Source organism: Xenopus tropicalis, chromosome 7 (assembly GCF_000004195.4).
Source record: "Xenopus tropicalis strain Nigerian chromosome 7, UCB_Xtro_10.0, whole genome shotgun sequence".
NCBI lineage: Eukaryota > Metazoa > Chordata > Amphibia > Anura > Pipidae > Xenopus > Xenopus tropicalis.
This window is the reverse complement of record NC_030683.2, coordinates 107,747,120-108,035,477: the sequence shown is the minus strand read 5'-3', so window position 1 is coordinate 108,035,477 and position 288,358 is coordinate 107,747,120. Positions and strand designations below refer to the sequence as shown.

The following is a 288,358-nucleotide window of genomic DNA, read 5'->3' as shown; positions in this document are numbered from 1 at the left end:
ATACAGAGCAGTAGAAAGTAGATTACTAGTCAGCAAAGCTACCTAACCTGTCCCTCAAACCCCTGCACAGCTCTCTCCCTATGCTAACTCATCAAGCACACACAGGCAGAATGTAAAATGGCTGCTGGGCTTCGGTTTATATATGGAAGGGAGTGGTCCGGGGGTGGTCCAGGAGGGAGAGCTGCCTGATTGGCTGCCATGTATCTGCTGGCTCTGGGGTGAGAGGTCAAAATTTGGCAACAGCTAAGGCGAACCCAAAATTGCGAACATTGCTAAAAGTTCGCGAACTTGCGAACACCCGATTTTCGTGCGAATTAGTTCGCCGGCGAACAGTTCGCTACTCCCCAGTGAGTTGTGTCAATAGCTGCAATGTACTTTTGCCTGAAGAATCATGTGCTTTAGACACCATATGCTGGAAACTTTGTAATCCTTTACATTTTCAGTTGTACGTGATTCATCAAAATTGGCTGCATCTAATGCATCAGATTTAATTTCTTCAGGCGCAACTCCCCGCGCAACTGCACTTGAGCTAGAATTCTGGGATAAACTGTGGCTAAAAAAACACTGCATCCAGAATTGCACTTTGCACACTGCACTTCAGCTTGTAATTAACTCTTACTGATACTGTGGCTAGCTTCAGCCTAAAATTCGTTTTGTTCACAGCAGAGTGTTTTTCCCACAAAGCTTTAACAGCACCTAACATATTCAACAAACAACTCACAATTAATTTCTCTTTATCTAGAACAGACTGATTCCCTGAAAGTTTGCATATGTAGGTCCTGTTAACTGATAGCGTTTCACTATTATGGAATTTTATTTCATTAAAAATGACAGATTTTTACCAGTGGTCACCCCAAACTCCATTCCCCTACCTGCTTGTCTCCTCTGTTGGACTGAGGAGGAATGGGGATTGTTATATGAAAAATACTTTACAAGCAGTGATCTAGCTTAATCATGGGGAAATATGGAAAGATGCTTAAAGCCAGCTCAGCGGCTCTTTCCTTGCCTTTAGGATTTTACCATGACAGACAGCACCACAGGGGGGTTCAGCTGTAACCATAGCAGTGGGATATTTCTTTAACCTATTAGTTTACCATTGTCCACATCAGGGGTCCCCAACCTTTATTTTTTCGTGAGCCAAATGTAAAAAGACTTGAAGAGCGACACAAGCACCATAAAAGTTCATGGAGGTGCCAAATAAGGGCTAAGATTGGCCTCTATGCACACTATCAGCTTACAGGAGGGTTTATTTGGTACTAGATCTTGTTTTTATTCAACCAAAATTTGCCGGCAAGTCAGGAATTCAAAAATAACTACCTGGTTTGGGGGCACTGAGAGCAACATCCATGGGGTTGGTGAGCAACATGTTGCCCCCGATCCACTGGTTGGGGATCAGTGGTCCATGTGGTCGCCATGAACTAGACTGACCACATCTTCATTCTCTGCAGAACACACAGGCCTGAGCAAATAATGCAGTCTGGTTGCATCACACTCCACTGGTTCAGTAAAAAGGGGGACACCTATGTGTCCAAGAGCAGGGCATTGCCAAACCTGTATCTGATCCAGGTCCCAGGATGGGGGGTTTAGTTTATGTTTACCTGCCCCTTTGGGAAAGCATCAGCTTTCTGAACACCATCTATCAGGGACCCCTTTAATACAAGGAATAGTCCTACTTGGCATCATGTATGTAATATTCCTCAGGGTGGGGCATTCTGGAGGTGCATCTTGGAGTAACTCCTCTATAGCTTTGTAGAGAAAGCAGTGTTGTTTTTTTAGCAGTGTTTTACATTAATAAAAAGTATAAACATAGATTGTAAGCGCTACAGGGCAGTGACCTTGTTTCTATTGTCTCACACATGGCGCTTAATTTGTGTGTTGTGTTTATTGCCAAGTCCTGGAAAATATCATTCACAACTGAATCTGGTTTGACACTGGATGCAATTGCAGCAGATGATAAGTAGTAGCAGTAGATAAGCCTATTTTATTTATAGTAGTTTATGTAATAAATATGTTAAATATTACCTTTGTTTGCTCTCTTATTTAGGTTCACTTACCCCTCCAACTCTGAAAGTGAATGTACCTACCACTAATGGCAATGCTTATCCAGTTAATGACACCGTTGTGTCCCTCCATTGTGACGCTGGGGTTCAGAATGTGGTTAATTACACTTTTTACCGAGATGGAGTGCCTGCCTGCTCCCAGCCCCATGTGACCTGCAACAAAGACTTCCTGTACTTCCAGCCAATCACGATGAGTGACACCGGGAGATACACCTGTAAAATAGAGAACCCTGTCAGCAGTAACACCAGCCAGCCGCTCAGTCTAACAGTCATAGGTATGTTGTTTTATATAGACTTGTGTCTATAAGTGTGAAATAAGAGCTCACCACAGTAAAACTCACCAACTTTCTATTCATTCCTATGGGATTTTAAGAAGTGTAGAGTTCACAAAAACACGTCTAAAACTTGCATAGGCATTAATAGTAAGTGGTTGAGTTTTTCTGTACTGAGCTCTATATTCACTCTTTGATGAATCTGTCCCTTAGAGTTCATCATGTAAAGAGGATTAAAATTGCATGGGGGGGGGGGGGGGGATATGCTCAAATAAACTGAAGCCTAAAGGCATAGTGATGGGAAAAGCAGAGAAATGTTCAAAGGCATGGGGGCATATTTATAGGCATAAACGTGTTTTAATTAAACTCTCATTGAAATAAATAGCGATCTGCATAATTTTTGCAGACTGCGGCAAGCTTTAGTTTTACTCTTTGACAAATAAGCCCCATAGTATGAGCCAATATAAGTGTTATAACCTTATCAGTTGCAGGAATTCCATCCAATCCCTAAGGGCTCTTAAATACTTAAGCCACTCAAATTAGTGTAGGGTGACCAGATCACTTGAAAATTCAGGGACAATTCTAATAAATACATGTTGAAGGCAACATGTTAGAAAATAAACTGCAATCTGTTCAGCCCTGCTAGCTGGATTTATTAGACATATCACTGAATTTTCAAGTGATCTGGTTACCCTGACTTAGTATCCAGTTCTGGTGCCTACTATTTAGTGGTTGCCCCATATTTCAGTGGAATAAAGGAAAACTTTGCATTGTGGGTAAAAGCATAGAAATTGCCTGCATGTTATCCCCTGGGTGGAAGTGCTCAGTTACACCATTACTTTATAACACCCCCACTATAAGACTTCTCACAAGCTTCTGCCTGTCTCTGGAACTCCCCCCTCCCCTCCAAATCTTCAAATGCTCCCTAGTGACCCACCTGTTTAGAGAAACATTTTCATTGTATCTTGATTGTTCAGGAACCAACTTATCATCAGTCACCAATTGTTTCAAATGTACCCTAACCCTTTAGATTGTAAGCTCTTGTGAGCTATTTTTATTCTGTAACCACACTGGCTCTATATAAATAAATGAAGATGATGATAATAATTTTGTTCTCTGGTTGGCAGCACGTGTATCTGGGGTGGCACTGAGCAGTAATGCATCTGGGCTGCTGTGGGCAGGGAAGGATTCAGTGAGACTCACATGTTCAGCTCTTGGCACTAATGTCACCTTTTCCTGGCACCTGGATGGGGCACCATTACCCACAAACCCCAGGTATCACTTAATGAATTCCAACTCCAGCCTCATTATCAGCCCTGTGGAGAGAACAGACAATGGATCCTTTACCTGCACTGCCTCTAACAGTGTGAATAGTGAGACCAGCAGCCCCCTGACTCTCAGCCTTGGCTGTAAGTATTATGGGATGCTTATGACTAATGGAAGCATTGGAGTTTCCTATTTATCTGTGGATTATATTGAGGTGCCTGGTTCCAATTTGAGTCTGGTGAGTAGGCTAAAGAGGGCGGTGAAGGAGGACCTCGTCCACTTATATTGGGTGCTGCTTTGCACCATGCTTTTGGTATTTATGACTAATGGAATGCTGCGTGGGTTCACATCATTCTGTTATCTTTGGTTCTTCAGCTGCAGTGCCCCAACAGCTAGTAGGCAATAGGATAAGGATTGTCGATATCTGACAGTAATCTATCCTTGGCAGTAATACAAACTGTAAGTCAGTACGGCCACTATAGGAAATATGCCAATTTATCCCTATGTCCTGAACTACGGAAACCTGTTCTTTGTAAGTTTAAGATCTTTGTGAAAACTTTAAAGGTGATATTGTTGTTAATAAACAGTTGAATTATGAAACTGCAGGAGAAGTGTAGCCCTTCTTTCTAATGAAAAACTAAAGAGAATCTAATCTCTGCCCTGGTACCGATAAGAGCAGCTGCCCTTCATACACCCTTACAGTGACAAGTCGTATGTAGATCTGCTGTTTGTCTGAGAATTTAGTCCCATAAATATGAGAAGGAAACTGACACACAAGACTATGCAACAACACAGCCCCTGCCCCACATACATTTTAGTTCATACTAAGTGGTCAGGATGATACACTTACTTTTTTATTTAGTTCAGATGGATGTTGTATGGTTTCCAGGAATTTCTAATTTCTAATTATCAGCAGGCTTACACCAAAAGAAACACACAATAATGCAAAGTGACACCATCCACACTATAAATATTTAAGCCTTAATGTACTGCCAAGTCCTGGAAAAAATCATTCTCAACTGAATCTGGTTTGACACTGGATGCAATTGCAGCAGATTATAAGTAATAGTAGTAGTAGAAGTATGATAGCAGTAGATAAGCCTATTTTATTTATTGTAGTGTATGTAATAAATATGTTAAATATAATCTTTGTTTGCTCTCTTATTTAGGTCCACTTACCCTTCCAGCTCTGAAAGTGAATGTATCTACCACTAATGGCAATGCTTATCCAGTTAATGGCACCATCGTGTCCCTCCATTGTGACGCTGGGGGCCAGAATGTGGTTAATTACACTTTTTACCGAGATGGAGTGACTGCCTGCTCCCAGCCCCATGTGACCTGTGACAAAGACTTCCTGTACTTCCAGCCAATCATGATGAGAGACACCGGGACATACACCTGTAAAATAGAGAACCCTATCAGCAGTAACACCAGCCAGCCGCTCAGTCTAACAGTCACAGGTACGTTGTTTTATATAGACTTGTGTCTATAAGTGTGAAATAAGAGCTCAACACAGAAAAACTCACCCACTTTCTATTCATTCCTATGGGATTTTAAAAAGTGTAGAGTTCACAAAAACATGTCTACAAATTGCATAGGCATTAATAGTAAGTGGTTGAGTTTTTCTGTACTGAGCTCTATATTCACTCTTTGATAAATCTGTCCCTTAGAGCTCATCCTGTAAAGAGGATTAAAATTGCATGGGGGGGGGGGGGGGGGATATGCTCAAAAAAACTGAAGCCTAAAGGCATAGTGATGGGAAAAGCAGAGAAATGTTCAAGGCATGGGGGCATATTTATAGGCATAAACGTGTTTTAATTAAACTCTCATTGAAATAAATAGCGATCGGCATAATTTTTGCAGACTGCGGCAAGCTTTAGTTTTACTCTGTGATAAATATGCCCCATAGTATGAGCCAATATAAGTGTATATAATATATTACCCAACTCACTGGATCCACTGCAGTTTGCATACCGCTCGAACCGCTCTACGGATGATGCCATCTCTCATCTTCTCCATACAACGCTATCTCACCTGGACACTAGGGGGGGGAATTATGTGAAAATGCTCTTCATTGACTACAGCTCAGCATTTAATACCATAATTCCCTCCACACTCATCACTAAACTGGAGTACTTAGGTCTGAGCCCATCTCTGTGTCAGTGGATCTTCGATTTCCTAACTGGAAGACCACAGGCAGTAAGGATGGGGGGTCCAGTCTCAGCCTCCCTTACTCTCAACACTGGTGCCCCTCAAGGCTGTGTTCTAAGCCCCCTGTTGTACTCTCTGTACACCTTCGACTGTGTAGCCACCACATACTCCACATCCATCATTAAGTTCGCTGATGATACTGTTGTGGTGGGCCTGATCTCTGATAATGACGAGACGGCCTACCTGGAGGAGGTTGGAAATCTGGTGAACTGGTGCCAGAGGAATAATCTTCTTCTGAATGTCAGTAAGACAAAGGAGTTGATAGTGGATTTTAGTACTAAGCAGGTGAGGAATTACCAGACCCCCATCATCAACAAGAGCCCAGTGGAGAGAGTAGATAGCTTTCGATACCTCGGTGTTCACATCACACAGGACCTGTCATGGTCATGTCACATTAATACCGTGGTGAGTAAGGCGAGGCAGCGTCTCTACCATCTTAGACGCCTGAGAGGCTTCAGGCTGCCCTCTAGGGTGCTTAGGAACTTCTACTCCTGCACCATAGAGAGCATCCTGACGGGAAACATCTCAACCTGGTTCGGGAACAGTAACATGAAGGACAGACAAGCCCTACAGAGGGTAGTACGATTAGCTGAACGTATCATCTGTATCAAGCTCCCTGACCTTCAATCGATCTACAATAAACGTTGCTGGACCAAGGCCAGGAAAATAATGAAAGACCTCAGTCATCCTGACAATGGACTGTTCTGTCTATTGCGGTCAGGAAGGCGCTTCCGCTCACTGAAAGCCAATACAGAGAGATTGAAAAGGAGCTTCTTCCCGCAGGCCATACGAGCTCTCAATCATAACAACATCACATGGATCTAGGAACCATTGGGAGTTTCTGTCAAGGATTAAGCCTTTTTTTTTATTTTTTATTTTGCACACGTGGGACAATTGCACATTGCACTTTTCGCACACTGCGAAGTTGAACTGTAACTCTTGCACATTATCATGCCAACTATTTGGCCATGGTTCTACATTGCACTACATACATTTCAATTATTGCATTATTGTGTTCATTTATTTTATTCTTTTTATTCTTAACTTTTTATATTCTATATTATTCTAATTTGAGGTCATTAATAGTAGTCGTCTAAGCATTTCACTGCATATCATAATTGTATGACTGTGTATGTGACAAATAAAATTTGAATTTGAATTTGAATTTGAAGTGCTATAACCTTATCAGTTGCAGGAATTCCATCCAATCCCTAAGGGCTCTTAAATACTTCAGCCACACAAATTAGTGTAGGGTGACCAGATCACTTGAAAATTCAGGGACAGTTCTAATAAATATATGTTGTGGGGCACCATGTTAGAAAATAAACTGCAATCTGTTCAGCCCTGCCAGCTGGATTTTTTAGATGTTTCAACTGAATTTTCAAGTGATCTGGTCACCCTGACTTAGTATCCAGTTCTGGTGCCTACTATTTAGTGGTTGCCCCATATTTCAGTGGAATTAAGGAATAAAACTTTGCATTGTTGGTAAAAGCATAGAAATTGCCTGCATTTTATCACTTTTCTCTGGGGTTGAGGTGCTCAGTTACACCATTACTTTATAACAACCCCACTATAAGACTTCTCACAAGCTTCTGCCTGTCTCTGGAACTCTCCCCTCCCTCCAAATCTTCAAATGCTCCCTAGTGACCCACCTGTTTAGAGAAGCATTTTCATTGTATCTTGATTGTTCAGGAATCAACTTATCATCAGTCACCAATTGTTTCAAATGTACCCTAACCCTTTAGATTGTAAGGGCTCTGGCACACAGGGAGATTAGTCACCAGCGACAAATCTCCCTGTTCGCGGCGACTAATCTCCCCGAAATGCCATCCCACCAGCGAAAATGTAAATTGCTGGTGGGATGGCATACACGGCACCACGATTTCCCTGAAATCGCGGAAGTTTCCTCTCAAGGCGGGCAACTAATCGCCCCATGTGCCAGACCCCTAAACTCTTGTGAGCTATTTTTATTCTGTAACCACACTGACTCTATATAAATAAATGAAGATGATGATAATGATCTTGTTCTCTGGTTGGCAGAACCTGTACCTGGGGTGGCACTGAGCAGTAATGCATCTTCTGGGCTGCTGTGTCCTGGGAAGGATTCAGTGAGACTCACATGTTCTGCTCTTGGCACTAATGTCACCTTCTCCTGGCACCTGGATGGGGCACCATTACCCACAAACCCCAGGTATCACTTAATGAATTCCAACTCCAGCCTCATTATCAGCCCTGTGGAGAGAACAGACAATGGATCCTTTACCTGCACTGCCTCTAACAGTCTGAATAGTAAGACCAGCAGCCCCCTGACTCTCAGCCTTGGCTGTAAGTATTATGGGATGCTTATGACTAATGAAAACATTGAAGTTTCCTTTTTATCTGTGGATTATATTGAGGTGCCTGGTTCCAATTTGAGTCTGGTGAGTAGGCTAAGGAGGGGCAGTGAAGGTTCAGCTGCAGTGCCCCAACAGCTAGTAGGCCATAGGATAAAGATTGTCGATATCTGACAGTAATCTGTCCTTGAGTTGTTCTCCCACTGCATACAGTCTCCTCACAATAAAACTGCCTATGGTGTGTATGCCAATTTATCCCTATGTCCTGAACTACGGAAACCTGTTCTTTGTAAGTTTAAGATCTCTGTGAAAACTTTAAAGGTGATATTGTTGTTAATAAACAGTTGAATTATGAAACTGCAGGAGAAGTGTAGCCCTTCTTTCTAATGAATAATTAAAAAGAATCTAATCTCTGCCCTGGTACCGATAAGAGCAGCTGCCCTTCATACACCCTTACAGTGACAAGTCATACGTAGATTTACTGTTTGTCTGAGAATTTAGTCCCATAAATATGAGAAGGAAACTGACACACAAGACTATGCAACAACACAGCCCCTGCCCCACATACATTTCAGTTCATACTAAGTGGTCAGGATGATACACTTACTTTTTTATTTAGTTCAGATGGATATTGTATGGTTTCCTGGAAAATTAATTTCTAATTTCTAATTATCAGCAGGCTTACACCAAAAGAAACACACAATAATGCAAAGTGACACCATCCACACTATAAATATTTAAGCCTTAATGTACTGCCAAGTCCTGGAAAAAATCATTTTCAACTGAATCTGGTTTGACACTGGATGCAATTGCAGCAGATGATAAGTAATAGTAGTAGTAGAAGTATGATAGCAGTAGATAAGCCTATTTTATTTATTGTAGTGTATGTAATAAATATGTTAAATATAATCTTTGTTTGCTCTCTTATTTAGGTCCACTTACCCTTCCAGCTCTAAAAGTGAATGTGTCTACCACTAATGGCAATGCTTATCCAGTTAATGGCACCATCGTGTCCCTCCATTGTGACACTGGGGGCCAGAATGTGGTTAATTACACTTTTTACAAAGATGGAGCGACTGCCTGCTCCCAGCCCCATGTGACCTGCGACAAAGACTTCCTGTACTTCCAGCCAATCATGATGAGAGACACCGGGACATACACCTGTAAAATAGAGAACCGTGTCAGCAGTAACACCAGCCAGCCGCTCAGTCTAACAGTCATAGGTACGTTGTTTTATATAGACTTGTGTCTATAAGTGTGAAATAAAAGCTCACCACAGAAAAACTCACCCACTTTCTATTCATTCCTATGGGATTTTAAAAAGTGTAGAGTTCAAAAAAACACGTCTACAAATTGCATAGGCATTAATAGTAAGTGGTTGAGTTTTTCTGTACTGAGCTCTATATTCACTCCTTGATTAATCTGTCCATTAGAGTTCATCCTGTAAAGAGAATTAAAATTGCATGGGGGGGGGGGGGGGATATGCTCAAAAAAACTGAAGCCTAAAGGCATAGTGATGGGAAAAGCAGAGAAATGTTCAAAGGCATGGGGGCATATTTATAGGCAAAAACATGTTTTAATTAAACTCTCATTGAAATAAATAGCGATCTGCATAATTTTTGCAGACTGCGGCAAGCTTTAGTTTTACTGTTTGATAAATAAGCCCCATAGTATGAGCCAATATAAGTGTTATAACCTTATCAATTGCAAAAATTCCATCCAATCCCTAAGGGCTCTTAAATACTTAAGCCACACAAATTAGTGTAGGGTGACCAGATCACTTGAAAATTCAGGGACAGTTCTAATAAATACATGTTGCAGGGCAACATGTTAGAAAATAAACTGCAATCTGTTCAGCCCTGCTAGCTGGATTTTTTAGATGTGTCACTGAATTTTCAAGTGATCTGGTCACCCTGACTTAGTATCCAGTTCTGGTGCCTACTATTTAGTGGTTGCCCCATATTTCAGTGGAATTAAGGAATAAAACTTTGCATTGTTGGTAAAAGCATAGAAATTGCCTGCATTTTATCACTTTTCCCTGGGGTGGAAGTGCTCAGTTACACATTACTTTATAACACCCCCACTATAAGACTTCTCACAAGCTTCTGCCTGTCTCTGGAACTCTCCCCTCCCCTCCAAATCTTCAAATGCTCCCCAGTGACCCACCTGTTTAGAAAAGCATTTTCATTGTATCTTGATTGTTCAAGAACCAACTTATCATCAGTCACCAATTGTTTCAAATGTACCCTAACCCTTTAGATTGTAAGCTCTTGTGAGCTATTTTTATTCTGTAACCACACTGGCTCTATATAAATAAATGAAGATGATGCTAATCTTGTTCTCTGGTTGGCAGCACGTGTATCTGGGGTGGCACTGAGCAGTAATGCATCTGGGCTGCTGTGTCCTGGGAAGGATTCAGTGAGACTCACATGTTCAGCTCTTGGCACTAATGTCACCTTCTCCTGGCACCTGGATGGGGCACCATTACCCACAAACCCCAGGTATCACTTAATGAATTCCAACTCCAGCCTCATTATCAGCCCTGTGGAGAGAACAGACAGTGGATCCTTTACCTGCACTGCCTCTAACAGTGTGAATAGTGAGACCAGCAGCCCCCTGACTCTCAACCTTGGCTGTAAGTATTATGGGATGCGTATGATTTATAGAAGCATTGGAGTTTCCTTTTTTTCTGTGGATTATATTGAGGTGCCTGGTTCCCGTTAGATGTTGCTCTCAGTGCCCCCAAACCAGGGAGTTATTTTTGAATTCTTGACTTGGGGGCAAGTTTTGCTTGAATACAAACAAGATTTACTACCAAATAAAGCCCCCTGTAAGCTGATAGTGTGCATAGAGGCTGCCTAATAGCCAATCTTAGCCTTATTTGGCTCCTCCATGAACTTTTATGATGCTTGTGTTGCTCTCCAAGTCTTTTTACATTTGACTGTGGCTCACGAGTAAGAAAGGTTGGGGCCCCTGGTCTTAGATCTGAAATACTCTCTAACTTGTATGAAAATGAAATCTAACAAGACAGATAATTGCAGATATCAAATAAAGCAAAACTTGAAGTGTGCAATGTGATTCCTGTCACAGAGAGGGGAAATAAAGTCCCACCAACAACACAGACTGATAGACAGAAATGGGGTTAGTTTTAAGCAGCACCAGGGCAGTTACATTAGCAACCAATTCTGACCGGTCCTTTATAAGTTATATAATAAAAAGGAAAAAGTTGCTTGGTTGCCATGAATAAGTACATTGGTGCAATTTAGCCCCTATGTTAATAAGTCAACTTTTGTTTTTTTGTGTTTTCTATCAAACTACAAACATAAATGTAATAACATTGAAGTCCATAAGATACAAAACTAATGCTAGTGTGAATTCTCCATAACAAAAATATCCCATCTAATTTGCTTGTTTGCTCATTCCTTGTGCCAGAATGGTGCCTTTTAACAGCTGATTCCAAGTTCTGCTCTCAACATTTTAGGTTCCAACCATCTCTCCCCTGGTGCAATAGCCGGCATTGTGATCGCTGCCCTGTTTGTTGTAGCGCTGATACCTCTCACCGTAATCTTCATTCTCTGCAAGAAGAACAAGAACAGTGAGTGCTTAGTGATGGCACCTTCCCCAACATTGTCTTCTGAGCCCATAACTATAAACTTAAAGCTTTTCAAATGTATAGTTATAAATGTGTCTAAACATTGTTATTTTCTTATATTACTGAGCCAAGTTTAGATCTTACTGGATAGAACCACAGAATTGCCTTGTTAAATTAATATAATGGGGGGTTTATAGACTTTTCACACACACTACAGCACACAGGCACAGGGTAAAGTATTTGAAATGATGCAAATTGAGCAGCTAAAAGAGGTGACTAAAGGGTATAAATGAAGAACTGTGAAATATTATTACAGGTCATTTTCAACTATAAATGCAGTGTGCAAAGTGCAATTTTTGGATGCAAGTCACCATGCTTTTTTACCTTCAATGCAATGTATTTTCCCCATAAGAGGGAGTTGCATTTGACACAAGTGCTAAATAAATAAAGGGCAAGATAGAGCCCTAAATGATGCTGCGCAGAACACTGTAATGATCCCTTGTTGTTACTAAAGGAGGCTTTAAATAAACTGAATTTGGTGCTGTTTAGTATTGTGGCCAATGTCTCAAAATGCACAATAGCACTTGCATTTCAACGTCAATCAGATGTAATTTCTCAGAAAATTTATGTCGAGCTCATCATCATGTGGTGTCAAAATGATGCCTGTGCCCAATTCTTTAGGCCCAAGTCTGCAGGGTCTCTTGACCCCCAGTGTGAATAGGAGCACATTCGCTTGATTTGGAGGCAGGGGGGACACATTGTTGTCCAGTGCAACCACATGGAATAGCAATGAGTTTCTTTGGACTTAAGTTCCGTTAATGAATAACATCAATTTTCATAAGGACTGCATCCATGTTAGCACAACCCCAACTGTGTTAGGGGTCATAGATGTGCCCTAAGTACCTCTTTCATACATTCTAAATCTCACTTTTTTTTCTTCTTTACAGACACTTCAACTCCCACAAATCCTGTATATGATAATACCGGTGCCCAAGCACCAAACACTTATGACCGTATCATTACAGGATCAACGGTACAAACTGCTCTCTTGTGCTCATTTTAAAAAAAACTGGGAAAAGTCCATCTCTGGTGGTGCTCATTTTACATTTAATCAAGTTATATAATATTAGTGGTTTTTTAAGGATCCTCTTGTCAAATGTAATAGTGTTGGGAGTAATAACTAGATAGGGAGTTTAGTGAAATGTCAACTACAACTGTACTTTAAATAGAACCTAATAATTAGGAATTCTGTTTAAAATCTGTTTGATTCTGTGTCTTGTAATCTTGCCATTGGCTGTAACTATATTGTGAACTTCAGGTAATCATAAATTCATGCTCAGGTGAAGTGATATTCAGTTCACTGTTCCACAAACAGATTTACTGTAGGGTCTACATCTGAATATCACTGATACAGACAACTAGTTAATAGATACAACAATGGCAGCCAACAAATACCCGGCAGAAATACTGATGGGCATGTCACAGAGACCAACAAACAGCTGGGTAGTAGCAGAAGCTTTCACTCAAGGCTATTAGAATAGGCATATCTATACTGGGAAATGTATAACTGGGGAGCAGGGGGACATGAGGAGGCTACCAGGGCTTTCCATCAGAGGACTTCTCTTTATATATAGATATACAGCGGTGGGTCTAATTTTCGAGATTCTTTGACTCACTAAATTTTCATTATTCTCCATCTATATTTCTAAATGTATTTGACTAATAACTTTCTTTTTAACAGATTCCCAAATTAAATACATGATTTTTGAAAGCTCTATAAACCTTATCTAAAACTGAATCCCAACTAAAGCTGGTCCCTTGAGAACAAGTCAGCAGTGGTGATGAACTAATTTTTTCTTGGAGGCATGAAAACAACAGGTTACCTGAAAGCAGTTCTAATGTGTAGCGCTGGCTCCTTCTGAAAGCTCAGACTCAGGCACAATGCACTGAGATGGCGCCTACACACCAATATTACAGCTAAAAAATACATTTCTTGGTTCAAGAATAACATTTTAAATGGTTGAGTGAATTATTTGCTATGTAAACAGTGTCATTCAGAAATAAAAGGAACACAATAAAAATCATGACAAGATCCCTTTAAGGTGTATGGCCAGCTTAAGTGTAGATTTGTTTCACAGAACTTTATTTGTAACTGACTCCCAAAGATTTGTAAAATTCTTTTTTTTTTGTAAAAATAGGCCCCAGGAATCCAGCTATCAGGTACATTGATGTATTTTATGGCAATTAATATCATAATATATGTGTTTCCTCAACCTTTATAAATGTGAAAGGCAACCTTTATAAGCGCACTAAAGAAGGAAGTTCCAAAAGGGGAAAATTCCAGAGATAGTTGGATAAGGAGAGGCACAGGGCATACAGGGAACATACACATTTATTATATTGTAGAGGTCAGAGAATTGTATCAATGAGTAAACAAAGGCTGTGTACAGAATACAAGAGTGTAATAATATAAGCCCTTTCCTTTTAGATTGTAAGGTCTTGTGTGCGAGGCCCTTCCCTTGTTTAACACTACATGGTTACAACTCTGTAGGGGTCATTTACTCACTCCAGAAGTACAAGATGGGGGCAAGTGGGGGGCTTCCTACATGCCACGCTGTGCCTTCCTGTATTAGGGGCATTAGAATGCAGGATGCAAAGTGCAAAAAAATGCTTGATTGTGGCCTTTTTTACACTTTGCACACTGCTCCCTGAATTGTAAATGAGCCCTTGTGTATCTGCTTCAGTGAGTTGTTATTCCATGTATGTGTAATGTGTAATGTCTTTGGTACGTATCCCCTTACTCTATAAAGAACTGTGGGAAGTATATATACTTGTATATAAATAACAATAATGCCTCAAGAGTTCCATGACCTGTATACAAGCCTTATGCTTAACGGACATGTAAAATTAATTTCACTGAACAAAATGTTTTCGGCTTTTCTTTTATTAATAAACATACTTTTAAAACATTTGCTTGAAGCAAAGCACATGTGAATGTATATAGAGATATAAAATTTCTTATTTATATTTCTCACCTGAACAGGAACTTCAATTCCCACATACTGATTTGTATAATAACTTCAGGAAAACTCACAGATAATCCAGGTAATAATTTTTATTTGTGTTAATAGGAGTTTTCATATAATGTATTCTTGTTGTTTGCCCTGCAGATCTCATTAGGAGAGTTTTTGCTGATTGTCTATGTTCCGTGTTCTTTAATAATAAGTGAAACATGTGGATTTCTACAGATTAAAAATAGTGGTTCCTGTGCTTGAGCTCCGGCATTCAGTATGAAATAAATGTCTTAAAGGTGTACTTGTCCTTTAAATGTATAAAATAGATCTTGTTCTCTTATATTGTCACATATGTTTTGTTTTGTAGTTTATTCCCAGTGTTGGAGACATAAGATAAAGAGAGATAAATTCACTCCACTTGCTACTAATGGAGCACACAAGCTGTGGGTCAGAATAGAGACTTCTGTTTCTTGTCTTCTCAGCAGAACAAAACAAAAATTATTATTATTATTAACATTTATTTATAAAGCGCCAACATATTCCGCAGCGCTGTACAATAAGTGGGTTTCATACATTGGACATACAGAGTGTCATATAAAGCAATCAATAACCGATACAAGAGGTGAAGAGGGCCCTGCCCAAAAGAGCTTACAATCTACAAGGAGAAAGGATTGACACACAAGGTGTGGGATTTACAAAGAGACTTTAATTTCCTCAGACAGTACAGGAAGCAGTCTCATATGGAGACGTCAGTGGAATCTTTACCTAATCTGCCCTATAGAAGTGAGTTGGGACAGGTTTGGAACTGAAGCTTATTCAAATGGGACAGATTTGTTTAGTGCATGTTACTGTATGTAAAGCACGAGTGTCATGTAAAACACAATAAAACCTGTGTAACTGAAATTGTTACACAAACATCAGTGAGGCTTCTGCATATCACACACAATGAGGTTTTTACTCTTTGCATCCAGATATTGATAAAATCCTGACAACCTAGAGACGTTAACCCTTTTTGACTTGCACGGAAACTAATGAAATACTCATCCATGTTCCCATCATATCCAGGGAATATACACTGCTCTGTGGATTCCCCCTGTCTAAGTGAATTCCACTCCAGTCCATCATGCAGAGCCATGAGGAAGATAACAATACACACTTTTTGAGAGTTTATTTCATGTTATCATTTTGTGTGAAGAGGAATTCAGGCATAAAATTAACCAATAAACCAGGATTTGATCATTATCTCCCTCATGACATGGGGTTGGGCGACAGCTCTGCATCACAAACGCCACAGCCAGACTCGTGTACCTCTCTTTCTACTCCAAAACATGTCAGGAGTTTCTAGACCTTTAAAATAAACCCTACACTAAAACAACACTCCCTAATCCAAGTTTAGATTCTCAGCCCTCAAAAACCTTGCCACCTTTCCTGATGTTTAAAGGTAAGCACCCACATGGCCAACCTGCATGGTAGCCATCCTGTAAGCTGAATAGACAGTTACCAAACACGTGTATGGCCACCTTCAGAGGTTAGAAAAGGAAGCTCCTTTTCCTTTGAGCCAACAGACAGATATTTTCCATTTAGGCTGATAATCCTACAACTTGACCATGTTCAACCAGCTTAACTAATCTCTCGTGCACATATTAATTAGTGATTTACAATACAAACTTACCACCAGTATCTGGATAAACAAGAACTGTACCACCATCCAGGTCACCCGTATGTTTTACTCCCCTTCCCATTTAGATTGTAAGCTCTGTGAGCACAGCCCTTGCACTTATCTGTTTTAGTAAAATCTTATACTTGATATTGATTTTTGTAATGTGCTGCTGGAGACAATGATCCTATGTACATAATAATATAAAAGATCTTATAAACGTTGCACAGAACATAGTGAAGAAGGAAACTGTGAGTTATGTGCATATTGCTGTGATATGTAGTGTATCTTAAACAAATATTTGATGTATTGCTTACTTAGTTTAAGACGGACTTTTATTTGGCAGACATGCTTCTCATTCTGATCAGTATGAAGTTTGGCCAAACACCAACATATAATAACTGTACATAAGGAAGGCCACTGGTGCCAGGTTTGCCAGAGGCAAAGATATTCACTGCCATAAGCCTACTTAATTCCTAAGCTGGTACAGCAAAACCTTCCCATAGGGCTGTGCACATCAAATACTAATTGTTTCACACTGTTTACGTTTGGAAATCTTTGACATTTTGCTATAGGTTATAATGGCTTACACCAAACACATTTAGGGGCACATTTACTAAGCAAAGTTGGATTTTTTTCTTACTTCTAGATAATTTCGAGATTTATGAATGGGTTTTCGCCAGAACTCGATTTTTTCATGAAAAAAAATCGAGTATTTAAAAATAACTCCCATAATTTGTGATTTATTAATGTTTAGTTACCTTTTTTTTTTTTTGAAAAAAATTTCAACGGGTTTTATCTGTCAAGTACCATCAAGTCCTATGGGGGCTTAGAATAGTAGAGGAATAGAATAGTCAGTGACAGCCTGTCACTGCCAAATGCATTAAAGTCAGTGCCTGTTTTTTCTCGCTCCTACTGATTTTTTTGCCACAGTTTCATGAAAAAATTCACTGATGGCTAAATGTGGAATTTTGCTGCAAATCCATGTTGGAAAACATTCACTCAGCGCTACTTACAAACAAAAAAATCCCAAAAACCTGTAAAACCACAAATGAAATGAAAAAATTTCAAATGTTAATAAATGACCCCCTTAGGCATTAAAACCCTGAGTGAAATCTAAAAAATACTTTAATTAAAGGGAAAGTGCACTTTTTTTAGAACATCCCCTTTAAACAAATAACCCAAGAAAGGAAAGCCCTGGAGCTACTGTATAAGCACAGGGGCTGCGCTTATGACAAGGGATCCAAATGACCAGCAGCCAGATTACACTGGTTTACGTGAGATTAGGTGAGAAGGAAAGAGTTAAGGCAGGAGAAAGCTGGCCTGGGGGGTGAGAAAGAGAGGGATGTGATGTCAGAAAATAAAGCACTCACTTCCTTATCTTCTGAGCAGGTAGAAACATCCCACCCCCCCTCCCCCTTTTTGCATGTTTATCAAAATGTTACAAGTTTCTCTTCTTTTTGTTTTCTTATTATCTATTAATAACTGAATGTGGATGTTTTCCTGAATGCATTGTTATATTGTGCTTTCTGTATCTTTATATGGTATAAACTTGAGAGCATTGTATTTAATTCATGTTAACTACGATTGCTTGATCCAGGGAATGTTTCCGAACACCATGGGGGTCAGGAAGGAATTTTTTCCCTCTTGAAGCTAGTGCCAATTATGCCTCAGGTTGGGTTTTTTGCCTTCTTTTGAATCAAAACAGTGGATATATGATAATATATTTTAAGTTTTATTTGTCACAGCAGCGGTAGGACCATGCCAGCGTACTGCACAGGAAATTTTAGCAGAGGGAGAAAGGAGGTTCTCTTCTGTGACTGCACAGTGGATTGATAGATACAGACGCTACTACTGCTTGTGCTAGGTGACAGCCTGCTTGGATTTCCTATCATTGAGGCACTGCAGATCCAGGACCGGCAGTAGGGCTGCTGAACTTCTCTCATGATTGGTGATGCAGCTCCTGCTGGTAGCAGAGTTTTGGGTCTAATACTCAGTGAAGTCTTCAGTGAGGAATGGCAGAGGATAGTATCGACCTCTTATGGAATTATGCTTTAGAATATTGCCTTGGGTTAGGCTGGCAAGGTCCTATTTATTTGATAAAATGTGCATAAATGATTTGGCCATTTTCTCCACCTCTGTCTCCTGGTGTTTCATTAAGGTATGTAACAAGGGGGTTCAGTGGGGTGCCTAAAGGTGAAGGGTAAATTGAGGAGTCCCTTTGTCATGGATTAGAGTGCACTGAAAATGTATATTCCAAATGACATTTGTATTGTCATTTAAAATGAAAATGTACACATTGAAGATAAAACTACAGTCTATTAGAACATACAGTATCTGCTTTTTTCATTGAAGGCAAATGAAAAGCAGGTGATTGTCACCCACAAAACATGTACCAGTGAGGGGCGAGTGGTTAGCCAGTCATTTGTGGAGTAATAAGCAATAATAATCCAAAAATACCTGCATGTGCCCAGTAATTTACAGCTGCCAAACTGCAATAATAATAAATAACACATAATTACTTCTTGTTGGCCTCTCACTCAAAAGTCAAAATTGATAGCTGTCATACTTAAAAAACAAGCCAACATGAATTAAAAATAAATCTGCCACTAGCATGGCCCTGTCATTTTGCCTTTTTAACAGTATGTGCCAATTGGTGTCTTGATCTTGAATATAATGGGCTATGTTTTCATGGTAGCTGGGTGTAATGAAATATCACTTACCTCTCCTTGTGCCGGCTTCTTCCTAGTGTGCGCCGCGCGCACCGCAGTAACTTATAGGCGCAATGGTGCGAAGTTTAAATGTATTTAAAGGGCCTTTGTTTGCTTTTTCGTTGCCCGTGATAGGATTGATTCCTGGTGCCTTTCCTGATCCTTGTGCGTTTGTTTCCTGTATCCTGCTGGTGCTTTCCTGTGTTTTTGACCCGGCCTGTCCCCGACTATTCTGATATCCGTATCCTGACCCCGGCTTGTACTTTGACTCCGATTTTGCCTATCCCGCTGTTTGATTATCTGGTTGACCCTTGCCTGTCTGACGATCCTTGATTTCCGCCTGCCTCGACCCAGCCTGCCTGACTACGAACTTGCCTAATCCTATTTGTACCGTGATCTTCGGCCTAACTGACTTTATCTACAGTCGTGCCCCTTTGCTTGCCAGAACTCCTCGCTTTGTTCCTCTCGTTAAGTCCAGGTGGCATCTGAGTAGCTGAGGGCTCCTCCCGAAGCCAAAGGCGGTCACAATACTGGTGAAGCCGAGCCGAGACCAGGGAACTTGGCATCAGTTCTGGTTTAGGGTGCCGACCGTGACACTGGGTCATTGAGCAGGAAGCTAATCCAAACTCCCTTGTGCTTGCAGTATCACAAGGTGCACCCCTTAATGATGATCTTTTCTCTTTAAAAATAAATGTTGGTTTTGGAGAATCCCTCCTTGTTAAAAGAAAACAGGGGGAGAATAAATATTTAACACATCAAGAGTCATTAATGGTTAGAAAAGTGCAAATATGGGCACAATCTGCCATTTTTTTTGCACTTTGCTAATTGCCTTTATGTATAAGAATTGCTGTAAGTCTCTACGCTCCATTTTGGAGCTGTATTTATGAGGGGTGGGGGGAGTTGGGCAAGTAGACCCCCTACCCATCTTCTAAAGGTGGCCACACACGTGGCGATTTTCGATCTTTCGAAAATCTTTCCGTTGGTCGCACGAAAAAAATCTTTTAACCGGCCCGATCGGTGAGTCGACATCAGCAGCCTCCTGCGATATCGGTCGACTCACCGACTTGCCATACACGCACCGAATATCGTACGAAACGAGGTTTCGTACTATATTATCGGTGCGTGTATGGCCAGCTTTACTCTCCTATTATTGCACTGACAATGCAGGCTAAAATAGGGCTATGTACTGGCCTGTGTCTGCCGTTGCTGCGCTCTGAGCCTTGTGCCAAGTTCTTCTATGTGGTGTGAGGAGCCGGACCCCAGGCAGAACTGCTCTGTGCACGAGAACTAAGGGGAGAATTATTTGTCACGTTCTGGGTAAATTGCCACACTGCACACACTGTTTGTCAGACCTCAAAATGTAAAAGAGAGATTAGATTAGATGGATTAGCTGAATTTGCTGGTGTAAGGGCTCTGGCACACGGGGGAGATTAGTCGCCCGCGATTAACTCCCTGTTCGCGGGCGACTAATCTCCCCGAGTTGCCTACCCCTGCCATCCCACCGGCGAACATGTAAGTCGCCGGCGGGATGGCAGACGCAGCGGGGCGATTTGCGGAAATCGACGAAAAAGCCTCGCGAGACTTTTTCGACGATTTGCGCGAAATCGCGCCGCCGCGTCTGCCATCCCACCGGCGACTTACATGTTCGCCGGTGGGATGGCAGGGGTAGGCAACTTGGGGAGATTAGTCGCCTGCGAACAGGGAGTTAATCGCGGGCGACTAATCTCCCCCGTGTGCCAGAGCCCTAAAATAAAGCCCTGGTTTCCTCTAAGTTTATAAGGAAATCATGGATGATCACCACTAATGGAAACCGCATATTTAAATATTATTATGGGAAAACCCAGAGGTGTGATAAGGTGAATCATGTAAGTTACTCAGAGCCCAAAGCAAAGACAGGGGCTCCGGTGAGGCACATACAGCAGCCACACAACTGATAATGTAACAATTTAAAGTCAAGTTAAAGTCACTACATTTTATCTAAAAACGTAATCTCCAGATTATACTTTTCTATTGTGAACAACATATAAATTAACGTAAGAAAGGACTTCATTTGCCGACTGGGCTTTACTTCCTTAATATGACACATTAATCAGCAGGCAGGGGACATATTAAAGGGCAAATCCCGAGTAGGCGGCTCAGACTGCAGCACAAGAACTGGGACAGATGGAGCTCTCTCAGGGTCTATCCCTTTCTCTCATCCTCTCAGCTTTAGGTGAGGCTTGCTATAATATTTTGGAATACAAAAAATTATTTCCAGAATGATCTGTAACCAAAACTAGTCAGGATTTAAAAGAGGGTTTTCACTAATTAATAATTTATCCAAATAAAGCATGCAATTTTTTTTTATATAAACTTAATGAATTATAATAATGATATAGAGGAAACAGAAATACAGAGATTCCTGGAGGGAGATAAGAATGTTTCTGTTTGAGGACAAGCAGGGGCGGGCCAAGCCGACTGGGTGCCCTAGCCCACCTCGCCCTCGCCCCTGGGGGTTATGACAACTGGCGGGGGCAATGAGAAGGCTAGGGGTAGGAAAGAGAGGTTCCTGCCTCGTGCCTCCCAATCGTTGCCTCTTCTGCCTACCCCTAGTCCTGGCCCTGAGGAAAAGTAAGAATGAAAAATGATTTTCTGCTTTGGAGATGACAATTATTTGATATAATCTAGAGTTGGGCAAGTAGCTGGGCAAGTGAGTTAATCAGTTTTCCTTGATGTTCCATAGGACTCTATAGACTACATGTAGTCATTTATAGAGCTGTCATCTGATTTTCCAAATAAATTAGATTTCCAAAAGGTGGGGCTAGATACCAGAGGGGGGCCCAAATCAGCCACTGGGGGGGGGGGGGGGGGGGGGGCAGGGGTGTATCAACCCGGGGAGCGCTTAAATTTTAAGAAAGACTTTTTTTTACCTATCCTAGATTTATTTGACACAATAGCAAGATGGCTGCCAGGCCTGTCTAACTGCACTACAAAAGGGTCTAGAATCCTCTGTACTAATCTCATCTATTTCTTTCCCCAGGGGCTGTGGTTTCTGTAGAGAATGTGCAGGGCATTGAAGGCCAATCTGTGACTCTCAGTGTAAATCTGACACTGTTTGAAAATCAGATGATAACATGGTATTTTAATAAATACAGTTTGGTCAGTTCAGAAACAACGAACAACGCGCCAAGTTTTTTTGGGGGGTATGAAGGGAGATGCACCCTGTTTGAGAATGCAACCCTCCAGCTGGACAATCTGACACCTGCAGACCAGGGCAATTACACACTCACTGTACTGAACTTGGATACAGGATTGTCTGTGTCAGGATTGGTCTGTCTCACAGTACAGAGTAAGTACGGGCACTAGCCAAGTGACTCAGTCTTAACTCTTAGGGAGTCAAAGCCAAATGTCTTTAGAAAGATAAATTTGCATTATGTACATTAGTACTAAATTTCACACACACACATATATATATATATATATATATAGTATACAGGGAGGAGCACACCCTATACAAGTCCAAATGCCCTTGGTGCAGGTCAAAAACAAAAATATAATAGAAAGAGTGCTGCACACACAGGGACTTGATACAAAAGAAAAAGTGGTTTTATTGAAAAAATTCCAACGTTTCGAGCACATTCTGTGCTCTTCCTCAGGGACAAACCAACAGAGGGATAAGGGGTATTTACGTAATTTAGATCTCCATACCTTATGTCTACTAAACAATCATTAAATCATTAATTAAACCCAATAGGGGTATTTTGCCTCCAGTGAGGATGAATTATATCTTAGTTTGGTTTTAGTACAATTATCTGAATTATTTGTTTCAAATGTCTATGAGTCTATGGGAGATGGCCTTCCTGTAATTCGGAGCTTTCTGGACAACAGGTTTCCAGATGGCTGTAGACAGAGCCTGCAGGCTGCTGGCGGGTACTTCCAGACCAAATTCGGCAGCAGAGCTGAGGGGTAGAGTGGCCGGTGCCTGAAGTGTTTGAGATCAGAGCATGTGCAGTACAGCAGGTTCTTGTGCACATTCACCAATTGAGCAAGGGTCTAGGATGGCCCTGAACTAAATTACAGACCGGTGACAAATTCTGGGGTTTTCAGGAGGAAATCACTTAGGGACACACTCAGCATCTTCCATAATAGCTATTCAGAGCAATTGAAAGTGGGAAATGCAGCAGCCAAACATTAAAGTGTCCTTAGGGATTCAATAAGGCACAGTAATGCCATTGTTTGTACTAAATAAACCTACAGATTATATCAATTCTATTGCATTATCAAGAGAACCTCTATTTCTGAATGGCTGAGAGTAACATTTGTGTTTCTATCAGATGGAGCATCATCACTGTAACGCTCTGTACCAGATGCCAGGTAAAAAGTCCAACAGAAGAAAATACAGTAAAAAAGTTAACAGGAGAGAGGAACAGGGCAGTTTCTTCAGTTACATATTCATGATATTTGGTTTAATTTATGTGTTTGTCTGTAATGGCTTTGTCTGTGTCTGCTGAATGGCGTATGATTGTTATAAACTTGTCCCGCTAGATCATGTAACCATTATGTTGTTCTTTGGTTGGCAGCACGTGTATCTGGGGTGGCACTGAGCAGTTATTCATTTTCTAGGCTGCTGTGGGCAGGGAAGGATTCAGTGAGACTCACATGTTCAGCTCTTGGCACTAATGTCACCTTCTCCTGGCACCTGGATGGGGCACCATTACCCACAAACCCCAGGTATCACTTAATGAATTCCAACTCCAGCCTCATTATCAGCCCTGTGGAGAGAACAGACAATGGATCCTTTACCTGCACTGCCTCTAACAGTCTGAATAGTGAGACCAGCAGCCCCCTGACTCTCAACCTTGGCTGTAAGTATTATGGGATGCGTATGGTTAAAGGAACACTGCATGTTTTTTTCCTTGGTACTGTATATAATAAATCCAGACCTACCAAGTTGGCAAAAAAGCCTGTGGAATTATAAAAGTAGTAGGTGTAGCCTGAAACGGCAAAAGAATGGGTGTAGATTATTCTTCTGGGGGTGCCATTTATTAAATCATGGGAGTTTTTAAATCCATTTTTAAATCCAAATAACATAATTCTGTTACCTGTCCCAATAGCTAGTGAGCCACTGGATAGTTTGTGGATACACCACATTGCAAGCAGTACCTTGTAGGAACTTGTGCCTGTACCTGGCAACAATGCAACTGTAAGACTATAGGGAATTAACTCTTTCCTCATCCCTTCTGCACATTCCCTCTCCCTTCTGCTCCCCCTGCACAAAGACTTCTCACAATATAGTCCTGTAGCGGATAGGCCAGTGTAGCCCTATGTTAATAATCATTTAAGTTTTGAACTGCGTAGAAGTGCAACAATCCTTTTAATAAACAACTAAAGCTACAGGAAATGGCCACCGCCCATCATACAGTCCTTACAATGTTGAGTCTCTTGCTGATCTGTGGTTTGTCATTGAAATTAGTCTCATAAATATGTGATATCCAGCTGGATATTATAGGGTTTTGTGTAGGCCAGTGCAGTCTGGATCTGAGTTGATTTATTTCCATCCTTTCAGCTTCAGCATGCTTTGGGTTCCTATAAGTTCTGACTCTAGAGATGTATATTATACATGTGAGCATAGCTGGAAGCACCAAGATTTGCCAGTACATGTATGGGACCCATTATCCAGAATGCTCAGGACCAAGAGTTTTCCGGATATTGGGTCTTTCCATAATTTAGATCTTCATACTTTAAAGGAGAAGGAAAAGCTAAGTCACTTGGGGGTCTCAAAATGTTAGGCACCGCAAGTAACTTGAATCGCTTACCTTCTACCACGGGCTGGTGCCCCTGTTAGGAGAGAACAGCACCAGCCCGGGGTAGCAGCGTTCGCTTTCTCCTTCCTTCTTCGCTGCGCGCGCATGCACCGTAGAGTGAAAAGCCGAACTTTAACAGAGAAGTCGGCTTTTTCACTCTACTGTGCATGCGCCGAACTCAGAGTCGCAGCGAAATGAAGGCGGAAGGAGGAAGCGCATCGCCTTAGGTGCCCCGGGCTGGTGCGGTTTTCTCCTAACAGGGGCACCAGCCCGTGGTACAAGGTAAGCGATTCAAGTCACTCGGACTAACCATGATTATTTCTGATGTGCGTTAATTGCGCAAAAATTTGGTCGTACGAAAATATTGTGTGCGATCCGAAAGTTACAGAATTTTCATATCCGAACAATCGTATACAGCGCGAAAACCTTTCTGACTTTGAACCTTCAATGTATGATTTTGGAAGCTCCAACCTGTAGCTCCAACCTGGCCCAAGAAAAGTCACGATACCGAAACGTGAATGAATTCCGAAACTTTCTAAACTTTTGTCACACAAATTGATTAAAAGCACAAAAAAGTTGCATAATTTAAAGAAAATATGTGGAAAATACGCAAAGTTCTAAAATTTAGAAAAAATACAAATTTTTCTCATTCATACTCATTCGGACTTTCATGAAGTGATGGGTCTACTAAAAAAATCAATAAAACAATAATTAAACCCAATAGGGCTGTTCTGCCCCCAATAAGGGGTAATTATATCTTAGTTGGGATCAAGTACAGGTACTGTTTTATTATTACAGAGAAAAGGGAATCATTTAACCATTAAATAAACCCAATAGGGCTGTTCTGCCCCCAATAAGGGGTAATTATACCTTAGTTGGGATCAAGTACAGGTACTGTTTTATTATTACAGAGAAAAGGGAATCATTTAACCATGAAATAAACCCAATAGGGCTGTTCTGCCCCCAATAAGGGGTAATTATACCTTAGTTGGGATCAAGTACAGGTACTGTTTTATTATTACAGAGAAAAGGGAATCATTTAACCATGAAATAAACCCAATAGGGCTGTTCTGCCCCAATAAGGGGTAATTATATCTTAGTTGGGATCAAGTACAGGTACTGTTTTATTATTACAGAGAAAAGGGAATCATTTAACCATGAAATAAACCCAATAGGGCTGTTCTGCCCCAATAAGGGGTAATTATATCTTAGTTGGGATCAAGTACAGGTACTGTTTTATTATTACAGAGAAAAGGGACTCATTTAACCATGAAATAAACCCAATAGGGCTGTTCTGCCCCCAATAAGGGGTAATTATATCTTAGTTGGGATCAAATACAAGGTACTGTTTTATTTTTATAGAGAAAAGGAAATCAATTTTAAAAATCTGAATTATTTGATTAAAATGGAGTCTATGGGAGACGGGCTTTCTGCATAAAGAGTTTCCGGAGAACAGATCCCATACCTTTACCCAGTAAGCTGCTACTTACTACATTATGCCAGTACATTTATGTACCCTTTTTATTTTTAATTTTTGATCAAGCTGAATTATAACTATTACCATGGCATGGAGTGTTTCAGAAAAATAGCAAAGTACCCTGTGCATTTCTATTAGTTGCTGCACTGTCGCTTTATGCTTTTGTGATGGGGGTTAACCCTAAAAGACAGCAACAGCCGTGTTATTTCATTGGTGTGATAATAACATTATATGGATGATGCTATGCCATAAATATTACAGTTTTATAAGTATCTGCTCTATGTCTCTTTGTGCATCAACTGATGTGAAAGTTAAGTATCACCATATGGAGTTACAATGTGAATATGTCAGGCTGCAGGCTAGAACACAGAATATAAAACTAAGCCAAATCCTGATGTACCACCATTAACTGCAACTTACTGATTTGTCTGCCTAGAACTCACCAGAGCAGAAAGCTATGAAAGTAAAGTAAAGTTTAGAGCTCCCTTTGTTCTGTTGGGCCAGTGATTCCACAACCAGCCACTTTAGCATGCTGTATATGTGGTGAGCTGCCAATGAGACTTTGTACCCTGATATGTTCTCCACTAATTAATGTGCAACTCAAATTTTACTCTTTTTAACAGGGTCCCCTGATGGGAATGTTCAGTGTAATGCAGTCAGTTCTGGCCAGGCGGTGACACTGAGCTGTTCTTGGCCCGGAGGCAACCCTGCTGCAAATGTCACCCTGATATTTCAGAATCAGATATACACAGCACAGGATACACTGGCTCTGGATATACTCCTTGGTACTTTCTCATCTGGGGCAGAACTGGCCTGCTTGGGTACACAAGAGGGACAGATTACAGTCAGCACCATGATCTTAGGTGAGAGAGCAAGTGAATTCAATTAGTTATTGTACAATGTGGCATAACTTCTTCTGTGCAACCATCACACTGGTTACTGCCATTTCTCACTACAGGTATGGGATCCCTTATCCGGAAACCCCAATTTTCCCAAATTCAGTTCTCTCAATAGTGCCCTTAAGTCTCCCCATACTTCACCTGTTCAGAAGATCAGAAGCCAAACAGGGAAAAAAAATGATTCCCATAATACATCGCTCCTTCCCAGACTTGGCGACTTGCTATAGTAGGCGGCGCATGCGCACACAGCAGGAGTGTCTGGTTGCCATGGCGACGCAGCGAAGCTGAACTCTGTGACATGCAGGCGTGGGTCTGGTGCAGGGAGCGACAGAAGGTTTGTGGCAGGAGCGGGGAGCGGCGGGGAAGAGGTGTGTTTTTTAGTTTCTATCTGCCTTTAGAGATGCCGATGCAGATGCCAGTAGCTGCCGAGCCGCCGAGCTGAGAGCGGCAGCAGGGGGGGTGCTGCTCACACAGGATGTAGTTGGGAGTAGTTGGTGAGCCGCCGAGCTGCGAGCAGCAGTAGCAGCAGCGGCGGCGGGTGGGGGGAGGGTGCTGCCGGCAGATGGTGATCTGTAACATGCGGGGGGGGGCAGTTTGTGGCAGGTGAACAGAGCGGAGGACACTCTGTGACATGCTGTGGGGTAGGGGACACCCTGTGACATGCTGGACAAGATGGCGGCGCCGTTCACTGTAACAAGTATGTAAGTTCTAGTATGTGTATCTCTGTAAATCTTTCATTAGGCAAGCCAGGAATATAGCGTTTTTACACAGCAATAGTAGTACTATTTAATAGTGTGCTTAATAGATTTTGACTTTCCTTGTCCTTTAAGTTATGGAGAGCCAATATACGGAAAGATCCCTTATTCGGAAAACCCCAGGTCCCCGAGCATTCTGGATAACAGGTCCCATACCTGTACAATGAATGTGAAAATAGCATGAGCTTTATTGCAATATTCTGTACTTTATCTCCACATGAGAAAAAATGTGTATGTTGTATTTATGTATTTTTTTATGTTTAGAAACTCCAATAGGTGCAACCAGTAACTCTGTCTCTTCAGTTATGGAAGGAGAAAACATCACCATGTCTGTTAACTTAAACTGGAGCAGAACTGTTTCTCCTGGATTTCAAGTACTTCCTGCAACATTCTCCTGGTTCCATCTTAACCCTGACCCTTCTCTTTTAACCAATGGAGAAAAGAGCTCAGTCATTTCCAGTCATTATAAATCAGAGCTGGTGATATCTTCAGTGACTGCCAGTGAAAGTGGAATTTATAAATGTGTCGCGGAAAACTTTTTGGGAAACTCAACATTTTCCTTTGAACTCAGTGTGAATACAGGTACAAACTAGATTAATTAATAAATGATATGTATAGCTATAGAATATGGCCATAGAGTATGTAAGCTTAGCAGTGTCGTTGAGGCAAATCTTTTTGGTCCTGACCGCCTCGTACATGTCACTTGCAACTCTCTGCTTCTGTCTGTAGGGTGACCTCAAGGTAAAATACCCAAATATACAGATATTTGCAAACACAAAGAGGAGGAACATGCTGGAGTCCAGGGGTAACGGTTACTGGGTACCTGCAGGATAAGGCTATTGCCAAACAAATTGTACTTCAGTATTTATAATAATTTCCCAGATTCCCAGCATCCCATATATTCTCCACTGACTGTAGGGGGCATCTTCAAGGATAGAGCTGAGCTGGAGAGATGAATCTTCCTATCAACTTTAATTTGATAAATAATAGATCTCAAAAAGGACTTTAATCTCATGTATTTCAATTCATTTGGTGAAATTTAGCAATTTTTAAAAATTTTTGATGAAGCAAAACAGGCCAGTTTTACTCAACATTAGCGTAGATAAAAACAAAACAAAAAAGGTAGATGTTTTCTTCAAGCACTCCTAAAGGAAGTCCCACCTCCTAAAACACCAGATAACAGAGAATACACTGTAAAAGGGGAGAATTGTTAGAAATTTGGGCTGATTTATTAACATGTTGCTAAATTGCACCAGTTTGGTCACAAATAGCAGCCAATAAGCAGTGAGTTTTGTTCAGCCTATTACAATCTAGAAAATATAAGCAAACAGCTGATTGGTTGCTATGAGTATCTGCACTCGTACAGTTTAGCACCTATGTGTGTTTTACCAAACTTCATATACAGTATTAAGTCTTGTTAATGACTGTAGCCACAATTGTGGTCACACTAAAATGGCCGCATGTAGTTGCATCCAGACCTACTTCTTGCACTTCCATATAGTTACACTAAGTGCCAGTGTGCCCACCCTTCTCTGATCAATAGTGTGAAAAGGCAACTATTGATGCTCAGAAGTCTGGAATTCCTGATAACGTGGTGGTCATTTCCGAGTGTGTTGTATCCATCGGCACAAACGAGTTCAATGCAAATGAAGGTTATAATAAGCGTGCTGGAATTAGTAAATAGCACCCATTTCAGAGCAAGGTTCAAGGCGGGATACAACGATACAATGATATAAATTCTGGGGGAAAATGCTACATTGTGAGAATAAGAATTGGTGATTTGCTTTAGAAAATGTCACTTTGCACACTGCGCTTATACACACTAATGTGAGCTCTCTGTACCAGTAATATCACTTTTGATTTGCTTGCTTTCTCACATCTCCAAAATGGACATTGTTCTGTTTTAACATCTAATTCAGGTTCCAGCAGCAGCCAACTCTCCCCTGGTGCAATAGCCGGCATTGTGATCGCTGCCCTGTTTGTTGTAGCGCTGATACCTCTCACCGTAATCTTCATTCTCCACAAGACCAACAACAACAACTGTGCCCTTGTGAGCACCAAAACACTGTCTTTTGATAACACACCTACAGGTATAAACCAAAAATTAATTTTAAATTCCTCTCTAATTAAAACTATCCCTAATCCTTCTTGTATGTTATCTATTATCAATTTTTACCAAGATTTAAAGGCACAGAACCATAGCTTTGTCATGTCCTCTTGTTATACAGCAATGTATATGTATAAAGGGAGTTATGGTTCCACATATACTAGAACACATAGAAACAATATTTTAAATGATGCAATGGGAGCAGCTACAAGAGGTGACTGAAGGGTATGATATTGAGTAGGAGGGTTTCAAACAATAATTTAGTTTGCATTATAATTGAAAATGTACCTAATATTAAATTAAATTTAAAATTTTGAAGTTTGAAGAGGAGCAAAATATAGGCTATAGGGCAAATGTTCTAAAGAGAATTTTCTCCTTGTCTAATCCCGTTGAAGTTTGTATTAGTATGTCAGGTGTACATTCACAGCAACATTGCGTATTTACTTTGGAATTACATTGTTGTGAGAAGAGTTTATGCCAAAAAGTAGTGACATATGTGTTATTCAAATGGGGAGCATATGGTGTAGGGCAGGGATCCCCAACCTTTGTTACTCGTGAGCCACAGTGGTAAAAACGTGACAAGACTTGGAGAGCAACACAAGCATCATAAAAGTTCATGGAGGAGCCAAATAAGGGCTGTGATTGGCTATTAGGGGCCTCTATGCACACTATCAGCTTACAGGGGGCTTTATTTGGTAGGAAATCTTGTTTTTATTCAACCAAAACTTGCCCCCAAGTCAGGAATTGAAAAATAACTACCTGGTTTGGGGGCACTGAGAGCAACATCCAAGGGGTTGGGGAGCAACATGTTGCCCTGAAGCCACTGGTTGGGGATCACTGGTGTAGATAATGAGAGGCTAAAGTAGCTGCTTTATTATTATAATGGTAGTTGAACAGCCAACACCTGGTGAAATTATATTTGGTAAAGAAATATCCACTGGCATTTTAGCAGTGACACAATTACACCTGACAAAAATACACAAATGTTCACAAGTGTGAATTTAATGCGGAAAACTGTCCTTGTGTTTTGTATGTATGTATGTATGTATGTATGTATAACTTTATTTATAAAGCGCCACAAGGGTACGCAGCGCTGTACAGTCTTACAGAATACAAAATTACACACAGGGAGGACAAGTGATATAATAAATAAATACAATAAATACATATATGTAAACATATATATATAAGTGCCATGTGGTATGAGACACAGTAGGAAGGAGGTCCCTGCCCCGTAGAGCTTACAATCTAAGTGGTTGGGTAACACACAGGCACAAACTGGAAGGTAAGAGTGCATCAGGTATGGGCATTTGCCCTTAAGCGCAGGACTGGGCAAAATAATGTTTTAGTGCTCCAGAAGGTAACAGCTGAGTTTTTTCTTAAAGAGAGTGGGTGAGTGTTCCCTACGGAGGGATTCAGGGATAGAGTTCCAGAGGTAAGGAGCAGTGAGATAGAAAGGTTTAAGACGAGAGAGCGCAGTGGGTGTGGATGGTGTAAAGAGACGGAGGCTCTGAGAGGAGCGGAGGAGACGACCAGGAACATGCAGGGAGACCAGTGAGGAAATGTAGTGAGGAGCAGAGGAGTGAAGGGCTTTGAATGTCAGCAGAAGGATTTTGTAAGCTATCCTTTGCTTGACAGGCAGCCATGCTAGTGAGCTTAATTGAGGCTGAACAGGTTCCCTCTTAGGAGAGAGCAGGAGGATCCTGGCAGCAGAGTTTAAGATTGATTGCAGGGGAGAGAGGTGGGAGTCTGGGAGGCCGGTTAGTAGGAGATTGCAGTAATCTAAGCGGGAAAGGATAAGGGCATAGATTAGTGTTTTAGCTGTTGCTTGTGAAAGAAAGGGGCGTATCTTGGCAATATTGCGGAGGAAAAAGCGGCAGGTTTTGGCAGTGTTATTAATATGGTTAGAGAAGGAGAGGGACTGGTCAAAGATAACCCCAAGGCAGCATGCAGAATTAACAGGGTTGATGGTCATGCCATCAATAGTAATGGTGAAAGGAGGAGGAGGGCCAGGTTTGGGCGGGAAGACCGTGAGCTCTGTTTTAGCTAGGTTAAGTTTGAGCTGGCGTCGGTTCATCCAGGAGGAGATAGCCAGGAGGCAGTTACCAGTAACAGTTTTGTTACTCATATGCTGTACATGGTAGACACGAGTCATTTTCAGCATTAGTAGCTGTAATACTGTGGTGCTGTTTTGTGACTGCAGATCATTTGACAGTGAAGTATCATATACAGCAATTCTGTGATTCTTTGGCCTGTAATCATTAAGGAAATCCATTGACTGAATATAGCGCACTCACACCCAGTGGGTTTCACTGCACCCCCAGATTTGTATCCTATGTATCCATGACAAATTGGCACACAGCACTTGCAACTAGAGCACAAAAATGGGGTTCTGTATCTAATATACAGATAGAATGCAGAACCTTACATATAAATATAGGTTTCTTCTCTATGCATTACAAATCACACTTTTTTTCTTTACAGCTCCCACATATGAGAATGCAGAAACCCCAGCTGCAAACAACGCTACTTATGACTGTGTTATTATAACTTCAGAGGTACAATCGTCTCTCTCTTGCTTCTTTAAAAAAAACAACAAATATCATGTCTGTTTGTACTTTCTAGCTAATAGGGATGAACACATTTTTTCACTGGATACAGATTTGCAGAGAAATTCAGTTTTTAATGAGTGGTGAATGTTTTTGTGAGGAAGAAAAAAACGTGAGAAAAAACAGCCATAGGCTCCATTACATTTGGCACAAGAAAAAAAAAGCCAAAAAATACAAGAAAAAAAGGCCCATTGACACCAATGCATTAAGTGCAAGTAGAAAGTGAACGTAAATGCCCCTAGACTTCAATGCATTTGGTGAAAGAAAAAACATGACAAAACAAGTTTTGCAAATTCTTCTTCAGTCTCGAGAATTTTTCAGTGAAGGGAAACTGGGCAGCTCCGCTCATTACTACTAGGTAATGTTAAAATCAGTGGTTATTCAAAGATCCCTGCTAACTGCAAGACTGTATCCTGGGGATAGAGAATGGAAATATAACAATATTGGCAGTGATAACTAGACACAAAGTTTAGTGAATTGGCCAATGGGAGACATTTATCTATAGCAGTTGAAAATGCGTTGTGCCTAGCAAGCCTGTCATTGGCTGTAACTAGGTTTAGAATCTCAGTCAATCATAGATGAGAATCAAATGTAACTATAACAGCCAACAAGTATGAGGCAAAGATCCTGCACAGAATATAACAGATGTTATAGAGAGTTTCTCAGTAGGCAAAACATTTAATTCAAGTTTGTTATGGCAATCATACCTATAATGGGGAATTTCTACATCAATCTGCCTAAATGGAATGCCCTTCCTAGTGATGTGGTAATGGCAGATTCTGTTAATGCCTTTAAGAGGGGCCTGGATGAGTTCTTGATCAATCAGAATATCCAAGGCTATTGTGATACTAATATCTACAGTTAGTATTAGTGGTTGTATATATAGTGTATGTATGTGAGTGTATAGATTGGTAGGTGTGGGTTGGGTGTGCTGGGTTTATTTGGATGGGTTGAACTTGATGGACACTGGTCTTTTTTCAACCCTATGTAACTATGTAACTATGTAACTATGTAAAGACTTTCTTGATTAAAACTATGGAAAAAGATAGTATAATCTCATATCTACTTTACTGTTTCCCTTGTTTAACTTCATTTCATGGTCCTTAAGCACTGTTTCTCAGGAAATTCTGATAAACAAACCTCTTTCAGCTTTAGTACAATCCTTACAAGATCTTCTTACATGGGGACAACCGCTTGACTCAGTCTTATTTTCCCACTGGGAACCTTTAAAAAATTCTGTCTAGGTGCGCCCAAGTTATGAAAACATATATAGCTAGGACCTGTTATCCATAATACTCAGGAATTGGGGATTTCCGTTCTTTGGACCTACATACCTTATGTCTACAAAAAATAATTTAAACATTAAATAAACCCCATAGGATTTTTTTACCTCCAATAAGGATTACTTATATCTTAGTTTAAATCAAGTACCTTGTACTTGAGCAAAAGGGAAAAAAATTAAAAAATTAGAATTATTTGCTTATAATGGAGTCTATGGGAGGCGGCCTTCCCGTAATTTGGAAGTTTCTGGATAACAGGGGGTCATTAGTTTTCAAAATTTGGTCAAAGCTTAGGGCTTTCATATCAAAATGGGACATTTCAGTTTGCATTGTTTCATCACTACACTATCAAACCAGTTTTCTCCCGCAGTTCACATGAACACATTGGGGGTCGAATTGACCCTTTGTTGTAAATCTCCATAATGAATCAAACCAGATTCTTCTTTTTTCTTCAACTGTTTCTGTGCTTGTTCCAAAAGTGACATCTTATTTTTGCAATAACACTGAAATAACATTGTCTGCTTTAGGTTGCGAATAGTAAAGTAGAGTTTTAAGAAAAGCTCATTATTTTATATAATTCAGGGGTTCCCCTAAATAAATTTACTGTTCCTGTGTCTGTGATAAGAAAAACCAATCCATCATAAACATATTTACAAACAATGCAATATCATGTGTGTCTGACTGCATCCCAGATCTGTTTCTGTTTGTCACACAGAACATTACAGGTATGGCATCCATTACCCAGAAACCCATTATCCAAAAATCTCTAAATTATGGGAAGGCCATCTCCCACAGACTCCATTTTAATCAAATAATTCACATTTTTAAAAATGGTTTCCTTATTATGTGTAATAATAACACAGTACCCTGAAGGTGATCCCAACTAAGATTAATGAATCCATATTGGACGTAAAACAATTCTATTGGGTTTATTGAATGTTCAAATATTTTTTTTAGTAGACTTAAGTTATGGAGATCCGAACTACTGAAAGACCCCTTATCTAGAAAACCCCAGGTCTAGATTATAGGTCCCATACCTGTATTTGTAACTAATTGTTCTACAGATTTGCATGATTAATTGGATTGGATTGTTTCCTTTCAGGAGAACATGGCAGGAAATAATCCCCATGAATCAGCCTATCAGGTACATTGATTATATATTTTATTGCAAGTGAAATATCTTTGTAAATGTATTTTCATAAAGAGTAAAGTGCAGTAAAAAAGAACTAAAAAAATACCAGAAATGGTAGAGAACAATAATGTAAAGCCTAGGCATAGTCAGGGTGAGCAGCACATTTATTTAATTAAAGTTTGAGAAATATCCAGTCTGGAAAAGAAGAAAAGGATCAGGTTGGACAGCTGATAGCAAATAAAATGTTGAATATGTAGAATAAAATGGGTTTAGATTGCTGAGTAAGAACTATACCCACTGTATTCTACAGAGTTTGTTATCTGCTATGTAACAATAATGTGTGGAAGAACAATATTGTGTATTTATTGTGTAGAACAATATTCTGCAATTCATTTCAGCCCATAGGGCCGTGTGTTGGCGCATTGGGTACCATTGTGGCTTGTAGAATTCAGATCCTAGGCTTGAATTCAGCCAGGAGACTGTCTGCAAGTATTAATGAGCGAATCTGTCTCGTATAGCGGGTCCAAAAAATTAGCAAAACTCGAAAAATGACACCCATCAAACAATTGTTGCGTGCGACAATTACGTGTGCACCAATTTTTAACCACATTTCTGTTTAGTACCCGTTTCCTCTGGGTACTCTGACTTCCTCCCACACTCCAAAAACTGTAGTACAGGTATGGAATCCCTTATCCGGAAACCGGTTATCCAGAAAACTCCAAATTATGGAAAGGCTATCTCCCATAGACTCCATTTGAATCAAAATTTTAAAACTGATTTCCTTTTTCTCTGTAATAATAAAACAGTATCTTGTACTTGATCCCAACTAAGATATAATTACCCCTTATTGGGGGCAGAACAGTCCTATTGGGTTTATTTCATGTTTAAATGATTCCCTTTTCTCTGTAATAATAAAACAGTACCTGTACTTGATCCCAACTAAGATATAATTAATCCTTATTGGGGGCAGAACAGCCCTATTGGGTTTATTTAATGGTTAAATGATTCCCTTTTCTCTGTAATAATAAAACAGTACCTGTACTTGATCCCAACTAAGATATAATTACCCCTTATTGGGGGCAGAACAGCCCTATTGGGTTTATTTAATGGTTAAATGATTCCCTTTTCTCTGTAATAATAAAACAGTACCTGTACTTGATCCCAACTAAGATATAATTACCCCTTATTGGGGGCAGAACAGCCCTATTGGGTTTATTTAATGGTTAAATGATTCCCTTTTCTCTGTAATAATAAAACAGTATCTTGTACTTGATCCCAACTAAGATATAATTAATCCTTATTGGATGCAAAACAATCCTATTGGGTTTATTACTGTTTTATTGATTTTTTAGTAGACTTAAGGTATGGAGATCCACATTACAGAAAGACCCCTTATCCGGAATACCCTTGGTCCCGAGCATTCTGGGTCCTATACCTGTACTGTGTTAGGCAGTAGAAAACATAATAAATACATAACACAAATACAAAAGTATTGTAGAAATGATTGGCTAACAATACAAATACATTGCAAGCTTTCAGAGCTCTAAGGGGCCTTTTGTATTTGTGTTTTTTTATTTATTATTACTCTGACCCCAGTGTGTGTGAATGTGATAGGGGCTTAGATTGTAAGCTTTTTTGGGTCAGGGACTGATAAATATAAAAATATAACATAATAATTGTATATAGTATGTATTTAAATATTTATAAAATCAGTGTAATGCAATGTGTGTTTGCTTTAGTGCAAAGTACATACAGTGTAAATGTATATAAAGATATAATATGTATTTCTGTTTCTCACATAAATAGGATCTTCAGTTTCCCCATCATGATTTGTATAAGACTTTAAAGAAAATTTCCAGTTAATAATTAAGGTAATTTTGTTTCCTGCCTGCAGATCTCAATAGAAGGGGATTATCTATATCCCGTGTACTTCAACAATAAGGCTTTCCAGACGAGCACAGTAGAGGGAGGGAAGCTTTGACCAGGTACAGGCTAAAGGGACGAAAGGGTTAAGGAGTTTAGAAAGTAGCAAAAGGGGGAGGGGTTACAGGGCAGGGAGAAGGAAGTGCTCAACAGGAACTCCCCACTCTGTTCCTCAGGGTGTTGGAGCAGCATCCGCTCCTTGTCTTTTTTGCAGTGGTGAGCCTGGCAGGGTCTGGGTTTGGTAGTAGGGGAGTGTTGGTGCTGTCGCAGTTGAGTTGGCAGAGAAATGCTTGCTGGAGTGTGGAGTAGGGCAGTATTCCCTATTTGTAGAGTCGATTGGTACCTCTTTGGGTAAGGGTCCAAGGTTTGAGTGAGGCTATCTTCGCATCTACTTGCCCATCTAAGTGCAGCAGCATTTGGATTGTTGGCATGGCGGTGCCCTGTTCACTCGGTGGAGTTATAGGCAAGCATTACAGTTGGGGTAATGTTTGTGATTAAACTGTCATTTATAGTTATGTTTACATAATGTTAATCTTGTTAATACAGCTGCAGCCTTCTGGTGTCTTTATTATGTGATTATTAAGCGTAAATGAGGTACAGGTATGGTAAGTACGACCGGTGTCCTTGACGCTGCCCAGGTCAAATGTCTTAATTGCATCAAACTAATCATTCTCTTATATTTTCACATATGTACTGTATCTGTCACTTGTTTTCTCTTCTAGCTTATTCCCAATGCTGAAAATGAAATACAGGCTCATGAGCGAAAAGCAACCCTGTTCCTAAAAAAGAAGCAAATGAGTTTTGGGTCAGAACACCCAGTTTTTGGGTTGTCCCAGGAGAACAAAACTGGGGTCACACAGAGATGTCAATTTGCCCAGACCTTGGGTGAAGGTACATTGGGAAAAAGAAATCAGTGTGGCGACATCAGTGGACTCTTTACCTATTTTGCTTATTAGATGTGACTTGGGACAGGTCTGAAGCTGAACTGTTTGCAGAACTACATTGGAATGTATATGGGATAAACATGTAAGAGCATATTCTTCCAAAAGGAGAGAGGTGTGAAACACAGACTTGTGAAGCCACCAGCACACCCTGGCCTCTTTAATGTATACACGCTCGGTGCTTGGTCCAGTAGGGTTTGTCACCCTGTCAATTAAGCCAGTAGAAGAAAGGACCAACACAGCAGAGCTAATGCAATTATTCATTGTATTATATTATTCATGTTATATATAAAGCATAATGTAATGTTTTTGCTCACCTAAACTCGAGTGATTTCCTAAAACATGGGGTAAAAGTGGTGTTATAGTTTATTAAATATATTTCTAAAGATGTCAACTAGCAAGTCAGAAGCTTTACAAGAGACCTTTCAGATACCCAAATCATACTTTTCAAAAATTTTCAGCTACAAAATTCCTCTACAATACAACAATGTATTAGGAAAAATCTTTTTTTTTTTTTTTTTTGCAAGGAAAAGCTGTGAGCTGAAGGAAATCACGGAATGTGTCCATTTGTACTTGGAAATCAATGATCATTGATCTAATTAATTATTGCATGCTTGGAGGCCTCTTTTGAGGGGGTTGTTTTGTCATTTGGTTCAATTGCATTATATATTTGTATGTATTGTTTTTGTAAATAAACTGAAAATTAAAAAACAAGCTTAAAAAGAGAACATTCTGTTGGGAGCGCATATGTACTGGCTGCTTATTCATAGGATGTTCTTACACCTCAACACACATAACTTTTTCACATTAGCTTATTTATCATTGAATAAATAATGAAAAAGATGCACCTTTGGTGTGGGAGTGATGATGCTTGGCTATACTGGATACTTGATAAACCAGGGTTTATCCTCTATAGGGAAGCTGGCACTGGCAAAGGCACAGTATGATTGCTCTGGTACTAATGTGCTGGTTATAGGTCCTCCTTGTCCTGTTGCCAAAAAATCCCTTTTCCTAAATCCTTCTTGTTCCATTCCTGCTCTGTTTCCTCATCTGTGTCTTGAACTCTGCCTCCTATAGGTTCCAGCCTTGCCCATCCTGCTTGTACCAAGTAGCATAGAGATTCCTGTCCGACAGTACCTGTACTCAGTGAGTGTGTTCCTCAGTGCCTGCTTCTTCCTAAGCCCTTACTAAACCTCTCCTGGCAGCCATTAGCTCTGACATTATAATCAGGCCCCCTGAAGACTTGCATCAAGTAAAATCTGCTGTGTGTTTGTTTTAGGACTTGGTCAGGATTATGTGATTATAAATTTGCCCTGATATGTAAAGTCACAGATTTTAGGCTTTATCACATAATAAAAAAGGAGATGAGATGCTGCTGCCTCAAATAAATTGATTTATGTTATTCAGATTCTTTGAGCAAAACTAAAATATTGGTGATGCCCTCAGTATTGGTATATGAACCTGTTCATTGTTTTATTTCTGGAGATAAAGAGAAACAGCAGATTATAGAACATCTGAAGTGATAGGGTAGTATAGACCCAAAACTGGATCTAGTGATAGTCCAAGGAACCAATAGCATTATAATAAGAAAAGGTATCAAGCATCTCAATATGTCTCTCTCCACATGAATGTGTCCTCTTTTCTTCTCTAATCTCTTCACAGTGCTGTACTCTGTCTCTGCAACTTGCTGGACGGGTGCCTTTTTGGCAGGATTTGCATTCTTAAACCTGAGATCTGCGTACTTAATATATTCCTGAAAGAGTAAACCCATAGGTTATATAGAATCAGCTTATGACTGTACTTTTACTGTGGAAAGGGAGATTGGTCCAGTATCTATCTGTAACTGTAATACCTATTTCTAGTCATTTATGAGTTTCCTATCTTCAATGCTAGTGCATAGACTGAACAAAGATGGCTGCCTTGATTACAGCCAATCTTATGAGTAAAGGTCTATAATATACATTTATTACATAGGTCTATGTGAATCCAAATGCAGTTAATATGAATCCCAAGGATATGCAACCTGGAAATAAGGATATGTTGGCTAATTCCTTGCAATCTCCCATTGATTTAAGAGATATTAATCCACAAAATGATATAAGCCAATCCCTTACCTTATCCTCTTAGTTCTTGTCTGCTATCCCTGTTATAAATAAAAAATAAATCTATCATTTATCAACAACTTACATATATGTCAGTGGTTTTATACAGAGCATGAATTGCTAATATCTTCATTAAGATACAACAGTGGTAATATTATTCTTAACGAGTCATGTGACACATGTAACACTACTGAGTGTGGACTATAACTGATGACATCAGCACCATTTATGGGGTTATATATTTACAGGTTATTCAGGGCTCTAGGGTGGCATAAGGATATACTTCACTGTTTACTGTGCACTGGAGAGTATTATAAAGATATATTTTACAGGCTGTTACTGCCTTTTGTTTATTTAAAAAATTATTGCAAGCAACCAGTCCCTTAAAGATAATACCATGGTGAGGTGCGGTCGATTTTGACAATTGCTTAATGCCAGATACAGACTGCTAATACCAGAATCATTATGGAAAGACAGGTGACTGCACCTTGATACAAGTGATACCAGTAGCTTCATGCGAAACAGACACAGCATTGCCTGCTTGCTGCTTGTAATAAGTCGCAGTACTGGTCTAAATTCCTCACATGTATCCACCACTTTGCATTTTCCTAGGGATACACCAAAACCACTATTTTGGGATTCGGCCAAACCCAAAACCTTTGTGAAAGATTCGACCAAATACCAAACCGAATCTGAATCCTAATTTGCAAATGCAAATAAGGGCATGGAAGGGTTAAAGAGAAGTACGCTGTGAAAAATGTTTACCTTCTGTGTTTATGTGACAAAAAGTCACGTGATTTAACCCTTTTACTGCCAGCCATTTTGGTCAAAGCGGAACTTGTATTGCCAGACAGTTTTTGAACATTTTGCACTGTTTCACTTTAGGGGCCTTTCCTCGGGGGGACTTTTAGTTTACCAAGGAAAATAATATATCGTTTTTTTCAGAACAACCTAAGCTTTCAAAATATGGTAGAATTTTTGTGTAATTCCAATTCTGTAACAAGATATAGGCTTCTAAATGTCTAAAAATGCAAAAAAAATCAAATTTTCCATAATATAATCACACATACTAGAAACAAAAATTATTTTATGCACGAATATACAACTGATTTGGAAAGTCCCATGTCTCCTGAACGTGCCAATACCAAATATATATAGTTTTATGGAGATTTCTCACTTGTATAGGTCAAAAACTCCCAGCAGTACACTACCAAATTCCCAAAGCACTGCTCCAAAAAAACTGCATACTTTGGATTTCAAGGCCAAAATTCCACTAACAGAAGGTTTATCCCAGAAAATTGTACATTTTTGGAAAGAACAGATTCTGGGGAATACAGAATAGGCACAACTGTCTGTCTACTCCAAACTATCAAGTCGCAATGCTTTCCTAAAGTTATTGGTTTTTATCAAAATTTGTGATTTTTTTTAAAAATCGCTTCAAAGCTTCTAGTCTATAGTATCTTATCTCCTACAGGTCATAAAGTAACCAAATAAAACACCCTAAATATGAATGCCTGGGGTCCACTGAACAGTTTGATGCCCAATATGTATAGGTTTACCTAAGTATGTGGCATGTAGGGGCCCCAATGTGAACATACCCCATATGAACTGTCATTTCTGTCATTTCAGCTTCTGCAAAATCAACACATTTACATCATTATATGTGGGATGAAGCTAGTAAAAAGTACGCTCACCCCAGAAAGTCATATATTTTTGGAAAGTACACATTCCCCCGAATCTAAAATGGGTACCCATGTCTTTCTACTCCAAAGTACCAAGCCGCACAGCTTTTCTAAAGTTAGCAATTTTGATGACATTTCCAAAAATCCCCTCAAAGCTTCCACTTTGCAGCATCTTATCTCCCACATAGCATTAGGTACCAAGATAAAACACCCTGAATTTGAACACCAGGGGTCCACTGAACAGTTTGATGCCCAATATGTATAGGTTTACCCAAGTATGTGGCATGTAGGGGCCCGAATGTGAACATACCCCCATATATACTGTCATTTCTGTCATTTCAGCTCCTGCAAAATCAACACATTTACATCATTATATGTGAGATAAAGCTACAAAAAAGTACGCTCACCCCAGAAAGCCATATATTTTTGGAAAGTACACATTCCCCCGAATCTAAAATGGGTACCCATGTCTTTCTACTCCAAAGTACCAAGCCGCACAGCTTTTCTAAAGTTAGCAATTTTGATGACATTTCCAAAAATCCCCTCAAAGCTTCCATTTTGAAGCATCTTATCTCCCACATAGCATTAGGTACCAAGATAAAACACCCTGAATTTGAACGCCAGGGGTCCACTGAACAGTTTGATGCCCAATATGTATAGGTTTACCTAAGTATGTGGCATGTAGGGGCCCCAATGTGAACATACCCCCATATATACTGTCATTTCTGTCATTTCAGCTCCTGCAAAATCAACACATTTACATCATTATATGTGGGATAAAGCTACAAAAAAGTATGCTCACCCCAGAAAGTCATATATTTTTGGAAAGTACACATTCCCCCGAATCTAAAATGGGTACCCATGTCTTTCTACTCCAAAGTACCAAGCCGCACAGCTTTTCTAAAGTTAGCAATTTTGATGACATTTCCAAAAATCCCCTCAAAGCTTCCACTTTGCAGCATCTTATCTCCCACATAGCATTAGGTACCAAGATAAAACACCCTAAATTTGAACGCCAGGGGTCCACTGAACAGTTTGATGCCCAATATGTATAGGTTTACCTAAGTATGTGGCATGTAGGGGCCCCAATGGGAACATACCCCCATATGATCTATCATTTCAGCTCCTGCAAAATCAACACATTTACATCCTTTATGTGGGATAATGCTACAAAAAAAGTACATTCACCCCAGAAAGCCATATATTTTTGGAAAATACACATCCCCCCGAATCTATAATGGGTAAATATTTCTTATTGCTACAAAGTACCAAGCTGTAAAGCTTTCCTAAGTTTGCAGATTTATATGACATTTTCGAAAATCGCATAAAAATGTTGCAATTTGCCGCATTTATCTCTCACAATTTCTTGATAAAGATCAGATAAAGACAAATCACCCCAAAAAGGAACACCAGAGGTCTACTGAACAGTTTGATGCCCAATATGCATAGATATACCAAAGTCTGCGGTATGTACTGAACCCAAAATGAAAATAGCGCATAAGGATTTCTCGCCTGCCAGCTCAGCTTTTGCACACAGAGCCCCCTGTCAGTGTATTATGTGCCAAAACTTCCCCTAACCATACAGTGACCCCCACAAAACCATATATTTTTGGAAAGTACACATTCTGACAAATCCAACAAGGGTAAAGAGTCCTTTCTACACCAAAGTACCAATCTGCAGAGCTTTCCTAAAGTTATTGGTTTTTATGACATTTCAGAAAATCGCCTAAAAATGTTGCAATTTGTCGCATTTATCTCACACAATTTCTTGCGTACAAAGGCAAGTCACCCCAAATAGGAACACCAGAGGCCTACTGAACAGTTTGATGCCCAATATGCATAGATATACCAAAGTCTGCGGTATGTACTGAACCCTAAATGAAAATAGCGCATAAGGACTTCTCGCCTGCCAGCTCAGCTTTTGCACACAGAGCCCCCTGTCAGTGTATTATGTGCCAAAACTTCCCCTAACTATACAGATCCCCCACAAAACCATATATTTTTGGAAAGTACACATTCTGACAAATCCAACAAGGGTAAAGAGTCCTTTCTACACCAAAGTACCAATCTGCAGAGCTTTCCTAAAGTTATTGGTTTTTATGACATTTCAGAAAATCGCCTAAAAATGTTGCAATTTGTCGCATTTATCTCACACAATTTCTTGCGTACAAAGGCAAGTCACCCCAAATAGGAACACCAGAGGCCTACTGAACAGTTTGATGCCCAATATGCATAGATATACCAAAGTCTGCAGTATGTACTGAACCCTAAATGAAAATAGCGCATAAGGATTTCTCGCCTGCCAGCTCAGCTTTTGCACACAGAGCCCCCTGTCAGTGTATTATGTGCCAAAACTTCCCCTAACTATACAGAGACCCCCACAAAACCATATATTTTTGGAAAGTACACATTCTGACAAATCCAACAAAGGTAAAGAGTCCTTTCTACACCAAAGTACCAAGCCGCAAAGCTTTCCTAAAGTTATCGGTTTTTATGACATTTCAGAAAATCGCCTAAAAATGTTGCAATTTGCCGCATTTATCTCACACAATTTCTTGCATACAAAGGCAAGTCACCCCAAATAGGAACACCAGAGGCCTACTGAACAGTTTGATGCCCAATATGCATAGATATACCAAAGTCTGCGGTATGTACTGAACCCTAAATGAAAATAGCGCATAAGGATTTCTCGCCTGCCAGCTCAGCTTTTGCACACAGAGCCCCCTGTCAGTGTATTATGTGCCAAAACTTCCCCTAACTATACAGATCCCCCACAAAACCATATATTTTTGGAAAGTACACATTCTGACAAATCCAACAAGGGTAAAGAGTCCTTTCTACACCAAAGTACCAATCTGCAGAGCTTTCCTAAAGTTATTGGTTTTTATGACATTTCAGAAAATTGCCTAAAAATGTTGCAATTTGTCACATTTATCTCACACAATTTCTTGGGTACAAAGGCAAATCCCCCCCAATAGGAACACCAGAGGCCTACTGAACAGTTTGATGCCCAATATGCATAGATATACCAAAGTCTGCGGTATGTACTGAACCCTAAATGAAAATAGCGCATAAGGATTTCTCGCCTGCCAGCTCAGCTTTTGCACACAGAGCCCCCTGTCAGTGTATTATGTGCCAAAACTTCCCCTAACTATACAGATCCCCCACAAAACCATATATTTTTGGAAAGTTCACATTCTGACAAATCCAACAAGGGTAAAGAGTCCTTTCTACACCAAAGTACCAATCTGCAGAGCTTTCCTAAAGTTATTGGTTTTTATGACATTTCAGAAAATTGCCTAAAAATGTTGCAATTTGTCGCATTTATCTCACACAATTTCTTGCGTACAAAGGCAAGTCACCCCAAATAGGAACACCAGAGGCCTACTGAACAGATTGATGCCCAATATGCATAGATATACCAAAGTCTGCGGTATGTACTGAACCCAAAATGAAAATAGCGCATAAGGATTTCTCGCCTGCCAGCTCAGCTTTTGCACACAGAGCCCCCTGTCAGTGTATTATGTGCAGTAACCCCCCCCCTAACTATACAGTGACCCCCAGAAAACCATATATTTTTGGAAAGTACACATTCTGATGAATTCAAAATAGGTAAAGTTATTTTTGTACACCAAAGTTACACCTGGCAAAGCTACGCTAAAAACAGATCAGGAACACTTATATAGGGATAAAATGTGATAAAACCACAAAAATTGTGCAAATCAGTGAAACAACAAAATAAGTTACATGACAGTGTAATTAGTGGCCAGAATATCTGATCCAATAGTTACGCTGTCAAAATAAACAGTTTTTAGGTAAAAGAAAATAAAAACAAAGTGGTAAAATGAAAAAAAAAAAAAAAAAAAGCAAAACAAAAAAAAACCAAAGTGTTTGTGTATACATGTGTGTACATGTGTAAAAGTTGTGTGATAGTGTGTAAGTGTGTATATGAGTGTAAATAAGTGTATAAAAGTGTGAAAAATGAAAAAAATAAAATAAAATAAAATAAAAAAATGCTAAAATGTGTGCTGTAAGTGTGTGTAAATGTATGTAAGTGTGTATAAATGTATGTAAGTGTGTGTATAAGTGTGTAAAAGTGTGTAAATGCAATAAAAAAAAAAGTCCTTACCTGTTCCTGAAGACCGATCGCCTCCTTCCTCATTTGGGCCGGCGCTGGGGGAGAGGGAGGAAGCAGGAAGCAGCAGATGCGATTGCATCTGCTGCTTCCTGGAGGGTCCTGCGAGCAATCGGCTCGCAGGACCCTGATGACAGCCCCCCTGGCACATTGCCCAGGGGGGCTGTCATTGTTAGAAGCCCTCTGCAGCGGCGGCACATGCCGCCGCTGCAGAGGGCAGCGCTTAAACGCCAACGACGTATGAGACACGTCGTTGGCGTTTAAGCCCTTTTACTGCCAGCACGTATGCCATACGTGCTTGGCAGTAAAAGAGTTAAAGGATTTGGTTCGGCCAGGGACATGGATTTCCAGATCCTGCCAAAAAAGCTGAATCTTGCCCGAATCCTGGATTTGGCGCATCCCTACATTTTTTACATTGTCTTAAGATGTGTATGACCAAATGTTATTAGCATACACTGAGGATCTGCCCTAGACAGATATACTGATTTTGCAATGGCAAACATGCCATTTTCTCTGCCAACATATATATACTGTAGGGGCAAACATGTGTCCAATCCACCCCCTGTTGCAGCAGAAGCAATGACGGGCATAGAATCCATGCACACATCGGCCAGATTTTGGCACAAAAAAAACAGGAAAATGTTCATTTTTGCACCAAACTTTTGCCCTTCTGCAAAAGAGGGAAGATTGAAATTTTTGTACTACCACGGAAAGGAATATGGTAACATTTTAAGTGGCTCAGGGTACATTCATCACCAGATTCACGTATGGAACTGCACTAGGAAGCTCCAACCTCCCCCCTTCCTGATCAGCAAATATGCAGAAAACTCCTGCACCAACTGCCTAACACAGGGGTAACCCAGCTCCACCTCTGGATTTAGCCACAAGTGTCTGGTGGTGGGCAGAGGGTACTTACAGAAAAAGCTAGGGTTTTTTTCTATATTGGCACGTGCATGTGCTTAGGGTGGCTGCAGATGCCTGGATAAAAAATGATGACCCTGAATATTGTGTAGGAGGATGTTTATAGCAACATGTGAGGAGCAAAAACACTCAAAATTGTGCCAAATCTTTCGCACTTTCCGATAAATAGAGATGCAGGTGTTTTATGGCCATACAGTTTGGAGTTAAGCCAAATAATGTGAAAGTCACAAATTGTCTACAATAAATAAACAATATCTAAACTGACTGACTTACAATTACACATTCAATACACACTTGAAACTTCAGAACCCTCAGGTTTAAAGGGTAAATATAAACTGCACATTTAAAGATATTTATAGCCCCATATATATATATATATCTCCACATATATTGTAAAACATAGCAGGAGACGACATATTCACTATTCATCCCCATAGAGATCCTAATAGCTAATGTAAAGATCCATTTAGTTTCATGGTGCAGCTATTTTCTAGTTATATCGCCATCTCTCTGATTTAAAGTCACTCTCTCAATAGCACAAATTTAACTTTTTACCTTCAAAGGCATGGTACAAAATGTGCCCCCACATTTGCAAATCTGTATTTGGGTTGGTAGGAGGAGTCCACCATCCATCTGTTCTAATAATTATTCTGATAATTTTTTTATATATCCAATTTATGGCCGCTACATTGATGACTTGATCTTAATTTGATCATGTCAAGAGAAAGTTTTTAATGCCTTTTTTAATTATTTGAACAACAACAACTTAAAATTCAGTTGTAAACATCCAACATTTCCAGATGTGCCTCTAAGTATAAAAAGGCAAATAAATAGGTGTTATAAGAACATAAAACACGTAAGGCTGCTTCTTAGTGTGCCTGTGTGTATATTTTACAAGGGAATAAGTGTAGTCACAACCATGACACATATCTAGTGATGAGTGAATTTTTTCACCAGGTATGGATTTGCAGCAGAAAAATTTGTTGCACATCAGAAAAAGTTGCGGTAGCGTAAAAATGGACGCACATCAAAATGGGTGCGGTCGCATAATTATGGGCGCAGCCATAGAGAAATAGGCACGTTATGTCAAAAAAGTTGCGCAACAAATGCTTTTCATGGATTTTTTCCGCAAAGCGAAATGGGACAGATTTGCTCCTCAGTACACATATCCCATATGAGCCACTAAACATGACATATAAACACACTCAAATAAAAAATATAGCAGTGAGAAGATATTATACTCCCTTAGAGAACAATAGGAGATGAGGAAGCTTATATCAAGGTGCTGGCAAGACCTTTGTGCCCTGAAGCCTCTCTCCTCACTTGTGACACTGCATAACTCATCTTGCACTTGATTAATTTACATTTATCCCTTTATATACAGTACAGTTTACAGTTGATTTTCCAGTTTCCCTGTATATTTTCAGGCCTTACCTTGTTGGACTCTCAATTGAAAGGTGAATGTAGACTTTCCCATAAAATTTTCAGCTGCACACTGATAAGTTCCATTATCATTCACTGTCGGTGAAGGTATCATCAGTTCAGACCAAAAATCAGTCAAAATTACTGTATAATTGCTTCCACTGGTAATAATAGTTTTGTAGTATTAAAACAAATAGGTTTGTTCCGAGGGTTGATCCGTGTGAATGTTGCAGGGAGGCTCTGGGAAGAAACAGCTCTGGCACTATTAGATACTAATAGATACACTATTATTAGAAGATAAACTGACTGACATGACTGCTCGTTGTCCTTCTGCCACAGTAAAATCAACATGGTTTTGTTTCCCTTCTGGAGCAGCTAATTGGAATATTGGAATAGAACAGAAAATATAATTACTCATTTGCATTCCTTAAATTCTTTTAGTTAAATTCAAAGAACAAGACACTACTGAGATTAAAGGGCAACAGTCATAGGGCCTGATTCACTAAAGGGCGATAAAACATGCGCTATTCTTATTGTGCGCTAAAATTTTTACCGCCGCTTAATTTTGGCGATTTTTCGCACGATTCACTATAAGCATACTCGCGCTTTTTTACGCGCGATATTGCAAGCGTTATTTAACTCGCGAAAAACTATTTCAATGCGGTATTTGCCGGTACATGCGCTAAATTACGCGAATAATCGCCGGATATGAATGGTAGCATAGAAATAGTGTATAAAAATTGTCGAAGCATATAAATGGTGTATATAAATATTAGCCACATATAAATAGTAGATGCTTATAAATAGTAGCCACTAGTGATGAGCAAATGTGTTCTGGTTTCTTTAGTGAAAAATTAGCAAATCTTTCGAAAGATCCCCGAAACGGCAAAAATGTTGTGCGGGCAAAAAAATTGTTGCCCGTGACTATTATTTTTTGACACTTGTATCAATTTTTGGATGTGCGGTGAATTTTTGCGTGGCGAATTTTTTCATGCGTTTTGCCATTGGCAGATTGTTTTGAGAAATGCATGAAAAAATCCGCCGCGAAAAAAATTCAACGCACGTCCAAAAATTCGCTGCGAATCCATGCCTGGCGAAACATTTCATCACTTGTAGCCAAATAGAAATAGTCGCGCAAATGAACGCACGCCATGTTAGCCATACACGCCAATACTTGCAGAAAATTACTGTATTAAAAATGAACATTTCGCTGCAAACTGGCGGCTGCGTCACTCTAGGGGAAACACAGACTTGAATAAATAACACTGTATAATTTTTCGCCTGCCTGTAGTAGGTGTTAATTTTCGTATAGCCGAATGCGATATTTAGCGCGCAAAAGTTATAGTGAATCATGCGATCGTATTCTTTTCAGCGCGGAAATTAACGCAAAACGGTAAAACTAGTGCGAGAAATACCCCATGCGAAAATGGCGATTTTTCGCACGCGATAATACTATGGTGAATCGTGCGCAAGTTATTTTGCGTTTTTTAACGCGAAAAAGCGTGCTGTAATTTTTATCGCCCTTTAGTGAATCAGGCCCATAGTCACAAAAACACTAAGCACTAAGGATGTTTAGTAAATCTCTTTAATTAAGTGGAAATATAACTGGATATTGAATTGTCATATTTGCTGACATTCCCTTTACCCAGGTCCATTTTTCTTGGAGTGAAGCATTACCGGTGATGTTGCTCAGGGCAACCAATCAGCAATTACAAAGTAGATTTCGACAGTTAGAAAATCAAAGCAGAGCATCTGATTGGCTGCTATGAACAACATCATCGGTGATGTTTTACTCCACTTTTTACACAGCATGATAGATATACCCCTAAGTGATACCTGGGGTTTGTGGGTAATGGTGCCCCATCCAGGTGCCAGGAGAAGGTGACATTAGTGTTTATAATGGATTCTATGGGAGACAGACTTTTTGTAATTCGGAACTTTCTGGATAACAGGTTTCCAGATAAGGTATCCCATATCTGTACATTAAGAATGACTTGTTTGAAACTATGGCACTACGGATACACATATTTCTAATTAGAAAATAAATGTTTCCCATAGGCGGATTTTAATGAAGGCTTGGGGAGGCTAAGCCTCCCCAAAACCTAGTCCTTTGTAAATGTACTCTAACTTGCCAGTAGTACTGTGCTGTACACAAGCAAGGGCACTGATAGTCCTCGGAGGAAAGGATAAGGGTGTGATGGAGAAGTGAAGATATGCAAGTGTAAGACAGTAGTAATCAAGTGTTGCTGTCTCAAGAGATCAGTCTTCTTTGGCTTCTAGGCTTAGGCTCCACTGCTCTTCCCTAACCTACTCCAGAGTGTAAGTGCCCGCCCAGCAGGGGGTGGGGCCACACAGATCTAGAATCTCTGCGCAGGGAAACTGAAGCAAGAAGTAAAGGTGTGGAATGTCATTCAATTAATAATAATCACCCTGCTACTCAACGTAGCTGCATTGCTATGGACAGAATATTTGTTGTATATGGGAAGTGTTTGCTTTGCAAGCTTATGCATAGCTGTATGTACCAACTTTGTATTTCTATACCTAATAATGGAGAGACAAGCCAGGGGCCAAGACAATAAATCTTTTGTGGCTGTAAGAGTTAATCTTGCAAGGATATCATAGGAAAATAATATGAATTCTAATGGGACTTATAACTGGAGGGGTTAAAGTTTTGGAACTGCTGTAAATGAAGCTGTCATGAGGGCCGGAACTGCTGACAGTTGACAAAAAAATGAATACTGGGAGCTAAGTGTAAAGGTAGGTGTAAATATGGAATTAATTTAACGTTAAGTGCTCATACAAAGGGTAAGCTATGGGACTGAATGCAGTTGAAAAAGTTTAAATTTTAAGGGACCATTTTTTGTGTTGCACTGCTGCTACAAACTGTATTGCTTCAGTATTTGTAAAGTTATCAACAAACATGTGTCTGACAAAAATCCCCCAAAAAAGTTGTCTACTGTGTCAGCTGTCATTGCATATAGATATTTAGGCTGATGCCCCACGAGGCGTAGGGCTGATTTTTTCGGCAACCGGAAAAACGATTGCCAAAAATTCAGCCCTACGCCTGCTACTTGTGCCTGCACCCGAATGAATGGAATACGCTCAGGTGCAGGCACATGTAGCCGATATACGCATGAAAACGCGTGAGAATGCAAAGTCTCGCTACATGTGCCTGCACCCGAGCGTATTCCATTCATTCGGGTGCAGGCACAAGTAGCAGGCGTAGGGCTGAATTTTTGGCAATCGTTTTTCCGGTTGCCGAAAAAATCAGCCCTACGCCTCGTGGGGCATCAGCCTAAACATCATTAGCAAGTAGCGGAGTAGAACCAAAAATATTAAGGAGTATAGATTTTTTTAGCCTCCCCAAAGAAAATAATCACCATCCGCCTATGATGTTTCCATACATGAAAACATAACTAAATGACATGCTATAAACATATATTTCAAGACATGTCATTCTAAATATATAAAATAGTAATTATATTAATACAAAACATGCAGACTTTTGAAACTTGACAATTTCATGAAATAGACAAATGTAGTAACAAGTATAAATGATACAATTTAAAGTAACATTACTGAAAAATGTACATGACCACACAATGTTGAAGATTAGGTACTTGTAACAAGGTTTTTATCTAGTTGCTATGGTTCATGTACCAGAGCAACAACACACTACGTTGACTCATCTATGACAAAATGTTATGGTGCTAAAACATTTGATGATTACAAAATGAAGGGGGTTAATATAAATATTATAAAACATTCTAGAACAGAAACAATGTTAACACAAAAGAAACATAATCCTTTTGGAATAAAATAGTGTTCCATACACCAACCTTTTAATATCAGCCAAAGGTTTCTAACAAGTTTTGATGGCTCCATTTTGACATCCAACAGCATTGACTGAAGATGGTATTTCAGCCCATAGGAGTATTTTGCAAGCCATGCAGTGTCGGACTGGCCCACCAGGATCCCAGGAAAACTCCCGGTGGCCCAGGTGTCAGTGGGCCCTCCTGCTCCTGATCATTTCTCCTGTTTGATGGTCATTCCCTATTTCTGAATGAGAAGAAAGAGGAGAAATAAATGGAAGAATAGATGCTAGCATATAAATAAAAGAAACTAGGAGAATAAAGAGGTTGGGTGAGGAAAGGGGGAAAAATAGTTTGGAAAGCGGGCCTATGGTCTAAGGTTTTCTGGTGGGCTCCTGGTTCCCAGTCCGACACTGGAGCCATGGAAGTGAGCAGGGAATCCTCACTGAACTGCTTGGCCCAGTGCTTTACAAGATTATGTACTAATGTAGTGTTTTCTGCCAAAGAAAAGCAAACGCCCCTATGGGTCTTTTCTGAAAGATCAGGATCATTTTGACCAATGGGTACTGCAGAAGGAGGTGCTGCTGAACTGGGGGCATGTTAGTAGTCAAGGAAGATCTTGTATGGCAGGGAGCATCTGTCTTTTTTTTATACCCAATGAATTTAAATTGACACTAGCATAAATACATTAGCAAATTTCCGTGCCAAGGAAGTTACAGTAGACTAATTTTCGTCATCAAATTTGCGTGTTAATGAACGTACACCAGCATTCTTTTACTGAGACATAAATGCACATTTTGATGAATACGCGTATTTGTCATGAATTAACTTCTGACATAGCTTAATCAGCTTAGCTGGCAAGAGGCCATCAAAGCAAAAACAAGTGAACCTAAATCCAGGATTCCTTTTAAAAATACATGATCATTTTTCTTTAATGCTATAGATATAAGTAATAAGGATCAGATTTATAAAATGCTGCATATATAGATTTATTCCAATAATTCATGAACATATAAGCAAAATTATCCTTGATTTTGTTCTCTAGGAAACTTTTCTTTTCTTTTTATAGTTTATCCACTGGGCATAGTTAGTTAATTTGTTTTGTTTTTCTCTATTTAAATTACTTATTTTGTTTCTCTGTAAGCATTCTATTTTCTTCATTTCTTATCTTTTTGAAGGACAAACTGTCGAATGTGACTATTGTTGTACAACCTATATTTTTAAAATAATTTGTCATTATTCATCCTACATGTTTATTGCAAAACTTTAATAAAATGTTAAAAAAAAAAAAACATCTGACATAGTTGTACAGATATGGTGAAGATTCCCGAAGTGAAAATTCGTAGGTAAGTAAATCTGGATGGCTTTTTAGCAAGTGAGGGAATACAGGGTTGTGGGTCCCAGGGTAACCCTTTTGAAATAAAAAACTAAGATAACCATAGCAAGCTTTCAGAACAGTTTAGTTCCTTTTTCAAGCTGATTACCAAGTTGATTCAGGCATTGGTCTGCATTTTTTTCCCCCTCTTAAGAAACTTTTAGGGGCTTTGGAAGGTTTTTTTTTTGCCTTCCTCTGGATAAACTAGTAATTGGGCAGGTTTCTCATATAAACATAAAAGGATGAACTTGATGGACATGTGTCTTTTTTAACCTAACTTACTATGTTACTGTGCTGCTCAGTCCCAAGTCACTTCCCTATAGAGGGACAAAGTGAAAGTACAGGGTGAGAGTGACAGGCAGAGTGAGTGAGACGCACAGACACACACAGAGCTCAGACTGTAGCACCGACACCGCACTGATGGGAGCCTACCAGTACCTGCCCGTCTGGGTCCTGCTGCTCCTGGCTGTCACAGGTGAGGGCCATAGTGGGACACTGACAGATCATTATTCTGTTATAATAATATATCTGAAGTGAGAGGGCCAGAGACAGGTTCCAGGAGTCAGCACTAAGTTACTAATTATCTGGACACTCAAGCTTTACCTTTTCTTCCCACAGGCCCTGTATGTTGTTTGCTGGAGTCAGGGGAGTTGGGAAAATCTGTATATCTCACTGTGAAGCTAAATCTGCCCGCACAGCGTGAAGTACAATGGAGATTTGGTACCAACACTCTGATAGTATCTGCCCAGCCGGGTATCCCTCCCATCTATTATGGTGCCTACAGAGGCAGATGCACCCTATATGAGAACACAACTCTCCAGCTGGACAGTCTCACTGATGCAGATACAGGGCAATACACACTCTCTGTAATCAATGTGGACACTGGAGCACAACAACAGGGGTCTGTTAATCTCACTGTTCACAGTAAGTACTGACACCTGATTTTTCACGCAATTAATGTAATAATGTTCAGGTTGCCCTTAAAGGAACTGCTCAATGTAAAAACAAAATTGGGCAGTCAGACAGGCTATGCAAAATTAAAAATGTAGTTAATTAGCAAAAAATGTAATCTATAAAGGCAGGAGTGAGCAGATGTCTAATGTTATAGCCGGAACTCTACTTTCTCCTTTATATTTCTCTAACCTGCATCCCTCTCTTACCTGTTAGTCAGTCAGTGATTTTGAAGGTCAGTGATTTGAAGGGGGCCATATGGAACATAACTGTTCAGTTATTTTGCTAAGCACGCAGGTCAGGATCAAAAGCAAACTAACTGAGCAGTTATGTCCCATATGGCCCCTTCTAAAGTCACTGGCTAACATGTATTTATTTTACGTGTAGACTTGTTAGACAAATAAAAATGTGGGACACTTTGCTTTCACTCTGTCATTCTTAGAGTGGGCTGATAAGGTTCAATAAAAGTGTGCCTATTATCTATTATGGAGTGTAAAACCAGAAAGGGACACAGATATGGACAAAGGAGTAGAATTTCATTTGTGACAAGTAAAAGGGAAATTATGAAAGACTTTATATAAAGGTAAAGCAGCAATAAATCAGCATGAATCATAATGGCAGTAATAACAAGTAATTGCAGGTACTAGAGAAAAGTTAAAGTGTGAGAACGTAATGGCATCGGCATGGAGAGTGCTAGCGGATAGATGCCTGTTATTTATGGCAACAGTTTGTCTCCCACAGCTGGCCAACCCAAATTATATTGCTTTATTTAAGGAGGATCATTCCAAATACTATTTTATTGTGTTAGTTGAGCAAAATAAACTTTACTTACACTGTTATTATGAAATTATTAAATAGTATTTAAATCTTTGCATAATGCCAAAATCAGATGTATGCAAGGAACATATTTGTTTATCTCCTAGGGTAACACACATGGCTACTAGACAGAAACAGTTAATCCTGGATATGCCTGGAAATACCTGGATATACTAAGAAAACTCTGACTTTTTAAAGGAAAGATAAATATATAGGAAGACAGTATTTTTTTTCAAAAAAATATTTTTAACCCTAATCACTAAAAATTAAATGGGGAGTCTGGGAAATGCTTTGTCCTAAAGTTATTATACTTGAGGGCTATTACTGAAGGGGAGATTAGTTGCCTGGGATAAATCTCTGTCATGGGCAGCTTATCTCCTCCAAATGCCTTCCCACCGGCAATAATGTAAATCGGCAGTGGAAAAATATATGCGTTACTTCAGCTTTCTGGAGTTGCACGAAGTTGCCTTGTCAGGAAACTTTGGGTGACTTCGGAAAGCTGAAGTGATGTCCAAGATTTCCCAAATCAAATTTACATTATCTCCAGTGAGAAGGCATTTGGAAGAGGTTAGTCACCCTCAATAGAGGAGATTTATTCTGGGTGACTAGTCTCCTTATCTGTCCTTGTATGAACAAGTGCCCCTTTTGCCTATTGATTAAGGATGAAGGCTGGCTGAAGCATAAAAGTAATTTATTATGCTAACTAAAAGATTAGCTTGCAGTTCATCTCAGCAAAGGTAAGAGTGTTGTATCTTTTATTAGTGTCAGTACCACCTGGCTATGAGAATCCCACATAGTACTTAGTTACCATCTGATTTTCTTGAGCAAATAAAAAAAAAACAGGGCAAGTGACCCACTATCAGTACAGGTATGGGACCTGTTATACAGAATGTTCCGGACCCATGGCTTTCTGGATAAGGGATCTTTCCGTAATTTGGATCTCCATACCTTAAGTCTACTAAAGAATCATTTAAACATAATTTAAACCCAATAGGACCATTCAGCCTTCAATAAAGATTAATTATATCTTAGTTGGGATCAAGTACAAGGTACTGTTTTATTATTACAGAGAAAAAAGAAATCATTTTTAAAAATTAGAATTATTTTCTTATAATGAAGTCTATGGGAGATGGCCTTTGCCGTAATAAGGAACTTACTGGATAATGGGTTTCCGGATAACGGATCCCATACCTGTACTTTCAACCATAAATACTTTTTATGAAATATTGCTAACCCCTGATTTCAGTCTGGCACTCTAGAGATAAATCAAATGAAATATGTATTTCACCATCCTATATTATGCTTTTTTATGCTTTAACCCTATAAGAGCATGGTGGTTGAGGTCTAGAAAGGCAAAAACTAAAAAAAGAGTAAAGTATTACTGACTTATTGAAGATTTTGTCTTTGTCCTTTAGGTCCTCTTACCTCTCCAACTCTGAAAGTGAATGTATCTACCACTAATGGCAATGCTTATCCAGTTAATGGCACCATCGTGTCCCTCCATTGTGACGCTGGGGGCCAGAATGTGGTTAGTTACACTTTTTACAAAGATGGAGTGACTGCCTGCTCCCAGCCCTATGTGACCTGTGACAAAGACTTCCTGTACTTCCAGCCAATCATGATGAGTGACACTGGGACATACACCTGTAAAATAGAGAACTCTGTCAGCAGTAACACCAGCCAGCCGCTCAGTCTAACAGTCATAGGTATGTTGTTTTATATAGGCATGTGCTACATAGACATTTTAAAGAAAGGAAGGCAGGTGGCCAATAGAACTGAGGTCCAAAGACATAGTGATGTGAAAACAAAAGTGGGTGAGGCAAGAAACAGTGCATAGTACTGAGAGCTAGTGTAAGTGGTATAATCCTGTCCATTCATGCAATTTTTTTATTTGATGTTTTATGTCTCAATGCATGAGCATACAAAAAATAGAGAAATGCATGCTGAAATACTCATCTTCCCCATGGGGTTATCCTTGATTCTGCCCTGTCCTTCACTCCTCATATCCAGTCAAATCATGTCACTTTCACCTAAGAAATATTTCCAAACTACAATCATTTATCACCCAAGATGCTGCAAAAATTCTGATTCACTCTCTTATAATATCTCGCCTGGACTACTGTAACTCCCTATTAATTGGCCTTCCCCTCCAAAGACTGTCCCCACTCCAGTCCATAATGAAGCTTACCCTAATCTAGTGTAACATAACCTCAGTGTGCTGCTAATAGCAATACCCTTTGCCACACCTCTCACAACTCTGGTCATGCCCATTCACACACCTTGTGTCTCAACCCTTTCTCCTTGTAGATTGTAAGCTCTTTTGGGCAGGGCTCGCTTCACCTCTTGTATCGGTTATTGGTTGCTTTATATGTTACTCTGTATGTCCAATGTATGAAACCCACTTATTGTACAGTGCTGCGGAATATGTTGGCGCTTTATAAATAAATGTTAACAATAATAATAATAATAAATCCAGAATCTGATTCACACAGTATATGCATTATGGAGAATTCAGCACACATTTCAATAGGGAACATTTTTTGTTGAGACTGGAAGCATGGGTGTTGGGGTCTATTTAGATTGCATTCTTTATGTCTTCTAAATCTGGTAACAAAGTGAACCATTAGCCCCATTTTCAGTCTCTTCTGAACTCTCTTGACAAGTCTGTTTTCATTTAATACCTCAGCTAGTCCTTCTTGTTGACTGCACCAAACAAGCTCTCCATTTTCTCTGAATACATTCCAGCCATGGGCAATCCAGCTCCTTAAAGCTACAATGCCACAAATATTCAGCTGCTGAATAGCGCAAGTCAATTATTGGTCGGCCGTACCCATGCCACATTGTTCTTTTTTTTACCTTAAGTGCTAAAATGTATGTAAAAATGGTAAGCTTTAAAGCATTTTCCACAAAGGTACTTACATCAATCCTCCATAAATGTGCCTTGCACTATTCACACCAGTCCACTGACATGTTCTCTGTATATGTAAACTTATCCCTTCCCACAGTTGCAGCCTGTTAGGTTGTGAGATAAGTGGCAGCTCATTATGTATAAAGGATTTTCTCTGGACTGGTGATTTGATTTCATTATGCTTGTATGGGTCAGGAAAAATAATGTAACTTTACATTTAGAGAGTCTGCGACCCCTCCATGGATTTATTATTGTTTATAAGGGTACTGTAGTATTTCTGTTTAGCCTTTGACAAGGCAGAGTTGAGGCAGGACAATTTATAATGGATAAAGTCTGCTTGTGTACGGGATTTCCTCCACATACGTTCCTCAAACCTCGCACAGGAGCATAAGAATTTGGTGTATACATTCAGCCAGGGGCGTGGGTTATGAGCTCAAGTACGCTTGGGCTGAAGGGGTGCAAATGAGTCAATGGTGGAGGCTAGTATACTGTTGTACTCGCTAACCAGGGTATCAGGGTCTGACATCTCGTTAAAGGAGGAAAGACTGGACCTGAAAGAGTGAGCTAAGGATGAGAGGTCTATGTCATGTGTATTTCGAATTAATACAGTGGGGGAGGAGCAGGTTGGGAGGGAGAGTGAGAAAAGAGAGTGAGAGAGAGAAAATGTAACCAGGTGATGGGGAAGGGGACACTGTTAAAGGGGAAGGGGACACTGTTAAAATCAGAAAGTGACAGATTTTTGGTAAAGACTAAATTCAGAAAGTGGCCATCCTTATGAGCTATATATTGATTTCTGGGGGTATGTTCTGTTTTTGCCAAATCGTGTCTGAAACTCTTTCTCTTCGGCAGTTCTTAAAATAAGCCACCTACTTGCAATTTTTAATGGGCTTTTATTTCCATTCTATTATCAAATCTTGCTCCTGTTAATTGCTTAATTGCTGTTCTTATATCACATAGCCAAGAATAGGTAAAACTTGTGAGGAACAATTTTAAATCAACTGCTTACTACAAGCTGATCATATGAGATTGTCAAACGAACAGATCTTTTCGCAAAATACCCACCCTGAGGGCCAAACGATTGGATCAGAACAATGGGAATGCAGGCAGTTGCTGCCCTTGCTCCAATAGAATTTTTAAACCTGCCCAGTCAATAGCTGTCCCATTTTCAACAAGATATTGGTCAGACAGGCCCATTTGAAGACCCACATACACAGGCCAATAATCTGCCAACTTGGTCTGGAACTCTTTTCAACTCTTTCATCAAACAAGCACAAATCACCACCCATCCTTACAAAAAAAACCTAGCCTTGATTGAGACTGTCCTACCAAAAATTTCCAAAATGTGGAAAGGCTTGTTTACAACCATCTGGTCCAGCTTCCTACTCCCAACTCACACACATGTTGCCCACCTGAAATCTGACTTTCATCCAGTACACTCAATAGAAACTGTTTTTATACTTTTAGAGCTGGCCATAGCCTTTGACACTGTTGACTACCAATGCCTTCCAGATATTTTGGAATATTTTTGGATATTTTACATATTTTTATGTCTGTGTAACAGGTCCCCTTTAACCAGAAATTGTACTTTCTGTACTAATGTTTCTAATCCCACCTTTAGAGGCACGCAGGCCGAAAACCAGATTGCAGCGAGTCCAACAGAATATGGGCGTTAAGAAAGTTAGTGTTTCATCCCAGCCATCATCATCTAGCATACCCAGGTCTGCTTCCCATTTTTCCCTTAGGTTCTCTAGGGGGTTGTTGAACAATTTATCATGCAGACTAGCATAAAGCAAAGATATTAGTCCCTTTGTGGATCCTCATATTATTTGTTCTACTGTTGTTTTGAGATATTTGGATAGTTTCTCTATTATTTTGTATTGTTAGATTTTTTTGTACCTGCATATATTGTAACCACTGAGTAGAGGGAAGCTAAAAGATTTGTTTGAAAGGCCAGCAATGACCCTGAATTGCGCTCAGACTGGGAAAACCACTGCATCTGAAAAGGAAGCCCAATTGCCCGGGGCATCACTGGAATTCCATATGATGCAGGATCATTACTTTTACCCTGGGTTCTAGATGCTAGGCAGATAATCCAAAGGCAGACATTAGACAACTGTGATAGAAAACAGGTTTAAAATCAAGAGGGACAGGAAAATGATGATGCCTATAGTGTGTAAGAGAATGATATGGGGATATGAGTTCCAGCATTCACCATAGTTTACCAAAGGGAAAAGCTGTCTATTCACTTGCACAGGATTTTTAGGGTCATATTTATCAGGGTATGACCATAGAGCCAGCTTTATTTTCCCCCTTTGATAAATATACAAGTGGGTGGAGCACTTAGGAGTTTCCCTCGGGTGAACTGTAGTTTAGTTTTGTCAGCTACATATTAATTTTATTTGCTTTATTAATGTGCCCATCTATAATGGCTTGATATCTAATTAATGGAAAATTTTGTCTCAACAAATATAGCATTGCCATAAATAATGTAACTATTATGTTATTCTTTTGTTGACAGGACGTGTACTTGGGGTGGCACTGAGCAGTAACGCATCTTCTGGGCTACTGTGGGCAGGGAAGGATTCAGTGAGACTCACATGTTCAGCTCTTGGCACTAATGTCACCTTCTCCTGGCACCTGGATGGGGCACCATTACCCACAAACCCCAGGTATCACTTAATGGATTCCAACTCCAGCCTCATTATCAGCCCTGTGGAGAGAACAGACAATGGATTCTTTACCTGCACTGCCTCTAACAGTTTGAATAGTGAGACCAGCAGCCCCCTGACTCTCAGCCTTGGCTGTAAGTATTATGGGATGCGTATTACTGCATGGCAGGGTTGCCAGATTTATTGTTCCAAACTAGCCAAAGTCAGTTCTAAAACCAGCCCAAAACTAGCCAAAAGTCACTTTGAAAGTAGCCCAAAAATAGCACAACAAATGAAAAAAAATAAAAAGTATATTTGGGAAAACATGCCTTTTTAAAGTTTATAATCACTAGCCATGCCCTTTGCCCCCTCTCCAGTTACTAGGATGGCTAATAATTCCCTGCCCTCTGTGCCCAGTCCAGCTGGGAAGTCACTACAGACACATATTCAGAATGTTGCATTAACCTCATACATAATATACATATGGGTGAATTGTACTACAACTCTCAGCAGGCCCCCAAGATATTCTGAGAGTTATAGCTTTAGGATCAACTGCAGAACTGCCCCCACACCACTGGCAACTCTGCTGCATGGGTTCTTCTTTGTATAGCAATACCAACCAATCTAAAAGCCTGCACTCAACATTGTGCATTGACAGATAACATTTTTTAACTTGCTAAATAATCAGAGCAACTAATACCCCCCAGAGAGTGATATTGAGCACATCCTTTTCATCTGGAAGTGTCAAATTTTGCCACTACAATTTAAAATAAGTTATTAATTAAGTGGATTATATGGATTCTTTCAAGTCATATATACATAAATACTAAAGCAATGTAAGACTGTGTTCCCTCTGTCTTTATTATTTGTATCAACTTCCTTATGAGTGACTAAAGTCTATTCTGTAACTTATTAAATTGCCTTCCTAGCACTGGAAGCTCTGAAGTACATTTCCTCAGTAAAAGATTATAGAGCCCCCCTTTCTCTATTAGCACATCTTGAGGTAACAGCATTTAGGCTGTAAAAATGGCTATATGCCCTTCATTCATAAATGTGTCCTGTTGTATTCTAATTCATTTAATCTTAACACTATGGGGCCGAGTCACTAAAGTGCCATAAGGCTTATCGTATGCTTTCTTGCGTTAAAAAGCACGCAGTAAATAAGTACTGACTCATCAAAGTCATGATGAGTCAGTACTTATGTACTTGACGTGCTAAATATCGCATTAGTCTGTGCGAAAATTAACACCTACTTGGGGCAGGCGGTACTTAAAGAAAATTGTGGTTTGTGAGCTTTTGGCAACACAATATGGACTTTGCAGTGGGATTTATTCAAGTCTGTGTTGGCCCTAGAGTGATGCAGCCGCCAGTTTGCAGGGAAATGGTATTTTTCAGAAAAGTAGTTTTCCGAAAGTAACGGTTACGTGTGTTAAATCGTGCGCTAATATAGCAAGCGGCGAAATATATCGCGCTCAGCGGGAAATAATGCAAGAAAAACACTCATTGCGAGTTAATTAATGCAAAGAACATCTCGTCTAAATTATGACACCTGTCCTTTTAGGGAATCGAGTTAAGTTAAGTCACAAAAAATAAGACACAATAACATTTTTAACACATGCTATAAATAGTGCTCGTTTTAACGCACTTTAGTGAATCAACCCCTATATCTCTCTACCCTTTCTCAGGGTCTCCTGATGGAAATGTTCAGTGCAATGCAGCCAGAGTGGATCAGACAGTGAGACTGAGCTGTTCTTGGCCCGGAGGCAACCCTGCTGCAACTGTTACCATGGTATTTCAGAATAACAGATACACAGCACAGGATACAGTGACTAGGAATGTACCCCTTAATGTCATCTCCTCTGGGGCAGAACTGACCTGCTTGGGTACACAATTGGGGCAGGATATGGCCAGCACCATGATTATGGGTAAGAGATGTACATGGGCCAATGATAAATGTCATTATACTTATATTCCGTGCCATGGTTTCTTATGCTCAACCATCCCACTAGTCTTTGTTATTATTTACTTAAATGAATGGCACAGCTTTTATTGCAATGCTCTCTACTGTGTCTCTTTATTAGAAATAATGTATACACTTAATTAATTTATTTTGTTTAGGAACTCCATTTGGGTCACCCAGTAACTCTGTCTCTTCAGTGAATGAAGGAGAAAATGTCACCATGTCTGTCAGCTTAGACTGGAGCAGAACTGTTTCTCCCAGAATTCAGGCACTTCCTGCAACATTCTCCTGGTTCCATCTTAACTCTAACCACCCTTTTTTAACCAATGGAGGAAAGATCTCAGTCATTTCCAGTGATTATAAATCAGAGCTGGTGATATCTTCAGTGACTGCCAGTGAAAGTGGAATTTATGAATGTGAAGCTGAAAATTTTTTGGGAAACTCAAAATTCTCCTTTTACGTCAGTGTGACTCCAGGTACAATTTAGAATGTTAGTTTAAAACATTTTTATTGCTAGACACTGTAAGTGCCTGAACTAGAGTGATAAAATGTGGATTTGTAGTTAAACCATGTGGCAGTAGAGTAATGAAGCTCACAGCTCTTTCAGAGGGACATTTATCCTGACCACCTGGGGTTATGGAACTCTCTCCTGTAGGGCAGTGGCACGTGCGTCGCTGCGATGCCCAGAAGTTGCCCAAAGTTGTCTTAAGAGGAAACTTTGGGCAACTTCGGGACATTGCAGTGAGGCATATGCCATCCCACCGGCGATTTACTTTCTAGCCGGTGGGAAGGCATCGCAGGGAGATTAGTTGCCCGCGACAATGAAGATTTGTCGTAAGGCGACTAATCTCCAGTCTGCCACTGCCCTTAATCTGCAGTGAGATTCCCAGGTATATAGATACAGTCACAAACACAGAGAGAAGGAAAAATGACAGGGATAAATGATATTGGGTTCCTGCAGCATGAAATCTTTTTTTATTGTTAGCCTGCTTTCATTGTCCACAAAACAACAAGTTTATGTTACCAGAATAATAAGGCACACATATTTAACTTTAAGAAGTTCCTTAAAAACAAGGGAGCTGTAATTAGACCCAGCTTGTATGATTTACTTTTAACAGGTCACACCTTTTATATACACAATATGAAAGTTACGTGGACACTCACCTAACCTCTCAATCTTAACTAAGGTTGCGCTCTTAAGGTTTACCATCTACTCTTCTGGGAAAGTTTCCACTGGATGTTGGAACATTGTTGGTGGTATTTGCTTCCATAAGAAGTTGTCTATTATGTTGGATGATGAGTTCTTTTATTCCAACAAATTCCATAGGTCAATGCTGTCCAACTGGCGGCCCGCGACCCCCCTCTGTGTGGACCCCCACCTGTCTGGCTGCTTTGATAACTTACCGTTGTGTAAGATTTAAATGGTATCAGTACTGGCCCCCTGCATGGTTAACACCTCAGATTCAGGCTATAAATCCCCTGTATTGTTTAAAAATGTAATCCCCTTTTAATCCCTACATTGTTCATCCACTGCATTGTTCAAACCTCAGGCTCAGGCTGTAATCACCCACATTGTTCACCTGTTCACACCTCAGACTGTAGGAACAGTAGAAACCCAAAAATAAACCCTGCACACTATAAAAAGAACATATACTGAGGTGGCACTGCAATTAAAAAGTTTTTTAATATATAGTTATTGTGCAGACTGTAGGAGCAGTGGCAGCATGTTGTCACTGTAGGCTGCCTGTGTGTGCCATACTCTGCCTTCCCTATGCTGCCTGTGTGTGCCATACACACAGGCAGGGTAGGGAAGGCAGAGTATCGCACACACAGGCAGGGTTGGGAAGGCAGAGTATGGCACACACAGGCAGGGTAGGGCAGAGAGAGTATGGCACACACAGGCAGGGTGGGGCAGGCAGAGTATGGTGCACACAGGCAGGGTAGGGCAGAGAGAGTATGGCACACACAGGCAGGGTAGAGAAGGCAGAGTATGGCAGGTTTTTGCTGTACTACCACCATTAATATGGCTATGGTCATGTGATAACATAGGTGTGGTTTCAAGTGGGTGTGGTTTTAAAAAGGGGAGTGGTCAAAACTAGCTTCCATTATCGGCCCTCCACCACGGAGGCCGGAAAAATTCCGGCCCTCGGTGCTACAGAAGTTGGACAGCACTGCCATAGGTGTTCAGTTGAGTTTAGAGCAAGACTCTATGCAGGCCACACAAGGTCCTCCCTTTCCATCTAACCAAACAAATTCTGTATGGACCTTACTTTTTCTGTGGGGCTGTTATTGTGCAGAAACAGAACAGAACATCCCAAACTATTGCCGCATAGCAGAAAGCACATAAGTATCTTTGATGTAGCAGCACCCTTCTCATCAATTATAGGTGTGGTTTAAATATTCAAATCTAATAAATAGCAAGGGTGTCCAAAAACTTTGTCCAGATGGTTTACACACCTTCCACTAAATTTGATGGACGTGCAGCTGACAAAAAGCACTGATTGGTTGCTATTGGTTACTGCCCAGGTGAGAATTTGCCCAGTGTTTATAAATGACCCCTATAAATCTAATGAAGACAGAGAATTACAGGGGCAAGGATGTAATGCGCCAATGAAAGCAGAACAAAACAATTCTGCAGGATGCTATGTACTTTCTGTCACAAACAATGAAAGAAGTCCCAAACACCACCAGCTGTCAAGAAGACACTATCGAGTAGCCATAAATGTGGGGGCTGGTTTATTTGCAAATCAGCTAAATTGCAACATTGCAAATATCATTATAAAATAATTAAAAAACAACTAATTGGTTGCTTGTGGTTGCAGCAGAGAACGACATTGGTATCATTTAGCACCTATATTAGAAACACAATCCTCTTGTATTTTCTACAAAACTGTAATCATACACAAATAGTTTTTTTAATTTTAACCCTAAAGAAAAATAATCACACACACTAGTGGGAATTCTCCATAACAGATATCACTTAGAGATATCACTTTTAAATTGTTGTCTTTCTTGTTCCCTGTGCCAGATTGTGTCTATTAACACCCAATTTCATATTCTGCTCTCAAAGTTTCAGGTTCCAGCAGCAGCAGTAGCAGCCAACTCTCCCCTGGTGCAATAGCCGGCATTGTGATCGCTGCCCTGTTTGTTGTAGCGCTGATACCTCTCACCGTAATCTTCATTCTCCGCAAGAAGAACAACAACAGTGAGTGCTTAGTGATGGCACCTTCCCCAACATTGTCTTCTGAGCCCATAACTATAAACCTAATATATAACATTCTCATATAATTATATGTCTCTAAACATTGAATTTGTTTGATATGATTGAATGCCATTAAGAGTTAAAAGGATAGAATCTCACATCTTTCATGCACTGTATTTGAAATTATGCAAGTGAAGCAGCTACAAGAAATGACTAAAGGTTATGGAAATTACAAAGAAATGTAAAAGCTCTGGGTGGATTGTGGTCACCAAGTAAAGATGCAGTGGATGAATTCATTTTTATTTTTTTAAATAACCATTTAATAATTTACTAATTTAGCATTAAATTGTAAAATCAATTGTGACCTTACATTTAAATGGCGGCATATTTTTCTTTTTAAAGGAAATTATTATTTTGCAGGGTGCTGGTCCATAGGAAAATGCTCTTTAAAATGCTTACAGATATCTACTTAAGCCACACATTTAAGGGCAGGTTAAAAACACACATTTATGCAGTTGACGTGCAGCAAAGAAATTTAAAAATGTGGGTTCAGTATTTGTGTAGCTATGGCCAAGATACAGCTGCTGTAACCTTCTCCATTCAGTAAAAACCCAAAGCTACATATAGGGGCCCATTCATCAATGTACGAATCGGAATCCCAAAATATGATCATTTCTGATCATCGAAAATGTCACAAAATTATTTTCATTGCAATACGAAAATTTTGGAACTTTCATACGCAATTTTCATATTGACATGATCGTAAGCGTATTGGCGATCCTAAAGTAAAAAAATTTACATATCGCAACGATTGTAAATGCCACAAAACCCTTTCTGACTTCGAACTTGAATGCATGATTTGGAAAGGCTTTCCATAGCACTCAATGGCACTCTGCAGCTCCAACGTGGCCCAAGGAAACTCTCCCATAGGGCTCAATGGCACCCTGCAGCTCCAACCTGGCCCAAGGAAAGTCTCCCATAGGGCTCATTGGCACTCTGCAGCTCCAACCTGGCCCAAGGAAACTCTCCCATAGGGCTCAATGGCACTCTGCAGCTCCAACGTGGCCCAAGGAAACTCTCCCATAGGGCTCAATGGCACTCTGCAGCTCCAACCTGGCCCAAGGAAAGCCTCCCATAGGGCTCAATGGCACTCTGCAGCTCCAACCTGGCCCAAGGAAAGTCTCCCATAGGGCTCAATGGCACTCTGCAGCTCCAACCTGGCCCAAGGAATGTCTCCCATAGGGCTCAATGGCACTCTGCAGCTCTAACCCGGCCCAAGGAAAGTCTCCCATAGGGCTCAATGGCACTCTGCAGCTCTAACCCGGCCCAAGGAAAGTCTCCCATAGGGCTCAATGGCACTCTGCAGCTCCAACTCGGCCCAAGGAAAGTCTCCCATAGGGCTCAATGGCACTCTGCAGCTCTAACCCGGCCCAAGGAAAGCCTCCCATAGGGCTCAATGGCACTCTGCAGCTCCAACCTGGCCCAAGGAAAGCCTCCCATAGGGCTCAATGGCATTCTGCAGCTCCAACCCGGCCCAAGGAAAGTCTCCCATAGGGCTCAATGGCACTCTGCAGCTCCAACCTGGCCCAAGGAAAGTCTCCCATAGGGCTCAATGGCACTCTGCAGCTCCAACCCGGCCCAAGGAAAGTCTCCCATAGGGCTCAATGGCACTCTGCAGCTCCAACCCGGCCCAAGGAAAGTCTCCCATAGGGCTCAATGGCACTCTGCAGCTCCAACCTGGCCCAAGGAAAGTCTCCCATAGGGCTCAATGGCACTCTGCAGCTCCAACCTGGCCCAAGGAAAGTCTCCCATAGGGCTCAATGGCACTCTGCAGCTCCAACCTGGCCCAAGCAAAGTCACGATACCGCAGCTTGAATGAATAATGAATTTTCTTACTCGTTGTGACAAATACGATTTTGTTGCACAAATTGTTACACAAATTGTCGCAAAGCACAAAAAAGTAGCGGAAATTATTGAAAAAATTGCTGAAAATACGCACAGTTCTAAAACATAGAAAAAATACGATTTTTTTTCTAATTGTAACCAATCGTACATTGATAAATGGGCCCCATAATGTCACTGTGTAAGTATCTGTTGTACATATTCAGGCAGGGACATTTCTGGGGCCTGAGGTGGTTCCTGCTATGCCGCCCCCCTCGGACTCTTGTTCTTACCATTATAGGGCAGAGGGGGTCCTGGGGGGGGCGCATGGCTAGTGTAGAGAGGGCAATTGCTACCTTTAAGAGCAGAATTTTAAAAACTGGAAACTCTTAAAGCTACCAGGAGCAACTTCAGGCGAGTTTTTGTATTCCAGACACGTACCTAGGAGAGTTTTTTAATAAATTGTCTCTGCAGTATATTACCCCACTCCTCTATGATTCTTTGGCTCATCGATCGATTGAATTAGTGAGGGGCAATCACACCCAATGTTTCAATGCACCCCCAGATTTATTTAGCATTCATACATTACAGCTTTCTTCAGTCCGGGAGAAGGATGACACAATTATCATTAGAGTGCAGATACAACCAATCCAAAGGCCTTATAGGAGAACTCAAGTCTCTCGGGTACCCCCTAGCGATTGTAATAACTTACCTAGTATCCCGGCCCAGTGCTTGCTGAAGTTCATCTGAGTGATTTTCCTTCCCCCTCCTTCTTTTCTCCGGGCACAGGAATACCACACAAAAACTCCAGCATAAAAAGGAGACAGATGTTATGATTTTATAGCTTGGCTCATCCTTCATCCATTTTTATTTTTATTTTCATTGTATATTGAATCACACTTTTTTCCTTCTTTACAGATGTTCCAACTCCCACAATTCCTGTGTATGAGAATACAGGTGCCCAAGCACCAAACCATTATGATCGTATCATCACAGCATCAAAGGTACAATCTGATCTCTTTTGCTTCTCTAAAAAACTTACATAGTAACATAGTAACATAGTAAGTTGGGTTGAAAAAAGACATACGTCCATCACGTTCAACCATAATGCCTATATCTAACCTGCCTAACTACTAGTTGATCCAGAGGAAGGCAAAAAACCCCATCTGAAGCCTCTCTAATTTGCCGCAGAGGGGAAAAAATTCCTTCTTGACTCCAAGATGGCAATCGGACCAGTCCCTGGATCAACTAGTACTAAGAGCTATCTCCCATAACCCTGTATTCCCTCACTTGCTAAGAATCCATCCAGCCCCTTCTTAAAGTTATATAATGTATCAGCCAGTACAACTGATTCGGGGAGGGAATTCCAGAACTTCACAGCTCTCACTGTAAAAAATCCTTTCCGAATGTTTAAATGGAACCTCCCTTCTTCTAAACGAAGTGGGTGCCCTCGTGTCCGTTGGAAGGACCTACTGGTAAATAAAGCATTAGAAAGGTTATTATATGATCCCTTTATATATTTATACATAGTTATCATGTCACCTCTTAAGCGCCTCTTCTCCAGTGTAAACAGACCCAACTTGGCCAGTCTTTCTTCATAACCGAGACTTTCCATACCCCTTACCAGCTTAGTTGCCCTTCTCTGGACCCTCTCTAACTCAATAATGTCCCGTTTGAGCACTGGAGACCAAAACTGAACAGCATATTCTAGATGGGGCCTTACCAGCGCTCTGTAAAGGGGAAGAATAACCCCCTCCTCCCGTGAATCTATACCCCTTTTAATACAGCTCAAAACCTTGTTTGCCCTTGCAGCTGCTGCCTGGCATTGCTTGCTACAGCCAAGTTTATTATCTACAAGGACTCCAAGGTCCTTTTCCATTATGGACTTGCCTAGTGCAGTCCCATTAAGGGTATACGGGGCTTGCATATTTTTACATCCCAGGTGCATGACCTTACATTTATCCACATTAAATCTCATCTGCCACTTAGCCGCCCAGATTGCCAGTTGGTCAGGATCCTGCTGCAAGGATGTCACATCCTGGATAGAATTGACTGGTCTGCAGAGTTTTGTGTCATCTGCAAACACTGATACATTACTCATAATACCCTCCCCTAAGTCATTTATGAACAAGTTAAACAAAAGTGGACCCAGTACAGAACCCTGAGGGACCCCACTGAGAACCTTATTCCAAGTAGAGAATGTGCCATTAACAACCACCCTCTGTACCCGATCCTGTAGCCAGTTTTCTATCCATGTGCAAACGACTTCACTAAGAGTGGAATGTTTTGTTTTAGCTCATTTCACATTTCATTATATAAAATCTGTGGTTTTTAAGAGATGCCTCCATACTGTGCCCTTGTAAACCTAATAGCTGCAATAACTGTTAAAAGGGGCAATTTATACCATCTTTCATAATTGTGTTGTGTCTAGTTCTTTCATTGGCTGAAGTGTAAAACTTCGACAAATCATTAGTGTCAGATTGGAGTGTGCAGGGCCCACAGTGCTGTCACCTTAGGCAGTGCTCCATTTGACTCTAGGGTGCCCAAAGGCTGCCCCATTCTCCGCTTGGCAGGTAAAGGGTAAAAAATATATTGATCCTGTGTGTGATGAAGGAAGCCAATTAAACACAACAGATTCACAAATAATATAGTATCATGTGAGTCTGTTGCTGACACATAAAACCCTATTTATAACTGATTGTCACACATATTTGTAATTAATTGGATTGGATTGTTTCTCTGACAGGAGGACATGGCTGGAAATAATCTCCAGGAATCCGGCTATCAGGTACACTGATATGTATTTTATTGCAAATTAAATATCTCTGTACATATATGTTAACTTTTTTGTGAAAAGAATTATAAGGGGTCCTGCAAATTTCCCAGCAGTCAGTTATGTGTAAAACCCCTTTCATTAAAGGTCCAAATGGAAAAATTCTCTCTTTACATTTCAGTTTAGTTGCGCTCAGAGTCGATCAGTCCTTCCTGCCTCAAGGACAGATATAGTCAGGGAGGGCAGCAATTATTTATTATGTTAAACAGGATATAGGCAATGAGTAAACATAATGAGGCTATGCATTGAGCACACAAAGTGGTGTAGATATAGTGATATTATGGTTTGTCAGCCATCTTCTAAAATTTATTTCTGTCCATAGGCAGCACGTTGGAGCAATGGTTAGCTCCACCACAACCACTGGAGTTCTTGGCTTCATTCCAGCTAGGGCCACAGACTTTTGTGTTTTCCAAAACTGTGTAGAGGTTTGCTATTTGCAGGGTCAGATTGGGGGGTGCAGGGCCCACCAGGACTGCCTACCCAGGGACCCACAACCCGCAAGGTGCCCCTGCTGGCCACATCCTCCCTTACCCCCTGCCACTCCCGCAAGTGAAGCGCGTCGGGGGGGACACCAGTGCCCGGGGGAACAGTAACAGGGAGCAGCCCGGTCTGACCCTGCCTATTTGTACTCTGGATTCCTCCCAGGCTCCTAATGAAACTATAGTGTGTGTAAATGTAAAAGGGTCCATATATTGTAAACTCCACTGTGGCAGACACTGATGTATAATCTCTGTAAAGTGCTGTGGAATATATTAGTGCTATATATTGTACATGAAGGATAATAATAGTGTGGATAGTTAAATACTTATAACATCAGTTCAAAAAAGCTTATAGAATATATCCTTAATGCAAAGTACATATAAAAGTATATACATGTTTAAGATTTATTTCTATTTCTCACATAAACAGGAACTTCAATTCTCCCATAATGATGTGTATAATCATTTGAGGAACGCTCCCAGATAATAATCCAGGTAATTGTTTTGTTTCTGTTAATAGGATATTTCCAGTCACTTAAAAGACATACAAGTCTTTATTTTTCCTGCAAAACTTCTGAAAATGTGATTTTTTACTAAGCAGGATGATTATCTATGTCCCATGTACTTAAACAATTAACATAGTCATTTCTACAGATTGGGCCCTGCCGCTTCATTAGCAACTTTCAGTATTTTTAAAACTTATAATTTTGATTTTGTGAATTTGATTGTTCTCTTATATTCTCACATATGTATCTGCCATTTGCTTTGTCTTCTAGATTATTTCCAGAGCTGGAGACACAATATAGGCTCATGAGCTGAATGCAACCTTGTTCCTAAAGAACACATGGGCCGTGGGTCGGAACACAGAACTCAGAGGCGCACAATCTTCCCAGTCTTTGAGTGATATTTGCCCATGCCCTGTCCCACCCATACCACCCCACTTGGGATACATTACAATAAATTTTCTATACAATTTTAAAAGTATATTAGAAGCCGAATGTGGAGACATGGAATCTATTCCTGTTCTGCCCATTAAGTGTGAGTTGGGACAAGTCTGTATGCATATGGGATATATGTGGATTTTTGGGGGTTTATGTACAGGGATTGTTTGTGAACTGGTAATCTAATGATCTTGAAGGTATGAGCATTTAGTCATTTAATTTTCTCTCCATAGTCTTCTTTTAAATTAAACAAAAGGAAAAAAGTAAGTGGGCATAGTGCCATTTAAAATAATTTTTCCAGTCTAGAAGATTGCTACTGTTTAATAAAATCTATAGAAATAACTTGAGCCCACCTTAGAAGAGAAAAAGATAATTCCATTAAGAGAACAGAAACTGCAATAAACTTATGTTATGTTGTACTATGTTGAGCTGTATTCACAATTTATTGGGGCAGAACTCTCCCATAGAGAGGATTTGTGTTTAAAAACATTCTGCTTATTGTTTATAAAAAAAAAAAATCTATTGGTTTGACATTTGTGTTACTAACAATGTAGAACACTGACATGAAATCACTTTTATTTTACACCACCCACTTCTTTGGCTCATTTCCCTTCCCAGTTAACCCCATGTATGTTGAATTCTTCCGTATCTATCTATCTAACCTGGGTCTCATTCAATAATTGGGGAAAGGGGATGTGCATGCTTATACCGGGGTCTTAAAGGAAAACTATACCTCCAAACAATGTAGGTCTCTATAAAATGTATTGCATAAAATAGCTTATATGTAAATCCCTGTTTCATATAAATACACAATTTTAATAAAAATATACTTTTTTAGTAGTATGTGCTGTTGGCTAATCCTAAATAGAAAGTAGCCAAGTTTGTACCTCAGTAAGCTGCTGACTGCACTGTGTGTTGCATGTGAATGAAGTGTTTAGCAGGCGTTAAAACCAATAGATGATGTTTTCTGTGCATGCTGGGAGTGCAGGGCGAAAGGAGGAAATAAGTGCAACTAACTGCATGCTGTGTGTTTACCTGACTGACTTTTAGGTAAATGACTTTTTTTCTTTGAGTGTGGGTTAAGCAGGTGGATTAATAGATTTAGTATATTTTGTCTGGGGAATAGTTACTGCGGGGCACTTTTTGTATAATTTACAGGGGGCTGAATTTACTGCTGGCAGCAAACAGCATTTTTTTCTCTTTGCCTCAGCCTACTAATTAAGGGGAGGAGTTAATCAGGTAAATTATCACCAGGCTTTGGGTTCTTTGGTACCTCAATAAGTTACTGACTGCACTGCAAGTGTGAGAGCTGCTAAGTGTTGCATGTGAATTAAGTGTTTAGCAGGCGTTAAAAACTAAAAGGCATTTAAAACTAAACAGGTGTTATACGAGGAATTACACTCTGGAGACTGTAAGTACCTGGTGTCAATATGAGTTCCAGTGGGATTGCCGGTGTTACTCAGCGTGTATCTTGTCGCATGTATGTGATCCTGGAGCAGCAGTTCCTGCAGCATTTACCTGCGAGAGATGAAGGTGGGTTTTCCTTTTGGAATTTGAACTGGCAGCAAACGTGGGGGAGTACAGGGGGCTCACAGAGCAACCAATAACAGGGGCTGGTATAGTGGGGGGGAGTGGAGATGGGACAATGGAGGCTAATGAGGGGGGGGTTATGAAGGTGCTATGAAGGGAAGACAGGTGATAGTTATAAGGTTTCATTTATTAGAACGGTGAATAGGGTAATTTGTTGCAAGCACCCTACATGCCATATGTTGCTTGCCATGTTAATGCGTGGCTGAGAGACTGGTGTAGGGAAAGAGGAAAGCATTTAAAACATACAAGTCAGAGGGGACAAGACCCACATTTAATTACTGTAAATACTATGATAACTGTAAACAGTAATTTGGAAGGCAAAGATAGAAAATAAGGAGCGCATTTTGGCAGTGGCTAAAGCTGGCCATACACGTGGCGATCTCACGATGTTTCGTACGACCGTCGGTCGCACGAAACATCGTCAGATCCGCCACACACCATTCAGGGCTGAATCGGCAGGTAAGGAGGTAGAAACAATAGGATTTCTACCTCCTTCTGCCGATTCAGCTCTGAAGGGAGAATTTTGGTCAGGCGCCTTCTATGGCGCCCGATCAAAATTTTCTAACCTGGCCGATCGGCGAGTCGACCGATATCAGCAGCTTCCTGCGATATCGGTCGGCTCGCTGACATGCCATACACGCACCGATTATCGTACGAAACGAGGTTTCGTACGATAATATCGGTGCGTGTATGGCCACCTTAAGACTAACCCCAAAAAGTGTGGCTTCATTGAATTATGGTAACAATATGGTTATAACTGGTACAGAAAAGGCAAATGTGCTAAATCTGTTCTTTTCTTCAATGTATACAATAGAAGAGCCAGACTTCCAAGACCCAAGACTGCGATGTTGGCTCAGCTCACTCTGGTCAGTGGCTGATGCAGGATATGGTTCATAAAGGGTTGCGCAAAATTCATGGAAACAAAGCACCAGGGCCAGATGGAATATACCCTAGAGTACTGAAAGAGCTAGGGTCAGTTATAGCCAGGCCTCTATTCCTGATATTCTCACTTTCATCTGGTATGGTACCTATGGACTGGAGGAAAGCTGATGTAATTCCTATATTTTAAAAGGGATTACGATCTCAGTCTGGCAATTATAAGACAGTAAGTTTGACATCTGTGGTGGGCAAGTTATTTAAGATAAGCATTAGTTCCCTATCTTTTCTGCTGATTCCCTGCACATGCTCTGTGCTGCTGTCACTTACCTGAGCTTAGGGGCCCACTCACAATATACAGTATATACAAAATATAAATGTCACTGTTAGTATTATAAATGTAATTTGAGAGGAAACTGAAAGCCAGTGAAGGTAATCTGAATAAGAGCACAGTTAATATGGAATGGTGAGATACTGTAAGTGGATAAGCCTAGTACAGGTATGGGATCCGTTATACCGAAACCAATTATACCGAAAGTTCAGAATTACAGAAAGGCCATCTCCCATAGACTCCATTATAAGAAAATAATTAAAATTTTTAAAAATTTCCTTTTTCTCTGTAATAATAAAACAGTACCTGTACTTGGTCCCAACTAAGATATAATTAATTCTCATTGGAGGCTAAACAATCCTATAAGGTTTTAATGATTTTTTAGTAGACTTAAGGTATGGAGATCCAAATTACGGAAAGATCCCTTATCCGGAAAGCCCTGGGTCTTGAGCATTCTGGATAACCGGTCCCATATCTGTACCAGCATTAAGAAAAGTTTTGTGTAAACAAGTATATTGGAAAGTCTGCAAGGAATACACACAAGTTGGATTATTCAAAGCAAGAAATAATGTGTTTTGGTCTCTTCTAAGGTACAGTAGGTAAGGACATTTGTCATGGTAGTGCCAGCCCAACTCTAACAGTTGATGTCACTGAGCAAGAATAGTTTGGTGGCATCAGTGGTAGTGTGCAAGGACCCAAACATGTCCAATAGACACCAGGGTATGGCAGGGAGTGAATGTGAGTTTAAAAGCCCGTGATGCAAAGGTACTTTGCTAGTTTGTTGGTCTACTCTGCCCATGGCAGGTATAACCTTGTTCCGGATCTGATTTCTGTTTAATGACATTACCTGTTCCTGACTATGCTTTTATTCTGCCTGACCCATTGCCTGGACTTGTGCTTGTTTAACCCTTTCTGGAATTTTTGTATATACCTACCTCGACTTCCTTACCTTGCCTTCCAATACCTACTTTGCATTCCAGTTTAGTATTATGGTGATTTCTGATAATTTTATACAAATGAAATAGTCTCAAATTCTTTCCCTTTTACTGAAATACAGTATACGGGCAGTTTTATTTGGACATCCCTTCTATGATAAAATATCTTAATTCTCAGTGCCATGTTCCAAGTTGTCTCTAGAAACATGTGTGCCACGTGCAATAACACACATTGACTGGTGTGATGTTGAACAGAAAAACCAGTCTTGAATGTGATACTGGTTGCTTTAAATCTGTTTATACAGAGGATATAGTACAATTAATGAGCTCCGGTATTGCCTGATTCTAAGCATGGCTCCTACCAGAGCATGATTACATATCAGCTCACATTTTCTATGAACATTGGGAGGGAATTAATTTCCTGCCAGATTATGATAGTAATCTAATCTAATTACTAAGTATTAGTAAGAATAATAAACCAGTTTAATTGTGCACATTGAACCCCACATGGTCTATATCATGTTTACAAAATTTGTCAGAAATCAATAAGCGCCTGGTTCTAATAACTCTGTGCCACTTCCTTATGGCGGGCAGAGGGGAAAGTACAGGGTGAGGGTGGCAGGTAGTTCAGAGTGAGACGCACAGACACACACACAGCGCTCAGACTGTAGACTTGGGACCGTACTGATGGGAGCCTACAGGTACTTCCTTGTATGGATCCTGCTGCTGGCAGCACTAGGTAAGGGCTCCTAGGGGGACACAGACACAAGTCATTATTCATTCATCAGAAGAAAAGAAGCAGAATAAACAGAGACAGATGCTTGTGCATTTAATTATCACTTTGTAGAGACATTAGTCAAAAAATGAGTAAGTTGTATAACTGAAGTTTTTTTTTCCTCCCCCACCAGGATCTGTATCTTGTTTACAGGTAGAGGGGATTGTGGGCGAATCTGTTAATCTTTCCATAAAGTTAAATCTCCCTGCACAGCTGTTGGTACAATGGGGCTTTGGTACAAACATTCACATTGTAACTGCATTCCCGGATACAACTCCCCAGTATTTTGGTGCCTACAGAGGCAGATGCACCCTGTATGGGAACACAAATCTCCGGCTGGACAATCTCACTCCTATAGATACAGGGGAATATACACTCACTGTAACCAACATGGACACTGGAGCAATACAATCAGGATCAGTTTATCTCACAGTTTACAGTAAGTACGTACAGCTAATAATGTGCAGTAAAATCATGTTGCCCTTGAACAGTCTGCAAATCTCACCCAAAATTAATTTCACAGACTATAAACAAGAACCAGTAAAGAATGAGAGGCCTGGGCTAAATGTATAAGTATTGCTATTAAGGAAAACTGAAACAGAATTAAAACAGAGTGTTCTACATTAACTATATTCTGTATGTTATAATAACACTAATAACAGAGTATGAACTAGTAATTAGGGTGGTAGTTCCTTGTCTGAGGAGCTTAACTGGATATTCCTTCCATGTGACTGAGTTTGTTTATTTATTTTACATTAAAACATATCTTAACTTTATTCTTGTTAAAAAAAAAAATGCAAATGTGTGAGAATGTATTATCACTTTGTTAAGGTTAGACATGTGATAAGGCAGGATGGGGCAGGCACATGTTATACCCTATGGAGCTTGGGAAAAGTCAGAATGGGCAGGGAATTCTGGAATATGTCGTTTTTTCTAGATGTAGGCAGTGCTAAATGAAATTAACGTCATATGATAGGGCTGGGGCCCACCGGAGATACTATGGGAGGTCAGTCCAACACTAATTGTGGGTCAGTTGAATGAAGTAAATTTCTGCTGAGTGTATTATCCTGCTTGACCAGCCATCAGTAGCCACCTGCTTATTTTTGTTTTTTGGGTAAGGAGGTAATTTTCCAACTTTCAGGTACATTGCAATATAAAAGAATTGTGGCTATGCAACAGAACTGCTAAATGATATTTATAACTTTTTGGTATAGAATAATGCAGATTAGAGCATGTAAAAATAAAGGTATACTTTATTCAGTAGGAAGCTCAGAATATTAAGCCTAAAGTCTTTCGGGTACAGGTATCGGACCCCTTATCGGGAAACCCGTTATCCAGAAAGTTCCAAATTACGGAATGGCTATCTCCCATAGACTCCATTTTAATCAAATAATTCACATTTTTCAAAATTATTTCCTTTTTCTCTAATAATAAAACAGTACCTTGTACGTGATTTCAACTAAGATATAATTAATCCTTACTGAAGCCAAAACAATCCTATTGGGTTTAATTACGGTTTAAATATTTTTTTAGCAGACTTAAGGTAGGAGATCCGTATTATGGAAAACCCCAGGTCCCAAGCATTCTGGATAATTGGTCCCATACCTGTACCATGTCCTTAATCATAGGCTAAGGTGACCAGGTCACTTGAAAATTCAGGGACACATCTAATAAATACATGTTGCAGGGTTGCACTGATTACATTTAAAATAAACTGCAATCTGTTCAGCTCTGTAAGCTGGATTTTTTTATATTTTTTGTGTGATCTGGTCACCCTATCACAGACTGTATATGATAAGAAACATGGGGTTATTGAACTGTGACTGGGGGGGAACATCATAAGGTGTGCACTTTAGAAGAGAAGAGATTGCAGCTAACGAGATTATGGTCAAATTCTTGGAGTAAGAATGAGTGATATTGGGCCAATTCGGTCGTTTGGCCCTAGGGCCAAACAATCTAATTAGAACGACGGGAATAAGCGTCTGTCAGTTCGGGGACCGCATCAACAAGAAATTCAATTTTCATAGGGCAAGTACAAAAGTTTTGTTTTAAGCAATATTAGTCTATTAAGAGTGCTTTTAAATATATCATAATAAAAAAACACTAGGAGAAAAAACCACTAGGAAAGTTTTCATTTGTATTTTGCTTGACGAAGGGGCCTTAGAGCTCCGAAAGCTTGCAATGTATTTTTATTGTTAGCCAATATAGGTATCATTTCTACAATACTCTTGTATTTGTGTCTTTTTATTTTGACACTGTCTATCACGATACTACAGTTTTTGTTTTATTTATAGCAGTAATTCACAAATATTTGTGCAATTTAGGTCCAGTTGCCCCTCCAATTCTCAAAGTGTTCCTCCCTACCACTAATGGCAATGCTTATCCAGGTAAATCAGTTTACATTGTCTATATGATCTCCCATGTTTCTCTATGAGGGGGCCTGCCATATTTATGCAGTAGGAACTTTAAGTAACAATTACTTATGAAAATATGTCAGTCAGTAAAAAATGATCAGCATGACCTATAACGTTTAATGTAGATTAAGATTTCAATGCACTGAACACCAACGTACCTGTGACTGTTAGACTGAGCGGCTGGCTGGTGTTACTGCTGACAGGGTTCTCTATTTCACAGGTGCATCTCCTGGTGTCTCTCATCGTGATGTACAGAAAGTCTTTGTTGCAGGTCACATGGGGCTGGGAGCAGGCAGTCAATCCATCTTGGTAAAAAGTGTAACTAACCACATTCTGACTCCCAGTGTTACAATAAAGGGACATGATGGGGACCCCCTGCAGGTGCTTGTTTCTCCAGTGTGTTGGGGTATCCTTATGTAGCCCACCCTAGGGTATGGCTTAATGTACTGTAGTTATGACTGTGGTGAGTGTATAGATAGGTCAGTATGGGTCTGTATGTGAGTGGATAGATAGGTCAGTGTGGGTCTGTATGTGAGTGGATAGATAGGTCAGTGTGGGTCTGTGTGTGAGTGGATAGATAGGTAGGTCAGTATGGGTTTATGTATGAGAGTGTATTTGCTTAACACACTTTTTTTGAACCTTAGTTAATGGCAGTCAGTAATTACATGTTCCCCTTTGTGCCATTGGGTCAGTGCTTCCTGCTGGAAAACTACCTATCATAATCACTTTAGCATTCTGCATGTGTGGTAAGTGGCCAAGGAGGATTTGTGCCCTGGTATTCTGGGAAGGCATGGCATATGCTGTGCCCTCTGTTCATAAATGTGCTCTGTTGTATTTTGACTCTCAATTTAACCTTAACCCTATATTTCTCAACACTTTCTTATAGGATCAGGATCAGGCAGACTGACACTGAGCTGTTCTTGGCCCGGAGGCAACCCTGCTGCAAATGTTACCCTGATAATTCAGAATAAGAGATACTTAGAACAGGATACAGTGACTATGAATGTAACCCTTAATGCCATCTCCTCCTGGGGGTATACTCTCCTGTTATCGGACTCAAGGGGAACAGGATATGGTCTGCCTCTTATCCTTAGTTGAGACGTACACAGAGGAGATTTTCCCTTCACTGAGCTTACATTTTAGCATCAGAGTGGGTCTAGGGGGCTGCATTACTAGTGCTGAGGGCACAACTGTAGATTTAAAAACCCTACATTTCGACCCTTTTTGCTGCACCTAGTAATTAGCAGATTGCTGCCATCTAAGGCCAGTTCCTCAGCTTGCCACTTGGTAGGAGCTCCACTGGATGTACACAGGGCCCCTCCTGCCATTGGGCAAGATGCCCCAGAATCAATGCTGGATGTACACAGGGCCCCTCCTGCCATTAGGCAAGATGCCCCAGAATCAATGCTGGATGTACACAGGGCCCCTCCTGCCATTAGGCAAGATGCCCCAGAATCAATGCTGGATGTACACAGGGCCCCTCCTGCCATTAGGCAAGATGCCCCAGAATCAATGCTGGATGTACACAGGGCCCCTCCTGACATTGGGCAAGATGCCCCAGAATCAATGCTGGATGTACACAGGGCCCCTCCTGACATTGGGCAAGATGCCCCAGAATCAATGCTGGATGTACACAGGGCCCCTCCTGACATTGGGCAAGATGCCCCAGAATCAATGCTGGATGTACACAAGCCAATGAAAAATATCAGTTGGCTGAAAACCTGTCAGGTAGAATTAGTTTTGGTTAATTTGAAATCTGAACTTTTTCACAAACTTTGCCTCTTATAAAACTTTATTTTCAAAGGAAACATTTCATTCATATTCACCCTAAACCATTTTTCCACATCACTTATTATAAAGAAATTTGACATGTCTTCATGTAAATAATTTTTTGTAAAATTCCATTATTTGCTCTGAGCAAAAAATCATCCATACTTTCTGCCTGTCTATAAACTGGTGTAATACTGAAATAAAAGGATTGAAGTAACTTTTTTATTTTACTTGAAGTAAGTTTTCATTTCATGCCTTTCACCCACTGATGGGAGTCTGGTCTTTTCACACCTACTAAAGCTCATTGGGACAGGCCACAATATTTAAAACTATACAAGGGGAGCAGCTAAAAGAGGTCACTAAAGGCTATGGCACTAATCAGAAGATCAGAATGTGGCTTGTGGTCACCAATAGTGATGAGCGAATCTGTTCCGTTTCGCTTCGGCGGAAAATTTGCGAAACGGCGAAAATGTCGTGCAACAAAAAAAATTGTTTCGTCGCCCGCGGCTATTATTTTGTCGCGCGGCTATTATTTTATATTATTATTATTATTTTATATTAATTTTTGGACGTGCGGCGAATTTTTCCCCTGCAAAATTTTTCATCCGTTTCGCGAAACAATCCGCCAATGGTGAAACGCGGAAATTCGCCGCAAATCCATGCCTGGCGAAACTTTTCACCCATCACTATTCACCAAGTATAAGGAGCTATGGTTGGCTTCATTTTGTATTGTTGAAATGACAATTTAATCTAATTTTGAAGGTGGCGCAATCTTTTATTACATACTCTGCACACTGGTGCAAACTTGAAATTAAAATTTGCAATGTAATAACAGTCTAATGAAGAGTATGACCTTGCAAAATGCAAATTTGTATTTGTGCAAACTTTTTTACATTTACGACTTTTATTACATTCCCCCATCTGAGCCTTCACTGTTTTCTCCATGAGATGATGTTGCACTATGAATAAACTCATTCATTGCACAGAACAATATTTTAACTTTGCTTTTATCCCTGTTATCATAAAATTAATTTTAAAAAAATGCACATTGTCTTGTGAACAAGAGCTTCTAAAATATTTCTTCAGCACAAAGTACAAGTATAGGACCCATTATCAAGAATGCTCCGGACCCAGGGTATACGGATCTTTCCATAATTTAGATCTCCGTACCTTTAAATCTACTAAAAATCAATAAAACATTAATTAAACCCAATAGGATTGTTTTACATCCAATTATTATTTATATCTCAGGTGGGATCAATGACAAGGTTCTGTTTTATTAATACAGAGAACAAGGAAATCAGTTTTAAAATTCTGAATTATTTGATTAAAATGAAGTCTATGGGAGATGGGCTTTCCGTAATTCTGGATAATGGGTTTCCAGATAAGGGATCCCATACCTGTAAAAATGAATAAATATACTGTACAAGTATAAAATGTTTTCTATAGCTCTCATAAACTTAGAGGAGAACTAAAGCGTCACCAAAGAAGTAGGCTAGAAATGATGTACATTATGTTTTTGGTTTCTGTACCAGCCCCAGGCAACCTCAACCCTTTAGCAGGAAAGATCTGTGCCTCCAAAAATGACCCCAGTAGCTCCCCATCTTCTTTTCTGCTGATTCCCTGCCCATACATGTGCTGCTGTCACTTACCTGAGCTTAGGGAACAACTCACAATATACTGTATGAAGTATTTATGTAACAGTATAAGGCTGATTAGTAATTCATTCAGATTCACATTATATGGCAGCTCTGAAACTACTACAATTAGCATTTAAAATGAATAATCAGCCCTGTAGCATCAGTTTATATAACAGATCAGCCTCATTTTCTGCTTGATAACTTGCAATGTTCCCCAAGCTTAACTTCTTAGCAGCCGCCCAGAGCTCACTGAGTATGTAAGTGTTGCAGACACCTAACAGATTCCAGTATGGTGAGCCCCTGTGGTTACTTTGAAGTACAGGTATGGGATCCGTTATCCAGAAACCCATTATCCAAAAAGTTACGAATTATGGAAAGGTCATCTCCCATAGACTCCATTATAAGCAAATAATTCCAGTTTTTAAAATGGATTTCCTTTTTCTCTGTAATTATAAAACAGTACCTTGTACTTGATCCCAACTAAGATATAATTAATCCCTATTGGAAGCAAAACAAGCCTATTGGGTTTACTCAATATTTAAATGATTTTTAGCAGACTTAAGTTATGAAGATCCAAATTATGGAAAGATCCCTTATTCAGAAAACCCCAGGTCCCGAGCATTCTGGATAAGAGGTCCCATACCTGTACTGGATTATTACTACTGTAGAGATGCTGAACCTTTAGGCTGCTTCAATTAGTTCAGTGTATAAAATACGGTATATTCATTTTTAGGGTTTAGTTCTCCTTTAGCACATAATGATTTGTATAACAATTTAAAGACATCTCCCAGAAAATATTACAGGTAATTATTTTTGTATTTTTAAATAGGGCCAATCACATGAGAATGTTTTTCCTGCTGATCTCATTAGAGGATAACTTTTCACATGTTGTATCTTCTAGATTACTCCCAATGGTACAGTCTCAATACAGTCTCTTAAACTAAAATACAACCCTGTCGCTGTTAAGGAAAGATTGGTCAGTGTTAGCCATGGATTGCCTATGTGTATAACCATTCTGCAATTGGTTCACTTTTTATATAAGCAAAAAAGAGCAATTTCCTTACTCCTCTCCAGGTGTCATTTCTTATTCCCCTCTCATCCCAGTTGTCAGTGATAAATGGGTTTGAGAGTAGCTGCCCTGCAGTTGGTCGTCTTGTTGGATTTTTCTGCAGGCACTTATCTATAAAATAGTTGCATTTTGCACAAATATAGACACAATTATAATTGTTCATGTAATAGAGCTATAAAAAAAGTTCATGATAGTACAGTCACAACCCATCAGCACAGCCATGTTCCCTGTATATGCCATAAGTGACTTGTCATTTGTCCCATGTCAATGCTGGAGCGGAATCTTACATAATTTGTCTCACTAGGTTTTTTTATGGGTAGTTTGCTGTACAATAAGTTATAAGAAAGTACAATATAAGAAGCTGCTGGCTACCAAGTACATATTTCGTTTTTAATATTGATTATTTGGCTTAGGGGACAGGATTATTCTATTCTGGGGTTTACTGATGAAGATATCCTTCTGCCATTTCTATGGCTGTGATACAGAGAAGGATATACACAGGGGACATGAAAGAATACAGTTACAGATCATTTAGATACTCCAGCTATCTATTCACCCATATCCCATATCCTTCTATATGTAATACAGAATTTAAGTTACATAGTTACATAGGGCTGAAAAAAGACCAGAGTCCATCAAGTTCAACCCATCCAAGTAAACCCAGCACACACAACCCACACCTACCAATCTATACACTCACATACATAAACTATAAATACAACTACTAATACTAACTGTAGATATTAGTATCACAATAGCCTTGGATATTCTGCTTGGTCAAAAACTTATCCAGGCCCCTCTTATAGGCATTAACAGAATCTGCCATTACCACATCACTAGGAAGGGCATTCCATAACCTCACTGCCCTCACCGTGAGGAACCCCCTACGCTGCTTCAAATGGAAGCTCCATTCCTCTAATCTAAAGGGGGGGCCTCTGGTGCGCTGATTGTTTTTATGGGAAAACACAACACCCCCATCTGCCTATAATCCCCTCTAATGTACTTGTACAGAGTAATCATGTCCCCTCGCAAGCGTCTCTTTTCCAGAGAAAACAACCCCAACCCTGACAGTCTAACCTCATAGTTTAACTCTTCCATCCCCTTTACCAGTTTAGTTGCACGTCTCTGCACTCTCTCCAGCTCATTAATATCCTTCTTAAGGACTGGAGCCCAAAACTGCACTGCATACTCAAGGTGAGGCCTTACCAGGGACCTATAAAGGGGCAAAATTATGTTCTCATCCCTTGAGTCAATGCCCTTTTTTATACAAGACAGAACTTTATTTGCTTTAGTAGCCACAGCTTTGGCCCATCATGACCACATTTATGCTTTGCTAAGATTCTAAGCACTACTTACAGACAGGAAGCAACTTAAAATGGCAGTAAAATGTCAAAATTACTTTCCTTCTCCTTTAAGATAGAAACTGCCATTTTAGCTTGGTCTTCATAGCTTCCTGCTTGTGGCTCTATCTGTCATAGTTCAGATTACACATTCATAAGGCGGGGGGTGAGTTTTATGAATTCTTATTGGAGGGGGGAGCAGAAGAAAGGAAAGAGGAGAGAACTGCGCAGACTCTGGCCCCGGGAATGAAGGATTTTTCTGAGAGAGGAAGTCAGATACTGAAGAACATGTTTACAAAAAGGAGATAAGAAACCATGTGTTTCTTTTCATAGAGAACTCAGTGTAGCGTTACTGTGAGTGCTTATGGCTGTATTTACATAGACCTTTCTGATAAAGCTTACTTAGTTTTTACCTTTCCTTCTCCTTTAAATGACATTCCGTATCAGAATTTCCACAACAAGATTAACACAGCAGAGAAAATGATAAAACAAACCTTTTTAATATCTTTAATTATAGTTTTCCATTCATTCCACTGATTATTTTCTGCTTACCCTCAGTGGCAGGAGTTGCTGCCGGATGCTGCTCAATAGGATGTTCCTCCTATTTAAAACAGAGAGAAGAAGATGAAAAACGAATATTTTACAGCTCAAATGAATGCAAAGTTTGTAAAAGTTTTTTTTCTGCTTACATCATCACTGTTCTCCTCAGGTTCCTGCTGAAATTTCTGATAAAAAGACAAGAAAAGTGGATTCAACTAAAAAATCTCTAGAATATACGCTGCGTATTAAAATGTAACACATAATATGGGTGATTCACTAATCGCTATTTGACGGTACATGCGCTAAATAACGCCCGCGTATAGTTGCCGCATATAAATGGTAGCATATAAATAGTAGCATATAAATGGTGTATATAAATATTAGCCACATATAAATGGTAGCATATAAATAGTAGATGCCTATAAATAGTAGCCACTCATGATGAGCAAATGTGTTCTGGTTATCTTTGGTGAAAAATTTGCAAATCTTTCAAAAGATCCATGAAACGGCAAAAATGTTGTGTGGCCAAAAAAATTGTTGCCCGCGACTATTATTTTTTGATGCATGTGTCAATTTTTGGACGTGCGGTGAATTTTTGCGTGGCAAATTTTTTCATGCGCTTTGCCATTGGCGGATTGTTTTGCGAAACGCATGAAAAAAGTCGCCGCGGAAAAATTTGCCGCGCGTCCAAAAATTTGCTGCAAATCCATGCCTGGCGAAACATTTCATCACTTGTAGCCGCATAAAAATAGTCGTGTGAATAAACGCACGCCATGTTAGCCATACACGCCAATACTTGCGGAAAATTACTGTATTAAAAATGACCATTTCCCTGCAAACTGGCGGCTGCATCACTCTAGGGCCAACACCGACTTGAATAAATAACACGGCAAAGTCCATATTGTGTTGCCAAAAGCTCAAGTAGGTGTTAATTTTCGCACAGACTAATGCGATATTTAGCGCGCCTTACTGTTTGTGAATCATGCGTTAGTATTCTTTTCTGTGCGCTAATTAACTCATGCGATACGCGACTTAACGCACGCGGTAATACTGTTGTGAATCGCGCGCTAATTATCGCGTCTTATTTAACGCAAAAAAAAGTACGATAAAATTTATCGCACTTTAGTGAATCAATCCCTTTGTGTCCATTACTGCTTACCTGAGGGAGATCTTCACTTGATTCCTCCTAGTTTTGGAGTAAAAATGTAGCCCACAGAATAATAGTTGATTATTTTCTGCTTTCCCCGCAGTGGCAGGAGTTGCTGTTAGATGTTACCTCACTAGGGTTTTTTCTCCCATTTAAAACAGAGAGAAGATCAACAGCAAATATTTCACAGCTCAAATTAATGTAAAGTTTGTAAATATTTTTTATTTTTTCTTACATCTCTGTCCTGTTTACATCATCTTACACCCTATTCACTTCTCTCTTTAGGTTCATGGATGATCATCACAAACGGAAATCACACATTTAATTATTATTATGGGAAAAACCCAGGGGTGTGATAATGTGGATCATGTGAGTTGTTTAGAGCCCAAAGCAAAGACAGGGGCTCCAGTGAGGCAAATGTAAAGTCAAGTTAAAGTCACTCCATGTTATCTGAAAATGTAATCTCCAGATTAGGCTTTTCTATTGTGAGCAATGTATAAGTTAATGTAAGGAAGGACTTCATTTGCCGACTGGGCTTTACTTCCTTAATACGACACATTAATCAGCAGGCAGGGGGCATATTAAAGGGCAAATCCTGAGTAAGGCGGCTCAGACTGCAGCACAAGAACTGGGACAGATGGAGCTCTTTCAGGGTCTATGCCTTTCTCTCCTCATCCTCTCAGCTTTAGGTGAGACCCCCTATAATATTCTGGAAAGCAAAAATTATTCTCTGTAACCAAATCTAAACTGTCAGGATTTAAGAAGGGACTTTTGGTAATAACCTATTTACTTAGAGATCATATTAAATGTATTTGATTTAAAACAAAAAGAATATTAAAAAAGTCTAACCTGTCACAAAAGCAAGAAAGACACTAAACTAAGATAATTTAGATATAAACTTAATTTATAAATTATTATAATGATGTAGAGGAAACAGAAATACAGAGGCTCCTGGAGGGGGAAGCCCTAATATAACAATGTTTCTGTTTGAGAACAAGTAAGAATGAAAAATGATGGAGATGACAATTGTTTGATATAATCTAGTGATGGGCAAGTAGCTGGGCAAGTGAGTTAATCAGTTTTCCTTGATGTTCCATAGGACTCTATAGACTACATGTAGTCATTTATAGAGATGAATTGGTTTTTCAAATATACCAGATTTCCAAATGGCAGAGCTAGATACTACAGTATAGGGGGGGGGGATAATGCATACATGGGGGAGGGTATTAAGATGAGAAGCCCTTAAGCTGAGATTTAAGATGGACATTTTTTTTCTATTCAATATTTTCTTGACACAACAGCAAGAGGACTGACAGACCTGCCCAACTGTTGCACTACAAAGGGGTCTAGAAACCTCTGCCCTGTACTAATATCATTGATTTCTTTCCCCAGGAGCTGTGGTTTCTAAAAAGGAAGTGCATGGAATTAAAGGTGAGTCTGACTAAACATCAAATAAACACAGAAATTTGGTTGCAACAGAAACAAAAAAAACACTCCATTTTATTTTCTGGGAGCTGTTTGAGAATGCAACTCTCCAGCCAGACAATCTGACACCTGCAGATCAGGGCAATTGCACACCATGCTGTGTAAAAAGTGGAGTGATGCATTAGCGGTGATGTTGCCCAGGGCAACCAATCAGCAATTAGATGTCAATAGTTAGAAAATCAAAGCAAAGCATCTGATTGGCTGCCATGAGCAACATCATCGGTAATGTTTTACTTAAATTTTTACACAGCATGATAAATATACCCCTTACTGTACTGGGTGTGGAGACACAGCCCATTGTAAGTACTGGAACCTGCGCTGCTCTGAGCTCTTGGGGAGTCAAAGCCAATTGTCTTGGAAAACATCCTTTTGCTCTCAAGGAACTGAAATATCAGTAAACTTTCTTTTTCCAACACATATTAAATCCTATTCAACAGGAATATCAACATTTAAAAATATTTTTTAGAAAAAAATAGACCCAGATAGTCTGCTATAAATGAAGCATAGATGGGCTATATCATGCAAAGCAGCATGTACATAAATGTATATGAATCACACATATTTTATATATTCACCGCTAAGAAGGTTACATAAGAAGGGTGAAGACTATAGATAGATAGATATAGATGATAGATAGAATAGATATAGACATAGATAGATGATAGATAGATGATAGAGAGAGAGAGAGAGAGATCGATAGATAGATAGATAGATAGATAGATGATGATAGATAGATACATAGATAGATACATAGATAGATACATAGATAGATGATAGATAGATGGATAGATGATAGATACATAGATAGATACATAGATAGATACATAGATAGATGATAGATAGATGGATAGATGATAGATACATAGATAGATACATAGATAGATAGAGAGATAGATAGATGATGATAGACAACTGGCACTAGGACTTTAGTCAGATCATACTCACTAAATGCAATAATAATAGCAGAAAAGAATTTGGCAGGTTCTGCACCAAACAGATAGTAGGTTGGGCAAAGTCCTGGATAGGAAGACCTGATTGGTTGTTATTGGCAACTGAAACGGTGTCATTCAGAACCCATGTTTGTAAATCAGCCTATAGGTTCTGTTGGTATTCCTACAGAGATGCACAAACAGGGCACCTGGGTGGCTCCTTGGGAGCATGTTGAGTATTTCCCCTGACACACAAAGTTGCCATTTGCACCATATTAAAAATCCAGCACAAGGTACAGACTGTAGTTACTATGATGAGCAATGAGCCCTATAGAGATGGTCTCATGTTTGAGAACCACTGCCATAACCAATTTTCTTCAATTGTTAAAAAAAAACATAAATCGTCCCCTTAAGAAGCTTTTAATACAAATCAAAACACTCTTTACAGCATGATGAACTGACCATGTACTGTTATTTATCCACTTATTCCTTTATTGTTGCATTTCCCATCAAGCTCCAGCTGCAGAACCTAAGCCAGGTAATGCATTTTCTTATATTTACATTTGTGTGTGTGTATATTATCCCTAAATAGCAAAATGTTCAACATCTGTAATAAGTCTCATTAGCACTGTAACTAAGGGGCTGATTTACTAAGACACGATTTCGAATCCGAATTGGAAAAATTCCGATTGGAAACGAACATTTTGCGATTTTTTCGTATTTTTTGCGATTTTTTCGGCGTCTTTACGATTTTTGCGTAAAAACGCGAGTTTTTCGGCGTCATTACGAAAGTTGAGCAAAGTCGCGATTTTTTCGTAGCGTTAACACTTGCGCGCAAAGTCGCGCCTTTTTCGTAGTGTTAAAACTTAAAAGGCGCGATGTTTCGCGCAAGTTTTAACGCAAGAAAAAATCGCGACTTTGCGCAACTTTCGTAATGACGCCGAAAAACTCGCGTTTTTACGCAAAAATCGTAAAGACGCCGAAAAACTCGCGTTTTTACGCAAAAATTGTAAAGACGCCGAAAAACTCGCGTTTTTAAGCAAAAATCATCTCATTTATAAACTGTGGCCAAATTTGCCTGGGGCAGTAACCCATGACAACCAATCAAATGTTTGCTTTAGTTGTTCAACCTGCTGCTGGCTGAAATTAAACAATCTCTGATTGGCTGCTACAGGTTACTGCCCATGTGCAAATTTACCCGTGTTTAGGAATGAGCCCCTGTAAGTCTAATTTAGGAACGCAGTGCATCGTGTGAAATATTTGGACATATATCACCATATTTTTTACCCACAGTGCAGTGTTTCATTTCATATGATAAATATTGCATTTTCTTTATTGTACAACAGATCATTTATCTTTATATTTCCACTTGTATTTACAACATTTCTTTTGTTTTCCAAATCAATATATATATACATCAAGGTGCAGAATTCTTTGACCCAGGTAACATGATTTTGTTCTTTTACATTCTTCTTACGTTTTTTTTAAAATATCTGTTTTCTTATTCTTTATATAAATGTATAATGGATTATTTGGACCTTAAAAACAAAACACGTAAAATGAGACATAATGTAAAATCCACAAATAGAAAATCATAGTTCCACTATATTATTTATTTACCTATGCTATTAAATCCTTCATGTGAATAACACTCACTAACTGTAGATCCCTTATCTGGAAACCTATTATCCAAAAATCTCCAACTCCCATAGAGCCCATTTTAAGCAAATAATATTAATTTTTAAATATGATTCCCCTTTTCTCTGTAATGATGAAACAGTAACTTAGACTTGATGGTAATTTTCCTTTATTTCTTTGCATAATGACCCCCTGCGGCTCTAGATTATCCAGGTAGGTTGTTTGTACATATTTTTGAATATTGTTTGTATAATAAATAAGCTTACAGGACAATGCTTGATTTGTACAATATACAGGATATAAACATATACATTTTAATCCACCAAGTACTGCAGTAACTCAATGTGCCCAACTGGCAACAAATATACATTATAAGGATCCACCAAATACAGATACAATACGACTTTTTCGCTCACTTGAATCCCAACCCTTAAAGATATACTGTATAACAAAAATGCACTGGACAGTTTAAGATTTTATATTTTTACATATGCTTTTTTGTTATTGAATTTGATTCGGTGTTCAGCACAATGCAAAAATGATCAATTCAGGCTGATGCATTTAATAACAAATTTACATGCATAGCAACCTGTCATTAAATAGCTTTGTTGAGCTGCAGGAAGAACAATGACAGCAACATTGTGATTGGATGCCAGGGGTTACTGCCCAATGCAAACTTGCTTAAGGTAGCCATACACAGGCAGCTGCCAATTCGAGTCTTTTACACCGACTGGGCAGCTTATCTGCGTGTTTATGGGCCCCCCCGATGGGTCTACCCAACCAATATCTCACGTCAAATTAGGCAGATCTCAATCAGGCAGGTTTGATTTTCCTTGGTCCAACAACGCCTTTGCCCACTGTTTTAATATGATCATTTAATTCGACCAAATTAGTCTGATATCGCCCACCTAGGTGGGCATATCTGGAGAAGGTCCGCTCATTTGGTGAGATCGTTCATCTTAACGTGTATGGCCACCCTACCTGTTAGTAAAAGAGGCAGCACGCATTCATAATTATTTTGTGCTTATAATGTTTCTTATAATGTATAACCAATTAGCAGTCAGTCCAGAGCTGTAATTTCTGCCCTTTCCTTACTGCTATATTAGTTATTGTCACTAGTAGCTGGTCAGTCTGTCACCAATTCCTCCACCTCTGCTGCTGCCACCACTTGGTTTGCATGGCCATCACAACTTGCCCCTTGCTAGTGCCTTCTCTAATTGCGTCCATGTACACACTGAGCCCTAAGTATGTTCCTCTGCCTGCCCCTAGTTCTGGCCTTGGTTGCCTTCATTAAACAGTATAGACCTTTTACGATTCATTTACCAACAGCAGAAAATAGCTCCATTTTACAGAACAATTATTCCTCTACTATTGTGGGTAATGGGCTGCTCTTGGCACTTTGCACTGGGCAAAACACAGAGGTATCAGGAGCAAGGGAGCCCCTAAATTAACATCTGTAATAGCGTGAGATGCAGAGTTGCAAGAAAAGCATGGTGCAAAGTAGAAAAATCATAACACTTTGTGCAGTTTGCCCACCAATCATAAAAAGGATCTTTTAGGGGGGGATTAATCAATGTTTGAGTTTGATTTTTTTTCACGATTCAAGTTTTTTAGCATGGAAACTCACAAAATTCAAATTATGGTTCAAAAACTTTAATGTCTGATATTTATTAAGGGAAAAAAATCTGAGGACTCAAATGTAAAACTATGGCAGCTAAAAGCTTGTGAGTTCATGCAGAAATCAGTGGGAGTTGTTCTAGGGCTAGGCAATTTGAGATTTTCAAAGTTTTTTTGAGTAAAACCACAGATTTCAGATATTCAAGTTTTATTTGAACGAGTTTTCCATATTAATAAATAAGCATTCTAATTCTTTTAAATGCGGGTTTATTCAAATTAGAAAAACATTCTCAAACTCAAAGAATAAGCCCATTAATGTTATATTTCCACTTGTGCTTATAATGTTTCTTTTGTTCAAATCTATGTTTAATGATGATATGGCAATCCCAGGATATGACCAAGGTAACATGATTTTATTCTTACACATTCCTGAGATATTAGATGCACCATACAGAAAACATTGCACTCCTCTATTGTTACTCTGTATGGGACAGTGCATGATAAAAAAAAAATTTGAACCAAGCAAAAAATGCAGACAGTTCCTACTCAAACAGCCCTCAAGCTTCACTAATAGTGTATGTTTTGTGGCTCTGTATCGGCTATGTGCCTCAAAAATTAAGCTTGATACAGTCTGATGTATGGGAGCCACTGCCATGACCAAAAGCTCCTTTCTTTCACCAAGCATGACATTTACCTGTAGCTTCCCAAGCTCTTGTAGCTTTATTATTACATAATAGTACTTCCTGACATGCAGAATTGTGCACCATAGATCCCTAAGCTATTTGTGTAGATAGAAGCCACGGCCCCACACTTAGTTTTAATAGTCAATATGCTAATAATAAAACCTCCAGTAGTTTGAAACTTCCGTGCTATTTGAAATGTTGTTTTCATTGTATGATACTGACTATGTACTTTTATTTGCCCATTTCTACATATGACATCCCATTTGGTTTCTGATTATTTTACCATCAACCCATGCAGTTCCAGAATATGTGCCAGGTAAGAAGAGATATTTGTGTATTCAATCAAGTCTTTCTGAGCCACAACACCAGCAGCCTATAACTCCTGGGAACAGATGAACTTGAGGTCCCATAAACCCACCACCATCTTGGTCTTCTTCTTGTCTGGCCACTGCCTTCATATTAAGTGTTTCTCCCAGAAGTAACCAATCCCCTCTAGAACATTCAAACTGATGTACAGGTATCGGACCCCTTATCCAGAAACCTGTTATCCAGAAAGTTCCAAATTATGGAAAGGTCATCTCCCATAGACTACATTTTAATCAAATAACTCACATTTTTATAAATGATTTTCTTTTTCTTTCTAATATTAAAACAGTACCTTGTACTTTATCCCATCTAAGATATAATTAATCCTTATTGGAGCCAAAACAATCCTAGTGGGTTTAATTACAGTTTAAATAATTTTTTTAGCGAACTTAAGGTAGGAGATCCGAATTACGGAAAGGCCCCTTATCCGGAAAACCCCAGGTCCCGAGCATTCTGGATAATGGATCACATGCCTGTAGTAGAAATTATATCTTCAGCTGCTGTTGCACTTTGCCCACTGCTTGGGGCATTTTGGAATGCTCCTTGAATGTAACACTGCCTGCATTAGGCAGCACTTTATTTAAGAGAGGCGGGCAATGGGAGACCCATAGGTGTCCCCCTGTTGTCCCCTACCTGCCCTGTACATTGCACCTCATTTTTATCCAGTACTCAGTGCAGAGCTCTTCTCGGAATGGGCAATGAGCTTCCATCAAACACAGAGGCACTATGATTGCATTGGGTCTGTAGTGTAACAGTTAGGAACGTGAGGGTCCCTATGGTGGGACCTCGTTACACTGATACGACTCATGGCATTGTGCAGTGGAGTAACGATAGGTGAAGCAGACCCCACAGTCGCAGGGGGGACCCAGGGTCTGCTTCCTCTATAGCTTTAGCAAACCCCCCTCCATACCCTTCTCCTACCTGAGTGCTAGCTAGCACTGGGCCCCTCCAAATATTTTTTAGCTGGGGGGCCCAGCACAATCTAGGAATGCCACTGACATGTATAGGAAATAATGTAAAGTTTATTTTCTAGTTAAAGTTTAGACACTATAAATATTACATTTTATTCATGATCATCTATATTTAACTTGTGTTTATAATAATCCCTCTTGTTTTCCAAAGACTCGCTAATCCCAGATTTGTATACAGGTAACATTATTTTATTCCTTTACATTCTTTATATATTCTGGCTAATTTATATTGAGGCTCAAAGACTGGGCAGTGTCTTATAACAGCTAATCAGTGGGTTGATTGTTTCAGCTGCAGGATGAACACTGAAAGCAATTATCTGATTTGAGTCCCAGCACTTAGCGATATATGCTTAAAAAGTAGTAGATGACTGAGGGCAAAAAAATATTTTTGGTAGGGGGGTGGATTTTGTTTATATTTGAATATGCAGATTAATGTTCAGCCAAATGCAAAAATTATGAATTTAATCTGGCTCATTAACTAACATTGGGTAGTAACCCATAGCAACCAGTCATTAAATTGCTTTGTTCAGTAAGCTGTTGGAAGAATAATGGAAGGACTATAGGATTGTCTGGCATAGGTTACTGCCCAGCTGAAACTTGCCCACTATTAGTAAAAGAGGAAAAAGGGCTGATTTACAACAGCAATAAAAATGTGGTCAAGCTAAAATGGACACAATTGTTGTGTGTATTAATACTATTCATATTTGCATCCGAACACACTCCTTGCACTACTGTATAATTGCACTAAGCACTTTGCATCTGATGGGCAAGAGGCACTATTAATGGCAGTGGGTCTGCATTGTGACACTTGGCAATGTGGCAGTCACTGAGGCCTAGTAACATTGGTTACTAGGCACGACACATACTACCAATATTGTAATTTATAATAAATAATACATAATAACCAGTTTTAAATACATTATTACACTCTACAATTCAGTTATAGCAAACAAATGGATATGGTAAATATTACTCCTGCTTTCATTGCACAATATAGAGCTTTAAACGGGTTGCTCACCTTCAAATTAACTTTTAATATGATGTAGAGAGAGCTATTCTGAGACAATCTGCAACTGGTCTTCATTTTTTTTTAATGAAGATTTTAAATGATTTTGCTTTTTGTTCGGCAGCCCTCCTGCTTCACTTTTCAGCAGCAATCAGGTTGCTAGAGTCCAATTTACCCTAGCAACCAAGCAGTGGTTTGAAAGAAAGACAGAAATATGAATAGAGCAGGGTTCACATAGAAGAATAAGAAATATAAAGTAGCACTAACAATAACATTGTAGTCTCACAGAGCAATAGTTTTTTGGCTGCCGGGGTCAGTTTAAAAAGCTGCAAAGACTCAGGAAGGCAAATAATTCAAAAACTATAAAAAATGCAGACCAATTGAAAATACCTAATTAAAAAAAACAGCAGTGTCAGGTACAAGGGGCCCCTTTACTTAGCTCCAGCCGTATGGTGAGGTACAGCACTTTGCACCCCATGAACTAATATAATATTACTTCCTTGCATGCTTGCCCCATAATTTTGCACCCATAACTATTAGTTTGGATGTTAACCTTCCCCCATATTTATACATGCTTTTAATAGCTGATCAAAACCCCAGCAGTAGGAAATGTAAGAAGCTTTTTATTATTATCATAGCTGGCAATTAACAACACACAAGTGTATGTAATAAATGTGAAATGTTGTACAATACTCACCATGTACTTGTCCCTTTCTATGCCCTTTGCTTGCCGACCGTATGAACCATCACTATATGCCAATTCCAGAACCAAAGCCAGGTAATGAGACTTCTTATGATAATACTTCATACTTCTCTATACTATCCCTAAATCACTAATTGTTCCATTTCTATAATGTGTTTTGAGTAGAGTTGTGCCTGAGAAATACTGTAACATCTATTGCAACTAGTGATGAGCAAATCTGTCCTGTTTCGCTTCCCTGAAAAATACGTCAAACTGCTGAAAAAGTTGCGAAAGCATTACGCGCAGGGTCGGACTGGGCCTAAGCCTTGCCTGCGCTCCCCCTGCCCAGACCGCTCCTCCCCTGATGCGTTAAATTCCGCACGGCTCGGGGGAGGACGTTGGGTGGGGGGCCCTGCGAGGGGGGTCAGAGGGGCCCCTGCGGGGGGGGGGGGAGGCAATTAGGGGACGCTGCCGGCGGGGGCACCTGCAGGGCCCCTGGGTTGGGAGCCCCGGTGGGCCCTTCACCCCCCAGTCCGACCCTGATTACGTGCAACAAATTTTTACGATGGAAATATTTTTTACGTGCAACTTTTTTTCTTACTCCAAATCCACTGAAGGAATCTGTTTTTTTTTCACCCCAAATGCATTCAAATCAATGGGCATTTTTTTGCAGCAACTTTTTCTTTTGGTAACATTTTTGTCTTGGGGACTTTTTCATCTCTGTGAATCCATGCCTGTGTATTTAATACATGGCTCTCTGAACCATAGCACTGGCCACTTATAAGTCCTGGAAACAGAGTAACTCACAGGCTTGTCTTCCTCTTGTGTAGCCACTGCCATTATTATTAGGTGCTTCTCTTAAAAAGAAGGTAGAAAGCAACTCTACTTATTATTACTAAAGATCATTACTTGTACCCAGTAATAACAAAGAACAAGGCTTCCCTTACCCTTTACCGACCGCTGCTGTTGCTAGAGGCGCTATCAGTTCTCTCTAGAATGGGCAATGAGCTTCCATTAAACACACCATGATTGTATTGGGTCTGTACTGTGACAGGTATGTGTGGGTCCCTGTTGTGAGACTTTGTTACATTCATATCATGTACATTATACATCCTATAGTTTATATTTCATTACACTGACCTTGTAGGTTTATATATTTTAATGACTCTAACTGGCATCTTTTATTTTTTTATATCTGTTTCATTCATAATGAACCCACAGTTGGATGGATTGGTGGAAGTAAGGCTTTGTTTCTTTTACTTTCTGTTTCATTACTCTATCCCAGCTCTTTATATATTTAGTTTTTCAAGGGGAACCAATAAGAAAAAAGTGTCAAATTATGGAATTGTATATCGTTTTCTTTGGAGAAAATGTTGTACATTGTGGCAAATTGTTAAATCCATGAATATTAAATGAGGCTTCTACTGAATTACTGTTTATAATATTTTGGCCTCTGGGGCTCATTTACAAACTTAGGTACTAAATAGCACAAACGCAGTTGCCAGTAGCAGGCAATCAGAACAGGAAGGCCAACTTATTAATTTTTGAGCTTACATTTGAATGTGAATGTTTATAAAACACATTGGCTCAGAAAAACTTGATTATGTTGAGTTGCAGAAAAACATCTTGCTTGTTAAAAAAAATGCACCTCCCACTGACTTCTATAGAAGCTTGATGGGTTTTATTCGCCAATTTGTTTATTTGAATATTTTAGATCTTTTTTTACCCAGTTCACTAACACCCAACAATTCATCATTCTATTTTGCCATTATTGTATGTCACTGACTTTGTCCTTTTGTCTTCCCTCTTGTGAATTTGGTTCATGTTTTGACATCCTAAATCTCTGCAGTTCCAATATATCCAGGTAAATGATTTGCTTCATTTGTATTTTTTTTTTTGCAAGTCTTTATTTTCAGTTTTGGGATAGGGGGGTACAGAAAGGAAATAGGGAGGGGTAGGGGTGGGGAGTACATTCAAAAGGAATAGGTCACATAGCAGTTCCCCTAATACTTTATTGTACATCAAATGTGATAAACATAGGAACACAAGTCAGGTTAATGAACTTTTTGCGTATTTTGGAGAGCTGCCTATGGGGTAAGAAGGGAAGCAGGTAAAAACACATGTATTCTATATTCTCTTAACACTTGTAAAAAGTTTCTGCTGGTGCCTTTTATTGAGTATAGTGTAGTGGTAGTGTTTTCCTATCCTTATTTGCACCTTGTTCTATTGGCTTACCCAGTCTGACCATATTTTCTCATAATTTTTCATTCTGCTGTATTTTATGACTGTTAATTCTTCCATTTTGCTTCATTTGTATTTTACAATATCTTGTGCATAATGACATTATTAGTAACAAGTATACAGTACTTTTAGTATTGCACAGAATACAGAATTCACTGCAGGAGCCATGCAAATCCCAATTCCTTTGGCCAATTCCTTATTATTGACCTTTACAGTCATATGACAACCAAAGGCAAAACATTTTGCCTAAATGTGAATATTCAGATTAGGGTTTGCATTTGGTTCAGTATTCAGCCAAATTAATAAAATGCCCCTCTCTGCCGGCATAACCTGCGCAGCAGGGCTGGGGGCTGCAAGGTTTGGCCCTGGCACTCCAATCTATGGCAGTGACTGGAGACCAGGGGTATGCGCACTACTTGCTGACCCAAGGACCTGTCCTATTTTGCCTTGTTAAACTGACACGACTCATGACATCATGTACAGGAAGAAAAATATTTCATCATCTTCTTACAGTTCAGTACTTAACAGTCATTTTTAATTTGTATTTCATGGCACAATTCAATTACAGAAAAGAAATCAATACAATAAATATTACATTTCCTTCATTGTACAACATACTTTTAATCTTTATATTTTCACCTGTATTTGTTACAATTCTTTTGTTTTCCACAGGCATGATAATCCCAGGTTCTAATCCAGGTAACACCATTGTATTGGGTGCAGCTATTTTTCTATTCTGTATATAAATGTATATCAGATTCTTTGGGCCTCACAAACATCATGTATAATCCATGAATAGAAAATCAAAGTTCTGCTTACCGTATATACTCGAGTATAAACCGATCCGAATATAAACCAAGGTACCTTATTTTACCTAAGAAAACTGGAAAAACTTTGACTCGAGTATAAGCCTAGGGTGGGAAATGCAGCAGCTACTGCTAAGTTTCAATAATCAAAATAAATACCAATAAAATTACATTAAATGAGGCATCAGTGGGGTATATGTTTCTAAATATTTTTTTTACAAAGAAAAACAGTAAACTAGCTCTGTAAGTGGAGAAGAAGGTCAACGAAAACAATATGGTATCAACAATGATGCCTTAAGAGTACTACCCCCTTAGCTCAATCATATATAGAATATAAAGTGCAATTTATAGTGCAGAATGGGACAGGTGAGGTTGGTAGATGAAGATGAATTTGGGAGTGGGCCAGGGCACTGGAGGGTCTGGTTGCGGGTGGCCTAATTTGCACACAAAGGACAGAGGGTGCTAGTCTGGAGGGACCCATGGCACCCAACTCGAGTATAAGCCGAGGGTGACTTTTTCAGCACATTTTGGGTGCTGAAAAACTAGGCTTATATTCAAGTATATACAGTATTATCTATTTTTCTTTGCTCTTGAATCCTTGATGGGAAAGACAGGACTCTAATATCTCAGCAGTTTTTCACTTTCTTCTTTCTTACACAATTTATTGAGCCCCCCCAGCCGCTCATCACTGCACTCTGCCCATTGTATGTAACTGACTTTTGTTCTTTTGTGTTCTTCTTGTGTATTTGGCTCATTCTTTTCTTTTTTTTTTCTTTGTATAATGAACCCCCTGCATTTCCAGATTATTCAGGTAAGTTGTTTGTTCATAGTTTTATATATTCTTTGTATAAGGATCTTATTTTACAATAGGGGGTATTCACTATATATATTTATATTGCATATATATGCAATATAAATATATATAGTGAATACCCCCTATTGTAAAATATAAGGATATTATAATGAGATATTATTATGAGAAGTTCCTTGACCATTTAAAGGAAAAGGCCAAGTGCTTTTATACATGTGACGGAACTCCAAGGTGACTTCTAATATCCTCATATTGTACAACAGGGGGTACATTATTTGTTATAATACACAAGTTTCAGGGAGTCATGTGACAGAAATTACATCACTAAGCTCTGATATATAAAGGATATAATTTACAGGATATTCATGGCTCTTCTGTATTATACACGGTAATGGAAACACCAAGAACCACAGTAACCCAATGTGCCGACACAAGTAATAGCTTTTTATTTTAAGTTACATTTTACCTTTAAAGCAGAGAGGCAGTCTGGGTAAAAGGGCAGGAACAGGAAGTGAAGGACCAGCAAGAGAGAGAGACAGCAGAGAAAAGAATTGGACGTATACAATAAATAAAGTTGGATCTCCCCTGCAGGCTCTATGTGCAATCTATGCATTAAGCACACACAGAATGATGCAGACAAAACTCAGTTGAACTCCAACCCTTAAAAACCCTTTATGACTTAAAAGCACTGTAAATATGAAGGCAAAAAAATTTTTTTAGATGACATGAGTATGGCTAAAATTATTTAAAGGACAAGTAAAGTGATATTATGAACACATTGGCAGCTCCCCAGTGAATATAACCACAAAACTTAGACCCTGGGCCAAGGCACCTGTCCATTGAAAAGAGACCCAGGCCCAGGTACTGTTTCTTAAGCTCCACCCCACCATTGTTAGCCAATGCCAATGCTCCACCCCACCATTGTTAGCCAATGCCCTTGTCAATGTTCAGGTCACAGGGTGAATGCACTATAGAGAAAAAACAGAAAGTTAACTTTAAAGTTGAAATTCTTTACCTCGCGCACATGCTATCTGGAAAAGCACAGAGTATGTCTGGGGCATCAGCAAAGAATGGAAGTGTGGCACTCAATGAACAGTACCCCCGGCTGGTGCAATTATTAGCAGACATGACTGACCAGGGGTCTAAAGCTAGCCATTATATCCATTTTGGGGTACCGAACACATTGGAACCCAATGAATATCATTTACTCTTCCTCTTAATGTCTGTCCTTATCTTGTTGCTATATTAATTATTGTCACTAGCAACTGGTGACCAGCAAACATCAGATTGGCAATGAGCTATCAAAGCCAGAATCACTATAATTGCATTAAATCTGCATCGTTACATGTAGTTACATGGCCTGTCAGGGCCCATCCATGGGGCACCTGTGTCTGTAGCCTTCTGCTCCTACTCCTGGTACTGGGTAAAAAAACAGCAGCTCAGGGGGAAAGAAGTCATATGGGTTTAAAAAACACATTCATAAATTGTCTTCATATTTCCACTTCTAACATTTATTATATGTTCAAATCTATGTTTAATGAAGATCCTGGTCTTTCAGATTACCCAGGTAATGTGATTTTATTTCTTATATTCTTCTGATATCATTTGTGTTGTACCAAGAGACAAATATGGCAGAGATAATCTAATGCTGTAGAACCCAGGCCTCCCAAGCTTTCCATTAACCTCAACCTTCCTTTGCCAATGCAGCTTTGATGTATATTATACACATGCCATTGGGCGTAAAACCATGTTCATTAGCATCCATCTTAGAATGGTAACGTTATCCCTTAACTGTTATTGTCATTGCCGAAAGTTACAACCAAATTACTTTGGTGTTCAACCAGTGTCTTTATGAACCATAACACCAACAACCTACAGTATAAGTCCTCAAACCAAACCTTTGGTCTTGTCCATCCACCGCCATCTTGACCTCCCTCTTTTCTAGTCACTGCCATTATTCGGTGCTTCTCCCTTGTGAACATTCAAGTTCAAGATCAACTACCTCTTTGGCTGCTCTCTACAGTCACTATGGATATAAACTCTTTTAAAATATACATCATGTTATCATGTTTATCCTATATTTTACCTTCTAAATCTATGCATAATTAACCCACTACAGTCTACTATCCAGCAATTTATTTAGCTACTTTTCATTTTTTTCTACAATATTCAAGTAATATTGTGTTTGCTGCGCATTTCCCATGTGATGTTTCACTTGTTGTTGTACTTCTGTATTTCCATATGGGTTTATCTTATATCTCTTGCTTTCCTCCTCTATTTGCAATGAATCCACAGCAAAACCCATATTTGATCCAGGTAACATTTTCCTTTATGTTTTCAAACATCCATACATTTGATCAAGTTACATCTCTAATTTGTATTGTAGGGCATTGTATAATTTGCTGTTTGCCATTACAATTATAGAGAGATCTGAACCCAGTGTAGGGACTTATAGCTCAAACTGGACTGGAAAGCAACGTCCTGTGCTACCCCCCACCCAATGAACACAGAGATGTCTGCATTTGGCAGGGCTGTATTTATGTAGATGGGTGTGGGCATTAAGGTTCCCCATATCAACTAATATTCCCAGGGGAGCCCTGTACTTACTGCCCATCCTATTGTAGTGCCTTGTGACCACTAGTGTTACTCTGCACCCCCAAATCCTCTAGCACAGACATCTGGGGCATATGAGCCTGATGTCTCTTTCCTCTGACCTATACACATCAGAATAGAAATTAAAATGGGAGACATATTATAATCCAGAAAAACTAAATGTTATTATATGTTAGAACCTCTATTGCCTTAATATTCAGAGGAAAGACCTTTTAAGACATCTGAACGTTTGTATATTTATTAGATAATATCAATCTTGTTTTATATTGCATGGTGTATTCTGTATATTAACTGACTTTCTATGTTTTTGTTTAATGACACCCCCATCCCCACAGCTCCAGAATATAATGCAGGTAAAGACTTGTGTTTCTACCACACAATTTATATGTTTATTGTACTGTGCTTGTACTCATAAATGACCATTATAATGTGACACAAATTCATATAACAATTGGCCTCTATACAATTAATGATAATCTTATTGTTGCCCATGTATGATATTTAGCTTGTTTTTTTATTTTCACTCATACTTTTTCTTTTCCAAGTCAATAAACCCAATGCAGTTCCGGTATATAATCCAGGTAAGGTGTTTTGTATATTATCCAGTTATTATGCAAAAGGAATTGTTTTCATTGATTATTTAAATTCATGCTATTTAGACTTATTTTTAGTCATTTATATATTTTTGACCCAAACCACAAGTGTTTTACTGGCATTGTGTATAGTGTAGCGTATTATATTCAGATTGAACTAACCTTGTCAATTTATATATTTATTTATATTTTTTTTTTTGTATTTGGCAAATCCTGTGCTTTCTATGCTGCTGCTTAATGAATGTACTGCAGTTCCAGAATATAATCCAGGTAATATGATTCACTTATTTTATATTTTACAAATATACTTTTCCATTCTCTTTCCAGATAAAGTACAATTTCTGTAATTTGTAATGTATGTGAATGGGAAGCTGAGAGAGTGGATGACAAAGAATTATGGTGACACACTACAATGTCAATGTAGTTCCTTAGGGCTCTGGTTCTCCAACACGTCCTCAGCAAATGGTGCTGCTTCCCACAGTGCTCAAAGCCTCAATCAAGGCATAATATATGTTTGAAGTTTGATTCTATTTGCAGTATAATTTATAATATATACTATAGAAATCAAGAAAACGCAGAGTCTCAAACCAGCAACTGGTCATCCTTAACCCCCCTACACCCATTAGGATATAGTGCGCTGCATGCACAACCCCTTTAAAAGTTGGTCACAGCTTGAGCACAGTAGAACCCCCCCATTAAAGGGTTAACAGCACTACTCTCCACCTTCAACCCCCCACCACCCCCAAAATGAACCAGCACAGTTTGTTTTCTGTCAAAATTTCAGTCAAAATTTAAAAAGCATACTGCCCAATAGTCCTCCTATTGTTTAGTAAAAACGCCACACTTTTGGCTCACCTAATCAAATATTTACTCAGTCACACTTACTTCACATTTTCTAGAACAGGCAGCCATCTCTAAAAAGGTATTCTCCCTTCCTTTCCCTCCTTGCTTCATACTGCACATGTGTTTCATTCCCTCCCCCCCCTCTGCCAGATCCGCTTCTGATTGGCTGGTGGGCATGTGTAGCTCAGAACAGGAGACAGGATCAAGTTACACACATGCTCAGAGAATAGGAAGGCTGCCGCTGGCACCTACAGGAAGGGGACAGAGATTTCAGTGATGTCACTGTAGGCTTCACACTGCTGTAGGCTGCCAGCACCATATCTCAGAGAAGCAAGCAGGGATCTGGGAATTTAGATATGCAGTAAGTACTTAAAAAGAATGCCTTTAGACTTACTTTTAATTTATATTAACCTTTCATTGTCCTTTAAACCCTACCACTTGTTTTTCAGCAGTAATCATAGAAGCCCAGCATAGCTTCTCCCACCTTTTGTAACTGACCAGTTTGGCTTCTCAAAAGGGCCACCTATAGATGAGCTTAGATTCTTTCCCAGACACCTTATACAATGGATGATCACAGCTTCTCTGCCCAAACAATACTTTTTATGGATAAGCACCGATTTGTTTTAGGGTAAAATACATTTATAGACAGTTATATGGAGTTTCCTGATCTATATTTTTGTAAACTTACTGTCCCACTATTAAGGCGTAGGGGACTGGTAAAACCTCTGCACCTGAAATTCACAAAGTATGTAGCGTTGGTGAGGCCTGTAGCCGGATCCTTAATTATAACCCCTTGCATTGCATTTAGTTGTAGCAAACAATTTGCTTATGAAAGGAAAGAAAGAGGGGGGGAGCATTAAGAAGCATTTAAGACAATGAAAGGGTTAATCACTGAGGGGGTGCCAATAATAATCAGACCCAGTTGTGGGGCTCCTCTTTGCTAAATAATTGAGCCTGCCCTGGGGAGTATTCTAGTGAGCCGTGCTGCCATCTTGCCAACTCTCTCAGAGACCTTGCAGCTGCCCTGGACTCTGCACACGTGCAGTATATTAAAATTGCAAATTAGACGCTAATAGCCAAAGCTTTGCTCTACCACTTACTGTATGTACACAGCAAAGGGCAACAGCAATGATCTCAGGTACAGGATAAAAAGTGTTGGTCAGTGCTCCTGAGTAGTACCCAGGGCCAGGGTCTGAGGTTAGCGATTATAATCAATTGGGGGTGACTAACAAGTACTCCACAGTAATTAAGGCTTTTCTTGTCCTTTAAAGAAGTATAAATGTGCCAAAGAGTTCCACTAAGCCTGCCTTTAGCACCTATGTACCTCTACCAGCCCGTCATGAATACAGTGTTGCTGTGTGACGGGGGGAAGCGCAGGGCTTTATTACCCTGACAAATACTATTGTCTGGATTTATTGTACTGAACATTTTTTAAAATATTTCCACACGTGTTTCAAATATATTTTGCTTTTCAGAAAATAATAAACCAGCACCAGACAGTCCAGGTAATGTTTTCCAACACTTTCCTTCTGACTACTGTGCGTGTATATAAACTACGAGATGTGTGTGGTGCTATTGGATGTGTATATATTGTATACAGTGTATGTATTCTATAGGATGTGTGTGGTACTATTGGATGTGTATATATAGAGTGTATATATTCTATTGGATGTGTGTAGTACTATTGGATGTGTATATATACAGTGTATGTATTCTATAGGATGTGTGTAGTACTATTGGATGTGTATATATAGAGTGTATGTATTCTATAGGATGTGTGTGTAGTACTATTGGATGTGTATATATACAGTGTACTGTATGTATTCTATAGGATGTGTGTGGTACTATTGGATGTGTATATATAGAGTGTATATATTCTATAGGATGTGTGTAGTACTATTGGATGTGTATATATACAGTGTACTGTATGTATTCTATAGGATGTGTGTGGTACTATTGGATGTGTATATATACAGTGTACTGTATGTATTCTATAGGATGTGTGTGGTACTATTGGATGTGTATATATAGAGTGTATATATTCTATAGGATGTGTGTGTAGTACTATTGGATGTGTATATATAGAGTGTATATATTCTATAGGATGTGTGTAGTACTATTGGATGTGTATATACTGTATAGAGTGTATGTATTCTATAGGATGTGTGTGTAGTACTATTGGATGTGTATATATACAGTGTATGTATTCTATAGGATGTGTGTGTAGTACTATTGGATGTGTATATATACAGTGTACTGTATGTATTCTATAGGATGTGCGTGGTACTATTGGATGTGTATATATAGAGTGTATGTATTCTATATGATGTGTGTAGTACTATTGGATGTGTATATATACAGTGTATGTATTCTATAGGATGTGTGTGGTACTATTGGATGTGTATATATAGAGTGTATATATTCTATAGGATGTGTGTGGTACTATTGGATGTGTATATATAGAGTGTATATATTCTATAGGATGTGTGTAGTACTATTGGATGTGTATATACTGTATAGAGTGTATGTATTCTATAGGATGTGTGTGTAGTACTATTGGATGTGTATATATACAGTGTATGTATTCTATAGGATGTGTGTGTAGTACTATTGGATGTGTATATATACAGTGTACTGTATGTATTCTATAGGATGTGCGTGGTACTATTGGATGTGTATATATACAGTGTATGTATTCTATAGGATGTGTGTGGTACTATTGGATGTGTATATAAGGGCCATGTGGTATGACAGTAGGAAGGAAGTCCCTGACCCACAGAACTTACAGTCTAAATGGGTGGGAAACACACAGGCACAAATAGGCCCTTAAATTCGAAGACTGGGCAGGTAATGTTCTAGTGCTCCCAAAGGTAGGATTTTGAGTTTCTTTTTGAAGAGACTGAGAGAGAGAGTTTGAATGTAATATGAGAGAGAGCAGTGGGTGTGGATGGTGGGACGAGAGAGCACCTCTGAGAAGAGAGTGGGAGATGGGCAAGAATGTACAGAGAGACAAGTGAGGAGTGAAGAGAAGCAGAAAGATTTTGTGTGCTGTTACTTTACAGGCTGCCATGATAAGGATTCTAGCAGGGAATGAGCAGAATTTGAGCAGAGGGGTTTAAACTGATTGGAGGGTTGAGAGGTGGGAGTCCAGGAATCTGGTTAGGAGGTTGCAGTAGCAGGATAGGATAAGGGCATGGATGGCATGGATCAGTTGCTTCTTTGCAATACTATATAGACAAAAGTAGACGAGCAGCTTGCCAAATCAGCAAGGTAATCGTCGTGCCATCTGTACTAATAGTAAAAGAAGGAGATGGGCCAGGTTTGGGTGGGACGACCATGAGTTCTGTTTCAGCTAGGGTTAGTTTGAGGCAGCGCTGGCATCTGTGCTTCTTGGTTTCCATACAACAAGCCTCTGTCTTGCTCAGATATTTATACTATTTATACTGGTCACAGCCAATACTCTTGTGGCCATCAGAGATATCAGTCCATGCTGCTCTGTCCAAGTCACTGGGCCATTTCCTACTGTTTTAACATGTGAATTATCTCAGCATTTTCCCAGTGAGCAGCAATTGTAAAATGGGTAATATCCACATGTTGGCCATAAAGACTTGCACCCTACAGCTTTTGTTCCAGAGGTATAAGGGCAGCTTACACTGTGAGTCATTTATATTTTGAGTTATTAAGTATCAAATATGCCTTATCTAATAAAAAAGATTCCCGTCAGGTGAGTTCAATTTCTCCTATGATTTCAGCCTTGGCTCACTGACAGTGGGACCAGAGATAACATTTTTGGCACAGAAGAGTATCACCTCACACTTCCACACAATACAAATAATTGTGTTCCACACAACCTTCAGTCACCTTTCAGATGTCTATTTTCACCAATTGGGTTCCAGTCCTTTAGCAATTCTGCTGTAGTTACATGGACTGCATATATTTTGCACGTACTTGACTTTGGGTTAGCTGACATACATACATGGGAGGAAAATGACTCAAGTGGTGGGATTGTCACCGTTACTTTACCTCCTTTGTTCCATACAACATACAGGGAAGCTTCATCCATGTGTTAGAAAAATCAGTCCTCATTAAAACTGTCAACTGTGAGCTTATGTCTACAAAATGAAGGCACTGTTACCCTTAAATGAATTTTTCCTTTTCCCTTTATTGTTTGCTAATGGCCTTATATGTTTAATATCCAATTGTATATGTTGTATATATTTTGTTTTCTAGAGTTGCTGCACATTGGGTGAGATAAAGTCGCTCTCTGTTCCAGCCCTTGGGCCGCATGTACTGCTGGGTTTATCCCCAAACACCTCGGCAGCACCAGAATAATGTCCCATTACCTACAGCACTGACCCAAGCAAATCTTTTCAATGAATTAATTTAATGTTATGTTGCCTACTGATGTGTGTTTGTAATGTCTTCTAAGTTCAGCTACTAATACTTTGTAATGAGGTAACATACTAAATTTATCATATTGTGTGATACGATTAACATTGTGAACATGAAAGTATATTAATAAAATATATACCAAATCCATCAATGTCATGTTAGCTTATTGCTCTAGGAGAGGAAATGGGGAGTAAGTCAATGAATCACTCATTACTATCTCATTACTACACTCATTACTATCTCATTACTACACTTATTACTATCTCATTACTACACTCATTACTATTTCATTACTACACTCATTACTACACTTATTACTATCTCATTACTACACTCATTACTATTTCATTACTACACTCATTACTATCTCATTACTACACTCATTACTATTTCATTACTACACTCATTACTATCTCATTACTACACTTATTACTATCTCATTACTACACTCATTACTATCTCACTACTACACTCATTACTATCTCATTACTACACTCATTACTATCTCATTACTACACTCATTACTATTTCATTACTACACTCATTACTATCTCATTACTACACTTATTACTATCTCATTACTACACTCATTACTATTTCATTACTACACTCATTACTATCTCATTACTACACTCATTACTACACTCATTACTATCTCACTACTACACTCATTACTATCTCACTACTACACTCATTACTATCTCATTACTACACTCATTACTATCTCATTACTACACTCATTACTATTTCATTACTACACTCATTACTATCTCATTACTACACTTATTACTATCTCATTACTACACTCATTACTATTTCATTACTACACTCATTACTATCTCATTACTACACTCATTACTATTTCATTACTACACTCATTACTATCTCATTACTACACTCATTACTATCTCATTACTACACTCATTACTACACTCATTACTATCTCACTACTACACTCATTACTATCTCACTACTACACTCATTACTATCTCATTACTACACTTATTACTATCTCATTACTACACTCATTACTACACTCATTACTATCTCACTACTACACTCATTACTATCTCATTACTACACTCATTACTATCTCATTACTACACTCATTACTATTTCATTACTACACTCATTACTATCTCATTACTACACTTATTACTATCTCATTACTACACTCATTACTATTTCATTACTACACTCATTACTATCTCATTACTACACTCATTACTATTTCATTACTACACTCATTACTATCTCATTACTACACTCATTACTATCTCATTACTACACTCATTACTACACTCATTACTATCTCACTACTACACTCATTACTATCTCATTACTACACTCATTACTATCTCATTACTACACTCATTACTATCTCATTACTACCCTCATTACTATCTCATTACTACACTTATTACTATCTCATTACTACACTCATTACTACACTCATTACTATCTCACTACTACACTCATTACTATCTCATTACTACACTCATTACTATCTCATTACTACACTCATTACTATCTCATTACTACACTCATTACTATCTTTCTTGTGAGGGAGCGACATCTCTCATTTCTATTAGAATCACAAACCCTTCCTACTCTGCTGCTGGTGAAACTCGCCTAGGGGAGAGTTACTCTCTGCTATCAAATCTTAAATTGGAGCACATAGCTGCTCTTAGTAGCTGGAACTATTTATCTCACTTATTTAGAAAGTGCTATAACAAACAATACCCTGTCTCTGACTAAAGCCTCATTCATGGGGTCCCTGCTCCCCGACTTCACTAGAGGTTAGGTCCCTGTAGGGCAGCACAGCTTTACTGGACTGAACATCCACCTGGTTCAAAAAATGCGTGCCTAAAGCTTTGGTGTAGGGAGGAACGGTTTGGGTTCCTAGAGCACTAGGCGGTTTTTTCCTCTGGATACAGTCTATACAGTTGTAATGGATTGCACCTCAATGGAAGGGATTCATTGTGCTTATAGGAGAGAATGCCTAAGAAGCTGGAGGAGTGTTTAAATTAGGGAAGGAGGGTGGGTGAGTTAGAGTATTATGGGTAAGTTAGTGCAAATAGGGCAGTGGGGGAGGAGTAAGAGGGGCACATAGTATGTCGGCTAAGGAGATACCACTGTTATATAGAGAACTGTCTGTAACAGTAACTATAGAGCTTCCTATATTGCAAAGGTGGCTTTTTGCTGCCCCTGGTAACTGGACGCTCACTGCTGCTTAACGCAAAGTTCCCACCTTACCACATGGCAGGAGCGGCCTTGCTGGAGAGAATACTCACCACTTACTGGATACGTTTTCTCTAATTGAAAGCAGATTTCTTATATAAACACAAATGCTGCTATGGCATCACCTCCATGCAAATGTGCTCATTGTTTACCCCTGCCAGCAGTGGTCAGCATAATAATATGGGCACAGGATTGGTTTGGGGGGTGCAGGGCCCACCAGGGCTTCCGCCGGCCATGTCCCCTAACCCCCTCCCCCGCAGAGGCCCCCATAACCCTCCACAGGGTCCCCCACCCGATGTCCTCCCCTGAGCGCACATAAATTCAACGCGGCAGGGGAGGAACAGCCAGGCAAGGGGAAGCTAAATCTGTTGGGGTAGGCTGTACAAATTCCTAAAATCATTTCCTGTGTGTATAATAAAGCCCACTAGTTGTCAACAAACATCTATAGCCGGTCACAACTTAAACAACACACATTTATGCGGGGAAAACCCCGGGGTGTAATAAGCCAGACGTACACTGATACTGTAACAAAGTAAAAGTCAAGTTAAAGTCACTCCCAGTTATCTGAAAACATAATCTCCAGATTTGACTTTTCTATTGTGAACAATATAGAGGTTAGCCCCAGCAAGGACTTCATTTGCCTACTGTGCTTTACTTCCTTAATACGACACATTAATCAGCAGGCAGGGGGCATATTAAAGGGCAAATCCTGAGTAGGCAGCTCAGTCTGCAGCACAAGAACTGGGACAGATGGAGCTCTCTCAGGGTCTATCCCTTTCTCTCCTCATCCTCTCAGCTTTAGGTGAGGCTTTTGGAACCCAAAATCAAACTGATCTATAATGAAAGCTAAAATGCCAGGAAATAAGTTTCCCAGAAATAACATTTTAGTTTTTAATGATTAGCATAAAAACACGTGTCTGGCATGTTTTAAATCAGACAACCAATACCAAAATAATTAATATATTAAGTGAGTTTAAAATCATTGGGGCAAATACAAATGCTCCTAGAGGGAGAAGCTCTGATATAAAAAAACAGACTAATAAGAAGGCATTATAACTTATAACTCTGCTTGGAAGATACCATTTATTTGCTAATTTAGACACGTGATAGTATTTCTTGAACATGGAAACCTTGTCTTTATATTCTGAACTATTGCTAATAAGGTGTGTATGTATGTATGTATATTTTTATTTATAAAGCAATATTTATGTACGCATCGCTGTACAGTAGAATACATTAATACAAACAGGGGGTTATTAAAATAAATACAAAGTATAACAATAAATACAAATAAATACAAGATACAGTTGCAATAAGTTACTAAGTTAATAAGTATAGTACAGGTATAGGACCTGTTATCCAGAATGCTCGGGACCAAGGGTATTCCGGATAAGGGGTCTTTCCGTAATTTGGATCTCCATACCTTAAGTCTACTAAAAAATCAATAAAACATTAATTAAACACAACAGGATTGTTTTGCATCCAATAAGGGTTAATTATATCTTAGTTGGGATCAATTACAAGGTACTGTTTTATTATTACAGAGAAAAAGGAAATCAGTTTTAAAATTTTGAATTATTTGATTAAAATGGAGTCTATGGGAGACAGGCTTTCTGTAATTCGGAGCTTTCTGGATAACGGGTTTCCGGATAAGGGATCCCATACCTGTACAACATTCTCGCTTGGTCAAGTTACCAGTTCACCAGTTTTCACTGATGTTCCAAAAACTACATGCAATTTCTAGAGATATCATCTGGCAATGCCAAAACACTGGATCCAGACTATGAGTCTAGATACTTTCAACCTGAGGAGCACTTGGGCTATTTGAGAGGAAAACTTATTTGCTCTGCCAGATGTTCTTGAAACAACAGCAAGATGGCTGACAAGTCACACTACAAAGGGTGAAGACACATGGAGCTACTAGTAGCAGCTACTTGTCATGGCTCCAAATATAGACAATGCGATCATTTACTGATAATTGCTTCTACATGTGTTTCAGAAGAGGCAATTCTCAGTATTGTCTATGGCATGGGATTTCTGCCATGATAACTACTAAGTGGCTTTGTGTGTCTTTTTCCAAAGGGGTCTAGAAACCTCTACCCAGTACTAATCTAACCTATTTTCCCCAGGGGCTGTGGTTTCTATGGATAATGTGCAGGTTTTTGAAGGAGAATCTGTGACTCTCAGCGTAAATCTGAACATGTCTGAATATCAGATGATAACATGGAAGTTTGATACATACACCCTAGTTGCAATAAAAACAGTAAACAACACTCCAACTTGTTTTCCCGAGTATGAGGGGAGATGCACCCTGTTTGCGAATGCAACTCTCCTGCTGGACAATCTGACACCTGCAGAGGAAGGAAATTATACTCTGACTGTAATGGATGTGGAGACCGGAGCGTCTTTGTCAGGATCAATCTTTCTCTCAGTACAGGGTAAGTACTGGCACCTTCACTGCTTTCTCCTTCCAAATGAATCAGTTTTAAGCTCTTGGTTTGCTCTCAAGTAATTGAAATAGTCTGAACTATTATTCACAGAAATTAAAGATACATGATATCAGATGCTTACCATAATAAGTAAAAGTTTGTATCGGGTCTTAAAACCCATACTATCAACCTATCAAATGCTTTCTTATAAATAGGTGGCCAGTAAGTGCTACTTGATTGGTTCCTAGATCTGAGAGCTTATTTACAAACACAGGCACTCAATTTCACAAGTGCAGTGTATTTAAAAAGTATTTGCTGTTATTTTCTAACTTGTGGCAGAAAAACTATAGAACAAAGTACAGGTGAAGCTTTAGTGATCCCAGCTGGTTCTCCAGTTATACCTGGATATAGTTTGAGTTTTAATTTGAGGTGGTAGTTGGGTTTCAGAAGCATTTTCCAGTTTTTAATAATACTGTAAAACTATTGATTGAACAATTAAGTCATATCTTTAAAAAGTAAATATATATATATACAGTGGTGTGAAAAACTATTTGCCCCCTTCCTGATTTCTTATTCTTTTGCATGTTTGTCACACTTAAATGTTTCTGCTCATCAAAAACCGTTAACTATTAGTCAAAGATAACACAAGTAAACACAAAATGCAGTTTTTAAATGAGGGTTTTTATTATTTAGGGAGAAAAAAAATCCAAACCTACATGGCCCTGTGTGAAAAAGTAATTGCCCCCTGAACCTAATTACTGGTTGGGCCACCCTTAGCAGCAATAACTGCAATCAAGCGTTTGCGATAACTTGCAACGAGTCTTTTACAGCACTCTGGAGGAATTTTGGCCCACTCATCTTTGCAGAATTGTTGTAATTCAGCTTTATTTGAGGGTTTTCTAGCATGAACCGCCTTTTTAAGGTCATGCCACAACATCTCAATAGGATTCAGGTCAGGACTTTGACTAGGCCACTCCAAAGTCTTCATTTTGTTTTTCTTCAGCCATTCAGAGGTGGATTTGCTGGTGTGTTTTGGGTCATTGTCCTGCTGCAGCACCCAAGATCGCTTCAGCTTGAGTTGACGAACAGATGGCCGGACATTCTCCTTCAGGATTTTTTGGTAGACAGTAGAATTCATGGTTCCATCTATCACAGCAAGCCTTCCAGGTCCTGAAGCAGCAAAACAACCCCAGACCATCACACTACCACCACCATATTTTACTGTTGGTATGATGTTCTTTTTCTGAAATGCTGTGTTACTTTTACGCCAGATGTAACGGGACACGCACCTTCCAAAAAGTTCAACTTTTGTCTCGTCGGTCCACAAGGTATTTTCCCAAAAGTCTTGGCAATCATTGAGATGTTTTTTAGCAAAATTGAGACGAGCCTTAATGTTCTTTTTGCTTAAAAGTGGTTTGCGCCGTTTTTGCCCAGTCTCTTTCTTATGGTGGAGTTGTGAACACTGCCCTTAATTGAGGCAAGTGAGGCCTGCAGTTCTTTAGATGTTGTCCTGGGGTCTTTTGTGGCCTCTCGGATGAGTTGTCTCTGCGCTCTTGGGGTAATTTTGGTCGGCCGGCCACTCCTGGGAAGGTTCACCACTGTTCCATGTTTTTGCCATTTGTGGATAATGGCTCTCACTGTGGTTCGCTGGAGTCCCAAAGCTTTAGAAATGGCTTTATAACCTTTACCAGACTGATAGATCTCAATTACTTTTGTTCTCATTTGTTCCTGAATTTCTTTGGATCTTGGCATGATGTCTAGCTTTTGAGGTGCTTTTGGTCTACTTCTCTGTGTCAGGTAGCTCCTATTTAAGTGATTTCTTGATTGAAACAGGTGTGGCAGTAATCAGGCCTGGGGGTGACTACAGAAATTGATATTGAAATTGAAAATTTAAATTGATAAACCACAGTTAAGTTATTTTTTAACAAGGGGGGCAATCACTTTTTCACACAGGGCCATGTAGATTTGGAGTTTTTTTTCTCCCTTAATAACGTAAACCTTCATTTAAAAACTGCATTTTGTGTTCAATTATGTTATCTTTGACTAATAGTTAACGGTTTTTGATGAGCAGAAACATTTAAGTGTGACAAACATGCAAAAGAATAAGAAATCAGGAAGGGGGCAAATAGTTTTTCACACCACTGTATATAAGGAAGTGTGAAATGCACACCACTGACAAAAAAATTATAACACCTGGGTGCCAGAGCACAAGGCCATATGTTCTGTTGTTTTTCCCTGACGAAGGTCTCTGTGGGTTGAGTTTTTTTCTTTAATTAAACCATGTAATTTTGCATTTAAAAAAACCCTTTTTGTATATATATTTATATATATATATATATATATATATATATATATATATAGAAATGGTTACATTCAGTATTGCATCATAGTAAGTTTGGTTGGAAAAATAAGGACATAACCACTCTCTATAAGAAAAATATGGACAGGGGACAACCCCCTCCCCTAACAGTTTGGCTTATCTTCAATAAATCTAATTATATTTAAAGATACAACACACTATATTATATGACCATCATGGCACTGCCCAGGAGAAGCATGGTGGTCAAAGTGCCTTCATCCATCCATCATCACTTCCATTAAATTGAAAACAAAATGCTATGTTTGTGGCAGCCAGCAGTGACCAAGAAAATGGTTAAAAATAACATGTAGGATTATTGTAGTAAAACCTGGTAGGAGAGTTTACATAAAAGGAGGCTATAAATGTCCATGAATGACCGGAATGAAGAAGACACATTAGTTATTTACTGATTACATGGCAGTTGAGGAATGGGAATGATTGAAGATTTATTAAAAGTTTTTATTGCCTCTCTGACAGGAAACATTGTGAATACAACACAAGGCTCCGGCACTCAGGTAATTTATAGAAATGTGTTCCTTTGTGACTAATTACATCAGCTTATATATGTGTTAAGCCTTTTACTAATATCCATTGTACATACTGACTGACTGATCTGAATTGCCGAAAAAAATAGAGAAATAAATGGGGAAGCTTCAAAGCTCTAAAACTTTTGTTGTGGGGGCAGGTGTTATTTTTTAATACATTACTGGTCAATTAAGGGTAGATTTGGGTTGAACTCTTTTTTACTGCCCAGATCAATATAAATGAATGACTGATACACTATTTTCATATGTCTGAAATATTTTATGTGCTTATGGCCTCTGACCAAATGTTGGGCTTGAATGGAAAAAGCTCTGGCCTGGTGTTACCTCTACAGTACATACCCAGACCTTTCTCTGTGCTGAGTCTTTATTTCTAACTCTAGCAGTCATTTGTAAATAAACATAATTACACTAACATTAGGGAATGATGTTTCAAATCAATTGTAGAGAATGGCTTCCCTGTGGATCATGCTACATGCTGAGGCAATAATAACACTGCCAGCTCCATTTTTAGCTTTTATGCTACAATGATCGATAAAGGAATGAGTGATTGGTGGCTGTTATTGAGTTTCAGTGTTGGCAGTTGTGTAACTAAAGAGGGGGCAGACCCCGTGGCCTGACTGAGTGTCGGCCTTTTACAGTATTGACCAATGAACAATAGCATCATTAACACTACCTGAAGCCCAAGTAAGAATTATTCATTTTTATTCCTAAATGTGGGCAATTAAATACTCGTAATCTTATACTAATTGACACTCTGCTCATATAATCAGCTGCTCACAGTGTTTCTTATTTGTTTTTACATTTTCTCCTAACAGCAGTATACCACCCCAGATCAATTAACAACTGCTTCAGATAATAGTCAAGGTGAGACAATTTGAGGTGAAGGTAGATCCCCATTTCCCAAATTCACCCTCATACTAAATGTTATACACTAACAGCCGGGGAAAATGACCTGTCATTAAGGGGGAAAGGTATTAATTTCTAAAACTTCTAGAAATCAGCTGGTTAACAGGTCTGGAGGGGAACTGATTTCTGTATTAAGAGTTAGAACCTGAACATAAAATAATTAACAAATACTGTTCTCAGTTACAATTACCTTCAAAACCACTAAGAAATATTGGAACATTGTTACAGTTTGGGTTGAGGGTCTCTTTGTTTGATCTGCTTAAAATTAAGAAGGAACTATCAAAGCTACAGTAGTGTGAAATCCAAGGAGATATTTACGCTTATCATAGCCTCCATTTAACACACAAAATTACTTGATTAGTGTGACATTTGATCTTTATTGTACAAGACTGACACATATTTTTACTTGTCCTTTTATATCCATAACATCCCTGTTGCTTTCTGTTCCTATTTCTGCCATCTACCCACGCCAGAGTATAATCCAGGTAATGCATTTTCTTACTTGAGCTCTGAAAGAAAAAGATGGACAGGGGACGACCCCCTCCCCTAACAGTTTGGTTTATCTTCAATAAATCTAATTATATTTAAAGATATGACACACTATATTATATGACCATCATGGCACTGCCCAGGAGAAGCATGGTGGTCAAAATGCCTTCATCCATCCATCATCACGAAAAGAAAATGCTATGTTTGTGGCAGCCAGCAGTGACCAAGAATATGTTTTAAAAATAACATGTAGGATTATTGTAGTAAAACCTGGTAGGAGAGTTTACATAAAAGGAGGCTATAAATGTCCATGAATGACTGGAATGAAGAAGATACATTAGTTATTTGCTGATTACATGGCAGTTGAGGAATGGGAATGATTGAGGATTGATTAAAAGTTTTTATTGCCTCTCTGACAGGAAACATTGTGAATACAACACAAGACTCCGGCACTCAGGTAACTTATAGAAATGTGTTCCTTTGTGACTAATTACATCAGCTTATATATGTGTTAAGCCTTTTACTAATATCCATTGTACATTCTGACTGACTGATCTGAATTGCCGAAAAAAATTAACGAAATTAATGGGGAAGCTTCAAAGCTCTAACACTTTTGTGGTGCGGGTAGGTGTTATTTTTTAATACATTACTGGTCAATTATGGGTAGATTTGGGTTGAACTCTTTTTTGCTGTCCAGATCAATATAAGTGAATGACACTATTTTCATATGTCTGAAATATTTTCTCAATGTACATACCCAGACTTTTCTCTGTGCTGAGTCTTTATTTCTAACTCTAGCAGTCAGTTGTAAATAAACATAATTACACTTACATAAGGGAATGATGTTCCATATCAATTTCCCATTGTAGAGAATGGCTTCCCTGTGGATAATGCTACATGCTGAGGCAATAATAACACAGCCAGCTTTTATGCTAAAATGATTGATAAATAAATGAATGAGTGATTGGTGGCCATTATTGAGTTTCAGTGTTGGCAGTTGTGTAACTAAAGAGGGGGCAGACCCCGTGGCCTGACTGAGTGTCGGCCTTTTACATTATTGACCGATGCACAATAGCATCATTAACACCACCTGAAGCCCAAGTAAGAATTCTTCATTTTTATTCCTAAATGTGGGCAATTAAATACTCACAATGTTATACTAATTGACACTCTGCTCATATAATCAGCTGCTCATAGTGTTTCTTATTTGTTTTTACATTTTCTCCTAACAGCAGTATACCACCCCAGATCAATTAACAACTGCTTCAGATAATAATCAAGGTGAGACAATTTGAGGTGAAGGTAGATCCCCATTTCCCACATTCACCCTCATACTAAATGTTATACACTAACAGCTGGGGAAAGAGACCTGTCATTAAGGGGGAAATGTATTCATTCCTAAAACTTCTAGAAATCAGCTGGTTAACAGGTCTGGAGGAGAACTGACTTCTGTATTAAGAGCCGGAACCAGAGAACATGAAAGGATTAACAAATACTGCTCTCAGTTACAATTACCTTTACAAATAACTTCAAAACCACTAAAAAATATTGGAAAGTTGCTACATTTGGGTTAAGGTTCTCTTTGTTTGATCTGTTTAAAATTAAGAAGGAACTATCAAAGCTACAGTAGTGTGAAGTCCAAGGAGATATTTACGCTTATCATAGCCTCCATTTAACACACAAAATTACATGATAAGTGTGACATTTGGGGGCTGATTTACTAACCCACGAATTCGAATCCGAATTGGAAAAATTCTGATTGGAAAAGGAACATTTTGCGACTTTTTCGTATTTTTTGCGATTTTTTCGGCGCCTTTACGACTTTTCGGAAATTATCGCGACTTTTTCATTACCAATACGATTTGCGCGAAAAAACGCGAGTTTTTCGTAGCCATTCCGAAAGTTGCGATTTTTTCGTAGCGTTAAAACTTGCGCGAAAAGTTGCACTTTTTTCGTAGCGTTAAAACTTAAAAGGCGTGACGTTTTGCGCAAGTTTTAACACGCAAAAATCGTATTGGTAACGAAAAAGTCGCGATAATTTTCCGAAAAAATCGCAAAATACCGATCATTACGAAAAAAACGCAATCGGACGCATTCGGCCCGTTCGTGAGTAAGTAAATGGGCCCCTTGATCTTTATTGTACAAGACTGACCACATATTTTTACTTGTCCTTTTATATCCATAACATCCCTGTTGCTTTCTGTTCCTATTTCTGCCATCTACCCACGCCAGAGTATACTCCAGGTAATGCATTTTCTTACTTGAGCTCTGACAGTGTGTGTATTGCATCATAGTAAGTTTGGTTGGAAAAATAAGGACATAACCACTCTCTATAAGCAAAAGATAGACAGGGGACGACCCCCTCCCCTAACAGTTTGGCTTATCTTGCTATGCTATATGCTATGTTGTGGCAGCCAGCAGTGACCAAGAAAATGGTTTAAAAATAATGTGTAGGATTATTGTAGTAAAACCTGGTAGGGGAGTTTACATAAAAGGAGGCTATAAATGTCCATGAATGATTGGAATAAAGAAGATTAATGATGAGAAAATTTTTTCACCAGGCATGGATTCGCTGCGAATTTCCGAATATTCGCCATTGGCGAATTGTTTCACGAAACTTCTGTAAAATTTTGCCGCAGTAAAATTTGTCGAGCAGAATTTTTCTTATTGAGTGTCGAATTGAGCACGGTCGCATCAAAATTGTGCGTGGACGCGTAAAAAAAAACTTGCGACAAAATAATAGATGCGGGTGACAAAAAAATAGCCGTGGACGACAAAAAAATAGCCACGGGCAAAAAAAAAATCATGCAACAAATGCGTTTCGCGAATTTTTCGACGCTTCGTAAATTTTCTTGCCGTTTCTCAAATTTTATAGCAAAGTGAAACAGGACAGATTTGCTTATCACTAAAGAAGATACATTAATTAGTTGCTGATTACATGGCAGTTGAGGAATTACATTAACATTTATTTATAAAGCGCTAACATATTCCGCAGCGCTGTACAATAAGTGGGTTTATACATTGGACATACAGAGTAACATATAAAGCAATCAATAACCGATACAAGAGGTGAAGAGAGCCCTGCCCAAAAGAGCTTACAATCTACAAGGAGAAAGGGTTGAGACACAAGGTGTTGGAATGGGCAGAGTTGAGAGGTGTTGCACAGGGTATTGCTAAACTAGATAAGGGTAAGCTTCTCTAAATAAATGTGTTTTTAGAGATCTCTTGAAGGCAGAGAGATTGGGAGAAAGTCTGACAGTTTGTGGGAGCGAATTCCAGAGAAGGGGGGCAGCCCTTGCACAGTCTTGAATGTGAGTGTGTGAGGAGGGAATGAGAGAGGAGTTGAGGAGCAGGTCAGTAGAGGAGCGTAACAAGCGGGTTGGATGGTACCTAGAGATAAGTTCAGAGATGTAGGGTGGGGCAGAGTTATGAACTGCTTTAAATGTGAGGGTCATTAGTTTGAAGGAATGGGAATAATTGAGGACTGATTCAAAGTTTTTATTGCCTCTCTGACAGGAAACATTGTGAATACAACACAAGACTCCGGCACTCAGGTAACTTATAGAAATGTGTTCCTTTGTGACTAATTACATCAGCTTATATATGTGTTAAGCCTAATATCCATTGTACATCCTAACTGACTGATCAGAATTGAATAATACATTACTGGTAAATTAAGGGTAGATTTGAGTTGACCTCTTTTTTACTGGCCAGATCAATATAAGTGAATGACTGATATACTATTTTCATATGTCTGAAATATTTTGCTTACGGGCCTCTGTCCAAATGTTGGGCTTGAATGAAAAAAGTCTTAAAAAAGCTCTGCTCTGGTGTTACCTCTAAATGTACATACCCAGACATTTCTCTGTGCTGAGTCTTTATTTCTAAAGGTCCCATATACTATAAGATCCGCTCGCTTGACGATGTCACCAAGCGAGCGGATCTTCACCCTGGGGCCAAACGATCGAATTACATTTGCGGCCATGGGGCAGTCGGTTCGGGGACCACATCAACGAGCCAATGCGGTCCCCGATCCGACTGGGTTTTCTAACCTGGCCGATCGATATCTGGTCAATTTCAGGCCAGATATCGGTCGGCCAGGCCGCTCGGTTCTGCCCATACACGGGCCGATTACTACTATCGGCCCGTGTATGGGGACCTTAACTCTAGCAGTCAGTTGTAAATAAACATAATTACACTAACATAAGGGAATGCTGTTCCATATCTATTTCCCATTGTAGAGAATGGCTTCCCTGTGGATCATGCTACATGCTGAGGCAATAATAACACAGCCAGCTTTTATGCTAAAATGATTGATAAATAAATGAATGAGTGATTGGTGGCTGTTATTGAGTTTCAGTGTTGGCAGTTGTGTAACTAAAGAGGGGGCAGACCCTGTGGCCTGACTGAGTGCCGGCCTTTTATAGTATTGACCAATGCACAATAGCATCATTAACACTACCTGAAGCCCAAGTAAGAATTATTCATTTTTATTGCTAAATATGGGCATTTAAATACTCACAATGTTATACTAATTGACACTCTGCTCATATAATCAGCTGCTCATAGTGTTTCTTATTTGTTTTTACATTTTCTCCTAACAGCAGTATACCACCCCAGATCAATTAACAACTGCTTCAGATAATAATCAAGGTGAGACAATCTGACGTGAAGGTAGATCCCGCTTTCCCAAATTCACCCTCATACTAAATGTTATACACTAACAGCTGGGGAAAGAGACATGAGGGGGGTATTAACTTCTAAAAACAAATGCAGAAATCAGCTGGTTAACAGGTCTGGAGGGAATGTTGTTACAGTTTGGGTTGAGGGTCTCTTTGTTTGATCTGCTTACAATTAAGAAGGAACTATCAAAGCTACAGTAGTGTGAAATCCAAGGAGATATTTACGCTTATCATAGCCTCCATTTAACACACAAAATTACTTGATAAGTGTGACATTTGATCTTTATTGTACAAGACTGACCACATATTTTTTTTTACTTGTCCTTTTATATCCATAACATCCCTGTTGCTTTCTGTTCCTATTTCTGCCATCTACCCACGCCAGAGTATACTCCAGGTAATGCATTTTCTTACTAGTATGTTATTCCCAAATCCCAAAATATTTCATATCAACCACCCTACACCCAAATACTGTTTAGGTTATCTACTGTCTGGCTATGGACTCTTTTAAAAATCCCTTTTCTTATTTTCTTTCTAAAATTATGTATTTTGAGAGTGCAACCTTTACAGACATTGTCTAGAAATAGAGCAAATAGAATAGACTGTGATCACATGGTGCAACCCAGTGGTATGGTTGGTATAGAAGTTGCTCCCACCATATTGTAGGACTAGCTGGAAAAGTTAGAGAAGTCAGCAAATGATAGTGTTCACCGACACACTTTTTTTGTGGTGGGACCTAGTGGGATCATTCTCACTACAGCAAATATATGGCAGTTTGGACAAGGTGCTACACAAGTAGTAGTTTAATACAGGGGTTTTTTTTGCCAGAATTTCTCAGGGGGCATGGACTGTGCAGAACTGCATTAAGACAAGTACGTGTGCCCTTTTAAAATTAGACATATTCTTTATAAACACTGTATGGGGATGCTTAAATTCAGAATTACTCTGGAATTTATTTACATTATACACCAAAACATGACAAATACTGTATCACATCTTGTCTTCATTGCATTACACTGAATGTGTAGTCTCATGTTATTCTAATTACTACTATAATTGGCATATCTTTTATTTTCTTTAAATCTATGTTCGCTGTAATGAATCCATGACTGTTCCAGATTATGATCCAAGTAAGTTTTGCTTCTTCTACTTTATTTATTTATAAGTATGGGATTTCAACCTTAAATAAAACATATTGTAGGATTATTTTGCCAGCAATATAAATTCATGTAGTTTAGTTACCCACAAATACAAGGTGTTGTTTAATTGGTACAGAGGAAAAAAATAATTTTTGCGACTTTTTCGTTGCCGTCGCCTTTTTTTCGTATTTTGCGCGATTTTTTTGTCGCCGTCACAACTGTATCATATTCTGCGCAACTTTTTCGTTGCCGTCGCAATTTTTTCATATTGAGCAATTGTAAACGGCGGAAAAATCAATCTGATTTTTTTGCGACGGCGGCGAAAAAGTGCCGGAAAATATACGATAAAGTCGTAACGGCGACGAAAAAAACGCGGGACATACGAAAAAGTCGCAACGGTGACGAAAAAGTCGCAAAATTACCGATCATTACGAAAAAACGCGTTCAGACGCTTTCGGTCCGTTCGTGGATTAGTAAATCTGCCCCTTAGTATTAGTAGTTGTATAAATAGTTTATGTATGTGAGTGTATAGATTGGTAAGTACAGGTTTGTGTGTGCTGGGTTTACTTGGATGGGTTGAACTTGATGAACTATGGTCTTTTTTCAACCCTATGTAACTATCGAACTATGTAACTATGTTTTATATTAGTTTGTACTTATAAGAGGAGCATGATAAGCATAATACAAACTAGGAAAAATAGTAAAATCATCAAATTTGTAATTCTGTTTTTGGACCCACATTGAGGCCAGTAAAATGTAAATCCAAGTTACGCACTATATACAAAGGCAGGCAGTATTAAGCGTGGGGCTTCTGGGCATGATTATTTTAACAGCCTGGAATGGCACCTCCAGCAATAGTAGCATCTAGACAGACTTTCCTAGTGCAATACAGCAGTGTCAATTCCACATTTTGAATTAATCAATAGAAATTTTTGATAGTGGCTCTATAGGGCTCTGTTTTTAAAACGTATAGGGGTTATTTATTAAAAGGCACTACTGTAAGTTTGCCCAGGAGCAGTAACTCGTAGCAACCAATTAGCAAGTTAGCAAAGTAGCATTTACTGGTCACCTGTTCAAATGCAAACATCTTGTTGGTTGCTATGGGTTACTGCTCCTGGGTAAACTTAGTGCCTTTTATCGCACATGGAGGTTAGGTTGCAAAATCAGTCAAGTTTGCACACAGAAATTAAAATTTAAATAGAAATAAATGAAAATGGAACGCTCTAGCTGAAACTTGGCAATACTCTGTTACTTCATTTGAAAGTGACCAACACTGAGCCTATTTTATATGAACCCCAATGGGGGGGGGGGGAAATAGGGGATGGGCTGCACTTTTGGTGAAAAGGTCCAGCATGTAGGGAATAGGACACATGGGGAACCTGTCTGCAGATGTTCAAATTTTTTATTTGTATCCAGAATGCTCGGGACCTGGGGTTTTCCGGATAAGGGATCATTCCGTAATTTGGATCTCCATTACTTAAATCTGCTAAAAATAATTTAAACATTAAATAAACCCAATAGGATTGTTTTGCCTCCAATAAGATTAATTATATCTTAGTTGGGATCAAGTACAGGTACTGTTTTATTATTACAGAGAAAAGGGAATCATTTAACCATGAAATAAACCCAATAGGACTGTTCTGCCCCCAATAAGGGGTAATTATATCTTAGTTGGGATCAAGTACAGGTACAGTTTTATTATTACAGAGAAAAGGGAATCATTTAACCATTAAATAAACCCAATAGGGCTGTTCTGCCCCAATAAGGGGTAATTATATCTTAGTTGGGATCAAGTACAGGTACTGTTTTATTATTACAGAGAAAAGGGGATCATTTAACCATTAAATAAACCCAATAGGGCTGTTCTGCCCCCAATAAGGGGTAATTATATCTTAGTTGGGATCAAGTACAGGTACTGTTTTATTATTACAGAGAAAAGGGGATCATTTAACCATTAAATAAACCCAATAGGGCTGTTCTGCCCCAATAAGGGGTAATTATACCTTAGTTGGGATCAAGTACAGGTACTGTTTTATTATTACAGAGAAAAGGGGATCATTTAACCATTAAATAAACCCAATAGGGCTGTTCTGCCCCCAATAAGGGGTAATTATATCTTAGTTGGGATCAAGTACAGGTACTGCTTTATTATTACAGAGAAAAGGGAATGATTTTAAAAAAATATTTGCTTATAATGGAGTCTATGGGAGATGGGCTTTCCGTAATTTGGAACTTTCTGGATAACGGATTTCCGGATAAGGGATCCCATACCTGTAATTCACTCACAGTTTACACCCAACATAATAAATATTGTATAATTTGTCTTAATTGAATTATTGAACTTGTAAGTCATAGATTTTAACCACTGTAATTGCCATCTCTTTTATTTTTCATTTCTGTGATCACTATGATGAACCAACAGCTCCGGATTATGTTCCAAGTAAGAAGTTTTGTTTCTTTTACGTTCTTCAAGTATTGCATTTCATTCTTCTATTTTCTTTTCAGGGATCTAGTGAAACATAATGGAAACTTAAAAAAGTGTAAAATCATGGAAAACTGTAGAAGGCTGTACATTTATTTCTAGGGCAATAGAAACACCAAATTCAAGCAGAAGCCTGCATTGAAATCCATTTTTTTAAAAGAGCAAACAGATTTTTTTTAATATTTAATTTTGAAATGTGACATGGGACTAGCCATATTCTTAGTTTCCCTGGTGCCCTCAGTCATGTGACTTTTGCTTTGATAAACTTCAATCGCTTTTTACTGCTTTGCTGAAAGTTGGAGTGATATCAACCCTCCCTTTCCCCCCCACCCAGCAGCTGATCAGCAGAACAATGGGAAGGGAGCAAGATAACAGCTCATCTACATTGCTTAAAATGCTCCCATACCCCACCTAATGGTAGATATAATAACAGCACTCAATAGTAAAAATCCAAGTCTGGCTCACCCATTTCATGACTCCTCCAGTTACGTTGTAGTAAGAGAAACAATAGGTTAGCTGAAAGCAGTTCTAATGTGTAGCGCTGGCTCCTTCTGAAAGCTCAGACTCAGGCACAATGCACTGAGATGGCGCCTACACACCAATATTACAGCTAAAAAATACAATTATGGGGTCAAGAATACAATTTTAAATGGTAGAGTGAATTATTTGTAATATAGTAATAAAACTACACCATAAAATCATGACAAAATCCCTTTAAATAAACTCTACCTTCAACATTTGAGTCCCATTGTCCATGGGGGAGGCCTTTAACTACCACCATGATTTTAATCACAGGCTAATGTACAAAAAACACATTTTTATCTCCTTATTTCAAAACTAACAAGTCAAGACAATAAAGGTTAAAATTTCTGACTTTACCATATGACAATCAACTTGTACTTTTATTTTTTCCCTTGTGTGTTTTGTATATTCTCTGCTTTTGACATTTGTGCACAATGAACTCATTGCAGTTCCATGTAATGCTTTTTTATTCAAACATCCAGATTATGCTTAGGGACACATTTATCAAAGTACGATTGAATCCAAATACAAAAAAAAAATCGTAATTTTTTTAATTTATAGAATTGTGCGTATTTTCTGCGTTTTTTTCTTTAATTTGTGCAACTTTTTCATACTTTGCCACAAAATTTACATGACAAAATCGTATTGTTGCGCCGAGTATGAAAGTTTCGGATTCATTCAAGCTTCGGTATCGTGACTTTCCTTGGGCCAGGTTGGAGCTGCAGAGTGCCATTGAGCCCTATGGGAGACTTTCCTTGAGCCAGGTTGGAGCTGCAGAGTGCCATTGAGTCCTATGGGAGACTTTCCTTGGGCCAGGTTGGAGCTGCAGAGTGCCATTGAGCCCTATGGGAGACTTTCCTTGGGCCGGGTTGGAGCTGCAGAGTGCCATTGAGCCCTATGGGAGACTTTCCTTGGGCCGGGTTGGAGCTGCAGAGTGCCATTGAGCCCTATGGGAGACTTTCCTTGGGCCGGGTTGGAGCTGCAGAGTGCCATTGAGCCCTATGGGAGACTTTCCTTGGGCCGGGTTGGAGCTGCAGAGTGCCATTGAGCCCTATGGGAGACTTTCCTTGGGCCAGGTTGGAGCTGCAGAGTGCCATTGAGCCCTATGGGAGACTTTCCTTGGGCCAAGTTGGAGCTGCAGAGTGCCATTGAGCCCTATGGGAGACTTTCCTTGGGCCGGGTTGGAGCTGCAGAGTGCCATTGAGCCCTATGGGAGACTTTCCTTGGGCCAGGTTGGAGCTGCAGAGTGCCATTGAGCCCTATGGGAGACTTTCCTTGGGCCGGGTTGGAGCTGCAGAGTGCCATTGAGCCCTATGGGAGACTTTCCTTGGGCCAGGTTGGAGCTGCAGAGTGCCATTGAGCCCTATGGGAGACTTTCCTTGGGCCAAGTTGGAGCTGCAGAGTGCCATTGAGCCCTATGGGAGACTTTCCTTGGGCCGGGTTGGAGCTGCAGAGTGCCATTGAGCCCTATGGGAGACTTTCCTTGGGCCAGGTTGGAGCTGCAGAGTGCCATTGAGCCCTATGGGAGACTTTCCTTGGGCCAGGTTGGAGCTGCAGAGTGCCATTGAGCCCTATGGGAGGCTTCCAAAATCATGCACTGAAGGATTAAAATCAGAAAGGTTTTCCCGCTGTTTACAATTGTTCGGATATGAAAATTTCGTGACTTTCAGATCACCAATACAATATTATATAATTGACTATTAAGATTTTTTCATAAGCATTTTCGTGAAATTTCTGATCATCAGAAATTATTGTATCTAATCCGAATTTTACCCATTTCAGGATTCTAACTCGTACTTTGATGAATCGGCCCCCTAGTCTTGATAAATTTTGTCTAAATGAACCACAACAACCTAATATCCTAGCATTACAGCAACTAACAGAGACCCTTGCATGTTGCAACAACTGCCTATTCTAGACCTACTGCCCTAATGGAAATACTGGAGATAATTCTCCAAGGTGTCGTCTCTAGAATTAAAAAAAGAACTTGAGAAATTAACAAATTTGACTTTTGATAAATAGGCCACCTTTATTGTATGATACTGTATGATTTTATACTGGTGTATGTGTTTACAAGATCTTTTTGCTATCTTTCCATGGCAGTCCCAGAATATGATCCAGGTAACATATGTTTCCCTTTATATTTTCAAAATATGTGTTTATTATCCACATCTTCTATATGTGTTTTTTTTATTTCTTATAATTTCCTTCTCATTGCCACTACAGATTCTGACTATAATCCAGGTAATTCATTATTTATTTACTATTTTCAATTATCAGTATTGTTTAACATATGAACGCCATAGCATTTATTTTGCCTTTGTTGCATGTATATATATATATATACATATCTGTTCCTTTTCAATCAGAATATAATTCAGGTAATGTCTTTTCCCCTTTACATTTTAAACATCTATGTTCATTACCTATATATACTTGATAAGTGTGACATTTGATCTTTATTGTACAAGACTGACATCATATTTTAACTTGTCCTTTCATATCCATAACATCCCTGTTGCTTTCTGTTCCTATTTCTGCCATCTACCCACTCCAGAATATAATCCAGGTAATGCATTTTCTCACTTGAGCTCTGAAAGTGTGTGTATGCTATTCCCAAATCCCAAAATATTTCATATCAATCACCCTACACCCACATACTGTTGTAGGTTATCTACTGTCTGGCTATGGACTCTTTTAAAAAATCCTTTTTCTTATTTTCTTTCTAGAATTATGTGTTTTGAAAGTGCAACCTTTACAGACATTGTCTAGAAATAGAAAGAATATAATAGACTGTGGTCACATGATGCAACCCAGTTGTGTGGTTGGTATAGAAGTTGCTCCCTCCGTAGTCAGGCCCAGATTTGTGGAGAGGCCACAAAGGCCCGGGCCTAGGGCGGCAGAAACCTGGGGGCGGCATGCCACCCCGCCGCACTAAAATCTTTTAAAATTTTTGTTCACATATGGAGCAATGGGGACTTCTCCCCACTGCTCCGTATGCAACTTTGGCCGACCGCGCATGCGTGCGCGCAACCATACCCCCCCCACGCTCTTCGCACATTGCGCATGCGCACGCTCTTCGCACGCATTGCGCATGCGCACTCGGGGGGAGGGGAGCTTGCGACTGGGGGCGGCCTAGGGGCGGCCGGTTTAGAAATCCGGCCCTGTCCGTAGTGTAGGAGTAGCTGGAAAGGATGGAGAAGTCAGCAAATGATAGTGTTCATCGACACCCTTTTGAGGCCCAGAGTTTCTGTGGTGGCACCTAGTGGGATCATTCTCATTACAGGTGACCAGATGGCTAATGGTGATCCAGGAATACAGGGGTATAGGGAATGGCAAAAAGGGCCTTGGCAAGTTCTGCAGCAAATATATAGCAGCTTGGGCAAGGTCCTAGACAGGTAGTGGTTTTAAATAGGGGGGATTTGTTGTCAGAATTTCTAAGAGGGCATGGACTGTGCAGAACTGCATTAAGACAAGTACATGTGCCCCCTTTTTACTTTAAAAAATAGACATATTCTTTATAAACACTGTATGGGGATGCTTAAATTCAGAATTACTCTGGAATTTGTTTACATTATACACCAAAACATGACAAATACTGTATCACATCTTGTCTTCATTGCATTACACTGAATGTGTAGTCTCATATTATTCTAATTACTACTATAATTGGCATATCTTTTATTTTCTTTTAATCTGTGTTCGCTGTAATGAATCCATGACTGTTCCAGATTATGATCCAAGTAAGTTTTGCTTCTTCTACTTTCTTTATTTATAAGTATGGGATCTGTTATCCAGAATGTTTGAGGTTTTTGGTGAAAAGTTCCAGCATGTAGGGAATAGGACACATGGAGAAGCTGGAGATGTTCACATTTTTTATTTGTAATTCACTTACAGTTTACACCCAACATAATAAATATCATATTGTCTTCATTTAATTACACTCAACTTGTAAGTCATAGATTTTAACTACTGTTATTGCCATCTCTTTTTATTTTTCATATCTGTGATCACTATGATGAACCAACAGCTCCAGATTATGTTCCGAGTAAGAAGTTTTGTTTCTTTCATGTTCTTCGAGTATTGCTTTTCATTCTTCTATTTCAGGGGTTCAGGGAAACATAATGGAAACTAAAAAAAAGGCTGTAGATTTTTAGAATTCACATTTTGAATTACTAGTGAATTCAATTCCGTTGTCTCCATCATACTAAACTATAGGGTCCTATTTATAAAACTTAAAGGAACAGTAACTCCAAAAAATTAAAGAGCTTTAAAGTAATAAAAATATAATGCACTGTTGCCCTGCACTGGTAAAACTGGTGTGTTTGCTACAGTAACACTACTATAATTTATATAATAAGCTGCTGTGTAGCCACGGGGGCAGCCATTCAAGCTGGATAAAAGGAGAAAAGGCACAGGGTACATAGCAGATAACAGATAAGTTCTGTAGAATACAATAGTGTTTTATCTGTTATCTGCTATGTGCCTGTGCCTTTTCTCCTTTGAATGGCTGCCTCCATGGCTACACAGCAGCTTATTTATATAAATTATAGTAGACTTTCTGAAGTAAACACACAATTTTTACCAGTGCAGGGCAGCAGCACATTATATTTTAGTTACTTTTATACACTTTCATTTTTTGGTGTTACTGTTCCTTTAAATAGATTTTTTTTCTAGGGTAATAGAAACTCAAATTCAAGTAGAATCCTGCATTTTTTAAAAAAGCAAACAGATTTTTTTATATTTAATTTTGAAATATCGCTAGCCATAATCTTAGTTTCCCAGGTGCCCTCAGTCATGTGACTTTTCCTCTGATAAACTTTAATCACTCTTTACAGCTGTGCTGTAAGTTAGAGTGATATCAACCCAGCACTCAATAGTAAAAATCCAAGTCTGGCTCACCCAATTCATGACTCCTCCAGTTACATGGGAATAGGAAAAACAATAGCTTATCTCTAAGGTGTCCTCTCTAAAATTTTATCTAAAAAACTCAAGAAATCACAAATTTGACTTAATAGGCCACCTTTATTGTATGATACTGTATGATTTTATATCGCCGTATGTGTTTACAAGATATCTTTTTTCTATCTTTCCATGACAGTCACAGAATATGATCCAGGTAACATATGTTTCCCTTTATATTTTGAAATTATCCACATCTTCCATATGTGTCATTTTTATTTCTTATCATTTCTTTCCCATAGCCACTACAGTTTCTGAATATAATCCAGGTAATTAATTATTAATTTACTATTTTCAATTATGTGTATTGTTTACTTTTGCCTTTATTGTATGTTACCTTGCACTTTTGTATGTTCAAATATGTTTACAATATATCCGTTCCTGTTCAATCCCTGACAGTCCCAGAATATAATTCAGGTAATGTTTTTTACCCTTTACATTTTAAACATCCATGTTCATTATCTATATATTCAGTGGTGTTACATTCTTTAAGTTCTATTACATACATGAACAAATTTATAAAACATGCACAACTAGTGAGGTCAAGTTTAAAGGGATTCTGTCATGATTTTTATGGTGTATGTTTTATTTCTAAATTACACTCTTTACATAGCAAATAACAGTAAGCCAGACTTGGATTTGTAACATTGAGTGCTGTTATCATATCTACCACTAGGTGGGGCATGGTAGCATTTTTAGCAATACAGGTGCCAGGTAGCTGCTATCTTGCTCCCTTCCCATTGTTCTGCTGATCGGCTGGGGGGAAAGGGGAGGGGGGGTGGGATTGCTCCAACTTGCAGCTCAGCAGTAAAGTGTGATTGAAGTTTATCAGAGCACAAGTTACATAGATGAGGGCACCTGGGAAACTAAAAACCTGTCTAGTCCCAACTCTTTTTTTGTTTCCTCCAAAACAGATTTCAGCCCAGGATTTTAGAATAGCCCTATTAGCTGATACATTTTGAAGAAAACATGTCTTCCCATGACAGAATCCCTTTAAACTCATATTATGGACTATACAGTAGCTAAAGCGGGTTTGTAAGAACTCTTGTATTTAGTAACAGCCTCACATTCAATGTGATAAATGTTGATTTTTCATTGCAAGGTAATGACCTTGTACTTTTTATTCCCTCTTGTGTATTTCCTAACCTCTACACAATGTGCAGGACCAGACTATTACCCAGGTATTTTTTTATGATCTTTATATATCGTGGGTAGTTTCCATTTACCAGATAATGCCGCATTCTTACAATCTGTGTGTATATACATCAGGAAAGGGAATATACTGTATCCCAATAAAAACTCAGTCTACAGCTCAGTAGAAACTGAGACCTTTGTATTTACATTTCCAAAATCCTCAGTCAGAGGGTACAGTTCCAGGGGTATCTAAGGTGACATAGAGCTTGCCACAAGGATATTATTACTCACCAGAGCAAAAACCCCCATTCTCTATTCATTTTTATGGGATTTTCAGGGGCGTATTCATCAAAGGGTGAATTCTCACTTTTACCTATTCATAAATGCATCTTTAAATATCCACTAAAAATTAACAGACTAGAGGAATTTCACTGTGGTGAGCTCTAAATTCACGTACCCTATCTCCCATACAACAATCTTTCTAACATACACTATGGGCAATGGCCAAAGAGTAATATGGTAAAGGCTGTCATAACTTTTATAGTTTGCCTCCTAATTGGAAACAGCCAATTAAAGGGAAACTATACCTCCAGAATGAATACTAAACCAACAGATATTTTATATTATGTTAAGTGACCTATTAAAGAATCTCGCCAAACTGGAATATATATATCAGTAAATATTGCCCTTTTACATCCTTTCCCTTGATCCGCCATTTAGTGATGGGCTGTGTGCTCCCTCAGAGATCAGCTGACAGGAAATAATGCAGCTCTAACTGTAACAGGAAGAAGTGTAAAAGCCAAAGGCAGAACGCTGCCCATTAATTGGCTGATGGGGCCTAGCATGTATGTGTGCCTTGGCTTGTTTGTGTGCACTATGAATCCTATGATCCCAGGGGGTGGCCCTTAATTCTTAAAATGGCAGTTTCCTATTTAGGATTACCCAATAGCACATACTACTACTAATTGTTTGGGGTACGGTTTTCCTTTAACATGAATAAAATTGTTATATTTTGTATTTATTTAAAAAAACAAATGTTGTTTTATATTTTTAGTTATGTAATTTGTTTGTTTTGTTTTTTTACTCGATATCTGTATTATATCTTTACCCCATGAATGACACTTAACCATATTGTACTGCACTGCTCAACCACACTTTATTCAGTTGTTCCTAGACTACAAATTCCAGCACATTTTTTATATTATCAAGATTAAGGCATGCTGGGAGCTGTAGTCCAGGGGCAGGGTTTTATTTGATTTGGGCAATTGAGCTAGCAGTGTGGCACATTAAAAAGCCTCCCTCCAAAGAAAAAAAATCCCCTTAATTCACATACAGTTGTGCAATACCATATGTATATTATCTAATTTGTTTTTCAGTAATAAACAACTATGTGTATAGAAGCAGGCACTTCAAGACTTGTGTTGCCACTGTAATCAGACAGCTAAATTCAGCATTTACTGTCTTTTAAATTGCTTTTCTTATATCTTGCTTATATACAGTACTTGCATTGATCTAATATATATATACACTTTTTACACATTCATAGTTTGTCTAGGGCTCTCTAAAATCCAGTTATTTGTAGGTAGAATTCATATGTAGGTCTATTATATGTAGGCTCTACTGACCATATTAAGTTTAATTCCTACTCTCCTACACCCCCTTGATGGAGTTCACAGAAGGGGTTGGAAGTGCAAGACAAAAAGCAGTTACTGAAAATTAGAGATATCTTTTATGACCACAAGATGGCACTGTACATAAATTGTGAAAAGGTTTTATCATTTCTGATGCACGCAAACTGGAAAAAAACAAAAAGCTAAACTGCACTCCAGTTGGTAATGGGAGACATGACACAAGTGGTAGAATTGGACCTCATGACATGGCAGTTTCCATTGGCACGTAATGCTCTCTAGACCTGCCACCTCTGAGCTTAGCCCTACAAAATGAAGGCACAGTTAGTTTTTTATTCATATTATTCCCCGTCTGTTGTATCATAGTGACTTTATGTTTTTAAATATCCCATTGTGTATCTAACATACTATAAATTTTGCTTTCTAGAGTCACAATACATTCCATGAGTTAAAGGCACTCTCATTTCCAGTCTTTGGGCCATGTGATTTGCTGGATTTACGTATTCCGATCCTCCTCTCTACAGCACCAGACCCACATCCCCTTACCTACAGTACTGACTCAAGAAAAGCTCTGTAATGCATTCTGAACTCTTCATTTTATTATAAACTGTTGCCTATTGATTTTACCCTGTCTAAAATATCTGCACAAAGGTATGTTATAAAAATGTGTAATGTCTAGGAATAAAGTAGACAACTTTGTTTAAATAATGTGTGATATAAAAGAACATTGTGGAAAATTGTCAAAACATATCAATTAAATATTTACTGAAATCGATCAATCTTATGATTGTGTATCGCTATGTAAGGAGGGAAATAAAATCTTGGGCATTTAAAGCCTGATGATTGGTTGCAGTGCCATACATACATTGGGGCATCACTAATTGAATCGTGGAGTACAAGATCTGACAATTAATGGGTGCTAGTCACAGCAATGCAACAGTAATAAGAACTAAATAACAATACACATCAATTGAATGTGCTCTAGTGTAATATACAGTATTATATTCATCAATCAACTTTCTATTATCAGTTGATTGATGTATTTATCATATTACAGTAACAGATTGCACTGATAGGGTGTATGTATTGTTCCAGAGCTTGGGTCCCAAGTTCGCTCTACATCAGGTAGGAGATCCTTTGAATGAGGATTAGCTATAGCCTAAGCTTGTTGCCTATGTTAAGTTGCTCTAGGAATAAAACACATTTACAGATAGACAGCTTAGCAGCCATGTGGTCCACCATTAATAATAATAACCCATGGTAGTGTTGCTACTACAGATCCTCCAGTGTGTAGCTATTGGGGAGAGTTTTTTCCCCATGAAAAGTTCAATAATTCTCCTAGAGAGTAGCAGGGTTGTTTACCAAAAAAAGTGGTGTAATGACTAAAACCTAGCCTCTTTTAATAACAAAATACTGCCCATCAGGCCTATTTAGGGCAATGTCCCAAACATGCATTTGAAGTTTGAACAGGTAAACAGGAAATCAATATATAATTACTGCATAATTAGCTATCAATATAATTGCCAGCCTGATTAAACCTCTGCTATAACAAGAAAAAAACTCACCATTGAATTGATTATGGCAAAGAGATTCCTGTATTCAAGGGCAGCTGGATCCTAATATCCCTGGAAAATAAAGAAACAACATTATAACAACCTACAGGGCACTATAATTCTATTTTCTATTCATCACCATAAATCTAATACAATCAAGACGTCTTATCCATCTGGCCTCCCACGATAAGAGCAATTATTGCACCCAAATTTGTTTCTTAGGTGCAAAACCCAAGTCCTTCCATTTCCACTGACAAACTTATGTTTGTCACAGAGGCATCTGTTTTCGTACATTGCTTAAATGTATGACTGTTTATTTGCTGCTTAACTCTTATCTAATCCAAGAATATTGTTTTGCCCACTTTGAGTATTCCAAATGGGCACTTAAGTGAATAAATGACATTTTTAGATTATTCATTTAGTGGCACCTCAACCCCTGTAGTTGGGTGATTTATATTGACTACTTTGATAAATGAGCTGCAACAATTTCATTTCCATTACCAAAAAGAACCTTCAAACATATCAACCCCAGTATCAAGGGGGTGAGTTGTAAATAAAATGTCTTGTAAAGATGCAACCCAATGAGGAATGTTGAAAAAAGACTAATGTTTCCCATTGTCAAACACTTTTTCTATACTGTGACTCTCATATTTATGCATACATGTCATATTTACCCACAACGTTATTCTGACCCATAATCAGTACGTGATTTATGGTTTAAGAGCTGTTCAGAGAGCATCTGCCAACTTCTGCCAAATAAAAGAAATTAGTGACAAATGATCTATTAGTAAACTTAAGACGTTGGCACCATTGAAGTTTATATTGCCCTTTGATGAAGGTTTACAATGTGAAAGTAATGCCCTAATTACTACAGTGCTTGTGTATACTATTATGCATTGCCATGGAACTTTGTATTGCCAATGACAAGAGACCTTGAAAGGGTCGGTTGTTGCACCATCCCTTATGAGTTAGAGAAAAAACTCCTTCTTAGAAAGTCTCACAGGATATAAAAAATATTACATAAATGTGGATGACATTTTAGTAGTCTGGGTTGGACCATTACAAATATCAGGTCCGATGGTCACCATGGCTTATAAATCACATTCAACTGTTTAATTTACTTTTGAAATTTTGAAATGAAAGTCTTGATGTGAATATTAAAATAGTAATATAGCAAGGAAATAATTACTGGGTTAGGAGCAGTCTTCTTCACATGAATGGATCCCCATTTGTGGTCATAAGACTCTATTGAAGCCATGCAGATAATAATCACACAGAAAACTTCATAGAAAGGACTTTCCTAAAGGACATGGAAGAAGTTGGAAGATTGTTCTGTGAGTAGCCCATGCGCCTATATCATGAATGAAATTAAACAGATTAATGTGTGTGGATAAATATAACAACAATTGCAAGAATTCATGAAGAATGAAGTCATTAAAAAAGTACTGGCCAATTTTGTAGCCAGGTGAGAAATATGGGTGTCTTTTAAAAAATATTTCTAATTGTAGCATGTAAAAGGGTGTATCTTTATGCGATTGCGATTGTTTAGGTCCAACTTAGTCCCCTGATACTGGGCACAGGATATTTGAAGGTAACAAAATGTGGGTACTTTTTCATGTTAGGACTGCATTTGTTGCAGGGCCCAATATACCTCACCCCACTGAAGGGGTAGAGCTCCCACCAAAAACATATGCCACTTGTCAAAGCAAAAATGTTGTTTATGCAATGAAATGCCCCATGTAGGCAAAACAATATATGATAAAGGAGCATAAAAAGGCAAAATTTGAAGTAGGGTTCTACTACAAATACTCCTGTGATGTCAACATTTCCTCTGATATTTGTGAGTGGGGTTTATTGACAAAAAATACTTTTGCAGAGGGGAAAGCCAGATGGATAAGACACCTGGATTGTATAATGCCTAAAGGTGGTCATACACGGGCCGATTGTAGCTGCCAACATCAGTCCCTTAGACCGATAATTGGCCAGATATCTATCAGGCATGTTAGATATCTATCGGCTCGTTGATGTGGTCCCCGAACAGACTGTACCCATTGCCAATCATTTGGCCCCAGGGCCAAGCAAGTGGATATTAACATGTATGGCCACCTTAAGGGTATAAGTGAACAATACACTTATTATGTGCCCTGTATTTTTTTATAAATGTGTCTCTTTACAAGCAACTTTGGAAGCCAACCAGCATTAAATACATAGATGTCATAATCAGTTTATTGGTGAGTCATTGTTCAGGTACAGGCCATTAACATTTTATTGTGGTAGCAAATGTATTAATAAATAACTTTGCAGTACTTGCATGTTTTATTGCCTGTCCCAATACATGATGAGGTTATTGGATAGGCCTGGTGAGCAGTATTTATTCAAACACTGTACCGTACTGGTTTCTGGAATTTTTATTTTAAAGGGGATCTTAACCACACAAGAAAAATGAATTGATGTAAATTTACTCAAAGTGGTCCTCTGGGCACTTTTGCAGTTTATAGTTTTATATTTTTAGTGGTTTCTAAAAAAAAAATTGCAGTTTTAGACTGCTGCTAGGTTGTTTACAGTTAAAATATCCTTCTGTAAAACCTATAATGAAACTAAGGGAGGCATCCCTATGGGTAATGGAATTTATGGACCTTTTATGCCCTGAATGAAATAATATAATTCCTTTACCAGAAGACTATGCCCTCACCTTGCTTCTTTTAAAGCGCTTCTAAGGAGAATAAATTAATATTTCTATTAGAAACCCCATGGGGAACATAAAAAAGAAGGTCTGTGGTGTTTTCCATACATGGCAATATAACTTACCTCACCCCTAGATTATGCAATGGCAGTAACATTCAGACTTTAACCGATTTCACTCTCCAGCCATGTAGAAGATAGATATGTAAGAAAGGCAGTGTGCAGACAACCACAACAAGAACATTTTGCACTGACAGAGCATTCTATATGCTGTGTAACAGTAACCAAAATCAATCCTGATCTATTTCTATATGGTATTGCAGAAATATACAGGTATGCTCACATTTGGGCAACATGATTTTAACATTACATCCATTTTAAATGTGGATTTCCTTGGCAACCAATGGGTGGTCACTCCTTTTAGTGCGGCTGGCATCTGTTTTTAAGCTGTATTAAGCCCTACTGTTGTATCATCTGCCCCCCTCCAGTCTGCATGAAGACTTCTATGTAAAGCTCACTAGTACAATAATATAACTATTTCATTAATGCCAACAGATTACAGCTATGAATGATGGGGCCATTGTTATGGGGGGTGCTGGCATATGACATATGAAGAGAATCATTATAGCAAAGGCCGAAGAATAACATGTGAAAGGGGCACTGGCAGCCACACTGCGCAGTTTCTCAGATAACTGGGAACACAGGCTCCTGATTTATGGTCTCTCTACACATTACTAGTTAATATTTACAAAAGGAAGCCTTCAGCTCCCTGTATAAGTCTAATTTTTTCTTGTAAACCTCAGTCTTGTTTATGGTTTATGACTGGAATCTTTTATTATATCTTTATTACAGAGCATTAGTTATGACCTGCGGTGTAATCATTGATCCATACCATATGCATGAAACAGGGACTCATTTTTTATTAACCGTCTGGACAAGAACCTCTTGTTATCATAACCACAGACTGATATTTCTCCCTTTTAACTGACACTAGTTCTTTTTTCAGGGTTCCTACTTCTTTGACTCTAAGGCATCTTATAGCACCAGTGCTGTAAACCAGTGCAACTGGCTACAGTCTATGGGGCTGAGGAATATATAAACAAAGGTAGGAGTAAGTACTGACTCCCAATCCTATCCATTTGGGTAAACTGGGAAGGTCTTGACCTTTTCGGAACCAACAACCTCCTGACCATTTGCCTTCTCCTGCCTCCAACTGTTTTAAACCCTCTGTGAAATTTCCAACTTAGCACCCCTTCTATGATGTACCCATAAAGTTCACTTTGCTTGTTCTTTTAAAATTGGGCATCTCATTTAGACATACCTGTAGTTTCCTTTGGGACAGAACCCCTCAACACTGGATTCAGCAAGTGCCCAGACTGCTGCTTTGCCCCAAACAATTTAGATTGAGACCCAGCTTATTCAGAATACAGAATTTACAGGAGCAGTTCAAGATCAAAAGGCCAGGTAGTATCAATAAACCAGACCAACAGCGATCAAGAGCCAAAAGAGTAACACAGAAGCAGTCCTTATTACAATCTATAAAGGTAATATAATGAAGATCACAACTTTGCCAGGTATAGTAACCCATAACAAACAATATTTTTTAAAAGTTGACAAGTAAATACTAAAGGAAAAAGGGCCCTAGGAACATGTTACTTATTCACCTCATACCCAATCATTTCATCCCCCCTGCCCCACCGCTTACATGGTGACGGAGGAGCAACTCAAGGGGGTCTTCCACACAGAGATCATTTGTTACAATACTCAGATTACACATGTATGTATGTATATCTTTATTTATAAAGTGCTACTTATGTACGCAGCGCTGTACAGTAGAATACATTAATACAAACAGGGGGTTATTAAGATAATAATAGATAAATACAAAGTATAACAATAAATACAAATAAATACAAGGTACAGTTGCAATAAGTTAAGAGTCAAAGACACAAGAGGATGGAGGTCCCTGCCCCGTAGAGCTTACAATCTATATGGGAGGGTAACTTACAGACACAAATAGGCAAATATAAGTGCTGTAGGTCACAGTGGGTGACAATATAATATAAGTGCCAGGTCCCAGAAATAATTTGGCATTATTCTGCAGTACCACATCCATATTTTTATTGACTTGGACTAAGACACACAAGTTGAAGTAAAACTCAAAATGAAAAAGCAGTAGACAGGTTGAACCCCATTATTTCTGTGTGTGATTGGTTTTGCTGTACATGCGTTTTCCCTAAGGAGGCATACAGCTCATTAGAATATTTGCTGTGTGAAAACACATCAAGGCTACCATACTACTGTATATAATCCTTTGCATGAAATTCGGGAGTTCAGGCTTTAACTATAAGCTCTAAAAGTTGTAAAAACACCTTTAATGTTGGAGCTATGGCTTAAAAGGTTGTAATGTTGGTATAAAATGCATGAAATGATTCTTTATACCCAGCATTCTTCATGAGCGACCTTTCTAGTTGTTATCTCTTGTAATGATGTGTATGCAACATGTACTGCAGAAATCTCACAGTTACAGATAAGATAATACAGAATAGAAAGTATGTTTCCTCATACTGGTTACGGTATTAGTCTGCTTCACAGGGACACAGGGAGAGCAGTCTCCTATACTTTAAAGTAGATGGGTTGCTCTCTGTGCTGGAATCTCTGGACACTGTTCGTGTTGGCATCAGGTAAGACATTGGGATTTGCCTCAAACCTAAGCAATAGCCTCTAACATTGATGGATCTGGGAAGGGGACTTCAGTGTTGTCTGAGTATAGTCAGTAGGAAAGAAGGTTTAATATAATCTTCAGGTTGCTGTCCGTGGTTTAATGTTTTTTAGTCCATGGCCACCCAGCTAGAAAGATAATTAGCCCTCTACTTAGGGAAATCTGGAATGTAATTTCTCTGTGCCCAGTACAGATTAAGGGGGGAATGTAATAAAATGGAAAATAGTCGTCAATGTGCAATGTGAAAATGTTTGCCTCTGTGCGAACAAATTTGCCTTCGTATGAATTTATTATGGGCTTTGCAAACATGGAAAATGTTTAGCGACCACTTCCAACAATGGTTTGCAAATTTTATAGTTTGCGACATTGCATGGTGTATTTTTATTACATTTCCCCATCAGTATTTTCATGCAGCGTCTACCTGCATCCACAAGACAGGAAAAAAGTAAAACACCCATGTGAATGAGCTTGTTAATTCAATGTTCTCTGTCCTGAATATTGGGGGAACTTTGGGTAGGTTTAGAGATGATCTTTAATGCATCTTGCATGTTTCATGTATAACAGAGTACCTAGTAGTCTAATGGTGTAATAAAAGGTGGCATAAACTCTATTGCCAATGGGCACTATTGTATACACAGCACTCTCCATGTTTACACTACATAAAATTACAAATAGGCAAGACAAACAATAAATAGATATACATAGGGGCTGATTTACTTACCCACGAACGGGTCGAATGGAGTCCGATTGCGTTTTTTTTCGTAATGATCGGTACTTTGCGATTTTTTCGTATGTTTTGCGATTTTTTCGGATTCTTTCCGAATTTTTCGGATCCAATACGATTTTTGCGTAAAAACGCGAGTTTTCCTATCCATTACGAAAGTTGCGTAAAAAGTTGCGCATTTTGCGTAGCGTTAAAAAATGCGCAACTTTTCGCGTAAGTTTTAACGCTACGCAAAATGCGCAACTTTTTACGCAACTTTCGTAATGGATACGAAAAACTCGCGTTTTTACGCAAAAATCGTATTGGTAACGAAAAATTCGTACAGAATCCGAAAAAATCGCAAAACATACGAAAAAGTCGCAAAATGTTCGTTTTCAAGTCGGAACTTTTCCAATTCGGGTCGGATTCGTGGGTTAGTAAATCAGCCCCATAGAGTATGTGCCACGTGACAAGAGGCATGGGAGGAGGTAGGTCCCTGCCCTGCTAAGTTTACAATCTAATCATATATGAAATCATTTACAAGGCAATCAGTTAATAATGCTAACTGGTAGTAGAACAATGAAGCGTTTGAGAAATGACAAGAAGGTTCTACATTTTTTTTAATCAACTGCAACAATGTGTATGGTGTGTAACTAGGTCAGTGACAAATTAAAACCTGGTAGGCAGCGGCTACTATAGACTGTTGGACTTGTCTTGTTTTCTTTTTTTCCTTTTAGCTTAAAAAATATATGTATTTCAGCCGAAGTATGGGAATGCAGACAATGAATATTGTTGCTTATTTTTATTACAATATTTATTTTTCAAAAAAGAATAAATATTTTCAGCCCTGATTATAAATACACTGGAAAAACGAATTCACCCTCCCAGGCTGCACAAACACTATTGTGATCTGAATTTGTGTTGTACTGCCCCTGTATCGTATATGAGATTTGTTTTAACAACCTGGTGTTTGATTTCATTTTTCCATGCCAAAAAAATAACGTTTGGCACAGTAGAAAAGGAGGATATAAAGGCTAATTTTGATTTTTAAAAGTTATAGTGAAATCTGGGCTGGATGAATGAAGTGAATTTCCTTCTTCTTGTGTAGCTGCCGCCTTCTTTCTATTGTAAATGACACAAACAATAAGCAATCAGATCCTGCTGAGATTCCAGCTATCTGTATAGCAGATCTTTATAGCACCCACATTCAGTAGGACTTATTTTATGTCAAATAAAATGATAAATCTAAACAAATATTGACATAAACGTACATGATTCCACAGGCTGAAAGGAAACCATTATAGTTTGTCTCTGGCGTGTAGGGACCATCTCCCCACCTCCCCACCTCCCCTTGGGCTGTTAATTCAACCCCTTTACCCCTTTCTCTGCCCTTTTGTTATGTGATGGATTCTGGGACTTAAACGCCCTGTGATTAGTGGTTGATAAACTATATTTATTCTCTAAAAAGTAGGGATGCACCAAACCCACTTTTTTGGGTTCGAGCGAACCCCCCGAACCCACCCTGAAAGATTCTGCAAAATCCCGAACCGAACCCGAATCCTAATTAACATATGTTAATTATGATCGGAAGGGGTTAAAAATTGGCACGTTGCCAAAATGTTTTCCCCTGACCATTTAACTCTTTCCAAATGCTAATTAAGATTCAGCCAAAACGGAATCCTTCAAAAAAAAGCCTGGATTCGTCCCGAATCCCGAACGAAATCTGGGATTCAGTGCATCCCTACTAAAAAGAAAAGTCTTTAAGTCTAATCCAATACTTCATAATGGAACAAGGTGAGGGAGGGGTTAAATGACTCTATGAGCCTTAGGGGGCATGGAAAATTGGTTCTTGGAATCAAAGGTTAGTTTCCTTTAAAACTGTGTAATTAGGTATGCCTGTGTAAAAAAAATTGATATTTATTTCTGGCAGTTTAGAAAATGTTTCTGCACATTTTTACATAATGAGTTTAAAAGAGGTCTTTTTTCCCTTTAGTGGTTCAGCTGTTACACAAGAAGAGACAATTTTCGTAAATGCAGCTACCGCACAACTTTTTTGATGTATGCAACTTTTTTTGACGTAACCACAATGTTTTTGCCGTGACTGTTTGGCGTGACCAATTTTTGTGGCAGTATCAAAAAAAATTCACCTGGCGAAATGCAGAATTTGGCAGCAAATCCATGCCTGGCAAAAAAATTCACTCAACACTATAAATTGTTTACAAAAAAAGAGACAAGAAATCCTGTGTTTCTTTTGATAGAGGACTATAAGTGCTTATGGCTGTATTTACAGAGATCTTTCTAAAAGCTGCCTACTGGGCACACTCAGTGAATCTTCACAGCTTAGATTACTAAACATGCCCCTCCAGTCTAGCCACCAGTGAAGAGATGATATTGTTGGTTCCCACAGAAACTCTGCTGTAACTGTCTGCTTCTAAATTTCTCACTGATGATGTGTCAGAGGAAAAATGGCCACCAGGTGAAAGCAGTACAAATTATGCCATTTGGGTGGGGGAGATGTGCCCAACTGATATTCATGGTAGGAAAATGTATGGTTTACATGTCCTTTAAAGCTGTTCTGTTCTGGCTCATAGCAACCAATGTGTTAAACCTCTTGGTCACACACTTCAAGGCAATTAGTTGCACCACCGACCATGCGGGAAAGTCTTTTGTATTTCCATGCACGGGCACTTTAAAAGTTCGGAGCAAAAAATTCAGAATACACAATAGGCTCTTTAAATAGTCTTTACTGGCTCATAGCAACCAATGCAACATTTGTATACACAGTAACATTTTTTTTAAAAAACTTACTGCTTGCTTTGATTTCAAAATGATTTCATTTATTGTGTGTGTTATTTTATTTCTTAGCCTTTGTATTCTGCCTCTTTCCACACAAAATAGAAAATGTTACAGGAAGGCAGCTAAGAGTAGATAAAAGAGCTCATTTATGTCCCCAAGTGCAGTTGTGGTCCCCGTAATTTCCCTTCCATTGCATTGTGGGGGAAAAAACATGGTGATTGCACTCAAAATTTCATGTTGCTCATTGCACTAAACCCTAAAGTTTCCCTTTTAGTCCCAATCTACAGAAGCAACAACAGCAGCAGCAGGGCCAGGAATCGCATCAAGATAAGATTTATATTTTTTTGAATTACAGGGCCACCATATTTTCCTACTGAAATACACTGTGCACGCATAATACAGTATGTAAGTCTATGTAAGTCAGTAATGAGACATCAGTGTAGACAAGTGTGTTCCTACCAGCAATTGTACAGAGCCGGCATTGTCTCATAGCCAAATGAATAGCCCTAGATCTGTACACTGCACAGTTAACCAGTTTTAAATGTCTTTCTATTATGTTTCAGTAAATGCTTCAACTGCCAGTGACTTTGATGGGGCTGTCGGGGGATCCGTGTTCATGTTCACTTCCCTGAGCGTCCCGGGACGTCACAAGATAACATGGGAGGCTGATACCACTCTGATTGCAACTATTGAAGATGGTCAAAATCCGGTTTACTACCCAACTTACAATTCCAGATGTGAATTGTTTTCAAATGCGACACTGAGGCTGGATGGGCTATTACCCAGTGATTCCAAAAATTATAAACAAAGCATTGAAAACAAAAATACCGGTGTTACTTCCTCCGTCACAGTCACTCTTGAAGTGCACAGTAAGTAGAAAAATACGAAAGGGTAAGGCAGGTTAATATCTGTATATGTACCTAAGCCAACCATGTCCATATGTTATTAGATACACAGGTTATTGGTGTAAGAAAAAAATGGAGCGACGTTGGGCATTTCAATAGGCATAAAATATACAAGGTGCCCTTCATATACATGTTTTTTGACAGGGTGTTTTTCTATTGATGTGAGTGGAAAATGGCTGCAGGAAGTATTAACCAACACTGTTTTTGGCAAAAGAACTGCAGAGGTCAAAGTGCCCCGTGTCCCATAAGCCTGAGGGTACAGTTAGGCGAATAAGACATTCATGTTATATACTGTAGTATGCAGTGTCAGACTGGGGTAACTAAGGCCCACCAAAGAACCTGATGACAAGGTCCCACAAATTGGCTACTTCTTTATTACTCAATTTTACTTACATGTGTCTGTGTGTACAGTATATATAAATACAAGCACAAGACAGCTACTGCATACAAGTACAACCACAGACACATAATTCAACAGGTGGGGGACAGCAGGGGTTATGTTCTGTTCCCTTCCTTGTTTGTTATTTTACCTTCCATGTTATTCCCTCGCTCTTTCCTATTTTGTTTTCCCCTTTTCCCCATTCTTCCATTTTTGCTCTACTGTTCTCCCATTTCTTCCTCCCACTTCCATTTTCTCATCTGATCGCCTTTCTTTTGTAGTGTCTCATTTTCTTATATCTCCATTTCTGAATTCTGCTTCTTTTTGAGCTTTTGATCTCTGCTATCGCGGGCAACTAAATGGCTTTACACCGGCAACAATAGGAGTGGAAGGCCCTACGCATCGCTTCTGTTTGGAATACGGAAGTGATGCAAAAGACTTCTATTGTTGCCGGTGGAAAGCCATTTTGGAGTGGTTAGTCTCCCACGGTAGCAGAGATCTATCGCAGGCGACTGTGGGTCCTTACCTTTATATTAGCTTCTGATTTTCCTATACTTTACCCTTTCCATTTTCTTCTCTGCTCCCCATATGGTTGTCTTTTTTCCTTTTGCTTCCACTGTTTATTGTTTTCCACTTTTACTTGCATTTTTATGCTTTTTCTCATTCTCCACTTTTCTCCATGTTTCTCTCCCTCTCCCTTTGCAGTCTTTTGCGTCTCTTTTGCTTTTCTGCCTGTTCTCCAGGATCAATGAAGGAAACACCTATACGCCAGCACACAATTGTAAAAGGTGCGCATTTGAGCACGCTTCCCATAACATAATGCCGCTTACATGAAGGCAGGTTCCAGGCACGCTGCATGTTCCTTCCTGTATCTATGTGGACCCAGCTTGGCTGTGCCATGATGGGATTTTTGTGGTTTTTGAAACCATAATTAAATCCATTTCCACTAAAACCAGGAATGTCCACTCATTTATTGAAATGTATGAATTGAATAAGCATGAACAAATTTAAATGTGGAACAAAAAGAACATGAAAACCCACACATTTTTCGTGGTTTTTACTAGGGATGCACCAAACTCACTTTTTTGGGTTTGGCAGAAACCGAATCCATCAAAAAAAGGCTGGATTCAGCCCGAATCCCGAACCAAACCTGGGATTTGGTGCATCCCTAGTTTTTACGGTTTTCCATTAATCTTTGTGGAAGAAATGAAAAAATAAACCTAAAAACCTTTTAAAACCCACAAACTACAGTAAGTAAAGATTGTTACAAACTCCCATTGACTTCAACATGACCCTTACAGCTTTTAGATACAGAAGTTTTATATTTGTGTTTTTTGTGGTTTTTACAATTAAAAAAAACTCGAAAATTCATCATGTTTTAGTGCAAAAAAAACATAAATATTGAAGTGAGTTTTATTAAATGTTAGTGAATGACCCCCTTAGTATGATATAGAAAGCAATATTCTGAGACAATTTGCAATTGGTCTTTGTTTTTCATTGAAGTTTTTTTTTATTATATCACTTTTTGTTCACTTTTTTTTGCAACTGTCCAGTTTGGAATTTCAGCAATTAGCCTGCTGCTAGGGTTCAAATTACCTTAGCAATCAGACAGTAGTTTGAATTAGAGACTTGTATATGAATTGGAAAACACCTGAATAGAAAAATAAGGAATAAATAGTAACAATAACAATTGTAGTTTCACAGAGCAATAGTTTTTGGCTGCTGGTCAGCCACTCCCTTTTGAAAGCTGGAAATAAAAAGTAAAGTCATTTTAAAACAAAAAATGATTTAAGGTGAACTACCCCTTTAAAGGTTCTTGCGCCTAAACATGTTCCCCGCATTTGTACATATATAGCTGCCAGTCTGTCTGGTGAATGGCACACAGGTGCACCTACAGGCGCAGGGGAAACTCTGGAGCTCCCAAGGTAATAATAATAATTTTACCAATAAGAGCTACAAAATGAACCCTATAAATTTGAGCAAATTTGAGTTGAATGCACAAAAAAGCACAGAACCCCAACTATACACTTTTGAAGGCATCAGCTGATATTTAACTCAGTGTAGATTTGCGTAGGCACAAATATCGCTAACTTTGCACAAACCAACCAGAGCCTCTCCCCAACCTTTGCACTGAGTTGATAGAAGGGGAAGACACCATGCAGGATGGACTGCCGTTTCCTCATTCCTTATAGATATCAGTGATACTTTGCTCTCCGCACAAAAATACAAGTCAGACTGTCCCTTTTTCCTGGCAGAAACTTTCCAGGGAACAAGCCTGATATAAAGAGAACGTTTATTGCAGATTGCTGGCTTTGGTTCTACTGGAAACTCCAGTCACAGCCCTGTTGCACACAGCAACAAGCTGCATTTATTTTCGTTTGCTTTTAGTAAGCTGACCAGTAAATGCTAACTGCTTATTGGCTGCTATGGGTTCCTAGTTGTGGAGTGCCTTTCGTATGATTGATTTCTTTTATCAAATAAATACAGTGAGTGATTATCCCTAAAATGCAGGGGAATTTACAGCAAATGTAAGCTGGTACTCCAGTAGCAATGATTCACTGCGGTTACACTATATGGGATCTGGCAGCTAGCACTGGCCGGTTACCTGTCTGAAAGCAATCATCTGACTTGTACATTTGTTTATGAAATTGAAATCAGTATTTGGTGGAAACTATTTCCCCAGAATGAATACTTAACCAACAGATATATCATATGAACTGACTTATTAAAGAACCTCGCCAAACTGGAATATTATATATATATCCCTGACGAAGGTTCCAGTAAGAAACCGAAACGTAGGATCAATAAACCTCACCATTTGAATTTAATACTTTTGTTTTTTTGACTTCTATCATGTAAAACCCTGGGAGTGCCGTCATTCTGCCTGTACAATTTTATGTATCCTACTCTGCCACCCGGGTATCGTCCATGAACTGAAGGTGTGCTTCCTAATTTGTACTTGTATATATATATATCAGTAAATTTTGCCCTTTTATATCTTTTACCTTTAGCCACCATTTTGTATATGTGCTCCCTCAGAGATCACCTGACAGGAAATAATGTAGCTCCAACTGTAACAGGAAGTAGTGTGGGAGTAAAAGGCAGAACTCTGTCCATTAATTGGCTGATGGGGTCTAATGTGTGTGTGCCTTGGTGTGTCTTTGTGCACTGTGAATCGTATGAACCCAGGGCATGGCCCTTAGTATTTAAAATGGCAATTTTCTATTTATGATTACTCAAAGGCACATTCTACTTAAAAGTATATTTTTATGAAAATGGTTTCTTTAGATAAAGCAGGGTTTTACATATGTCCTGTCTTATGCAATATATTTGTATCCCTACCTACATTGTTCAGGGGTATAGTTTTCCTTAAGAGAGATTTACGAGGGTTTATTTTCATCATAAAGCCAGCATAAATTTTTCCATAAAACTGGTCTGTGTGCACTGCTTTACTGGACTGTTGAAATGAATATACTGTACATAGTCTATTGCTGACTTGTTTTCCTAAAAATAGGTATACATGTCCCTCCGGGAACAAAAGGAAGTTAAACAATAAATGCAAGTCAAATTGAGACAAGGGGTAATTAGTGGACTAGTCACAAGGGCTTCAAATGTAAAGAAAGTGGACACAAGTGAGACAAGGGGTACAAGTATACAGCAGTATGGGGACATTTATTTTGGAATATTTGTGATGCGAGTAAAGCAAGTGAATAGCAAGGCTGTAAGAGTTGGGATGAGTATGATGTTACATGGGATGTGAGAGGGTTACTGTGTGTACTATAAAGTGCCAAAACCTAACATGTATGTGTGCCTTGGCTTGTTTGTATGCACCGAGAATCATATGATCCCAGGGGGCGGCCCTTAGTACTTAAAATGGTAGTTTTCTATTTAGCATGACCCAATGGCACATACTACTAAAAAGACAATTTCTATTAAAATGGTTTATTTAGCTAAAGCAGGGTGTTACATGTAAGCAGTTTTATGCAATATATTGTTATAGAGACCTATATTGTTCTGGGGTGTAGTTTTCCTTTAAAGAGTACTTTACATAGTTATATAGGGTTGAAAAAAGAGTCCATCAAGTACAACCCATCCAAGTAAACCCAGCACACATAACCTATACTTATCAATCTATACACTCACATACATAAACTATAAATACAACCACTAATACTAACTGTAGATATTAGTATCACAATAGCTTTGGATATTCTGATTGTTCAAGAACTCATCCAGGCCCCTCTTATAGGCACTAACAGAATCTGCCATTACCACATCTCTAGGAAGGGCATTCCCCAACCTCACTGCCCTCACTGTGAGGGACCCCCTACGCTGCTTCAAATGGAAGCTCCGTTCCTCTAATCTAAAGGGGGGGCCTCTGGTGCGCTGATTGTTTTTATGGGAAAAAAGAACATCCCCCAACTGCCTATAATCCCCTCTAATGTACTTGTACAGAGTAATCATGTCCCCTCGCAAGCGCCTCTTTTCCAGAGAAAACAACCCCAACCCTGACAGTCTAACCTCATAGCTTAAATCTTCCATCCCCTTTACTTTAAATATGAGGATTTACATACTGTACTGCAGGCCGGTTTAGCCAGTGTAGTCATTTTCTAATGGGATTTGGCAGGTGAGGTAAGGAGATTCTAGGAAAATAATTGACAGGCCGGGGGGGAAAGACAAATACCTGTAAGTAAGAAACCAACAAAGAGGATGATACAATGGTAGAGTATCATTTTGGTGATAAAGGTGCCTACTGTTGCCAAAAAGAGTTTTAATGGACTGGATGTGTGGTATTCCATTAGGTTCAGCTCGCCAATAGTTGGAGGGCTGCAGGTTTGACATCACTGATGTATATACTAAAACTAACTAAATCTAAAGATATGCCACATATATAATGGTTTTTAGGAACAAAATTAGAAGATGGAACCTTCCTCTTATTTAGTACTATTGTGCTGCCCTCTGCTATCCCAGCATAAGACTTCAGGGCTCATTTATAAACACTGGGTAAATTTGCAGTAACCTATAGCAACTAATCAGTGATTACATTTTTCCAGCCAGCTGCAGGTATAAAAATACAAGCAGACTTCTGATTGGTTGCTTTGGGTAACTGCCCAGGTGCAAATCTACCCAGTGTTTATAAATAACCCCCCCATATGTGAATATACCCAATCTCTGCCTATACAAGCACGTGTGTTATATGACCCCCGGGGTAGTAACACATTAGGCATCCTTTTTAAATACCAACATAACTCTGTGCTCTGCTAGATCAATATGAGTAAAACGTTTAAGCCACAAGACATAAATTGTGGGGCTTTACTTGCCTTTAATGACTTTTGATTTCCACTGTATCAAGTAATTGTTTTGCATTTTCGAGGCAACAGTTATAAATATGATTATAAATATGATGGACAATTAACATTTTTGTTAAAGGCAGCTGCCAGAGGCCAACAGAGCTACAGAGGTGGATAACTGAACCACTTCTTCCACAAAACTTTGTGCTTCTGAGCCTTAATTTATTAGTCAGGCTTGAGACAAGACAATGAACAGTGAATGTTCCTTGTATACCTAAATATATACAGTATATACAGTATGTATATATATGGGACTATATAAAACAGTTTGTGTGTTTATTATTGTCTTTTTTCCTTCCAATAGATCTGCTGACTCCTCCAGACCTCACTGCTGATCCTGCTACGCGCCCAGTGCAGGGCGACAATATAACATTATATTGCAATGCTGGGAGCCAGATAGTGAATACTTACACTTTCCTCAGAGATGATGAAAGCATTTCCTGCTCTGAGCCTCACATATCCTGCAACACCAGCAGCCCATTTCTGAATTTTCATCCAATCACAGAAAATGACAATGGAAGCTACACTTGCGTTATCTATAATCCGGTCAGCAGCAACATTAGCAACCTGGTCATACAGGACGTTGCAGGTGAGAGCAATTAGAATCTATGTACACGCATGGCAGGCAGAGTTGGAACAGTACCCTTTATTTCAAATAAGTAACTCTTCCACTGCATATCCAAACATTGTCCCTAAATCAATGATACTGACTGGTATACATGCTGATGCAGAATTTGGGCAAAGAGATGTCATTGAGCCCATTTGGCTTTATACAACAGCACATCTCTTTGAATAACCTTACTTACCAGTGTGACATCTATAGGCTGCTCTAATGTATAATTCATTTATGAATGGTGGGGCAACCTGCCTTTTTTCACACTTTGCACCCTGTCTTGCTATTAGCGCCCACAGGCATTGGTCACTGGTCTCAAGAATCCACTTTCTGAATGAATACAGCACTGTGTACATTACAGCAGCACTGTATTCATTAGGAGCGGACTGGGGATGACACGTGTCACCCCTCCTTTCATCCAAGGAGCCCTTTTACTAACCCCCCGCTCTATGGCAGGCAGTAAGGACAGGGCTGCCTAGTGCTTGCCAGCACTGTGCCCTGGACCTTGCACCACATTTTTAATGTGACACAAGGTGCAGCTTGCATTAAGGACCTGGGACCAAAGGCTTATTAAATGAGCACTATTGGGTACCATTTGGGGCATTTTAGCAGACTAACACATTTTTATACATTGTTTACATTGTTCAAAGCCAAAAGTTATTGTATGTTTACAACTTATCCCCAGACCTTTGGCTTTTATATAATGCTGATTCAAATCTGTAATAAATTACCAGACAACACAGAAGTTCTTTCCTATACATTGGACCTGTAATAATCAATATTTAAGATAACTGCTATCCTACTATCCAGTCTATAAATCCTTTGGGCTTCTTATAAGATAAGTTTCTTATTTCTTTCACGCCCCCAATGCATTTTCAGTACAGCACCAAATACCTAAAATCAAAGTTGGTGGATTCCATGACCTGATTCCATAAAAAGTTTCAAAATCAGCTGTTCTAGCCAAAAATCCTTTAACAAAGGCCTAAATATTGCAGTGCTTCCATCTGCATTAATACATGCAAGGCACAATCCATACTGAGTTGTACTTTTACCAGACTGTGCTTTTTTCTACAATGAATCCTTAAGTACCAGAGAAACACATCTAGGAGATGGTGAGACCCGGTAGTAGTTCTTAAACATCACATTAGTCTTATTGAAATTAACTGAGGCATCAAGAACCCAACAGAGAACCTGAGATCAAGGTCCCACCATCCACTACAAAGCTCTTGCTCTCCTATTTACATTATGCACATTCTTCCTGTAAAATCAATAGATAAGGCATCTGTCTTTACCCTGACCCCATAAAAGTCCTAAAAATGACTTTTTCCTATATTTCTTGTGTATTTTTATGTGGATTTCCCGTTCACCTTGCATAAAAACAATTCTTTTTGGGGAAACAAACAGTGAGATTATTGCATGCACTTAATTTTTCATTTTGGAAAAAAATAGTTATAGTACTGGGAATAAATGAAAACAGAACCTAGACTGAAAAAATGGTGCACTGGGGAATTACCTGGTATCCCAGCAGGCCAGTCTGACCTTGATTACTCTGTATGTCCAATGTATGAAAGCCACATTCCATGCTGTGGAATATGTTGGCGCTTTATAAATAAATGTTAATAACAATAATAATTACTACCCTGATCAGACACAGTTTGACTGTTTCCCACAAATTGACTATGTACCACAAATGTCCCTAATCAATGGCATTCCCTCAAGAAATGTACATTCTTTAATCAGCTGGTAGAGAATGGAAGTAAAGATGTGAGGACTGATTTCCTCTTCATTTTTCTTTCTTTTTTTTTGCTTTCTTCTTTGATCGTTATTATCTAGCAGTCAGTGGTATAGGACACAGGAAAGGGGCTGCATATAAATAAAAGGGTTATTTTACCTCCAAATGGCAAGATTATTTTAATCAACATTTTTTGGGGGGGGTAATTGCTTTGGTAGAAGCTGCCATATGATTGTATGCTTTTTTCTTGCAGTTTGATATTGTAACTGTGGTTGCTAGCTTGTTTATAATTATGATTATTAATTGTCATATTTAATGTATTGATCAGGAAAAAATGCTGAGTGGAACGCTTTGTCGCCCTGACATATCCTTATTTTGCTTAACAGTTAGAGTCTCCAACGTAGCCTTGCACAATAACGCCTCAAGGCCAGTGACAGTGGAAAAGGATTCCGTGGCCCTACAGTGTTCATCCCGTGGGACAGACGTCAGCTACACCTGGACCCTCCGTGAATCAGCCCTGCCTGCCAATCCCCGATATCACCTGATCAATAATGACGCCACTCTAATCATCAGTCCTGTCTCTAGAGAGGATCAGGGATACTTCACGTGCACTGTCTCAAATTATCTAAACAACGAGACAAGCCCTAATTTGACACTGAGTTGTGAGTATCACCAAAAAAAATACCACATAGCAAAGGATTGTTTGCCAATCCTAAACACAATTTAGTGAGTTAAAATTCCGTAATTACTCTTCTACCATGCAGTGTGCACAAGCTGTTGTGACTAGAAATAACTGGAGAGAAGTCTGTGCTGTACTCTGCCTAGGTGGAATGGCACATACTGTACATCCAAATGATCAATGTACATGAAATGAGGAACTGTAAAGTATAAATAGCTATTGATGGTGTAGAATAAGGTACATTATACTGTAAAACTCCCATATATCACTCTCTGTAAGTTGTTAAATCTATAAATCAAGTGTGTATAGGCTGTGGAAAATAATTTTTTATGACTTCTTCCAGCGATATATATATATATAGGGTTTCGTTCAGTTAGGAAAAAGCTATTCTTAATCTTCTTAGATGATTAGAAGACCTTTGATTTTTGGTGCCCAATAAACCTTCCCAACTACTAGACATTTAAGAACCATTTTATGGTTTACAGCAGTGCTGTCCAACTGGCGACCCCCCTCTGTCTGGCCCCCCACCTGTCTGGCTGCTTTGATGGCTTACTCTTGTGTAAGCTTTAAATAGTATCAGTACTGAGATTAACTGCCCCCCCCCTGCATGGTTCTCACCTCAGATTCAGGCTGTAATCAGGCTGTATTGTTTAAATATGTAATTCCCTGTGTTTTTCACACCTTTTAATCTCTGCATTGTTCACCCCCTGCAGTGTTCACACCTCAGGCTCAGGCTGTAATCACCCCCATTGTTCCCCTGTTCACACCTCAGGAGCAGTAGAAACCCACAAATAATCCCTGCACACTACAAAAAGAACATATACTGAGGTGGTACTTCAATTAAAAAGTTTTTTAATATATAGTTATTGTGCAGATTGTAGGAGCAGTGCCAGCATTGTGTCACTGTATGCTGCCTGTGTGTGAGCATAGGACAAGCAGAGTATGGCTCACACAGGCAGGGTAGGGAAGGCAGAGTATGGTAGGGAAGGCAGAGTATGGCACACACAGGCAGAGTAGGGCAGGCAGAGTATGGCACACACAGGCCAAGTTTGGCACAAACCGGCCAAGAATGGCACACACAGTGAAAGTATGGCACGCAGGGAGGGTAGGGAAGGCAGAGTATGGCACACACAGGCAGGGTAGGGAAAGCAGAGTATGGCACACACAGGCAGGGTAGGGCAGGCAGAGTATGGCACACACAGGCCAAGTATGGCACAAACCAGCCAAGAATGGCACACACAGTGAAAGTATGGCACGCAGGCAGGGTAGGGCAGGCAGAGTATGGCACACACAGGAAGGGTAGGGAAGGCAGAGTATGGCACACACAAAGGCAGGGTAGGGCAGGCAGAGTATGGCACACAGGCAGGGTAGGGCAGGCAGAGTATGGCAGGTTTTTGCTGTACTACAACCATTAATATGGGTATGGTCATGTGATAACATGGGTGTGGTTTCAAGTGGGTGCAGTTTCAAAAAGGGGAGAGGTCAAAACTGGCTTCCATTATCGGCCCTCCACCACGTAGGTCGGAAAAATTCCGGCCCTCGGTACAACAGAAGTTGGACAGCACTGGTTTACAGGATAGAGGTACTAATGGCTAAATAACTTGTGCATTATTTGTGACCAGATGGCAGTGTACAGAGCAAAAACGGTCCTCAGAGCAAGACAATGGTTTGGGCCATGCAACTCTTTCTTTAAAAAAAAATAAAAAATATTTACTCCTGTCTCAGTTTCAGGTGGTCAACTAAAACTTCAGGACCGCAATGCATCCATTTTTGCCTCATTGTAGAAGGTTCTTCTATTTGTTGCTTTTACAGGGGCTCAAGTGAGGTCAATTGTTTGGGTCTTCACTCTTCATCGAGCATTAATTGTGCGCCATAAGAAAATAAAGAAACTGCATTCTCTTTTCTAGGAAGAGTTTGGAAATGTGTATTGTAAGATAAGATAGTGCCAGCAATGCTTTATATTAAGGTTGGATCAAGGAGGCTTAAAGAGGAGCATCTGCTGACCCTTTTTAGATATTAAAAGGCTCATTTAGCACATGGTGCTAAGTGCCCACTTCGGACAGTAATCTCTGTTTTTTTTGCCCACAAAGAAAGAGTTTATTTTTCCAGTGTGTCACTGCAGCAATGCGCTTAGTTGGGCCTAATTCAATTGCACCAAAATGCGCACTAGTTGTCTTGTGCATTTCTTTGAATCTCAGGCGTGTTTCAGCCTACACTTGCAGGATTGGGCTGACTTAAAGGGGACGGAAAGTAATTTTGGCATTTTACTGCCAATAGATTCACCACATTAGTGCCACCTAGAACACTATATTTATTCTGAAGAAAGCATTACCATACGTGAGTAAAGAGCCCTAGAATCTCCCTCCGTTTGTTTAAGTTTGCAGCTGCCATTTTAGTTTGGTCTTAGTAGCTTCCTGCTGCAGCTCTAGAGGCTGCTAGTTTAGAATACACATTCCTAAGGGTGAGGGGAGTGAGTTTTATAAATTCTTATGGGACGAGGGAACAGGAAAAAAGGGAGAAACTGAGCAGACTCGTGCCCCAAACCTGAAGGAGAGGAAGTCTGATACAGAAGAATAAAAAAGGAGACCAGAAATCCTGTGTTTCTTTTGATAGAGGACCCTTCTAATAAAGCTTACTTAGTTTTTACCTTTCCTTGTCCTTTAAGTTCCAGCACACCAATATGTGCAATATTAATAATGGTATTATCATCCAATTCACTAGCTGCGGCACCTGACGTTACCTACCAAGGGAACCCTGAATTTATTACAGCCATATTCAGGGTGGTGGTATTTCTAGAGTTCCCTTGCATCAATGGAAACACTTGGGCTTTTTATCGAATCAGGCTCAGAAGGTGTCTTTACACTAAGGGGCTGATTTACTAAGACACGAATTCGAATCCGAATTGGAAAAATTCCGATTGGAAAACGAACATTTTGCGTATTTTTCGTATATTTTGCGTTTTTTTTCGGCGCCTTTACGACTTTTTTCGGAAATTGACGCGACTTTTTCGTTACCAATACGATTTTCGTGAAAAAACGCAAGTTTTTCGTAGCCATTACGATTCGCTCGTATCTTGTCGCGACTTTTTCGTATTGAGCGCTCGTAAGCGGCGGCCGAAACTTTCAGACTTTGCATGATTTTGGAAGCCTCCGATAGGACTCAATGGCACCCTGCAGCTCCAACCCGGCCCAAGGAAAGTCACCATACTGAAGCTTGAATGAATCCGAACGCTACGAAAAAATCGCAACATTTTGCGCAACTTTCGGAATGGCTACGAAAAAGGCGCGACTTTTCGCGCAAGTTTTAACGCTACGAAAAAATCGCGATAATTTTCCGAAAAAATCGCCAAATACCGATCATTACGAAAAAAACGCAATCGGACGCATTCGGCCGGTTCGTGAGTAAGTAAATGGGCCCCTAAGGGTGATTTACTAAAACACTTTTTTTCAGATTTGTTTGAAATTGTGAAAAAACTAATTTCCACAAATGGCTGTCATTTATCAAAAGATCTAAACTGAAGAAGCACAAACAAAAAAAGTAATGGAAAAGTCGCAAAAAACGCGGCTTGACAGATTTTAGATGGCGTATTTTCAGATTCGCCATTTTCACTGTGTTGTCGCTTAATAAATATCAGAAAAGTTTTGCTGTTTTTTCCCACAACAAAAGGCACAGTTTAGTAAATGCCCCCTCACCAACTTTGTGTTTACATCAGCAATATGCGCTTATAGTTGTAAATAAGCCCATGTGCCTATAATTTTAAGCAATTAAGAAATATCTCTGTTAATGCTATCATATAGTCTATGCACATTGAGGTTTTTCTCACAAGGAAGCCTCACCCATGGCTATAATAAAATTCCATTGGTCAGAAAAACAGCAGAACGCTTGCTTGCTTTTACCAACATAAAAAAGCATCTCTTATTGACATAACGGTAGTCTAATTTTGCTAAGGAAGAAATATCCTGCAATGTAGTAGTTTTATCCCTTTTAAGAGAGTGGTGTTGTAAGAAACTGTTTAATGGATATTGGATATAAAATGAATATTCAGTGTTCAATAGAAGACCCAATAGTTTGTATAAAATACCCACTAAACATATTAACTGGACTAACACGGCTAAGACAGACATGCCAGAATGACTTACAGGTAAGAAAAAATAATGCAATAATTTTCATTTTTTTTACAAATGTATATAAATTCCTTCACAGGGGCTCCTGATGGCCAGATTGCTTGCGGGGCAATGCGTTTGGGTGACCACATAGAGCTCTCTTGTTCCTGGCCAGGGGGGTACCCTGCTGCCAACCTGCATTTGAAGTTTGCTGACATGGAGGCTTTGGGAGAAGACAAAGTGACTGGGAATGTTCCTCTGACCCATCCTGCAAGCATATTAACTTGTGAAGGAAGCCAGGGATGGACACAATCCTGTTCACTGATCATAGGTGAGTGAAAATCCTATACATTATAATGCTAGTTTCGAAATTTTTGCTTCAAGGCCAATGTAACAATGTGCATAAACATTATTTGCACTTCCAGAGACAAATATATATTTATGTATATATTAAACAGAAATACATGATTCACACAAAACATAAGCTGTGGTCAATTTTAATAAGTAGTCAACTAACCTGCCTGTATGTTATTGAAGTGTAAGAGCAAACCCACTTGGACTAAAAAGAAAATTCCCAGATATTGCCCAAGCCAGAACCAAACTCAGGACCCTGGCACTGTAGAGCAGAAGTACAACCCACTGAGCCATGTGCGGCATGCTGTTTTATATAGTGGGCGTTACATAGAATCTCTGCAAAGCAAAGGTACTTCAAGTCCCAGAATCCATCAGTTTAAGAATAGAACAAGGTGAGGAAAGGGTTGAAATAATGGGAGAGACAGAGACTATCATTGTTCCCTTTTAATCTCTGGAATCAGGTATGTCTGTGTAAAAAAGAACAGGTAAGGGACCTGTTATCCAGAATGCTCAGGACCTGGGGTATTCCGGATAAGGGGTCTTTCCGTAATTCAGATCTCCTACCTTAAGTCTACTAAAAAAAATATTTAAACAGTAATTACATCCAATAGGATTGTTTTGGCTCCAATAAGGATTCATTATATCTTAGTTGGGATCAAGTACAAAGTACTGTTTTATTATTACAGAGAAAAATGTGAATTATTTGATTAAAATGGAGTCTTTGGGAGATGGCCTTTCCGTAATTCGGAACTTTCTGGATAATGGGTTTCCAGATAAGGGGCTCAATAACTGTATATCAATTATTAGGGTGGGAAGTTCAAATAGTGATTATGCATCTTTTTTTACATAAACAGATAAGCTCATGGCAAAAAGGTTTTTTACTCATTTAGGGCAATGGCACACAAGGAAATTTGTTGACCACGGGGAATTCGCACTATCCGTACATGACAAATCTCCTGAAAATACCTTGCCCATTCAAATCGCTGCACGGGATATAATCTGCTCTTCCTGTTTCTTTTTTCAGACACCCCAAAGTCTTCAGGGCTTGCCAATGACACATTAGTTGAAGGAGACTGGGGAAAGAAAGCCATTTTGTCAGTCCCTCTAACCTATGAAAATAGGAAAGAGAATATCATTGGCCCACAGCAACTGCTTCCTGCAACATTCACCTGGTACAGACTCACACCCAAGCCGGAACCTCTTCCCCTTGGAGAAAACTTCACAGTGATTTCTAATGATTATATTTCTTATTTGGTGGTCTCTTCAGTGACCAGTGATGCAACTGGACAATATATGTGCACAGCAGAAAATCTGATTGGAAGTACAAACTTCTACTTTACCCTACGCATACCTGAAGTGAACGGTATGAGTTAATTATAAATTATACAATTACTGAAATACAATTTAAGCAAAACAAAAAAAACATACATTTACCATATAATAAGGAAAGCCATAAGCACATAAAAATACAAATATTGAACTCAAGTATATAAAGCAAAGCATTGTTTTCAATAGTTAGTGCACCCAAGAGAAATTATCATGCTCAAACACTATCAAGTAAGTGGGGGTTTTTTTTTTGTTTGTTTTTTAAATTAGCAGTGAATTCATTTGTTTGTAAAATAAATGCCCATTTCTCAAGCATAAATATGCACTGATCTGGTTGGACAGTTTAATCTAAAGGTAGCGATACATGCACTGATATTATTGTATGATAATCAGTGCGTGTGTGCAAGTATTTTGATTGGGTGCCCGAAGATCGTAAACGTTGATGCTGAATCGTCAGATATGGGTAAGAATTCCTTTGTTTTTACCTGCATATCTGATGATTCAGCTCTTAACGTTAGGAGAGTGGATGATCTTTCCTATGACCATTGGTCGTAATTGGTGCATATATGGCCACTTTTAGCTTTAATGCTGGATTTAAAGGAATGTGTAAGGGCATTTTTGAAAGATCTGTCCCAAAAGAACATTTCATCTGCCCATGCCTTATCTCAGCACATGGAGTTAGTATCAGCAGCCCCAGAGCCACAGAGTTTTCAAAATCAACAAGATCCACTTGTTTTGACCATCTCTTTATATAAAGAGAATTTTAAAGCTCCCAAAAGGCAAATTCAAAAGCAAGTAATAACTATTAATATGTATATGTGACAAAAATATTTACAAATGTCAGTGTGAACTAGATAGATAGACAGATTGTTATATATATAAAAAGATAAATAAAAAGTTATTTATCATATTTTCAAATCTGCTAGCTAATTCTGACTTTGCCGCCCCATTACTCCAATCTTGTTTGGATTATTGTTTGGCTAACTCATCCATAAGTCATACATGGTAGCGACTTGAACTAGTTGAGAAGCCTTTTTCATATGTAGTAGCTGGGTTTCATGCTCCTCACTTAAACTGGGTGATTTGTAGCATAAACCAATAATAATTTCTTTGTAAGCCTTTAGTTGAAATATCTACCCAAAGGGATGGATGGACTGATAGATGCTAGATAGATAGATAGATAGATAGATAGATGATAGATAGATAGATAGATAGATAAATTGAGTTGTCCAAAGTCCACAAAGTTCAACCCCTCTAAATGACCCCCACATATATACGTATACATACCTATCTATACACTCAGGTATATAACCTATATATACTGATACCTATACTCACTAACTTAGCCTTGGGCATTATTCTTGTTTGAGAAATCGTCCAAGCTCCTCTCAGGGCATTAAGAGAATCCAATCCTTTTTTACCGGTCTAGGTTCACATCTCTGCAGTCTCTTTAGCTCATTTACAGTATATCATTCTTAATAACTTGATTAAGCACTGCATACTGATTATGTTTTCACCCCTTGAGTTAATGTCCTTTTAATGCAAGACAGCACTTTATTTACTTTAGTAGCCTTGGAATAACACTGCCTAGTGTTACACAGTTTGTTATCCACCAAAATACCCAGATCCTTCTCAGTTAAGGATACCCCCAACACACTACCATTTATTGTATTATTCGCTTTTATATTATTCCTAAAAAAGTACATAACGATGCACCTCTCTACCTTGAACCTCATTTACAGTCTGCTGCCCAGTTTTTAAAATGTCTCCAAAAAATGATATACATTGTGGCTTTATATGAGAAATTGAAATAGATCAGACTTTAAAAAATCCCGGGTCCTTATTGAGGAAAAAATAACCAATAAATAATTAAATTATGGTGTATAAAAAAAAATCTGATCACTAGTTCACTACAGTAAGTTACTTTATTGCCCCAAATAAATACAGTAGAAATTAATCACATTAAATAGTGGCCTGCCCGGAAATTATGAGCATAAAATAATTGTCAGAAGGTACCTCACATTGAAAAAGCAATGCCTTGAAAAAATGTAAAGTTAAAGAGCTCAGACATAACTACAGACAAACTTTACTTTTTAGTAAAAATCTCTCCCAACTCTGGACTTTACAAATCTCATTCAGTACTTATACCTGCTGTCTCCTGTTCTCCATACAGGGCCTTCTGGTGTTAACCTGAGTCCTGGTGCTCTTGCTGGAATTGTTATTGGTGCCATAGCTGCTGGTAGCCTCATAACTGGCGTCATCGCCCTACTCCTGAATAAACAAGGAAGTGGTAAGAAGTGCGGAGGGAGGTGTCCATGAAATTATGTAAACATGGAAGATCATTTAAGAATGCTAATTCTTATTATATAAAAGTGCAGAAGCAACAGCCCCATGACATACCTAATAGCACTTTGTAATGCTCTCCGTACCCCCAGTTAGTGCCCAGATTACAGCACTGTGAATGAGGGTTATCCCAGAGAGGGACTGATTTCTGGAAATGATTGTGGGTTAAAGGGCATGTCTATAGTCACATATAGAAACAAAACACATGGGTTGCTTAGTTTTGGGGGCATACAGTATTTATTATAGCGTGTAAGCCAACATAATCAGTGATGTTGCCCATAGCAACCAATCAGCAATTAGATTAGATTTGAATGGTCATCTACAAGTTAGAAAACAAAAGCAAAGATCTAATTGGTTGCTATGGGCCTCACCTGTGATAATGGCTTACACACTATAATAAATAGTGGTGAGAGAGATTGTATAACATAGTTTTATTAGATACTCTGTGGCACTTTTCAAACACATTTTAGAGTTTAAGTTGAATTTAGGCACCAGCATCAGGGACATTTTGCCATTTGTCATAAGGTTGTAAAAGTTGGTGCTGTATATAACAGGTCACCAAATATCACTGAATTTCTTCTGCTCGGGTTTAAAGCAGATTTACAGATAACAAATTGTGTTGTCTGACGATAACTGTGGATGTATTTGTCTTTACATTATTCTAAAACAAACATCAAGGTCAACTTCTCTATTCTAATGACAAGAAAGGTGACAACAATTCAGTCTAAAGATCTCTCCTATTAATTGGTCTGCAAAAAGAGAGATTACTTACTAATTTCAGGAGTATGGGAACCAGATTTCATGCTGATCTCTATTGCCCCCTATTGTCTGCAATTAGTTGACTGACCCCATCCCACCAATAAGGCAGCTGCTAGAAACAGGAAATAACAGGTGAAAAATAATGAGTAGGTCTGATAGCTGCTTACCTGGCCCAGTGGATAAGGCACACACCCAGCAACCTTACGGTCCCTGGCTCAAATCCCAGCAGAGCCTGACAGATCCTAAGGGGCTTATTTATTAAAATTCAACCATATGTTTTCCCCAAGACGTGAGCACAGCAAAACAAGATAACACATTTATTTTCGGATTGAAAGTTTACCAAACTCAAATTTTCAGTATTTAAAAACCTCAGTAGCTAAAACTCTATATTAGTCAGAGGGAGGTATACATTCAACATTTCAGCTGTTTTATTATTCAAGTTGTTTTTTTTAATAGTCTAGTTTGTAAAAATGAATGGAGCACTGCAATTTTTGTTTTTCCACAAACTGTTATAGGGAGAAAACCTCAAAAATCACCTGACATGCCAAAGGTCTCGGTGAGTATGCCAAGATTTTTTAAATGTCTACTGATAGCCGGCATTATGTTTGGCACATAGGAAAATTGGAAATTGGCTTGCAGTATTTTTTTTTAATTTTACATATACAGCATCAAAAGAATTTCATGTAGGTCTTTGCAATGTAGGAAAAAGTTTTGAGCTAAAGGAGAAGCTTAACTCCAAATTATTTTATTTATTTTTTATATTGCATTTTTTATTTATAAGGCTTCATATTCTGATATTTCCAGCCTGAAATTTAAAAAACTATCTAGTTGTCAGGGACACTGACCCCGGCAACAACAAAGTCAGGCTGTTTGTGAAGCTTGTATTGTATTTTTTGTATTGCTTATCTTTCTCTTCAAGTCCACTACTGTGCTTTATTCTGACTTTCACCTTGCTGTCTGGTTATCAGTGTAAATAAGCCTTAGCAAACTGAAAGCAGTTTTAATTCTGAGCCCTGAGATATGCAACCAAGAATCATAAATGACTTATGAAACAGAAAAAAGACTAAGTACCGTATATACTCGAGTATAAGCCGATCCAAATATAAGCCGAGGTACCTAATTTTACCTAAGAAAACTGGAAAAACTTATTGACTCGTGTATAAGCCTAGGCATCCATTTCTTTTAACACACCTGCACATGAAAGTTGTGAGCATGTACGTATGGGCGAGAATCTGCTAATACAGGGGTCTGATAGGAGTGGGAGCCTATGATGCCATTATTATCACTATAGCTGGTTCAGTACACTTATGCTACACATGAACACTTACTTGGGTTCAACATGTGGGTCTTTATTATCCACCAATAATACCCTGCAATTGCGACTGAATGATGCTACTAGTAGGAAAACACACTCAGTTCCTGCTTAAGTGTGTTCCAGAATTGACGTGCGTGAGTTATAGTTGCACTGGAGACTGTTGTGGGCATATACATACACTGTTGATCAGTTGTAAATAGATGAACTTTGATACCCTTACTAATTTTTAACGTTCCTGAGTAGCGGTAACAGTAAAAGCGAGGTTATTAATTTAACGTTGCTCAATCTTTTGGTTGAACTGTGGATATAAGTCCAGTGACTGGGTTAAATTGTGTAATTAAGAATACTGTAACTATCCGCACTCACTACAAATGAATTGTTTTTAATGAATCATTGATTCTCTTGTTTTTTGGTGGATCCTATTTTAGATATATTTTAATAATATGAAATTAAAAGTTATATTTTAAAACCAAATAAGCACCAAATGAAATCTTTTTCCTTTTGTATATACGATATTTGAGGTATTAATACCGGGTGTTTGGTAATAAATGAACTCTTGAGCGATTTATAGAAATACAACATATACATACAGGACCCTCGAATCCATCACTGTCTGCCATCTGATCCTTTCTATTAAACTAATGCGCGCTGCCTGACCTCTTAACTGCCGGTGTGCCCGACGCTACCTACAACCCTACTGACAGCGAGATGCAACCGGCACACGTCGCACACGCAAGCGCATCACCCCCGTGCGCGCAACGTGACGCGTGCGTGTGTGCGACGTGTGCCGGTTGCATCTCGCTGTCAGTAGGGTTGTAGGTAGCGTCGGGCACACCGGCAGTTAAGAGGTCAGGCAGCGCGCATTAGTTTAATAGCAAGGATCAGATGGCAGACAGTGATGGATTCGAGGGTCCTGTATGTATATGCCCACAACAGTCCGGTGCGCGCCCAATGGCTGGAGAGGTAATATGGCCCTGCTTTTTTTACTTGCCTCGAGTATAAGCCGAGGATTCCTTTTTTAGCACATTTTGAGTGCTGGAAAACTCAGCTTATACTCGAGTATATATGGTACAACAAGTCTTAAGGTGGCCATACACGGGCCAATTCTAGCTGCTGATAACAGCCTGCCTGACAGACATCTGGCCTGAAATAGGGCAGATCTTGATCGGGTAGGTTTGATTTTTTGTTGGGCCGTGGACCATACCGGCTCACCTTTCTAATTTGAATTAGCCTGAATATCGTCCACCTGTAGGTGGGGATATCGGGAGAAGATCCACTCAATTGGCGATGTCACCAAGCGAGCAGATCTGAAGCTGCCCATACACACACCAATATTATCGTACGTAACCTAGTTTCATACGGCTCGACGAGACAACCAATATTGCAATGGCTGCAGATATCAGTCGTCTTGCTGATCATGCAGGTTAAAAGGTTTTGACCGGGCGCTGTTGAAGGCGCCTAAGCAAAATCTACGTTCAGGGCTGAATCGGCAGGTGGAGGTAGAATTTCTATTGTTTCTACCTCCATATCTGATGATTCAGCCCTGAACGTCAGTGGGGGAACCGAAGAATCTTTCCTGCAAGATTGTAATTGCTACGTGTATGGCCACCGTTACTTGCTATTGGCTACTACATACTAAAAGTTAATTAACTAGTACTTAAAAAATAAAGCTGAACTACTTCTTTTATAGTAGGCTCAAACACACAAACATTTGTATTGATTAATATTTAGAATGTAGAGAAACTGTTAAAAATAAAACAAGTGCCAACATTTGAAATTAATTAAAAACGAAACACTTCATTGTTGGCAATTGCTTCATATAAGAAGGGCACTAAAAGAGAGCACAGTATATTATGCTCAGCACAACTGTGCTTATTACAATTCCAATTACATTTTAAGCACCCTTTTCTATTACTGTATATTATAAAGTAAAAACAGACCCTTTTAGGCAGATTTATGTACCTTCAACCACCTGTGGTCATGCAATTGATTACTGAAAAATGTGGGTTTCTGATCTCACTTTTTGTTTTCGTAATAGATTCATTTGTTACAAAATGAAATCTTTAAAAAAAAATTGTGTTTTTTTCTATAAGTGGGTTTTTGACAAAGATTAAAAGCTAGTCAGGTTTTAGGTGGCAAGTGTTTTTGTCAAAACCTTGTTTTGTAGTAAGCTATCGATTACTGAAAAACAGAGTGAACTTGAGGAACTCACAATTCTTTAAAGGTCAAAGGTATGTAAATCTGCCCTTTAGGGTTCATTTATTAGCTTTCAATGTTATTTTTTCAATAATGTTTTTATTTCCCTTTTTCTTTTGCAACCCTAGTTTTTAAAAACATATATAGATTATAGGTGTATTATTTATCAAGGTTCAGGTTCGGGTAAAGCAATGTAAAATAGCATGAGTTCATTATCTCAAAAAAATGAACAAGAGAGATGCACTGAAAAACTAATGCGAGATAGGGAACTCATATAGGCTCTTTTACTCGAACACAACCTTCATAATAAATCTGTGTTCTCTTACCTGTATCTCTGTTTAGTGACTTTACCAGGGGAATATTATCTCATATAACATGAGTGAATGAGTGACAGGTATCGGACCCCCTATCCAGAAAGTTCAGAATTACAAAAAGACCATCTCCCATAGACTCAATTTTAATCAAATAATTCACATTTTTAAAAATGGTTTCCTTTTTCTCTGTAATGATAAAACAGTACCTGTACTTGATCCCAGCTAAGATATAATTACCCCTTATTGGGGGCAGAACAGCCCTATTGGGTTTATTTAATGGTTAAATGATTCCCTTTTCTCTGTAATAATAAAACAGTACCTGTACTTGATCCCAACTAAGATATAATTACCCCTTATTGGGGCAGAACAGCCCTATTGGGTTTATTTAATGGTTAAATGATTCCCTTTTCTCTGTAATAATAAAACAGTACCTGTACTTGATCCCAACTAAGATATAATTCATCCTTATTGGAGGCAAAACAAGCCTATTGGGTTTATTTAATGGTTAAATGATTCCCTTTTCTCTGTAATAATAAAACAGTACCTGTACTTGATCCCAACTAAGATATAATTACCCCTTATTGGGGGCAGAACAGTCCTATTGGGTTTATTTAATGGTTAAATGATTCCCTTTTCTCTGTAATAATAAAACAGTACCTGTACTTGATCCCAGCTAAGATATAATGAATCCTTATTGGAGCCAAAACAATCCTAGTGGGTTTAATTATGGTTTAAATTATTTTTTTTAGCAAACTTAAGGTAGGAGATACAAACTACGAAAAGACCCCTTATCCGGAAGACCCCAGGTCCCGAGCATTCTGGATAATGGGTCCCATACCTGTACTGTATATAGTAACTCAGCTTGCAGACTTGTCCTGACACTTCAGCTGACAAAAGCAATTACATTCAAGGTACATTGATGACATATAAGGCTTGCACTAGCCTTATTATATAGCAAAGGGAAATGAAATGAAAAACAAAAAAGCTTATACTAATAAATAAGATATTTTTAACATAATTTGTGCAGTAATTTTGCCACAGCTGGGAACTGTGTCTTTGGCACCTAGCTCCAATTTTACTTATGACATATATATATATATATATAATATAAAGGAAAGCTTCTGAAGTAAAGGTTCTTTTTCCAACCAATGACAGATGAATATCTCTGAATGACATTCCTTGAGAATTTTCCTCTTGTGTTTGGTATTTCCTCTGGGGTTGTCAAAATTCCATGAAATAATGTATTGTATGTTTCATTCTTACCTTTCTCACAGAGAGAACCTAATCAAAACCCATATCAGGTGAGACATCCTCTGCATGTAATCTGGAAAATTCAAGATAAATATCACACCTTAACACAGAAATACGTGTATATCTAATGATAATGCTGGTTTTAAAAATAAGTAAATTAAAAATGAACCAAATCCCATATGTATCAATAATATTCCAACCATTCCAATAGATACTTTGGACAAAGTCCACTATTTGTATATAATAAAGAAAAGAAAAATACAAATAAGAAGCAATACCTATTAGTCTAATAACACCAGCCCCATGGCCTGGGATCCACTGCCACAGGGTAATATAATATATTTGGGGGGGAAACAAAATAAATTCCAAGGTTGTTCATTTTTCATTTTTACTTTCTTTGCAGAACAATCCTGTAAATACAACTAGAGCAACGCATATGGTAAGGCATCCTTTGTGTCACATTGCGAACTGTACATTAATATTCCAACATGTTATTCAGCAAAGGCCTTAAACAAAGTTCACTCTTTGTTAGATCATAATAAAGAAATATTACAAATGCAATAAAAAGCATTAAAGCCACTCTTTTCCTATTAATCTAACATGAATGCCAACCCCACAGTCTGGGATCCAGTGCCTTAGGGGGAACAAATTTGGGGGAAAACAAAATGAATTCCAAGGTTATTCATGTTTCATTCTACTTTCTTTATAGGACAATCCTGCATTTGACCAATCCAGGGTAAGGCATCCTTAAAGGAGAATCCCAAGTTGTCTGTTAATATTCTAACATGTTATTCATTTAAGACCTTTAAAGATAAGTAAACCTTAAAAAAATGAATGCAAAATTGCTTAGCGTGATTTTTAAGCGCAATTGTAATTTACAATTATTTTTTTATTAACTGTCAATGTAATGAATTTTGTAACAACAGTGCCACCTGCTGGGCAGTTCCTGTAACACTATATATGTTCAAAAGGAAAACAGAGATGGGTTCTGATGCTGCTCTGCTCAGTAAGGAGATCAGAAGCCTCAGATGCCTTTTCTTATCTCCTTACTGTGCTCAGTACAACTATAAAGAAATGCAAGGAGCGTATTTTGACACAAGTAGTGATGAGCAAATTTTTTTGCCAGACATGGATTTGCAGCAAATTTCTGCATTCCGCCATTGGCGAATTGTTTTGCGAAGCTTCCTCGAAAAATTAGCTGCGGAAAAATCTGTCCCACATCAAAAAAAGTCACAGCCACGCCAATTAGGGCACACTCATGTCAAAATGGGCATGGTCGTGTAAAGAAAAAGGTGCGGGCGGCAAAAAAAAAAAAGACGCGTACGACAATTTGCATTTCGCAAATTTTCTTATTGTTTCTCAAATTTTATGGCGAAGCGAAATGGGACAGATTTGCTCATCACTAGACACAAGTACTGTTAATGCCCATGGCACTTGCAGACATAGTTGCTCTATTGACCCTTACTGCAGCACTAAACCCATGTGGCATCCAGTGGCTCAACAAGATGAAGCTGTTTGACTCATATTATTATTAACATTTATTTATTAAACGCCAAAATATTCCGCAGCGCTGTACAATAAGATATTAAAGATCCATTGCTTATATATGATAAAACAAAGTACCTCTTACAGAAAATGTAATATATTTAGACCAGATTTACTAAAACTAAAAAGTCTGAACTGAAAAAGTCTGTGCAGGAAAAAGTTGCAGAAAAGTTGCAAAAGTGTGACTTTTTGGAATTTGCTGCACAAAAAATGTCACAAATCTGAAATCTTAGTTTAGGAGCAAAAGAATGATTCTCCAGGGAAGGGAAGGGACATCTGCCATTTACTTTTACCTGATCTCAACAAATTTTAGCTGGCGAATTGTTGGATTCTGATTTTCAGTTGTTAGATCAGTCCTCTATCAAAAGAAACACAGGATTTCTTGCCTCCTTTTTTGTAAAAATGTTATTTGGTATCCTTTATTCCCGGGACCAGAGTCTGCACAGCTCTCTCTCTTCTCCTGCTCCCCCCTCCTTTAAGAATTCATAAAACTCACCCCCCACCCCAAGCTATGAAGACCAAGCTAAAATGGCAGCTGCAATCTTAAACAAGCAGTGAAAGCTTCTAGGGCTGATTACTCAGATATGGCAATGCTTTCTGCAGAATAAATATAGCGTTCTAGGTGGCACTAATGTTACATAGTTACATAGTTACATAGTTACATAGTTACATAGGGTTGAAAAAAGACCATTGTCCATCAAGTTCAACCCATCCGAGTAAACCCAGCACACAACCTATACTAACCAATCTATACACTCACATACATAAACTATATATATACAACCAGTAATACTAACTGTAGATATTAGTATCACAATAGCCTTGGATATTCTGCTTGTTCAAAAACTCATCCAGGCCCCTCTTAAAGGCATTAACAGAGTCTGCCCTTACCACATCACTAGGAAGGGCATTCCACAGCCTCACTGCCCTCACCGTGAAAAACCACCTACGCTGCTTCAAATGGAAGCTCTGTTCCTCTAATCTATAGGGGTGACCTCTGGTGCGTTGATTGTTTTTATGGGAAAAAAGAACATCCCCCAACTGCCTATAATCCCCTCTAATGTACTTGTACAGAGTAATCATGTCCCCTCGCAAGCGCCTCTTTTCCAGAGAAAACAACCCCAACCCTGACAGTCTCACCTCATAGTTTAACCCTTCCATCCCCTTTACCAGTTTAGTTGCAGTCTCTGCACTCTCTCCAGCTCATTAATATCCTTCTTAAGGACTGGAGCCCAAAACTGCACTGCATACTCAAGGTGAGGCCTTACCAGGGACCTATAAAGCGGCAAAAATATGTCCTCATCCCTTGAGTCAATGCCCTTTTTTATACAAGACAGCACTTTATTTGCTGTAGTAGCCACAGAATGACACTGCCTGGAATTAGACAACTTGTGATCTACAAAAACCCCTAGATCCTTCTCCATTAAGGATGCCCCCAACACACTACCATTCAGTAGATAGTTTGCGTTTATATTATTCCTACCAAAGTGCATAACTTTGCACTTATCAACATTGAACCTCATTTTCCAGTTTGCTGCCCAGTTTTCCAATTTTGTCAAATCGCTCTGCAAAGCGGCAGCATCCTGCATGGAACTTATAGTTTTGCACAATTTAGTGTCATCAGCAAAAATAGAAACAGTACTCTCTATGCCCACCTCCAGGTCATTAATAAACAAGTTAAAAAGCAAAGGACCAAGGACTGACCCCTGCGGTACTCCACTAACCACACTGGCCCAATTAGAAAATGTTCCATTTACCACCACTCTTTGTACTCTATCCTTCAGCCAGTTCTCTATCCAATTACAAATATTATGTTCTAGGCCAATATTCCTCAATTTGATCATTAACCTTCTGTGAGGTACTGTATCAAACGCTTTAGCAAAATCTAAGTAGATGACATCAACTGCCATTCCAGCATCAAGGTTCCTGCTCACCTCCTCATAAAAGGCAACTAAATTAGTCTGGCAAGATCTGTTACGCATAAAACCATGCTGGCACAAACTAATAGTATTGTGAACTGCAATGTATTCAACTATCCTATCCCTTATTACCCCTTCCAGAAGCTTTCCTACTACTGATGTCAGACTAACAGGCCTATAGTTTTCAGGCTGAGAACGAGATCCCTTTTTAAATAACGGCACCACATTAGCAATCCGCCAGTCTCTCGGCACCATGCCAAACCTCAACGAATCCTGAAAAATTATGTGAAGAGGCTTGGCGAATCTATTGGCAGTAAAATGCCAAAATGACTTTATTGAGATTTATTTTTTGGCTGAAGTTTATAATGCCTTGTCAATTTAGTTGGGGTTTCCCTTAGTTGAAGATTAAACATACACTCATTGCTGTATCAGCCATATGTCTTCTTCACACCCTAAAGTTGGGATTCCAGGAACATGGTGGAGAGCCAGTAGACTTTTTCCACAAACTTCACTTTAAATGACCTTCAGGATGGGCCCTGCCAACCTCTGCTTCACAGACACCAACTCGGGGCATAGACTGGAATCTACTGTCTCTGGGGTACATATTTAGAAGAAACAAATTCATTCAAGATTGTTCATGCTTAACTTTTACCTTTTTTTACAGTACAAAAAAATAAAGTGTTCTTACCTTTTTTTTCTAGAACTCTTCAGGGATATATACGGTAAGAGATCATCTGCATGTAATCTAGTAAACTCACTAGCATAAGGCAGCAATCAATATGCACACAAACTTGCAAAATGTCATTGTATTTTTTTTTGTGAATCATTGCTGAGTACATCAGGTGGTTGGCATGTTCTTTCAGCATAAATTGATACTTTAGGGGTCATTTACATGCAGTGCAGCGTGCAAAGTGCATTTTAAGATGCAATTACTATGTTTTTACCCACAATGCAGTGGTTTTTTTTAATCATTCCAAGGTAATAGTGGTGCTGAGGGGTTTGGGCAATATGTTAAAATAAGCAAAAAAAAAAAAAAATCAACCATGCTAGAAAACGTGAGCTCACCCCCAAGGGTCCCTGCTCTTGAGCAGCACATTATCAGGGGCTTCTCAGTACAGGTATAGGACCTGTTATCCAGAATGTTCGGGACCAAGGGTATTCCGGATAAGGGGTCTTTCCGTAATTTGGATCTCCATACCTTAAGTCTACTAAAAAATCAATAAAATATTAATTAAACCCAATAGGATTGTTCTGCCCCCAATAAGGATTATTTATATCTTAGTTGGGATCAATTACAAGGTACTGTTTTATTTCTAAGAGAAAAAGGAAATCAGTTTTAAAATTCTGAATTATTTGATCAAAATGGAGTCTATGGGAGACAGGCTATCTGTAATTTGGAGCTTTCTGGATAACGGGTTTCTGGATAAGGGATCCTATACCTGTACTTAGTACAGACCTGTATTCGTTTTATAAGCTGCTCCGAAGTTCTGCGGGACAGGAAGTGACAGGAAGTGCTAGTAAAATTGGCTTTGTATTCCTGTTTAGCGCCAGAAATATCAAAAACCATAATTATAACTTAATAAAAACAACAGGAAAAAAATGTGTTCAGTACATGTTGAAAAGGGGTGTATACTGTCTCTTTAACAAACTTTGTCTTTAGGCACATTTTCTTTTTTTTTTTTTTCATTTGCAATTTTTTTTTTGTTTTTCTAACCACAATATTTTTAAGATCTCTCTGCATCCATTTGAAACATAAAAGTGTTAGTCTGGTGAGACATCTGAAATCCATAGGAACTGTGTCGTACTGAAAATAGTCATCACAATTTACTTTAGGTGTCTAGTCTCACTTTGACTTCACACAGACCTATCTTTCAAAGCTGCATCTTCTATTTGAACAAAATTATATCATTAACATGATGAACATCAAAAAAAAAAAAAAAAAAGATTTATTTACCAGGTATTTGCCCTCCCTGGTAAATCAGGTGGTGGGTGTATTAATTGTAAGGTGTGTAGCTGTTTTCCAGAAAGCTCTGAATTATGGGAAAGTCAACTCCCATAAACTCCCTTTTAAACATATAATTCCAATTTTTCAAAAATTATTTCCCTTTACTCTATAAAAATAAAACAGTGCCTTGTACAGATGTGGGATCCGTTATCCGGAAAACTGTTATCCAGAATGCTCCCAAATTATCTCCCATAGACTCCATTTTAAGAATTTTTTAAAAAGTATTCTCTTTTTCTCTATAGTAATAAAACAGTACAGGTATGGGATCTGTTATCTGTAAACCCGTTATCCAGAAAGCTACAAATTACGGAAAGCCCATCTCCCATAGACTCCATTTTAATCAAATAATTCAGATTATGTATTCCCTTTTTCTCCGTAATAAAGAAACAGGACCTTGTATTTGATCCCAACTAAGATATAATTAATCCTTATTGGATGCAAAACAATCCTATTGGGTTTAATTAATGTTTTATTTTTTTTTTTAGTAGACTTAAGGTATGGAGACCTAAATTACGCAAAGACCCATTATTCGGAATACCCCTGGTCCCGAGCACTGGATAATGGGTCCTATACCTGTACCTTGTATTTGATATAATTAATCCTTATTGGGGGCAAAACAATCCTATTGGGTTTATTTATTGTTTAAATGATTTTTTAGTAGACTTAAATTATGGAGATCCAAATTACAGAAAGATCACTTATCCGGAAAACCCCAGGTCCCAAGCATTTTGGATAACAGGTCCCATACCTGTACTTGATTGGAACCAAGCTGCATGAATCCTTATTGAGGGAAAAACAATCCTATTAGCTTTATTTAATGTTGACATGATTTAAGATCCCTTACCAGATCTTAAGCATTTTGGACAAGAGATCCTGTAATAAAAATGAAAAAATAAAACTTTAAACAATTAATTTTGTAAACTGTGAATGTTTTGTTATTTGTTATTGACGAACACCGATGTCCATTCTAATTATCTTGATACTAAACAGAGATGTGTCTTTCCACACAGAACCTAGAACCTCAGGATAATGATTTATATCAAAGTATCGAGGGACCACAGTTATTTAGGGTAAGTGCTCTGGAGTCAGATGGGCAGGTCGTTATAGGTAACTGCAGTAGAGTCATTTACTACCCAACATGAACTACGAACTGTGTTCAGTGATCATTTTTGTTTTTTTAAACCACTTAAAGGCACAAGTCCAATCTTCTGTAGTTCCTAGCCGCCATGTTGTATATGCATCCCTTCCACTTCTTGCTGTGTCCTTGCAATCCAGATAGTACTAATTTTGTAAGAACTAATGATGTATAGCATTTGTACTTTACAGAAGATGCACAAGAATGTCAGGGAACAGAAATAATAGCAGTGTGCGGTCACCTGATTCCTGAGGGGCACATTTATCAAAGTACGACAGGTCCGAATACAAAAAATTATTTTAAAATTTTTTTAAAGGTTTATCAAAGTATGACAGGTCCAAATACAAAAAAATTATTTTAAAAATTTTTTAAAGGTTAAAACTTTTGCGTTTTTTCTGCGATTTTTTCGTACTTTGTGACAAAAAGCGCAACAAAAAGCACAACAAAATCGTATTTGTTGCGAGCTGCAGAGTGCCATTGAGTCCTATGGGAGGCTTCCAAATTCCCCCCTTAGGAATGTGTGATCTGAGCTACCAGCCTCTAGGGCAGTGGTTCTCAACCTTCCTAATGCCACAACCCTTTAATACAGTTCCTCATGTTGTGGTGACCCCCAACCATAGAGGATCAGTGTCTCGGTTCCTAAGACCATCGGAAATATGTGTTTGGGGGGTCCCGTTGAGAACCACTGCTCTAGAGCAGCAGCAGGAAGCTTCTGAGACCAAGCTAAATGGCAGCTGCTATCTTAAACAAACAGAGAAAGCTTCTAGGACTGATTACTCAGGTATGGCAATGCTTTCTGCAGAATAAATACAGCGTTCTAGGTGGCACTAATGTGGCGAATCTATTGGCAGTAAAATGCCAAAATCCCTTTCCCTCTCCTTTAAAATAGTTCTTTATTGAGATTTATTTTTTGACTGAAGTTTATAATGCCTTGTCAATTTAGCAAATGTATGAAAATAAAAGAAAAAGCCGCACCACCAACCCACCAATATCGTACTCAAGTAAAGGTCAAAGCAATGCAACTGAGGGAGACCGAAGCCCCGGGGTAATGTGCAATAGAAGTATATACATTTGCAAGAAAGAACAGATCAGGAGACACCCCAACAGGTGTTTCCCATTAGACTTCAATAGGTTGCACCATTTCCCAATTAATAATCAGGTAAGTAAACCGTCCAAGAATGGTAGGAAAAAATGATAATTAAAACGTAACCTTAATTTTTGTCCTATCCCATGCGATTTTTTATTGGGATTTCAGTAAAGAGGTATATGCGGATATTTTAATTAACAAAAATAAAGGTTACGTTTTAATTATCATTTTTTCCTACCATTCTCGGACGTTTTACTTACCTGATTATTAATTGGGAAATGGTGCAACCTATTGAAGTCTAATGGGAAACACCTGTTGGGGTGTCTCCTGATCTGTTCTTCCTTGTCAATTTAGTCGGGGTTTCCCTTAGTTGAAGATTAAACATACAAACATTGCTGTATCAGCCATATGTCTTCACACCCTAAAGTTGGGGTTCCAGGAGCATGGTGGAGAGCCAGTAGACTTTTTCTACAAACTTCACTTTGAATGACCTTCAGGATGGGCCCTGCCAACCTCTGCTTCACAGACACCAACTCGGGGCATAGACTGGAATCTACTGTCTCTGGGGTACATATTTAGAAGAAACAAATTCATTCCCAGATTGTTCATGCTTAACTTTTAGATTTTTTTTTTTACAGTAAAAAAATAAAGTTTTCTTACCTTTTTATTCTAGAACCGTCCATCAATGGTATCTGAATCGCTATATAAGGTAAGAGCAGTGTGCAAAGTCCCATAATGCAGTTGTTGTTTTTTTTATAATTCCAAGGTAATAGTGGTGCCGAGGGGTTTGTACAATATGTTAAAATAAGCACCCAAAAAATCAACCATGCTAGAAAACGTGAGCTCACCCCCAAGGGTGCTCTTGAGCAGCTCATTATTGGGGGCTTCTCAGTAATTAATTAGTTTTATAAGCTGCTCTGAAGTTCTGCGGGACAGGAAGTGCTAAAGTAAAATTGACTTCGTATTCCTTTATATTCAGAAGGTTCAAAGTCAGAAAGGTTTTCCTGCATTTTACGATCGTTCAGACACGAAATAATCGTACTTTTCGGACATTATACGTTAAGATACGATTTCTTCCTATTTTCAAATACGAATTTTTTGTACTTTAAAAAGTAAGATACAAAAAAAATTGTATTTGATACAATTTTTTTTGTAAACTTTGTTTTTATTAGTTTTTCACATGTTTCTTGTTTCACATATTACATGCATATCATTTTGTATATCATAAAAGGAAATAAAAAAACATTTTAACAGTTTGCGCTCTAGATCTCTATGCTGATATTTATCGTTCCCTACTAACATTTCAGTTTCTCCCTCGCTTATCTATTACTTTTGGCTGTTTTAGTTAAAGGGGGTTCCTACCCATAGTTTTGTGCTCGAGAGAGATTATCCTTGTTTAATATCCACGTGTCCCATATCTTTAAGTATAGTTCGGATTCGTTGTCCAGTTGATATTTGAGAGCTTTGTTGATGTGTATATATTCAATTTTGTCCAGGACTTTATGGATAGTAAATTTGATTTCCATTGGGCTGCAATATGGATTCTAGTTGCCATGCATACATGTTGTGTAAGGCATTGTGCAGGATTGTTGAGGCCTTGTAATTTATGTCCTAGGAGCATTGTCTTAGGGCATGGGGAAATATCTGTATGGAACAGTTTGGAGAGGATAGTGGCTACTTTTGTCCAGAGTTCTTGCTCTGTTGGGCAAGTCCACCATATATGCCGCATGGTGCCTCATGTGGTGCAGTTCCTGAAGTGATACAATTTTTTTTAAATGTGCTTTTCAAAGGTACCAAAATCGTACTTTGATAAATCTTCCCGAGTGTAGGGTCTGGCACAACCAATAATTAGTAGTGCTCTATGAAATGGGGTCTTTTTATAAATCAGGTTCCCTTCTTTGAACAAATTACAGCCAACATATTCCTCAAATATCATCTGATTTTTTTTTTTTTGCCTATTTCTTTATTTTCAAGGTTGTGTAAATTTCCAGGATCCATGACAGACACTTTCTTCACTTTAAGGCAGTTTATTTAACACAAGGTTGCCCATTTCAGCATACAAAACAAATCATAAAAAAAATCCTGCCCTCTGGGCACTACCATCATACATTACATGAGTTCCCTCACTAAACTGGGCCCCTTGTGGGCTACCAGTGCGAAAACACAAATGGTTGGGGTCACCCCTGTACTCACAATACTCTCTGGGGAAATTTCTTAGCCTCCTGGCTTTCTCTGTTCCTCAGTGACTCTGTCACGGCTCCCTTGGCTCCTTGCAGTGACAGGCAGCTCCCCAGCCCCTCTGGGAGTTCTTTACACAGACAGACAGCCTTCCTGCTCTGTGCCCTGCTCTGAGAGACCTTTACACTTCTTTCCATACAATTAAATACCTTTCCACCAGACAGCCTACCTGTGGAAAGTGAGCTCCAATATGTGAGCTGGACTACTGGAATGGATCGCCGGGTCTGCCTGTTCCTTTCATAACACCATAGGTTCCTAGACCAGACATCAAAGTCCTTTAAACAGAGAAAGCATTTAAACAGAGAAGTCAGACACCCAAAAAACATGTTTACAAAAAAGGAGACAAGAAATCCTGTGTTTCTTTTGATAGAGGCTTATGGCTGTATTTACATCAACCTTTCTGATAAAGCTTTTAGTTTTTACCTTTCACCTCTCCTACTATTAATTATAGGGAAAACTCAAATTTAATGTTGGACTGGGATTTCAGGGGCCCACCAGAAAACCTTAGACCATGGGCCCACTTTCCAAACTATGTTTCCTCCACTCTTCACTCAACCTCTTTATTTTTCTAGTCTTTTATTTTTTACATACTATAATTTATTCGTCTATCTATTGAATGTTTTTGTTCCCATAAAGAAATAAGAAATGGCCATGACACAGGCCAAATGATTGGAAGCGGGTTCTCTGACCCCTGGGCCCACCAGGAGTTTAGCTGGTATCCCAGTGGGTCAGAGACATACTGATTGCTGTCAGAACCTAGATAAAGAAGACGGTTCCTAAATGGTTGTCCATTTCTTCTCTATTTCAGAATGAGCAGTGACCACCAGATGGCAGGCAACCTCTGAGCTGTTCACAAGACGGACCATCTTCTTAATAGCAGAACGTATAACCACATGAGCCTGCTAAAATTACCTCCATTTCTTAAAAAACACTTACAAGTGCAATACAAAAGGGCAGAGTCCCTGCTGGACACTGTTATAATTATATATATATATATATCAGCTCACTTTGTCAAAAAATCTTTTTGTGCTTTAGAAAAAGTTGAGAAAAATAAGCATTCTTTCTACCCACTGCAATGCCCAGCCATTTTTAATCAATTGCCACTGCGTAACCTGGAGTTAGAGCTCTCTGAAATCTGTCGTTTTTGTAAAGCAACAGAACCTGGGGGAGTTATGCTTAGAACACCAATATATATTCAGATCTACACTGTTCTACAAGTCTTTATCTTTCCCCAAATCTCACTAAGTTCTTGCAGCAGGTGAAAGGACAGAGCCAAGGACTGAACCCAGAAGTGAGGGATTCAGCAGAGCAATAACTATGTCTGCAAAGGGTCACTGCAATTTGTGCAGCAAAAAAACTATTAGCTAAGTGCTTTAATTGCTCTATTAGCCCTTTATTGCTCTTGCATTTGCATGCAGGGCAATAGTAAATGAGCCCTATAATGTTTGCATGCACTCCCTTTGTTACAGTCCCTATAGAGAACTTGATTTACACGTAATTGCTTTTCCTGTGCAACGGTATGTAGAAAAAAGCCACTGCACTGCAATGCAGATGTAAAAGTCCTAATACAGAGAGGCATCAGAAGGCACAGAAGAGAGGCTCTGAATGTATGCCTTGGTTCAGCCTTGAGGGCTGTGCCACCTGTTGTGGCATAAGAAGAGTTCTTTGTTCAATTTGGTAACACCCATACTCATACGTAATTATGTCATATGCTTCCATGTCACAAAGTCTATAAAAACCAAGTGCTGCCTTTGTTCTGTTGTTCTGACTAGCTTTTGCTCAGAACCCATGTATGTGTCTAATAAACCTACCTTTTTACCTCAAATGACCTTTGGTTTCAGGTTTTTCTAAACAATGGTTTCAAAAGAAATAAAAAAAGAAAAATGTGAGTTTTAGTAAATCTGCCACTTAAAAGAACAGTAACATCAAAAAATGAAAGTGTATAAATGTAATTACAATATAATGTACTCTTTCCCTGCACTGGTACAACTGAGGAATTTGCCTCTGAAACACTACTATAGTTTATATAAACAAAGCTGCTATGTAGCCATGGGGGCAGCCATTCAAAGGAGAAAATGCACAGGTTACTTAGCAGATAACAGATAAGCTCTGTAGGATATAATGGGGTTTTACCTGTGCAGGGAAACAGTACATTATATTTTAATAAATTTAAAACACTTTTACTTTTTGGTGTTCCTGTTCCTTTAATATGCAGTTATTTTTTAACAAGGAGTGAAGGGACCGACAAACAAATCTTTTTTGCTTACTACCAGTTACAAAGTTACATAGGGTTAAAAAAACATGTATACCAACATAAATACTAACTGTAGATATTAGTATCACAATAGCCTTGGATACTATGCTTGTTCAAGAACTCATCCAGGCCCCTCTTATTGGCATTAACAGAATCTGCCATTACAACATCACTAGGAAGGGCATTCCCCAACCTCCCTTCTATCCCCTTAACCAGTTTAGTTGCAGTCTCTGCACTCTCTCCAGCTCATTAATATCCTTTTAAGGACTGGAGCCGAAAACTGTAAAACCCTAACACATACTAAGACAATAAGGCTCTAATACAGTGCTTCTTAACCTGTGGGTCAGGAAACCTTTGGGGGTCGAACGACCCTTTCACAGGGGTCGCCAAAGACCATCAGAAAACACATATTTCCGATGGTCTTAGGAACCGAGACACTGCTCCTCTATCCGTCTCCAGGCGGATCTGCCCACATACAGATACACCCACATACAAGTACCCGGCGTGATGACATCATCGCGCCAACCCCATCACATACACCCCGTACAAATAAAGGTGTATGTGACAGGGTTAGAGCCATAATGCACTTATACCGACTAGTCACACGTGTAGAGAGCAGTTACTGTGTAGAAAGCAGCAATATTGGAGGTAAATTATGAAGTAGCAAGGAAAAAAATTTTATGGTTGGGGGTCACCATGACATGAGGAACTGTATTAAAGGGTTGCGGCATTAGGAAGGTTGAGAAACACTGCTCTAATAGCTCAGCTGGACTTTATACTACAGTAGCGAAACAATAAGACACTAGGCTTTATTCTTACAGCAGAGAAGTACTTTATTTTGACTATTATCTGTGAAATAGGACATTGTTACATATCGTATTTTTTCATTACAATATAAATTTATTAGTAGTTGGAGTCAGTGCATATCTGCTGACTCCGAGAACCCAAAATTAATTTCTGGTAACAATGAAGAAATGACATGGGCTGGGACTGACAGTACCTGGAATGAAACCACTGCTACACTAACTGCAAGTGTGTGCTGATCCATTTAATGCTAGTTATAAAGTGCACAGCTACTAATTCTGGGCAAGTCTAAGCTTTGTGCTGTACTCTTTATAAATTAATTATGGTCCAGGAGTTAAAAACACACAAAGTTAATGCTTTTGTAAATAGCGAGTTTTGGAAGTTTTCTTGCTGACTGCAAATTCTCTTGTGCACTTTGCCCCCATAGATTGCACATTATTTGCCCAGAAATGTAGTTTAATCACAGCTAGAACTAGTGTTTGCAAGAGTCATGTTCCTACTTGACTGAGTTCCTTTATTTAACCACCTATCTCAGTGATCAACTGGTCAGCAAAGAATCATGGTGGATTTGACTTCATACAACACATTTTAGCATTTTTTCTCATGTGTCTATTCACGCACACCTGGGGTGAAGCTACAAGCAGAAGCCAAAAATAGGTAAATTGATTTTGAAGGTCTATAATATAAAAAGAATAAGAGCTGTAGTATGTAAAGAACCATTAACCAGCTCTTTAATATACTTTTCCCTCATGTCCCATGGCAGCACTTACTTAGAGAGATGTTCACCTGTGGGTAGGAAAAAAACACCGCCTCCAATGAATTTTGACACACCCCCCTCTTACCTCATACAGCATTCCCTCTCCCAAGATGCCTCAGTGTTTTTTTCCTACCGGCAGGAAGACACTGGCTTGTTGTTCCTGGGTGCCTGTCAGATGACTGTGCTCCCAGATGATACGTGAGACCAGGGCACCATTCAAATGTTTGTAAAGCAGCCTTATCCTCACATTAAGGACGATGTCCAACCTTTAAGCAGGGCATCAATTAGATGATTGTGCCCCCTGTTAGAGTTGAAAGAAATATTAAAGATTGCATTGCGCGATGATATGGGCGTGCCTTCCGTAAACCCACATGTCTATAGCTATTGGCATGTAAGTCACGTGTTGATGATGTCACACGCACGCCATTGGAGCACATGATGGAACACAGCGTGCGTACGCGTCCTCAGTTGCATATAAGTTGCGCAAAATGGTGGCAGGACTCCGCTCCGAGTGCACCACGCCCTGGGACCATTCGCTAAGCAGTAAGTAATCGGAAACTTTTTTATTTTACGTTTTTTTCTCTTGGCTGCACAGTTAGGCTGCCATGCGGGTGGGGTCTCTCTATTATGTGTTCACAGCAATTGCTGACACTGCTGCTGCTGATAAAGGGGAAATCAAGGGGAAGTTAAAAGAGAAGAATAAAAGCAAAGATTCTCCATCTGAATCCCCAATTAAAAAGAAAGAGGTGCTAAAGGCAACAAAAAAGGCTTCTGCAATATTATGTTTAGGATGTGATACACAACTCTCCCCGGGAGAAGGTGAAAATATCTGTAAAGAAAAATTAAAAAATCCTACTAATCCTGCAGCAGGGGCAGAGGAATTAGTATCCTGGATGAAGGGAGCTATGATGCAAGCTTCTGAATCCTTTAAACAGCCTGCGCATACTAAAGAGTCTTTACAGGATAATAGCCACTCTGAGGATATTTCCTCAGAGGCTTCTGCAGGGGAAGGCACCTCGAGGTTCAGACCTGACTCAGATTTGGAAAATTTTTCAGAGCAGGAAGAGTTTTTTCCCTTGCATAAGATTGATAATCTTTTTGCAGCAGTAAGAGAGACTATGGGGTTGGAAGAATCATCTGAACCCCCTAAAAAATCAAGTAAATTATTTGCAAATATAAATAGGCGCAAAGCCTCTTTTCCTATTGATATAGCAATCAAAGAGAAAATTAAGAAGCAGTGGTCTATCCTTGACAGGAAGTGGATACTGCAAAAGAAACGTAATGTGCTTTTTTTCCATTTGACCCTGTTGAGGTAAAATGTTGGGAACAGGCTCCTAAACTGGATCCACAGGTAGCTCAAACAATAAAGAAAACAACACTTTCTTTAGAAGACAGCACTGGCCTTAAAGTTCCTATGGAGAGTAAAGCTGAAAGTGCTTTGAGGATTTAAACCAGCAATAGTGGCCACATCAGTAGCCAGATCTCTTAATGTCTGGTTTTCTCAACTGGAAAACGCCCTTAGGAAGGGCATCTCGAGAGAAAAGCTGTTGGCTGACCTGTCTATTCTTGCTTCTGCACCAGATTTTTTAACGGAAGCAGCTTTAGATTCCATTGATGTTCTGGCAAAAACCACAGCTTTTGCTACTTCAGCTCAAAGAGCTTTATGGCTAAAGCCATGGGTGGCTCAGTTACTAAATTTACCGTTTGAGGGGGTTTAGGACTTCATATAAGTACAGACAAGACTGGAGAAGTAATAAATCATCAAAAGATAGGCCATATTACCAATCTAGAGGCAGACCTGCAAGAGGGAGAGGACATCCAAGCTTCAATCAGTGGCCTTTCTCAGCATGACGTCAGGCCAGTTGGGGGAAGACTAAAAGACTTTCTTCAAGAGTGGAAAAAGTTTACAAGAGACAGTTGGGTTCTTCAACTAATAGAGAAGGGTTATGTTATAGAATTAGAGTATTTTCCCCCCAATAAAATATGTAGAAACTTTGGCTCCAGTAAAAGATTTAGCAAGACAGGCTTTGGAATCTTTGAATTCTTGTATCGCATCTTCCAATGTTTTGGTGCCAGTACTGCACAGCAAGAAGTTTCTGGGTGTGTATTCACAAATTTTTCTAATACCAAAACCAAATGGGAAATTCAGAACAAAGACCTTGTTATCAAAAATTTTTTAAGGCTGGCCATAAGAAGGGGTATAGAAGTGGAACATCTACAGTTTACAGCCCTGTCCTTTGGAATTTCAAGCGTCCCAATGGTTTTTACCAAGGTTATGGTCGTTATTGCCGCTCACCTAAGGACTTTAGGTGTTGCTATAATACCATACCTATGGCGCTATGGTGCTTCATAATCACCTTTCCATTGCCTTAGAGGTATTTCAATCCCTAGGATGGCTGATAAACTGAGAAAAATCAAAACTGCACCCTTCAGTCAAAATCAAATTTTTGGGCATGTCTTGGGATACTGTAGAAGGAAGAATCTCTCTTCCACAAAGGAAGATTTCAAAAATCAAGGAACAAGTACAACATTTCCAGGAAAGAGGAAATTCCACTATAAGACAGTGTCTAGAGATGCTAGGCATTTTTTTTCCTCAGTAATAGAGGCAGTTCCATGGGCTCAGGCTCCTATGAAGGATCTTCAAGGATTATTAAACTCAATCTGGAATCATCACAGATCCTCTCTAAATCACAAAGTTTTCGTGCCTCACAGGCTAAGGAAGGCTCTAGACTGGTGGCTTCTAACCGAGAACCTCTTAAAGGGCTCCCCTCTTTTTCCAACTTAACCTCAAATTATTGCAACAGATGCAAGCAAAAGAGGTTGGGGTGCTCATTGGAGAAACCACATAAAACAAGGTTTCAGGGAAAAAGGAATGTTTCATCTTCCATCAAATTCCTTAGAGTTAGAAGCAGTATGGAAGGCCCTGCTATCCTTCAAAAAGTCCATAAAGGGTTGCAATGTTTTGATTCACACAGACAATGTGGAGGTAGCTTATTATGTAAACCATCAAGGAGGTTCCAAAAGCAAAGATCTAAAGTCAAGAACCAAGAAAATAATTGCCAAAATCATCAAGATCATTATGTGCCAAATGGGATTTAGATGTAGTTTTAGAAGCTCTACAAAATCCACCGTTTGAACCACTGGAGAAATCTTCTTTATTTTATTTGTCAATCAAGACAGTGTTTCTAGTAGCTATATGCTCTGCAAGGCGTGTAGGGGAACTACAGGCATTATCATGTAAAGAGCTATATCTTCAGACCTTCCAGGACAGGGTCATTCTGGGTGCAGATCAAACCTTCAGGGCCATAGTATCATTTAAATCTCATAATAACTTTGAAGTTATACTTCCAGTGTTTTTTCCTAAACCAAAGGATAGTAGAGAAAATAAATTTTATTGTCTGGATGTTAAGAGATGCATCCGTTGCTACTTAACAAGAGTCCAACCATTCAGGATTTCAAATAATCTCTTTATCTCCTTTGCAGGGCTCAAGAAGGGTAAAACTGCATCAAAAATGACAATTTCCAGATGGATTAAATCAGCAATTTCCATTGCATATACCTCAGTTGGAAAACCAGTTCCAGAAGAGCTTTAGGCCCATTCAACTCGTGCAGTGTCAGCCTCATGTGCTAAAAGCAGTGGAGTGTCTTTGGACCAAATTTGCAGAACAGCTTCGTGGTCAAGCTTTAGAAATTTCGCAGAACACTACAGACTACACTTTGGAAGTACCGTATTTTTCACTGTATAAGACGCTCCGGAAAATAAGACGCACCCAATTTTAAAGGAGGAAAATCTAGAAAAAAAAGATTCTGAACTATATAATATACCGTATATACTCGAGTATAAGCCGATCCGAATATAAGCCGAGGTACCTAATTTTACCTAAGAAAACTGGAAAAACTTATTGACTCGAGTATAAGCCTAGGGTGGGAAATGCAACCGCTACTGCTAAGGTTCAATAATCAAATAAATAACAGATAAATAAATAGATAACTTTAGGGAAAGAAAAATGCTACAGCAGCAAACAAAAGCAAGTTTAGGAACGCTAAGGAAGCTGGCATACTAATTATCAAGTAATTGGACCCCAGTGTACAAGTCCCACCATAGTACTACAATAGTGTAGCAAAATAATTCTTGATGCTGGACTTAATACAAATTTAATTTTTGTAAATAACAAGTTATTGTAGTTATTGTAGTGTAGTAGGTGTAGTAAGAAAGCGTTAGCCTTTATCTACACCCTGTACTCACAAAAGTTTTTGAGCCCTAATGCACTCTTAAATTACCTTGGCACCACTATCTGCAAGATTTACCCATGGTGGGCCCTGGAAAGAATTGAAATGCCGTTTTCATTACTTGTGTCTGTCCTGTGTCCTCCCTCCCTTCACTTGTGTCCCTCCTGCCGAATCAGGATCTGATGAAGCAAGGAGCGGAGTACATCCATAAGGCGTGGTGTGTGTCCGTGCACGCCGACGAAGCAGGATCTGAGAATGCAAGGCACTGTGTGCGTCACGTCCATCCACGGGGGGAGGGGGGGGTACTGCGGACCGCCGCACAGACACAGCCGCTTCTTCCGATGGCACTGCAAGGGGAAGAGGACGCATGGTACGGACGTCCACGGGGGGTGGCGGGGGGATTTTTGCCCAACGATCTTGCGTATTTGTCGTATAAGACGCACCAACTTTTCCCCCCCAGTTTTGGGGAAGAAAAAGTGCGTCTTATACGGCGAAAAATGCGGTAGCTTTTGCTAAGGCTGTCCTTAGCTCAGTAATAAAGAAAATCCCCCCTTAGAGTACTGCTACTCAACTCTCTAAGTAAGTGCTGCCAAGGGACGTGAGGGAAAGAATGAATTTATACATACCGTAAATTCCTGTTCCCTCAGTCCCGAAGGATGCACATTGTTACCTACCTATTAAAATATTTTCAGCATTATTAGATTCTGTATTGCTTATTATTCACTGAGGCATCTTGGGAGAGGAAATGCTTTATGAGGTAAGAGGGGGCGTGTCAAAATGTATTTACCCACAGATGAACATCTCTCTAAGTAAGTGCTGCCTTCGGGACTGAGGGAAAAGGAATTTACGGTATGTATAAATTCATTCTTTCCCTCACGTCCCATAATATTAATATTAATATACCCTTTAAAAAAATTCTTACAGAATCTTAAACACTGTAAGTAAAGTTAAGGTGGCCATACACTATAAGATCCACTCATTTGGCGAGGTCATCAAACAAGTGGATCTTTCCCCCGATATGCCAACCTTAGGTGGGCAATATCGTCCTAATCCGATCATTTTGGCCCTAGGGCCAAATGATAGCATTACAATGAAGAGGATAACGTCAGAGCCATCCAAGCGAGGGCCACATAAATGACCCAATGCAGTCCTCAATCGGATGGGAAAATCAAGCCTGCCCGATTGACATCTGCTAATTTTCAGCCAAATATTGATCAGGGAGGCCATTAGAGGGCCCCATACACTTACACTGCAGAATCATCCTGAAGGACCCAAAACAGCATCTTACATCTGCCACCTTTACCTCTTGCCAAGCCCTGAGGGATGTGAAACATTTTGCATAGCTATTGACATAAAAGAATGCTGAGTATCTCATGATAAGACAGACATTGTAAACATAAATCAAAGGGAGGAAAGATTTAATTTTGTGTAACCAATGAGATTGTTAATGTTATATGATTCCAGTGTCTCATGACTATAATTTTGCCGAGTATGCATCTTATTAACCCAAAGCCAAATTTCCAAAAAACAATAACAATACTAGCTAAAAGATGAAACAGTAAAATTTTAGATCTTTTCCGTAAGCTAATACCAAAATCAGTACCCAGATATTCCACACAAGTAACACTTGTGTTGAAGGGAGCTATGATGCAAGATTTTGAATCCTTTAAACAGCCTGCTCATACTAAAGAGGATAATAGCCACTCTATGAGGATATTTCCTCAGAGGCTTCTGCAGGGGAAGGCACCTCAAGGTTCAGACCTGACTCTGATTCAGATGAGGAAAATTTTTCAGAGCAGGAAGATTTTTTTCCCTTGGATAAGATTGATAATCTTATTGCAGCAGTAAGAGAGACTATGGGGTTGGAAGAATCATCTGAACTCCCTAAAAAATCAAGTAAATTATTTGCAAATATAAATAGGCGCAAAGCCTCTTTTCCTATTGATATAGCAATCAAAGAGAAAATTAAGAAGCAGTGGTCTATCCTTGACAGGAAGTGGATACTGCAAAAGAAACGTAATGTGCTTTTTACATTTGACCCTGAGTTAAAATGCTGGGAAGAGGCTCCTAAACTGGATCCACCAGTAGCTCAAACAATAAAGAGGACAACACTTCCTTTAGAAGACAGCACTGGCCTTAAAGATCCTATAGAGAGGAAAGCTGAAGGGGCTTTGAGAAAAACCTATTTGCCAGCCGCAGCAGGATTTAAACCAGCAATAGAGTAGGGTACAGAAGTGGAACATCTACAGTTTACAGCCCTAGCCTTTGGAATTTCAAGCGCCCCAAGAGTTTATGGTCGTTACTGCCGCTCACCTTAGGACTTTAGGTGTTGCTATAATACCATACCTATGGCGCTATGGTGATTCATCATCACCTTTCCATTGCCTTAGAGGTATTTAAATCCCTAGGTTGGCTGATAAACTGAGAAAAATCAAAACTGCACCCTTCAGTCAAAATCAAATTTTTGGGCATGTCTTGGGAAACTGTAGAAGGAAGAATCTCTCTTCCACAAACGAAGATTTCAATCTCTTAAGCTCAATCTGGAATCATCACAGATCCTCTCTAAAGTTTTCGTGCCTCACAAGCTAAGGAAAACTCTAGACTGGTGGCTTCTAACCTAGAACCTCCTAAAGGGCTCCCCTCTTTTTCCAACTTCACCTCAAATTATTGCAACAGATGCAAGCAAAAGAGGTTGGGGTACTCATTGGAGAAATCGGATAAAACAAGGTTTCTGGGAAAAGGAATGGTTCATCTTCCTTCAAATTCCTTAGAGTTAGAAGCAGTATGGAAGGCCCTGCTATCCTTCAAAAAGTCCATAAAGGGTTGCAATGTTTTGATTCACACAATGTGGCGGTAGCTTATTATATAAACCATCAAAAGCAAAGATCTAGAATCAAGAACCAAGAAAATAATTGCTTGGGCAGAATAGCACTTAGAAAGCCTCTCAGCACATCATATTTCAGGCCTTTCAAATACAAAGGCAGATTTTCTAAGCTGCAGAAGTATACTCCCAGGAGAATGGAGTCTAAATCAAGAAGTATTTTTGCATATCTGCACACAGTGGGGAGTACCAAAAATAGACTTAATGGCTTCAAAGCACAACAAAAAGCTTCAAAGAATATTTTCACTGACGGCAGGCCAGGGGGAAGAGGCAATAGATGCCTTGGTCCAGGATTGGACATTTACTCAGGCATACATTTTTCCTATCTCTTATCTCAGGGACCTGTATTTCATCTGAACCCCGCTGCTCTACAACTGGCAGCATGGAGACTGAGAGGGATATCATGATAAGACAAGGGTTATCATCTTCGGTTATTGAAATTTTACTTCACAGCAGGAAAGAAGTTACCAATAAGATCTATCATAGGATCTTGGTAAAATTCCGTAAATGGTGTGCAAAAAAAGAACTTAGCTCTCAACACTTTTCTGAAATCTACCCTTAGCTGAACATCCTTTAATAAGAAGATTGGTTAAAGCCATTCGAAATATTCGACCAAAAGCAAGATCATTATGTGCCAAACGGGATTTAGATGTAGTTTTAGAAGTTCTACAGAATTCACCATTTGAACCACTGGAGAAATCTTCTTTATTTCATTTGTCAATCAAGTGTTTCTAGTAGCTACTGTATATGCTCTGCAAGGCGTGTAGGGGAACTACAGGCATTATCATGTAAAGAGCCATATCTTCCAGGACAGGGTCATTCTTATTGTACAGCGCTGCGGAATATGTTGGTGCTTTATAAATAAATGTTAATAATAATAATAATTATGGGAGCAGATCCAACCTTCAGGGCCAAAGTATCATCCAAATTTAATCATAACTTTGAAGTTATACTTCCAGTGTTTTTTCCTAAACCAAAGGATAGTAAAGAAATTTTATTGTCTGGATGTTAAGAGATGCATCCGGTGCTACTTAACAAGAGTCCAACCATTCAGGATTTCAAATAATCTCTTTATCTCCTTTGCAGGGCTCAAGAAGGGTAAAACTGCATAAAAAATGACAATTTCCAGATGGATTAAATCAGCAATTTCCATTGCATATACCTAGGTTGGAAAACCAGTTCCAGAAAAGATTATGGCCCATTCAACTCGTGCAGTGTCAGCCTCACGTGCTGAAAGCAGTGGAGAATCTTTGGACCAAATTTGCAGAACAGCTTTGTGGTCAAGCTTTAGAACTTTCGCAGAAAATGACAGACTACACGTGGGTGCACCCGCTGAAGTAGCTTTTGCTAAGGCTGACCTTAGCTCAGTAATAAAGAAAACCCCCCCCTTAGAGTACTGCTACTCAACTCTCTAAGTAAGTGCTGCCAAGGGACGTGAGAGAAAGAATGAATTTATACATACCGTAAATTCCATTTCCCTCAGTCCCAAAGGAAGCACTTTGTTACCTACCTATTAAAATATTTTCAACATTATTAGATTCTGTATTGCTTATTATTTACTGAGTCATCTTGGGAGAGGAAATGCTTTATGAGGTAAGAGGGGGGCGTGTCAAAATGTATCTACCCACAGGTGAACATCTCTCTAAGTAAGTGCTGCCTTCGGGACTGAGGGAAAAGGAATTTACGGTATGTATAAATTCATTCTTTCAGTGGACGGTTGGGGGATACTGAGCTGTGGGAATTAATAAACCCTTTAAAAAATTTCTCACAGAATCTTAAACATTGTAAGTAAAGTTAAGGTGGCCATACACTATAAGAGTGATCCCCAACCAGTAGCTCGGGGGCAACATGTTGCTCCCCAACCCCTTGGATGTTGCTCTCAGTGCCCCCAAACCAGGTAGTTATTTTTGAATTCCTGACTTGGGGGCAAGTTTTGGATAAATAAAAACAAGATTTACTACCAAATAAAGCCCCCTGTAAGCTGATAGTGTGCATAGAGGCACCTAATAGCCAATCTTAGCCCTTATTTGGCTTCTCCATGAACGTTTATGGTGCTTGTGTTGCTCTCCAAGTCTTTTTACATTTGCCTGTGGCTCACGAGTAAGAAAGGTTGGGGATCCCTGCACTATAAGATCCACTCATTTGGTGAGGTCATCAAACAAGTGGATCTTTCCCTCAATATGCCAACCTTAGGTGGGCAATATCCTCCTAATCCGATCAATCTGATAATCCGGGGGGCTGTTTGGGCCTCTGTATACTTGGAATGCCAGGGCCTATTTTGACTAGTTCAGATCTGGGTAAAGGACATAAAGATGAAGCAGACCCTGACACTGGTGAAACCCTATAAGATTCTGGACCCAGGAACCTCTTGCCAACAAGATTTTGTTTTGAATACTGGGAATTGCACTTTCACAGCCTTTTGTGTACATATGATATATGATTCCTGCTTTGCACTTTAGCCCTACACCCAAGGCCCGAACGATCCATATCAAAAGCGCACAGGCAGTGACTAACTATAATCACATAACGCCTCACTCCCTAAATCCCGCTGTGTACTATCAGCGTCAGTGCCTAGAAAGCATAAATTCTCTCATGAGTCAGCTGATCCCTGGTTCAACCAATCAGCGCTCGGTGTCACCGCCGTTCGCAGACACTACCTGCCCGGGCAAGAGGCAAGACTAGGCGACGTCCAATGGGCGTGTCCGGCTGTCAGTTGCCGGATGACATCACAAGATGGCGCCGGGTGGGGAGGGGGAGGACAGAGCCGGGCGGAATCGCTGTGCGGGTAAGATTTTAAGTTTAAAATGCAGTTTTTACCTTAATACTGTCAGAATTAGATTGTGTGTATAGACTTCGTACAACTGTGTGCTACTTAAAACTTTCCTGGTCTATACGTGTAGTAAACACTGGGGTGTGCTAATACTCTGGACAAATCCCTGCATAACAACTGCTTAGTGGTATCAGCCTCTGGCAGCAGCAACACAGACAATTGTGTGCCAGTCATTTGCCAAAACACCTTCCAATAGAAAATCTGGAGGGGCCCTTACACTGGCAATTCCCCTGTGCTTCTTCCCTGCCATAACAAGTCTTATTTTGTCTATGTATGCCTGTATTGCCCAACCAGTAGGCACCCATCTGCTTGTGTACTACAATCCCATTAGCCATAAATACCCATGATTCTTAGAGGCCATGGGAATTGTAATTCAACAACAGTTGGAGAATCCTGGGCTCTAGAGGAGGAAGGAAAGGGGCTTTTTCCTGCTGGGCTTGGGGAAAGAGTTTTAAAAAGTGCAAAGTATTTTGTTGTTAATACCAATTGTTATCTTAAAGGGACAGTAACACCAAAAAATGAAAGTGTATAAAAGTAATTACTATATAATGTAATGCTGCCCTGTACTGGTACAACTGGTGTGTTTTCCTTAGAAAGACTACTATAGTTTATATAAATAAAGCTTCTGTGTAGCCAAGGGGGCAGCCATTAAGGGCTCTGGCACACGGGGAGATTAGTCGCCCGCGACAAAACTCCCTGTTCGCGGGCGACTAATCTCCCCGAGTTGCCTTCACCTGCCATCCCACCGGTGAAAATGTAAGTCGCCGGTGGGATGGCGACTTACCTCGCGAGGCTTTTTCGCCGATTTGCGCGAAATCGCGCTGCCGCGTGTGCCATCCCACTTACATTTTCGCCGGTGGGATGGCAGGTGAAGGCAACTCGGGGAGATTAGTCGCCCGCGAACAGGGAGTTTTGTCGCGGGCGACTAATCTCCCCGTGTGCCAGAGCCCTTACAGGAGAAAAGGCACAGGTTACTTAGCAGATAACAGATAAAACCCCATTATATTCTACAAAGCTTATCTGTTATCTGCTATGTACCTGTGCCTTTTCTCCTTTTTCCCAGCTTCAATGGCTGCCCCCGTGTTGACATAGCAGCTCATTTATATAAACTATAGTAGCGTTTCTGTTGCAAACTTACCAGTTTTACCAGCGCAGGGCAACTGTACATTATATTTTAATTACTTGAAAACACTTTCATTTTTTGGTGTTACTGTTCCTTTAACTATAACAACAATTCACAATATGCTGGCTGGGCACTACTGATTTATGTAGGTTTGTTTTTCTCTTCCAACTGGGGCCCAGGGTCCCCACCTATCTAATGGTAGCCCCTGCAATTTATGGTGTATGCAATTGGCGGAACATCCTGTGCAGAACGTATCCTGTTTCAAGCAAGCACTTCCCAAATTCTGCACAGAGCAACAGCATTGGGCTTGTCTTGCTGTTTTTGTAGCCATAGTTGTAATTGTCTGCTTGTTTCTCATTGTAAAAAGAGTGAGGTGCTAATGATAAAAGGACACAAACTCAGGTCTGGTTCTTATTTGGGGGTATTGATTGGGGTGATTTTATCACTATTATGTTTGGAAAAACAAAGAAAAAAAAAAAAGGCCACTGCACGGTAACAAAAATAAACTTAAAATTGCACACATTGAGTGTTATTGGGGTGGAAGGAATCCTTTTCACACACTCAAATGGCTCAGAATAGGCTGGTTGGTAATCACAGCTTAAGAATGCTGAGCTTTTCCCAAACATTTAATTGTTTTGCCCTAAAACAGGGGTGCCCAGACTTTGTCACCCTGTGATCTACTCTTGCCACCTGGCCTCCGTCATGAGATCTGCCACAGTTAAAATAGTGCGATGTCTATCATTTGGCGCAATAAGCAAGAAAAAGTATCAATCAATGTTTAAGAAATACACATAGCAATATATAAATGCTGTGCCAAATTCGCATTTAGTGCCCACATAACATTATTCAAGTGCCAACTTCAAGTTTAATGTGAAAGGATTGTAGTAGTATTTACTTCTTTTCGTCATGGCCCACTCTGTAGTCTGCACACAGAAACATAAATAAAGTGGGAACAAATATATACAGCGGCCCAGTGGGGATAATCTTCTATACTGGGGTGAAACTACAAAGACGGATAGCTTGAGCAGCCGCACTCAAAAGCTCCAGTATGGGGGGGCTCCAGTTTTGGGTGCCCCTTTCCTAAAAGATAAAAATTGAGTTTTTAAAGTAGAATCAGTTTTGCACAGTTGGTTGGTTAGTTTGAGTGTAGGTTGTTATTTGATATTGAAATTGAATATTGCTGAATGGCTAATATTTACTATATCTGTATCCTTGTTATGGACTTAGGGGCCATATTAAGCATTGCTGTACTAAAGCTTGTGATTTTGGATGTCATCTTGCAGAACTGTGGCTGCACCTATGTAAATTAGAGTTACAGCTGTTGGGACTTGCCTTTAAACACTGCACTCAGCATAACCCTGTGGCAATGTTTTGTCTCAGAGGAACAGCTGAGCTGCAACCTGTATTTACAGACTCTATATCAGTGCAGGAGATTGGGTAGAGTGATTAATTGGCCATACGCTAACCAACTAATTAATACAGTCATATAAAAAAGTTTGGGAACCCCTCTTAATTCTTTGGAGTTTCGTTTATAATTGGCTGAGCTTTCAAAGTAGCAATTTCCTTTTAATATATAACATGCCTTATGGAAACAGTAGTATTTCAGCAGTGACATTAAGTTTATTGGATTAACAGAAAATATGCAGTATGCATCATAATAAAATCAGACAGGTGCATAAATTTGGGCACCCCAACAGAGATGTTACGTCAATACTTAGTTGCGCATCTTTTTGCAAATGTAACAGCCTCTAGACACCTCCTGTAGCCTTTGATGAGTGTCTGGATTCTGGATAGTGGTATTTTTGACCACTCGTCCATACAAAATCTCTCCAGTTCAGTTAAATTTGATGGCTGCAGAGCATGAACAGTCTGCTTCAAATCATACCATAGATTTTCAATGATATTCAAGTCGGGGGACTCTGACAGGCTTTCCAGAATATTGTACTTCTTCCTCTGTATAAGTGCAGGGGTGTGAGGTGAGAAGCAACTTTAAGATCTCCTCAGGGAACCCTGGGCCCCAGAATTGCCCCTGCATGCAGAATTATGTCGCAATTACTGACACACACAAAGCCAGTATATAAGTTACCATTAAAATGTTGCTTGTCGCATTACAGAGATTGTTCATTATTAACATCAGTCCCCGTTACCCCGTTGGAGTTTACAATCTAAGGCAGGTCCATCATCAGGGGGGTGCAGGGGGTACCACAGTCAGTGGCCCCATGGCAGAGTGGGCTCAAAGATTATGCATCCTTTGGTCATTTTTTAATTCATTGGAGCCCTATGTTACTTGTCAGCAGGGACCTTTATCCAGGGGCCCAAGTAACCTGTGGATTAGTAATCGGGGCCCCCTTGGGGAAAGGACCCTGTTTAGCTTGCAGTATGAGGCCCTGTAATTCCTACCCATTTGGCGTCAGTTTTTATTAGGAGGCAGTAAACCTGCCTGTATAATCTGGGGTAGGTTTGTGGAAACTGGGGAAAACCTTACCAGAACCAGGGAGAACATAGAATAAAACTCAAGGCCTGAAAAGCAGTAATGAAACTAAGCTGCCCTTCTACCGCTGCTTAAATGTATTTTTAGCTTAGCTAACTAATGAACTTAACCTTATTAATGAATAGTTACTGAAATGAGCATGTAAAGCAGCTTTTCCCAAACAAACAGGGATATTGAATGTAAATACTGCAGCCATTGTACACCAAGCTTATATCCTAGTTATTTTTAGTTGCTCAAAGTTCAATCTGCTTTTAAGCTACAGAGCACATGATAATTCTGTACTTGTACATCTATTATTTACAGTTGATATGTTCCTGAACTAACCTCTACATGTCTTGGGACTGGTATGTATGTGTCTTAGACGTATAAGTGCCAGGAGGGACTCCCTTGGTTTCCTGGCAGGATTGCACACCATTAGTGTGCCAACGTATTTTGTAATACACACAAATACAGATTAATGCCAGAGATGACAAGGGACCTGCTTGTTTAAGCTTACTATTTGGAAGTGATACACAACAAGAACATTCAGTTTGGTTGGGCATAGTGGGCAGTTTGAGTAGTTAAATATGTGGGATTAATAGAGAGTTTGCAAGAGTGAGGGTCATCTTACTTAGATTAAAGGGGTAGTTAACCTTTAAATTAACTATTCTAATTAAATTCTAATAATTTGTCATTGGTCTTAATATTTTTATCTTTTGTGGTATTTGAAGTATTTAAGTTTTTGTTCAGCAGCTATATGGTTGTTGGGGTCAAGTTTGCTCTTTGCAACAGGCATTGATTGGATTTAGAGGAAGATAAATAGGAGAACGCCTGAATAGAAAGATATGTAAAACAAAGTATATAATTGTACTCTAAAAGATGAACAGTTATTTTTTCTGCTGAAAAGAGAAAGAGAAGAGAAAGGCAAATAATTGAAAAAAACTAAATATAATAAAAAATGAAAACTTAACTTTAAGTTAACTTAAACGCTAACTACCCCTTGAAAATCTGAGTAAAGATGTGATCAACACCACCTTCAAGGGCACCTATCACCCTCAAATTGTTTCCCTTACCAGAGGTGTGGGCTTCCGGTGTGGTTGCTATGGGTTACTAGGGTCCTGGGCAAACTGCTCCTTTTATTACAATACCCCTAATGAGAGCAGTTTGAATGTTATCCTTACTGGCGATGTAACCAGCACTTTGCCTAGCTGGATCCCACTGCCAGGGTTCTTCAGTGAAATGAAAGATGCCCCAGCACTCCCATTTGCAAATTGAAACAGGTAATTGTATCACATGGGATGTCATAGGGCCTCTGTGCTTGCTGCTCTTATTTACATAGTAACATAGTAAGTTGGGTTGAAAAAAGACATACGTCCATCAAGTTCAACCATAATGCCTATATATAACCTGCCTAACTACTAGTTGATCCAGAGGAAGGCAAAAAACCCCATCTGAAGCCTCTCTAATTTGCCACAGAGGGGAAAAAATTCCTTCCTGACTCCAAGATGGCAATCGGACCAGTCCCTGGATCAACTAGTACTAAGAGCTATCTCCCATAACCCTGTATTCCCTCACTTGCTAAGAATCCATCCAGCCCCTTCTTAAAGTTATATAATGTATCAGCCAGCACGACTGATTCGGGGAGGGAATTCCACAACTTCACAGCTCTCACTGTAAAAAATCCTTTCCGAATGTTTAAATGGAACCTCCCTTCTTCTAAACGGAGTGGGTGCCCTCGTGTCCGTTGGAAGGACCTACTGGTAAATAAAACATTAGAAAGGTTATTATATGATCCCTTTATATATTTATACATAGTTATCATGTCACCTCTTAAGCGCCTCTTCTCCAGTGTAAACAGACCCAACTTGGCCAGTCTTTCTTCATAACTGAAACTTTCCATACCCTTTACCAGCTTAGTTGCCCTTCTCTGGACCCTCTCTAACTCAGTAATGTCCCGTTTGAGCACTGGAGACCAAAACTGAACAGCATATTCTAGATGGGGCCTTACCAGCGCTCTGTAAAGGGGAAGAATAACCCCCTCCTCCCGTGAATCTATACCCCTTTTAATACAGCTCAAAACCCTGTTTGCCCTTGCAGCTGCTGCCTGGCATTGCTTGCTACAGCCAAGTTTATTATCTACAAGGATTCCAAGGTCCTTCTCCATTATGGATTTGCCTAGTGCAGTCCCATTAAGGGTATACGGGGCTTGCATATTTTTACATCCCAGGTGCATGACCTTACATTTATCCACATTAAATCTCATCTGCCACTTAGCTGCCCAGATTGCCAGTTGGTCAAGATCCTGCTGCAGGGATGTCACATCCTGGATAGAATTGACTGGTCTGCAGAGTTTTGTGTCATCTGCAAACACTGATACATTACTCATAATACCCTCCCCTAAGTCATTTATGAACAAATTAAACAAAAGTGGACCCAGTACAGAACCCTGAGGGACCCCACTGAGAACCTTATTCCTTATTTATATAGCTTTCTGGATGGAACCATTTACTGTTCAGTGGGAAGCTGTGTAAACTTAGAAATATTCAGTAATATTCATCATTTTAAGATATTCAGAATCATAAGGAGATCTCAAGCCAGTTTAGAGGCCTTTCTGTGAAAATGCTGTTAGGTTTGGGATGTCCAGCTGTAGCCCAGGGGTATAATATAGCCCTCAAAAAGGCATTTTTGCTGCCCAAGGCAAAGTGTAAGTTACTGCAACCCGCCCATAGACACATAGCAGTAGTTAGCTGTGTGGAAGGCAGATAGCGCACAGAGTGGTAAGGCAGCAGCTACACGGGAAGCTGATAAAGTGCAGGGATCAGTAACAGATGGGGTAGAAGAGATGGTCCCTGTTACAGGATGGAGTGCATGGAGACAGTCACCCGATACATGGTGTAAGTTTCCTACATATAATATTCATAGGGCCTGATACTGTATAAAGAGCTCCTTAATTACTTTGTATAAGGAACAAAGCAAAGGCTATGGAGGCTGAAACAGGTAACAGACAAGAGCTATATTATATAATCTCCTTTCCTTACTTTTCTCCCAGCCATTCTGACTGCAACTTGGAGAAACCTTTTTGAACATTTGCCCTCTATACCCAGAGAAACCTTTTTTCTTTGTTTTACTTTACCCAGTAACTTGCAGAATGTATTATTCTACGTCTTCTTTTGGCTTCTGATGCATTGCTTTATATTGGGGAATAGATAACCTCCTGCAATCCAGGTGTTGCAATTTGCCACGATTAACCATGGGCAACAAATCTTGCCGCTTGCCATTGCCCTTAGTCCTCCACCCAGCAACTGTCGTATGCATAATGGATGATATATTCTAATGTAATGGAAAGTGGTATTTTTTTTAGCCCTTTCATTTTTTGTGATTGCTCCTGGTTTTGACTCTAAAAACCATAAAGCAGAAGTTAGTTTTTCCGGTCTGTTAATCAGCTGGCTTCTGCTGCATTGTTTCTGAAGTCACAACCAGCAGTGCAGAGAACCAGAACAGCCAGTCAGATACAGCTTTTCAGCAGCAATTGCATTTACAAATAACTTAAAAGCAATCTGAGAATTTTTCATTAATGTATATTGGAAAGTTGAGTTCAGAGTGGGCATACCTTAAAGGGGGCCATGCACGGTCTGACCCATACAGAATGTAGCTGTACTTGGGTGAGATGGGCCGATACCATACAATGGGATCCATGTACATGAGGAACGGGGTGGGTCCCCCTGAAACATTGTACAGCCTGCAAATAAAATATGTTAAAAGAATTTGAATTCTTTGACTTTTTTAATTGGCTGGTACCATATGATGGGCCATATGTATGTATGGCCAGCATTCGAATGTCCCACTTGTTTTGACCAACTTTGCAAACATTGAGACGGCAGGAAGTGAAGAGGAGGCACAGAGCTTCAGTTTTTTTCTTCACTTCCTTCCTTACTGTTTACTGACAGAAATTTGCAGCCAAGACCAATAATCCTTGATCGGATGGCAAGATAATCTTTCCCCTTGACTGGCCCACTGGGCACGTATGGCCAGCTTTAAGATAAGGTATAAGCTACTGTCTTAATGCAAAGATAATGCAAGTCAGTCAAAATAAATAATTATGGCAAATAGCAGGCTTCCATATAATAGATCCTGCACATTTACCTAGCTAGGTAAATTTCCTAGCACTTTTAATAGACCTGTGGACCAACCACCTAAATGAAACACTATGTACCTAAGCTGGATGTTATCACTGTAAAGTAAATAACATCAAGCCTAAATTCTGGTGAAATATATTTAACATCAACTAGATCTCCTGAACTATTGTTACAGAGGGACAGGGAATTGTGCATAAAGGAATAATTGCTCATTTAGAGATTACTGTGCACATGAATTGTCACATGTTCTTTAGTATAGGGTGGAATTGCTGTCTTAGAACCGCTGGCTGTGGAGTCAGTATACTTTCATGGTTCACTGTACTGTACATTATATGTTATACTCTGCCTCACAGTACAGAGGGATATGCTCATGCTTTAAAATAACCCTGTAAAATATCTACTTATAGACTTTTTTCCCCTATTTGGGCTCTCTCTTTCCATTATTGTGACATGACATGAAAGTGCAGAATGTCTTGTGAGGACACAAGGGCAGGGACAGTGCCCCCCCCCCTTGCCATGGAGTGACCGTCAGGCCAGCCCATCACACCACCACTGTCTATTCACTATTCGCTGACTCTGACCTTCCACACCTACCTAAAGCACCTTTTTGTTTGTATACAGAGGCTCTGCTTTTGTGTGGGAGTGTATAGAACAAAATTCAATTCATATGACGACTGTTGGGGTTTGACCACTACGAAATTTAATGTGCATAATCGTGTTTATAGGTATGTGTGTAATAGTGACATTTAGGGCAGGTGGTGCTGAGAGATCAAATGCACCCTGTACTGTATTATTTTGTGCTGGTCATAGTAGCTGAGGTTGAAAAAAGTTATATGTCCATTATGTTTAACCCAGTGTCCATGCAAATTCTACCTGCATTTACAAAGAAAGGTGGAGAAAATAAGGGCCACTAAGTGGAATTTAAAAACAAAAATACATTTATTCTCTTGAACCCCATTTAGGATGAAAGCAGTCATTTTTCTGTAAAATACCCCATGTTTCCCCTTTGTTTCTACATTCTCATGGTCCCTTCTTGTTTATATTCAGCAGTTTCTCGTTATCTTCCCACATGGGCATTGTTGACATTTTCTGCATGACTCCTTGTTCTCTGTAGCTGTTCCCTATTGGCATATACCAACATGGTCCCGTGTTGTTGTTCATTGAATAATGTTGTTATTCCAATGCCTGACCCATGGGATTGCCTTCCACCCATGTAGTTCTTTTCGGTCCTGGCCGGGCTTTCCTGTACAGAGGGCATCACTGATTCACTTGTTTATCGCTATTCCTGGGTCCCTGGGGGTGGCCGGCATAAGAGGAATTACTGAGAATTAAAGCACATTATGAAGCATTAACAAGGGTAGATGTAGTACGGTACACAGGAATCCTAACTATAAGGCAAACTGCTTTGGAGAGGGTATTAGGGCAAGGGCTAGCTCTGTACATCTGATGCACAACAGCATTTTTAGGAAAGAGGACAACTAAGTGTCATTGCTCGCCCCTTTTTTTGCCAATAGGCTTTCGTTATGAGAGCAGCACTACCATAAAGAGCCTGGGCATGATGGGCAATATTATCATCATTACCTTTCTTCTCGCATAGTGCCAACTAACTTATCATTTTGGTGCTTTACTCATTTTTTGGGGTATAGTGAGTCTGTCTCGTATGGCTTTGCTGCCTAAGGTACTGTTAGACTGACCTGCCCATTTCCTTTTTGTGGTTAACCAAAAAGCGTATAGCTGTGAGCTGAGAACATTGTCATTATCCTAGAACAGTGCCCGCTGGTCTTTTTTAGCCCGAGCCCCTTGGGGTCCCTACTTCGTGTCAGTCCCCCTTTAGTTCCTAACAGTGTTCCAGATATAGAAAAACAGTAGCACATTAGCCATTAAGCAATAGTTCCAAGAATATATAGCACCCCAATCTCACCCTAATTATAGGTAAAATGTCATGTATGTGGCACTCCTCTGCACAGAAGGTGCTGGTGGGATGCTCTTTCACTCCCTGGCTTGGGAATAGAATGTGTGATGCTCTTTTGGTTTGGCTGGGGTCCTATATTTATATCTGTTCCTCGCTGTGCAGAGGTCATTGTGAGCACAGATCATAGAGTGCGGAATGTGTTAATTCTCACTCGTGATTTAGTTGTGCCAGGCAGGACCAAACTGCTCCACTGAGAAAGAAAGCCTGTTGTTTGCCTGCCTGTCCGACCAGCATGTATATTTTCTATTCTTCCCCTGTACTGGTACACAGAGTTGTTTATCTGTAGAAAATGAGAGGATGTGCGTTTGGGTTCCACTTCTGGTTATATTAGAGATTAGCTTTTGTTCTGATTCACATGGCACACTGTGTTTCTCAGTGAGGATGGGGCAGATAACTGAATTATATCTGATATGGTGCAGATGGTAGAAATGTGGATCATGATCCGGCTGTACTTATGAAGGTGTCACCTACTTGTATGAATATGTCATGTTATTCAGATGCCACTAACCATACTCATATCCTTAGTTCCAGGATGATGAGGCAGGGTTCAACTGGCACAGATCTGTCACATAAACAATGGTAGCCTGGGCAGAAGGGTTCCACTGGCACACATCTGTCACATAAACAAGGTTAGCCTGGGCAGAAGGGTTCCACTGGCACACATCTGTCACATAAACAAGGTTAGCCTGGGCAGAAGGGTTCCACTGGCACACATCTTTCACATAAACAAGGTTAGCCTGGGCAGAAGGGTTCCACTGGCACAGATCTGTCACATAAACAAGGTTAGCCTGGGCAGAAGGGTTCCACTGGCACACATCTGTCACATAAACAAGGTTAGCCTGGGCAGAAGGGTTCCACTGGCACAGATCTGTCACATAAACAAGGTTAGCCTGGTCAGGCAGGGTTCCACTGGCACAGACAGATCTATCCGATAGGTACTGTAGCTGTCAGTGAGATGTCTTGCAGGTGAGTGACAGCAGTAGGTAGGTGTCAGAGAGAAGGGTGTGCTGCAGGTGAGTGATGGGCTGCAGGTGAGTGACAGCAGTAGGTAGGTGTCAGAGAGAGAGATGTGCTGCAGGTGAATGACAGCAGTAAGTAGGTGTCAGAGAGAGATGTGCTGCAGGTAAGTGACAGCAGTAGGTAGGTGTCAGAGAGAGAGAGGTGCTGCAGGTGAATGACAGCAGTAAGTAGGTGTCAGAGAGAGGTGTGCTGCAGGTGAGTGACAGCAGTAGGTAGGTGTCAGAGAGAGAGATGTGCTGCAGGTGAGTGACAGCAGTAGGTAGGTAGGTAGGTGTGTATCATGTGACTGCTAGAATGGGATCATGTGAGTGACAGGCTGTTGGGTAACAGATATGAGTGACAGTGATGCACAGTCCCAGGGAGAGATGTGTGTGTGCCAGTGGGCAAGGTCCTTGGCTGCCCCTCCCTCCCCTCAGGTTTATAACTATGTGAGGAGGAGCCTGGTTGGACAGTGGATCTGAATGTCTCTGACAAGGAAGGTCCCATTGTGAAAGTGCCAAGGGGAGAAGCGGCTGCTCTGCTTGCAGGTACAGAGACATGGGGAGACTTTGCCTCTCACTTTTAATGCCACTTCAGTTTCCATTTTCATGAACCTCCCTCAGTCTGTTCCCTTTTCTTCCATTACTTTCTCCTCTTGTCCCCCCCCCCCCTCCTGTAAGTGACCTTTCCTCTGCAAGGCTGTGATGCAGCAGCTTCTCTCCCATGTCCTGGGTATGTGGTTAGATAAGGGATTGGTGAGGGTGCAGCTGGCCTCCAGATGTGTGGGGGAGGGTTGCGCTGCTGCCCCTTGGCTTGTCATGTTCAGTTCAGCAGTGTAAGTGTATATTGCCTGAGAAAGAGGATTGGCACGTTTGTGCTGCCCGGCTCTTTGGCTTGGTGTAGAGGGCTAGAGTGTATCAGTATGAGAGGTGGGTACCCATGCAGGGCACTAACTGCAGACTGGCACTTTATACATCTGTGACATTGGTAAGGGCCAGTAGCAGCTGGCTAGTCCTGCCCATCCCACAGCAATAGGAATGCTCATTCCCTCAGGGCCCAGTACTGGGGCTTAATGAGAAATTCCACTCAGGGCTTCCAACCCCCATGTCCCACCAACTGCTTTTCCCCAGAGCAGCACTATCTGTATCTTTTTGGCCTGCTCCCCATAAGCTCTGCCCAGCCGCCTTCACTTGCACTTCTTTCCATTCAGTACTGGTACCTGATTTGGTTACATTTACCTACTGAAGCCCAGGCCACTGGTCCCTCCATACCCTGACAGCTTTTTACTAGCACCTCCTGTATAGTGTCCAGGGGAACTACAACTCACAAAAGGTACAGTCTGCAGCTAGATGAACACTGCTAATGAACTATTAGTAACTAAGGTTTTCCCAATGCTACTAGTATCCTGTTAACCCCATGACACTTTGAGGGGGCATGTGGAAAGCCAGGTGTGCCAGGCAGGGGGCTTGTTACTTGGTGATGTTATGAAAGAATACTGGGGATGGCACGGTATAGGGACACACAAATAGTAATCTGCTATTGGAAATGAATGGGCTCAGTCCGAGGTTCGCATTGTTGCTACTTTACAGTGACTTGCTCCAGTGTGGGCTTAGAGCTCTGCCAGCTTCCCTTCTGTAAATGTCAGAGATCCAAAGCTCATATATTGGCAGGAGGGCCCGACTTTTCCATTTTCACCCCCTCTCCTCTCCGAGCCTTTCTGAGACCTGAAATAAAACTCTTTCATAGAGCCAAGCTACACTCTCTCTGTGGGATTCCTATGTCACATGTGTGCCTCTGCATGTTCTGTTTAGCAGGTCAGGGGATCAGACTTCATAGCCAGTCAGACCAGTTTGGGTTACAGGACTAACTGCATGTCTCCATTTTTAGTTCTTTTAACCCTTTCAATGCCTGGGGGATATAAACTCGCTTTGCACTTGAACAAGGATTCACCTTTGTTACTTTGATACTTTACCCCCTGCTGCTCCTTTATTGCTGTCTCTATGGTACTGCAGTCTGTACCATGCAGTGACACTGTCACACAGAGACATTAGTAGCTGCTTTCATTGTTTCTGTGGGTCTGTAGTGCCTTTAACTATGGAATGGAATGTGGCAACTAATAATCTCGGTGAATTAGAACTATGCTATCACCCTACTTATAAAATATGGGACAAGACACGGTGCAGGTTTGCGCTCCAGTACATACACCATGGCATTAGTAAATGAGTTCAAGGGTGTTTCAATTGCTGATACATATAGTGAAGCACCCTGCTACATGCAGGAATGTAGGTACATGACATAGCTGGATGTTTTTCATGAGTGTGTAACAAGGTAACATATAGAGAGAATTGCAGAGTAGTTAGTCAGCCAAAGGTACCTAGTAGTGTTTTTACATTGCCCAATTATCCCCTGGCATCATGTCACCAAACAACAGTATTGGGTTACCCTGCACATTTTATTGCTTCTCAGGCTTCTGGACATACACATCAAAGTCCAGTTCTACAGAAATGCCAAATATTTGCCTGCTAGAATTTGTTTGACAAAAATATAGGCTCCCCCTTTCTACCCCTAGGTCGATTTAAATTGGTCTGTTCAGGTTATGCCCTTGAAATAAGTCCAGTGTCTGTTATGTAATTACAGTCTTATATATTAAATTTCCAAATCTAACATTCAGTTAGAGTGTGCATTATTCCGATGGACCTTTCTGTCCTTACCCTTAATTAGGAATGAAAAATTGCTGAAATAATAGTTAACCCTGCACAAGAGCATTGTTATTCTTGGTTTCAGTGGTAAATAAACAAACAGCATGTGGTTATATTTATTCTTGTATAGGGCTAATGATCCAGGCTCAGGCTCAGTGTTCCTGCACTGGGCATACCTCGGGCGCGAGGAGAGTCTTTGTTTGCCCTTACCATATGGATCTGAAAAAGTTAAATAACCCAGGCTTGCCTAAATCTGAGGCTTATAATTGGCATTCCATCCATATGGGGGAATGTTATAATAGGTAGACTGTTTGCCATGGCCTTGTAACCTATAGCAACAAATCAGGTTAGCTGACCAATAAATGCTACCTGATAATCAGTAAAAAAAAAACCTTTCCCCATTATATTACATCATTTCTTTTATTGCAGATGTTAGTTCTGTTTTTCCCATGCAGATTGCTGCTGTTCTGCTATGTCTTCAGACTGGTGGCCTCATCCTCATGGGTTCACCATTGGCATGGAGTAGGGAAAATAATGGGCTCATTGTGTGTTTAACCCCCCCCCCCCCAAAAAAAAGAGTCCACCTCCACCCATTATTATTATTAGTTTCCCCAAACCAGGCAATTGGATAACATGTAAGGTAATATTTAGATTGTTAGCTCTACTGGGCCTTAATATGAACAGCACCTGTAAGTTCAGTAGTTAATATTTGTCTTTTGTCCTTTCAGGTGTGGTCTTTGTGCCCCCCGAACAGATGGACCCTCGGCCCCTGTTCCAGGCTGTGGACGCCCTCTGTGATGAAAACATAAGTCACTTTGGAGAGTCTAGTTCTGAAGTGGGCTCCCGCTTGGTGCAGGCATTCTCCCGAATTCAAGAGCAAATCAGGGAGATAGAACCGGCATTACGTGCCCTAGCTGCTGTATGCCCCCTCTTTGACTTGGACCCTTCTACTCCAGCAAATGGGTACCGCAGCCTGATGAAGGTGGTGCTGTCCTGTACTCAGTACATTTTACACAAGTGCCGATATGTGACAGACAACCGGCGTAGCCTCTTTTTTCGTGCAGCACACAACTGTTCCGAGCTAGAGGCCTATGGCTCTGCACTCATACAGCTCCGTGCCCTACTCTGCTTTGCACAGCGGCTGCTTACAGCCAACCAGCATGGAGACCTTTTCTTTTGGCAGGAGCGGGGCTTATCTGAAGAGTTCCTAAGAGAGTATAGCACCATGCACAAGGGCTGCTTCTATGGCCGATGCTTAGGGTTCCAGGTACATACTCCTTACTTGCACATCCTACAGATAGCATTCTAGACCTAGGCCAATATACCCGTTACAGTCTCAACATTTCTCCTTCCCAGACTGATAAACACTCCTAAAGTCAGCTTTCCTTCAGGCTACTGGTCAGCAGCACATTCTTTTCTCTGCTTGCTTCCACTTTGCTGCTCTTGTTGTTGTTCCAGTTAATTGCTTTTAATTGTGCTCTGCCAGTTGTCAGTTCCCTTTGTTACCTTGTCTGTCCTGAAATCCCACTCTCGGGTTACCCCTCTTTTGTCTTTCCATGGCAGCCTACTGCTATTTACGCTTCACTTTCTGTTTGTTACACTCAGTTTGCCGGGCACAACACTCCCCTGACCTCGACATTATGAGCAGCCTTGATTTTCTGCTGGCATGAGGCATGCTGACATCACTGACTCTTATCTGCAATTGTGATAAGATCGGGGGAGATTTGCCTGGTTTCTGGCCATTTGTGTGACTCACATTTTCCTTTTAGCTTGCACCTGAATTACTTTAATTTTACCCACCTTCATTTACCAACAGTTAAAAGATATATCACTCTGGCAAAGTAATATATGGGCCACATTATTGCCTACCCTGTAAATTAGAAAAATACTAGAAGTCAACAAAGTAACTGCAAAGCGAAATGTCTAGGTAGCTTTTGTTTTCATTAGGGGTTATTTATAACATAGATTAAAAAAGTGACACACATCCTTTAAGATCAACCTGTTTGTTTACATTTCTTGCATTAAAAACTTTCAGCCAGTTTCTATCTAGCCATAACTGAACTGCTATTTTGGTCGATGTTAGCTAGTTCAGACAAAAGTTGGAAAACTATATAATAATTGCCTTTGGTATACTTTCTAACTGATTTTAGTGGGGGTAACTGTTGCAAATAATAAATCAGGCATATTATTATTTGTCATTGTCAGAGGGTGCTAGAAGCTGTAGTTCAGCCATGCATGGTTTATTGCTAGTTACACATTCCAGTTATTTCTTATTCCTGTACTTGTTTTTTTGGTGACTGACCTTTTTCTTTGTAATAATTGATTCTACAACTGTAACACAATAGGGGAATATTGTTTCACTTGTAAGAAGGGTATTAGGCTCAGTTATACTCATGTATTTTAAGGGGTAATGTACCCCAACTTTAATTTATAAGGATATTGGCAGTCACTGGGGGGTTCTGTGACCATATAAAGGCACAAAGCTACAGGCTTATACAGGGAACTCTGAGTATCACTCATTTATTATAAGGGATAATGTTTCCCCTACTGTAAACTATAAGGATATTAGAAGCCATTGAGGGGTTCTGTACCTTATATATGCACAAGGCTACAGGCTGAGGGAACTGAGTATTACTTATGTATTATAAGGGATATTGTACCCCTACTGTAAATTATAAGGATATATATATATATATATAAGGCACAAGGCTGCAGGCTGATTTATACAGGCTATGGACCTCCTTTTTTTGCAATAAGCAAAACATATATCTTGTGTGATACAAGACACATTACTAGGCAACACTGATGGTAGGAATATCGTACACCCTTTTGTAGAGTATGTGGCTATTAAAAGTCACTGAGCAGTTTAATGACAATATAAAGGAACAAGGCCACAATTTTTATAACAACCAGGTTTCAGTGAGTCATATGACACAAGTGGCATCACGAAGCACCAATTAAAACTGGCAACATAATATATTACTAGATTATTAATGCCTCTTGTTTGTTATAAGGATCTGTAAAATGTTATTCATGGCTTTAGTTCCCAAAGAAATCAATTACCATATAAAGAAAGCATCCACAGCTGTCACCTTTTCATGTCCATGCTGTTCTGCGGCAGGTCTTGCTGTTATAGTTAATGCTGACGGGCAGTGCTGAGATGCAGCCAATATTTCATTGTGGCATTTACATGCAACAGAAGCCTGGACAGCTGCGGACAACTACTAACACTATAGCATAGCTCAGGTTCAGGGTGCTTTTATAAGCAAGTTTGCGATTTACATTATTTATTTCAGTTTTAGAGTTGACTAGGAGGTAGCACTGTTGTTACAAAATTCCTTATATTGGTAGTTAATAAAAGCTTAAATAGCTTAGAAAAGCATCCTGAGCAATTTTAGGTTCATTTTTAATGTTTATTTATCCTTTAAATTCTCCCCAGCCTGCCTAGGAGTCCTGATGATGTCTTTGCATGACAACATCTTTAATTACAAACCAGCTTCGAGACATGATGTCCCTATCTGTGACATATGTGACCAGATTAGCCAACAAAGTCACCGATCATTTTTTTAGCAGTTTGATGAGTTGATGGGTTAATGGGAGACCTTTAGCCCTCTTTGTCAGTGTTAACCCCTCATGTGCCAAAATATCCAGTCAGAATCCCGATCTGGTCCAGATTCCTATTAGAACATCTGATTGTGTTTGGGCAACAAATAAGCTCATATTAGTGTGAAATGAAATTTGTATTTGCTTTCATTCTGTCCTTGTTTTGGTGTTGAGCGAAGTTACATTTTACCTCTTGCATTAATAAGCAGGAAGCAGGATGTCGAGCGCAACTCGTGTTTGATTAAGGTGTTTTCCTTTAAACACTAAATCATTGCTGCTTTTATCAGTGTTGACACTATAGCCCTGCACATGTCCCTTATCCCCATCTTTTAATCCCTTTTTTGTTTGTTGGTGATCACAATTAAGTCCTTTAACCTCCATGCCAGATTCTAATGAGGTGTTTGACCCTGTGCTTCCTGCGTTTTTGGGAGGTCGATCTCTAATTTTCTCATTGCTAAGGGGAAATTTTACTCCAAAGTGTTTATTTTAAATAGGATTTTTGTTTGTTTGTTTTAAAGGTGGAGAATTATATTAGGATAATTACCACTACTGAGGCAAAGAGCTGGAAAGCCCCCATATGTAATAATCTCTAGATATCTCTCTGAAATGAAATGCAGTGCTTATTTTTCATGCTAAAGACTATTACGTATGGGTGCTGCCCAGCTGCTTGCCTCAGTAGCGGTATTGTCTGTAGACACCAATACAACAGAATCCCTAATCTTAATAAATATGTATTGTCAGAGAATTTATAAATATAGAAGACAGTTTTAATGCATAGCTTGCTCCTAAGATCAGGCACAAATATGCTGGGGTTGGTACCTGAGACCTAAAAGATTTGGTTTACAGAGGAATACTCTTATAGTCCCTGATTCTTACAACCCAATTGACATCCTTTGGTATTGGCTTTTCTTTCTAACCATTGTCATTTGCCTCTAGTTCACCCCTTCGATTCGCCCATTCCTTCAGACTATCTCCATCGGATTGGTGTCTTTCGGTGAGAATTACAAGCGCCATGAGTCTGGGATCAGTAAGTACTGATTGTTGTCTTTTGCCCTTTGAAATGCCTTGGTCAGTCTACCATTTGTGCAGAATAGATATACCTGATACACTGATCAGTGTAGGATTTACAGCGCTGCAATAAATAGAATGTTTTAAGCACTCTAGATAGTCTGCAACATTGAAGCATTCATATCCGTGCATTTAACACTGTTACTGTAGATTTAACTATAAATTTTTAAGGAAAACTGCCCCTTCTAACTGTTTGTCTTGTCAAATTCCCAAGCCTATCCAAGACATCAGCCATGATGTACCCCATGATTCCCTTAACCGTTCCCTCCTGAGTTTAATGAAATTATAGCAATCATTTGGTCCTAAGGGAGCTGAGGTGCCATTTCTGGAAATCCAACCCTGCTATGGCACTAATGTTCTGTGCTAACCACTGGTGCTGCCTGTTGGGGTTTTGCAGGGGCAGGTTTTTCTACCATAGCATAAATAAGAATTGTGCAGTAAGGATACCTTCATATACAGTGTGGGGAAAATGAGCATTTTGTCCCTAGCTTATAGATGGCAAAAGCACATGGTTGGGCTGTATAACACTACCAAACAAACCTGGGCTCCTGACAGAGCATGGGGTTACCTGGATAGGTTCCCTAGTCAGTGATGTAGAGTAGTTAAACTAACATTTCTGTTACATTGTCCTCCAGTTTCATGCCATTACTATCTCTTGATATGAGTAGTTATTGTGCCTTTCCCCAGACACTGTTATATGTGACCTGGATTAGCTGTTGCCTGTGCCTGACTTGCAGGTTGTTGGTGACTGTAATTTTGTGTCATTAAATATGCAAAAGAAGGATGCTACTGTCTATTCACTATTTGCTTTCTTCCTCCTCCCAATGCTCTCACTGGCAGATGAGGGAGCTATTGGGACTTACTATGGTAAGTAAGGAACTAACAAGCAATGCTCATAAATGCCCATAAGACTAATTAGAAGCAATGATCATAACTGACTTTGATACTAAAACCATGTGTAAAGGCCATTGATGATATCACCTTGTATTCCATTGGTATTGTTTCTTTAACCCCCTGATGTTCATCTCTGTCAAGGTGTGGCTGCCAGTTCTTTCTTTATAAGTGGGAGATATGCAATTGACCCAGAGCTTCGGGGAGCAGAATTTGAAAGAATCACTCAGAATTTGGATGTGAACTTTTGGAAGACGTTCTGGAATATCACAGAGATGGAAGTGCTTACGGTAAGGCCTGGGCAGATGGTTATACTATTAGAAAAACAGTGGCTCCTAAACTGTTGGGCTGGAATGGGGTTGGGGTGGGGATAAGAGAGAGGATTTGGAGTGCTTGTTTGGTCCCCTTAGATAAGTTTGGGGGGAAGGAAGGATTTGGAGTACTTCTTTGGTACCCCTAGATAAGTTGATGTTATCTAGGGGGGACTGATCACTAGATCTACTGGTAGATCTAATGATCAATGTTTTTCTATAGTGAGAGAGAAAATCTGAGGAATGTGGAAAGAATTGGAGGTAATATACATGTGTAATGTTCCAAGGCAGCACAGTGAGTAAGGCAGTCACATTAATAGGAACCACTGTATCTTTGTCTGTACACTCACTCAGTATTGTATCCTCATTCTATTTTTTTCCTCTCCTCTAGTCCATAGTTGGCATTGCATCAACCAATGTACGTATCAACAAATGCCTGTCTGTGCCCCCGGAACCACTGGAGATGCCTCTATACTCTGATCCCCGACTTACAGTCACCATTAATCCCCCTGTGGCTCACACTGGCCCTGGGCCAGTACATATGCGCTTAATATCCTATCAGCTGCGGGAAGGGCAGGTAAGAAAAGGCTACTCCTCAAATCACTTTTTTACTTTCAAATCACACTCATGTGACTGCTTCAGTTTAGTGTAGTACTATTTCTGAGTGCTTTGTCACTGTGTGTTGGAATGCACCACTGTATTATGAGCAACTATCATGTTAATTTTGTATTGTCTTTTACATCACTGAATTGACTAGGGTTAAATGCACTTCATCGCACCATGATCACCCTCATATATTGACATCATTAATCACACTGTCCATTAACCTCTGTGCAACACATGTCATTGGAAGAATAATGGCAGCCTTTCCTCAATTACTGACCATGGCTAACTATATGCAGGGGTTTCTAATTTGCCTGCCTTTATCTCACAGGAGAGTGAGCAGCTTAGTGCTCTGATGAAACCTGAGGGTCCTTTAAGCATAGACCTTCGTCTCCGATCCCGTCCAGCTCCACTGTCTCCTGACCTCATCATTCACTTCCATGGGGGAGGTTTTGTGGCTCAGACTTCCAAGTCCCACGAACCTTACCTTAGAACATGGGCCCAGGAGTTGGAAGCACCGATTCTGTCTGTCGATTACTCTCTGGCACCTGAGGCTCCCTTTCCGCGGGCACTGGAGGAATGTTTCTATGCATATTGCTGGGCACTAAAGAATTGCCGACTTCTAGGTTAGTGCAATCAGCTTTTCTTTAACTTTCTCTGCTGTTTTCTTCCATACTGCGTGTGTGTACCTTTATTATTGTGATCGTTGCTGTTGTATAGAAATGAGGATGTCCATTGGGTTTTTATGTGTTTTATTAAAAACTTCACAAGAAAGAATTAACAAGGACCCAGCTGTACTCAGAGTTAACCTAGTGCATAGGGGCACAATGAATAAACAGCATTTTGTCAGTGTTTTTCCCTTTTAATATTTAGTAACATATGATGGTATAGAATGTTCTCTGCATATTTGCATTTATATCTAACCATAATAAACATTTCTTTGTCTTAGCAGAGATGTTATCTGCAGGTAGCCAGGGAAAACATTGCTAAAAACTTTATTGCATAAGCCCAATGTTTTGTATTTTCTTACTAACGCATTGCTTGTTTTTGTCAGGTTCCACAGCAGAGCGTGTCTGCTTAGCTGGTGACAGTGCTGGAGGTAATCTGTGTATCACTGTGTCACTTCGTGCTGCCTCTGTTGGTATCAGAATGCCTGATGGGATCATGGCTGCCTACCCTGCAACACTTCTGCAAGCAACTGCCTCACCATCCCGCCTGCTGACCCTTATGGACCCCCTGCTTCCTCTCAGTGTGCTGTCTAAATGTCTGAGCGCCTATGCAGGTACCAGAATAGTTTGTAAAACAGCCCATATACAGGTATAGGACCCATTATCCAGAATGCTCGGGACCAAGGGTATTCCGGATAAGGGGTCTTTCCGTTATTTGGATCTCAATACCTTAAGTCTACTAAAAAAATCAATAAAACATTAATTAAACCCAATAGGATTGTTTTGCATCCCATAAGGATTATTTATATCTTAATTGGGATCCATTACAAGGTACAGTTTTATTTCTACATAGAAAAAGGAAATCAGTTTTAAAATTCTGAATTATTTGCTTATAATGGAGTCTATGGGAGACAGGCTTTCCGTAATTCGGAACTTTCTGGATAACAGGTTTCCGGATAAGGGGTCCGATACCTGTACTAATTTACTGATAGTGCTGCAGTTGCTTCTTCCTGTCATCACGCGTAACTCTCTTCAATGTCCCTACTTTCATATAGGCACCGAGCGAGTGCCAATTGATGAACGTGCTCTTGAAAAGCAGAGCGCTCTCAGTCAAGTAAAGAGAGGGACAGCTTTGTTTCTGAGAGACATTCGTCAGGGCGCCACATCCTGGCTGAGTTCATTCATGGATGGAAAAAAAGAGAAGGGGAACCTAGGTGAGTTCTGAAGGGTTTATCATAGAACTTTGTCCTGTACTAGCAGCTGTGTAGACCAAGGAATTTTCTGTATTTGCCCACAATAGTCTGTGGGATATCTGAGAGAGCTTCAGTTGTTTATCTTTAACTTTGGTTTACCAACATATAACAGATGTGGTTACCCAGCATACTTGTGATTCTGTTCTGCTGCTCCTTTAAAGTTGTGCCAGCACTTAATAAAGGAATAGATATTTAACAGACGCTAATCTCATGGAAGTTAAAACAGTATAATCAATTAAAACCTCTGTAGCATTTCAAATATATAATAACATTTTTATGGACAAAATCAAAAACATTTTACCTTCCTGACAACTTTGACTCTTGCATGTAGAGAGAAGAGAGATCACTGTGAGTGATTAATGCAGAAGTACAGCAATGTTTAATTGATTGCATTTATATTTATGAATTTTTTGACTTTTATGAAATGCAACTTATATTAAATTGTTTCCATGGTATTTCCCCTTTAAAGAAGCAGAAAAACAGTGCAGTACCTTAGTCCTTTGGATGGTAACTGGCGAAAGCATAATGCAGTGGTTGTCAGACTATTTTGGTTAAAACCCCCACTTTAATGTCCAACAGGCCCAGACTGGCAATCTGTGGTTTCTGGCAAATGCCAGAGGGGCTGCTGTAAGATGCCAATAGTCAGTCGCTATTTAGTGGGCTGGTGGGGGGACTGTTTGTGCTTCTGTGTGCTTAAAATGCCATGACCTATTTTGAATTCCAGTCCAGACCTGATCTTCAATATTTGGTCAGATGTGAAACCATTATTATTTGCGCCATTTAGTACCAGTTCCAAGAATATCTGGGGCAGGAAATATGTGTTTACCTTGGACTTTTAACCAAATTTACCTTCAAGCTGGGTTTGCCAGAGCTGTTCTGGTTTTCCAGTACATAGGCATTCTCCCCAAATCTCACCCTAATTGGCCTTTGCGTCTGGGCCCCAGACACTGCAGTTTTTTTTTTTGTTTCTTTTCTTCTGTACTTGTCCAGCATCTGCCATTGGTTAATTACAGTTTCATGTGTAATGTTGCAGAAACCATGAGAACAAGCGTTTCAGAGGCAGCCTTAACAGAAGAAAGCACAGCTCACTTCAGGGGTTCGCTAAAGAGCAAGACCTGCCAGGATTTAAGCAGGCATCAGTATGTTGAGCAGGATGGGAATCAGAACCAACATCTCACACAAAACAAGCACAGCTTGAAGTCCCACAAACAGAACACAGCCAAAGGGCTGCAGAATGGTTGTGGAAATGTTCAGCGGCCACTTTCTACCTTGCCTGTTCAGCCAGGACAGGATGGCACAGAGCAACTTTCTCCTCTCAGCCCCCAAATGCAGGGAGGAAGCTTCTTTCTGTCAGAGAGTGAAAGTGACAGTGACACATCTGGACAATGCTTGAAGGGTGAAAGCCCTATACATTTAAAAGAGAACATCCCTCCATTTCACTCCAGTGAGGGCAGTACACTTGGATTCCCAGAAGGATTCCAGCCCCTGCGTTCTCAGAATGGTGTTGCTAACATGACTCTACAGACTTCAGCCATTGTGCACAACCCCTACATGTCTCCCCTGCTGGCTCCTGATAATATGCTGCAAGGCTTACCCCCTATTCATATAGTGGTAAGTACATAGGAGGGGGGCGACAATTACATTGTAGTTGCCAATTCGCAGTCTGATTAAAATGAACTAATATATGGCATAATCTAGTCAGGATTCATCATCCCATCATCTGAGCATGCACAAAAAGTTATAAAATTACATGGCCAAAGATTGCCTAGTCCTAGTAATCCATAGTGACCAATTAGCAGTGAGCATTAATGGATCTATAGCATGAAAGCATTGCTGGACTAGGCCAGACTTTGCTCATGTTTCTGTATTCCCTCCCAGCCTACAGACCTAGTGCTGTCACTGTATTCATGAGAGAAGCACAGCTCAATTCTGAAGAGCAAACACTTATGCCTATGAGTTCTAAGTGCACAGCAGGTTGCAAAGTGAAAAAAAGCATATGTGCCTGTTTATTGCACTCTGTAATGTATGTTGTAAATGGGACCAAGAAGTCAACCATGATTCCTTTACTTGCCAGGGACATAAGAGTTACTAACTATGAGCCATTAAGAAATACTATAAATCCACAGGTTTAACTGCATGCTCCTCCCACAGTCTTCTACTCCACCCCCTAATATCTTTTTATTTTCTAAAAGGCCTGCGCTCTGGATCCGATGTTAGATGATTCTGTCATGTTTGCCAAGCGTCTGCGAGCGCTGAATCGCCCAGTTACACTGCAGGTGGTGGAAAACCTCCCTCATGGATTCCTTAGTTTATCTCAACTGTCCAGAGAGACTCGTGAAGCCACAGCAGTTTGTGTTCAATGCATCCGTCAGGTCCTGCACAATGAGGCACCACCTCCTCCACCCACTGAGCCCCGAAAGCACAGAAAGCTTGAACGGACCCTGGGGAAGAACCTTGTGACTGAGAGAGAGATTGGAGCTTGAGAAACTTATGTTTTAATGTAGTCCAGTAAGAAATAGAGCACTCCTCTTTAACACATCACCTCAACTAGTAATTGCTTCTTCTGTACATGTTACAAGTCACTGAGGTACTAACCAGAAGGCTGCTATGTTTTTATTTTTCTTTGGTTTTGCAACAAGGCGCCCTGGAGCTGGGTTGTTTTTATGTCATCTCATAGATTTAATAATCCCCAATTGTAATGGGAAAGCCAAATATATTCCCACTGGCAGGTGGAATGTCATTTGGTTACAGGTATCAGTATTCTCTGAGAGAATGAATCGCAACAGAGCATTTAAGTTTGGCTGAGGATTCATGCCCACACCAGCAAAAGGCCCAGCACAAGTGTCTTTTTTTATTTTGTTTCTAATAATAGATGGGGCTGTCGTATTGCTTACTGCACACAGAAGCCCCATGCAACGTATTTCTGCACTTATCCTGGACCCCTGAGCTGCTCACTGTGTGTGAACTTTACCTTTAGATAAAACAATGAGGGGATGGTGGCACCAGAGAAACCCAGAGATTAAAGTGCATTATTACAAGCAAAATGAGGGACACTTGTGTCAGGCGTTTATTTAGCCATGGGAACCCGGCAGACAAGAGGCAGGAAGACATGATATTTCCCACCAAAGATAGTTGTATGCAAAATCTATTTTATGCCACAAACCAAAAGGAGCCCCAAAACATACCTCATAGATATACATTACCTATGTATATTATATCCCTTGTATGTATATATTGTGCTTTGCTGCCCTCGGAAGGTTCATAAAACCACTCTAGATTTAGTTCTTGCATTAGTGTGATAACCATTTAATATAGTTGTCCGTTGCACAGGCCCACAGGTAGAGGGGGTGCACTATAGACCCACACCCCTGTCCCTGGTGAAGATCACTGTTCTGGACCAGCCATGGCCTACCTTACAGCCCACTTGTGTAGGTGGCAGCAATCCCTAGTTACTCCACTGATAGTTGTGTGTTTTACAAAACAATGGGGGACAGTGTCAGATATTGCACATTTTGTTAAAGTGACCTCTCTCAAAAAGGCTGAATGTGAACTCTTTGGGGTGTTGTGTTGTCCATAACCACTGCTTTTTTATCTTCTACCAGAACAGCTGCAGTTTCATGTGTCTCTATGTGTATGTGAGCAACTGTGCAGCCATTTTGCCCCTGCAAGTATGTCTGCATAGTGATTGTACATGTATGTGTGTCTGTAAATATCAGCATTTGTGAGATTTTACGTTTATTCTGTGTATGTGTGCCATTTTACACTTGTTATATATGTGTGTGTGTATAGAGACAGGAGTTCATTAGGCAGAATTCAGATTGAATTCATTGTGGGAATTTCTTGGTGCAACAGTCCATATCATTTGGTTCTAGTTTCAGTGTCTCTAATCGCTGTGATTCAAATGGGAAATGTGAATTTTGCCTAAAGGAGTCAATCGCTTCTGTGTATTTTTTATCTTTTATATGTGTAAATTGTTAATATTCATATTTATGTGTCATTTTGTAGATATCTGACTCTGTACAGTATAATAGTGCTTTTACTTTGTACATACAAACATGTAATGTTCTGAAATCCCATGTACAGTGCGTGTGCATCCATAAGAACATTCTATAGTGTTTGTACTTTTACCACCTTCCAGATGATAAATACAGAGCTGTAGCTTGAGTTTTAAAAGCAGGTTAGTTCTGTTTGTTATAGGTGCTGCTGCTTGGTGCAAGCATAGGGGAAAAAACACTTTTCTCCAAATGTTTGTACTCTGCAAATCTGTTTCATATAATATATTTAAAAACATGGCTATAAATGATGCATTTAACACACTAAACTTAATGTACCAGCCCAGAGGTGCTGTAGCCCTATAGCAGCAGTCCAGGTCTTTAAAACCAGGCCTTTAAAGTTGTCCACAGCATCTCCCCTTCTTGGATCATGTTAGGCCATCTTTTGTATGTCAGTGACACTGCACATGCTCAGTTCTCTCTGGGCAGCTGTTAGGAAACTAATCTTATGGGTCATCAATTCATTACCAGAGAGTGAGGTTACATAGAACATCATAGAAGTTGATAACACAGGGCTGATTATTAATCAATTTTGATGCAGAATGCACTGGTTTCTAGGCTGCCATGTAATGCGAATCTTAATTAATCACTAACCTTTTAACATAACTTGTATACAGTGTATATTGTACACAGTACATTGTGAGTCGGTCTCTAAACCAAGGTAACTGACAGCAGCCCAGAGTATGTGCTGGGAATCAGCTATGTTAGAAAGGATTTACAATTTTGCCATTGTAAACAATAAAAGTAACCCCCATCATTGCACATAAACCAGGCTCCGGGTGCAGAATAACACATGGCTGTATGTTCTGCTCCACTTGTATGATTCAAGGTCAATGTGAACCCTGCTGGTAACAAGCAGTATGTGTATTGCCTTATGTTTCTATCAATCAGAAAAGGTGGGTTTATTTTGGTGCTGCTGTCTCTTAGAAGCCATGTATATCGGTTAAGCAGACAAATGTCAGTATTTCGGGGTTCACTCATTGGGATTTGGTATTATGAGCACAAAGAGCAAATCAAGTACAAACCTTTCTAACGTTTCCCATTTAAAATTTTTATGCCAGTTTCTGCTTTTAAATGTTTTCCAGGAGGCTGGGTTATCTGTGGATTTTAGTTGAATTTTTTTTATATCCACGCACCCCCTGTAGTGTACAATAGAGCTGCTTTTTAGAATATTATTTGCAATTCAACAGTTATACTCAGACGTGTCTAATCTTTTATGCCTATTGCTCCTTTCTGAAAAACAGGGCAATATACATTACTATTATGTTCAATATATTCCAAATAAATAGGGCTTGTACTGAATATGTGTGCAACCTCTTTGTGGGTTTGGGCTGGAACGGCAAGCATTCTGTTTACATTTACTGCCCCCGTCATTCTGCAAAGTGATACGCTGTCCCCCTTTTCAACTGCAGGATCAGTGGGTCAGACAGTGCACCAGGTCTCCAAATGTTTGGCTACTTTAAGGAAAAGAGCAGGTCCAGGCGGGCAACAGCCCATCGTAGGGGCACCCAGACTTCCTCCTTTATGAGATCTAGCTTATTAAAAATAGTGCGGCCTATCATGCATGCCTTATGTTGCACACCCAGTGTTGACCTGGGACACCATCATTATTAGCTGTGTAGTACTATTATATATGCACCAGTGCTCCATCAACATTATAAATGATGAATTGCATTCAATCAATTAGTAATTCATTCATTGTATGCCCCCCTCCAGTAAAATGGCATGTACATGTCTGCTTCCCAATGCCAATGCTGAAGGAACATATGATGGTGCAGGTTATATTTAGTGCAATTATGTTTAATTTTCAGCCCATCTATTGTCTATAACAACAGGGGGAGTTCACAACCACACTGACACTCGGTTGCAGTAACCACACTGGCACTCGGTTGCAGTAACCACACTGGCACTCGGTTGCAGTAACCACACTGGCACTCGGTTGCAGTAACCACACTGGCACTCGGTTGCAGTAACCACACTGGCACTCGGTTGCAGTAACCACACTGGCACTCGGTTGCAGTAACCACACTGGCACTCGGTTGCAGTAACCACACTGGCACTCGGTTGCAGTAACCACACTGACATCATGGGGTACAAGTCTGACCCTGTGCAGGAGAATGCAGCGTGCATTTAAAGTATGCGGCTTGCAGTCTACCAGGAAGTTTAGGGTGAAGACACACAGAGCTACTAGTAGCAGCTACTTGTCATGGCTACAAAAACAGACCATGCTGATCATTTATTGATAATTGCCCTTGTGTCCGTTGGAAGGACCTACTGGTAAATAAAGCATTAGAAAGGTTATTATATGATCCCCTTATATATTTATACATAGTTATCATGTCACCTCTTAAGCGCCTCTTCTCCAGTGTAAACAAACCCAACTTGGCCAGTCTTTCTTCATAACTGAGACTTTCCATACCCTTTACCAGCTTAGTTGTCCTTCTCTGGACCCTCTCTAACTCAGTAATGTCCCGTTTGAGCACTGGAGACCAAAACTGAACAGCATATTCTAGATGGGGCCTTACCAGCGCTCTGTAAAGGGGAAGAATAACCCCCTCCTCCCGTGAATCTATACCCCTTTTAATACAGCTCAAAACCCTGTTTGCCCTTGTAGCTGCTGCCTGGCATTGCTTGCTACAGCCAAGTTTATTATTTACAAGGACTCCAAGGTCCTTCTCAATTATGGCTTTGCCTAGTGCAGTCCCATTAAGGGTATAAGTGGCTTGCATGACCTTACATTTATCCATATTAAATCTCATCTGCCACTTAGCCGCCCAGATTGCCAGTTGGTCAAGATCCTGCTGCAGGGATGCCACATCCTGGATAGAATTGACTGGTCTGCAGAGTTTTGTGTCATCTGCAAACACTGATAGATTACTTATAATACCCTCCCCTAAGTCATTTATGAACAAAAATTGAACCCAGTACAGAACCCTAAGGGACCTCACTGACAGGTCTCAGAATACTATCATACTATAAGTTAATGTAAAGGTGAATTTAAAGGTTAATGAATTTATTTTCCTAGCACCAACTAAACAGAAAAAAAGATAATGTCTGTCATGATGTACATGGTTACAGTGTCATAGCAACAAGCCGCTGAATATTTATTTCCCTCTCTCAGACACAAGCAAGATGTAGCTTGGTAGGCAGGATCCTGTTGCATCTGGAATAATGTTTGGGTTGTTTGCTATGGAGAGTTTATAACCCCTTTAAAAGTACAATCAGGCACATTTTTAATAGATGCTTTTTTTATTGGGCTCACTAAACTGAACAAAGGTTTATATTGTTCCTTTCAGTGGTATATACCTTTCTGTGTGGGTGTAGCACCTACTGTGCCGCAGCCTTGTGCCATCTCCTGTGTGTATAGCAGCCTTTATATGTTAGGCCACATGCTGTCCCCTATGTGTGGGCTATCTGATGTATAGCAGTGCGGCCCGGCAACCAGGGAATGTCCCTGAAATTGACTCTGACCTTCACCTGACATGATCCAGGTCCACAGATAAGAGCAGGGAAGAGACGCCTGCACAATATTGTACACACACACACACACACATACGCACACACACATACGCAAGCACAGTGCTCTTTGTACAGTGGGAATAGACAAGTAAAGACTTGACTGAGGGGACATGGGGGTCAGAGGGCTGCCGAGCATGATGTTTGAGCAGTTGGAGATCAGAGGGTTGCTGGCTGTGGGGCTCATTTGAAAGATGCTGACTAGTTTTGCAAAAACATTCTGCTTTCATGTTAGCTGACCTGTATTGGGAGCTACACGCGCCTGAAATCCCTAGCCCCCCCCCCCCCCCTTACAGAGGGAAACAGGAGTAGAGAGTTCTTTAATGGCATAAGAATGGCACCAGACAAGCATAAATGGGAACAGGTTTAGGCATGCCACAAACGATGAAATAATTAAAAGGAGAGCAATTGTCCCAAGGCAAAAAGATTATAATCAGGGGAGAGTACTGAGCTGGTTTTAGTGCAGTATAAGCAGGTGAGAGCTGTACATTGTACTTGGCACACAAGCAGGGGGCAGTGGGGGCAGATAGTGTGCATTATACATGGACAGAGGAGGGCGAGGACCAAAGCTAAGCATGGCACACAAGCAGGGGGCAGTGGGGGCAGATAGTGTGCATTATACATGGACAGAGGAGGGCGAGGACCAAAGCTAAGCATGGCACACAAGCAGGGGGCAGTGGGGGCAGATAGTGTGTATTATACATGGAGAGAGGGGGGCGAGGACCAGAGCTAAGCATGGCACACAAGCAGGGGGCAGTGGGGGCAGATAGTGTGTATTATACATGGAGAGAGGGGGGCGAGGACCAGAGCTAAGCATGGCACACAAGCAGGGGGCAGTGGGGGCAGATAGTGTGTATTATACATGGACAGAGGAGGGCGAGGACCAAAGCTAAGCATGGCACTCAAGCAGGGGGCAGTGGGGGCAGATAGTGTGTATTATACATGGACAGAGGAGGGCGAGGACCAAAGCTAAGCATGGCACACAAGCAGGGGGCAGTGGGGGCAGATAGTGTGCATTATACATGGAGAGAGGGGGGCAAGGACCAGAGCTAAGCATGGCACACAAGCAGGGGGCAGTGGGGGCAGATAGTGTGCATTATACATGGAGAGAGGGGGGGTGAGGACCAGAGTTAAGCATGGCACACAAGCAGGGGGCAGTGGGGGCAGATAGTGTGCATTATACATGGAGAGAGGAGGGAGAGGACCAAAGCTAAGCATGGCACACAAGCAGGGGGCAGTGGGGGCAGATAGTGTGCATTATACATGGACAGAGGAGGGTGAGGACCAGAGCTAAGCATGGCACACAAGCAGGGGGCAGTGGGGGCAGATAGTGTGCATTATACATGTAGAGAGGAGGGCGAGGACCAGATCTAAGCATGGCACACAAGCAGGGGGCAGTGGTGGGTACTGCTGAGCATTGTGCAGGGATAAACATGGCTGGGGGTTTAGTATGGCATGCAAGAATAGAAAGAGTGGTGGCAGATGTGTATTGGGCAGAAATAAAGAAAGGTGAGGACCCAGGCTTAGCATGGCACACAAGTAGACAGATGTCAGAGACTATTGCTGGGTATTTAAGGGGTATTTCACCTTTGAATTACCTTTTAGTATAATATTATTAATCTGAGACTTCATTTTCTTATTATTTGTAGTTTTTCAATAATTTAGCTAATGTGCAAATGTGCAAGTGGTTGAACCCCTGGGTAATAGTGACCATAATGTTATTTCATTTAATGTTTGGTGCAGGAAACAAATTTACACGGGGGCAACAAAGACAATGAATTTTAGGAAGGCAAATTTTAGCTCCTTAAGGGCAGCGCTTCAGGGCATAGATTGGGGCATTATGTTTTCTGATAAAAATACAGAGCAGAAATGGTTGTCATTTAAAATGATATTAAATCATTACTGTTCTCAATTTATTCCATTAATAAGAAAAAGTAGAAGTGTTAAGAATCACCCTATGTGGCTTAACTCTGAGGTAAAGAAGTTAATAGGGAGAAAAAGGAAAGCTTTTAAGAAATATAAGTCAGAGGGGACAGTAGCTGCGTTTAATGATTATAAACACTATAACAAGTGTTGTAAAACAGCAATCCGGAAGGCAAAGATAGAAAATGAGGAGCGCATCGCGGCCGAGGCCAAGACTAACCCCAAAAAGTTTTTTAAGTATATTAATAGTAAAAAGATGCAGGTTGAGGGTGTGGCCCCATTGAGTTATAATAACAATATGGTTACAGCGGATACAGAAAAGGCAGATGTGCTTAACCAGTTCTTTTCTTCTGTGTATACAGTAGAGGAGCCAGTGGGACAAGTCCCACCCAATAGCTGCACTGTTGCCTCAGCTCCAACTACACAGTGGTTGGCACAGGATATGGTGCTTAAAGGGTTACACACGATAAATGTAAACAAGGCACCTGGGCCAGATGGAATACACCCTCGGGTACTGAGAGAGCTAGGGGCAGAATTGCAGTGGCCCTTGTTTCTGATATTCTCAGACTCTCTTTCATCAGGTATGGTACCTAGGGATTGGAAGAAGGCGAATGTCATTCCCATATTTAAAAAGGGAGTAAGATCTCAGCCTGGCAATTATAGGCCTGTAAGTTTGACATCCGTGGTGGGCAAGTTATTTGAAGGCTTGTTAAGGGATCACATTCAAAATTATGTAGTGGAGAATGCCATTATGAGCAGTAATCAGCATGGCTTTATGAAGGACAGGTCATGTCAGACCAATTTAATTGCTTTTTATGATGAGGTAAGTAAGAAGCTGGACAGTGGGGATGCAGTAGATATAATCTATTTGGATTTTGCCAAAGCATTTGATACCGTTCCCCACAAACGACTGCTTTCTAAGCTAAGGTCTATTGGTCTTAGTGAAGCCGTTTGCACATGGATAGAAAACTGGCTACAGGATTGGGTACAGAGGGTGGTTGTTAATGGTACATTCTCTACTTGGAATAAGGTCCTCAGTGGGGTCCCTCAGGGTTCTGTACTGGGTCCACTTTTGTTTAATTTGTTCATAAATGACTTAGGGGAGGGTATTATGAGTAATGTATCAGTGTTTGCAGATGACACAAAACTCTGCAGACCAGTCAATTCTATCCAGGATGTGACATCCCTGCAGCAGGATCTTGACCAACTGGCAATCTGGGCAGCTAAGTGGCAGATGAGATTTAATGTGGATAAATGTAAGGTCATGCACCTGGGATGTAAAAATATGCAAGCCCCGTATACCCTTAATGGGACTGCACTAGGCAAATCCATAATGGAGAAGGACCTTGGAGTCCTTGTAGATAATAAACTTGGCTGTAGCAAGCAATGCCAGGCAGCAGCTGCAAGGGCAAACAAGGTTTTGAGCTGTATTAAAAGGGGTATAGATTCACGGGAGGAGGGGGTTATTCTTCCCCTTTACAGAGCGCTGGTAAGGCCCCATCTAGAATATGCTGTTCAGTTTTGGTCTCCAGTGCTCAAACGGGACATTACTGAGTTAGAGAGGGTCCAGAGAAGGGCAACTAAGCTGGTAAAGGGTATGGAAAGTTTCAGTTATGAAGAAAGACTGGCCAAGTTGGGTCTGTTTACACTGGAGAAGAGGCGCTTAAGAGGTGACATGATAACTATGTATAAATATATAAAGGGATCATATAATAACCTTTCTAATGTTTTATTTACCAGTAGGTCCTTCCAACGGACACGAGGGCACCCACTTCGTTTAGAAGAAGGGAGGTTCCATTTAAATATTCGGAAAGGATTTTTTACAGTGAGAGCTGTGAGGTTCTGGAATTCCCTCCCCGAATCAGTCGTGCTGGCTGATACATTATATAACTTTAAGAAGGGGCTGGATGGATTCTTAGCAAGTGAGGGAATACAGGGTTATGGGAGATAGCTCTTAGTACTAGTTGATCCAGGGACTGGTCCGATTGCCATCTTGGAGTCAGGAAGGAATTTTTTCCCCTCTGTGGCAAATTAGAGAGGCTTCAGATGGGGTTTTTTTGCCTTCCTCTGGATCAACTAGTAGTTAGGCAGGTTATATATAGGCATTATGGTTGAACTTGATGGACGTATGTCTTTTTTCAACCCAACTTACTATGTTACTATGTTACTATGTTTAGCAGCTCTCCAGTTTGGAATTTCAGCAAATATCTGGTTGCTAGGGTACACTTTACCCTAACAACCATCCAGTGGTTGGAATAACAGATTGGAAGCTGAATAGAGGAGCTGTCTATAGAGAGGTAAGTAAAAGAATGTAACAATAAAATCATAGCCCTACAGAACAATGGGTCAGTGACCCCCATCTGAAAGTTGAAAAAGTTATACAAATAATACTAAAAATTTGTTGCTCAGGAAAGAGATGGGAAAGTGCATCTGAGAGTTCTGATCTCTTTCCTGAGCAGAGCAACATCAGAACCCTCTCTGTTTTCCTTCTACATTTCTTTGACTGAACAGTTACAGAAACCAACCAGCAGGTGGTGCTGCTGTTACACAGTTCATTATATTGGCAGTTAATAAAAACTTAAATAGTTCTTAACTTAAAAAATAATTAATGTAAATTGCAAAAGTGCTTTACATTGTTTTTTACATTGTTATTTTAAGGTTTACATACCTTTTAAAGTGCCCCATTTTGTTAATGCTACACTTCATTACACAATTGCAAATTGCTTTCAAGCTAAAAGGAACTTTTCTGAAAACCTTTTGCCTGGCCCCTGCCTTAAGAAAACCACTGCTCATATGATCTTGTGTAAATACATCTCTATATTTATAAATACTCCTTCCTACTTACCCTTTTGTTACAATAGGATCCATATGGTTGGTTTGTTTGCTCAAAATGCAATAGAATGTAGGATGCGCCGGGGGCTGGCTAATGGAAGGGTTGTCGTCTAGCTGTACATTCCAACATGGCAGGAACAGTGCGTAAATCTTAAGGCACCTGATCCTATACAAATGTGCATTTACTTGTATCTGATGGTGCTATGGTGGATTTTACCAGTAGTTGGTCCCAGTCTGTCCCATAGGTCTGTATCCCAGTAAAGGAGGGTTTCTGAGTAGCTGCAGTAAAATAGTAGCTTAGTTTGCCTTTTACGGGAAATGTAAACCCTCGAAACAATGTAATGTCAAATTGCTGAGTGTTTTTCTGAACACTTTTGCACTTTGCATCTTTGGTTTTTTTTTTAGATTTCAAGATATAGGGGCACATTTACTAATCCACGAATCCGAATCACGAATGGGAAAAAATCGTATTGGAAACGAAAATTTTGGAAGATCGCAAATATCACGAAAATGCTTACGAAAAAATCGTATTAGTCACGATAATATCGTATTGGCGATCCGAAAATCACAAAATTTTTGTACCGAACAATTGTAAACAGCGGTAAACCTTTCCGATTTTTTCATACAAACGGCCGAAAAAGTCGTGCGCCGTACGAAAAAAATCGGCAAAAATACGCTCGGATCGTTCGCATGAACGCTCGAGCGTTCGTGCTTTCGTAAATGTGCCCCATAGTGTAGTTTTTACACTGATAAAATAATGAAACAGCAGCACCACCTGTGTGCATTTCATGGCTTTCAGATGTTGCTTTGCTTAGAAATGACCAGAGGAACATCATGACTCTTCTCTGCTCATGAAATTTATTTTCTGAGCAGAACAATGTGCTCACTATGCAATCAGTAGCCACTGTATAATGGGTTCCCAACTTTATTTTACCCTTGAGTCCCATTTAAATGTAAAAAAAAGTTGGAGATCATCACTAGCATTCAAAAAGAACCCCGGTTTGCCAAATAAGGGCTGTGATTGGCTATTTGGTAGCCCCTATGTGGACTGGCAGCCTACATGAGGCTCTGTTTGCCAGTACATCTTTTTTTTGCAACCAAAACTTGCCTCCAAGCCAGGACCGAGCTGCTGGTTTGGGGTCACTGCTCTATATGGAGCCAATGAGAAAAGAGGCACTAACATAAATGTTGGCAAACACAGTGAGGTTAAACTTCCCATAAAGTCAAGCTGTTTTTGAGCACTATTGATATTAAAGCAGCTAATTCTATAGTTCCATAATACTAACATGTATGCTCATTGGACAATAGAGAGTCTGCCATCATCTCCCATTGTTTTGCATGTACAGTCATTGGCTGGCACTGACATACATCAGGACTCCATTGCATCCCCTCTGCAAAACACTCATTCCATAAACAGCTACTTATCATCCATACACATCTCCTATACAGCATTAACCTCTAGCCCCATATTGGTTTGCTTCAGGGTATTTACGGTCATGTACCCTTGTCAGCAGAACCAGACAAGGTTCAGATAGTGGCTGGGTTAGTTCTGTGCTGGGAGGCCTTCATGAGCCCAGTCTCATACAGGTTGATGTAGAAAGCATGGCTCTGGTAGATCAGTCTGATGGGAAAAGTCAACACCCAACTGAAACTGAAAGAAAGAAGCTTTAGCTATCACTGCAGGAATAGTTTTTTTACTGTAAAGACAATCATCGGACTGGATTTCCCTACATAGGGAGGTGATGCTGAGCTAGTCACAGACTGGATGCCTTTCTCGACTCTTACAAAGACTATTATGTCAAATCAATAACGAAAGCTGAACTATACAGTTGGGAAGGAATGGCTTCATGGGTTAAACTGGCAGTTGGCTTTTTATTTGCATTTCTCAAGAGGAACAAACAGAGGTTTGTGCAAAGGTTAAACCGTATGGACTCAAGGTATTTCTTCAGGCTCCAAAGCCTGACAGCACCTAATCTCACTCCTTATTCCACAAGATATTTCTTTACTGTATTCTAGAACATTAGAACATTCCATATTTTAGAATTGAAATGGCAAACATACAGGAATGTGTGGCGGGCCCCTAGCTCCATACTCCATGGAAGGCACGTTCGCACAGGCAACAGCCTTGTTGTGTTTGCCCATTTACTTTGAAACATGTTGGCGCCGGTGCCAAGTCTCACTCTTTAAATTTGTTTAGCTGCAGTAACTGCTTCTACTATCTGTGCCATTCCTTCCAAAATCAACACACTAGAACAGGTCACGGACTAGGGCTCACATATTTGTATTTGGTGAGTCAATTTGTTTAGAAATGAAATAGGACATTACAGACCACCTTCCCCATAGGAAACTATAAACTTTCTATACAGGCACCTACTGCTCTCCCTGTGGGACATGTACCTAAAATAAATGTTGGAACTAACCAACCCCACAGGGTGACTCGCCATGTTTTAAATTCTACCACCAAAGCTGCATATGCCATAGACTTAAAGGGAAGCTTTGCCCTAGGTACCAGGCTTTCATGTCCGGTAAAAATGCAAATATTGTTGTTGGTTGTTGGCTGTTTCACCCACTCCTTCTAAAAAGTGTGCTTTCCATCTGCTTTATCATGGCCCTCGTACTGGTTGGCATATATCCCTTGCACAATACATATCCCTTGCACCTTACATATCCCTTGCACCTTACATATCCCTTGCACCTTACATATCCCTTGCACCCTACATATCCCTTGCACCCTACATATCCCTTGCACCTTACATATCCCTTGCACCCTACATATCCCTTTCACCTTACATATCCCTTGCACCCTACATATCCCTTGCCCCTTACATATCCCTTGCACCCTACATATCCCTTGCACCTTACATATCCCTTGCACCCTACATATCCCTTTCACCTTACATATCCCTTGCACCCTACATATCCCTTGGCCCTTACATATCTATTGCACCCTACATATCCCTTGCACCCTACATATCCCTTGCCCCTTACATATCCCTTGCACCCTACATATCCCTTTCACCTTACATATCCCTTGCACCCTACATATCCCTTGCCCCTTACATATCCCTTGCACCCTACATATCCCTTGCCCCTTACATATCCCTTGCACCCTACATATCCCTTGCACCCTACATATCCCTTGCACCCTACATATCCCTTGCCCCTTACATATCCCTTGCACCCTACATATCCCTTGCACCCTACATATCCCTTGCACCCAACATATACCTTGCAGCTTACATATCCCTTGCACCCTACATATCCCTTGCTCCCTACATATCCCTTGCACCTATGAATATACTTTTAGTAAACATAGACATTGATATTCTGAGACAATTTCCAATTGGTTTTCATTTTTTATTTTTTATGGTTTTTCAGTTGTTTGGCTTTTTGTTCAGCAGCTCTTCAACTATCTGGTTTCTAGGGTCTTGTTTAACTTAGTAACCAGACAGTGGTTTTAAAGAAAGACATGACTATAAATAGGAGAGGAACTGAATGTTAAGATAAGCAATACAAAGTACCAATAATAATAAAATTGTTCACAGAATAAATGGTTTTTAGCTGCTGGGGTCAGTGACCTCCATTTAAAAGCTGTAAAGAGCCCAAATAGAAAGCCAAATAATGATAAAAACTATAGAAAATAAAAAATGAAGACCACACATGTGCTCTAGGCTTATTCTATCAGGACAGACAGAAGGGACCTGGCAGAAGAGAAAGCCAGTGACCAGCAGATGTGAGAGATATGAGCAGGTTAGCTAGTGAGCAGCCTGAGCTCCACCGAGATAATTTATAGGGACTATATCCTGCCACTAAATGGCACCCATTTACTGTCTCTACCTGAGAGATATAGTTCTGCAACACCTTACCTCCAACATATGTAAGGGCCCACACCTAAATATTAAGAGTCACATTCACATTAGTAGGGAAATTGCTACAGTCAAATTGCAATCCATTTATCTATATCCCTATACAGCTATAAACACATATGTAATATGGTTGGTGCATCACTTACTGAATTTACAATTAAACTGATATTTTATATGTTAATAATAATAATAATAATAATAATAATACAGGGATAAGGGAAGCATTATATGGCATCATCTAGCTGTATGCCTGCAGTGCCCTGATAGCCCACTAGAAGGCAATAGATGGCTTGGTTTCTCCCATACATTTGAAGAGCTGTATATTTCCATACAGAAAGGAATGCAGGTATCTGGAATGCTTGGAACCTGGGGGTTTCCAGAAAAGGGGTCTTTCCATAACTTTGATAGCCATTTTGTAAGGCTATTAATAAAGATTTGGACATTAGAAAAAGGATTGTTTTGGCATTAACATGGATTTATGCAGCTTAGCTACCATTCAGTAAAAATAAGAGGTACTGTTATATTATTACAGGTTTTAAAAAAATAAGGACTACTTGCTTAAACAGGGCTCTGAGGAACTACCTGGTGAAGTGACGGCCATATTTAGTGATGGTAGGGCCTGCAGCAAAACAGACATTGCAGGGCAATTGATGTTGAGTTCCACCATCCAACTCACCTTCCCTCTGGCATACCTCCCAACATTTGAAAAATAAAAAGAGGGAAACATTTTTGGCCACGCCCACTTTTGTGACCACGCCCCAATTAACACACCCCATTTTTTTCTAAAAATACTCCTTTTATATAGTTGAAATGGCGGGATCAGATGCAAATGTGCTATACCCTCATACTGTACTACCTAAGGAAGCCCACAGAGCCCCCCCATACACAGTGCCCTTCATACACAGAGCCCCCCCATGTACAGTACCCCCCATATACAGTACCCTTTATACACAGTGCCCCCCCATACACAGAGGCCCCCCATACACAGAGGCCCCCCCATACACAGTGCCCTTCATACACAGAGCCCCCCCATACACAGTGCCCTTCATACACAGAGCCCCCCCATGTACAGTACCCCCCATATACAGTACCCTTTATACACAGTGCCCCCCCATACACAGTGCCCCCCCCATACACAGTGCCCCCCCCCATACACAGGGCCCCCCCCCATACACAGGGCCCCCCCATACACAGAGGCCCCCCCATACACAGAGGCCCCCCATACACAGTGCCCCCCCATACACAGAGGCCCCCCCATACACAGAGGCCCCCCCATACACAGAGGCCCCCCCATACACAGTGCCCCCCATACACAGAGGCCCCCCCATACACAGAGGCCCCCCATACACAGAGGCCCCCCCATACACAGAGGCCCCCCCATACACAGTGCCCCCCCATACACAGAGGCCCCCCATACACAGAGGCCCCCCAAACACAGAGCCCCCCAAACACAGAGCCCCCCATACACAGAGGCCCCCCCATACACAGAGCCCCCCAAACATAGAACCCCCCCAAACACAGAACCCCCCCAAACACAGAGCCCCCATACGCGCTCCGACTCCATGCGCTGCTTCTCTGCTGTGGCACCTTCGCCGGCGGTCCCTGGCCCTTTTAAAAGGTGTGTACGTGTGACTTCATTACGCAAGGGCGCAACCTTATAAAGGGGCCAGGGACTGCCGGAGAAGGTGCCACAGCAGAGAAGCAGCGCAAGGAGTCGGAGCGCTCATCCCGATGTCACGGATCCTTCTATGAATGTCCCGCATTTCCGTAATCTATTACGTAAATGCAGGACATTCAGGGAACTATCCGGGACAGCGGGACGAGCTATAGAAAGCGGGACTGTCCCGCTTAAAGCGGGACTGTCCCGCTTAAAGCGGGACAGTTGGGGGGTATGCCTCTGGTTCTTCCACTGCCCACATGCTAATCCTCATCAAACATAATGGGAGATTGAGCGAAGGGTAACTTCTTCATTCCAGGCTTCTCACTCACGCTTCCACCATTGTTGGAACTTTATTGATTCTGGGAAATGGATTCTCCTGAGCGTTTATCAGTGATCTATCCAAGCAGGCCTGGACTGACAATCTGTGGATTCTGGCAAATTCCAGAGGGGCTGCTGTAAGATGCTATAGACAGTCACTATTTATTGGGCTGTTGGGCCTCTGTGTACTTGAAATGCCAGGACCTATTTTGACTTCCAGTCCAGGCCTATAACAAAGTCACACAGATAAGTTACTATCCCTTTTTTCACTCAGAGGAACTCACTGCAGGATACAAATGCTTAGTAGGCTTGCCTAATTCATAACATCCCTACAGACCCATTTTATGTTTAAGATTATTTCCCTTGTATAAATAGTTGTGTGTATTTAAATTGCTATATTTTTACAAAACACTAGATGGCGATCTCACAGCAAGAAGCTGATGAACAATTTGGTCACCTTTGTGGTAGCTTGGAAACCAAGAAACACAGTTTATATTACGGATGCAGCAAATATTATTATCAATAATAATTACACTGGCCTTTTCCTATTAAAACGAATGATGTGCTGTTACCATGTGGCTGATGTGCGACAAAAGACAAAGTTAGGACTGTCTGTGCTGCCCAAGCTCTTTTGGCTAATTTGCCCAGAGTGCCACTGTTACCAGCTACCAGTTAGATTATCAGATAGATTTACAGTACATTATGCTACTAGTTCATAAAACTGTTTATAATTATTGAGTAATATTTCCAGATAGTTCATTACTTGCCCAGCGTGCCACTGTTACCAGCTACCAGTTAGATTAACAGATCGATTTACAGTACTTTATGCTACTAGTTCATAAAACTGTTTATAATTATTGAGTAATATTTGCAGATAGTTCATTACTTGCCCAGCGTGCCAATGTTACCAGCTACCAGTTAGATTAACAGATCGATTTACAGTACATTATGCTAATAGTTCATAAAATTGTTTATAGTTATTGAGTGAGATTTCCAGATAGCTCATTATTTTATTTATGCCATACAGCAAAGTTACACTCAGTGGTGTGGTGAGCATACCTCCCAACTGCCCCAATTTTCCTGGGACAGTCCCTCTTTTAACAGCTCAACCCGCAGTCTGGGATTCTTACTGAAAAGTCCCTCATTTCCCTTTGATCTCCTGCACTGAATGCTAAAAAACATACAATGATTCTCCAACTTAATTAAAAAGTAGCCTTTGGCAGAGAGCCAAACAAGTTACACCTGCACTTAGATACAACATTTCTCAAACTTATTTAAATGGGGGGGTGGGGTCGCAAAAATGGGCATGGTCAAAACATTTTGCCGCGCTACATGTGGCATTTTTTTATCCTTCTTTCCATTTTTCAAATGTTGGGTGGTATGTGGTGAGTATGAGTAGGAGAATGAGCAGTGGCGGTTATAAAGACAGTCACTATCTTGTAGCTTCAGGTTATCAAACTTGGCTCTTTTATATATGCCTCAAGGAACTGCAAGATCACCATTCCCCTTGTAGGATGCTGGGCTGGATACCTTACCTAGGGCAGGGCTGAAGGATTACCCCTGCTTACTATGGACTGACACAGTTTCCATTGGCAACTGCACAACCCATATAAGAACATGCAATGTAATAACATCTGGTGGAGCTGCTTTTGGTACCAAAACAGTATCTATCTATATCTGTAGTGAATGGATCCTATGCATTTATACAAGGAGGGCCCTGATAACAAAGTAGTTTGGAAACCCCATGATTTCTGATGGTGGCCCTGCCTCTAGCAACATAGAATAAAATCATTATTTTGCTACAGGTTCAACATACTAACTACACATCAGGAATGGGAAAAGAAAAGTAGCCAACCCAAACTCACTCAAAATTAGCAAGTAATACAGTCTATTTGCAGCCCACCCTTTGTGGATTCAATTAATTCCACCAATTTAATCTGAGCAGAGAAGGGCAGCCAGGTAATGCTCTCAAAGATATACACACTCACTATAAATGGCTTTATTCTGACATTATGTCCATGATTTCCCCTTTGCTGAACAGGAGAGGTAGAGCCAAGCCATCTGTGGATTCTGGCAAATGTCAGAGGGGCCGCTGTGCCATAGATGTCATAGATGCCATAGACAGTCACTATTTATTGGCCTGGTGGGGGGCTGTTTGGGCCTCTGTGTACTCTGTGTCAGGGCCTATTTTGAATCTCAGTCCACTCCTGGGTAGAGGGTGAGTCTAGGGATCAGCAGATTGTTCCTCTTATGCCCTTATGAATTCTGGAAACTAGATCACTGTTAATCTGTCATTGATGAATTACCCACCACGGAGCAGGTTGTATCAATAATACAGAATTGTTACACAGAATAAACAACAGGCTGAAGGAATTTGGCATCACAAAAAAATGACCCTGGATGTTCCTCCCCTCTCTTATAAATAGGCCCCATTTGCAGAGCACACTTTGTACAGATTGGGTAGATTTACATTTTTAAACAGTGAGTGAGTTAGTCATTCCCAGTGACCCTTGTCCTTTTCTAATATTATATATATGAAATGTGAGGCATTCCCAGTAAACTGTAATATGTCTTTTCAAGTCCAGTATAAATAATGAGTCATTCCCGGCACAAAATCAATATGCCATATACAAAGTAAACTCTACTACAAATACCATTCATTTATATGCAAAGGGTTATTCTAGAATACAATTGTAGTTGGAGTGGCACAGGTTGTAGGTCACTTTTTTGTAGAGACCCCTAGAATATGAAAGACTGCCCTGTCTTGTGTTAAAGTGTTTTCGTAATCCAACCTTACAGAAAATACGTTGGTAAAGGGGACACTTTAGTGTGGAAAGCGAGCTCTCCAAACCACTTACATAAGGTCTTTTAAGAGATAAGGGTGCTTAAAAGCTAGGTAAGTCAACAAAAGTATTACCATTACCTTCTCTTATCATCACTAAACCAGTACCTCCCTTCTGTGGGTATGAACATAAATGGCACATAAATGGTTACTCACACAAAGGCAAACACTCATGTGCCAATACACAGCGACTGTGCCATCTGTTTCACAATGAGTTGAGGGCTGTATGAACTGATCCATTGACAATACATTACAAAGAGCTAGTTTCTGATTTGGTTTCATAGTTCTGAGCAGAGATATCAATCAGAAACAAACTAGGAATAATAACCCATGACAACCAATCAGCCTGAGAATGAAGGTGAACCCCAGTAGTTCCACTAAGTGTGCCCTGTAACCCTGAAGGTGGCACAGTGCGAGTATTTCAATACAGAGCAATTGTGCTTTAAGTCTTACTTGTTGCCCAGAAACAGTTAAACTTCATTAGTGAATTGGGAAATTCAAGCAGTAGTCACGTCAACTTGTCTACCATTATTGGTTGGCAAACATTACTTAGGATTTATCCCTACTTATCCCTACTTTAAGTAAATTACCCAAAACAACATAAATCTGAAACTAAGTAAAGAATGGAAATTACTTTAAATAGGGTAGTTAACCTACCCAGGATCAGCAAGAAACCTTTTGGCTCCACAAACAGGGTATGATTGGGTCTCCAGTCAATTAACTAATTATTATTATACACCGAACTCCTATAATACAGCTCCACTGGTGACCTCTGACATTAGGATTTGCCAAAAGACCACTTTTATTCATCTTACAGTTTAACACTAGTAGCTGCTGTGTTCTGCAGTCATTTATTTCCCCCAATGAAGATCTCCTGCTACCTTTAAGGGCAGGGGTACACGGGGAGATTAGTCTCCCCGCAATGCCATCCCACCAACTACAATGTAAATCGCCGGTGGGATGGCATAGGCGTCGCTGCGATGTGCCGCAGTGGCCGGAAGTTTGCTCTCAAGATAACTTCGGGTGACTGTGGGACATTGTAGCGACTCGTATGCCATCCCGCCGGCGATTAACATTCTAGCCGGTGGGATGGCATTGCGGGGAGATTAGTCACCCACAATTAATCTCCCCGTGTATCCCTGCCCTAATTGGTCGCCTGTTTGAAAACTGACAAAGGTGCAACACCTTACTTAATTAAAGAGCCCCTGATCCTATCTCACATAGAGGATACATACCAACTTCCTTAGGTAAAGACACACAGAGCTACTAGTAGCAGCTACTTGTCACAGCTACAAAAATAGACAATGCTGATCAGTAACTGATAATTCTCTCTTTGTGTGTTTAAGCAGAGGCAATTCTTAGTATAGTCTATGGCAGGGTATTTTCTGGTATTTAGTAGCCTTGACAAGTAGCTGCTACTAAGCTGCTCTGTTCACCCTCAGACATTCTGATTACTGTAGCTGGATCTTAAATTATAGTGTCACTGTAGAAACTGGTTGGAGAGTTGACTGAAGACCTTACTTTCCTGGCACCTTAAGGGCAATGCCATCCCACTGACAAGAATGTAAATCGCCAGTGGGATGGCATACGCGTCTCTACGATCTCCGAAAGTCGCCGGAAGTTACCTTGAGAAACTTCAGGTGAGTTCCGGAAATCGTTGCGACGCGTATGCCATCCCACTGGTGATTTACATTCTTGCCGGTGGGATGGCATTGCGGGGAGATTACAAAGATTTGTTGCGGGGAACTAATCTCCCCTTCTGTCACTGCCCTAAGCCAATAGTTAAGCTTAATTTCCCATACTAAATTTGGAAAATAACTAAGCCAGAAGAAAAATCTGGGAGAAGACGATGAATTATTCCTTAGAGCAGGAGACTTGATCCAGCATCTGCCAAGCTTCATATAAAGTGTCACCCTGACGGAATAGCATAATATGTTCCATCTGATAGACCCCACTGTCTTACAGTTTGTCTTGAGTGTAAAATAATGTGTCTTTGGCAGATGCTCCAAAAAGGATCCCTTTCCTGAACAGTCTATGAATGTGTCATCTACAGTGTCTGCCATTAACAGAGCTTTCCCATGCTATTCAGAGCAACGCAGTGACAAGCAATTAAGGGGTTCTTACTACCATGGATCCCCTTTGAGGCAGCATTGAAGGGGCAGCTTTGCTTGTGAGATGAAATTGATATAGAGTATACTGTATGGGGCTGATTTACTTACCCACGAACGGGTCGAATGGAGTCCGATTGCGTTTTTTTCGTAATGATCGGTACTTTGCGATTTTTTCGTATGTTTTGCGATTTTTTCGGATTCTTTACGAATTTTTCGGATCCAATACGATTTTTGCGTAAAAACGCGAGTTTTCCTATCCATTACGAAAGTTGCGTAAAAAGTTGCGCATTTTGCGTAGCGTTAAAACTTACGCGAAAAGTTGCGCATTTTTCGTAGTGTTAAGTTTTAACGCTACGAAAAATGCGCAACTTTTCGCGTAAGTTTTAACGCTACGCAAAATGCGCAACTTTTTACGCAACTTTCGTAATGGATACGAAAAACTCGCGTTTTTACGCAAAAATCGTATTGGATCCGAAAAATTCGTACAGAATCCGAAAAAATCGCAAAACATACGAAAAAGTCGCAAAATATTCGTTTTCAAGTCGGAACTTTTCCAATTCGGGTCGGATTCGTGGGTTAGTAAATCAGCCCCTATGTGTGTGAAAAATATGTTTTTACCTAATATCTGAAAGGAATGGGGCCTTTATTTTAGGACCCAGTCAATTCTAGTTGTGCCACTGCCGTAAGCTGTCACGATGGGTCACGATGGGTCTGTTGCAGAGGCGTCTATAACTGAAACTATAATGCCGCTCAGAAGGGAAATGGAAAGGAGAAGTAACACACAGGGAGAAAGCAGCTGCTTTGGGTAACCAGCCAATTCTTTGGTTCCCATGCTACTTATAACTGTAATGGAAACTGCATGGCTCATAATAGTGACCTTGTGGTTACTAGGTGTTATAAAAGAAAAAAATACAACAATTCAATCAAAACCAGTTTAATATATTATTGTACTCTCAATATGCAAGCAAATAATGTTTCCCTGGCTATGCTACATATGGCTGATAAGAGCACAATATAACCCAAACTTAAACAGCATTGTGTGTTTATGGTTATTATAGGCCATTGGCCTTCAAACAAAGCAAGGTTATGAGAAGCACAAGTTGAAAGGGGTGATGGCTGACAAGAGTTTGATGACATTGCTATGGTAGGCAGTGGGGCAGTTGGGCACCATGTGTTTGGGCTACTAAAAAACACAGCTCTCAAACCTCCCTCCATTGCCTAGTGATCCATTACCATAGGCTGCATACAGATCAGTTACCTCAGACAATTAACTTTTTTGATGATGTAATTAGTGTTATAACATCTGTAAATAGCATAAAGTGCCTCAGTGTGTTTCCAGGCACTCAGAATTACATTAAAGGCATTCACAGTGTGCTGAAATTATACATTGGTAGTACACAATATGGTGAGAATAAAGTTCAAGCCCTTTAAGTTCCCTGACCCACCCACAGAAGTAGATGGCTTTGGTTCCCTTTAGCGCCATATTTCTGGTACATATTTCCAGCAAGTGGAGCATTCACATGCCCTTAACAGAACACAATGCACAGAGGCAAATTGTGATGGCAAGATGAGGCTCTCTGTGCTCCCATAATAAATGAAACCCAATTAGGTGTGCCCTTCAGTTAGCCAGGCTGACAAATATGTAACAGTGTCCTATATCCACCTTGTAGGTGGCAAAGCACCTGACTGTTATCCATGGAACAGAAGAACATGGTGGTTTGATCTACACAGTAGTAAATCCATGTACTATTTTTAGCCTGTCCTTACTTAGCACCTACAATTGTGCCTTTATTTGCACAGGGAGGGGTAGGGTAATTAGAGGAATTACATAAAAGCAGATAAAATGGCAAGGCACACACCTTAGTTCTGCATATGAGCAGAAAAAAACATTCCTGTCTATAAGTAGGGTCTTTTAGCTTATTATCTGTCCTGCTGAGACAAAGCTACTCAGCTTCCCACCACCACCTGGTTTGGAGTTGTACCTACTCAGATTATAGGAAATGCAGGAAATTAAAGAGAGTTATCTGCCAGGTTACTATGGGATCCTGTGTGAGAGCAAATGTTCCCCTTTGTTAATTATTAATCTTACCCTGGCAATATTTACTGCAAATACCATCATTTCTAGGTTGGCAATTTACGCTGGTTTTGTTCCACCCTCTTTAGGCACCACATATTAAATGCACTAACAGTGACAGCAGAGGTAGCAATTTGGCAACTGACCTGATCAGTTTATAAAATGAGTATTGGGTCTGGAAGGACCAAGTCAACAGCTTTTATCAGCCCATGTATGGTCACCTTATATCATTTGGATTTTCATTTCCATATATGATTTAGGAAGACTTTAGCAGTTGGGTAATTAATTTGACTTGCTTAACATGAAAATGTTATAGGGATCATTTATCTCTGTTCCAGCCACACAGGAATAATCAACCAATAGCTGGGGCTAAATGCAGTTGGAGCTCCAAAAGAAGGTCGCTGAGCTCTTGAAACTTTAAATTGTCCTTGCCAGATATCTTTGGGAAATCTTGCAACCTTTTGAATAAGGCATCCTCAATTGCTTCTGGGCTGCCAAAGCTACGCTCAAGTCTGTTCCAATCAACACTAAGTCCTGCAGCAGGGTTGTCAATATGAACTGCTTTGAGTCTCTTAATACGTTCAGAAGATTGGGGACCTAGCCACCTGATAAGCAGATCAAGTTCTTCTGTAGCTGTAATGTCTAGTTCACTCATTGTGGCTTTGAAGGTGGATTTCCTGTCTTAGTAAGTTCTCTGCGGAGCATGTATTTAGCAAACTGTGACAAATCCGTGTTTTAGACCTTGGATTTATGGCTTTGGTTGGAACAGAGTTGGAAACAAAGGCTGGTGCATAAGCATTTAACCTTGACACTGGTTTAGAGTCCATTGATGTGTTGGGTGGCAGCTGTGAAGCAGTGGCTGGATGTACTGGAGCATAAATAGGTAGATTGTCTTGAGATGGAGCCATGGTCTTGATTGATGCAGCCATGGTGACTGGGAGCTGTAGATTTGGAGAAGTATCTAAGCCTGTTGCATTAGATGCAACTGAATTTGTGCTGCTTTGGTCTAAGACATAGTTGGTAATGCATTCCAGGTGACCCTTTGTGTCTGTTGGACTGCCATGATTTCTTTCACTCATTAGCCTCTTGTTCTAAAACATTGAGCCTTGCCAGAGCTGTGGTGTTCTCACACTGCTTTTCCAAAGCCTCCATTTCTGCTTTCTTGCATGTGGCTTCTACTTCCATTTCTACTTTCTTTTGGGTGAAAACTGAACCTAAGCAGATTCTGCATCTGCATGTGCCTTAATAAGCTGTTGGCTGAGAATGGAAGATCTTGATTGAAGGGATTTGCAGGATCTCGTGGAGTGTCTCCCAGATACAGAATGATGGGATCTGGATTCATGAAGTTGTGTAATTCTCACTTCTGCCTTTGTCTTTGTTTGCGATACTAAGTTGTCTCTGTTTAGATTCAACTCATCAAATTCTTTTACTTCTTTCTGTGACTCTGAAGTGTTGTACCGCTAGGTATAAATATACCAGTAGGTATTTTTAAAACACAATTGCTGGTAAGTCTCATAGGTAGTGATTAATTGTTTAAGAGTACCTTCAAGTTGCGGTGGATCAAAGGCAGGTTGAGAAACAGCAGACATACAGTTAACAGTCGTAGACCATGAGTTGTTAATACTAAAATTCAATACTTCTTCATCAGTCTCAAACATTTGTTGAGCTTTCCAAGTCAATTTGATTGCGTGCAGGAGGCAATACCATGTGCTGATGCAAACAGCTATACCATGCATGTATGATGTGCAAGCAGATTTGTATGATAAAATTCCAATAAACAGTCACTGCAGTGTTGATGAAAGCTGCTGTGTGCAATGCTGAGGTAAGTTTGCTGGCATATACAGGCTTGTGTGACAATGGCTGTGGTGCTGCATGGTCTTTAAATTGCTGTATTCCTAGTCTCCTTGTATAACATCTCACATTTATATTCTAGAGCTATCAATAGATCTTTTGACTGTTCTGCCTCTCCATTCTAAGCATTGCAAGTGGGATCTCTAACTTATCAAGTTTTCTTGAGGCAGCAATAACTTACTACCTCAGTAGTGTTGGCAGACAGTTGACTCAATCAGAATGGCACCTTGGAGATTATTGAGAAGTTTATTCCAAACTGTGAAGATCTTGATAACAGTGAACATTTCAATAGGTCAAAAGATCATAATATGATCCACTCCAGCAAATATATGTGGGTACATAAAATGGAGTCTAGAAGATACTGCTGGGGGTGGAGTTAACAACATAGAGAGAAAACTGAGGAAACTACGGGGGGAGAGATGGGAACGAATGAAATGAAAGGCAAAGCATGAAACAACAATGCATGTGTAACATGACAGAGCTGCACTTGATTTGCCTGTGACTCAAACACACACCATGAAGAGGAATCAGCAGATTATATTACGTGCCTGGATTGACTAACTAAGATATTGAATCTCACATAGTGACAGATGGTCAACCTTTAAGCTCTATAATGTTGTGTGTATGGACACCTTTTCTAGTAGCTTACACTCTACATTGTGTGCACCAATATACAGTATTAAGATACCCATATTCTAACAGACTTTGCATTTCTTGATGGATAACGCTGAGATATTAGCTTGTTGGCAAGTACTATATTGTACTATAACTATAACCAATAGCTATGCGTGGGCGTGACTTACAATCTGATGATTGTATCAACTTGATTTGGTGCACCACTTGGATGTCCATATACAGAAAAAAACAATTTAATTTGTGACCTAGCTCAGGTTCAAGTATCTAGTTATGGCATCTGTTGGAATGTTGGGACCAGGGGTGTTCTCAATATATCTCAAGGCTACTAAAACATTTCAACATAAAGAAAAAGAAAGTCCATTAAAAATAAAAGAACGTCTTGCTTAAATAGTAATTTGGAGATTTGTCATGTTACACATGCATTGTTGATTCATGATTTGCCTTTCATTTCATGTGTTCCCATCTCTCCCCCTGTAGTTTACTCAGTTTTCATTCTGTGTTGTTAACTCCACCCCAGCAGTATCTTCTAAACTAGATTTTATGTACTCACATATATTTGCTGGAGTCGATCATATTATGATCTTTTGGCCAATCTGAGTGTTCACTGTTGTCAAGATCTTCACAGTTTGGAATAAACTTCTCAATAATCTCCAAGGTGCCATTCTGATTGAGTCAACTGTCTGCCAACACTACTGAGGTTGTAAGTTATCACTATCTCAAGACAACCTGATAAGTTATAGAGATCCCACTGGCAATGCTTAGAATGGGGAGGCAGAACAAGATTTCTGCATAATAACAGAATTATAGAAGGAAGTAAAGTGAGAGGACACAAATAAACCGATTAAGGGTCATAATAGTTCTTTTGTCTCCTAGAACCATTGTAAAGTTTAAATGACCACAATAAAGTTTAAATCATTCTCCTCAGATAAATAGAGTGAGATAAGACAAGTATATAACTATTATCTGACATCCTTACCCCGGCAGTTTCACAACAGTTCACACTTCCAGTCATGTACTTTGAAGGATTAACACCTTCATCAATGAGAATCTTGGTACCATTGTGATTGGATCATACCTTCTTACACCTGTCAGTTTCAGCTAACACCTAACTGAACAAGTTCAATGGAACCATTGTGATTGGATGTCTGTGACTCTACTACCATCAAGAGTTTAAATACCGGGGAATTCCCTACCAGTCATTTGAACTGAAGAAGCCACTCGGATGAGTGGTGAAACGTTTTCAAGAAAAACTCAGAAAAGTCCAGTTGTTTTAGACTTAATTCTACTAGATACTGTATATCATGACCTGGATGAATGAGAATCTTCATAGACATATTGCTACTCAATTTGGGGAGAATACCCTAAAATTGGTACGGGAATATGAGAGGACGGCCAGAAAACTTGCGGATTACAGAAACCATCTTCGTTTTAACCTACGATGCCGATATCAGGGAATCACACCATGCAGCCTACGTCTGGGTTCTTCGGTTAAAGGTCACAGGACCAAGGTGATCCTTCAGAAAGCCCAGAAACAACTGTTAAATGAACGGGTGAGGCAGACTAACTTCTCAATTGAGGTCCTGGTTCATAAATTTGATAATGCAAAACAGAGACTGACAGCAAAACTACCGGTGCTGACGTTGCAAAGAGTGGTTGAATTCACAGAGCGGGCGCAACTTGCACAACATGCCAAGGGCAAGGAGAGGCAAATAAACAAATTCACCAGTTTATTATCACGTACCAACAACACCCAGCGAACAGACAAATCAACAGGGAGGAAGGAAGATGAAAACAAGACATGCCAGAACATCAAGGATCTGTGGGTAAAGAATTTATCAGACAGGGAACTCACAGAACCAGAGAAGGATGTCTTAGCCAAGGGACTGAACTTTGCAGTGGCCCCACGGTATGTACCAGTGGTAGACTTCATCACAGCCACAGAATCATCCATCCACAACAATAAGATACCAGTGGATGAGGCTGAAAACATCCGGTTAAAAGTATCAGCAGCCCTAGCTAATGCTAAAGCTCCCCCTTCCAATCTAAGTCTGCAAGAGAGGAGGGCTCTGACATCACTTGCCAAGGACTCAAGTGTCACCATCCTGCCAGCAGATAAAGGAAGGTGTACAGTGGTACTGAATACATCAGACTACCATGCCAAAGTGTCCACACTGCTCAACGATTCAGACACATATGAGCAACTCAAGAGAGATCCAACAAGCAACTACAAGAAGAAGGTTATAGACTGCTTGCAGCACCTTGAGAAGGAAAAAGGTCATCAGTCCAGCACATAAACTTGGTGGACAAAAACATCACGTTCACAAGGGAAGATGTGAAAGACAGCAAACTGGCTTTTTTGGACTGTGCTATAGTTATCAAAGAGGGGAGGGACCTGGATATTGAAGTATACAGGAAACCCACCCACACAGACCAGTACTTGCTGTTTGATTCCCACCACCCTTTGGAACATAAACTGGGTGTAATTAGGACTCTACATCATCGGGCTGAAACTGTGGCATCCAATGCAGAGGCCAAGGAGAAAGAATATAAACATCTAAAAGGAGCTCTGAAAACTTGTGGGTACCCAGACTGGGCCTTCATCAAAACCAAATCAAAGACCAACAGAAAGACCAGACCTACAAACAGAAGGGAGGAACACAGCAGGCGAAACAACATAGTCATTCCATATGTTGCTGGAACATCAGAAAAACTTAGGAGAATTTTCAACAAACATCGCATTCCTGTGTTTTTCAAACCCAGCAACACCCTGAGACAGAAGCTGGTGCACCCGAAAGACCCAACACCCAAGCACATGAAAAGTAATGTGGTCTATGCTGTCCAGTGTAGTGAAGAGTGCTCAGACTTATACATTGGGGAGACAAAACAACCTCTCTGTAAGAGAATGGCCCAACATAGGCGGGCAAACTCCTCAGGACAAGACTCAGCAGTCTATCTACACCTCAAAGAAAAAGGTCACTCTTTTGAGGACAGTAACGTGCATATTTTGGACCGAGAGGACAGATGGTTTGAAAGAGGTGTGAAAGAGGCCATTTATGCCAACCTGGAAAAACCATCCCTGAACAGAGGAGGGGGCCTGAGACACCGCTTGTCACCAACATACAATGGCGCGTTGACATCCTTACCCCGGCAGTTTCACAACAGTTCACACTTCCAGTCATGTACTTTGAAGGATTAACACCTTCATCAATGAGAATCTTGGTACCATTGTGATTGGATCATACTGTCTTACACCTGTCAGTTTCAGCTAACACCTAACTGAACAAGTTCAATGGAACCATTGTGATTGGATGTCTGTGACTCTACTACCATCAAGAGTTTAAATACCGGGGAATTCCCTACCAGTCATTTGAACTGAAGAAGCCACTCGGATGAGTGGTGAAACGTTTTCAAGAAAAACTCAGAAAAGTCCAGTTGTTTTAGACTTAATTCTACTAGATACTGAGATTATGGAATTCAATTAATTTAAAGTTCAAATCATTACCTGGAGAAGATTAAAGTATTACTTGTGACTGCAAGCTTTGGAGACAATTCTCTCTATCAAGAATGTTACCAACTGGCTTAGGAAATGTACTCCTGGTCTCATATCAGTGCTCATTGGTGCAAATTCTATCGTGCCGTAGGAAATTCAGGGAAAAAACAGGACTGTCATTGATGGATCTAGGTCTGGTGCAATCACTTGGCCTGTCCCTGTGCAAAGAACTTCACCAAAATGATGAAAAAAATTCTGGATCTAGAAAGAGCTACAGAACACATGGGTTGAAATGCTAAAAAGGGTCTGTTGGAATTGCTGCAAATGGAGGATTGTTTTATGAATGTTATAGCTATAGTATAGTGGACTATGAAGATTTTCATTTATTCAGGTCTTGGTATATCTAGTATAAAAAAATCTAAAGCAACTGGACTTGTTAAGTAATCATTGAAGACGTTTCACTACTCATCCGAGCAGCTTCTTCAGTTCAACTGACTGGTATGGGAAGTCCTCAGCATATATACTCTTCCACTAATCCAATCACAATGCACTTTGTACCTGTAACTCTTCAGAGAGGTGACACCTGAAACTCAAAGAGGTGTGAATGCTGTGGAGTTACTTTGAGAGGATTACCAAAGTATCATGCAACGCATTGAGACAGGTGTTACTTGTTCTTGTAACAAAGTATCTAGTTCTAGTGCAAAAGAAGCAGTTGGATTTTTATCCAGTATTTTGTAAGTTGTATAATCAGAAAGTTGTCCATGTGCTTCCGCAAGATAATCTGTTTTGTCTAAAATGACAATTTGACCTCCTTTATCAGCTCTCCTTATAACTATATCTTTATCTTGTTCTAGGTTTTTTTAAGGCTCGTTTTTCTCTTTATGTAAGGTTGTCATTCTTTTTTACAGAGAGAAGTTTTTGTTCTTTCTTTATATTATCATGTAGTAGAGTTAATTCAAATTCAATATTTTTTTGAAACATATTTATGGTATGATCTCTTAAGTGTACAGGGTAGAAATTTGATTTGGTTTTACATTTTTCTAGAGTTGAAGTATGATGAGCTCCAACTCTTCCTATTTCAGAATTAGCTTCTCTCTGTAAAATGTTCAAGTTGCAGAAGTGTTTTCATCTCGTGGAAATTTGACACAAAATGCTTTCACATCACGCTTTACAATTCAGTTTAGAAGGCACAGGGAGGGGGATATTTGTGAACGGAGCCGTAGGTACGGAGGGGAGGTCGGGGGAGTCAGTACAGAGCCGAGCCATGTGCATACTAAATCACAAGTCCCATCAGAAGCTAGGGGGGGCGGATTGGAGTGAGTACAGAACCGAGCCTTCTGCTTCCTAAATTACAATCCCCTTCAGAAGCTACGGGGGGGGGGGGGGTGTGAGTAAAGAACCCAGCCTTCTGCTACAGAACTCCTGCGCATGTGCGAGATTTCAGATGGGGGCGGAAGGGAGACACAGCAGTTTTTCAATATGGCGCTTTCTAGCCGTTTCTTTTATGTAAGTTATAAAAAGCGTCTTTTGCAACTAATTTTAAAATAATATAGAAACTGTTATGATGTGTACCGTATTTGCAAACACTTCCATGCATTTTTAATAAACTGACAGGTCCTCTTTAACAATATGGAGGATATTACTCGAAAACAAAAATTTGATAAGATTTTTTCACAAGAAACTTATAGGTCAACTTCAACATTACGTGAATATTTCAATTCTTTAGAGGCTTTATCCTTTAAAGAACTCAAATCATGGTGAGAAATTGCTACTTTTGAAAAGTACATATCCCTACACATGATCCCTAGAGGCCTTAGAATTAAAAAATATCCCACTTCACATTCTTATGATAGAGATTTCATGGAACAATGGAACAAAGTTTTGTCTGAATGCTCCTTAAGACTAATGGATCTCTTAGTTAACAAAAAACTAAATTTAAGAAGAATTTAAAAAGAAAATTTAACTAAACGAATTGACAATTTAGAACACCAAATTATAGATAAGAAGACTAATAAGTTTAAGCGAGATAAAAAAGACTATGATCAGAACACAGTTTATAACTGGACACCATACACCAGAAATAATTAAAAAAATCCTTTATTAGTAAAAATAAAAATTCTACACATAGATCCATCCTGAAAAAGCCTAGGGATAAGAGAGTGACTTTCTTGGGCACTGATTTCGACAGCTTAGAGAGTAATAATGAATCGGATATCGGTGGCTGCTCCTCCTCTCCTCTTGCTTCACAGGCTACCAGGGAAACACGTGTAAAAGAAATCTTCTCCGGAGAAGACACAGGGTCCAAATCCATCACTTCAGCAAAAAACGGACAGAGTTCCTGGTCCAGGTGGAAAAACAGAACAAGTTACCGCTCAAGCGAATCAGGAGAGGAGGAAGAAGACATCAGAACATCTAAATACACCCTGCCAGAAAGGAGGAGGAGACGGTTCGGAATCTCTCAAAGAGAACTCTCAGCCCTGAAGAAACTAGTGTCCTGGAAAAAGGTCTAACATTTTGTCGAAACAAAGACTTTGATTTATTTGACACCATCACAGGCATTAATAGATTTGTGTGTAAATTACTGCTGAAAAAACATTTTTTTGTTGATGATATTGGAGTTACTGACAAAGAGAAAGATGGACTTAACAAGCTTAACCCTATATCTTTCTACAGTCTAATGTGTCAAATTTCCACGAGATGAAAACACTTCTGCAACTTGAACATTTACAGAGAGAAGCTAATTCTGAAATAGGAAGAGTTGGAGCTCATCATACTTCAACTCTAGAAAAATTTAAAACCAAATCAAATTTCTACCCTGTACACTTAAGAGATCATACCATATATATGTTTCAAAAAAATATTGAATTTGAATTAACTCTACTACATGATAATATAAAGAAAGAGCAAAAACTTCTCTCTGTAAAAAAGAATGACAGCCTTACATATAGAGAAAAACGAGCCTTAAAAAACCTAGAACAAGATAAAGATATAGTTATAAGGAGAGCTGATAAAGGAGGTCAAATTGTCATTTTAGACAAAACAGATTATCTTGCGGAAGCACATGGACAACTTTCTGATTATACAACTTATACTTTATACTGGATAAAAATCCAACTGCTTCTTTTGCACTAGAACTATATACTTTGTTAGAAGAAGCCCTTACATTCAAAGTCATAGATGACAAACTGACCTCCTTCTTCAAAACTGACACTCCCAAAACAGCTATATTCCATTATCTACCTAAAGTACACAAAATAGAGCGACCACCCCCAGGGCGCCCAATCATTGCAGGTATAGGCTCACTAGGAGAGAATCTTTCTGAATATATTGATCATCTCTTGCAACCTCTTGTCTTAAGACTCCCCAGCTACCTGAGAGATAGTGGACACCTATTACATGTATTAAATAATTTCCAATGGCAAAAAGAGAATTTTAAATGGGCCTCTATCGATGTAACCTCATTATACTCCTGTATACCTCACTCCCTAGGCCTTAAAGCCATAGAACACCACTTACTTCACTAAAGCACGTACGAATCAAACCTCATTGTGTTCATTTTGAAATCTATTCAATATTTATTAACTCATAATTTCTTTTACTTCAATAAGAAATACTATTTGCAATGCTGTGTTACAGCCATGGGTGCCAAATTTGCTCCATCTTACACCAACCTATTTTTAGTTTGGTGGGAAGAATTACACATATACAATGAAGATAATATACACTCTCACAATATCAAATACTATGGTCGCTTTATTGACGACATTATCTTAATCTGGTCTGCCACCGATGAGCAATTCACCGAGTTCATTACCTATATTAATACTAATGATTACAACCTGAAATTTACTTCAGAAATAAATGCTAAATTCATTAATTTTCTAGATATCACATTATCTGTTGAAAACAGACACATCACTACTACAATCTTCAGCAAAGACTGTTCAGCTAAAGGTGGCCATACACGGACCGATTTTTTACTTACAAACGACCGATTCCCAAACGATCCGATGCTATCGTTAAGTTATCGTATAGTTGGTGGTGTACGAACGATCGTCGGCCCACTAAACGAGCCAACATTATCGTCCCCAAAATCGATCGGCCAGGTTTAAAAATTTTGGTCGTTTAACGATAAAATCTGCCAGTTGGTGTGAGTGTCAGACATTTGTCTTTCAACGATTGTTCTCTGCGCATGTCACGATTGCCAGCAGCGGAAGTCAACGACATTCGATCGTACGTAGATGTACGATCGTACATATTTTACGATAATGATGCGACAAAATCTTTCCCGAATTATCGTTGCCCGTGGATGGCATATCGTATGGGAACTCGATCGCCATACGATCGTTTGTCGATATAATCGTTCATCACACAACGAGCGAAATCGCCTCGTGTATGGCCACCTTAACACTTTATTAAACGCACAATCCTTTCACCCTAAGCACTTGATACACAATGTCCCTTACAGACAATTTCTAGATCTTAGGGCTCTGGCACACGGGGAGATTAGTCGCCCGCGACAAATCTCCCTTGTCACGGGCGACTAATCTCCCCGAACTACCACCGGTGAAAATGTAAGTCGCATATGTTGCCTCGCAAGGCAATTTTGGCGATTTGTCGAAATCGACTGCGCAGCGTGTGCCATCCCACCAGCGACTTACATTTTTGTCGGTGGGATGGTAGTTTGGGGAGATTAGTCGCCCGTGACAATGAAGATTTGTCGCGGGCGACTCATCTCCCCATGTGCCAGAGCGATTAGACGTATCTGTTCTGAAGAAGCAGATTTTTTATCCTAATCAAAAGATCTCTTCTTAAGACTAAGGAATAGGGGTTACGCAAATAAGACCTTACAAAAAGCCTTCGAAAGAGCTGCTACAACAAAGATCTAACCTTTTCAACAGATATCAAACCATCACTACTGGAACACCTCCCTCCCCCGAAGAGACTGAGTTACAAAAACAAAAAAAGATGATAGATAAAAGCAATTCAAAACCCTTATCATGTATTTTGACTTACAGTCCCCAGTACAACAGAATAACAAACATTATTAATCATAACTTTACCATCCTTAAAACAGATCCAGTATTAAGACAAATCTTAAATAATGGTTGCAGATTTGTGACAAGAAGAACTGAAACATTGAGCAACAAACTATCCCCTAGTCTCATTGAACACAATATACCTACCAACACTTGGTTGTCTACTCAGAGTATGTACAAATGTGGCTGTAGGCATCACATGCAATTTTGTCCTTAAAACTCAATCCTTTACTTCCTTTACTACAAAAAAACATACCAAATCAAACATTACATTAATTGTAACGCAAAATATGTAGTATATTTACTTACCTGCACCAAGTGCAATAAACAATATATTGGCCAAACCAGTAGAAAACTGAAGGATAGAATTCGCAAACACATTTTAAACATTACAAATGAAAACTGCAGAACTACAATAGCAAAACATTTTTCAGAATGTTGTAATAGATCACTGTCATACTTATCAGTCATAGGAATTGACAAAGTCACTCCAAATTTTCGTGGAGGAGATATCACCCATGCCCTAATTAAAAAAGAGACAAAATGGATTTTTTTTTTACAAACCAGACAACCTAATGGTCTTAACTATGAATATATACATACATATATACATACATACATACACATATACATATATACATACACATATACATATATACACACATATACATATATACATACACACATACATATATAAATACATATATGAATATATGTAATCCTACATAATCCCTTTTGACTTTACAATTGACCATTTAAGATAATGAGATGTGTTTTGTGATTGGCCAATTTTGGAGTCCTCCTATTGGCCACCCTGACTTTAAATATCGTGTGTCTTGAGAGTGTAATGTAGCCTATGATTAAGTACCCCTAAGGTACGAAACGCGTAAGGCTTCTGAATTTTTTGTTTTATGTATAGATTAAATAAATTGTAAACTTTTTTAACTACTACAAGCTGCTCCCTCTGACTTTTTGACTTACTGTGGATACCAGAGTGCCAGCCTGGTATCCACGCGGCGGCGCGATTTCGACTTACATTTTCACCGGTGGGATGGCAGGTGATGGCAACTCAGGGAGATTAGTCGCCCGCGAACAGGGAGTTTTGTTGCGGGCGACTAATCTCCCCGTGTGCCAGAGCCCTAAATGTTCAAGAAAAGATAACAGTAATTTTATTATTGAGATAATGTCAAAAAAATAGGACTGACCATTAACCATTTAAAGATACTGTTATCCAAGAATTGCATGAACATTCTTCATAAGATAAGAAAAAATTACTGCAAAGGTCTATAGAAATTAAACAAGTGGGCCACTTTTAACTTATATATTACAAGTGCAATTAAATGTCAAACAAGGATTATATTCATAAATCTATTACTTCTCATTGTCTTTCCGAGTAATTTATGATGCTATGATTTGACAAGATTACCAATAAGCCCAGACAGGTGGAATTCTAGAAACTGCTACTGGTAAATTGCTCCAATCAAACCATAACCAACTAGAACCTAGGGATTTTTTTAAAATCCTTTCCTATCTAGTTCCTTTACTTTCTTACTTTGTAGCGCTGGCTCTTTCTGCTCTGTATCTAAGATAGATTTAATCAGCCATGGGTTAGATTACCATGGCAATCAAGTAATCAACTAAGTCTATTCCCTCTTTCACTACTAAATATGGTAGACATAGGGGCACATTCATCAGAGTATGAGTTCAAATCCCGAAATGGGAAAAATTCGGATTAGATACGATAATTTCTGATGATTTCAAATATCACGAAAATTCTTAGAAAAAATTGGAATAGTCACAATAATATCGTATTGGCGATCCAAAAGTCACAAAATTCTTGTATCGAACGATCGTAAGAGGTGGGAAAACCATTCCGACTTTGATCCTTCCTCCCATGGAATCAATGGCACTCTGCAGCTCCAATAGGAAAAATATTTACACCAGCACACCCTTACCTCCTCCAGAGAATTATTACTTGGTGCACAGCCTAGAGAGTCGGCACTCTCCACACAGTCCGGTCAAAATATTTCAGCCAGCACAACAAGTACCTTACTTGCTGTGCTGGCGGAAATATTTTGACTGTGCAGCTCCAACCTGGCCCAAGGAAAGTCTCCCATAGGGCTCAATGGCACTCTGCAGCTCCAACCTGGCCCAAGGAAAGTCTCCCATAGGGCTCAATGGCACTCTGCAGCTCCAACCTGGCCCAAGGAAAGTCTCCCATAGGGCTCAATGGCACCCTGCAGTTCCAACCCGGCCCAAGGAAAGTCTCCCATAGGGCTCAATGGCACTCTGCAGCTCCAACCCGGCCCAAGGAAAGTCTCCCATAGGGCTCAATGGCACTCTGCAGCTCCAACCCGGCCCAAGGAAAGTCTCCCATAGGGCTCAATGGCACTCTGCAGCTCCAACCCGGCCCAAGGAAAGTCTCCCATAGGGCTCAATGGCACTCTGCAGCTCCAACCTGGCCCAAGGAAAGTCTCCCATAGGGCTCAATGGCACCCTGCAGTTCCAACCTGGCCCAAGGAAAGTCTCCCATAGGGCTCAATGGCACTCTGCAGCTCTAACCCGGCCCAAGGAAAGTCTCCCATAGGGCTCAATGGCACTCTGCAGCTCCAACCCGGCCCAAGGAAAGTCTCCCATAGGGCTCAATGGCACTCTGCAGCTCCAACCCGGCCCAAGGAAAGCCTCCCATAGGGCTCAATGGCACTCTGCAGCTCCAACCCGGCCCAAGGAAAGCCTCCCATAGGGCTCAATGGCACTCTGCAGCTCCAACCCGGCCCAAGGAAAGTCTCCCATAGGGCTCAATGGCACTCTGCAGCTCCAACCTGGCCCAAGGAAAGTCTCCCATAGGGCTCAATGGCACTCTGCAGCTCCAACCTGGCCCAAGGATAGTCACGATACAGAAGCTTGAATGAATCCGAAACTTTTGTACTCGGCGCGGCAATACGATTTTGTCACGTAATTTTTGACGCACAGTACAAAAAAGTTGCGCAAATTAGCAATTTTGTTGTTACCATGGCAAGATTTCCAAGAGATAAAGTTACAACCAAACCTGAAAACACAGCCCAAAGAATTTCTTATTCAATCAGATTCCTTTGCTGCATCTAAAGATGCTATTACTTTATGCCCAGTGTTGTGATTAGGAGTCTGATTATTTAAATATAAATGTCTGGTTACAGTGACCAATGTTCTTCCTGCAATAAAACCTTATTGCTAATACTTCCTCTATCACTTCAAAGCAGAGAGCTTTGTCTATATGATTCATAATGGGTTCCTTATCTCTCTTTGGAATAACTACAATAGGATTTTCATGGTATATTTTTTAATACTGTATTACACTATTCACATTGCAAAAATTCACTCTACAATTTAAAATTTTAGTCTTAAACCACCAAACGTATTTTTGTTTAGCTGGTGTGTAGGCAGCTAACTCAGTGCATTGTGCCTGATTCTGAGATTTTAGAAGTAGCCAGCACTACATAATAGAACTGCTTTGAGATAAGCTATTTTTTCTCCTACTCAGTGTAAGTAAAGGAGTCATGACTTGGCTGAGCTGGACTTGGATTTTTACTGTTAAATGCTATTCTGATATCTACCACGAGGTGGGACATGGGAGCATTTTTAGCAATACAGGTGTCAGGGACCTGCTATTTTGCGACCTACAAATAGTTCTGCTGATCAGCTGCTGGGGAAGAAAGGGAGGGGGGTGATATGACTCCAACTTGCAGCGCAGCTGTAAAATGTTGCTAAAGTTTATCATACAATTATTATTAGTAGTAGTAGTAGTAGTAGTAAGTAACATGTGATCATGTGGAAATAGGAGCTACAGGTAAAAGCTGCTGAATTTCTGGTGACACTTGATTACTGGACACTTTTCTGCTAAAGTAAGCAAATTCACTTTTTCTGCTGAACACAAGTTATTTCCTGTTGCCATTTACTGCTGCTGCAAAGCGTTTTGAGTTGACAAATAAATGGTTTTTCCCACAAGGAGTGGCCTGTATTTGTGATGCAACCCCGCCGTGTTCCCCCAAAACGTCACATTTGAGAGAGTATTTATACATTTCATTTCCTCTAGGGCAATAGGTTTTTATAAGTTAGCAATATCAACATTATATCATCAAGGTGGTAAGTCCGCCCCTTGGCATCACCCATTTACTTCACATTCCGCCCATTTATGGACCCGGCCCAGCTGGTATCATCCATGTGAAAAGGTTACATTGTATTACAATGAGATTCCAAACATGTTGTGACATTTCAACTAATATCACACATTGGGTATTTACACTGGCACGAAAAACAGCAATTCGCCAAATGACAACAATTAAGTTTTGGGTCGTAATCCACCCTGTGTGTGAGAGCTTCATGCCACATCTGTCAGTTCTGCAGGAACATGGGCTGAATGACAGCATTTTATCCATCAACTTAAACACCATGTGTGACATTAGCCTAAGGGTAATGGAACTTGTGGGAATTCTGTATAACTGTCCTGGGTGATTTGCAGCTCCAATGGCAGTGGGGGAAACACTAAGGGCTATATTTATCATGCTGTGTAAAAAGTAGAGTAAAACATCACCGGTGATGTTGCTCATAGCAGCCAATCAGATGCTTTGCTTTGGTTTTCTACCTGTTAAAATCTAAGTGCTGATTGGTTGCCCTGGGCAACATCATCGGTAATGTTTCACTTTTTACACAGCATGATAAATATACCCCATAGAAGTAAATCTATCATGCTGTGTAAAAAGTGGAGTGAAGCATTACTGGTGATGTTGCCCAGGGCAACCAATCAGCAATTAGATTTCAACAGAAAACCAAAGCAAAGCATCTCATTGGCTGCTATGAGCAACATCCACATCTATGTTTCACTCCACTTTTTACACAGCATGATAAATATACCCCTAAGTCTCCCAACCCCACATTTATTGTTTCTTGTGATTATCATTCATAGACAGAGACAAGAGACAAGACATCAGGGTGACATTATATATGTGATATACAATACGACCAATTGTGATCACTATTTTACAACTATTAGCATGTAATAGGGTTTATTATGTCCCCATCCATCATCCCATAATATAATCGGTAAGTATTAATATGCTACATTTGTTTATTATGGTTGTTATGCAGTTATGCAGGCTCTGTAACCAGTGTAGGTAGAAACCCTGTAGGATTGTTTATTTTAATGTACAGTTTCACTTACTCCAGGGGCTACTATGTCCCGTATTCACCTTGTAGGAAAATATTTACTCAAAAGGTGACTATTCCAACAGTAAATATTTTAGCACACGCAACTTACACACCCACTGAAATCCACAGTGTACATAATGATAACTCGTTTCTTAGAGGCACTCTATTCCTTTAGGAACAGCATTGTTTTCCCTGCGGGTTATACATGAAACTCCTTGCAACATATACAACATTTATGCTCGTTACATGTACTTCATTTGCCAAGGAATTCCATTGAGGTGTATGACTGTTATTATTTTTAGCCTTAGCAACGATTAAAAGATCTCACTTTATCATGAACCCAAGCAACATAGGGGTAATGTAATAAGTCAAGCAAAGGTTGCCCATTATAAGTGCAGTGTACAAAGTGCACATTTGAGACAAAGGGACAAATGCCCTGTTTTACTCACCATCTTTTTCCAGATGTGTCAAACTGTGTGCAAAGTACTTTGCATGTTGTCGGGAATAGGGTAAAAGTTGCAACTGGCATCTTTGGAGTTGGGATTGAGTATGTGTCAAAAATGAAATTAGCATCGTATTCGCTGGCCACAAGTCTGTTGTGGATATTGGCCTGGATCAGGTTCCAGGGTTACCTATATTCCTTAGGTGCACTTGTATGGTAGAACAGTTAATCCCCTCGTTGTTTTCGGTTTCACTCAGTTTCAAGGAATAGTTAATACCCTCATTGTTTCTACTTCACACATTTTAATCCCATCATTGTTTTCTATTTCACCCAGTTTCAAGTGAAACTTAAACACATTATTGTTTTCCAAGAATGAGTGCCAATGCTCCTAAAATGGCTGCTGGTGGATTCAATTAAATTAACGTCTGTTTAACCTCAAATTGTTTGAGTTTTAATGATACTTTCAGCTCTAAAAATGTGGGATTTTCAAATGTAAACTCAAAATTTTCATACTAATGATTCAAGCATTATCGTGGCATTTTTTAAAAACAACAATGATCAAGTTTAATGTGAATTTACACCATGTCAAGTTTATACGACTTTTAAGGCCAGAAAAAAACTAATTTTAGTAAATCAGCTCCTTAGAGTTTATGATTTGATGTGAATGTGAGGGCCAGATGGCCATGTCTGGCATTTTTAGGAAGAGAATTTGGCTATTTCTAACTAAACAGCAAAAATTTCAGTGGAATAAAAACAACAACATTTATTGGCTCAAATTAAACAAATCAATAAAAAGCAAACATATAAGACATACTATACCAAATAATGGATAGGTGCAACCCAGTGTCTCATGGTACCCACTCTCATAACGTGTTTCGCCCCATGTGGTGCTTCATCAGAGGAGGTGATGAAGCTCTGTTTTTATTCCATTGAAATTTTTGCTGTTTATTCATATGTTGATTCGGGACCTATCAGTGGGATATAACTTTTAGATTCCCTTTCTTAACCTAATCTATTATTATTAGTTTATTTCTAACTAAACCCCTGGAAAGCATCACAATAACTATTAGTTAGATACTGCCCATTATTAGGCTATGGCTGAAATAATCTTGAACTATACATTTGTATATAATAAAACAAATTAATCTTAAAGATAATTAATATGGAAATATGTATATATTAATATATTTAAAGTGTTTGGTATAGGTTGGTGAATATTCTTATATACAGTAGAGACAGGCAACAGCATTATTATTATAGGGGAATTAACTGTATTTGATCATGAATGTAGAGCTGTCCTATTGCTGGACCATATGTTCCATCTATTCACGTGTAATGTAATTACCTTCCACTGTGCTACTAAAAACAATATAGGTTGAGCCCTTGTCTCTGCAGATTTTGGTAAACTAGATTTTCCAGTATGGAACTGGCAGGCTGCTCTGGGAGGCTGGTATTTGTTCAGCAGTAGGTTAATAATGATTACTATATGCATGGGCAGACACGTGTAATGCAAGACTACCAGGAACTCAGATATGGTACAGATCTTCTGAAAGAGATATTCTTGATATATTCCTGTCAGTTCCTGCTCAACCTTCTTGGGCAATAGTGTAGCAATGTATGAAATGAAGATAAAAATGCACGGAATGAAAGGTGTCACACACCCTGAGTTACAACACTGGCTTCCTAGGGGCTTGGTAGTCTTGCAAGAAAAGAAGCTGAAATATTGTCACTTTGGCAAGATAATATCACAGAATGGTTGGAGAAACACTGACTTGGAGGTAGCAAGTCTTTTAATGTGCCCCTTAGTTTTATTCTGTATTAGGGATTTAAAGCTTTGCTGGACCACCTTTACTAAATGGTGCTTTTAATCATCACAAAACATATAGTTATATACCAGTGATCCCCAAGCGGTGGCTTGTGAGTAACATGTTGCCCATCTTACCCTTTGATGTTGATCCCAGTGGCCTCAAACTAGGTGCCCCTTTGTAAATTTCTGGCTTGGAGGTCAGATTTGAAAGGCCAGAGACACAGTTTTACTCCAAGCACATGGGGGCAACCAAATTAATTACAATTAATTACAATTCTTATTTGGCATCCCCAAAGATTTTTTTTCATGCTAGTGTGGTTCATCAACACTTTTTACATGTGTGGCTCACAAGTAAAAACTGTTGGGGATCCCTGTAATATACTAAGATACTGTATTCAGCCTGTGTTCTCTTTTGGGAGAATAGTATGGCTTAAGGCTTCAGACACAGCATGGCTGGGTAGTTTTAAAATGGAGATTTTTCAGACTTTTTCCTTTACTATCACATTCAAGGTCAAACATTTGACCTGATATGTAATAATAAGGAGGCAATAGCCACACTAATAAGCAAAGATCATCCCATAGGGACAACAGTTTGGAAACTACTATTCCCCCCTCTCCAATGTTCTTCTTTCTATTAGCTCCTGCAGTGTTAAATAATGCATAGTGAATAGGAACATTCTTCTCCAGGCATGGATTTGCTGTGAAAATCAGCATTTTGCCACCTGCAATTTTTTTTTTTGCGAAACGCCTGTAACAATACGGCATGACAAAAGTTGCCGAAGTGGGGGGAAAGTTGCAGTCGAGTCAAAAAAAATTGTGCCCATCAAAAAAATTGACAGTAGCCACATTTTGCTAATTTTTACAGTTTTGCTAATTTTCCAACAAAGTGAAACAGGATAGATTTGCTCATTACTTCTAATGCACTTATTGCTTGTACTTTATGGCAATTGCACCATTTTCTATAGAGTATAAAACCTATATAAATTGTCAGGGTGTTAAGCAGCATCAAGGGCAATATTAGGGAATAATTGCTATGGGCCCTTAGAAGTCATGCCATAATCTTTTCTCCAGATCAACACTGGTCTATAGCAAAGGCTCACAAACTATGGGGCTTGCCATTTAGGGGGCTCTTGTTGTTGTGAATGGAGGAGCCCAGGCAGAAGTCCCTTAGGGTGAGGGTTTTGGTCTGTTCTAAATTCTATTCTTGTTTGCAGTGCTAGATTCTCTTGGAACTATAGCTGATACAGCAGCATTGGAATATGCCTGTAACCTTGCTCTATGCTAACTGGGGGCATAGACAAATGTCTTTCCTCAAAGTGGGACTCCTTGTCCTGTGCATCATAACACTACTAAACAAATGCCTCTCACACCATTGGCCAGTACTCTTCAATGACAAATGCACCAACCTGGGTACTATTCTAGTGAGCCCCATGACACCATTTTGTCTCCCTTGTGGCTGCCCTGGGCAGTGCTCAGGCAAAGTGACAGTTTTTAGCCTTCTGCACATACACATTGATATTAGCAATTATAATTACAGGTATGGGATCCCTTATCTGGAAATCCATTATCCAGAAAGCTCCAAATTACGGAATGCCCATCTCCCATAGACTCCATTTTAATCAAATAATTCAGAATTTTTAAACTGATTTCCTTTTTCTCTGTAGAAATAAAACAGTACCTTGTAACTGATCCCAACTAAGATATAAACAATCCTTATTGGATACAAAACAATCCTATTGGGTTTAATTAATGTTTTATTGATTTTTTAGTAGACAAGGTATGGAGATCCAAATTACGGAAAGACCCCTTATCCGGAATACCCTTGGTCCCGAGCATTCTGGATAAATGGCCCTATACCTGTACTAAGAGTTGAATAACAAAATTTACACCCTCCCCCAGTGATTCTCTTTTAATGAAACTACATTGCAATCAAGACCATTCCCCTTTTGTGTGTATCTTTAAAAGAACATTTTACCTAACTATTTGAATAGGGAACAGTTCATGTAAAACAATGGCACTCTTGTTCCTGAGTAATGGCTTCTTTAAAAGTAATTGCATAAAGTGAAAAAAAATTCCAACCAGAGTTCAGTATTTCTTGTGAACGAGGTTACCTATAGGTATCCAGAATGCTCAGGACCTGGGGCTTTCCAGATTAGGGGTCTACTAAAAATCATTTAAACATTAAATAAACCCAATAGGATTGTTCTGCCCCCAATAAGGGGTAATTATATCTTAGTTGGGATCAGGTACAAGGTACTGTTTTATTATTACAGAGATATGTTTTATTATTACAGGGAATATGTCTTACATTTTCAAATTATTTGAATAAAATGGAATCTATAGGAGATGATTTTACTGTCAATCAGAACTTTTCGGATAACTCATCCCATAATGTAAACCCTACAGGGCATTTTGTGCCTTCATCTCTTTGCTGGTGAGTGTTGAAGAGAATATATCATTGTTTACATATACATTTCAGACTCTTGTGGTTTCACTATATACGATTAGGATCATTTAGTTCATTTAGTTCTTTATTCTGTTTGTAGCTTTAGCAACCTGCCTATTGTATATTGCTAGTTACCCAGTGCCACCTTAGCATGCCTTTCCTTCTCACCATTGCAAAAGAGAACACTGTTATCAGATGTTCATAAAATATTAAACACAGGAGTGGCGCCCTGTGTTCTCTTGTAGCAGTGACGTCTGTATAGAGTCCCGGTTGCTACATTTGTAGATTGGATATAAAAGATTACTTGAATTGGAACAGAATAGTTTTGTTGAGATAAAAGCAAGTTTTGCACAGTCAGAAACCGTTAACCATACCAGTGATCCCCAACTAGTGACTTGTGAGATACATGATGCTCATCACCTCCATGGATGTTGCTCTCAATGGCCTCAAAGTAGGTTCTCATGTTTAAATGCCTGACTTGAAGGCAAGTTTTGGTTGCATAAAAAACTGTTGTACTGACAAACAGATCCTTCTGTATTCTGCCAGTCCATATTGGGCTACCAAATAACCAATCACAGCCCTTATTGGTCACCCCCTAAAAACATTTTCCATGCTTATGTTGGTCCCCAACTTTTTTTATATTTAAATGTTGCTAAAGGGAAAAAAAAAAGGTTAGATAAACTAGAGGTTTGTGCCAGTATTTGAGTTCAAATGTTCTGATTGGGCTCAAACAGAATGAGATCAAATATACTGGTAGATCTTCCCTCGGGTGAGACAAGTCACCGGATCTTCTCACTGTCCCTGTCCCACATATCTTCCTCACAATTGCTTTACACTGAAAATCCCACCATACTTAAATTTATTATAAAGAACATGATGGGAGCTGTAGCCAAGCAACATCCGGGTGGTGTTCCTAAAGCCATATTGCTCAATAAAACTTCCCCCAGCTTTCCAAGGCCACATTAAAATGCTAAGACTCCTCCAATGAGAATCTCACCTGATCTATGTAAATCTGGCTCCATGATTCCTGGTGTATTCCTAATATTTTCATATATCAATAGTTTTTCAGAGTACTGGAGCATGACTAATGTTACACAGCAATATGAAACATCAACATCCTTCTCTATAGGGACTTGGTGGGAGCAGCAGGAATCAAGAAACTGATGCCGTAGAAATCTTTGGTTGTTTGATTCCCTAATACAATACTGTTACAATTTATTACACAGTAACCGTTTGCACCCAACCCTATAAAAAGTCCTGCATTTTAACCAAACAAATGTAAGAAAACACATGCATCTTGATTGTACCAGAGATACCAGTCTCAGTTGAACTCGATTGCCATGTTTCCATCAAGTGTTTGTCCAAGGACCTCATTCACAGCCCTATGCTGGGTGTTATCACCCAACCTGATCAATATCCAGATAATATATAAATTGAGGGGCATCTCTTTGGGCTCATACACAGACCAGTCGACTTCCTACCTGGCCAGGGGTTATATTTATTCAATGTATGGGCACCTTGAATTTTCAAGCCATATGTTGCTCTTGGGGCATGAATACTACGGGGCACATTTATTTAAGGAGCAGTAACACCAAAAAATGAAAGTGTTTTCCAGTCATTAAAATATAATGTCCTGTACTTGGGTTAAAAATAAATCATTGTTAATTCAATGGTCATCGTTATCTGGATGTGCCTATAAAACTTGTAGTAAAAGGCCCAATTAGCATGGCCTTCTAGACTATTATTTCCTGTAATAAAAGACGCTAAGCTTGCCAAGGAGCAGTAACCCACAGCAACCAAAAGTGTTAATGCTACCTGCTTATTGGTTGCTATGAGTTATTGCTCCTGGGCAACAATTAAAAGGAGAAGGAAAGTAATTTTTGGCATTTTACTGCCAATAGATTTGGCACATTAGTGCCACCTAGAACGCTATATTTATTGTGCAGAAACCATTGCCATACCTAAGTAAATAGCTTTAGAAGCTTTCTCCATTTGATTAAGATAACAGCTGCCATTTTAAGTAGCTTCCTGCCTGCAGTCTAGCCCTTATAGCTCAGATCTCACATTCCTACGGGAGGGGCGAGGGAGTTCTTAGCATTCTGGTGGAAGGGGGGAGCAGGAGAGGGGAGAGTGGAGAGAACTGTGCAGACTCTGGCCATGGGAATTAAGTATGTTTCTGAGAGAGGAAGTCAGACTCTGGAGCATCATGTTTACAAAAAAAGAGACAAGAAATCCTGTGTTTCTTTTGATAGAGGACTCAGTGCAGTGTTTCTGTGAGTGCTTATGGCTGTATTTACAGACCTTTCTGATAAAGCTTACTTAGTTTTTACCTTTCCTTCTCCTTTAATGCTTTTTTTTTTTTTTTTTTGCTTTAACGTTTTTTTATTGGTGAATAAAGAAAAGTTTACAGCAATAAAGTTGCAATAGTTTTAAATTATACAATGTGTATAAAAAAAAGTAAAATAAATAAAAGAAGCAGGTAAATAAAGTAGAACATTGCATCATCACTTGTGCGGGTAGTTTAATGTTAGTTATAAATTCACCTGCTTTATTACTATGCATTAGTAAATAACAAAAGACAGATAAAGTAGGAAAAGAGGGGAGAGAGGGGACAGTAGAACAAAAGGAGGATATCCCATTTTGCGTGATACTTGTGCAATAGGTGGTTATTTCTGGCGTTAAAGTATTCCATGGTACTGTTACTGTTGAGACCTTTAATGCTTTTTACATAACACCGTGGGGCTCATTTATCAACACTGGGCAAATTTGCCCGTGGGCAGTAACCCATAGCAACCAATCAGCGATTGGCTTTTTGCAGCCCGCTGCAGGTAGAACAATGAAAGCAACAATTTGATTGGTTGCCATGGGTTACTGCCCACGGGCAACTTTGCCCAGTGTTGATAAATGACCCCCCGTATGTGTTTAAACTTTTGAATATTTTAACTAAATTAAGCTAAAAGTCAATGGCTTTGAAGGCAACTATTTTTATACTCTTGAATGGCTAAACAGACTTGTAGAGGTGAGGCACAAACTGATGGCCACTTAATGGCATTTCAATGCGGTCCAATGCTTTACACGCAGCAAGCTGATTAGTTTCCATACGACATATACAAAGGGCACATTATATTGAAATCGTGATGTCGTACAAAGATGGGGAGCTTGAGCAGACTGGGGGAAAAAATCCCCCGAAGGGCCACATTCAGGCCTCAAGTTGGACAGACTTGTGTTTCAACAAGCAACCGTGGTTGGATAAATCATAACGTGATACTTTATTTTATCCGATTCTGCTGTATAAACAGTGTTGGCTTTTCACCTTTATAAAGCTAATTGCTAATGGCTCCACATGAGGCAATGCCAAATAAAATACATTTTCTACATGGCAACGAATGGACGCTATCTGTTTCAGATAAACAATGCATTAATACCAATTAAACAATAGAAAGCCAAAGTCTTCATCTGGTAATTATTGTGCATTGTACTTCTGAAGGCAAATTGTTTTCCCAAGCCTGGAACGATTCCCAGACTTCACAAGATATCCTTGTTGTTGTGTTTGCTTTTGCTTCTGTGTTCTTGTCTCACGTACAAAGAACAAGGGATAATATGATACCTTACTCAGAAGTCATTGGGAATTCTGTGGCCACTTTATAATTGAAGTCACCAAAGATGCACCGTATATACCAGGGATCCCCAACCTTTTTTACCCATGAGCCACACTCAGATGTAAAAAGTGTTTGTGAGCAACACAAGCATGAAAAAGTTCTTTGGGGATGCCAAATAAAGACTGTGATTGGGTATTTGGTAGCCCCATTTGAACTGCTGGCCTGCAGGAGGCTCTGCTTGGAGTAAAATGTGTCTCTGTGCTTCCAAAACTTGCCTCCAAGCCAGAAATGTAAAAGTGGCAACTACTTTGAGGCCACTGGGAGCGATATGAAAGGTGGTGGGGAGCAACATGCTATCAATAGTTAGCATTAAAACTGCTGTGTAGGCTTCTGATAAAGTGAAGGTAGTCAAGGCCAGGCATGCCTGAGTAGTGAATGGAAAAATGTAGTTCCAGTAACTTTGTTCCACCCTTCAGTTGTTTTACTAATCCTTTTAGTAATTTTAATTTTGGGATCCAGTAAAAGGGTGTTGCTGCCAGTAAAGACTCCTGCCACAAGGGATAAGGGAATGTGGATAGCTTTATTAGTAGAGACCGGTCTGGAAAAGGATTGTTGATTGATGCAACGTTACACTGCCTTCCATGGCAAGAACCTAGATGTCCTCCCCAGATCCATACTTTAATATGACCCATCCCTACATACATAATAGCTGTTATGTGCCCCTTCAAAGAATATATGAGTATTTTTCTGACATATTGTAACAAATGAATCATTCTCTCTTGCATTGTTAGGTGGTACATTCCAACTTCCGTACTGATTTGACTAAATAGCATCCAGTTTGGCAGGATCGGGACTACAGAATGGCACATATAGTAGGGTGTGTATTAGAGCAAGGTGTGACTATTCCTGTTCATGCTTGTTGTGTTTAGCTTGGGATCGGGGATTGGGAACTATGAACGTTAGAACTGTAAATAAGAGTTTAGACAAGTGTATCATACACTTTATAGGTTTGCACCCCTATCACCCATAACGGAATCTTGTTTGCTTTAGTAGTTATCTGCTTAACTACGGTTTACAAAGGAAACTGAATTAGAAGTTTTATTAGCCTCCCTATACAGTATTTATAGAAGTAAAGAAGCCACCAATTATCAAATACATGTGGACAAACACCAAGCGGCAGTAACGACAACAGTGTAAAGGCATTATTCCCCAACAAATACTCCAAAAGCCTATAAAACAAAATAAAGCTAAAGAATATTATTTTAGTACATTTTCTGGCACCCAGTGATAAATGTATCCATCTACTTTTCATATGTAAGAAACCACTATTCAAATAAGAAAGAGGTATAACAAAGCACTACATCACTCCTCCCCAGTTACAACAATTAGTAGTAACACACACACTATATATATATATATATATATATATATATATATATATATATATATATATATAAAACATCATGTAACACCGCACGCATAGGTCTTTAAAGGAGAAGGAAAGGCTAATAAAGGGTTAATCTCAAGCTGCAGGCATACCGTCAGTTCTCTCAATAGTGCCCTTAAGTCTCCCCATATTTCTCCTGTTCAGATGATCAGAAGCCAAACAGGAAGAAAAAATGCTGAGCTGTGTAAAGAAAATTCCCATAATGCCTCGATCCTGCAACAAGACCAAGACCCCTGTACATGCAGTTTGCAAGACTATGAGGAAGCTTCCTGCTAATTGGCTCAGATCACACATTCCTAAGGGGGGAGGGAGTTCTTAGAATTCGTTTCTTGTGGGAGGGGAGAGCAGGAGAGGGGAGAGAGCTTGCGCAGACTCTGGCACAGGAAAAAAGGAGACAAGAAATCCTGTGTTTCTAGAGGGCTCAGTGCAGCGTTTCTGTGAGGGCTTATGGCTGTATTTACATAGACCTTTCTGATAAAGCTTACTTAGTTTTTACCTTTCCTTCTCCTTTAATAATGAAGAAAATAATACATATATTGAACCAACACTCAGTCTCAACTAAGAGCTTGATAATGGTGTTTTATAATTCCCTGACTCCTGCGCCCAAGCATATAATCTCATTAAATCGAGTGCACACTCTCTAATGGTATATATTTTTTTTTTGATAAATTAGATAGACAGACAGACACAGACAGACAGATAGACAGACAGACACAGACAGACAGACACAGACAGACAGATAGACAGATAATGGTTTACTGCATCTGCTCTTATCAAAAGGACTTTATTCTGCTGGTGGTGTCATATACATACTGTATATACATATACAGGAACAGGATACATAATCCAGAATGCTTGGGACTTCAGGTTTTCTAAATAAGGGATCTTTCCATAATTTCGATCTCCATACCTTAAGTCTGCTAAAAAAAAATAATTTATGCAGCTCAGTTACCATCAAGTACTGCTTTATTATTACAGAGAAAAGGGAATCATTATTAAAAATCTAAATCATTTGCTTTGCATGGACCCTATAAGAGATGGCCTTCCTGTAATTCAGAGTTTTCTGAATAATAGGTTTTTGGATAAGGGATCCTATATCTGTACTATTGTTTATAGTGAAAACAACTATATCACAACTAAATGAGTCTAAATATCAATGGGTAATAAAATATTTTACCTTATAAGGGTGAGGACACACGGAGCTACTAGTAGCAGCTACTTGTTACAGCTACTAAATACCAGAAAATCCCCTGCCATAAACAATACTGAGAATTGTCTCTGCTAACACAGACAGTAATAAGTAAATTATCAACATTGTCTATTTCTGTAGCCATGACAAGTAGCTGCTACTAGAAGCTCTGTGTATCTTTGCCCTAAAGCTTATACTCCTTGCTCTGGTGTATACAACACAATGTTGTGATAAGACCTAATGCCAGTTGGCATGAAAGAACTGTGCTTCTTAGCAACAGCATACTATGAACCTACAGGGAATCATTACAGACTAGTTAAAACCCCTGCTGGAAATATCTTGGGAAAAATGATCTTTTGCATAAAAACATGTAACAAGACCTGGTGGTGTCATGGATAGGAGGCAAAACTAGGCTGTCCTGTGTCAATAAGGAATACTGATATCAAAGCTTTGCTGCAGGGCTTGATAAAGAAGGGCTTTATTTCCCTTTACATATGGAAAAAGTTTCCGTGTGGCTTTGTGCCCTAGGATACTATTGTCTTGTAGCAGTCACTAATAGAGATAATCAGTGTTCCTTAACTACCTAGTGAGTCCTAATTAAGATAAACATGGAATTTGTTTTTAGAACCAAGGTTGCAGAGCAAGTCCATGTATACATTTTATTGTATTTGCAGTTAATTAATGTTAGCACCCCCGAGGGTGTAGTCACATTTACTGCTAATCAGCCTAAGCTTAATAAATATTCAAAGGTAACTCCTGTTTCATTGTGCAACAGATCATGGTACATGGCTATGTACAACAAGAAAAAACCATAGATATGTGCGAGTACAAGATTATAGATAAATGGAGGGCACATTAACACAAAGAATTATTATTGATTTATGAAGAGGTTCAAAAACCAAAAGTGCCCCCACATAGGGCAACATAAGACAGACAATATCTCTATAGCAGGCTTGCACACTCAAAAAAAGTACACACACGCCAAGTGGTAGTTGCCAAAAGAAGTTCTCATTTTTAGAAAAATAGATAAAAATACATAGCACCCAAATGTGATCCAGGCAAAAATGAATTACAGAGAAGCGGAGACACTTTCCTAAAGATGAGAATTACCCCGATGTTTCGGCATAAAGCCTTTATCAAGGGGGAATTCTGGGGTAAGAGAAGTTGCATTATAAATGCATTGTTTAATTTAATGCCAACCTTCCAATACTGCGCAGGCGATTACTTCCTGGTGTGTGACATCACGTCCCGCCTATGTACAGTAGCTTCCTTGGACACATGTTCCACAGAGCAGCGCTGCTTCCCTGCCTCACACACATATATGAAAGTACGAGCTTACTTTGTTCAAACTGCATCCTAACAACCAATAAAACGTGCTACACGCTATTGTAAAGAACCCTCGGCATTCAATATTAGCTTAAACAGGCTACATTGATTCAAATAGGGGAAAATCTTATCATACTTACAGTGATTTTCTTTTCCTGGATTGGAACATGGCAGTGGGCACCAACGGGTTAATCCCTTGGTCATGTGAAGGACAGGAAATGACATCTAACAATATAAATTCTCCCCCGACCAATGTCTGGTCTCCTATTTTTGACTGCACAAAGCTCTCCCCAAAAAGGGTTGGGAAGTGTATATAATTTATTTATTTTTGCTTGATTAGCTGAAAACACATCCAACCTATAGAAATTAATGAAGGTATTAAGATTATACCAAACTGCTGCTCTGCATAGCTCTTCCACCAAAATTTGGGCATGGAAGGCCCAAGACGCCGCTACTGCTCTAGTAGAGTGGGCTTTCAAAACATTTGGGACTTGCACTGCACTAGCCTTGTATGCCTCCGAGATACAAGACTTGATCCATCTGGCCACCTTAGCTTTAGAAGCTTGACATCCAGCTTTACTCCCCGCAGGAATAATAAGGATATTCTGGTCTTTCCTTATTTCTTTCATTCTCCGCAGGTAAATATTGAGGCATCCGGCTACATCTAAATTGTGCCACAATCTCTCTTCTTCCTTTTGAGGACATGGGAAAAATACAGGGAGGACAATGTCCTGATTCATGTGAAATTCTGTAATAACCTTAGAAAGAAACTTGTCCGGTGTCTTCAAAATTACTGAATTAAATATTAAATGGCTTTCTGAAGCTACTAGAACCTGAATCTCTCTGACTCTTCTTGCTGACGAAATTGCCAAAAGGAAAACAATCTTCCATGTAACCAATTTTAGAGTAGCCTATTCCAGTGGCTCAAAAGATTCTTTTGCCAAGGCCAGTAGGACTAGGCGCAAATCCCAAGGAGGAACTCTATCCTTCTGCTTAGGTCTGATTTTCTCAAGGGCTTGAAAAAAACAAATCACAAGAGGTGTACTAGCCCAGTTTTTTCCCCCAACAGCACAGACAAGGCTGACACCTGCCCTTTAAGAGTTGATGCACTCAGGCCCATATCTAGACAACTCTGCAGAAATTCAACAATAAATTCAGGGGAGGCTATATTACAAGCCCTTCCTGGCTCTAGGCACCATTTTAAATACTCACAAAACTTCACACATTGGCAGTGCACTCCAGGTCAGCATAAAGAGCCGCAACAGTTAATATTAAAATCGATCAACCTTTATTTGCACATCTAAAAAACACAGCTTGAGGTCTCGTAATACTGCCAATGTGTGAAGTTTTGTGACGAGATTTGTCCCTTGGCTACGGACTCCGGGCAGGAGCACCCCGGTAAATAGGACCATTTGGTGAGAATAATGTTTTCTTGTTTGGAAGTGGGCTCTCCCTGGCCGTGAGTTTTTTCACCTGAGTGCAGTGTCCGGGGCAGGTTGCACCTAGACCAGAGGATTTGAGCGGTGAGCAGTTTTTGTTTGGGGGAACCTGTACCACTTTGTTCAGATGGGCATCTGTATTATACTTTAAACTAATTTCCATGTTTGAGCTAGCCCTTAAAATGTGTGCTGTGAATATATTTTTTCGTGTGACCATTTTAAATAGGTTTCCCAATTTTTATAGTATTTTTGAGAAGTGGACACTTACCTTGCTGCCAGTAAAGTATTCACTGTATTGGCCAATAAGCCTTCGTTTAATAAGTTCAGCCTCTCAGTCGCCAAGCCATCAATTTCAAATTTTCTGGATTTTGGTTTTGGTTTTTGGGTTTAACAGACACGGATGTACTGGAATTCTGAAAGGTGGTAACACTGTCATTTTGAACAATAGGGGAAACCAGCTCTGTCTGGGCCATCATGGAAGAACAGCAATCACTTCTGCTTGTCCTCCTTTATTTGCCTTTGGGAATCATTGGGATGGGAGGGAACGCATAGGCTAACTTGAACCGCCAAGGTATTCTGAAACAGTCTTGGACTATTGCTTCCTTGCATCTAAACCTGGAGCAGAACATCTTCACTTTCCTGTTCTGTGGGGTTGCCATAAGGTCTATCACAGGACACCCCAATATTGTAGCTATCTGGTTGAGTGAACTCTGATACAGCTCCCATTCCCCTGGATACAGCTTCCTGCTGAGCTAATCTGCCAGTATATTTAACTTCCCCGGAACATTGCTGACAAATTTTCTAGCTAAAAGATTTTACTAGTAAAGACTTTTTTAATTTCTTTAAGTTTAGAATAGGCTCAAAACTCTCCTGAAGGTTTCCTTCTTAGGGCTCTGGCACACGAAGAGATTAGTCGCCCGCGACAAAACTCCGCCGCGTGTGCCATCCCGCCGGTGACTTACATGTTCGCGGTGGGATGGCGGGTCATGGCAACTCGGGGAGATTTGTCACCCATGACAAGGGAGATTTGTCGCGGGCGACTAATCTCCCCGTGTGCCAGAGCCCTAAGGAACAGTTTAGAATAAACACCCAGCCCTTGCTGCTGGATTGGAACTGGTGTAATTACCTTTTTCTCCAAAAGATGATTGACAATTTCTTTCATGGCTTCGGCTGCTTCTTTGGCATCCTTGACACGTCAAATTTTGGTTGTGGAATCCCCACGAACTCCAGCCAATTACCGTTTGATATTATTTCTTGAACCTAGTTGTCCAAAATGGTTTGAACCTAAACAGTTTGAAATCTGAGAAGCCTTCCTACAACTTCCCACTGCTGGACTCGTGCATCTTCATTGGCTTTTTGACTTATCTGGTTTTCCTTCTTTCTTGATGTGCTGAAAAGTTTGGTTTTTCAAATTCCAGTAATTCTGTCTTAAAAAACTTCTCCCTGGTCTGTACGATCTGACTTCTTTAAAAGAAGTTCTGGGGGACCCTGACACTTGCCTTCTCCCTCTCTTATGCTGGGGTAGAAAGGAAGTTTTCCCAGCTGATGCTTTTGATATGATACTATCCAGTTTAGCACCAAACAAGAGACTTCCTTCAAAAGGTATTGAACACAAATTATGCCTTGACGGCGTATCTGCCATCCAATGCTTCAACCACAATGAACACCTAGCTGCGACCGCTAGACTCATCCCTTTTGCTGCGAAAATAACTTGGTCCAGCGATGCTTCACATACAAAATCATTCACTGCCTTAATCTAATCCAACACTTTAAGCATGTCTTCTCTACTGGTTTTATTTCTCAAAGCCATCTCCATATCCTAAACCAAATTTTATTTGCCCCAGCCAAAGATGTAATCGCAATAGCCAGCTAACAAGAAGCTCTAGCAACAAGATAAGATTTTTTCAAGATTGAATCTTGCCTTCTTTCCAATCCCCAACACAATGTAGCACATGGTTTATCTGTAAAAATCATAGATGCAGACAATATTAAAATACCAGAATGACATAAACAATCCCAACAGGCTGAGGTCATTAAAATATCATCAAAAATGAAAAGAGTATGTATAATTCCCTATCCTCATTCAATCCACTGGGAGAAAAGGTGTTTAATTTATATATCCACTAGGGAATTTATATATCCAACTAGGGATTCTGCCAAATACCGAACCAAATCCGAATTCAGATCCAGTTCAGCCAGGACCATGGATTTGGCCGAATCCGAACCCTGCCGAAAAAGGCCGAATTCTGGCCGGATACCAAATCGAATCCTGTATTCAGTGCATCCCTAACTTCAACTCACGCTGTTTTAAGAGTAATTCTCTGTCACCTCCTTGTTTTGGTGGATTCACCCGCTCAGTGCCCATAAAGCGCAATTGGCTCAATTGATGTTTTCCTTCCATAAAATGCCTCGCTATTAGAGATATACTTCTAACTTCACTCCTATACTTTCCAGTTCTTGTTGTCCGGGCTCTGGTGGTTTCCCCTACATAGAGTTTCCCACATGGGAATATTAGGATGTATATAACAAACTCCGATTGGCACTTAATATAGTCCTTTATTTCATACCCTCCCCTGTCATAGGATGGGAAAATGTATCAGTACACACATATCTGCCACACTTATACATCCCTTTCATGCCACTCGACTATGTCTTATTTTCATCACTTGACATACCCCCTTTGTCATATGTTAAAATGTAGTGTGTAGCTTATGTAACAATAAACACAAGTTGTTTACCCTGTGCTTTTTTCTATGGACTGAAAGGGTGGGTTTCTACTCCCCCTGAGCACCAGAGCTATCTAGAGAGAGTCGGGGAGTGCCTGTGAGTATTGTACGTAGTGAGGATAACCAGGACACAGACAGACAACTTGGGCTATGCATTAAAATTGGAACCAGCCTGTATTACGTTGTAGTACCTAAAGAGATTTGCTGCATGCAACATACCAGAAGAAACGAAAAGAAGAAGGGAAATTCCAATACGGCCTTTAGCAACCGACATATTTAAAGGAATACTGTCATGGAAAAACATGTTTTTTCAAAACACATCAGTTAATACAAGTTGGAGTGATGTCTACCCCCCCCCCCCCTCCCAGCAGCCGATCAGCAGAACAATGGGAAGGGAGCAAGATAGCAGCTCCCAGTAGGTATCAGAATAGCACTCAATAGTAAGAAATCCAAGTCCGGCTTGGGACTTCTCCAGTTACATGGGAGTAGGAGAAACAATAGGTTACATGAAAGCAGTTCTAATGTGTAGTGCTGGCTCCTTCTGGAAGCTCAGACTCAGGCACAATGCACTGAGATGGCACCTACACACCAATATTACAGCTAAAAATACATTTGTTGGTTCAAGAAGAACATTTAAATGGTAGAGTGAATTATTTGCTATGTAAACAGTGTAATTTATATATGTATACCATTAAATCCTGGCAGTATCCCTTTACGTCATTTTTTATGAGGGAAATCTGTTCTTCTTCATGTTTTGCTGCCCTGGGTTTATATTGTTGTATCATTTTTCTTATCAGTTTGTGATGCAACAAGACAACCTTTTACCTTGAAATCAATCTGCAGGGAAAGCGGAACTGAGGAACATGTCGACATCCACATTTGCATGGTTTTCACTATGTGATGGGAAGCTTGTAAGCCAAAGGGAAGTCATTTATTCCGGGCACATGCAATGGATAACCACAGGGTCAAAACAAATAAATAATTAGTACATTTGACCAAAGGGTAACAATAAACAATTTTCTTTTCTTCTGGAGCAAATAGTTCTGCTAAAGTTAAGCTAAAGACAGGGACAAGCCTTAGTTCTCATGCAACAACAGAGCTCAGGCCAGGAAATTGTGAAACAGAAGGACTTAAATATGGAGGACTGAGTTCTGATTAACTGGCTATAAACATCCAATATTTGTAGACTAGTGATGAGCGAATCTGTCCCGAAACGGCAAAAATGACGCCCGGCTATTCTTTGGTCGCCCGCAGCTATTATTTTGTTGGCCGCGCCTATTATTTCGTCGGCCGCGCCTATTATTTCGTCTCACGTGGCTATTATTTCGTCTCACGTGGCTATTCTTTTGATGCCCGCAACAATTTTTGGACACACAGTGAATTTTTCCGCAGCAAATTTTTTCATCCGTTTCGCGAAACAATCCGCCAATGCCGAAACACAGAAATTCGTTGTGAATCCTTGCCTGGCGAAACATTTCGCCCATCACTATTGTGGACACATTATGGAATGCTGATAACCAGTAGCCTTCTGGCTGCCTTCCTGGCCCAGCTTTACAAGGGGTACTACAGACCTTTTCATGAATCTATCTGCCCCTTCCATTATAGGGCAAAGTATCACTATATTATATATATATATATATATATATAAGAAGACCATACAATAAACTTTGTATATTCACCAGTAACTTCTTCCATTCATAATTACAGGAACTGAGACTTCCTTAATTCAAATTACCAGTGTGTCATGAGGTTTTTAAATGTTCCCTATCCATTCATCAGTTGTCGTATTTATGAGCCCTAAATATAGTTACTGCAGAACTATACTTTTAATCATAAAGTATCAAAATAAACCTTAAATGCAATAAACCTGTAACAGAATATGCAGCTGTGTTGTCCACTGAAACAGGTGTTTGGGGTGAGTGACTTAGGCTGATACCACATGAGGCGTTTTTACGCTGCATATTTTCTAATTCTCTCAGCAGCTGAAAAACGCACGATATCATCATCCATAGATGCGTAAATACGCTAGAAAACGCCTTAGCACAGATTTTTCAAGCGCTCACTGAAATACGCCAGTATTTGCACAGCAAACTATTCCTATGTATACACAAAGGCAGCTGCCAGACCTAGCGGAAATACGCTGCGTTTTTTACTATTTTGCACTATTAGCACCATGGAAACGGGATTTGCTACATCACCAGTACTAGGCTGAAAAACGCCATAGTCAGGGGCTGTGTGGCTTGTGCGGCATTTTTAGGCTGAGAAAAAACGCAAGTCGAAAGATTTGATCATCAAAATTCAGAGATATTTGATTTAGACTAAGAAGCCAGGTTCCCAAATGTTCTAGTTAGTGAATAGTTTACACATCCAATAAAATAAAAATGGCTAGAGTGCTCATCCAATTGGACAACATGGCATGAGGGTTCTAAAAAGTACTTTTGCTCTATGGATGGTTTATACAAGAGAAAATAACAGAAATTCTCTTTATCCTGCATGTAACTCTGTCACATCTTCCCCATTCTGCATTCACCACTTTCACTCTTAGTTGCCTATTTATTATGCTGTGTAAAATAAAATGCGCTGAAAAAACAGTGTAAAAAACTGTGAAAAATAAATGGAGGAGTTTGCAGTCTGAACAACGTTATTTTACGTAGAACTGATTTTACTCTGTTTTTTACACGGCAAAGCCTGCCAATGTGTGTCAAATTTTGTCACCGTATTTCCCACAGCATAATAAATCTGCACTACAGTTGACAAACCTATGGTATAATGACTTATGGCCAATCAGTGTGCATTAGGCATCTGTAGACAGTTGGGGCTTTAGGGAGCATGTAAAGGTTTGGTGAGAAGGCAAGGGTCTGATGGGTCAAGGCAGGAGATTCCAGAAAAAGGCAGATGCTCAAGGGAAGACTTGTTTTCGGGAATGGGATGAAGAAATTGAAATCACACCATGTGCAATGACAGTGTCAGGTCCTGGCGCCTGCGTCCCCAAGTTGTGTCTGGTTCCCTTTGCAAAACCTTTTGGGGTCCCACTACGTAAAAGCAAAGTGTTGTCCCTCGTTCAGTCATATGGCACCCCCATAACTTGCTAGTTAGTAAGGATAAACAAGAACCCCAGGAGACAACACAAGGAACCCTATCCAGGTAAGTACAAAGCTCCCTTTTGCTTGTTAGCAATGGTTCCAAGCACACGTTTAGAGTACAGTGTTACTAACCACGTTCAGCCTGCTTTATCGACCCATCATCAGATTGAAGAACAATTTAAAGGTTAATATTGCCAGGTTTCCGAGGAGACACAGTGTAAAGCCCTAATTAATAACAGGTCCATTCTTGAACTTAAGTATGCTGTTTAATCTAAATTGTTTAAGGTAGACTCTTGGCTTTAGGTCTGAAAATTGAGAGGCCTTATTAGTAAAATGTGGCTTTTCTTTCATAAACTTGTTGAGAAAGTTGCTTTGTCTGGCTAACAATTCTATCCGTAGCGCTTTGATTCTACAGGTACCATATATCTATTGGAAAAAAATAAGTTTAGTCAACATATCTTTATTCCAGCTGATTTGTTCCTCACTGTGAAGAGCTTACGGCATATGGTATGAAAGGAAACACAGTGCAACCTTTAATTGCTTTATTTTGTACAGGCTGTTCCCAGTCTCTGGAGGCAACAGATGTCTAAGGAAGGTTTTGTTCACTGTCCAGATTTCCATAGTAGCTACTAAAATATAAACACTGGGTGTGTCTATAGCCCTGTATTGTATGTACAGAGCGGGAAATGAGAAAATAAATGCACTGTGTCCCCAACTGAAACTGTGAACAATTATAAAAGATGAGATGAAAGGAACACACCTTCCGGCGGATGGGGCTGCCATGGAATCATTTGGTACCTGGGAAGGTTCATAATTCACAAGTAAGAATGCACTGAATTCACTATTTTGGGATTTGGGCAGACAGGTGGAATCGGCCGAATCCTGCTGAAAAAGGCTTAATCTTGGCCAAATCCCAAACTGGATTCAGTGCATCCCTATTCACAAGGGTACAGAATACTGGCCCAGTACTGTATGTAGCTACCAAAACAAAAGATGTGTGTGTGAGTAAATGTGGAATATAATGAGTAGTAAGGTGAGCTCAGATACAGATGCTGACAGACAGGTGTGGTTCCTGCTAAATAAGCAAATTAACATCCCATCAGGCTTAGTGTCACATAGAAAAATGCAGGCCCTGTTGCCCAATATGTGAAGGAAAAGACCACAATGACTCAAAGAAGAATGATTGATGGGGCATGTGTGGCATGTGATTGATTGTTCTCAAAACAGTATCTATAGATGTGTGGAACAGCAGCACCCAATGTGGAACAGCAGCACCCAATGCGGAAAAGCAGCACCCAAAGCGGAACAGCAGCACCCAATGCGGAACAGCGGCACCCAATGCGGAACAGCGGCACCCAATGCGGAACAGCGGCACCCAATCCGGAACAGCGGCACCCAATGCGGAACAGCGGCACCCAATGCGGAACAGCGGCACCCAATGCGGAACAGCGGCACCCAATGCGGAACAGCGGCACCCAATGCGGAACAGCGGCACCCAATGCGGAACAGCAGCACCCAGATATGGGGGGGGGACGGAACTGATAAACGGGCAATGTAGAACTGTTCTTGGTTTGCCATATATCTTTCTGTTAATAATGTTCTCACATACATATAAAGCTCTAGTAATGTCAGATGAAGTGAAGTAGTTGTAGTAGTAGTAGTAGTAGTAGTAGTAATGGTTATGCCATCAAATCAGTAAGCTGTGTAGTATATTGGCCAATATTGTTTCAATGACTTTAATCAGAAAATCCTTCATTTGAAAACTATTACAGGATCAGTACCTTTCCCTACTACCATTTTCTCCAATGGCCATTTTCATAAAGGAACTTAGCCCTTTCCTGGGAGTAATACCTTCTTCCAGCTGCTCTTTGGGTAGAACACCAATACATTGCACCCCTCTTTCTCAGTTGGGCCCTCGCGCCAGTTATGTTTATGTAACAGATCTCCTGCACCGGAAGCCTCTCAGGAATAAAACTAGTCTGAGTTACAGTTTGTGATCCCTAAATAGCAGGTGTCACTCCACACTATTACCCTTCGGTGGAGACCTACACTGCTCTTGCCAAGCTGGCTTGTCTAACTGATTGTGCTATGGCAGAAACTGCTATCCGCTAACTTTACTTGATGGGGTCCCTATACCCCAAATTCACTAAGGTTGATGATCTTCTTATAAGCGTGGTAATGGGGCCATACAACCCAGGCTACTAGCTCAGACACTGTGGCTGGTACTAGGCGGAGACCAAAGTGGAGTGGAGGCCAGTCAGGCCTCCTCCCAGTATATAACCTAAGGTCAGTTGGAAACGTTCCTCTCACAGGGTATAAGCAACAGAACCTGAACTTCTTGAGCAGTAAGGGGCCATTAAACCTTTGGGCCCCCTACAGGAAATAGTGAGATTTCACTATTGGGAATATCAGGAATTCCTCTCTGTTCTGCAGAATTGCACCCCTTAGGGCCTACACATGGAGCATTTGCACATTTATGATTGTCGGCTGTGACCTGTGCCATGTATTACACATTGAAAATTTGGTTCATGGAGCAGAGTGCAGCACTGCCGGCTGTATGGGACCCTGTACGTAACATAAGCAGGGCAGGGCTTCCTAGTGCCTTGCATTCCCCAGGACTCACCTTCTTCAGCTTCAGAATGACATACAAAGAGGAGATTCCCACGTGCCCCCTATCTCTCCCGCCTCTGTACGTAGCACTAGAGTGAGTCACTAAGCCTTTGCACTCCATTCTGGGAGAACAAACGGCTGCACCTCTGTAAGTGTAAGAGTAGGGCAAGGTGCAATGTATAAAAACATGAAGCTTAGAACCTTGGCTCACAATGGTATATAAGCCATGTAGTGCCAAGTCTGCTGATTCTGACCCTGGTAGCTGGGTGGAATATATTGTATTCAGTATAATAAGGAAATTGAAAAATTAAAGTCTCTTGTTTTTCATGTTCAGCTTCCACTGTGAATGTAACTTGCTCCTCCTTAAAAGAACTTGCCCACTTTGCTAGCCACACCGGGGAAGGGTAAATGGCCATCAATTAGTTTGTCCAATAGGAATTTGCCTGACCTCAGCAAACAGCAGCAAGAACAGCTATTTTTATTAACATTTATTTATAAAGCGCCAACATATTCCGCAGCGCTGTACAATAAGTGGGTTTCATACATTGGACATACAGAGTAACATATAAAGCAATCAATAACCGATACAAGAGGTGAAGAGGGCCCTGCCCAAAAGTGCTTAGTAGTTGGGTATTATTATTATTCAGTCATTTAGGCTTCAAATTAGAAGCATAAGACTCTCCCAGGCTACAAAAACAAAGGGCTGACAAAGACAGTTCTGGTTCCAGTATCTCTTAAGAATAAGCGCTAATGGAACAATGGCAGGAATGACACCAATCACAACTGACTCTCAAAATTCTCTGTGCACGTTTGCTGGTATCTTATTACCAAGGAGGGGAAGACGCACATACTGTACCAATAGCACGCATTCCTACCTGCCCAGCCGTCAAAGCACATTCCAGTCTTTATTACTGGATCTGTACATTGTTGTCCACTGCATTCATGGAGGTTAAAGTCCCTATCATGGAGTTTTTTCATGAACTCTCTGCACCCTGCTGGAGGGGTTGTAATGTGCACCCTACTGCATAATATATCAGCAGGGGTTCTGTATATGGCACACACGGCGGGGGGTTCTGTATATGACACACGGCGGGGGGTTCTATATATGGCACACACGGCGGGGGTTCTGTATATGGCACACACGGCGGGGGTTCTGTATATGGCACACACGGCGGGGGTTCTGTATATGGCACACACGGCGGGGGTTCTGTATATGGCACACACGGCGGGGGTTCTGTATATGGCACACGGCGGGGGTTCTGTATATGGCACACGGCGGGGGTTCTGTATATGGCACACACAGCGGGGGTTCTGTATATGGCACACACAGCGGGGGTTCTGTATATGGCACACACTGCGGGGGTTCTGTATATGGCACACACGGCGGGGGTTCTGTATATGGCACACACGGCGGGGGTTCTGTATATGGCACACACGGCGGGGGTTCTGTATATGGCACACACGGCGGGGGTTCTGTATATGGCACACACGGCGGGGGGTCTGTATATGGCACACACGGCGGGGGGTCTTCATATGGCACAGATAACAAGATTGCTTGATACCAGCATGCCATGCGTATCACTGTTCTGTACATTAGCCTTGATATAAAATTTCTAATGGCCATAGACATAACTCACAGTCATAAAACATGAGGAAGATATCAGACACTACCTTATGAATAAGCAGAAATACACTACACACAGCTAGAATAATGACAGGAACTTGCACAATACTAATGATATAGAAGATAAAATGATTTATACTGGAGAAGAGCACAAGCCCGAAGGGCAAATCAGTAGATAAGAACTCATTTCCTTTTCAGCCTCAGTCCCTGTGGCCTCCTTAAAGATTTTGGGTGTAAGTGCAACTAAACAGGTTTATTTCAGTCATATCCCAGCTATGTTTGGTCTTCCTATTGAAACAGTTATTGAGTGGTTATTCTTTTTTCCCCTCCATGCACAACATTGAGACACTGTAGGTTTGGCATTGGCTGGGTACAGTTGTTTGGCAATGGCAAAAGAGACACAAGCCCTTACCTAGTGGTACTACAGGATACTGCCCAGTCTCCATTTAGAACTATTCACTACCGTGCTGGGTAGGGTATGACCTGAAAATTAACTCCTACTTAGTTATAAAACAGGTTACAATGAACACAATTTAGTCAGGTCTGCCTCTCCAATATACTAAATTGTCAGAGCTGCCATCAGTGCAATTGCTCCATTTGGGGCCCATTCTGATATGCCAAACTGTATATTATATAGATTGCCATCTTACCAACTATGACAGGGCCCAAGACAGCTGTACTATTGGTACCCTAACTAATGATTGATACAATGGCAGATTTATTGTTTATTCTTATTGATCTCTTTAAGCTACCTGTCTATCAACTAAGATGATTTTTGTGTGAAGAGGGACAGAATACAGTGTTGGTAAAGTGACTCAGGACAGGGTCCTCCCCAACTTTTCCTCCCCTGGATTCCCAAACTCACTTCACTCCCATAAATCCCCTTGAAACTAGAAGAAATTCTGTGCTCATAGAGAAAGGTATCGATATAAATTTCCACTCCTTCACTCACATATCATATAGTTACATAATAATTCCAGTATTCTACAGGCTATATATAGTTTGAATCCAGTAGGTACAGTAGATACCTATAAATATACAATTACGCTGTAATTAGATACTATATATGAGAGTGATTCAAGGAATACAGATTACAATTGTGAATAACCTAAAGGGTTTTATGATTGAGAGCCTTTTTGAACTGCAATTCCCAGTATACTTAAAAATTATTGTAATATAAGTATGTAGCATCCATTTAAAAGGTGTGTTCTCGGGGAAGATATATTTATATTCAATGTCACATCAATGCTCAGTGGAATGTGCTACTGAACTACAATGGAAACTAATGAAAACTAAACAGGTTACCCTGTATGGAAAAAAGTACGTGGATACCTGCCAACATTCTATCCTAAAACTAATATTGTAATGTTAATATGAATTTGGTCCACTAACATAATAAAGGTATATAGATATGATTTGTAGGCAGAAAGTGCTATTTAAATTGATTGATATTAAGCAATAAACTGCCAAATCATCTTTTTAGGTCTTGTAAGTTGTAGTGTGCAAGATGTTTCTAGCCACTGCCTGTTTGTCACCAATGGAGAATGTTCTTTGTGCTTGCCATAATATGTCAAATACGTTTTGGAAGCACAGAGACACAGTTTTACTCCAAGCAGAGCCTCCTGCAGCCAGCAGTTCCCATGGGGCTACCAAATAGCCAATCACAGCCCTTATTTGGCATCTCCAAAGAACCTTTTTCATGCTTGTGTGGCTCACCAACACTTTTTACATCGGACTTATGAATAGAAATGGTTGGAGATCCCTGCTCTACTGTTTCTATCTTTCCCTTAATGCTGTAGTGTAGTAAAACACTTGCTGTTCTGCAGGCTGCACAATCTGTGGGGCCCATGGTGGTTGCCCTTATTTATACACCCAAAAGACTTTTAAGTTTATACCTTCTGCTTATGAACTTCTCACCTCTTCATAAAATTCCTGTAACAACATATATTACCTGAATAAGCAGTTAACAAAAGCATTAGTGTTTGTATCTCTAACTGCAACAAGATATTGTAAATGTCCCTTAAGTGAAGGTTGTCCAGGCTTGTTCTTCTCTCTGGGACTGGATATATTGACACAATATTGGTAGGCTTCAGGCAAAGTACAGTAAAATAACACCCTATTCTGACAGCTTAGGGGAGCTCATTACTGAGACTGAATAGCTATGCCATTTGGGAGTATAATAAATCTGAAACAATTATAGTGAGCAGTGTGGAAAAGGAAAATGTTTTTTTTATCAGTTTCAGTTTATCTCCTTTCAGTTAATCCAGGAGGAGACAAGCAGTAACTAGACCTGTGGGCATGTAATGAAGAATACACACGCAATGGGGCTTGGGAAGGGAAGGTCACAAAGTCTTAAGCAAGATTGTCTTTGAAAAGCAGCCCAATCCGACCTTTGCCGGCGCTCCCCCTTCTGACTGTTCCTCCCCTGACGCGTTCAATTTATACGTGCTTGGGGAGGACATCAGGTGGGGGCCCTGCGGGGGGGGTTAGGGGGGGCCCCTGGGGGGGGGTAGGGGACACGGCTGGCTGGGGCACCTGCAGGGCCCCTGGGGCGGGAGCCCCGGTGGGCCCTGCACCCCCCAGTCTGACCCTGATAACAATAATATACATTTTCCAAGGCATTTGGCTGCCCTGTGAACACAGCTTCAGTGTCATTATCCAGAGCCTCATCTAGTGCCTTGGTCATTGATTTGAAAAGTGTTTCCTAATTCTGGTAATTATTGTTGCTTTAAAGACATTCACAATCCAACTGTACAGTAAACAATATAGTATTTTGATGGTTTTTACACACAGGGCAACTGGCCACTCTATTCTTGCAGAGGGAATGAATATACCCACTAGCTGCCTCAGATCCCTTCCCACTGGCACTGATAAGAGGGCAAAGACAGGAGTTCCTCTGCACTCACCCATATCAATATATAAAGAATATCAAGATATTTTGTGCATAAAGCTACTTGAATACCCCTCTAAACAAAACAGGGATTGTTTGTCAATATACTTCAAACTAGCCAACTAGCCAGTCCTACGCTCACTTTTATCTGATTCATTAAAGATTATGCTGATTTATTATACATTTTTTATATATACATATTACATATATACAGTGTTGGACTGGCCCACCAGCATACCGGGAAAACTTTGGTGGGCTTCTAACTATTTGGCCAATTGCATGGTCATTTCTTATTTCTGTATGGGAAAAACAGGTGGAAGGATAGAGAATCGAGACTTGGATAATAAAGATGTTGAGGGAGGAGAGGAAGAATAATAGTTTAGAAAGTGGGCCTATGGTCCAAGGTGTTCTGGTGGGCCCCTGGCATCTCATTCCGACACTGTATATATATATATGTACAGTATATTTAAGCAATGGATGAGTTCAGAGGACCTTTTTCTTTGTATGACTATTGTCATATTGACACTTTGGTGGATTTTTCCTATTGATTTTTTCTTTGCAGGGAGAGATCTTCCAGATTAGCAGCCACACCATCACAAGTGCAGGTTACACCGTGGGTCGAGCTATCTATTATTCTATCTATTATTGTGCATTTGTGAGTCAAGTGATGACTGGGGAAATAGACACTGGGGCTTATTTACTACCACTGTCCAAAATTGAACCTGGGCAGTTGCAACTAATGCATTTTTAAAAAAAAATAATTTATTGATTTTATTATAGCTGCTTTATTTGCATCTGTCTAGGCTAATCTAATCACTGACTGGGTGCTATGGCTTACTGCCCAAGTGCAAATGTGGACTGTGGTAGTAAATGAGGCCCATGTAAATAGTGAGAGTGATCTGACATGGGGGACACACCCTACAAATTTATTATCACAGTCACATATCACCCTCCTGACCCCTACACCCCCCCAAACTTCTCCCTGATTATCATGCTTGCCATTCGTGGGTATTATAAACTTGCTGGAATTGCAGTTGATGTAGAGTGAGTTTAAACCAGGCGTTGGTGCATCTACTCATCATATCAACACGTGTGTGTGTGACCATAAAAATCCTCTTTTGTTAGTCATCTGCATTCCATTGGTGTCAAGAGATTGTGCTAAAACCATAAGAGTGTGGGGTTATGAACTCTTCTTTATCCCTCTTCAGAGAGAATTTACAGTCTTTCATCATTTCTGTGGGTGTGAGATCCTTCATATTCTCACATATTACTCACCCGTGTCCTGAGACTGCAGGTGATACATTTTTGTTTTATATACATATAGATTTAGCACCAAAGTCAACATTATACGGCTCCGCAAGGAAGATAAAAGTAAGATGATGGACATATTAATAGTAAACAGCATTCTCAGGGATGAATTCTCTTGCTTCCATGTTATTGCTCATTGGCTAATTCTATTAAAGGTACATTGTACTTGCATCAAAAGCTGCTCCTTGCATTTCTGTATAGCTGTACTTGGTCTGTCCTGCCTGCACAATGCACCAATTGACAAAGGGCAACCCAGGAGCTACAGCCACCACTGTTTGCACAAATGTTGATGCTTTGTCCACAATTACTTTGCACACTGCACTTGTGGGTCATAAATAGCACCTTATTTCCATAGTGAAAGAACTGATGGTTGGGTTTCCTTGGCATTTCATGGGTGATCAACCTGAGGAACCTTTGGAAGGAGATTTTACATATACAGTATGTATAAGATAAGATTAAAAAAATGACACAATGTAACATCTCTAAAGACCTCTTTTTTCAAGCCATGAGCACAGTAGTATCAGTTTGGTGTGTGTGTGTATATATATATATATATATATATATATATTATTTTGCACTGATAAATCATAAATCAAAGCCTGCTATTAGCAAGATTTCAATAAGCTTTTGCAGTCACTCTCCTTGAGAAGGGCCCATACCCAGACAACCCCACAACTCAGGTCCAGACTGGAATTCAAACTAGGCCTTGGCATTTCAAGTACACAGAGGCCCAAACAGCCCCCCCCACCAGCTGAATAACTAGTGACTGTGTATGGCATCTTACAGCAGCCCACAGATTGCCAGTCCGGGCCTGCCACAACTTCACAAATAAGCTGCACGCAACAGCCCTTGCTGTGGATAGAAAAGGCTGCAGCCTGTTTTATTACAAAATTCTTTCAACATTCTAGCATCAACCTCACTAAATTATGTATTAAACCTATACATTTCTTGTAATTTTCAATAGTTGCTTAAGGCTGAGGGAAGGTTAAAGTGGTCAGCCTGCTTTTACTCTAGGCCAAATTCTCCCCCACAGGCCATGCCCCTTTCACAGGGACCCCTTTCAGACCCTTTGGCTCCAGGCCAGACCCCTGTGACACAATAACCTTTGTCCCCCCTATCAGCCTATTCCCCCCAGAGGAGCCCCTCATCACCACTGTGACTCCTCTCAGCTAGCCCACCCCCAAACCTAACTCTTTACACCCATCAGTGGCTTCTTATTTATTGAGTTAATAAACGGATTGTTGGGTGCCTTTGAATTTCATGGGCAATTACCCTGAAGAACCTATTTACTGTTTATGAACTGCTTATTATAGAATAACATCAGCTGCTTATATTGGGATTTATTTACTAAAATATATGAGTATCTTCTATATAAAATGATCAGCAGTGGAATGACTAATTATTGGGCCCCACAGCAAGATCATTGGGCCCCCATTGGTTCTGCATTGGGAACCATGGGAAGAAATTATTTTCCATAAATATATTGCAGTCGCTTATCATTCCCACTGAATATTATTAAGTACAGATCCGGCCTGTATGTGGGACGCCTGCCAACGCTAACATGGATCCCTGCCAGTATACCTGACTAATAAATGACTCCATCAGTGTACTGCCTTTAATATCACACTGGCATTCTATGGATTATGCAGTTGTGCCACTTTATAGTGCTCCATTTAGTAGGATAATCCCATGTTAAAGGTTTTCATTTTTGTTCCATAAATTTGACCATGCAAACATGTATTGTGCTTGGTACTGTACATGGTTATACCTTTGCTGCCACAGATCTAAAAATATATTTCTCTGTAAATGGACTTATGTCCTGAATTGTGCTTAGCACTGGGAAATATTTGTGTTGTCTACTTTTATTGCATCTCTTTTAGTAAGTAGTTCCTGATGTGCTATGCCATTAACTGGTGATTTACCCGGTTATATCCCAGCTGGTGTAAAATTCAGTCATTAGTTGGCTGGAACATGCCCCATGTATGTACCCTGCAAGACAGTTCCTAAAATTGCAGGAGAACAGTGGGAGGAAATTTGGAAGGTTGTGATCCAACAGTCAGACAGAACGAGAGACAGCTCTTTGTTAAAGCTGTTGGGCCACTAAAGATTCCATAGAGCAGTGATCCCCAACCAGTGGCTCGGGGGCAACATGGTGCTCTCCAACCCCTTGGGTGTTGCTCTCAGTGCCCCCAAACCAGGGAGTTATTTTTGAATTCCTGACTTGGGGGCAAGTATTGGTTGAATAAAAACAAGATTTCCTACCAAATAAAGCCCCTGTAAGCTGATAGTGTGCATAGAGGCCCCTAATAGCCAATCTTAGCCCTTATTTGGCTCCTCCATGAACTTTTATGGTGCTTGTGTTGCTCTCCAAGTCTTTTTACATTTGACTGTGGCTCACGAGTAAGAAAGGTTGGGGCCCCCTGCCACAGACTATAAGCAATATGTACAATTAGTTACTATACACTCAGCTTTGCCTGTTATAACCAACCTTAGCCTGGCGGTACCTCCAGGGTTCCCACGACTGGTTATGCCTATAGGGGCCCAGAAAAATGAATGCAAACATTTTGAATGGGTGCTCTGTCAGTGTGGCAACCCCCACTCTTGCACCCAATCTGCATCATAGGTCGAGCAGAATTGCATCTGAGAAGATCTGTGTCAGTAAAGATTTCTACATGATGATATCCAGCAACCCCTAAGCTTAGCTTCTAAACAGCAGCACAGAGCACACTGAGCGTGTGCAGTGCCACTGACACTCAAAAGATGGCCTGACAAAATCCAAGATGGCACACTCCTTTGGACAACTTTAAAAGTACTGAGCTATGTTTTCAAAAAGCTTAACTTCCTTTTGTTTTAACAGCACCGCCTAAGCAAAGGAATCTGGGAGTGGGGGATTTTAGGACAGAATAGCATTAATCACCCCTGTGTAAAGTGAATATCTTATTGACTAGGCAGAAAGAGAAAATTAGACACCTGTATATCATTTCAGTCTAATTGGTATCTTGCAACATACCATATTTATAACATAGGTGCGGTCTTGGATCATAAGGAAAAAATAATATTTCCTTGTTTACTAATTTTAACTACAGCTCCATAAACTTTACTACCAACTTTACCAGAAAATATTGCTCCATTGAGTGGCCGATATGCACCCCACACCCACTCATAAAACTGTTTTAGACGTTTGTGTACAAGTAAATTATATGATCAAATGAAGGATATGCCAGATAACAGGGATATAAAGAAATAACCTTGATATTCAGCATTTTCCTTTGTTCCACAATAAAAGCAAAAAATTGTATTGAATGGTCATTTTGTTTTGCTCCAATAAAATATGTGGTATTGTTATAAGTAGTGAACACTGGATAACATGATTGCTCACTGAATGCTCAGAGTATCACTGTGATACAATAGAGAACTGCCATGGTTTTATTCCACTTAATGCACGTGAAACGTAAGAGATCATTATCTGCAGGGCAGGGTGCAAAATGCAAAGAATGGGTTTAATCCACCATGTTTTGTGCCTTTTGGTTGTTTTTGCACCCCATAGCACTAAAGTAAATGATCTCCAGTATGTGTCAGAAGTAGTGATGAGCGAATTTTTTCTCCAGGCATGGATTCGCGGTGAATTTCCGCATTTTGGCATTGGCAAATTGTTCGGTGAAAATTCGCCATGGAAAAATTTGTTGTGTGTAAAAGAAAAATGCGGTCACGTCAAAATGGGCATGACCGCGGCAAAAATAAGACACATGTATGTATATCTTTATTTATAAAGCACTACTTTTGTACGCAGCGCTGTACAGTAGAATAGATTAATACAAACAGGGGGTTATTAAGATAATAATAGATAAATACACAGTATAACAATAAATACAGATAGATACAAGATAAATACAGCAGCAATAAGTTAAGAGTCAAAGACACAAGAGGATGGAGGTCCCTGCCCCGTAGAGCTTACAATCTATGCGACAAAAAAAGACGCAGGTGACAAAAAATGACATAGGCAACGAAAAATTTGCACATCAAACTCATTTTACGAATTTTTCACATTTCACGAATTTTCCATTTGTTTTGCGCATTTTTTGGCGAAGTGAAATGGGACAGATTAGCTCATCACTAGTCAGAAGCTTTTTCTTTTGTAATTCACATACACTGGGGAGCTAACCAATTTGTTTCTTAGTCTATGGTGGAACCCTTTCCCCTCAGCAGATCTAGAGTAATCATCAAACAATCACCATTGTCTTGTCAAAATATTATGCATCATGATTTGGGATTGTTTTGCAGCTACAAAGCCTGGGTATCTCAGAGTCATTGAAACCACCATAAAGTTCCTTTTATGCCAGAGTACTGTAAAGGAACATGAGATGACAGCTGTCCAGAGCCTGGTTGATAGTGGATCATGCAACAGGACAAACCATGCTAACCACAGAAGAGCTTCAACTTTACTGCTGAAAAAGTATCAAGGTTTGGGAATGACCAAGATAAAGCCCAGATATGGAGCCAAATGGAATTCCATGGCAGGACCTGCCCCATGCATTTGTTTATGTCCTCACATATTATTAAACTGAAGTAATGCTTCATGGAGAAATTCCAGATATCAAGACTGATTAAATCATATGAAAAATTATTTATATGAGTTTTTATTGGTTTTGTAAGGGCAATGTGCATAAAGTAACGATAAAGTACAGATTGCTGCAAGGCTGGAATAAAGGCTACATCGTCTCCTCACTAACAAATTCAATCAATAACCAGTCAAAGTATTTATTTGTATCATTCTGTTGCCCTGGTAACCCTATCCAACATCAAAACCTAGCTCTGAAATCCAAACAACACTGGCACAGCCCATTAAAGCAGCAGGTAGTGGTTTCTCCTGGCTGATCTACTAGTCATTAATGGTACAGGACATATGTAGAAAACCTATAAATGGGGAGTCTCAGGCATATCTATGAAGGCATTTTTAGAGTCACAGCATGACGCTATTCCTGGGCTTGCACCTATACTAAGGTGATCCACTCAGCAAATCAGTTCAGTGGACAAAAAGGATCCTGTATATATCCCATGGTTTATTTGGAAGACTGAAGATACCTATAGGATAGCATGGCAAGAGCTTATATAGTGAAGAGCAGGATGTAAAACTACAAATGTTTATGTTCTGAACTCATAAACATATAAATTGTGGCTTAAAACCGAAGACAAGGTTGTAAGGAAGCTTTTCCTTATATATATATTCCTATATATATATAATGCCTCCAGCTATAGATGAATGGATTGTCAGGAAGCAAAACTGCCACATTGAGAGGGTGATAGAAAAGCGCTGTTAGGTTATAAATCTTGAAGCTACAAGGGAAACAGATGTACGAACCAGATGAAGAAGTGAAAGACTTGACTGTATATTTCGGTTTCATTTACAGATTTTCATAGCGGGAAGTCTTTGTCAGGATATCTAGATAAACACTAACTTGCCATTTGTTACCTGCCATAAAGTTCATTATCACAATATGTACCAACGTAGCTGCCTTGACTTAATCTCATGCCCTTGAATTATATTTACAGTTAACATCTATTATTCAGAACTGCCCTTATTTAGATGTAAATGAATATATTCTGTAACCTTATAGCCTGATTATAAACCTTCCCAGAGTTATGGAAGGTAAATGGCATAATTAGGTTGAATCAACAATAATGTATTACTGTTAACCCCAGACAGAAGTGATCAGCTACCTTCCACCTAGTACCCTCCTGTGATGATAGGGGAAGGGAACT

At 39.8% G+C, this 288,358-nt stretch overlaps 8 protein-coding genes and 3 long non-coding RNA genes across 26 annotated transcripts in view; 10 read left to right on the top strand and 1 right to left on the bottom strand.

Annotated features, from left to right (window-relative positions):
* LOC116412375 (carcinoembryonic antigen-related cell adhesion molecule 5-like) overlaps window positions 1-8,316 on the top strand; it is an 11,527-nt gene extending 3,211 nt beyond the window's left edge. Inside the window, exons 3-6 of the mRNA XM_031906534.1 lie at window positions 2,045-2,335; window positions 3,460-3,741; window positions 4,768-5,058; window positions 7,850-8,316. Of these exons, the coding sequence (XP_031762394.1) occupies window positions 2,045-2,335; window positions 3,460-3,741; window positions 4,768-5,058; window positions 7,850-8,316 (1,331 nt within the window). The remainder of the gene's footprint in view (window positions 1-2,044; window positions 2,336-3,459; window positions 3,742-4,767; window positions 5,059-7,849) is intronic.
* A 748-nt stretch (window positions 8,317-9,064) lies between these two features.
* LOC105946575 (carcinoembryonic antigen-related cell adhesion molecule 1-like) lies at window positions 9,065-15,304 on the top strand. The gene is made up of 7 exons (XM_031905635.1): window positions 9,065-9,365; window positions 10,496-10,777; window positions 11,624-11,737; window positions 12,682-12,767; window positions 13,933-13,954; window positions 14,778-14,839; window positions 15,116-15,304. The coding sequence occupies exons 1-6, from the start codon at window positions 9,278-9,280 to the stop codon at window positions 14,798-14,800; spliced, it is 615 nt and encodes a 204-aa protein (XP_031761495.1). The 5' UTR covers window positions 9,065-9,277; the 3' UTR covers window positions 14,801-14,839; window positions 15,116-15,304.
* An 11,701-nt stretch (window positions 15,305-27,005) lies between these two features.
* LOC101731891 (V-set and immunoglobulin domain-containing protein 1) lies at window positions 27,006-38,348 on the top strand. Of its 2 annotated transcripts, XR_004223552.1 has the most exons (8): window positions 27,006-27,239; window positions 28,295-28,612; window positions 29,950-30,120; window positions 32,622-32,695; window positions 35,129-35,170; window positions 36,965-37,029; window positions 37,804-38,107; window positions 38,138-38,346. XR_004223552.1 is itself a non-coding variant. In XM_031905634.1 (7 exons), the coding sequence occupies exons 1-6, from the start codon at window positions 27,230-27,232 to the stop codon at window positions 37,019-37,021; spliced, it is 672 nt and encodes a 223-aa protein (XP_031761494.1). In that variant the 5' UTR covers window positions 27,006-27,229; the 3' UTR covers window positions 37,022-37,029; window positions 37,804-38,348. The 2 variants fall into 2 exon arrangements, 1 of the variants encoding a protein (XP_031761494.1); XM_031905634.1 differs by having other exon boundaries at window positions 37,804-38,348.
* Window positions 38,349-53,891: 15,543 nt separating this feature from the next.
* LOC116412374 (hepatocyte cell adhesion molecule-like) lies at window positions 53,892-59,718 on the top strand. Its single transcript, XM_031906533.1, has 4 exons — window positions 53,892-53,946; window positions 54,090-54,395; window positions 56,654-56,944; window positions 59,708-59,718. Exons 1-4 carry the CDS (start codon window positions 53,892-53,894, stop codon window positions 59,716-59,718), a joined length of 663 nt encoding a protein of 220 aa, XP_031762393.1.
* A 948-nt stretch (window positions 59,719-60,666) lies between these two features.
* LOC105945879 (carcinoembryonic antigen-related cell adhesion molecule 1-like) lies at window positions 60,667-72,277 on the top strand. Its single transcript, XM_031905632.1, has 8 exons — window positions 60,667-60,949; window positions 62,480-62,719; window positions 62,913-63,230; window positions 65,831-65,959; window positions 68,756-68,841; window positions 70,584-70,625; window positions 71,580-71,644; window positions 71,926-72,277. Exons 1-7 carry the CDS (start codon window positions 60,826-60,828, stop codon window positions 71,634-71,636), a joined length of 996 nt encoding a protein of 331 aa, XP_031761492.1. The 5' UTR covers window positions 60,667-60,825; the 3' UTR covers window positions 71,637-71,644; window positions 71,926-72,277.
* A 14,856-nt stretch (window positions 72,278-87,133) lies between these two features.
* On the top strand, window positions 87,134-94,383 carry LOC116412102. Its single transcript, XR_004223553.1, has 8 exons — window positions 87,134-87,206; window positions 87,910-87,948; window positions 89,446-89,469; window positions 90,354-90,374; window positions 90,774-90,782; window positions 92,577-92,588; window positions 93,168-93,185; window positions 94,358-94,383. It is a non-coding gene; the product is annotated as an uncharacterized LOC116412102 (long non-coding RNA).
* Window positions 94,384-95,975: 1,592 nt separating this feature from the next.
* On the top strand, window positions 95,976-108,113 carry LOC116412100. The gene is made up of 11 exons (XR_004223551.1): window positions 95,976-95,990; window positions 97,116-97,133; window positions 97,744-97,758; window positions 98,808-98,834; window positions 99,744-99,752; window positions 102,048-102,068; window positions 102,701-102,718; window positions 102,911-102,946; window positions 103,211-103,228; window positions 105,277-105,306; window positions 108,032-108,113. It is a non-coding gene; the product is annotated as an uncharacterized LOC116412100 (long non-coding RNA).
* Window positions 108,114-111,135: 3,022 nt separating this feature from the next.
* Window positions 111,136-134,253, top strand: LOC116412459 (pregnancy-specific glycoprotein 22-like). 13 transcript variants are annotated; one of them, XM_031906706.1, is made up of 17 exons: window positions 111,136-111,236; window positions 112,564-112,872; window positions 115,700-115,737; window positions 116,583-116,631; window positions 117,582-117,619; window positions 118,398-118,443; window positions 119,395-119,406; window positions 120,679-120,716; window positions 121,767-121,815; window positions 122,230-122,241; window positions 122,963-122,974; window positions 125,406-125,423; window positions 131,089-131,106; window positions 131,192-131,218; window positions 131,349-131,366; window positions 132,113-132,130; window positions 134,139-134,253. In XM_031906706.1, exons 1-17 carry the CDS (start codon window positions 111,185-111,187, stop codon window positions 134,156-134,158), a joined length of 774 nt encoding a protein of 257 aa, XP_031762566.1. In that variant the 5' UTR covers window positions 111,136-111,184; the 3' UTR covers window positions 134,159-134,253. The 13 variants fall into 13 exon arrangements, with proteins under 13 accessions (XP_031762566.1, XP_031762568.1, XP_031762564.1 ...); XM_031906708.1 differs by having other exon boundaries at window positions 118,395-118,443; window positions 121,770-121,815; XM_031906704.1 differs by having other exon boundaries at window positions 118,395-118,443.
* Window positions 134,254-140,526: 6,273 nt separating this feature from the next.
* Window positions 140,527-179,541, top strand: LOC116412429 (carcinoembryonic antigen-related cell adhesion molecule 1-like). The gene is made up of 15 exons (XM_031906645.1): window positions 140,527-140,630; window positions 144,731-145,036; window positions 151,107-151,391; window positions 153,534-153,809; window positions 158,030-158,260; window positions 159,308-159,646; window positions 161,783-161,899; window positions 163,227-163,267; window positions 167,811-167,837; window positions 168,191-168,226; window positions 168,497-168,523; window positions 171,953-171,973; window positions 174,267-174,326; window positions 176,152-176,187; window positions 178,525-179,541. The coding sequence occupies exons 1-15, from the start codon at window positions 140,579-140,581 to the stop codon at window positions 178,534-178,536; spliced, it is 1,866 nt and encodes a 621-aa protein (XP_031762505.1). The 5' UTR covers window positions 140,527-140,578; the 3' UTR covers window positions 178,537-179,541.
* An 11,779-nt stretch (window positions 179,542-191,320) lies between these two features.
* On the top strand, window positions 191,321-218,622 carry lipe (lipase, hormone-sensitive). 3 transcript variants are annotated; one of them, XM_012966698.3, is made up of 11 exons: window positions 191,321-191,427; window positions 205,600-206,138; window positions 209,411-209,501; window positions 210,383-210,409; window positions 210,578-210,723; window positions 211,136-211,321; window positions 211,679-211,973; window positions 212,402-212,629; window positions 213,071-213,229; window positions 214,302-214,879; window positions 215,461-218,622. In XM_012966698.3, exons 1-11 carry the CDS (start codon window positions 191,376-191,378, stop codon window positions 215,749-215,751), a joined length of 2,592 nt encoding a protein of 863 aa, XP_012822152.2. In that variant the 5' UTR covers window positions 191,321-191,375; the 3' UTR covers window positions 215,752-218,622. The 3 variants fall into 3 exon arrangements, with proteins under 3 accessions (XP_012822152.2, NP_001231911.2, XP_012822155.1); NM_001244982.2 differs by lacking the exon at window positions 210,383-210,409 and having other exon boundaries at window positions 191,339-191,427; XM_012966701.3 differs by lacking the exons at window positions 191,321-191,427; window positions 210,383-210,409 and adding an exon at window positions 202,623-202,720.
* A 27,898-nt stretch (window positions 218,623-246,520) lies between these two features.
* On the bottom strand, window positions 246,521-250,003 carry LOC108648051. Its single transcript, XR_004223594.1, has 3 exons — window positions 249,939-250,003; window positions 249,626-249,718; window positions 246,521-246,777 (listed from the first exon to the last, which is right to left on the bottom strand). It is a non-coding gene; the product is annotated as an uncharacterized LOC108648051 (long non-coding RNA).
* Between the last annotated feature and the right edge of the window lie 38,355 nt (window positions 250,004-288,358).

Bases quoted from the DNA above. Each gene is read 5' to 3' on its own strand.
- LOC116412374 (XM_031906533.1), top strand. From the start codon at position 53,892: ATGGGAGCCTACCAGTACCTGCCCGTCTGGGTCCTGCTGCTCCTGGCT. The intron at 53,947-54,089 runs GTGAGGGCCATA...TTCTTCCCACAG, and splicing joins GCTGCTCCTGGCTGTCACAG to GCCCTGTATGTTGTTTGCTG. The intron at 54,396-56,653 runs GTAAGTACTGAC...TTTGTCCTTTAG, and splicing joins TGTTAATCTCACTGTTCACA to GTCCTCTTACCTCTCCAACT.
- lipe (XM_012966698.3), top strand. From the start codon at position 191,376: ATGGCGCCGGGTGGGGAGGGGGAGGACAGAGCCGGGCGGAATCGCTGT. The intron at 209,502-210,382 runs GTAAGTACTGAT...TCTCACTGGCAG, and splicing joins GCGCCATGAGTCTGGGATCA to ATGAGGGAGCTATTGGGACT. The intron at 213,230-214,301 runs GTGAGTTCTGAA...GTAATGTTGCAG, and splicing joins AAAAGAGAAGGGGAACCTAG to AAACCATGAGAACAAGCGTT.
- LOC101731891 (XM_031905634.1), top strand. The intron at 32,696-35,128 runs GTACAATCGTCT...GTTTCCTTTCAG, and splicing joins GTGTTATTATAACTTCAGAG to GAGAACATGGCAGGAAATAA. The intron at 35,171-36,964 runs GTACATTGATTA...TCACATAAATAG, and splicing joins CCCATGAATCAGCCTATCAG to GATCTTCAGTTTCCCCATCA.
- LOC105945879 (XM_031905632.1), top strand. From the start codon at position 60,826: ATGGATTCCAACTCCAGCCTCATTATCAGCCCTGTGGAGAGAACAGAC. The intron at 63,231-65,830 runs GTACAATTTAGA...TCAAAGTTTCAG, and splicing joins TTACGTCAGTGTGACTCCAG to GTTCCAGCAGCAGCAGTAGC. The intron at 65,960-68,755 runs GTGAGTGCTTAG...CCTTCTTTACAG, and splicing joins CCGCAAGAAGAACAACAACA to ATGTTCCAACTCCCACAATT.
- LOC116412429 (XM_031906645.1), top strand. From the start codon at position 140,579: ATGGGTTGCTCTCTGTGCTGGAATCTCTGGACACTGTTCGTGTTGGCA. The intron at 163,268-167,810 runs GTGAGTATGCCA...CCTTTCTCACAG, and splicing joins CTGACATGCCAAAGGTCTCG to AGAGAACCTAATCAAAACCC. The intron at 171,974-174,266 runs GTAAGAGATCAT...CTTTCCACACAG, and splicing joins ACTCTTCAGGGATATATACG to AACCTAGAACCTCAGGATAA.
- LOC116412459 (XM_031906704.1), top strand. From the start codon at position 111,185: ATGGAGCTCTCTCAGGGTCTATCCCTTTCTCTCCTCATCCTCTCAGCT. The intron at 116,632-117,581 runs GTGAGACAATTT...CCTCTCTGACAG, and splicing joins TGCTTCAGATAATAGTCAAG to GAAACATTGTGAATACAACA. The intron at 117,620-118,394 runs GTAACTTATAGA...TTCTCCTAACAG, and splicing joins CACAAGACTCCGGCACTCAG to CAGTATACCACCCCAGATCA.
- LOC105946575 (XM_031905635.1), top strand. From the start codon at position 9,278: ATGATGAGAGACACCGGGACATACACCTGTAAAATAGAGAACCGTGTC. The intron at 12,768-13,932 runs GTACAAACTGCT...TTGTAAAAATAG, and splicing joins GTATCATTACAGGATCAACG to GCCCCAGGAATCCAGCTATC. The intron at 13,955-14,777 runs GTACATTGATGT...TCACCTGAACAG, and splicing joins CCCAGGAATCCAGCTATCAG to GAACTTCAATTCCCACATAC.